We start from the raw sequence: 263,422 nt of genomic DNA, 5'->3' as shown, positions 1-263,422 counted from the left end.
TTGTTTATAAAGAATTATTATAAATTGCTATCGAAGGCAGTAAAGACAAAACTTATAGTAATTTGTGTGCTAAAATATGATTGCATTTTAGTAGATGTATTAATGTTTTATTTTTTGTTTATATAATGTCTAGTCTATTTAATTGATATATTAATAATGAAATTTTTTTCAATATATCTTTATTCTTCTTTGTAATATATTAATAACAAAATAATTTTATTAGATGAACTCAAAAGCTTAATTGAAAAGTAAAAATCTAATAGAAAGGACCAAATAAAAAAAAATTTAAACGAGTTTGGAAAACAATTTTGTTTTCTCATTTATCTAATTTTGTAAATGGTTGGCTGATGGAATACGACAACGCAACACACGAACGATTTGTCAAGAGGTGCCTCCCGGGAGGACACTCTATGGGAAATTGGCTCCTATTTAGTGTTTGATACTCGAAAAAAATCCGAAAAACTCCATGTGGCCTGTCCATTGGTGAGGCGCGAACCCACGACTAACTACCAGTGGTTTTTTTTCCCACTCGGCTATTAGTGGATAAAACTATTGGAATAGAGCTAATTTTGAGAAATAAGCAATTTTTTTCTAATTTGATAATTGTTGTTTAAAGAAAACAACGATTATCAAATTAGAAAAACTTGTCAAACAAATCAGTGAAAAAAATTTAATGTTTTAAATTTTAGATTCACATTAATTTTCTTACTTTTCTTTAGCACCACTTTTTAAAGTAAAGTTTTTATTTTTCTTAAATATGATCGCACAATAATTTCAATTATTTATGATAATTTAAAGCTGATATATTTGAAATATTATGTTAAAAATTTAACTTTTGAAATATTATTTATTACAGAAAACGTAACTTTGGGCAAGAGTTCCATAAACCAAATTTTATGTTTAAAAATTTATGATAATTTAAATAATTTTAAACCAGTCAAATAAAAAAATATTCAAGTTACATAATTTAAATAATTAAATGTAATCATGCTGCTGAACCAATACAAAAGCAGCATGGGTAAATTTTTTAAATCCGTAATCCGGATGGCGAGGCAGTTAAATGCTTTGGGTAACTCAGGATTGAATCCAAACAAGTAAACCCCTGAATTTTTATGGGAAATCTTTCTGAGACAGGGAAAAAATCTATGTACAGTACTTTAGATACGATAGTTATTCGTTGTATGAAAATAATTATTTATTAATATAATAGTTTTTTAACGGCTTATATAGTAGATGACACTGCGAGAAGAATAGAAAATGGCGACTTTAAACTCAACATATGGTTTACGTAAAATTGGAATAGTGACAGTTATACTTTGAAGTGTTTTTCGTATGAAATTGTTGCCAATTTGATTGTTTTGATCTAATTGTTTTGTAGATATAATAAATTAAGTAAAAATATTTGAAAGTGTACTTTATGTAGACCCGAGAAGAATAAAAGTAGAGCCGTCGAGAGGGGAAATTGAGGATTTTCTTCCGCTCCAGAAGAAAACTTAGAGGCGTAGTGGATCCTATCCCTATAAAATTAACATTATTTTTACCAACAGAAAATAAAATCTTTTTTAAGACTGATTTTTATTTATAAACAAACATTCTACGTATTTTGTTGGTTCAAAAACGAAAGAAAGACTACCATTAAGAGGCAAAAGAAGTCCGTTCTATCTCCGGGCCCCATACATGCTTTCGACGGCCCCGAATAGAAATACTAAATCTTCTATTTAGACCACATAGTCATTGCAGATAGAAAAAATCGTAAATTACAAGAGTTATACTAATTCAGTTGTTCTGTTGAAAATAATATAGGCATATTAAATATAAATTTAAAATCGATATTTCTGATTTCTTCCTACACTTCTACAACAGTTGTACCATCTCAATCTGAATTAAGGAAGAAATTAATTCCTGAGTTTATTTTAATTAAAACAGAGTTATCCACTCAAACAGATATAAATTAATACAGTATTTAACTGATAAATTTAAAGCATTTACAGGTAACTTTCAAATAACTGATAAAGAAAACGAATTTATTGTGACATTGTCACAATGCCGGGATGCAATTTTTAATTATATTTTAAATATATTTAATTTAAAATATATGCTCTCCATCTCAAATTAGTACTGGCATTGCCCCTGTACATCATACTTTTTCTTTAACAATAGAGTTGTGCCAGTCATCTATCTAACACTTTTCAGGGAAAAATTTTGAATTAAAATAACATAACTTTCGGTTTGCATCGGAAATTTGTATATAGTGAATCCAGGCTTCCTGTCTCCTAAGGTTTCCATATCTAGTATTAACTTTTATTTATCTAATTCCGTTCTCTAGATTAAGGAAAGACAAGCGGACGGACGACAGTAGGAATTTATAGGTCTACAATTTTTCAAATTGCAGCCCAATGAAACTATAACTAATGATATAGAAAATCTGTAACACGATAATATTAAATTAGTACTTGATACTGCTTACAAATGTTTATTCTTTTGCTGAATTTCATAAAATTATTATTGTAACTGCTTATAGTGAATTAACTATTAAAAGGAAAGTTCTAATTGCAGTTGAACTTCGATTATTTCCAGACAAAAATAATTAATCTAGTCAAGTTATAACAACTCATAGCTAAAAGTATTTACTAATGATTAATAATAATTATATAGATATTAATAATAACACTTTACTAGTGTAATCTATTTTATAGTAGTGAATGTTAAGAAAGGAAGATAAAATTTGGTTTTGTATATTGAAAATGTCACTGACTTAGAAAAGATTTAGAATGGAATATTTGTTGAAGCATCAATATAATCAGAGCACTTTTGCCGTTGAAGGCACAGGAAAGAATGCCGCCTTTCCTAATTCTGTAAATAGTGTCGGAATTAGAAAGGCCTGATGAATTAGGTTATTTAAATCAGTTTTATTTATGTAGACGACTTCATAATTACCTTTAAATATTGCAGTATTTGGAATTATTATTTTTGTGAAATTCTGATACCATTCCAGCCAATTTTCCCACCCCTCAAAAATCTACCGTTCTAGGCTCGGGCCTACTGTGCCTATTTAGAAATTTAGTCCTGGATATGATTTATTTAAGCCATTTATACTGAATTCCACTATATCTTTTATTATAATAAAAGAGGTCTTAATAATAATATCCTATAATGGCAGAGCTGTGAATGTAATCTTAATATCTTTGTCGTCACTGAATACTGGACAAATGATTTTGATCTTCCGTCTATCATTCCCGAATATCATAGATGAATATCCTTCTTAAAAAACATGGTGGAATTGTATTGTATGTGAAGGAAGTATGGAATTACAATACTATATCAGAATTAACCTTTTCAACAGATTGTCTCGAAGTATTAACTATTCAAATAAGTAAGAAACAGCTGACAATCTTATATTGTAGTCCATCAACTGCCTTTTGTTGCTTGAGAAGAGAAATTGAAAAAGTTTCGGAGCATTTTTAATTTGTTAATAGAAGCACTTACTCTAAGATATATATAATAAGGACCTTAGTATGAATTTATTAAATAATTATTTAAATCTTATGGATTTAATCAGGCTTTATCAGCTTTCAATAATGATCAATATATAGTAAATAATCTTACAAGATTTGAGGGAGGCTGTTATTCTCTTCTGGATTATGCTTTAATTAATCTATTAATCTGGATGGGATGGAGTTTTATGTGCATGGCGAGCTTATATATTCGTCAAGTTTATATATTCGTCAAGCTTTAATTTCTTGGAATTGTTTAGAGTCCCAAAAATAATATATCCTAATATTGCCATGGATTATTTTTATATCTTAAAACATTTTAAAATAAATGTATACCATTTATGAAAACAGAAGTAACACAGGAGCAAAATCGTAAAGACTTTTGTGTAGGATTCTATCTACCGATACTGAGACTTATCAGAAAGAAGAAAATGACATATAGGCTTTTACGTAATAGTAATAATCAAATTCCTACAAACGTAAAGCAGCAAATGAAGAATAGTCCAAACGTATACGTACTAAAATAAATAAAGATAAAATCATACATTATAATAATCCTTTCGCCAAAAGACTTACGAGATTTCTGAAAACTGGTAAACTCTTTACCTTTTAATCCGTTAACAAAAGGAAGATCTAATACTAATAATCTAATATCTCGAAAAAACTGTCATTTATGTCCTTCCAACATGTGTAACCTTTTTGTTAAAACTTATAGTTCTTGGCAGGGATTCTGAAAGACGTGTGACAGGTTCTTCTCATCATATATATTCTTCTCATCATATATCTCCCAGTTAACTGCTTTCAGGGGAAACTGATAATACGAATAGCTTCTCGGATAAGTCTATTCGTAATTTCCTGTTTATAGAGCAAGTTGACCCAGTAGAAACCTATAATGTAATCTTTAATTTAAAATGAAAAATTCTTGATTTTTATTATATTACCAAAGAAATATTAAAGTATGTTGGAAAAGTTATTGCTTAACCTTTAGCTTGTGTAATTAATCTATTTTTTATTAGTGGTGTATTTCTCAACTATATAGGCCTATATTATTATAATATAATGGTACCTATATTTAAAAAAGGTAAAAGGGAAATCTGTAAGCAATAGTTATTAGTTCCTAAATATTTGAAAATCTTTTTCTTCTAATACTGTAGAGTGTAGATTAATCGATTTTCTATCTAGTAATACATTGATAAACCCTAACCAATGTAAATTTAAACAAGACTTCTACTATCATTAGGCATTAGCTCACTACGATTACTACATTAAATCTAACTTGGACGAGTCAAAGATATATTTCAAGTTATATTTTATTTCAAAACAGAATTAATTCTACTAACTTAAATAACAGTCTAAATAGAAATAATATGCTATTAAAAGATTAGATTATATAAATTATTTTGATCTTACTGATTACAAACTCTGCTGGCTTCCACAAATTCAGACCTTATTTACATATATTGCTAAAGTTTACTTATTTATTTATTTATTTGCTTTTATATAAATAATGTCATTGGGCAAGAAATTTACAAGAACTTCTAGAAGAATGAAATACTTATTTGTACCAGTGTTTAAAAAATTGTATCGCGTCAGAATTGAATTTATAATCTCATGTGATATTGTTGTTCGGGAATCAGCATTTAAGTATGTAATTGTATCAAGCAGTGTCCTAAGTAGACAATTGCAACGAATGCGAAGGCACAGGCCTGGACGAAGATGGCCTTAAAGTGGGGTATCAAAAATATGATGGATAGTATACTTTAATTTTAAAATTTTAAACTTTGCCATCGTGGGCCAATTCCGTAATGTTTTAGCTAAATTTAAAAAAAAAACTAACCGAAAATTATGATTATTTGCCTCTAAAAGCATTACCTGTACCAAAGAAACAGAAATTAAAATATAATTTATTGAATTTAATAATAATTAACGTGCATTAATTTATTGTGATATGGTCACAATACCGAGTTGCAATTTTTAGTTATATTTTTTATCTATTTAATTTAAAATATATGCTCTCCACCTCAAATTAGTAGTGGCTTGCCCCTGTACATCATACTTTTCCTTTAACACTAGAGTCGTGCCGGTTTTCTATTAACTGCTTTCAGGGGAAAATTTTTGAATTCCCCTGGAAGCAGTTAATTTCTATTTCTATTTCTTTATTTTTATATAATTTTTAAAATGATTTAACTTTATAGAAAGCGAATAAGATTCATTAATATATTTACCAAACTGGTAACACGAAAAAGTTATATATTTTTGTTTTAAATAACTGTATAAAGAGTTAGTGACCAAATGAATAAAACCACCGAACTTTATCAATTACTATTTTTAAAAATATATTATTTGATAGTTCGCGCCTCACTAACGTGCTTGCTGCGTGTAATTTTCCATGTTTTCATCACGTCTAACAGTTAAATAGGGTCAATTTCCCGCAGAAAGTCCTTCCAGGAGAGTTTTTCTCTATTGACAGATCGCTCATATGTTGCATTGCCTTATTCCATAAATCCAAATCCATAATTTTGTAAAATGAGTAAGTCACGCATGGTTCAATTTTAGAGAATGGATTTGTCAATGAGAATAAGTTATTATTTTCATAATTATAAGCCCATTTCCACTTAGTAAAAAGTAAAATATTTTCTAACTTAGTTTATTTTTTTGTTTAATTTTTTTTATAAATGTAATATTTTATTAAGGTTAAATATAAAAAATGTTATGTATCAAAAATTAAAAAGATATTAAAATAAAATTTGAACTCTTGGGACATTCTCTTTAAAACAGAAAAATAAATTTTAAATATAAATAACTTGCAGATTATCTGTTTTGTTATCAATCGCGCATTTCTATCCATTATTGCAGAAAATTGAGCACAAAAATACAATTTGAAATTGAATGCATATATATATCGAGAAAAACACAATTTAGTTTAGTTTATTTGACTATGCTACCCAGCTTCCGAATATTAATAAATACTTTTAGTTTTCGAATAATATTTTGTATTAATAATTAAAAACCAACGAAGTGAATAATGAAGACAAGTTAAATTTCGTATAATGTATTTTTTTTATAACTGCCGACACCAAAATATGGTGTTTATAATGTAATATATAACTGATATAAGCTTTGGAAAAATACGTTATTTAATCACCAGAAGCTTATCGTTACTTACAATGTACACATCATTAAAGCTACTAAATTAGGCTTCTCTAATAATAATAATCTCTTTCTTCAGAGTCTCTCTCTTTTCCGCATGATATCGTCCGATATACTTATACTTTATTGATCCAATTTACTAAAGCAATTCACAATGAGTGATCCAAAGATGCAGTTTCTAAGTCTTTAGCTCTAGACCACATAAAAATGCTATTGAAAATTAATTAAAATTATATTAACATGTAAAATTATAAAAGTATCTTAAACATAAATCATTTTTTCAATTTAATACATATTATTGCACATAATATTTTATAAATGTTTCAAACCATAATTACAAATTAATTTTATTGTAATATAATTATATTATATATAGTATTTTACTATAACATAAACTATTAATTCCACAGAATATATATTTTTTTGGTAACGTTCATTAAATTTATATAAATAACTTGAAACCACTGTTCTAAAATTCAAGAAGCAATCCTTAGCCCTAAAGGTTTAAAGTTACTTTAATTTTCTTGATGAATTTTTTAAAAGACGATTTAATATTCACTAGCATTGGTATTTTTTGAATTAAAATATTTAATATTTGGACAAAATATTCTCTAATATAAAAACGTCAATTAAACATTTACAGAAATATTCTTGTTTATCAAGTTTTTACATTTAAAGAGATTCTATTAAAGTATTATTGTATTAAATATTTTTAAATTATTAATTATTTTATCTTAAGTTTCATTCTCACTATTTTTACTTTGTCATAATTATGTTTAGAAGTTATATAATTTATGTTTATTTTGTGTCTTGCAAGATCGTTTAATTCATTAAATTTAGCTGAAATGTTTTTAATCAATTGTCTTTTTTTATTCAGTTTTCATTTTACCTCAAGTTTAACTTTCTAAACTTTCTGTCAACCCTCATATGTCATATCGATCTTCTTTCCTATTTCCACTTCGCAAGTTATGTTGGTTATATATCCATCTTCCATCGTTTTCCTTTATAAAGATGAACTGACAAAGAAAATATTGGAAAAACGTCTACCATAATATTGTTTTAAATATATTTTCTAATGAATGTTTTAAATATTTCATAAATAATTTCAACTAACGTTATCAGCTTCATGTGAGAATTTTTACCAGAAGTTAATAGAAAAAAACAATTAGGAACCAGCAAACAAAGTCAGATAATAACCTTCGTTATTTTAACGGTAAGCTTTGACCAAAAGACACAATAGTTCTTCCTCCAACATTCTACACCATTAGAAAAAAGTTTATTTCAAGGTTATTTTTAGATCATTTATTTTTTTCTACAAATTGGAGATTGGATAAAAGCAACATTCATTGTCCATTTCTCGCTAAAAGGGGAATTCAGATAACTTTCTTATAAAATAACGCATTTCGCTTATTAAATATTAACGTTTGGAAATGTCAATGTAATTAGGACTCATACCTTCATATATCAATAATATATATATATTTATATATAGAGTTAATTTTTTGATTTCGTGAGTAATTATTTTAAAAACATATTAAATTTTAAGTGAGAGTAACAATAGAATTTTCAGACTTTATAATTAAAAATTAAATGAAATTGATCTTCTCTATTTCATTTAATTTTCTATTTTTCTCTATTTACTTTATACAATTTTAAAACTAAGAACAGCTACTACGGTTTTATTTATTGACAGTAAGCATTGTACTGTATCACATACAGTACAGTACATAAATATGCATATCTTCATCAACAGGTGGACTTTTTCCTATACGACACCAGAACACTTTCACGCAAATGTTTTCATTTCTTCATTAATACATGCATGTAAAGCTTACGTGTAAAACCCTTGTGTTTATTTACAATAAACTTTATAGAATATACAAAGTTTTTCTTGTTTTACTGTAAAAAGTAATAATTTTTCAAGTATATTCGGTCAAAGTGTAGGGGTAAATGCAAGTAGAAAAATTTACGAAGCATTACGCCCATTTAAATTTTCGTATGAGTCTAAAGTTACCGATATCCGAGAATCTGGTATTTTCAACTGAGAGATACAAACATTCTTCAGTCAATGTTTACAGAAACGGACTAAAAATGCATTAATTTATCTACTTGAATAAAAGGCCTGTGTTAATAATTAAAATTTAATTTCTAATTATGGATAGGTATGCACTCATTAAAGCTGTTCGGTGGAAGGTTAATTTAATGTTGTTAGAAATTATTTTGCATTAAAATTGTATATATTTTAGAAAAGAAAATGATGGAAAAATGTCTTTTTGTCTACATAAAAATTTATAATCCACGTTTATTTACAAATTGAAATCTTTTATTATAAAAAAAAGTAATTAAAAATATAATCTTTTAGAATTTTTATGACTAAAAATTATTTAGTTGATACAGGAAGAATAATTTTAAAAAATTTAATTAATTTCACGGTTTAATTGAAATTTAAATCAAAGCAAATAATTATTTAATTAAAATATTATTAATATTCTGTATCTTATACGTATGTAAAAAAAACAATTAGGTACGACATTGATAAATATAAAATCAAGCAAAATATAAACAAGAAAAAGGTAGGCCTATAAAGAATATATTTGTGTACATTTAAAACTTAAAAAAATAAACTATAAAATGTTTTACAGAAAAAATTCTGCATTTTAAACTCTTATATAAATTATTATTACGTGTTTTAAGGAAATATATCGAACGAATCGATCGTATTTAAATATTATAAACATAAAAACTAAAAATATCTAATTTTGGATAAGAATATAATATATCTTTGCAAGGAGTTAGTTTTAAAAAAAGTATATTTAGCATTAACAATCCTTAGTAAATGCAGGACTGAGATATTAACAATTTGTATGTTAGTATCATTACTTATTGGCTTGTACGTGTCGCATGCGATATGAAAAGAGGAGATAATCTTGCCAAATCTTTACCGCTATATTTACAGAAGGAGTTCCAAATTTCTCCCTTCCATTTCCTTGAATGATTGGCATTTTCTTTCTACAAAGCCGTGAACCCTCTCGAAAATTTCAGGATTATTTATCTCAAAAACGGTTACTTTTTGATTTATGTTTACCAAGATGATGTATCAATATATCACCTACCAAATAGAAAATGCCCAAGGCGTTTTTAAATTTAATCAAATAAATTATTAAATATTAATTGTTTGTATTATTTTACTTTTTATATTTAAATATCAGCTTACGGAAGAACTTACTTTCAAAGATATTTAAGTAGCTAAATAACAGTTGTTTTTTTCAATATCCATGTTGAAAATTCGTGTAAATATTATTTTTAATTCTTTTATTTTTATTATTAATGGGAAACTTATGTAAATTTGTTTTTATTCTTCTAAGCATACAACCAATATCGAGTTGCGAACAATTAACAAAATGGAAGCTATCATTTTTCAGAACCGTAAATTATTAACTTAAAATTTTCTTTTAAAATAAATTATGTAAATGTAATCTTTGTAGTTTTAGATGATTTTTTTAAAATATTTCTCCATCATTTTATTAATTAATAAATATTGTAGTATTAGTTCCGCCATCTCCTATGCATCTCCAATTAATTGAGATGCGTCAAACTAAATTACTTTAAAGATAATTTTAATATTATCGTTGCTTAATATAAATACGTTTTTAAATATTAATCTTACATTTTTTATCGATATATTTATATTAACTTTAACGAATTTATAATATTAAATAACAACGTAGAACTATTAGTATTTTAAAATATTTTTTTCTGTTATCCGTATGAACAATATAAAATATTTCATGTAAAAATGAAGATATCTTGACGATATTTTAATTATAATTAGCTTTTCGGCGTGAATGTTAAGAAGATGCTATTACACTTTCCACTCAAATTAATTAGGAAAATCTAGGGTGTCTCTGAGATCTGAGGTTTATTACTCACTTTCTCTAAACTGCCTCTTGAGTAAAACGACCGTTGTCCATTTGCTTAATACAGTAAATAGATATTGCATCGAAATTTCTTAGCTTCTGGGGTGAAAGATGTCATTCCATCTCATCATTGCATTCGAACTTCCATTTACTTTCATCACTTTCCATACAGACAAAGTGTTCTGCAACGGTTAACACATTACAATTGTTTAGCTTATATGATGTACTTCATTATTATATTAACAACCATTAAATTTTATTAGGTACTTTACTGACTTGCATAATGAATTTAAACGCTTATTTCAAATAATTCCCGCACATATCATATACTCGTACAAAATTAACTTCTATTAATTTTATATATAAATATTTTTATCAAAGGAAACATTTAACAAATATTAAACATTTACATAGAAAATTAATTAATTTATTATCTAAATATATTTCCTAATTGCATATAATTCTTTCATTCAATTTATTCTTATTTATTTATATTTTTACAATAAGAAATAAACTTCTAATATAAAACTTTAATTCTATTCACATTAATAAACTATTATTCAATTGTAAAGGTTTAAAATATATTTTTAATTTTTACAATTTATTTAAATAAATATAAATTATTTTTTTTCCAAAGTTTAAATATTTAATTTTTGATTTAAAAGAAATTAACTTAACCTATAGTCTACTATTTGTTTGGTTGCCAAAAATTCTTTGAATATTTTTATTATAGTCACATTAAAAATCGTTAAATTTAATGTTAAAAAAAGACAACAAGCAAGTGTTTTATCATTAAAATCAGCATAAAGTATATATTATACCGTGCTATTATATCTTTTTGTAAACAGTCAAGGATTATTTAATCAATATTTAACTCGAGTCTCAAGATGATAATCGATTTCTAACGATTCGTATGCTTTCCACAATGTTTATCTTTCTGCGAGTACTTTGTCACTTTTTTAATCATTAATGACAGCTTATCCGTTAATTTCACATCTCATAGATTAAAAATATTGTTGTACTTTAAAATATAAACTTTAACATTTGATTAAATACATAAAATAAAAATTAAAATAAAGTGTGCTGTGTAAATTTGAGATATAATTTAATTAAATTGAAAGTCAGCTTCTAACATTATAACAAAATAAATATAATTAAAGTATTAATAATTAAAACGTTTATAAATGTAGCAATTTATTAATTTTTATCATTTGCAATTACTTTTTCATTATTGGAATTAGTTAAATAAAAAATAATCGTAAAATTTAAATTAAAAAAAAAAATTAAAAAATAAAACAATAAAACTGATTGATTAAAATTATTGTTTTGATATAAAATTTTAACTAAATTAATAGACTTAATTAATGGTTAGAAGTAAATTTAATTAAATTTCCCCCACCAGAAATGCTTAAATTGATTTCGATTTTGAAGCAAACGGAGAAAAGAAAATACATATTTTGCATTAAAAGATAGAATTATAGGCTATAAACTTATTTTCATTCTGTGGGTCCTAAGAAGGTCTTTTTTTAATCACAGTCATCACGGGCTCGTCCAGACCCATAATAAAGACGAGAGGTTAATGAGTGACGAAGCCCTATAAATCTGTGATAGATTGCTGGGGATGCTCGCTCGGATTCTGAAGTCATCCAGAGCGGTAGATTGATGCTTTAACCGACTCGTCCACCCGGATGCCAAATATACATACACTGTGTATATATACAGTACATGTATGTACATATATTCAATAAGATCAGTATATATTTATTAATTTATTCACGTTCTAAATTGTAAATATTATAGTATTTGCCTATAAATTATGCCTATATGCAGTACAATACCGTAGGAAATAAATAAGTAAATCTATGTAATAAACATTTCTCTTAGAACAGAAAAGTTTATAAAAATTCACATTAAGAATATTAGATTATTTCATATAATCGGATTTTTTTTTATAGGATAATATAATTTTAACGATGCTTAGAAAATTAACTAACTTTAAATAAAAAAAATACTGTATATTATGTAATAAAATTTAAAATATCTTTTACTTTTTGAAAGTCAGTTTTGATCTGAAAGCAATTTTATTTTGAAGAGTATCTACTTATTACAAGATACTTCTGACAGAAGAGATTTTTATTTGATGTGATACAAAACTGCAAGCTTAGCCAATCTGGATGACTCAATTAATACTTTCGTTGGTGTTTTTATTTAAATTTAAAATACTTAAGGAAGAAAATACATTTTTATTTCAATATAGAAAAAATTACTTATTAATTTTTCATAATTTTAAAATGCAAATTTTAATTAATTAATTAATTATGTTGTTTTAAAACTGTCTAAATACTTTCTACTACTAAAAAATTCTCTATATTAAAATTATGAAATTTATAACAGAATAAATATGGAAAAAAACGATTCAAATTTAGATTTTATTACAAAATTAGTTACGAATCAACACTATGAATTCTTTTAAAGATTTGTTTTAAACGAAAATATTATAGAATTAGCTTATTAATGTAAAAATTTATTTATGTAAATAATCTTAAAGACGAACAGAGAAGTGTTTTTATAAAATTATCCTTATTTAATAAAAGAAAGTTGGAAGAAAATGAAATCTATTCTAAACTTTTTTAAAATTTTATTTGTTTTTTTTTTATAAATGTAAAACAATTTTGTTTGAATAACAATGTGTTGATCAAGTGTAAAGAACAGCACATTTGCCTTTACTTTTTTTTCTTTCGAGCACAAAAGATTCGTTTTAGTTAAATTCGGCAATTACTTTCTTTAAAGACGAAGAAGCGATTTATCTACGCATCACATCATTTTGAAAATAAAACTAAATAAAATTCTTTCAGTACATTCTAGAAGCTTAAGGTCGCATTTATAGAAAATAAACTAATTATCCATTTTCTAATAAAACTTTGACAAAACGTCTCCCTAAAAATTATCTCAATTTTCTTGGTTTTAACCAAAGAATACAAATTAGGTCTATGACGAAATTCCTTTTAATCCTAATTACGAGAAGAACTGCCGATGCGTTAGAATGGAATAAATAAGTTTCATTTATTACGTTAGTAATGCATTAAAATAATATAACTTAACATTAAAGTAATTAAAAGGATGATGAGTGAAATAAATCTTTTAAAAATGATCACATAATAACTCATTGAATGTTTGAAAAATATAGCTTACAAAACAAAACAAAAAATTTTTAAAGTTGAAAGAATAAAAGTAGAGTTTTATATAAAGCTCTTTTGAATGATATTTTAATTGGGCTGCGATTTAAAAAAAATTACAGTTATTTATTGTGTCATTGTCACAATATGGGACTGCAGTTTTTAAATCATGTTTTTAATTTACTTTATTTAAAATTTATGCTCTCCATTTCAAATTAGTACTGTAGTGTTTTGCTTCTGTGCATCATACTTCTCCTTTAATAGTAGTGTCAGTCTGACCTTCCAGGGAAATATTTTTGAATTGACCTTCCAGTAGACATTGACCGTCCAGTTGACCTTCCAGGGAAACATTTTTGAATTGACCTTCCAGTAGACATTGACCTTCCAGTTGACCTTCCAGGGAAACATTTTTGAATTGAAATAATGAAAGTTCTTGTATAGTTAATCGGGTCTTCTTGCCCCTATGGTTTGCATATCTGATCTCGTGTTTCATCCACTAACTCCGTTCTCATGATTAAGGAAAGACAGAAGGACGGACGACAGTGGAAATTTATAGGTCTACGATTTTCTCTTTTTCAAATTGCAGCCCAACAATAATTTAAACCGCGAAAAGAAAGATAAAAGCTAAAAATTAAAATAATTATTTCATTAAAAAATCTTCAATACATCTGTATTAATTTATTTCATTTAAATTTAATTACGCGAAATCTGAAAGAAATCCTTTAATTATTAAATTTATAAATAAAATTTTTTACAGTTTTCTAATTATCGTATTCAATTGAAAACTTTTTTCTCTTACTCTAGTTTAATTCTTGTTTATTTTAATTATTTTAAATGTTATTAAAATAATTCCAATGTTTATTTAAAATATAATTATTAAATAGATATTTTTTAAAATTTAATATAAATTATGAAACTTGATATGAAAAATAAATAAGGAAATAATTTAAATTCGTTATAAACTGTGGAAATTTATAGGTCTATAATTTATTTCAAATAATATATAGGCCTATTTAGAAATATTTTGTTTGAATAATTTGTACACAATTTTCTGTAATTGAGAGTCGTTTTACATATTAAATTGTAAATATTGTATATTTGCTTAAGAACTTATGCCCATATATACAGCTGAATGATACAGAAAATAAACCTCAGGGCCGAGTGGATAAAACCACGTTGAATACTGGCAGTTGGAAGTGGGTTAGCACTTCATACATGTGGAGTTTTTCGAGTTTTCTTCACATCTTTAACACCTAAACAGGAAGGAGTTTTTCATACAAGTCCTTCCGACGGCATCCTCTTTGCCTTATATGATTAATTAATGTAAGGCAATAAAAAATCCCCAGAAATTTTTCCGGAAGATGGTCTGTTCTGGATATGTCGGGCCCCATCCTTCAACACCCGGCAGGCCCATTGTTGAACCTGGCCGTACCCGTAATGAGTTTGAAAAAAGGTCCTCTTAGTGACTACGGATGGAAAGAATTTAAAATATATATACAGTATATACTGTAAATATAATAATTCATTTCGTACACTATATCAATTAATTAAATATGACCATTAAAAATTTATATACGCCTATTGTTAAGTTTAGTTTAGAAAACAATAATTTAATATTTTATCTTTACGTATTTTTTAATAAAATTAATGATATAATTTACACCGAAAAGGTAAAAAGAGCATAACTGTGTTTTATATTCTGAAAATTTACGTTGTTTACTCGTAGTCTTTTAAAGAGTCAACATTTTCAAAGCGTTATATTTTAGTTTTATACATTGATTCAAAACTTTTTCAAGATTTACGCCGTTAACCGAAGAACTGCGATTGATCTATCGTTGAAATTAACGTTGAAAGAAGAGAGAACGATCGTCAGATATATCAAAAATAGTGAGTTTTATATAAAATTTTGTTTATACTTCCGACACGTTCACTTTAGGAGTGTAGCAAATGTCTAACAGAAAATGTTTCTGCTGATAACCTACTACATCCGGTTTGTTTTTATGTTTAAGATAAGCAATATTTTCATCAAAAACACGTTAAATATAGTGTTTTTGATGGCAATATCACATAATAGACCTACATATTTATATTAAGCATTCACGAACAATTAAAAGTTATATATTTGTTGTATAATTATAAATATTCTTAATCATTTTTTCATTTTATTTTCATTTACTAGATTATAGCACAAGTAGATTTGTTCTTTTTATGAGCCGTAGTGTTCATTCTTCACAATATGAAAAACACAAACAAGATGAAGAATCTTTTAAATTATTTCTTGTTTTCTAAGATGGAAATTTGAATTTGAAAGATGAGTTTATATGTACAGTTAGAAAGTTTCCATAGAAATTTATTCTAAAAAATCTTGTAGTTTTTCAAGTGTTTTATGTAGTAAAACACTTGAAAAATACATTATGTACAATACTAAATAATACATTATGTATCTACTTGTTTTAACAAAGTGTAGCTCTGTTAAAACAAGTAGATACATAATGTATTATTTTTCAAATATATTAATATTTTACGTTATATAAATTTATTATTTAGAAATAATATCATATATTTGTATATGTAATACTAGTACATTAATGTTTTTATTATTGGTAAATTTTAATTACGTTTCAATGAAAAAAAATATAGTAAAATCACAATAATGAATACGGAATCATGCGAGTAATTTTTTAATTTAGAATACTTTAAAAATATTGTAATACAATTTACTTTAGTAATACTTTAGAAATGAAGTGATTAATTTTCACGAGGTTTCTATATTGCATATAATTGAATATACAGTAGTTGGGCTACAATGTAGACCTATAAATTTTAACTGTCTGTCCGTAATCTCGAGATAGGTGTCCGGTATCGACCGGAAGTCACGTGATTTCAATTCAACAATTTTCCCAAAACGAAGTTACATAGATGACCGGCATGACTCTGTTGTTGTCAGGAAAAGTATGATGTACAGGGGCAAGACACTAATAATTTGAGATACAGAGCAGCCCGGCATTGTGTCGATGTTACCATAATTTTTGCTCGTTCTACTTTAAGAAATAAATTTAACCTAAAACTCTAAAACTAAACAAATTATATATATTAGAAATCACATTAATATATTTAAAATAAATTTACTTTATAAAGGAATCATTCGATAATATAAATTAAATAGTGAGATAAAATTTTTAAAATTACTCCAGCGTTATAAGATTTACACGAATCTTTTTTAATGAAAGGTCTTAGAAAAATTTTAATAATAAATTTATCTTTTAATTTATTTGCATGTGGACACTTTATTGTTGAAGACACCGCAGTCATAAAGCATCCCTATTAAAAATCGACATATACAAATATCATTGCATAAGCTTGAAAGGTCATCTGATATCTCCACTAAATTTGAAATTCATAAACTATTTTAGCCACGTATTTATGATAAAATCCAGATTTTTTCAATGGATTCACAAACACTGCGTACATTTTCCTGCATTTTATCATAAATTTAAACACTATTTTATGCTATTTCGGCTTTCTTTACATCATAAAATAATAGTAATGATTATTGAATACGTTTAAAAATAATTGAAAGAAAATAAAAATTGGTAGAGTTTGATAAAGAAAAAAAAATGAAAGTAGGAACGGGTAATTTTTGAGTTAAATCTCTGTTTAAATTTCAATTGATAAAATAATCTATGTTGTTTTAAAGAACATGCATTTTTCTTTTGTTGTTTAAATAATTAAAAAGTTTAAATAAAAAATCATTAAAATATTGGGTTAATGTTACCTATGGTTCCAAAATGGCGGCTCGTCTCTGATTCAAGGAAACAGAAAAAAGAAAACAGTGGGGACTCACGTTCTAACCTAACCTAACCTAACCTATTCTAATAATTTGGTTGGTAATAATTATGATAATTTATTAGAATAGGTTAGGTTAGGTTAGAACGTGTATCCCCACTGTTTTCTTTCTTCTGTTTCCTTGAATCAGAGACGAGCCGCCATTTTGGAACCATGGGTAACATTAACCAAATATTGATATAATATCTAAATAATGCTACGATTATGACGAAATCAAGTATTTATTTTTATTTTTCACAAGTAAAATAAATTAGTCATCTTGACAATAGTAAAAAATTAATATACACTATCAACATCAAAATTTTATTAAACTAAATTTATTTTTTAATAATACGTATGTTTTCCACACGATAAATTGATGTTTTAAATAAGTATTCAATTAGATTTAAAGATAAATTATCGAGAAAGTTTTAAATTAAATTAATAGAAATTAATATTTTACTTAAACGATAAAACAAGCATTTATAAGCTTGTTTTCTAACTTCCTAATACACAAACACATTAATATAAACGTATATTATTGTCATAAATCTGTTGTAATCGTTTAATTTTTAAATTTAGTGAAATATTATTGAATGATTAATCATTATGGGCAATCCGATAACGTAAAATAAAACAAAAGTAGCCTGGTTAGAGAAGAATTAAATGGTAATAAAATTTCGTTAGTGTATTATCAAAATTTTTTACCGAAGATTTTCGAAGGATCGAATTATATACTATATTATAAGAAACATATATAATTAACAAGCAATTAAATGACAGTATTATTTATTTTATTTAATTTATCTTTTTCTCTGACCACTATGGAAAGAATTGCAGACCATAATTGAAGTGCAACTAGAATCGAAACTTATTTCTGGTTAATGAACTGTTTTTCATTATATAACGCATTTGATAGAGGAAAAAATAAACACCACGTTACTCCATACCAAAACGACAGTTATAATAGAACATGAACCGAAATTCGCTTTGAAATTTAACACGTACTGTACAGATTATCGAAAACATTCCCATTCTAATGAGAAATTTTTTCACACGTTTCACTCATTACGGTAACTTATAATTATCTAAAATTTCGTTCGGTCGTTTTCAAAGTCAAATCAGCATAATCGACTAATAATACAATTTATCTGATAAATAACTTTTATCGATCGATAATTAGGTCATGAAAAATACTTTAGATAGATAATATATGGTTACTACAAGCAAAATCAATCAATGTACTCCCAAGAGAAAACATTATTTTCACGAAAATGTGAATGTCATAAAGCTTGGTCTATATATTTTTTTTTTTGCAAATTAGACAATTATTTAAAAGATTTCTTTTTTAATTACTCGTTATTTTCCATGTTCTCATCTTATATTCAATAAACAAGTTGACATATAAATAAATACCGGTGACATCAAGTTATATCAAATATTTATATATTTTAGTATTTACAAGTTCATTAATTACTTATAATATAAATTTAGAACTTATTGTGTTTAATGGAAAAACAATCAGTCTCGATAGTAAATCATTTTTAGAAATACCGATCGCTACAGCACAATAATCAATCAAGGTGTTTGTATCCTGACACGAAAGACATCTCTTTTAGATACAGAGTAAAGATGTACATGTTCCCACAAACATAATTAATTTCCATGAGGATTGAGATATGCTATATTTGTAAAACTATATTATAAGAAAAAATATATATTTTAATTAAAAATGACTTTAATTAATCCGAGAAAAGACAAACCGTAACGAAGCATTCAAACAATGTAGAAATTGAAGAAATCAAAGTATTAGCTTTCTTGTAACCTGCTGAGTTATACTTCTTGTCCAGATGTCATCAGAAACAAACTTCTGAATAGAATAATGTATTCCAATTCTTGCTTATCTGTTTGCACATAAGTGATTCACATTTGAATGAAATCTCATCAGTAAAAGGACTTTCAGAATTTCTGGAGAAGAATTTAAATATAACTTGAAATATTCTTTTCTCTACCGAGTCTTAAAGACGACTTCGGTATAAAAATAAAAAAATAAATTAAAAATTGACTACAGACTTGATCTATCAAACTTTGTTTTTCAAATTATTGCGACATTGACATGTAATTTATGCTGCATTTGATTTAAATTAAATGAGATCATCTAGACATTTGTTTCATTACCTTCTAGACATTATCTGTCAAGGATTATTAACTGATAATTAGGCCTATATAAATTTAATTTTCACTGACTTTCATTTCATGCTTAACATTTAGGCCGATGTGATTTTAAAAATAAAATTTTAAACTATAATAATTGAGAACAGTTGAAGGATAATATCTTTAAATTTAAAAAATGCTATAAAATTGTTATTTTTTAATTTAACTATCAATTATTTTATAAATTAGACAGGGTTTATATTAGTTATTTCATAGTAAAATATTAAATATATATTTAAAATGTAAGATTTTTAATTCATATATATTATAACAGTAGCCTCCCAGATACAACAATACTGATAAAAATAAAGAAGAAAATATAAAAAAACAGTAAAAAATATAATAAATATATAAAATTCGAAGCATATTATAAATGAAAACAATAACGCTCGATTATTAGTTGTAAACTATTCTCTTACATATAGTTTTAAATTTATTTATATCTAAATGATAAATAGATCTTAAACTGTGCTTCTAGTAAAATAATATATGTTTGCTAATATAATAAATTCTTTTAAAAATAAATTGTTTTTTAAAATATATGAATAAACATTATACTATAATCTATTCTTGAATATTCATATTCAAATATTATTGTTTTAATAAAAATAGACAATAAAAAAGAAAGAAATTAATTCGTTTTCTTTTATTGTAGTTTGCTTACGAGTTGGAATATGAAATAAATCATATAGGATTAATATTTTCATATATAAAGAAAGATTACGGAATTTATTGATAAAATGTATCATATGAAAAAAGTCGTAAATTAATATACAGTATAAGATGCCAGATTGACAACGTGCAGACTTATTTGTACTTCAACTAGGAGAATCTGACTTCGATTTGTAGCCAACTTCCCTTCCGGAAGGCTTTTCTAAATGTTTCTATAGTGGAAAATGATTCTAAGAGGCGTATTCCTTGATCTTCTCATCCAAGAAAGGCTTGTTTTTCCTGCTCAATTGGACGAAATAAAGTATAATTTTAACACGTGTTATTTATAATATATTGTAGGCCTATATATATATATATTATTTTTTTTTTAAATTTGGTCAACAATAAATTTATTACTTTTATTAATAACGTAAACAATTTGGATACGTATAGAACCTAATTTGCAAAATCCTCTTGCAAAATCGCGATGGGGCACGTTTTATTTTAAATAGTTATTATTATTATTTTTAAGTCAGATAAAGGAAGAAAACCGAAAATAGTTGACTAAAATATTGAAAGAAAATTCTGTCAACATCAATTTTTTACAATCAATAGTTTTGAAAATATCGTCCTTTAATGTTGTCGCATGCGCCGACGCATCATTTAAACAAGCTTCGATAGAAACTTTTCGAATTTATTCGCAAAACTATACGTGTTTTATACGCCATTTCCTTTAACAATTTAATTCTTTTATACAAATGAAATTCACTTGTATGCGGACATATCATAGGTCTATATCGTTATAAATAAAACTAGCATATCCTAAACAATATCTAAACATTAAATACCTCAATACAGAACTTTTAATTGTTTTTTTATGTAATAACAATGTTTTAAAATACAAATATTTTATCAATTTTTATATATTTTTTCCAATTTTTAAAATTATATAAAGACAATTTCGTGAAAGAAATTCAACTTTAACCCAAGAAGCAAACAAGGATTAGAAAAAATTAGGTGAAGATATGTTTGTTAATTATGTGTTTACATTAATAATATTTTCTAAAGTAATTAAACTTTGATTAAGAGAATATGCTTAATAACTGATTACAATTAATTATAATAATTGTTATAATGATATATAAATTAATTAATTGAATAGTTTGAAAACAGATAACAAATAAAATGTAGGTATAATTTTAATTACAGTCAAACCTCTGAACAACGGCCACTGACAGCATAAAAATGGCCTCTGTTTAAGGGTGGTCGTAGTTGGGAGGTGGTCATTATTGGATGTTCGACTGTATTACTGTTTTATTTATTTATTTTCCTTTACAGGGGTTTTAAATTATATTTTTAATGCCAAAACCACAATCCAGAATAATTAAACAAATTAATATTTACATTATCGTTTAAAGATGTTATCTTTTATATAAACTTCTTCTATTAGGTTAATATATTTTAAAGTAATCGATATAAATATGCAATAACCGTCATTTATATTAAAATTTCAATTTTTTTAAACATGATGTATTATGACTTAAAGATTTTTATTAAGATTAAAAATAAGATTTTTATGTAATAAATAATAAATATAAAATAAGACAAAGTAAATTTTATATTAAAGCTGGCATTTAACAAGAAAAATATTACGTGATAAAGTTATACTAATTAACGATTAATTTATTAATATGCAATAAAAAAAACAGCAATTAATTTTATTTGAGTAGTTAAGTGTAAATGTAAATGTGCTTATGTGTATAATTAAGAATAAATAAAGTTAGAAGAAAGCATAATATCCTATTCTAAAATTAAATTCATTTTCAGCTGTAACTATCGTAACTGTATTTGTATGACGTCAAAGCCAACATCCGATTGGTTGGTGTTGTGCCCTCTCACACTGTGCCTCGACTATATAAAGAGTGACATATTCGTTGAACTTTCCTATCCAGATCCACAAGTAATACTTCATTGCAGAGCAAAAGATTAATAAAGCTGTAAGTAATTTTTAATATATCTTTATGTTTGTACAGAATGTCTCAGTGTTATTAAATTTTAAAAAATAAGATTTTACACTCCAGCATGAATTTCTGCTTAGATGTGTTGCGCCGCTTAAAATCTTATTTTAAATAGTATTTTTTTAAGTTTTAAAATGTGTTATTATTTAATTTTATATACAAAATTATTATAAAAATGACTTATTTGTTTTTTTTTTTTATATCCTTTTCTTCTCAAAAAGTTTTGAAAAGTTTAACGAGCAGCAAACTTAAATTGATAATTATATGACAGTTATTAGAATAGTTTAGTGATATATTCAATTTAAAATACCTTAAGAAATTTATATTTAATAGCATAAAATATTTTTAAAATATATTATAAAAATGATTATTGGAAAACTTTAAAAAAAATTAAAGTTAGATTCGTAGTATTTTATTAAAAAATGTTAATTTATACTATATAAACATAATTTTCTATTATTAAAAGTTTTATGAGGCGTATTAAAACTAAATATACCAGCGCTTTATAGATTATATTTATGGACGTCGAATAGATAAATTTACCTTTAATTATTTTTAAATATATGTTGATCAATAAAACTCATTACAATATAAGATTATTTAGATAAAATTTTGCAATTAAAAAATAAAAATGTATAAAAATAAAATGAGTCTTTTGAAGATCTAATCTTTCGAATAGGTTTCTCTCATCTTAAAGAATAAAAACCTAATCTATAAAACTCAATATAGTTAAAACCCATCAATATTTAAAATTTTAAATTAATTTTTAAACTACTGTAATAAGTTTAGTTAAGATTTAAATAAAACTTATTCCAATTAATGCAAAATAAAATTTTATTTTAGTGGATTTAATAAGATATTTCATTTTACTAATTAAATGGATTCATTAAGAATTTTAATCCACTTTAAATACCAACTATTAGAATTAAATAGTAAACTTTAGATTTTTTTTTTAAATTTTAATAAATATTATAAAAGATATCTTATTAAAATAATTACCTTTTCATTTATATATTTCAATTCAATAAGATTTATTTATTTTTTGAATAAATATTTAATTCAACGAGAATAAACGAAGAATGAAAGAGATTTAATTTTGGAATCATTAATTATAATATTTTATATAAATTTTAATTAATTTTCTTGTTTTTTAAACAAAGTACGAACCTTTTTATTAATATTACATAAAGGTATACACGTATTTGTATAAAGGAAGACTATTTGTAAAAGGAAGACACGTATTTGGAAACAATTATTAATAATATCTCCTATCTAGACGTTAAAATTGCAGGTGATGTTATTGTAGTACATTAGTACATTATATCTTATCAGTTAGCTTTTTATAATGGTTCCATTCAATGAAAAGCATATGTTTATGTAAGGATATCGCTTATAAAAAGTTGCATGTTGAGACTTCATCGATTATATATGCTTACAGTAAGCTTATTTTTTATGCATAAGCAAGAGTAATTATCCTTAGAGTAAACATAACAAGTAAAAATCGATATAATAATCTCGAGAAATTTATAAAAATAGGCCCTACGAACTTTTGACGAAATAAATTTACTAAATTTTAATCCAAATATTCACAGGGGAGATTGTTAGCTACTATGTCATTTTTTTTTTCTTTTATAAAGTAAGCAAATAGTTTATTTATTTTTCATATTTAAACGAAATACATTTTTGCAGAATATTATTATTTATCCAAAAATATTCAATCTGTGAGAAATATATTTCAATAAAATGCTGACGTTATAGAAAACCACCTTTTGGTTTATTGAATCTTCTCCGAAATTAACTTTTCAGTTAAGAATCAGGTATTTAATATCCTTACATATCGGAGAGGATAGTAAAAGAATAAAAATAAAAAATAAATAAATAAAAAAATATACAAGAAATGGGTATATTTTCTATCCGGAAAAGAAAATATTGTAATTTTACCTTTTATGAGTGTATTCCGAATTGTTTGCCTTAAAGGAAATAAAAGCAATAAAATTTTTTTTATTTATTTTCTATAGAAAAAAAATGGGAGGAACATGTTTAGATTTTAGTAAATACTCAATTTTGCTTGTAATTCTTCAATATATTTTTGAATTTGTATTATAAAATCAATTTATTTACGGCAAAACTATTTTAATAATTAACATATATAATCGACAATGTCAATAGGTACGTTTATAGAATATTTGTTTTATATTAATATTAATTTGTTTCTTTGCGTTATTGTTCTAAATTAACGCTTATATAAATATCTTCTGGAAAAATAAATCATAAAGCAAATAAAGATATCAAAAACATATTCTGAATATTGTAGCTTTGAGCTAAAACCGCAAAAGCTATAATATCAATAGAAGGTTAAAGAGTAATTAGGAGCACGTCTTTTATACTGTTTATTCTATATAAGTTAAAGAAGTTCTTTTTGTTTGTAATTGTTACCGTAGAAAATGACTTTTCTATTTACTTTTATTTTTTAACGAAAAGAAAATAATAGTTTCTATTGATTCTTTCAAACTTGAGACAGATTGGAAACTCAACAGGGCCATTGGGGATAGATGAGCTATTGTCTTTGCTCATATCTGGGTTCTTATTCCTTAAAGTAGCTTTCAAAAATTTTTAAAATGTAGCGTTTTATCGATTTTCACACGAACTTCAGATGTTAATAAAGAGAATTTTGCCATTATACCTGAAAAACTTTCGAAAAATCTTGTAAAAGTTTTCCTGGAAAACTGAATTATTAAAATTCCTGAAAATTATATTTAGTTTGAATAATTTTAGATTCACTGTAGTGTGAACGAATATTTTTAGTCTAAATTCAAAAACATTTATAATTATTTTTATAAATGCGTGTTTAAACGTTACCGATCATAATTGTATTTTAATCGTTAAACTGACAAAATTATTAAATAAATTTCTTATATTAAAATTTACACATTAATTCTATGTATTATACATTTTGATAAATTTTAAAGATAATTTAAATTAAATAAATGGATGGATATTCACGTTTATAATTATAGTCTGGCTTATAAACAAATTTACATTAAATTTGCATAACTTATTAAATTGAACATAAATTAAAATTTAATTCTAACGAATTAATTTTCAAATAAATTTGTCTTCTTTAAAGCATTGCTTTTTAATTGACTCGTAAGCATAATTAAAGACAATATATATTGATATAAATTATAATTTAAATTCCATTTATTTCTATGCCAGGTATTTAAAATAGCAAGCAAGACTATGTCTTATATTAATATATTTATTATAATTTTATTTATATTTAATAATATTGATTTAAAATCGTAAGAGTCGAAAAAAATATAATTCAACTATGGGCAAATATTTTATCTATTTAATTCAAAGCAAAATAATCATTAAGGCGGGTGGATTTAAAATGTTCAAATCTAATTACTATAGAAACCGACACATTCTACCCTTCTATATCGACCTTCAGGTCATGTATAGTCTGTATAATCGAACAGAGTATTTGTGTTTAATCACGTTCTTTCTTGGAGAAGCTAACTAAAATATTGACAGAAATTTCGTGCCAGAAGGGAAGACAGTTATAAAACGCACAAATTTTCGAAAAAAACCTTAAAAATTCGATAAAATTGTCACAATTTTGTCCTACGGATATAACGTCTTAACGACTACACAGTTTTTCTTACTTCTTTAAATACGGATTCTGATTTTTTCGGATCAATTTCTGTTAAACAGAAAAATAAATAAAAAATAAAAAAATCGATAGATATTCGTTTCATTATCATATTTAATTTATTTTATCTAAAAAGCACGAATATAAAAATTTAAATATAAAAAAATTAACAATTTAAAATGTATCAGTATATTAATTAAAAGCTTAACTAAAGTAAAATGATTTTTTAAAAAAATTTCACTAGTCTAACTAATTAAGAATCCCTAACAAGTTAATATCATGGGCTTAAAGCGTTTAAACCTCTCAGTAAACATTAACTTTAAAAATTATAGAAGAAAATGTACTCGAACAAATCATTTCTTTCCTTCTTTTCACACAATAAAAACACCCACTTCTTTCTCAATTTACTTAACATTCAGACTTAGTCCCGAAAAATTACGAATTGTGTTTCACGAGTTTATTAGCCGTTGATGAAATCTCATGTAAATAAATAAACTTTACTGTGCATATTAATGTAACAGTTAATAGATTGTCTGTAGTAATTGCTTCCTTAAGTAAACTAATTGATATTTATTTTAATTAAGGCAATAATCTGCGAAACGATTTACTAAAACATCCCCTTTATCAAAAAGTTAATCGGGAGGAAATGTATTTAACTTTTATAATTTTTTAATTTTAAATATAAGATTTTCTAATAAATATTAACTAAATTATACTAAATTTATATATTATACATAAACGATATTTTTTCTATCGATATTAAAAGAAAAAATATCATAAATTTCACTTCATTTTCAAAATCAGAGGATAATCATGAAAAACTCTGTGATGGTAGCAGTTACAATCATCTGCTTCGTCTGTATAGCAGAGAGTAAATCTGTTACAGAAGAAGAAAAAAGAGGATTCAGAAACACAGCATTATCAACGGCTCGAGGTTTCGGGAAGAGAATGTATCGAGAACCAGTTCAATTCCTAACTGATTTTGGACTGGATAACGCCGATTCAAACAGGTGATTATTGTTCAAAATTTACACAAAATTATCTCTTTGTTGTTAACAATTGTGCTTTGTATTATCTAGTGTGATAACTGCTAGTTGGTTGGCTGAACAGATTACTCGAAATCCGGCTTTAGCTAAGTTTATTGTGGATAAAGCTGTCGATTTAAATGGTAACTGTCAAAATTATGTAACTGTTAATTGTATTCTCTATACTGTAAAATTATATATATATATATGTTGTTTTTTTTATTACAGGTGATGGCTACATCTCCGAAGAAGAATTATACCACGTTCTCTGATTTATCCCCAGAGCAATACTATGAACACCTTTTCCAATCCTCATGTTATTTTGAGTCATGCTCAAAACTATTGAAAGATAATCCCTTTTAACATGACAATTTTCTTGTCCTGATATTGACTAGATGTGTCATCTGTAAATATCAGTGGATGTAATTTCTTTTAGTTGAAATATAAATGGTTCTTACCATTTATCGGATATTGTATAAATTTCTGTTTGAGTAAAGTAAATCCAAAAAAACATTTAGTTTTAGTAATGGATTCTAAATCCCTAAATTCTTCTGTGAATTTTCTTTACACTTAGAAACGTAACTTTAATATTGGCCTTACAAGTAGAAAGAATAAAACGAAAAGTATTTAAAAATAAAATCAGAAAGTGGTAACTAATTATGAATCGTGTCCATTATTTTTTAATTTAAAAAGTTTATTAGATCAATTAGAAATATAGAATAAATGTTTCTTATTGTCACTCAAATCTTATTGTTAGCAAATAAATCTAGAATTATTCAAATTTTATATGAGATTAAAAAATAAAATTAACCCTACACACGACTAGACGTAACTAAATAATTTACATTAATTAATTATACTGTTCTTAATGAAAACTCACAACATATTTTCTTGATTTTAAAATAATTTTAAAAAGGAAATTATTACGGAAATGAGATTATTCAAAACACGTAAGCGTATACTTTTGATTCCTTAATAAACATATTTAATCCTCCTTAATATTTTCGAAGTAAAAAGCAAGTAAGTTTCAAGCAAGAGAATATTTATTTATAATTAAGTGTTTTTAATTGTTAATACGAAATAAACTCTAATATTTGTGGATAATCTTCTGCCAGTAAATATCATATCAAATTTCATTAAAGTAGAAGTATCTTCGGTATTATTGGCAATGATATACAGTATAGGTCCTATCTTAGGATAACAAATGACATTAAACATCTTAATTTACTGATTGATCAGGCACACAATTGATTATGCAGACACCTTTATTTTTTTTTTTTATTCGGGAAGTTTGTTTATTTGTATACGGCAACGAAACTCGTAGGAATCTGCCAAGGGAAAACTGACACTTATTTAGATTTTACAAACGCGAAGAAAACCCGAAAAACTACACGTTGGCCAGGCGCGAACCCCTACCATCAGCAGTTTAATCCGCTCGGGCACTGGTGGCTCGGGTGAATCTGACCATTAACGTATTTTTTTTTTTCTATTGTAAAGGAAGCTTGGGATAATAGGTCATAGACCTCTTTCCCCCGCTGAAAGAACACTAAGAGGTTCGTTAATGTGATCAACATAAGTATTAATAGGAGTTGGAGAACAGCATCGGATTTAAACTGTTTAAGACATTACATTTAATTGAATTCGTGCGTTTTTGTAAGAATAAGTAAAACTTTATTTGCTGTATTAAATTAATAGTATGAAATTTGAATGAGAACAGAAATTGACATATAGCCTAAACATATTTACAACCATTGACAATTCACCAAGTTTAAAAACTACATCCTTAATACTATAAATTCTATTACTAATTCTAATTTAGTAAGTGTAATTAGGACACAATACTATCAAGGAAGTTGAATTTTAAAGCAGGCTACAAATGTCAATGCAACTTTAAATATTAATTAATGTATTTTAAAATTTATAAACATAAATTAAAACAATTTCTTACAGGTCTGTAATAATCTTTCATATACTAAATTAATAAATGTACTGTACTCTACATCTATTAATTTAAAATTTTTTAAATTTAATTTATAAAACATTAAATTAAATAAATTTTTCCGAATAATTGATAATTGAATATATTCATAATATTAATTTATAACAAATTAAAATATTATACGGAAAATATATTATATCTAATATACAGAATCGTAGCAAAAATGAAAAAAAAATATTGATATCCTTGTATTACATATCTTTCTTTTTAATCTCTACATATGACATAATGAACAACTTATAACTCTCTACATGTTAAACATATCATACATATCAAATATCTTACACAATACAATTATAATATAGCTTATTACGAAAGATATCATCGGAGATATCTTATGATAAGCTTTATTTCAAATGATATGGAAGCTATATTGTCTGATTATACAATTTGTTAGACAGCTAAAATTTATTAAAGAAACTATAAAATATCTTTTTTATAAATGAACGAGTTTATAAGCGCTTAATAACAATTAGTATTAATTAATATTTCATTATTAATTTTCCAAGTCATAATTGTACTTCTTTATTATTACTAATTATTCTCAGTAGTGAAATTAAAACAACAAATTAAAACATCCATAAACATTTTAGATTAGAAAATATAAATACAGTATATTCAAAATTCTTTTTAAATTCTAATAAACTCCGTAATTCTCTCCTTTCGATATGAGATGGGACTATTTTAAGTTATCTTTAATAACACACTCAACAAGTAAAAAAAAAAAAATATAGCTTTAGTATCGTAGCTTAAATCCATTGATTTACATCAAAGTGTCCACGTTAACAGTGTCAATATGTGAAAAGATTATTCAATTTGTAAGCATGTTATTTTCAATAAGCACCTCTCAAATTACTATAAAAAAAATCATTATTTTATGGTCAATATTTCGGTTAACACAAAAATATGAATATCGTGATTAATGTAACAGTTTACTTGAATAATAACAAGAAATTTGATCTGTTCTTCGGAAAACTGAAAGTCACAAAAGTTCTCTTTTCCAATTTGTGTTTTAAATTGATTTAAATTAATTTCTTTTCGAAATCTGATAAAAATAATTCGAAGTAATATATATATATATATATATTTTCGTGTCTATTTTTTAACATAAGAAATAAAATAATTCCAAATATTCTTTTATTTATTTTTTAATTTATTTATTTCATCTTGCAGAAGTAGGAATGGAAATCGTGTTAGAGGAGGCAGTGAATTTTATTTTAGTGTAACAAATCATACAAAAGATGAATGACAAGACAATATATTAAAACGTCAATTGTCTTCTAGCAATAAAATTTAATCGTAATATTATAAAATTTTTCAATAACTTTTATAAAATTAAAATTTAATATAACATATTATTAACAATATTGCTTTAATTACACATTAAAGTTGTTAAATACATAAAAGAAAGCCGAAAGTTGATCAAATGATACTGGAACGAATTGTAATGTATTTAATATGTCGACAGATTAATATTAGCAAATATTTGTAAATAAGACAATTATATTTTAATAAAAATTGAATAAAACATTTATAAGATTATTTGCTCTTTCCAAATTTATTTATATTACAAATAGAAGAAAGGAAAAATATTTCAAAAATAAGCAGTCCTATATACAACGATAGAAAGAGTTTCTAAAATCGCTCTGATTTATTAAAACTTTACAGGAACAAATTACGATAATATTCCATGAATTATTATTTACAGAATAACTCCTAAAAGGAATTATTTATTTTTCTTAAAGATAAACTTCTATCATTTAGAATTATTTAATAAATTCCAAGCAAAACGTAAAGTCACATCGTACAACTTCTACTCTATCTGATTAAGATTTTACTTCCAGTTTCTGAAAAGATATTCAAACAATTTAAAAATTCTAAAAGAATAAGATAATTATTTAATTATCACGGTATAAATTGAAGATAAATTCTAATATTAAGTGTGTGTGTGTGTGTATATATATATATACATACATATAATATAGTCTACATATATATTATAGTTTTATAAATAACTTGCAGCAACAAATTTGATAGCTCGGAAAATGGATTCGAGTATTCGAGAAAGCTACACAAATTTTCCGCTCAGGAAATAAAAATAAAAAAAAGGAATTCGAAAAGTGAAGTTATGTTGCAAATCTAAAACAGTTTTTATCGATATAACCTAGAATCATATTTTTCGGTCAACAGAAAATTGTGGCAATCCAACTTATTCTTTTTTTTTTTTTTTGGTTTTTAATTATTTGGAATTTCTCAGTTAATTTGTCACAGCATTTTTAAAACGAAATATTTAATAATTTTATTATATTTTCAATATAATGAATTCTACATAAAATATGTAGCTTAGTTTACGTAAATAATAGAAATCAATGTATGTTATCCGTAGCAAACCTCTCCGAAAATTTCATTACAGTAGTTAATAAATATTACAAATAATTGAGCTGAAATATGAAAAAATTGTGGGCAGACAGTGGGAATTTATACCTATAAATTCCCACTGTCTGCCCACAATTTTTTTATATTTCAGCCAGGCTGCTTGCCAGGCTGTCTGTCCTTCTTTAATCTCGAGAACGAATAAAAATCGAGACAATATATGGAAGGTTTATGGATAGGAGGTCCCGATTAACCATAGAAGAACTTCCAGTTTTCACCGAAAGTCACGTTATTTCAATTCAAAAATTTTCCCCTGAAAGGAATTAGATAGACGACCCGCATGACTCTATTGCTAACAGGAAAAGTATGATGTACAGGGGTAAGACACTACTGATTTGAGATGGAGAGCATATATTTTAAATTAAATAAATTAAAAATATGATTAAAAATTGCAGCCCGGAATTGTGACAAACGTAACAATAAATAATTGCTCGTTTTGACTAAAAATTATTCGAGAATAAATAATTTTTGAGGTTAAAAAGAATAATCATAATTAGTTAATTATCTGACGACTTTATTCGTTAATAAATGTTAAATTTAAATATAAAACTTCCAGTTCAATTAATGAAAACATCAAATGCTTAATTGTCATGGAAGGTTTATTTTTCTGTTAATAAATTAACAATGAATTAGGCCACTAACTTTGCTGAAAGTCGATTACTTTTCTACAGATAAATGTCTTTACTTCTGTATTCTTTTATCAAACATATAAAACATAATTACACTTATCGATAAAATAGTAGTCAATTTTAGTAACATATTACTCCACTTTTTATGTTAAAAATCATTTATTATCACGCAATTTATAAGCATTTAAATTCATATAGCAACTAGGTTATATTTTCGATGGAAGATCACAGATATTAATGGTAAACTTATTATTATTAAATATTAATAACACGTAGGCTACCGTAAAGAAAAAATTCCAGATGATTAAAACTAACTTTAACTTTTTAAGTCATTAAAACTAACGTTTATAAAAAGTAAATTAAGTAGTACATTTTAAAAATTTAATTATGCTAATCTTAATTAATTCTTTAAAATAGATTTATTTGTTTTATAGTCTTAAAACGTTAAAGAATATAAAATAGCTAGAATTAGAACTGTGCACATTACACTACAATATTAAAATATATATATATAAAAAAAACCTAAAAATAAATTAAAATAATTTTTTTCTTAAACATTTAATTTCTTTTGAAATTATTTAACTTTTTCTGATTCAAATTTCCAAAATAATTAAGAAAAATTAACTTTCTCTTTCATCATTTTTGAAGAACTCCTACACTCTTACTTTTATCCTGACCTATTATGTCATGAATTAATATGGTATGGCTCAGGTTTTAAAAAGTATTTGAATCGAGTAGACTTAAAAACTATTAATTTACTCATATTTTAAATAAATAATACAAGCGAACAAAAATTTATACTGATTTTTCTTTATAAAACAAAGCTAAATGATTTTAAGTAGAGGGGAAAAAATTATCTTCGAGTTGATCTAGTTGTACCAGCAAACGTACTCTGTGTTGTGTACTACTGGTAACACACGTGATTTAAATTGTCAATTAGGAGGATAAATCGCCCAAGAAAAATAAAAAACACCACTTTTAACTTAATTGTTACTAATTAGTTTCATTTGAACTTTTTTTTTATAAAACTTTCTTGTAAAGACAGAAACATTTTATTTAAAACTGTTATGTAACACACTAGTGATAATTAAAAATTACAAAAATGTAAATTCTGAAATAAATCAAAGGTTACTTATTAATTAATATTGATATTGATTAACTTTAAATCATTTATATATCTATCATTATCTCAGATTTTAATTTGATAAAATAAAATACAGTACACTAGCTTGAAACAATTGCTTATTCTTTAAATAATGTCAATTTATATTTATAGACGATGTTATATTTCTTATTTCACAACAATAATGTAGGGCGTGTAAATCGATATTTAATTTTAACAGATTAAAACTGCAAAAGTAATTTAATGTTATCCTTAAATGTTTTATGGATCTAGGAGTGATATATGTGATTTTACGAAAATAAGAAAGCTGATGATGATAAGAAGTACTCAGTAGAATAAATGACCCGCATCTTGTTTTACGAATCAATACAGTGACAGATAGTCAATCTGCAATTTAAATTTGGAATTAAGTCCTTTATCCTCTCCTAATAGCTTGTTTTATTTTTTATTTTTTCGGTTATAATTTTCATTTCTACATACATTATACTGATTCAAAGCTAGCAGTAGTTGTTTTTTTTTAAATCTTCGTTAATATACGATTTGAAAATGAAGTTATAAAATTGAAATTTTTTTTATCCTTTTCTATTATTATCGATATTCATTTTGCATCGGAAAATAAAAAAAACTGTTTATAAACGATGAACACGAAATATTATCTATGAATTTTTTAGATATTTTATTGAGATTTCAGATGAAATGGAAGCTGTTTCATATTCGACGATGCGAAAATTAATAGATATTTCCAAATTTTCAATGAGTTGAGTTCGATGTAAAACGAGAGATTTTAATCCAAAATAAGGTTTACAGAAACAAATTTTCACGTTTTTAAATGTAAATTTTTTTCCAAATTAACTTATTCGATATATTTTCAAATGTTATTTCGCATTAGCTTTTATCTCTTTTCTTTTGCTTTTCATTATTATTCTTCAACCTCGAAATTTTTTCCTTTTTTTTTCAAAATATATTTTCATTTCCTCTCTATACAGTTCGCAATATTATTGAATGCTTCAAACAGGAAATGTTTTATAAATTTCTACCTGTTTTGGCCATTTTTAACTTTTCCAAAGTAACTTTTTATAAAACACGTTACGTAGACATATCGTAATTGTTTTATTTCGCAAAATTTTACATCAAATTATACAAATTTTGCTGAATGTTAAAAAATTCACATTATAAATTCTTTTAAAACATTTTTATAACTGTAAATGCTGTTATCATATAATTATATCACGTATATTTAAACTATATTACACCTACTACGCACACGAACATTTATACGTATTTAAATAAGTTGGAAAATTATATTTAATGTGAAATTCAATTTTAAATATTAGAAAACATTTGTATAAACTACTTCTACAACATTATTTCATTTTTGATACATTTACATTATTTTTTGATGCTTAATTTACCATAAAACCTATACACTTAAGCGTACTAATTATTATACACGTACTAGATAAACAATTTATTTTAAATATAATATATAATATAAAAAATAAAAATAACATAAAAACTCAAAGACTAACTTTAATATTTAATGTAAAATATATTTAATATTTATTAACATTGTTTACGTAAATAACTTCTTGTTACTTAAAAATATAAATCATATTTTATAAAATTATTTATGGTTAAAAATTGTATTTTTATATGAAGTAAATTTAAAGGAAGGAACACTTTAAATTTGTCCTTTATTATATAATACCTAACACAAATTTTAAAAATATTTTAAAGATTTAAAAAAAGAATGATAACTCGAATGAAAAATTGATCAAGACAAGGATCGATGGAAGAAATAGATGAAGGCTAATAGAAAAGAAATCTGATGAAAATATTGAAAGACGGAGATGGCCGAAGCAGAATACAGTATAAACTTATCTATACTTCTGGATTTTTACGTTATTATATTCCAATTTATCTATAATGCAGGAATATGACTTGTTTCAAACTATATTCTAAAGTAAAGCCACCAGAAAAATAAACTTGACTTCAGCTACTTTGACTATTTCTAACTATTACAATTTTAATGTTGAAGTGTATATAAGTGAGTTTTACCCCTCTCTCTCCTATCATATGTGAAATTAAAGTTTTGTTTTTATAATTAAGATTTATGACATACATATTAAAATTCATTCTTTCGAATAATTATCATATAAAAATACTTAAACTGCTATCAAATGATTGAAAGACATTCCCATTTATGTAAGAAAATGAAGAAAGGTCTATTTACAGTTGAGCATCAAGTGACACAATCATCCATCATCAAGAACTGCTGTTAAACCAGCAAAGCCATCGGATAACATATTATTATGCTGTTGGAAATGAAAAAAAATCTATTCATTTTGGAAAGATAAAAGTGTATTTTCTTTTAAGAAAAAAAGGGAGAATATTGAAGAATGTCACCCTTGAGAATTGAAATTCTTTTGCATTGTCATAAGAAGTAGATGCAGTGAAAAATTGATTTTATTTACAACAATATTGTTTAGGTATAAATGCTTTTCCCTTTCACAATCAGCTAATTTTCTTTACACTTTAAAAAAATCAGCTTTGTAAACTTTTTCGATTAAATTTCTTTAAATAATATTATCCGATTAAATTTTTATCACTTATTTTTATTTAAAGAATCTAAATTATTAAAAGTTATGTTTAAAAGAATTTATAGAACTTTGAATTTTCATTATTATTTAAAAGTATTTTTAAAAATTTTCTTTAAACTTTTTAAATGAAATATTTCACTCATTTTAAATATTTCATAATTACTAATTTCTTTTTTTTTATAATTACAAAAATCAGTTTTAGTAATTCTGTTTATCTTTTAAATTAATCTACTTTGTTCGAATTATAAATATAATAAGAATTATCAATTAAATTTTAATGTAACCTTTATTGATTATTATAAATTCAATTATTTAAATAATCCTTTCGATATTTAAATGATTATCAACGAACTTTTTATAGTATAACAATTTATTTTCCTGTAAAAAACCGAGAAATAAAATAAAATATGTGAATTTAAATAAGGAAAAAAATTAAGTAATATTTTTAATGATATATATATATATATAAAATTACTGTTAATTTTAACTTTAGGCAATGTACGTTTTACTTGGGACAAGATATAATTTGATTTTGATTAATCGTAAGGCAATTTAAGCAGAAAATGAAAGAAAAGTTTACATAATTTAAAATTTCACATTACTTTCGAATACGTAAAAGTACCTTTCGAAAATCTATAATGGAAATAATAACTTAATAAAAAACGGATAACATTTACTGTTAAGGTATTTTACAAAAGTTAAACCCAGCATTCAGTTAAATTCAATAAATTTCAATATTCGGATAAGTAAAGAATCAAAGAAGGCAGCTGAAAATTATTTTACATTTCAGCAAAATATTAATTTTTAAATATGTTATTAATATAACAAATGAATGCATAAATTACTTTCGAATGAATTATTTTACAATAATAATAATGAATAAAAATATTATGTCATTAAAATAATAAATACAGTAGAGCAACCATCTCTAACTAGCCGCCATTTTTTTTCAGGAACGTTTCTTTTTGAAGTGCATATAAAATAATCTTAAAAGAATGGTAATTTTTTTATGTTCTCGTCATTGTTCGGAAGTCTGACTACATTTTCAATTTGACGAAAACGAACCATGTAAGAATTTTTACATATTTTAAATACATAATTTGATTTGAGTCATTTAAAGTAGAATGAAATATTCAATAAATTTATTTATTTTTCCAAATGTATTGATTATATTTATGAAAATATTTTGATAACATTATAAAATCTTCAAAGTTTTGTCGTACATATTCTTATTACAGCAAGCCTCGAGAGAAATTAATTTTTCGTACATTTTATAATTCTTTTTTCAATAAAATGAAATGCTACATTTTATTTTGGTTGATTTGAGTGCAATTCTTAAACATCACTTTAAATTATCTATCACTTTACAGCACTAGTTAATTCTTCAAGCACTTTACTTCGTCGCAGAGAAGAAGGGATTCTCTTGCCAACACAAGAGATCTAGTTCGATTCTATTCTTGATTTTCGTGTCTATTCACGAGTAATCCAGGCCAGATTTGTTTTCACTTTATTTGGACGTTAAATTATATAATTTAATCTTTCTAAATGATTTATAGTCCCGAAATTTGTACGTAAAGCACTTTTTATATTATAAGTTTATATGTCATTCGGTCCTTATTATGTATTCCGAAAAGAATTTCGTTATAGAATGAGTATAGGAGAGCAGATGCGACTTTTAATTTTCATGTTTATGACCTGGCAATTATCTAGTGTAGCGTGAACGGTGAAAGAAAACGAACACGCAGTTGAATTCTTTTGCAATTTTATACATTTTTGTATATTTTATAAAGAAGTATCAAGGTATTTTGTTATAAAAATACAAACTAAAATATTTATTAGCGAGACCAGCTAAATGTCTGAATATTCACGCAGACACTGTATAGAGTTTGTTACAGAAATAATGATAAAAAAATCTTTTAGTAATTGAAGCTAAAATTACAGCCATGTTGTATTTTAACTTTGTAACGTCCGATCAAGTTGAGATTAAGTTGTAATTTCTCTTAATTCTGTTAGAAGAAATGACTTCTAACGAAGGGAGGAGAGGTTTAGCTGATCTGATATTTGTTTTAATGTTTGTTTTAAAGAGAGTGGATACACGAATTGTGCTTTCGAAGGTACATTCAGTAAAAAAAATAAATCATGCTTCGCGAGATAATTTAAAAAACAACTTCTGCTGTTTTAGAGAACAGACTATCTTTTTCAAGTAGCAAGTAAACAATTTAACATACCGGAAAACATTTAAAATTAAAATAAATAATTGAAAATTTATTAATGGAGGACTTTCTCAACTAAGAAAATCAGTAACGTATAGTACATTATAGATCTTTGCTATCAAATTTGCTAAAAAAAAACAAAATAATCTGAATATTGCATTCAAATATAAGGAATTTATTTAGCTTAAAAGGAAAAATGGCAGTAAAAGTTTGGTTGGTTTTTTTACGTGTCGAAATTCTGACCAGGCTATAAGAAAGTGAAGATTTCACGAACAAGGACAAAAGAAGCAACTACAAAACAAACTCTCAACTTTTGCCTAAATAAGCCCAATAACTTTGAAATTTAGACGAAAATAGGTCGCAGAAGAACAATGAGCCTGAAGAAGTGGTCTCCTGAAAAAGTAACAAGAAGTTATGGTTATTATATCATCTGAAAAAAACGAAACGATTATCGTTCTTGTACCGTATGTCACAGCGCAGAAAGTGGCTTTTTATCCCCGTATTTACACATGTTCAACAATGTCTCATTTCTTATATTTCTTAGTGTCTATTTCGGTGCTTTATCTGTAAAATTCTAAGTTTTACAGATAAAGTTTATATAATATACATACTTAAATAGCACTTTTAATTCATCCTGTGTGTCTCTAATTTGTTACTACCACTAATTTTCCCATGCTACGCATCTCTACCGTAGGAGAGATGCCAAAATAAAATACATTATAAATATGTTTTAAACTAATTTTCAATTATTAAAATTGCTATATTTTTAAAAATTACGTTTTATTTTAAAGAAAATGATACTTATGAAATTTTCTATTGTTTATCATTCTTATTCCCACTAGTGGCCGAGTGGATAAAACCACCGTACTAAAGTTAGGGATGCTTAATCTATATTGTAATTCCGTTTTATATGGCCTTTATGTATTTATAAAAATTTCCAAAATATTGACATAGAGTTGCGAAATTTTTAGTATAGAAACCAGTACAGTATATATTTTCTTACCATTTTAAATCAAAATCAATAAAGAGATCCAGGAGTTCTATCGAATTTCTCTCTTTAATTTGTAGATAAAAAAACAACAAATTAAAACATTCGATTCTTTTAACTTAATAGATTTTTTGCATATTTTGACTATTAATTATTCTCATCAATTTCCAAGTTATTTAGATTTTAAAAAATCTCCTGAAAGCAATTAGCCACATTATCTTTTTTAATAGGGCAGACGTGGAGATTGATGTCAATTATCCAATCACCTTTAAAAATAGATTCTTGTTTTCAACAATTGCCTTTGTTATCTTTAATAACCGAATATCATAAAGAAATAAAAATTAATAGCCATTTTTTCCCTTCTTTTAATTAATTTATCTTCGAGAACTTAATTAGTAAAAACAGAAAAAAGATGATTTTCGCAATGAGAAACAAATGCTCCCTTATAATATTAATAGTTTTTCGAAAATATATAATATTTTCTAGTCTGACTTTTCAGACATTTCTAATTATTCTTTGCAAAAACATTATAATAAAGAAGCTTTTTGCAGCCAAAATTAATTATTTTTATTTCTTTATAATGAACTAAAGGCCAATCATTATCTTAAAAGTAGGTCAAAATCTAAATTATGACGAATCGAAATTATTATGGTTATATCTGATAGCAATGAATATATCGCAGATGTGACAGGTGATAACAAGTATATATTTAGTAGTTATCATCGTCAATGTTAAACTTTAGTTTAATCTGATTTAAATTCCTTCAGTGAATACTTTGGATTAGCAGTTGCATGCTTATAATCCTTTTGGTCTCTTATATATTTAGCTTAACTCTTTCTCGTAATACTGAATGCTCTCGTTTACCTTTACTGTTGGTTATTCTTTTACAGTAAAAATCTTGTAAACTATTGAGTAAATATTATATTTACCGGTAATTGAATAACTTTTCCAGAAAAATACATAATTTTTCTATTATTCATTTCGACTAGATACTTGTTTCTTTTATATGTCAATGATATCTTGACTTTTCTTAATAGAAAAACTACAACTGTAGAGGATTTCATTTGTACAGTATATTAATATCTATATTCCATTAATTAACATAATCGCATTATAAATGAATTCCCAACACGTTTGAATTTATTGTGGCAAGGATTTTTGCAATTCATCTTAACATTCGATTTCTAATGCACTTTCCACGTACATTCTTCGTGTTTTTAAGCTATATTTACTGATTTCATTATGTAGAACATCACACTATAAGTTATTGTTATTATTATTATTATTATGTTGCGAATGTCATATTCAGCTGATACTGGTGCCAAGTGTTATGCTAAACTGAAGTCAAGGCATAACAAGTATAACATTAAGTTGTGTTATTGGTATGTGTCAACATCTAGTAACTTCCTGACAATGTGACATATGTTCAATATTACGGCTTCCTGTAGTACCATGTATATGTTTTTATAAAGGTTTAATGTTTCTGGACTATTGTGTAGTGTACAGTACGTGGTATAACATCACAGGAAGAGAGGATAAGGCACAATATACACACTATTTATCTTCCACAGGTGCTTTATTTCTTGGGCAAGTGGAGTGGAGTTACTTGATTTTTTCAGTGTGAGCATTTTTCATGTTATGAGTGGAATGTCAATGTCTATAATATAAGCTATCTTATTGCATTTGTTGTTGAAAGTGATGTCAGGTCTATTGTAATGAATTGTTTTATCTATGATTATGGCTCTGTCATAATATATTTTGTGTCATTTTCTAATACTAAAGTGCACAACGCAGAGCACTTATTTGTATCTGTATGGCTTACTCTATAGTCCCCACTTCTGCGTTATAACTTCTGGCTGGAAAACTGCCCATCCAGCTTACCATCAGCATAATCACACAAAAGTAGTTCATCCGAGACGATCAAATCAACTCGATCAGTGGAATACCTCATGATAACATTGAACGCACTAAAAAGGGTGTCCCCGTCATTAACCCAGCTTACTGGCCTGACATCGCTGATTAACCCTGGCCCGTACAACATATAACCATATTTGCAGATGGCTCAAAGAGCAATAAGACTATTGGATGTGCCTTTGTAGAATGTGCTAGTAATGAAGAAACATTCACATATACAAGTAGACTTGGGGAAAACTGTTCCGTTTATCAAACAGAACTCTGGGCCATTCTTTCGGTCATTAGATGGTGCGACTCCATGTATAATAGAACAGAAATAACCATTTTTACAGACTCCTACTCGTCTATGCAAGCCACTCACAACTTCCAGTGGCGTTCATCTACAGTCCACGATATCTTGCTGGAATTGGCCAAAGATGTCAACAAGTATGCCATCGTTTGGGTCAGGGGTCATGTTGGTGTTTCTGGCAACGAGCGGGCTGAGCAACTTGCCCGCATGGCCTCTGAACTAGAAAATGAACCAAGCTATAATGGCACTCCCCAATGTCACATCTTAAGACAAACAAAAGAAAATGCCTTCATATTTGGCAAAGACAATGGGAGGAGCATAGCGAATGTCTTACAAAGGAGTTTTTCCCTAAGGTCTCAGATTCTACTCTTCAAATTATTGATCAAAAATTGGTTCAATTCTATACTGGACATGGGAAGTTTAACCGATATCTTCACAGGTTTGGCATATCGGAAAACTCACTGTGAGAAATTTGTAACGAAACAGATGGTGTAAAACACTATCTGTTTTACCATCACCACTCTACTTCCGCGAGAAGAAAATTGGCCTTGCAGCCTTGACATATTTGTCAAAGACAAAAACTGTTTTGTAGCATTTAAAGAACTAGTTTATACTTATTTGAACAGAACTACCGTTAATTAGGTCACTTTGTCTCAATGGACTGATGCTTTCTGGAACCATGCGCGAAATTTTGTACCATACCTATTTGGGTACCTTGCTGCTTTTGTTTATTTAAAGTAAACATAATAACATAACATTATATGTGTTAACTGCATTTTTAGTGTCATGATAACTCGTTTCAACATAGTTCAATGCATTATAACTTTTGTCGGACCCGTATTGGGTTCATATTGTTGGTAACATATTGTATGGTAATAATGTTAATCCATACTCTTCTGAATACTGTACTACTGTTAACTGTTTTCTTGTTAAAAGCTATGTAACGCAATAGACTGGGATATTGCGTAAACTGATATAAGAGAGATATGATACAATGCTTGGTAATCGTGTATTCGCATCTGTATTAGAGACTCGATGCAAGAATCTCATCTATGTATTCGTTTATGTATTTATAACATTGTTATTATTTGCTATTATTATGTTCTAATATTACATTAATTCATAAGTGTTCATTCCTTTATATTTGTATTATCTTATTATCTATAAAATGTTCGTATGTGTTTATCATTGATATAATATTTTGTATTATATTATCCTACATTAATTTGTTAATAATACCTGATGTATGTTACCATGTACATTTATGCAAGTTATTTTATGTAAGTATTTGGCTACTCTACAGTCAATAATTTGCCAAGTACATTAACTGAATTCTAAAACTTATATAGCTGTAATCTAACATATTCTTGTTATGTAACCTGTTTTACATGTATTATGCTTGTAAACATTCTGCTCTCAACCTCGGTGGTGCTCTGCGGAGCCGAGGCCGTCTTCAGAAATAAAGATTTATACAAAGTGTATATCTTTTGAGTGTATGTGTAGTTTGTAAGAGATGATGAAGCTGATTCTGTGTGGATGCGTAAAGTTTGATATAGTCCATGTACTGTACATGAAGTATGATAAAGTGAGCTGAACTGTGTTGTTCAGCTCACATTATCATACTCACATTATCAGCTCACATTATCATAACACATATCAACTGTGTTGTTGAACTGTGTGTGATATTGTAACTATATTGTGTTTAATTCAATGTGTTAGCTAAAGGGTTAAATGCAAGGCAGAACCAAAAAGAACTCAAGGAATCTCCTTGAAAAATTCCTCGCTTGATGTATTTTTGATTTGTTTTTATGTGAGTGTTATGGAGGATGAGATGTAATGTTGTTCTCCAGTGCAAGGTGATAAAACCAAGGGAAATAATGAGTTGGGGATGAAGAAGCGAAGTGTGGTGCAGCAGCCAAGTATGTGGGACACTGTTGAATGCTTTTCTGTAAGCAATGTATGCCATATGTATGTTTCTGTGTTGTTTATGAACTTGACATTAGACAATAGTCAACGAGTAGTTGTGCTTTGCAACCTTTGTGATTTTTACGGCAGCCTTCTTTGATGTTGTTTTTTAGGTTTTATGTAGGTGATGTCTTGCGTGAGAAAATTTGGCATGTCTTGTGGATTGTTGATGATATGAGTTAAATGTTTAGCCAGTTCCCGGTGCAGGAATGTACCAGAAATTGTGAATGTTGTCTACACCCGTGCAACACAATGCATACTAGGTGTGTCCCGCATGTCTTTGCTTTCCAGTCTATTTCAGCATTGTTCATGACAACAGTAGACCAAAAGAGAAGCCCAATAATTTATGAGTTTTTCAGTTGTCATGCCATTGTGTTGGGGATCAGTACTGGATTTGGTAGCTTGTAGAGGGAATTTTCATTGTTTGTAAATAATTTATTTTGTTATTTCCGCACAGAGCAAATTTTGTATAATTTGAGTCTCCGTGCTTTCGCTGCAAGTTTTTGTTTCAGTGTGTCAATGTATTCTGAGATGTAGACATTGTGTTGTTCGTGCTTTGTGTGTGTTTTAATTTTCTTAAAAAGTTTTTATTTGTTTCATTAATTTAAGTGTTATTTTGTTATTAGCATATTGTGTCAGCCTGCCTAGCTGCTATCTAATATTGTTTATTTGTGTTTCTATTCTTCTTTGTCAGGCAGGTTTCTGAAGTGTAAATTTAGTCAGTGTTTCTTGGAAAAGAAGAGAGAAAGAGTATGAATCAAACCTGAATCTATTTCAGGCAGTTGAGAAGTGTTGACTTTCTCAGCATCAGTGAAAATAGTAGTGGTGGAACAGTATTGTCAATGCATGTATCTTGATCATGATGGATGATTTAATCGTTTTTGATGTTGGAAGTATTTGTTTGTTGGTGTAATTGTTTTGCAATTTGTTGTTTGATCTGTTCTAGTGTTGTTTTTGGTATAATGTCGGTATAATGTATTTTTGCTTTTTTAATCATCAATCCTTTGTGCAGTGACTGTGAGATGAGGATAACGTTGTGTGAGAATAAGTGATATAACTGTTATCTGTATGTCTGTTTCGAGTTTTGTGATGGTGTAGTAAGTACTAATGAAAAACTCGTTCATTTCTGATGTCTATTTCATTCGTTGGCGTGGTTTACCTGCCTTAATGGATTTCCTCAGAAACATTACGGTTAGGCCGGTTTCAACAAATGGTGTGGACATTGCAGTAGCCATTCTTGGACCGGTGCTTCTTTTACCACTGGTGGTCAAGAGAGACTGTAACATAGTTTTCGAACGTAAGTATCTGTCTAACTCACGAGTGCGGACCTTGTTAACCTGGGCGACGTCCGAGCCAGTATTACATTTGGATCGTGTTATTGCCATTGTTAGATCTCCACAGATGTGGGTTCAGTCACTCTTGGCTTTATTTTACCCCACAGTCCTCACTGGCATGAGTGACCCTATTAGGAGCAGACGCTCCAGCCGGCATAGCTCTGCGGTTCATCAGAATTACTAAGGTCTCTCACCACGGCAAGGTGATGATTGGCGAGGGAGTTATTATTATTTATCAGTAAATAATAATAATATCAATAATAATACAATATCAGACATGAAAAAATAACACAGTTTACATTGTCCCGTCTCATGTACATGGATGATATAAAATTTTATGCATACACACAAAAACAATTTTATCAATTCCTACAAATCACACATTCATACTGCAAGGACATACAAATGGAGTTTGACCTAGACATGTGCAAAACATTCACATAGAAAAAGGAGTCCCGAAGAAAGATGATTTTGCACTTGAAAATGGAGATATTATTGAATCCATGGAGGAGGGCAAATTCTATGACTATTTAGGATTCTAACAGGTCAAACTAACAGTTCATATACAAATAAAGCAAAGATTAATTAAAGAATACCAAAGTAGTCTCTACCAAAGCTATTCTCAGAACTAAAGCAATAAACACATCATCCCAGTACTCACATATTCTTTTGGAGTGATACATTGGACTCATACAGATCTTGAACAACTTTAAAGGAAAACAAGAACAACACTTACTAAGCATAAACAACATCATCCTAAATTCGCCGTAGAAATATTAACCCTTTTACGTAAAGATGACGGATGTGGCCTGATCGACATAGTAAACCTTCACTAAAAACAAATACAGACACTGCGAGAGTTTTTCTACAAAAAACAAGAAACATCACAATTATATAAAGCACTAATTTTAGCAGATTCAAATAACACACCACTAAACTTACTCTCATGTCGTACGGACACAACACAACATATAAAAAGCATAGACACCATTAATTAAGCAATCGTAAGCTTGAAAGGCACTTCATGGCAGACATCCCTGCGACCTGGCCCAGGATTTTGATGACAAAACTGTGTCAAACAGCTGGTTAGTTCGGGGATGCCTCTTTGGAGAGACAGAAGGGTTTATGATTGCCATACAGGAAGAGGTCATAAATACTAAAAACTACAGGAAACACACTGAAAGATACAACACTCACAAATGACACATACAGAAAATGTCACATCATGCCAGAAACTATATAACACATCACTTCTGGTTGCAAGCTCTTGGCACAGACAGATTATTTACACAGACATAATCAAGTAGCAAATATAATACACCAAGAGCTTGCAAAGAAACACAAATTATTAGACATCTACAAACCATACTACAAATACATTCCACAGACAGTATTGGAAAACAACACGCACAAAATGTACTATGACAGAGCCATAATCACAGATAAAACAATTTACCACAACAGACCAGACATCACACTCATTGACAAACACAAGAAAATCACATACATTAGAGACATATCCATTCCAAACATTCACAATGTATAAAACACACTCAGAGAAAAAAATAGCAAGTACGCAAGTACTGTTCTCTCCTCTACAGGTGTCATCCACACAAACACTACACAAAAGCCTGAGAACGTTACAATTAAATAGAAACACATATATCACACTACAGAAGGCCACAATATTGAGCACATGTCATATGTTAAGAAATTCCTGAATAATGACTCAAATATTTAATTTTTGTTTTATTTTGGTTGCTATGCCTTAATTCTGGTCCGGCATAGCGCACAGCAACCGGTACCAACTGAGTATAACTCACTAAATAATAATAATTCTCTGTATAGTCCTATTTATTTAGACTCACAATATAAATACTATTCTTGAAGCATACGTATAATAATTACATGTATGTACTTGTTATACAAAATTACATCAAAACATTCAGGAATATGTGATATATGAAATGTGTAACATTTCTTGTCTTTGATATATCCAGTTTTATGATTCGCTTATATCAAAAATTTCGAATTGCGTTTTGTTTATGTTTATTGTGTGGCTAGTTATTTATGGTGAAAAATATATATATACAGTTTCTCCGGTGTATTTATAGGCTATATATTATCGAGTTTATTTTAACTGAAACGCGTGAGTATTTTATAAAATTTCAGAATGTTTTTAAACCATATCAAATCCTTTAAAAACGTCAGTTAACCTGAGAACTTTACCATAATATTTTCGTATCGCTGTTTTTAGTAAATTTCAAATTAAAAAATATATATACACGTGTGTCTGTGTGATTTATTTTAAAATTAATATAGAGGAAAAAATAAGCCAAACTTTACTGTGTAATTTTTATGATACATCTTACTTATTTAGAATTAATTCTTTTTCAACACGTTATCAGATTACATTGGAAAGAATGAATGAGTTTTATATATTTCATAAAAATATTAATTTGTTGTGGTTATCATTAATAAAAAGTAACTTAAGAAATTAAAGAGCTCTTGCAGTTCCAAGACACAGGTTGCCAATTTCTACTGTATACTTCAACGGAATATTCTCTTTGCATAAACAACGGGCGCTGACGGTTTCAAACCAATTAGATAATTAGATATTTAAACTCGGGAGGAGGTAGTTACTGATAAAAACTCTATTTTTCTTTAATACCCCTCTCAAATTTACTTATGTAAATCAATCATACAGGCATCATTAACAATTTTCTTATTATGAGATTGTTCGCTGGTAATATAGGCAGTAGCATACAATCAGAAAGAACTACTTTTTCGATTTAATCTAAAAGGAAACAAGAATTTATTAATATAGCAAATATTGAGATAGGCATAGTTTCTCCATAGGATATTAAACTAGTTGATCAAAATAGCATTAAGAAGCAATACTATTTTGATCAATTAATCGAGCACTCTTATCGGAATATTCTGAATATTCTCGTTTTAATATGCCATAATTCGAGGGTCATCTACGTCGATCTGCATAACAAAAATGTAGCTTCATTCCAGAATTAATCGGGATCATCATTTACTATGATTCTGAGTAATTCTGGAAATGAATTTTCTTCCCACTTTCTCTCTGGAGAAGAAAGTTTCGGATAGGAATTCGATTATTCATTATCAATTCGAAGAGTGCGAATAAACTCTCGATAGCTTCCAGATACCTTCTTGATGTAAATTGATGTTCTTAAAAAACTTTTTCCTGAAATTTTAAAATCGGTTTTAAATTTTAAAATATAATAATAATGTTGAAAATATATTTTAATTTTTTTTAAATTTGCAAACAGATTGGATTAAATTGAAATAAAGGGATAAAGCGTTACAATACAAAGGCGATCTGGTAAAGGGGTACCGATCGAGAGGACTTTCTACAAGAAATTGGGCTTTATTTAGGTGTTAGATACGTTAAAAAACACGAAAAAATACACGTGGCTGACCACGTGGAGTTTTCCGGGGTTTTTCACCCATTGGTGGTCAGCGCAAACCCACGCCTGACCGGAGACATTAAAAACAACGTTAGTGTGTAGATATATAGCATTTAGCATTAAAAATTAGTTTCCCAGAAGTGGCCAAGTAGGATACTACTGGGAGAATTTGCAGATGTGTTGTATTCTATTGAACCTTGCATGAAATTTCACGTAAAAGAATTTAAAATAAATTTTTAATTTTTAAAATGTTTTCGAATTTTTTAAAATCAAATAAATATTTTTAATTTTTCTATTTAAATTGTAAAATAGTCTACAAAAGTTTCATTTTATTCTAGATGATCTTTAGATAGGGCTGTGTAAATCTAATCTGGAATAAGCTTTTAAGCTGAAAATGTTAGTTTTTGTAAAATAAATTTACTTTTTGCGTGTAGTTATTGAATATCATGAATGATGCAGCCGAAGAACACTGATCAGATTTTATTTTCCTTATTTTATAATATATAATTATATTTTTATAACATACAACTCCAATAATAATAATAAATATTCTACTGAACTCATTAAAATTTTTTGATTTTCTCTTCTTATAAACGTATGTAAAGATGAGAAGATAATTAATGGTGAAAATTCTCTGATTGTTTCATCTTTTAACGTTGTTTTTACTACATTAATATTTCTTATTAATTATTTTTTGTAATTATCATTAAACAGAATGGAAAAATTCACTTTAAATGTCGAGGGAACCTTTATAATTTGTTTTTTTCTTTTAATATGACATGATTATAGCAAGAATATTTAATAATTTTTCGGAAAATTAAACGTTTTAAGCATTTACAAGTATCAAATAATAAAATAAATGCCCAACTGATTCATTATAACTGACAAACATTTTATCTTTTCAATTACTTGTAAGTAAAAAAGTTTTGATATATTTATTACAAATAATGCAAATTAAATTATAATTTATTATATTTTAAATTATCATATCTATAATTCGTCAAAGGGAAGAGAATTTCTTGTTTTGAATATAGTTTTTTACAGTACAACTGTTAGAAGAAACCATTCTTGCTATTTTTTTACTATTAATACATCACAAAAGCTAGAATGTTTGAATATTTAATCAGAGAAAACATTTTGTTAACAAGTTCAATATGTACGGGATTTACATACAAACGTATTACATTTTTATTTGGTCATATGATTGCAAAGATCGAAGAGTTCAATACAAAGAAAAACATAACCGAAACGCTCTTTTAACTCAATTTAAAATGAGTTTAGAAAAATATATATTTAAAATATATTATTTGTATTTTTTAAAAAATATTATTTAAAACTTTCCCATTAAATATAATTCATTAAGTTTATTTAAGATTTTTTTTTTCATCCAGGCTAATTATGTGGCATTTTTATACCAGAGGATTAGTTATTACAGAATTCCTTTCTAAGCTTAAGCAGATTTGTTTATATTATTTGAAAGGTTACAGATTTTTTCCCTTCTGTATATATTTTTATAATGGCAAATTAAAATTTAGAATAAATACTAAAAAGTACAAAAGTCTCTTCACAATTCGTCCTCTTGAGGATCGATTTGCAATAGACGTTAAAAATGCCCTCTGGTGACGGATTATTTATATATTTTTTTATCAATATACAATGTATTTTTATAATTATTCTTGCTTGTGTTTTATTTATAGTTATTTATAAGAATAATATATTTTGACTCATTTAAATATAATAAGTAAATAAATTTAATTTCTGAAATAAAGATGAAATTGATTATACATATACCGATATGAAATATTAAGTATAAAAATTATTTTGATATATAGTTACCGCCATCTGGTGTGTTAAAACTAAAGTAACAATAGAAATATTTTATTTAATTATTTCTTCGAAATAAATATGCTCATTGTTACAAATATTTTAATAATGAAATAAATTTTATAAAATAAAATTATAAATATTAATATCTTTTTAAATTTAAAGTAGTCCCTCACTACCCGGCCGCCCCATTGTGGACCTGGCCATAATGAGCTTGTTAATAGAGATTCTCTTAGTGCCCACAGGGCGGAAAGAGTTAAAAAAGACCATGCAAATAAAAATTCATGCTTCGAATTTAGTCAAATGGTTTCAGATGATTTATGTAATATAAAATATAATAACCAGATGGCTGCGGCGGTTAATACGTCAGCCTACAGCTTTGATACAGGATCGAATCCGGCCGAATGTTTCTCCACGAATTTGTCGTGGGCATTTACTCCTCATAGAATTCCGACTACGACTAATTTCCCATAGGATTCTCGTGACAGAGGCTCATCCAATAAAAAACACTCGTCTCTCACCCATTACCCGATTTACCCCATTTTGTGCCTGGCAGAATCCTGGCAGAATGGGTGTAAAAAGGAGCCTATTAGTACCCACAGGACGAAAAGAGTTTAAAATGAAAACAAAAAAATATATATAGCCTATTTATACGTATATATAATATACACGAAGGTTTTAGATTGTCATTTAGACAAAAGGAAACGTTAAAACATAAAAAAAATTATTCTTTTTCACACATGGTCATAATTGATAACGATCTAAGAACCATTAGTATACGTTGTGATTATCTCATTCATTATCTACAAACACTATCTTTTCAGGACGGATACAACTATGCCAAGTGTGGTGAACAATCTACACTACTAATCACCAGTGTCAATACTAAATCATGCCTGTCATTTTTCAAATCTACAAAAATAGATATGTAATGTTCTTTAAAACTGCCAGATCGATTAAAAAATAAAACGGTAATGAATCAATTTATTAGAATCAGCAATATAATTGTTGAAAATCTCTGCATTAATTGAGAAATGGAGGGGAAAAAAAACCTTTTTTTTCTCGTCCATTATAAAAAAGACCAAATGAGAAAATTTCTCTAGGAATTAATTTTCTTTTTCACGAGCGATAAATTTATAATGCGAGACTATCATTAAAATCTAATTCTTTTGGTTTTTTTTTAACAGAAAGATTTCCTCTTATCCAACTTGATTGTAAATAAATCAAGATCCTACACAACTATTATATATTTTTTTTATCAACATTTGCATTGATTAATTCTCAACAGGATTTTTTAATGCCGTAAATATTCGAGAAAAATTATAAAAATATTCAGAACTAAAATAACTCGAATAAAATTTAAAACTGTTAAAAATTGGTGGAAAGTGTGGTCATTATTAGAAAATTGCGAAAGGTAATATAAATTTTATTCCACATTAAAATTATTCATTCTTTTGAAAAGTCAGTTTTCAACTGTTGTAGTAGAAGAAGATTTAGAGGAACTTTACCCCCAATTAACTCAGGTTCTTTTAATTACGTAATAAATCTTTAAAGTTTTTAGTATAATTGCTCTCTCTCTCTCTCTCTCTGCGTGCCATATCAGAAATGGAATTCATTTCCCCTCGGGTAACATCGCGCACCAGAGAATGTGTATCCTGGGGGAAGTTACAACCGGAGTGGTTCCCCGTTGCCTTCTCTGGTGCGCGATGTTACGCGAGGGGAAATGTCTTCCGGGAGGTTTTGTAAGGGAAACTGGCCCCTATTTAGGTGTTAAAAACGTGGAGAAAACCCGGAAAACTCCACGTGGCCAGCCTGTCTGAGCGTGGCTCGAACCCGTGTTTAGCGACAGAACCGCTCGACCACTGGTGGGCATAATTGCTCTACTGACTTATAAAGTCAAATTAGTAGTGTCTTGCTCCTGTATATCATACTTTTCTTGATAACAATAGAGTCATGCTGAATCTATGTAACTCAGTTCAGAAGAAATTTTAAAATTTTCAAATCACGTAACTTCCGGTCTAGATAAGAAATTCGTAGGCCTATATAATTAATCCTGGTCTTCTGCTTCTAAACTTTCCATGTCTGGTCTCGACTTCCGTGTATCTAAACCGTTCTCGAGATTAAGGACAGACGGACAAACGGCATTGGAATTTATAGGTCTACAATTTGTCAAATTGCAGCCCAGTTATGTATATAAGTTTAAATATTAAACAAGACAATTAAACAGAGGTCATAGTGTTTCTAACACTGTTTAAATAAAACGAATTACATACTTTTAAGATCCGTTGTTTCTCACGGAAAAGTAATCCGGAAGAAAAATTTAGATAAATTTTCCTTTTCTTTAGTACAAAACGAATCGAGAAAATCGAGTTGAGCAACTTTTAACTTTTCCCTTACGGAATCTGGAAAGGACTCAAATCAATAACAATCAACTTGAGATGTACTGTACTGTCCGTCATTGCCATTCAGCATTTTGTCATTATCGCCACGAGTGATGACTCATAGTGATAATGACAAAATGCTGCAATGGCTTCTCTATTTTGACCAAATAAGTTGTGACATCATTACAATAATAGTCAATTCTTGACACTTTTAATTTCTTTTTCTAGATCTAACGAGAGAACGCGTTGTTTATTCGGGACAGAATCACTATAGAATTATTTTTCTGTACTTTTCCGGAGTGAATTTTCCGAAGTGATAATGGAAGTTTATACAGTATTTTCCAGTTTTCAAATAACTTATTAATTAACCATATAATATTATGTGGTTATATAAGAATAGCTAAATCGATCGTGTTAAAAGTTTTATTAAATACACGCATACTGTTAATACAGCAATTTTAATGGGAATTATCTAAACTTGTTTCTAATTATTGTTTATTAAAATACGTTAAAGCATTTTCTGTACGTAAAACAATGAAAAAACAACATGCGGTATAAAATTATCCATATATTTTATTACCTTAATCTATATTTTCGTTAAAAACTGCAATAGTGGCTACATATGGTTTAAAGATCAAAATTAGTTAAAGAAAAATACATATTAAAGTAATGAATTATTATATGTATACATGAGTTTAATTGACATATCCGTATAATCAATCTATGAAAATAAGTTATGTTTAGAAATATACAGAGATTTATAGCGAAGTAAAAGATACAAAATACTCTTAGGTAAAATATTCGAATTACTTTTTCACCTTCTACATGCACAAACATACCATCACCAATATTGTTAGTCTGGCTTAGAATTTTTCACCATGTAGAAATGGGATCGAAATCGCCCCAATGTTTCCATCGAAAACCATAAGGATCCAAATTTGAATACACCACTGGTCCTTTACGATAAAGTTGAATCTATTGTAATGCGGACATTTGATCGATTGAATAACCTTAAAATATATCGTAAAAATGGCAAATAATATTAAATACATTATTTTATATAAATAATCTCCCTTAAAAATAAGCATTTTGAAAAGCTTTATTAATATATTTTATTGGATTGTATTAATTATTAAGACAACACATGGGGGTGATCTGTCAAGAGGTTGGTTCTCGGTAGGACTTTTATGGGAAACTAGCTCCTATTTAGGCGCCGGGCACGTGAAAAACCCAGAAAATTCCACGTGGCCAGTCCGTTGGTCAGGCACAAGCCCTCATTGTTTTATCCTCTCGGCTACTGGTGAGCCACAAATACATGTTACTTGATTCTTAATGATTTCTTAAATTATATTTATTCAAATTAAAGCTGAATAAATTTAATCACGAATTACTAAATTCTCCATAATTTATTACATTTAATTTTATATTTTATTTAAAATTCTGTAATTTGCCATTATTAATCACGTTTAAACACAATTTCTATTTGATGCGTTTAAACATTTGAACAATTTCAAATTTTAAAATAATGATTTCGTTTTGATAATTGCTGAAAGATAAATGAACTTTATCTTTCTGAAACGCGAACTGTTTATATAAATAGTTCTTTACTGAAAGTTTTAAAAGTTTGATGTTTTAAAATAAAATTTGGCATATTTCCTAACAAAATTCGCTTAAATCGCTTGTAATTCAACGATTATTTTATTCTACGTTTATTGTTTATTGTTTGTTATAATTCATATTTATACTTCAGATTTAAATGGTTTATTTTCAATTCTATTTGCCCTGTAGGCAACAAGGAAAATTTTGTCTATAGGGTGTGAGCGAAACCCGACATATCCGGGACAGACTATCTATGAGAAATTCCTGAGGTTGTCCGCAATGATTAGGTCCCCGGTCCTTCAGAGTGGAAATCTCGGCCATCGAGGGGCATTCAAGAGATTTGTTAATTAAAGACAGTAATATAGAATTCCTGAAAAGTAGTCCTAAAGTATTAATAGGACAAATAGGAGTGGAAATGATCAGGGAAAATAGGCTGCTGGTGCTGCAGAATTACTGATCCAAATGTTCAATTTCTCTCCTTTTCATTTTTATGTTATCTTCGCTCAAGTTTGGATACAGAACTATAATTTTATGATTTAAATTTGTTTACTATAGAATATATTTGATTAAGAAACTATCAACAGTCTTACTTAACTATTTAATCAATATAAGAATTATAAAACTAGTCAAATAATATAAAAGTATACGATAGTAATTTATTTTTTCCCATGTTAATACTGTAGCTTTCAATACAACAAAAATTTTGCATTAATATTATATTACTTTTTATTTAGTCATGTAAATACAAGGTAATAATAACAAAGTCTGTGAATTTTACTTTTATTTAGATTTTGATATCTCATTAACATGTTTTACAAACAAAAAGCACGCGGAATATTATCTTATCCTATTGTTTTAGCATTTCTGGTTTGTGAAATGTCATTCTATCTTGCTCGTCTATTGTTAGAATGATTTTGATCAATTACTTAATAATGATCAATGATAATAAATAAATACTTTTTCATAGGATATTTTATGATATTATACGCAAAAATTTGATTCATACAATAAAATTGTATAAGAACGAAACAATATATCTGAATTAGTATCATATGATACACATTATTGCAAACATTTCAACGCTCTGTAATCGAGCATCAGAATTTTTATTTATGCACAGAAAATGAAACCGTAAAATAATTAGCATATTCTTAATAGAGTTTTATAACCAAAATTACAATCAAATTTCAAAAAATGTATTTATTTTTCGTCCGATGTTTATTTCGGAAAAAAAAAATTATATTTACGACAATGCAACATTTTGAAGAAAATGATATGCGGGAAGAGTTTCGAGTTGCATTTTAAATAAAATTGACAAAACGTCAGTATCAGGTGTAAACGTTTTGAAAAATGCGTTCAGTGTCAGCAAAGAGGATGAGCAGTTCATATATTGCTGGCATGAGAGAGGCATTACGGTATCTCTTATAATGTGAAGACCTAAATTCTCTGTTGTGATGTCATTAACAGTAGTCAATCAATTCTACACTTCTACAGATTACGGAAGAATTAAGCTTTTAATCGATATGTCGTAATTTAATTTTTGCTTTTATTGTAAATTTTTGTCTACATTTTTTTCTAACATGTTTTTTTATTGTTGTGTGTATAGCAACATTCATAATAAAACATGCAGTCTATATGTATTATTGCTTACAAGAGTAATTTACTCGATTATAAAAATCAGTATCAAACCATTACATTATGTAGCTACAGTTACGTATCCTGGAATAACTTGTTGATGACTACAGGGGCAAACTGAAAAAATTCTGACTTATATTTCCCTCTTTTCCAGTTAGCACTAGGCATGTTAGCTACAGTCCAAGTATAAAATCGTAAGAATAGCCTAAGTTTACGTGATGAAAGCGAAAGCATATACCTATTTATTATATACTTAAAATTGGCACTGCCGACAAAGCTGAAAGGCTTAGTGAAATCACAGCCTCTCCAAAAATTTCCAGACACCTACTTGTCCGAAATCTGTTAAATTTAAAGTATTAATAAATATTAATTGGATTAATACTTTGTCGCTATCAAAACATTGTCTGCATTTTTCTCATGTTTTCGAGTTTGCGCCAAAGTTTTCTATGTTATCGTAGTTTAACGAGATGATTTTGAATTATGCGATGATTAGTGTGGAGAAAAAAATATTTATTTTTAGTGTTTAACGGTTCCTCTTGGTGAGTATTTTAAATTTAGATATTTTTCAAAGTAGCTCTATTTGAAGCATCAAATTAATAAATAATACACATGAAACACTAAAATTTTTGGAAACGATGTATTAGCGTATTAACTATTAGCATATTAGCGTATTAATGGTCAATTAGCTGTATATGTGGTCACCATTAAAAATCACAGCTTTTTCTATATGATATTATAGTTGCATACGGATCCACGGTTCAATTTTCATGCATTTACATAAAGAAATGAATGAAAATTAAACCATGGATCCGTAATCCTTTTCTTTCTGATATAAACTGTATTACAGACGCTGCCTTAACCAAAGATGGACTTATTGATCTTAGGACAAAGCACTTACTATAGTTGGAGTTTTAACTCAAAAAGCCTTGGACGGTTCTGGTGTAAAGATGGCTACCGTAATTGGCAACATGTTAGCAGTATCCTGCAATCTTATAAAACTTCAAAACACTTAGTTGCTCAAAACTCATGGTTTGAGCCAATGCACAGACTGAAAACTTCTCTTACGATAGATGTAGAATCTCAAAAACTTATTAATTCTGAAGAAAATCACTGGAATGCAGTTTCGTTACGTATTGTTTGTATTATTAAGATTTTAGGAGAAAGTTGCTTAACTTTTCAAGGTAAAATAGACAAACTTTACGAACATAATAATGGCAATTTTTTAAAACTTATTCAGCTCTTGGCAGAATTTGGTCCCGTTATGCAGGAACATGTAGGCCTACGCAGGATTCTGAAAACGGAGAAAAATAAAGCAACTTATTTGAGCAAAAACATTCAAATTGAGTTAATCAACAGAATATCTGAAAAGATTAAAAGTGTTATTATTAAAAAGATTAATCGATCAAAATATTTTTCAATTACCTTAGATTACACGCCTGATTCTGGCAAAACTGAACAAACAACAATGATAGATACGTTTCGATTGATCAAACCAGTGATAATTTCAATAATAATAACCTTTGTTTTTAAAGTTTCATAAGATTTGTTCCTATTGATAAATCTACAGGTTTGGAATTATGTGATATTCTCTTAACCCAATTAATTAAAATGGGGTTACCTGTAAAAAAAATTCAGAAGACAATGGATCAAACGTAAAGGGTGTTCACATTGGACTTCAAACGAGGATAAAAAATTTCAACTTTAGAACCTTTTATGTGCCATGCAGTAATCATTAATTAAACTTTTTGTGGTGAATGATATGGCAAAATCATCACTAGAAGTTGTGAATCTCTTTAGTATAGTTCAACTTTGCAATGGTCTATTCTTTTAAAACACGTAGATGATTTAACGTTAAAACCACTAAGTGATACAAGACGAAAAAGCCGAATAGATGCAATAAAACCACTAAAGTATCAAATAGGCAAAATTTATGATTCTTCATATAAACTAATATACACGAAGATTCAGATATGGACACTTCTGCACGAGATGAAGCATCGGGTTTTATTGAATCAGCTTAAAAAGTTAAATTTGTATGCAATTGCAGTTTGGTATAAAATTTTGAACCGAATTAATCCTATTAGTAAATTAATGCAATGTATAGATTTTAACTTACTTCTGTAATTGTTTTGCTAAAAACCGCCAAAGAATTTTTTAAAATTCTCGGTCAGATAATTTTTTATCCAAGTACTCGTAGATGCCGAGGAGTTAGACAATGAAACTGATATTGATTAAAGTTTTAATACCTCTGCTAAACATCGGCCAAGATTTGAAAAGAAGCAATTCGATTACGAAAGCCGTAACGAGCCCTTAGAGGATGCTAAAGAAAAATATAAAATTGATTTATTTTCGCACTATATATTGCGCTATAAATGCACTTGATTTTCGTTTTTTCACAAATTAGTGAACACCATAGATTTTTTCATTTCTTTATAACATCTACGAATTAAAAAAATGTTCAAAAATGAACAGATAGTCCACTGCAAGCATCTTGCAACGATTTTAACAGGTAAAATTTCTAATTCATCAAATATTGATGAACTGGATCTATCTGTTCTTAGTACCCTCCTCTCTAAATAATTCATCTATAATTCTTCTATAGCTCATCACTATACTTAAACTTCGGACCTAATATAAGCATTGCTCTGTTAACGTTGCCAATAACTGTTACCAGTGATAGGTTCTTTTCCAAATTAAAAATAATAATAAATGATTTAAGATCAAGAATGACTCTAAAACGACTTAGCACTTTAACTGTGCTTACAATAGAATAAGATTTGTACAATAAGATTTATTTTCGACAAATTATCAGAAACTTTGCCGAAATAAAACTTAGGAAAATAGTATTTAAAATTTGTTTTATATTTTGCAAAATATTTTGTATTGTTTTGTATTTTTTTATTTTTACATTTATAGTTTCAAGCCAGTCCTGGCAATTCTATGAATGCTACTCTAAGAGATTTCTGTTGTCCGAATCGACTTGTTGGGGTTAACTGCGAGTTCTTTACGTGCCGAATGTTGTCAGGTTTGCATGCTGTTACAGGCTTTCCTACAGACATTTCTCTTGTTTTCCGAAAGTTCTTCACAGCTCTATTCACAACTCTTCGTGATGATGAATCTGGTGTCTGAAAGTGACGTTGGAAGGTCCTCCATAATCTTGAGTATGGATTCGATTTTGGGGAAAACATTTTATTTCAAATTTCACCCGCTATGGCAAAATTTGGCGCTGCTGTTTCTTAATGTGCACATTATGTAAGTTTTGTAACAAATTTCGGGAGTTAAGAAACAAAGTACAATAATTTTATTTGGTCTGACGAAAATCCATACGTACTGTACACAAACATATTCCCTTGCACTTACTAAAGGTAACGGTGTGATGTGGTTGCACAGCATCCTTTATTACTGATTCTTATTATTTTGAAGAAACCTCTACGTCTGGCCAGTAACATACTTCGTTAATGCTGTTAGATACGGGGATACAATACGTTCCAAAACTTCGCCATTTTAGTATCGTTACAGAAAAGTTGTCTGAAAATCACTATTTTTATGCAAGATGGTGCACCCTACATATTGGCTTGAACGATTATTCTCAACGGCATGGGCACTACGATCACTATCTGAACTGAACCTCTGTGACTTTTGGTTATGCTGCTATCTAAAGAACTTTCTTTATCAAAGGCAATGTTTTCAACATGGAATTATCGCACGTGTTAAATTTTACGTTGCTCTGTTGTATTTCGCCGTTGACTGCGCTGTGCAGTAAATGCAGTTTTTATAGCATGAAAATGGAGAACATGTACATTTTTGATATTATCTAATCGTTAATTCCACATTCCAATCCGTAACTGAAATAAATTATCGCGCATCGTTTCTTGACTTCCGAAATTCGTTAGAAAACTTACATAGTGTTATACGCACGTTAGAGGGCAGCAACGTAAAATTTCGCCCTAGCGGTTGAATTTTGAAAAAAATTTTTTCTCGGAAATAGAAACCGCATACTCAGTACAGTATTCATACTGAATTTGATTGAGATTTGTCCGATAGTTCTTTATGCAGAGAGATCTGAAAACCTCTAATTATGATCACCCTATATATTATTATACAAAATATCTTAGAAATAGATTATTAAAGCGTTTATATTAATAAATTTCAAATATTTGAATAATTATACGAATTTACAAGTCTGTAAACGTTATCGAAAAGATGAGATATATTTTCCAAGCACGTACCGTACTTGATTTCCGTGCAAATAAAAACATGCTCTTATATGTGAAAATTGTTTGTTTTCGCTGTTTTTTTTTAAACACATGTACTGCTTCTTTTAAAAGAGCACACCTCGCATACAGAAGTATGCTCTTATGTGTGCCAGCTTGTTTTGGTTTATACTGCTGTGCCAATGTAAGTTAAATGTAAATGTACAGTACTGATACAGCAACTATGCAGTGACATCTCTGTGGTAACCATCATTTAAAAAAAACCAAAATAAAAAAATACTTCCAATACTACAAAAAATGCTCTTTAAATAGAGAGTTTTTAAGGTAATTTGCGGAATATAGTGCTGATTTTCCTCACATATAAGAGCATAATAAATGCACGGAAATGCAGTAATATTCGTGCATTTAATATAACGTTATATTTTTTTATTGCATTAATTATATTTTTAAAAGATTCTTTAATACAAAGAGTAAAATATTATCAAAGTTTTATTAGAATTCCTTTATTATTGAAAATGCCATCAAATTTGATATGTTTCATTTATTAACATCTATTTGTTCTGATAGCAAAACAAATGAAATGTTAAAAAAAATTTTAATAAATATACACGTTATATAGAATATAATGTGACGTACTGTACAACGAAATTACGGTGAATTATGAAATAAAAGACAAAGATAATACCATTTAGTTATAAAACCACGTATTAATCGAGAAGGATAGGATTGGATTAATGGAATATGGCAACACAAACAACACTTGGGCTAGATGCCAAGGATATGTCTTCCGGGTATACCTAAATAGTATACTGGGTATACCGGAAACACCTAAATAGAGGTCATTTTACCATAGAAAGTTTCTATGCTAAAATGACCTCTATTTAGGTGTTAGACACGTGAAGAAAACCCGGAAAACTCCACGCGGCCAGCCCGTTGGTGACGCACCAAGTGTTCAGCAGTTTTATCCTCTGGACCATTATAAATGATACCCTTCTCGTCTACCAATTATTAAAAAAAACGCATATTTTTTGCAGAAATTAATAAATATTATTTTTTAATATTAAGATCTATTTCAATTATTAAATTTTAAAGTTTTTAGTATGATTTCTGATATAATTTAAAATTTATATTAAATTATAATAAGGTGGAGCTGAAATAAAGCGTATATCATGCTTATGCTTTATAAATTATTACACCTATTTTTATATGATTTAATATATGATGATAATAAACGTGAGTTATATAATATTAATGACTATTGGCATTTAGCCCTGAAAACGACTATTCGAAAACTTCGTCTTAAAGCATATGGATACATGGTTATAGCCCGTACTATGATAGCCAAGGTATTTATATAATTTAAAGCGAAAATTTTAAATATAATATTAAATTTTAAAAATATTAGAAATCATCAATTTTTTTAAAAAAAATAAGTGATAAGTTCTATTTTAATTTCGCAATTCGACCGAAACATAAATTGTTAGGCTAAAAATTAAGAGTCAAAAACATTCTTATTAAATCAGTTAATACTTTTTAATGTTAAACTAGGACTTAATCGTGATATATTGTTTAAAAAATGTATTTAAAAAGCGATACGCTGACGTTTTAAATCATTTTGAATACGAATATTTAAAAAAAAAAAAAAAAATCTTTTCTATAAATTTAGTAAATTGATTATTAATGACGAATATATATTAGTTTGAAATATTTTAATTTGTGCAATATTTATTTTTCATAATATGAATTAATTTATTAAACTAAGTATTATATATTTTATTACTTATTAATAATTGGAAATAATTAAGTTATATCGTCCGGTTTACTTATATAATTTTATTATTTATTTATTTATTTAAAGATATACAGGAAGTCTCCCTTATCTGGGGAATATAATTTTATTTTTTATACAAAAAACATTTTATGTATAAAATTTGTTTAAACTAAATTATTAAATTAAAAATTACGTTTTAAAAATATATTCGCTATAATTATAACAATTATTTTTCAGTTTAATTTAGTTATGGTATTAAATTTATAATTTTTTTAAAGATTATTTTAAGCAATTATAAAAAAAATATATATTGTAAGAGTTTAAAAATTGCCAAAATATAAACTTTAAATTCTCTATTTATTTTATTAAATGCATGATATGAGCAAATAAATTAATATTAATAAAACATAACCTATAAAGAATACTCTTTTATTTATTTATTAAATACCAAATATAAAATTAATTATTAGACGAATATTACATAGACCCATATTTAATCGTTATTTATTTTTTTATTCATTTTTTAAAGTTTATTTTTATTCATACACCGATTTAAATCGAAATTATTAAGAGATTTTAAAAAAAAACAATTATAGCACCAAACGTTTTAAATTTTTTTAAAATATTAAATTTAAACAATTATAAATGTTTCCTCTTTTTTTAAAGCTAATATTTTGTTGAAATTATCAATCACAATCCAGTTTCCAGCTTAGTTAAAGTCACATTAAAATAATCAATGGATTAAATGGAAAATAAATATTTAAAATTTATAAAATTGTGAAAAGAAATTTTTATTAGAAATGCAATGGAATGTACAGAATTCAGAAACCTGCACTTTATCTTTATTGTTCTGTTTTGCATGCAAAACTACTTGACTCTGATATTGCACTCCTGATTATTGAAGCAAAGAAAATCAAACCGACAGTAACAATCCTCGAGTGAATTTTTATGGTATTGTATCTATAGAAAAGATTGGGAAGGTTGAATAAACTTTTACCAACGTTTCTCAAATTACTTATGTATGAATCCAGCCTTATAGAACATTAATTCAGCATTCATCGAATAGAATTGTTTTGCTTGAAAGGCACAACATAACAAATCACATTGACATCCGACAACGTTATGACATGATCTAAAATAAGTCAGCCGGTTGTTTAATATATATATTTATAAAATGCAGAAGTCAGGGGAAGAAAGCTGTCTTTTAATAATAAGTAATTCCTTAAAGGAAATGCTGCGTTTACGAATAATTTTAATGTTTGTAGTCAAATGAAACCAACCATTTATCAACTGAATATTTTATCTTGTAAACGTTCAAATAATAAAAGTAATTAATAAGAAACTACAAACACAAAAGATGTTTCTTCATCTTTATTATTTTCTGTCTATGAAATTTGGTTTGAAATTTTAAAGATTAAAAATGATGATTGTACAAAGGATTATTTTAGAAATTTTAAAATAAAAATATGCTAAATGCTTAGTCTAAATTTGCAAGGAATAAACGCGAATATATTCATTAAAATATTACCCCTAAATTTGGCACTTTTGGTACAGAACTTGTCCCACATAGTGCCTAAATAAACTATATATATAATATATATATATATATATATATTTATATATAATCTTTCTAAAAAAGTTTTTAACAAAATCAGACAAATATGTTTATATACAGACAAAATGATTCTAAATTTACAACAATTGTTTTAAATAGGCCTACTGAAATCACATTTATTTACATGTATCTAAAGCAAATCTAAAGTAGTAACTATGCTAAATTAATACAAATAAATATATACTTTTTTTCTATAATAAATATGGAGATTTTTATTTATATAAGTATATTTATATATCTCATTCATTATCATCTTATTACGCGCCATGAATTACGGAGCTAATGAAATGTGCAATTAAATAAAAGCAATAATTCATGACTCTAGTTTGAAATATTTTTTTAATTAATGAATATTATAAATTTTAAAAATATTAAAATCGTACATCTAGTTTACTTAACAGCAAATATTAATGCAGAAGTAATTTAATGGTTATTGCTGCAGTTTTCATGTAAAACAAGAACAAATATTAACTCATTAAAACTCTTCGTAAATAAGGTAAATTAATAATAAATATATTTAAAGATAATTTAAAGAGTTATAAAATCGCGATGAAAGACATGAATGATAATGAGAGAGATATCTTGTTCTATTAAAATTGTACATGAAAATTAACGTCGAAAAATTGAATAAAACTCGATAAAGATTAAGGCAGTGACTAATTTGACATATCAGAGGAACTACTCTATTTCAGTATTAACAAGCAGACATAAATAACAATATTTCAAAATATATTCTGCATAAAATAAGAGCTGGACATACACAAAACTTGGACAATCGTATTGAGCAGGATAACATACTCATAATTTAGTGAGCAAAGATTTATTTAGAAAGAAACCTATTTTTTTCTTTTTATTTACAAGTTATTTATTGATTTCTTTTTATTATTGATTATCGTTATTTATAAATAATACTGCTCTTTTCTCTCGTGCAAAAACAATGGAATAACAGTAAACGATGCATAGTTATCTATAACCAGAGAGGTTGGACGAAACAAATTGATGAACCCCCTGTTTATTAATGAAGTAACAATGAAAAAATGGAAAAAACAATAATTTTTCTGTTGTTTTTTTGTAAAATATAACAATATAATGGAGACATGGCCCCTTACAACTTGATTATCAACAACAATAACCCCATAACAGGCTCGTATAAAGGTTTTTTTTTATTTTTATATCTTCGATGGATTTTTTTTCTCTGGAGGAGTATTTATTGGAACTGAATTAATATTGCAATGATTGATTTCAGGCTCAGATTGATTGTTTTCTTATCTTTTAAAAATGTATTTATACATCTTCATCTTCTGATGTTTCTATGTCTTGTTCCTCCTCTTCTTCTTCGATGATAAAACAGCGTTCTAAAAAGTTTTCCATAGTTCGATATAAATGAATTTGAACATTTTCTAAATTGTTCGTCTCGTCGGGATACATCTGTCAAAAATTTTCAATTGAATTTATTATAATATTCATTCTCTATTTTCTTCAATGCAACATCGTAAACTAAGATCAGCGAGAACGTTATTCTCTTCTAAACACTCAGTAGAATTGTGGAATAATGTAAACGAATATATCAAAATATTGTTTTAATTAATATAAATTATAATAGTTTCACAGTAAACAACTTCGACTTTTCTCTAGAGTAAGAAATCGTGTTTAATGAGAGGCATAAATTCCCTCATAAAAACGAACTAAGAAATTTAGTTCAATATAATTAACCATAATAACCGTCTTTAACGACCATTTATTTTATAAGCGAAGAAAATATCCCAGAGAATAATTCTGTAGAATCTATTTTAAAAAAAAATTACCTGAGTTCGAAAAAGGACATTCGATTCAATAAGGCTCTTTATCATCATCATGGAATGTTGAAGGTGAATTTTATCTAAAAGGAAAAACATGTTCGATATATTAAAAGATTTACGAGTAACATCTATTATTAATATGAGTAAGGATTATCCTATTAAAAAGGGATTATAACCAATTTCGTCTGTCATGGATGAAAAATGATCGATGACTTTCCATAAGAAAAATGGGAGGATGAATCTTTAAAGATTGAAATTGGAAAAATCTCTAGTGGTTTATTCGATGGGGAAATATATATATATATATACCGAAATTTTTAATTTCTGATTAATTTATGATAAAATTTTCTAAAAAGATAATTTGATTATTTAGTCATACCCATAAAAAACTAACCGTCAGCTGTTCCATGAATTATTAAGTATTTTTTTTTCCTGAAATCTGCCGCTTTTCTTATTAAGTCACCTTTTTCGTAGCCCAAATAATTATCTTCTGGTTTCGGAGACTGCATATACCTCTCGGTGTAAAAAGAATCTAGGAAATAAAAACACGATTAAAATTTTATTTATAAATTATAATTATAATGATTTTTATATATTTTCGAATCAAAATTTAAAAAAAAAATTATAAATTATTATCAATAAAAATTTATGGAAATGCTTCTCTGTTTTCGAATAGGCACTTTTTATAAATTATAATTTTCAAAATGCTTCATAAAATAAAGATTTTGTAATTTAAATTTAAAAATAATCAAATTGAATGCTTTAAATTTTTACAGGATATTTTAACAATAAAAAGCTGCGCTATCTGTCAACAAAATCAGGAATAAATAAAATTAACGTAGACGTAAAATAATTCAAAAAATAATTTATAAATACAAAAGAACTACTAACCATAATAAAACCAACTTGTGATAGGTGCTACTGAGATTCCGCATTGAAAAAGTTCGGTATCTCTCGCTAAAACCATTGCTGCAGCATAACCTCCGTAAGACCAACCCCAAATACACATTCTGTCTCCGTCGATAAAAGGTAAATCATGTTTCAAGTGACTAAAAGTAAAGAAGGAATTAATGGATGAATATATATAAAATTCAAAAATATACCTCTTCACCATACCTCATAACAGATATATAATCTTCCATTTCTAAATTCCCTAGTTGACGATACACTTCGTGCAATCTTTTATCTCCTTGAAAACCGCTTCCTCTTCCATCGATCGTCACGTATACGTAATCCTTGTTACTAGCTAAGTACGATCCCCAATGTAATTCAAATTGCTCCGATACGGACTGACCGCCAGGACTACCATCGCTATAAAAATTTTATTGTTTTAAATTATGCGAAATAAATATTTAAATTGTACTAAACCTATTACTCACGCCTTCACGACCACCGGATATTTAAGAATTTCTTCATCTCTCAATCTGGGAGGTAGAAGCATTCTAACGTTAGCTTCTAAATAGATAAAGCAATCGTATCAATTATTTAAATTGGCAAGAATAATAAAAACTAAGAAAATTATAAGCTAAACAATAGTTTAATATCGAAAGATAAAATAAAAATATTTCCATACAAGTCTGGAAATATCACTGAGGCACATAAAAGAGATTGTATTACATTTAAGACTTTCAAATAGATGACATTTTAAGATAAGAGAAGAAGCATTCGTGTTTTTATAAGATTAAAATATCGATAAAGTTATATATATATATTTTTTTTAATCAAATTTATTCTGTTTTACCTCCAGATAGTGGCCCATAATTAAATTTCTTATTATCCAATAATAAACGTAATTAGCTTAATTTATTTAGTATTAAATTTATTCTAACTTATTCAAATTAAAAATAACAAAGTAGCAGTTACCCCCTAGTCAAAAATTAGTTAATATTCATATAAATTAGAAACACGCGTGTTTAATCATATCATTTAATTTGGTTTAACGTCAAGTTACGATGTTCTTTAACGTCTGTGGACCCCTACCTTTTGCATTTTAAATTAGGTCATTAAAGTCATTTTTATTAGCACCAGATTTGAATTGTGACAATTGGAGTCTGATTGTGTTCTGCTTGTGAAAAATCGTGATAATTTAACCAGTTCGATACGGAATTTCTTAATGGTTCTCTTAATGATTCTAATAATATTTGACCATCTTCAACAATTGCAATCAGTAATTCCATTTTATTTAATTTTTTCTTATTTAGAAAGATTTAAATATTTAAAACTTTTAAATATCGGATAAAATAAAACGTAAATTAAAAATTCAAATATATATATATATTTTTTTTACGAATTAAAATAAGTTTATTTTTAAAGTTATTAACTACATTCCTTATATACAGTATACGCTGAAATTTTATACACCTCTCGTCGTTTAATATTATGAATTATAGTTATATATAAATTGATGCTATTCAGGAATCAGGATAGAATGAGATCTCGGTGTGCCACAAACAATACCTTAACTTACTTAATTTATATAGAATATTACTTGAATATTTAATAAACAAAGACTCGATTATATCAAAATTTATATATTAAATACATTCAGCTTATATTTGCCTTTTAATCCAAATATTATATTATTACTTACTGAATCCGTTTTTAATTGGAACATGAAACGTCCTAACTTGAGGAAAAGCTCTCGAATCTATGAGTTCTTGAACGTTAGTGTTTTCATCAAAAACCTTAACTGAAGTATTAGAAAATTCGATTAAAAACAAGGATGAAGAATTTGATATAGAAGGAAAATGCTTATACCCACTTAAGTTATTGTTACTGGAACTTCTCAGTTCAATTCTCGGTACTTTGGGGCCCAAGCATTCTAAAATGTAATATTTAGAATCGGGACTAAAAATAGCATTATTGTATAAACAACCTTCTCCCATTTCGCATGTGTAACATATCGTTAAACGTGGCAGCTGAGAGGTAACATCGGTGACAGAAAAAAGATGCCTCTCTCCCGGTTTACCTCGGACGGTAGCGATGTAGAACCTAAAATTACAACAAGAGTTTAACAAAACATAAAAAAGAGCAATCGAGAATTTCGAAGCTCGTCGAAAATTTCGTTAAAAAAAGCCAAAAAAATAGCAAAATAATTGGCTACAAAAATTGCGGCAAGAGCGAATTAAATTGGTGCATTTGCATTATTCAAACATGCTTAAAAATCATTTAAGTATTTAATCCCCGATCAACATAGATTAATATCTTTATAATTAATAAAATGGGATTTCTACTCTCTAACAGCTAAAGGCCTAAATTTTAACGAATTTTTTTTTTCTTAAAAAATGGATAAATGCATGCCTTATAAAAATGATGCGGCGATGCATAATGCTGAGAGGAACAAAAATGGTGTCGTTGCAATCATGCTGGTAATATAATCATGCTGATGGCGGGAAATAAGAAATAAAAGGATATTCTTTGTTTAATATATTTTTTTTTTTGTTGGTAATACAGATAGAGGTAAATGTGGGAGTGCCTTGTCGTCATATGATGCGGGAAATATGGGCTCACACTGTCCTGTTCTCCGGATGATGAGATAATATTTGAGTGACGTCATACCGGCCATGGGTCAGATAGTCCTTCCTGCCTGTCTGTACGAGATAATTCATCATGATCATAATTGACATTTATAAAAATCGAGGGAAAATATTATATTATTAAAATTTACAAATGATATAAAATGGTTAGAGATAAGAAACATTTAGGTGAATTATAGTCATAACGTAATAAACTTAATGCGTTGTTATAATACTTACATCCACATCTATCATAGCAAGATGGCGGTAGTGTCCAGCCTTTCCATCTGCTACTGGGAGGCGAAGGAAATAGTGGTGTTTATCCATAGTAAATAGCGGAGGTTCATACATCTCTACCCATCCATATCCGTAGCTGTCCTCTTGAAGATTCTGCAACAAAAAAAAAAAAAAAATAGAAATATAATATATATACACATATATATCTGTTTTAAAATTTTCAAGTTTAATTATTCTCTTCTTTCGTAAAAGCTAATGGAAAATTAAATTTGAGTTATAAGTATTCATTTAACGCCTAGCTATTTACTTGTTTCAAATTATGCGTTTTGCTGTTAACCGAAAAATATTATACATTTAAGAATTCAATTCTGCGTATAAGTTTAAAACAAGGTGCGTTATAATTTAATAATAGCAAAATTAGCTGCAGTTGAAAAATTATATTAGTGCTATAAACTTTTAAATTAAGCTAACCTTTTCACACAACCATCCATTAACAGCACTGCAAAGTGTTACAATGGACGTATTTTGTGAACGTTTCAACCAAATAACGGACAGTTTCTTATTGTCTAGCCAACGAACAGAAGTTAGGTAACGATCTCTAAAAATAAACATTGAAAAGAAGAAAATTTACAAATAAATTGAAGTTCTTGGAATTACAAAATAGTATAACTTATGCGATACTCACTGGTCCCTGTATTCTTTCGGTGGCTGGACAAGTTTAGGAGTTGGACTGGACTCGGCTAAATCCACAACCCATAAAGTTACTATGGGATTTGGTCTTCCGGGCTGACAACAAAGAGACAAGTTATTTGTTTTGACAGATTAAACACCTGGGACCGAAAAAAAGTTGCTTAGTTTTATTCAACCGCTTTGTTTTCAACAGTCGCTTTACTAAGATGATACAGTAAAAAATAAGGAATATGACACAATATTAATTTAAATAGTCTTGAGATTAATAATTTAACAGTTAAAAAATTTTACTTTTGTTAGATTTTCGCTGACAAATCATACATTAAATTTGAAATTAGGTCAATTATAAGCTATTACATTATTTTAAAGATATTAATAGAAAGTGAGTTATTTTAAACTGTATTTCTACTGCTACAAAATTATACTGTAAAGATTATTTCTGTGAATATTGATATGAAAATGTATCTAATTAAATAAATTAAAAATTTCATAAACGATTTTTTTAAATAAAATTTTAAATCAGAAAATTTTTAAACAAAAGATAGAGAAGATCTGTACATCTTCGCCATTGAATTTGTACCTTCACCCACCCTCTACTTAGTTTTGGTGAACATCCAGATCAATATGGTGCGTCGTAATAGCAACAGCCAAAATTGACCCTTTTGCCTGTACATTCGACACAAAAAAAAGCTGATAAGTGTAGAGAGCACTCTTAAAAACCACTTGATATCCCTCTACCCTAAAGAATGGCAGAAGATATTCTATAAATCCTGCTTAAATTTTTTTTTGAATGAATTGATCATTGTATTCACTTTAACGTTAGCGAATGCAAATTCGAAAATTTCTTTTTGAAACCGCAAAGAATTTTAAAATATTCCGTTTAATTGGTACGAATTTTAATCATAGCTGTTTAGAGAATTTGTGAAATTTAGCGATTAGAGAGACGACCGAGTAAAGAATGTAGAAACATCAACACCATGAATAATTACGTAAGATGAAATGAAAGAGGCGTATGAATTAACTGGTATGAATTAACTGCTGATATTTACTGATGAAAACTCATTTAAAATGCAGACTAGGCCACATCTTATAAGCGTGCATTACATCAAATGTCAGTTAAAGGTTAAAGAAGACTCGCTTTATTAAATTATACTTTAAATATTCTTTCGCTCTTACTCTTATATTACTTAATTTTCTGATTCATACCTTGGGATACCTGAGATCCATCGTTTGTGGATAAATGTTCGACGAGTCTTTATAGGATCCGTACCAAGAATATTGCATAACATCGACCATAGAATCGTCAAATGATGCAAAACTCAAGCGGGTACCGTCGTCCGACCACCAAATTGCATTATTGCTTTTTAATATCTCTTCTATAAATTTAAAATCGTTACTATAAGTGTTTCAAATATTAACCCATATAATTTCAAAGCATTGAATTAAAACCTTCATTATATAAAATTAAGCCTAATTTAAATTTATAAAAGTATTAAAATTTAATCATTAACATACCATTTAAATTAGGTATAATTAAGTTAAGTACATATTTAATTTTCACAGAAAATATTTTAATTAGCTACATAAAATTATCACAATTATCTGAAAAAAGAAAAAAATTTTTACTTATTTTTTTTTAAAATTAATTATTTATCAAATTTTAAATAAATATTAACTTAAAAGTTAAGTTTTTAAAATAATAATTTGCTATTGTTTAGATATAAATTTGAAATGAATTATTTTATATTTAATTTAGTCTCAATTTTTAAAAATTTATATTTAATTTCTTCACTCGCATTTAAATATTAATCATTCTTACCTTCATATAACCAATCGGGTATTCCATTATATATTACACCATCCATTCCAGTCTGAGATAATACTCTCGGTTCACCACGTTTGGTGAATAGTGGAGAATAATAAACATTATTGTCTTTTACATAAACCTAAAAATAATTTTACCTTAGTTTTAAATATTATATTCATTTATAAGAACGATAATAAATTACCATTTGGCTGCCTTGCCTTCCCCAAGCAGCGTATTGCAATTCTGCCTCGGGATCATCGGGTATTAATGAAAAAACGCGTCTGAAATTATACATATTTTTTTCATAATTAATATCTTCTAGTATAAATATTTATATATTATAATTACTTACTGTTTTATTATACTATATATTCCAAACTTAGCTTTATATGAATAACGAAAAACCTACAAAAAAATACATTTTATTAATTTAATATGTCAACATTTATTACTATTAAATTTAGTGTATATTAATATTAACCTTTTGAATGTCTTTAACTATTAAAATAAATTTTCTGTCTGGTGAAAGACTGTATTTTTCCACTTTATATTGTTTCTGTAATATTCACATAAAAGAAATATTACGGTATTATTGACGGTAGCAAGTATGCTTGACAATATCAAATTATACTTACGAATGTCACATTTGACATTAGTATTGTTGTCGTGTCCGTATCTGCATTATATAACACGAGAAAACCGTCTCCATCTTGAAATAAAACCTCTTTATCTATAAAAATTAAAAATTATTCAAATTAATCGCCGTGTTCTTATTCTTAAAACAGAGGAGAGAACATTAAAAAATTATGAGATAGCTATCGATGTACTCGTGTTTCCACACACCTGATATCCAAGAACCATTAAATCTTCTAGGTATAGAATCTCCGGTTAAAACTTCTTCTAAGTTAAATTTAGGATTTTTTACTCGCGGTTCCTCTTCGCCTAGAGGAAAAAAAAAGCAACTTGTTAAATATTAAAATGTAGGTCAAACAATAATAAATGTAGAGAACAAAAGCTCCTCCCGGAAAGGAATGGTCTGAAGGTACTTCAATAACAAAAATAAAATAAAATTATTTATAAATAATTACATAAATTATACTTTTGTGTTTTGTTTTCAGATAATGTTTCTCTTATTTAATCTTCAAATTTGTCACATTTTAAAAATTTATATTATAGAAAAGAAATTCCAATAGATGTCAAATGAATAACACATTGTTGTTTCTTATATTGAATCATCAATACCACTTGACAACATTATTAGAGGGAAGAGAACTTGATGCAGATGTTTCTTTTCCATTTTATTTAACTCTTGGATGTGAAAAATGGTTTATGTTTAGACAGATATATGATTATATGAATTGAATCAATTAAGAAAAAGTACTTTTTATAGACTTAAAAATGTCTTGTTAGCACTAATTCAATATTAACTCTTCAACTAATTTTTTAATTGTGATTTATTAATTTTAAATCATTCTGTAAATACTTTTATATTAAATTATATTTTGTCTTATTTTTTTCAACTTCTTTTAACGGACATATTTTTAAATAATTAAATCTAGACATTTTATACAAGTGACCTGTACGTACCTGGTGTTAGAAGGATTACAGCGGTAATTATAAGAGTACAAATTGTGGCAATAACTAGAAGGGCAATACAAATTCCTCTCCAGTTCCTCTCTTCTGCTTCATCAGACACCAATTCCTAATATATTAATTATTATGTTTTTTAATAAAACGAATTACGTATGTGAAATCTTTAAAGTAGTTTTTAAACTTTTAATAATTTACGATGAAAATATCAAAATTAAAATACGCTGTTAACCATCCTTGAAGGATATTACAGCGGCATTTTCAGTTCATTGGAGTAGAAAACGTAGTTAAACGATAAGAGCGTTTCGGTTAAATAGCATCACTTATTGACGCCACAAAATTAAAGAAAACATTATATAATTAAGTCAATACTATTAAGAGATAATTTATAAATAAATTATTATCTTAAGAACAATACTATTAATCTTCTAACTTTCATTCATAATAAATTTATTATTATTTCGGTCATCAAATGTGTGATTTAAACAAATCAAGCGATTATTTTGTATATCTGCATTCTTTTACAAAGAAGATTTGCGAGCATTCAACTTAATCTTTAAAATATCCTTTTGCCTACAGCTGAATACGAATGGTATTATATTATAAAATACGAATTCTAAGAGAATTTATGGATATAAAATTCACAAAAATATTTCCAATATTTATAAGAAAATTACTAAGAGAAGCTAAACAAATATTTTGTGATAACAATAGTGAAGAGATAATGAAAGAATAAAACTAATTCTGATAATACAGGGGTATTTTTATACATTCAGTCACGCGATTTGTACATAAAATTCTCGATGTAACTGAAATCGATTTACAAACCTTTCCTCCCGTGACATTTCACTTTATTACATTTTGTAGTACACGCATTTCTATAAATAACGTCTTAAAACATATACAGAATAACCCAAAACTATTGTGAAGGTATTTATAAACGCAATAAACTATCGCACGACTCTGATTAGAACTTATGATATCCGACTCAAATTCGATAAAAGTCAAACCGATAGTGCTCTAGAGAGTACCCATCAAAAATAGAAATCACAATCAGCATTATCGATTAATCCTGTATCCAGTTACTTAATCGATAACAGTGAAGTAAATACAGTGATACACTATAAAGAATCCTGTTATATCAATTGGGTTTTGAAGAATTTTTCGAGGGAGGGTAAAGCGAATTGTTTACTAAATCAGTATAACTCGATAAGTTCTACTGTTATAATGTAATTCTTTATATTAATTAATAAAAAAAAACAATTATTGTATTTTAAAATGTAATTAAAAATTTTCGAAGGTTTGTATTATTTGCTGCGTATCTCTTAAACTCAATTGCTTAAAGTGCTTTAAATTAACGGAATCAGCGTACACAGACTTAGAAGTATTTTAAACATTGAAATGCATGAGAATATTTTAAGTAAACGCCGAAATTTGGGCCAAATTGCGCAAAAGTCATAGGTAAGCGGGCCACAAATATTTTCCGTATCCAATATATATTAAAAGCATGCCTATTTTTATCATTTATAAATGATGTTCTCGGGCCGGATTTGGCCCGAAAGCAGTATTTTTGACTGTCTTAAAGTATCGTATTTAAAGCATCGAAAAGATTAAAAAGAAAAAAAATCGGCCGAGAAATACTTCCCGTATTACAAATCTCATTTGAAGCTGAATTGTTCTTCACAACTGAAGAACTTCATCCTTTTACTTGTTGACATACAGTATCTAGAGGCAATAGAGTACTCTACAGTATCGTAATACAGAAATTTATATATAAATTGTACTCTGTAATAATTGTAAGTAAGATTTTTCCATCAGATAGTAAACGATAACGAACAATTCGAATCCGTTATAAGATTTAAACGATTTTATGATTTACTTTTGCTGATTCTTTAAGTGATTTCAGTATATTTAAAAATGTGCTAAATTGATAAGCAGAAATATTCCTGATTAGGTTATGAAATAGGATTTTATCGCTATTGATTGAAAAAATATATATTATTTATCTTGGATTATATCACAAAATCTCAGCAGTTCAGCTGAATTAAATTGCTATCTAATTGGTTTAAAGCAAATTTTATCGAATTTATTTTTACCATACAAATCAAATCTCTGGTTGATTTGTTTAAATTGTATCAAATTAAAAATCGATTCAAAAATTTAAAAGTACATAAATTTAATTACAAAACTTATAATTAATAAAATTTGTTATTAATTACTTTGAAACTTCTTAAATAAAATTGTTAAAATTTGTCTTAATATTATTAAAATAAGAAGTAATTTAATAGAAGAGAAGCATCCAATTAGGATAAATGTTTTTTAAACTAGAACATAATTAGAATTAAAAATTATTCTAAATTTAATATTGCTTAACATTTCCGTAACGATACAGATTTCATTTTTTTTATTACTGTCTTGGTTATTTCGATCTGGTTATATTTCATTCGCTGTGTTATACCAAGAGAATTCTGTTAGAATCGCACATTTATTATTCAAATAATGCATTGCAGAAAAGTATTATATAATTAATACAAAAAAGTAAGATAATTATGAACGTAACGATGTTATTTTTTAATGTATTAAGAAACACACAAAAAAATATATTTTAACTTTAAATATATACACATAATAAATGAATCAAAACAAATTAAACTTTTTACATTACCTGGTTCAACGTTTTCTGTAAAAATATTTTACAAAAAAAATTAATTATTCTGACTGCTTTGCACATTAAAAATAATCCCACTTTTTTTAACCTGTGAACTTTAAAAAGTTTTTTTTCCGATATCTGTGATGGAGCATGACTTAGCCATCGTAGACTTGGCCAAATTCATGATGTCCACAATTGGCAAAGTCTAAAAGATGGCCAGCTAAGGTTACTGAGTGATGACTCCGGCATCCAAGAGCCATTCTGAACCGATCTGGATTCGAAGCTGGCCAATACGTTTGGTTTATTCATATACAGCAACGCGACACATGGGAGATCTGCCCAGGAAAGATCTCCTGGGATCTTTTATGGGAAACTGGCTCGTATTTACATGTTACTAAGAAAACTCGTTGGCCAGGCTCAAACCCATTATGTTTTTTATGTTTAAGCTACATCAGTATTCGGCGATTTCATCCACTCGGCCACCGATGGCCATTGTACTGCATTTACTGTACAGTAGATAGATATATACAGCAGTAAGAATGATAAAAGAAATATGCAAGTTCGGGTGACCTTTTCGAAGCAATTTTAATTCGATTAAACGGAAAGGTTTTATTTTATTCCAGAAAAACTAGAAGTAATTAAAATCGAAACCCGGAATCTATCAGGGTATCGATTATTTATCGAGGATACTTTTTATAAAACTTTTTGCCAATATATTCAGATCGAGAGTCTATAAAACAAATGATAAATTTCTTAAATTAAAAATTAATTATATAATATTATAATATTTTTTTATGTTTAAGTTAATATTTACAATAATTTATATATTTAAAAATTGTGATGTATTACAATTCTTAATACAGAAGTCTACCTATTCTCAATATTCAATTATATTCGTATAAATTCTTTTTATATTAAGAAATAATATATAAATTACATCTTTTACATTAAATAGTAATATAAAAGTTCTTAATATGTTTTAAAATTTTGTGCCTTAAGATTTATTTAAAAAATAAAAAAAAAATTTTAATTATTTACTATTCTCTTAATTTATAAATATCACATACACACTGAGATATAAATAGTTATATGAAAACGATATAAGAATAACTTATGATATTTTCATACGTCACATTCTATCATTTTGCTGTACGTCCTTCGCTTTAATAAAAGAATATTTCATGTTTTAAAATAAGAATATAATTTATATATTATTTCAAGACCATGTTAAATCATTCCTAAGATATGTGTGTATTAAATTGATAGAAACCATCTTGACTGATTTCCAAACAATCGCAAATTAATATCGATTATAAAAGTTGTAATTAAATAAAATATTATATGTTATTTGAGATAAAAACTCTGAAGACATAATAATCTAAATAATAATTGATGATAATAGTGATCTACGTGCTACATGATAGCAATAAAAAGGACGACTCCTATAAAACAGGTAATTACACAGATAAGTCACTTATTGTATTCTGTTAAGGCATAACTCAGTCGCTGAATGTGTAACGGTAGCGGGGACATTATTAATTAGATGAAAAGATGCTTAAACGATGCTATTTTGAAACTTTTTTCAAACTGACTAAATGACTCTGAGTTTTGGGCTAAACAGAATAAGGCATATCGATTGTAAAGAGAAGAATAGTTTGAATTCAAATCTTATGTATACTTCCATTTTAAAAGTAAACAATAGATTAAAACTGTATCGTCCATAGAAAATGACTTTAGTAAAGCGCTTATTTTTTTTTATCCCAAACAAAGAACATAATTCTCTAGAGATCAGAAAGACTTTTATCTCGTCAGCAAGCTAGAACTTCACTGACATATTTCTTTACTTCATACGATTTTTTACCATTGTCTGTGTAAAAGCTTAAGTACTGTAATAATATCCCATCAACTTTGAGATTTGTTATTGGAGTATCTCCTGGGATTTATACTGTAACTTTCCCTTTATCTTCATATGTTGTAATTTCTTTTCACTTTATGGTTTTGATAGAAAGTGTAATAAAATTTATTATATCAGGAAACATAATTTGACTGACTGATATCGACTCCAATGTAAATAACGATGATAATGATTCTTAAAGGTTTGTTTACTATTACAAACTTTTATGAATCATTATAATAGTTATTTAGATTCGACCCGATAACAGTCAAATTATGTTCCCTGATATAATAAATTTTAATATTTAAATAGGATTATTTTTGATTATAACCCCAAAATTCATTAATTTACTTTTGTTTAATTGTTAAAAACAGTTTTTAATTAATTTTCTTTTGTTTAGGCTATAAACATATTTCCTAATATAAGAAAATAAATGATAGATATTTATTCTATTGGAATTCAATAAAAAGTATAAATTTTATTATATTATTTTCGTAAAAAATTAACACGAATCATAAAATAACTTATATTAATATACTATTAATAATAATGCAATAGATGGAATAATAAATAGAAGAAATTCTAACTATATGGAATGAATTTAACAGTATTTTTCTCGTCGTCAATGAGTGAAATATTAAAAAGTAGACATTTATTTTTTGTAAATACGTAACTTCTTACAATCTCTAATTCAAGCAATCTTCTCGTTAACCTAATGAAACTTTCCTTTTTCTTATCCTCTTTCTCATCCCTCATTCTCTTCCTTTCTACAGCTTATACTCTTGACTCTACCCCCAAATAATTATAATCTATAATTCCAATTTGAATTGTTCAAATGTAGCATATTAAAACAGATAACAAATATGATTTGTTTTGCTAGTCCAGTCAAAAATTTACAAAATACAAAGGTAGTTTTACTTCTAATCACTTGTATTTTATATATGAAAGCAATATACAGGATTAAGAGCAGCATTCTAGCAATAGAGTTAACAATTTTACTATTTTCATTTATTTTTAAATTCAGTTTTTAATAAATTGTATCTGAAATTTACTTTGCTACGTAATAAAATTTGTAACAAATACATTAACTAACGGAAAATTTACAAAGCTGGAAGAATAAAAGGAGAAATGGATCAGAAGAAAATTATTGATTTATTCAAGAAATTGAATATGCTATAATAACAAATAAAAATCTTAAATACATAACTGAAAACTATCTCGAATTTAGAAATCAAAGTCCATTAAATCAGAAATTCAATCGTCCATCTCAGATTCTTCGTCCAATGATTCTCGAAAACTACTTTCAGAATCAAACTTTTGTTAATGGAATCTATACTTAAAGTATATGATATATGATATAAATTTCCATTTTCTTTATAAAAAAAAAAAATCACTTTATTTATTAACTAAGTTACTCAGTGAATTTAACTCAATAAAAAAGTATATTAAATTTAAAAATAATGAATAGGAAGACTCTTCAACACATGTTATTTTATAAAAAATCACTAAAATAATTACCAGAAAAATAATTCACACGAAAACATTTTAAATAAAATTAGATTTTATAGACACTATAAGATTTAGTTGGGCTGTCTTTATTCCTAACTTTTCCTTTATTTAAAAATAGAACTAAGAGATTGTGTCCTTCGTCTGATCTTTTCAAGAAAAGAATCGAATAAAATTAAATCTTTAGATAAAAGGAATCAAAAGTGCTTTTAAATTAATAATATCACACATAGAAGAAGATTTATTAACGTTGAGATACGCGCACTTTTTTTTAGTCTCAAAATATTCTATTTTTAAAAGAAAGAAAGGAAAGATAGCTTGATTTTCTAGAAATAAATAAATTCAATAAACAAAAATATCATTTTTCGTTAAATATCTTGTGTTTATGTTCCTCGTTTCGTTGAAATTCTACTCAATAAATCAGTAGAATTTGTAGAATTTAGCGGGTCATGGTCGTCTTTTTTGCCATTAGATACATTCAATCTAACTAGACTTAATATCCATGTAATACAATTCTTTGGTTTATCATAAAAATAAGAGTAAACAGTGTTATTGTTCATTCTGACCTTTAGAATTGTGTTTACACAAATTCAAATAAAAGGCAATAAAATAATAAATCAGAGCGTCATAAAGAGCAAGCGTATAGCTTTCTTTTTTTTTCTTGTTTCTTCAATTGAACTTTAAAAAAAACCTGATTTTAACAATATTAAACAATTAAAATATATTATTTGGTTGAAAAATTATAATAAACAATTTGTTATTTTCTTAAAATATATTTTTAATTGCTAAAGTTTAGGTATGATTAATTTCTTAATGAATAGTGTTTCCATTATGTATTGCATGATGAGCTTCATTATCCAACAAAATTGTAAGAATTTCTGATACTATAATTAAGGAAGTGCTGTTGAATCATCAGGAGTGTAATCTTTTATTTAACTGTCTTTCCTAGCTGACTGAACTGCATCATCAATATTACTTGATAAATCAGGAAGATATATAGAAACGAACACTTTGACAGTTATATATACTAGTAACAGGAATAATCCGAAAATATTGAGAAATTGGATCAAAAATTTGATGGTAAATGTTTAACTTGAAAAAAAAAAAACTATTTCAGAACGAGATAAATGGAAAAGCCTCCCCTACCTACAGACTCAGAAAAAATATAACATACAATCAAAACAAAAGCACTAACAATCTACAACACAAGTAATCAAATATATAAATAAATGAAGACAAAAAATACATCAGAAACATTAGTTTAATATTGAAGTTTTTCATCCATTTCTTATCGTTTTTATATCTGGAAACATTTCAAGTTGCCCTACAAATTAAATATTTTTACAAAATAATAAATAAAAAAATCACTGATTGTAATCATAAAATTTGAAAGTTTCGTCACATCAAAAACTCAAAACTGTTTTATTAATAATTATATTTTGAAAGAATTTAAAAGTTTACAAGTGAATAAACTTTTGGTCTAAAAGATGTAGTGATTATACAATAAAAAATTTATTTATATGTATATTATATACTTTAAAAAGTCTTTGTTTTACTCCAGAACAATTACGAATCTATTTAACCATAACGGTTAAAAAGTGCCTTAAAAATTTACTTAAACAAAGCATTTCTTCTATTAACAAATGACTTCGATTTAATTTTTGTTATATCAACAATAAAATACTAATTAAAATAATATTATATATATATATATATATATATTATAGCATGTTAATATACTCACGAGTATTAACACGCTAACGTAATGTTTACATTTTTTTCCCCAAATACGAAAAAAAGGAAAAGGAAAAGTTACAGCAATACCATTTTGGTGTTTGAGATACACAATTTTCTTTATAAAAATTCTCTACTTGAATCTCTACAAACGTTTATAAGTGTATAGAGAACCTTTATTCGAAGCTATTTTCTTTATCAAACATTTGTATATTGGTCGTTTCCTATAAATTTTCGGGAGAAAACATTATTCGAATTATTAGATAGCAGACATTAGTTTAATCGATTAATCAGAAAGTATGCCAAAAATAGTAATAATTTAATTTCGGCTTTATCCTCTAGCTTAGGATTTATATTCGTATTTAACCCGTAGGCTTTTTATCGAAATTTTTTCGTCGATTTATCATCAAATCGATTACCGGAAAACTAAAGTAAATATTGTAAAATCAGAACTCAATAACTCAATAACTTTTCTAGACATTTATTCTTTTACTTTATATTTTATTTTACTGTTACTATAATTCTATATCATAATTAAAATATACTTTAACTTAAAATTCATACTGCCTTTGTTAACGATCTACTAAAACCTTCGTGTATATATATATATATATATATATTTTATTAAGATACATATAGAATATTTATTATATAAATTTTAAGAGCCTTATACAAAGCCTTAAATGTAAAAATGTATTTCAGCATTGCTTATGTGCTTGAAAAAGAAAATTGAATAAAAATTATTCGATTATAATAACATTTTAAACAGTGAATGTCTAATCAAATACGACACTAACTTAAAATTCTTACGGTATTTTTACATGTAGTGTACTTTTAAGTAAGCAAACCAATGCATTTTCAGTTTCATATAAAAGGAAGTGTTTCATTGATTCGCTTACTTAGCTACATGCTCTCTAGAATTTAAAATTATTATGAATTAACATAGACGTGAATGGAAACTGAGAATTTGAAAATGATTGTCAAAAACATTTAGAAATATTTCCTTTTCAAATTCAACTAAGAAAGAAACTACTTATATCCATTGAAAATATCTTTAAAATTATATCTTTTCGAAAAACTTATATAATGCTTAAAATCTTTCAATATTTTACTTAACCATACTAATTTACATATATAAATCTATTTTATACTACAATATCAAAGTCTAAAATATTATAAAATAATTCAATTTTCCTTAAAAATATTCAGTAAATCTGAATTTATAAATTAAACATACATTTAATTGCAATAAAATCATTGATGACATCTGACTTATCGTTTCATATTAATAGTTTATTTGAAGGATATTTATAATGTAATTTTCTTATGTATCAAATATTGGATTCTATTTTTAAGTATTTCAAGAAAACTGTCGTGTAGAGAACCAGGTTTTAATTTACTCTTGAGATATTTCAATTAGTTATATAAAATTTAATTGTGGAAGTATAAACAAGGTCAACTTATTGAAATATAAATGAATTCCACATTAAACTACAATGTGTGATCTTGTTGCAAAGCATTTTCTTCCTGTTTCAATCAGTATTTAAATTAATGATAATAAACATTCTTTAAAAGAAGACAAGTGTGAAATTAGAGAATTTATTTCTCGATCAATATTGTTGAAACTATAAATTATATCAATTCAAATATAACATAAAATAAATTAAAATTTTAAATCTTGATTTTAGATAATAGAAAAGTATTCATGTTTATGAAGAGATATTGTGTTTATTGCAAGTATAAAAATAGTATAATAGTTTAACAATATATTCCTATATAAATGTTTATATACAGTCGAACATGCGATAATGGCGAAGTCCGAGTGGCGGCCATTTTTTCAGAAACGTTTCTTATAAAATTCATACAAAATAATCTCCAAACAACGGCCATTTTTTATGTTTCCGTTATTCGGAGGTTTGGCAGTAATTCTATAATATAAAAAAAATGTATAAAATAAAAAAATTTCGACTCAAATACATCGTATATGTGTAGGTTTCTACGGGAGATTAATATTAATTAATTCGTAAATTTAAATTTTAAATAATTAACTACGATTTGACGAGAGTTGCATAATAATTAACTACCCTCGTTCAGGATTTAATATACGGTTAATGTTAATATTCAAGAGTCGATTTTTTTATTTATTTTATTTTATTTTATATTGCACTAAATTATATTTAAATTGATAGAAGATTTTTCTCATTAAATTTAAATACATCAAAGATATCAAACGTTATCAGATTTTACGAATTAGATGTAAGTGGAATTAAGATGGAAGTTTAAATAGGAAAAAAAATTAAACTTCGATATGGGAGAATATTGAAAGTAATAAAGAACTAGAATATCTTAGCTATAAATAAAACAGAATATAGGAGAGCATAAAGCAGTAATGATATCGATAGGCCTTATCGCTAGAATATCTTCATCAGTAATGTATGAAAATGCATTAAGGTAAATTTCTACTGGATAATTTATTAAGTGAGTAAGTTGTCAAGTAGTTATATATTATAAAAAATCAAAACTATGAACGGAATTTGTTCCAATATGGAAGCAAAATGTCGAAAAACTATTTTAAAATCTGTTACATTAAGCTATGTTTGGCAGTTTATGTATAAAAATAAACGATTTTCCATTATGTTTAATAAATTATCACTAGCAACATTTATCCAGGTATTAATATTTACAATAAAATACGAAACTGGCATATAGATGTAACAATACGCGGTAACAATATCTCTACTTATCTCAAGTTAAATTAATTTTACCTTTCCTAAAATCACAAAAAAAAACAAAAAAAAGATCGGAAGAGGGAAGAAAAAAATAAGATGAAATTTTGGAACGTTGCCACACACCAATACACCACATGGTTGAGAAGACACGAATGCAACTTTGACACGTTACAAAGACTTATTATTTACTTTTATCGTATTAAAACATTATCAACTGGCTAGAGAGTTATTTAAGACATAAATTATTGCGATCTTATTAAAATTATAGGAGAGAACTTACCGACTCGTCAACAGGATGTTGTACGGCAGTAGTGGGCATTCTCTCCAATGACATAACAGTGATTATCTTATTATAAGTGAATTTTAACGATTATCTTTCGGACAATTGTCTCAGAAAAGGAAAAGAATCAGGTAAGAAGCTCGGCAGTAGCGAACAATCTCGTAATCTAGGCGGCCATTATGGATCGAAGCAGTGACTGCGCTAAAGAGAGACAGGAGTCGCTTCGTCCAGCTTCAACTGTTATATTGATGCAATATTGAACACTCATCATTGCGCACATTTTAAAAACATTCTTATTATAAAAAGGTATAATTGTTTACGTAAACTTAATGATTGGTCTTTGTTCTATTAAAATAATTACATAATGAGTAAGTGTTGGGAACGTACTAAATTGTATTAAAATGCAACACTCACGAATACTTTTTAATAACATATAATCGGTTAAATTACTTCGTGTTGAACCTTATTATTACATAAAGGACGGCAGCTGTGTTAAATTTTAAAAGTCCTAAACACGCAACATCTCAAAACTTTTAACTATCTTAGTTAATGCATAAAGATTGTTCCTGCTATTAGTTACGCGGTAGTAATTTTTAAACAATTAAGTTCTCCACACTATAATTTTTTTTTTCCTGTTAAGTAAATTAATCTTAGTAATAATTGCAATTTTTACATATGTTTACAATATTGATTAGTTTGATGCCACGTTGGCAATATTCCAACATTCGGCATCAATGAACAAGACTGACCCGATCCAATCCATCGATGATTTTTGTAAATTATAATGATCTTAGCAAAGTCAAATTTTATTTTCTTGTAATTTATTTCAATAAAGTATTTTTTTAAATGCAAAAAAACATAAAAAGTTTTCTAGAAATTTAAAAAAAACATCGCTCATTAAAAAAAGATTAATTTATAAAGTTTAAATAAATAAATATTTGTGTAATTTTATTCTAAATTCAAGCGAGGATATGAAAATTTATATCTAAAAAAGGAAACTTTTAAGTTATTTATTTGAATGATTAAAAACTTTTAAATGCAATTTTTATCGCGAAATATATTAAGTTTTTATCAGTAAATTTAATGAAAAGAAACAAACCTTAAATGTTGGAATTGAGAAAAGCATACGTGTGAAATAGATTTTTAAAAATTCAATTCGAGCTGAATATATATATTTATAAATGGAATTTGGAAAGAGTCTCTTTCTTTCGAAGTTTCCCCACCTATAAAAAAAGTTTTTTTTAAAAAATGACAAAATTCTACTAAATTTTCTATGCTTTAGCGCTTGGCTCACGTCTCCTCCGCACTTATTTTTAAAATATTTCTATCATGTCTACACGCAATATTCACTCCGTAAGAAATAAAGATGACATTATCATCTATACTTAACCAAAAAAAATAATTTAAAAAATAATCATCTTAAACTTGGCACCAGACTATAAGAATTTAACTATAGCGTGTTCTATGAAACACTGAAATATTAATGCTTTTAAGCATAATGAACAGTGCAATGTGTCAAGTAAATAATCCATTTTGTGTATGTAAATGTATCGAAGCAATTTATTTTTTACGATATATTTACATAAAAAAGTAAAATGAAAACATAAAAAAACAAATACAAAATATACTAATTTATGTATAATATAATTACAAAAATCAGTTGTTTTCAAAGAAAGAATAGAAATAAATTTAAATTAAATAACAAAATTCATTAAATAGATTTAAAGAATTGTAAACTTCTGAATGCATCCTGTGTAAAGTATTGTATTAGAAGTTAATAGTTTATGAATATTAAATATATGTCGAATACTCTGTAATGTAAGCATGCATTTAATGAAATGAATAATTAAAAGAATACATTATTGAATTCAAATTATAATTAAAGATTTAAATAAATTTATAATCAAACTATACAAAAAACGGTAATCCATTTTACAGGGTTTAAAAGAAGATGGGATAATGTATTATTGTATTACAGTGAAGTAACTGAAAATTCTGGTGTTAGAAAACTGTAATTCAAAAATATTATGATTTATTAAAAAGTTGATTATTTCCTACATTGGATCAAAAATAGAAGTTATATAAAATCCCTTAATCTTATATTATTATAGTATTAGTGTTTTAAGTTGAAGAGGTATCGCCTTCATCTTTGGCACGTACAGTTTTCATGGTATTAACAACTATTCATTTATTTAGATATATAAAGAAATTATGTAGATTGTGCGTGTGAATGTCAAAATGTTTTTTTCTTTCTATTAAATAATGTTACAAGTACAATTTCGTTTTAATTACTGCAGTTTATTAATAAATATTGTGTATATGCTTTCCAAGTTTAAAATGAATTATAATTGAATCGATATTCAATTTTTCATAAAATTAACTTTTATGTTATTTTTTATTTAATAATAAATAAAGAATGAAAAATTTTGAATTTTAAAACTACAAAGTTTTGATTAATTTCTGTGACTTTTTATATAATAAGTTTCATAATAAAACTTACTTCTTGATGTCTCGATTTACCTTATTATTTATAATTTAAATTTTCTTTCCTGGAATATTATATTTTTTAAAAAAATATATATTATTACAGAGAAACGAAAGGTAATTTATAATAAATGAAAAAAAAATGTTCGTTGTCATTATATCATTATAATTTTCTTCGTAACACCAGATCATTTAATTGGATAATAAATTAAACCCTCGATTCCACTGAAAAAAATTTAGAACTAGTTTTTTTAATTCGGGGATAGAACACGCTAAAAGATAAGTCAATGAATATTTATTTTATTTTATTTTATTTATAAAGAAAAGTCACTGTGGCTAAGCTTTTTCCAAGTGTCTACAGACAAACCACAGAGAAAAAAAAGCTTACTTTTCGCAATATACTGTAGATTATAACATTATTTTATTCATACTTATACATTATAACAACATTTAATATATCTTGTACACTGTAAGTTCGTTATTAATATAGGTTTTAAAATACATTCGATTTAACGAACTTTCGGTCATCCCTTCCCCAATTAGTCACTTAAATAGAGAGCTAATTGTATTTTGGATGTAATTATATATTCGAGACTTCAAATAACTGACTTAGTAAATGCCAACATACAGAATCGTTGAAAAATATAAAATTTCCATTAAAAATAATAAAAGGAGAGAATTTAAAATTTGTTTTTTAATATTACAATCAAATAAAAAACACTATAAATTGAACTGAAGAAGACGAGAATGAAATGATTGAAATCTTTCGTTATAATATATTACAAAAATTCTATTTTTAGTGTTTGAATGTTTCTAAAATGTTTTATTTTCATTGCGTACGTCTTTTAAATGAAGTACTTCTGCACAGTACTGGCATCTGCTCATAAACAATGTGAACGTCATTGGTTGGTTAGTACTTAAACATTCATCGCTTGTCTTTATTACCTACTCGTTTGAGAGAAGGAAGCTAATACATGAAAAGAATAAAGTTGCTTTAAAGGAAGACATAATTTCCAATTAATTATAAATGGAGTCTAACGATATACAAAGCGAATAAGAAAATGGAGCCAGAATTTTATGTCTTGTATAGTACATGATACCTTTCAGCAGAAGTCCTATATGATAATATTAATTTAATTTAATATTTAATTACTTGATTTACTCTAATAGTACAGTTTACAGATAATATTATTGAGATTTTAATGGATTTTGGTTTTAAAAAAAATGAATCTCGCAAAATCACCCTAATTTCTTCATTATACTAACGAAATTGCCGAATTTTAACGAGATAATAGAAGAAAAATATTTTTTAAAGTAATGATCTTCTCCTTCTCCTATTTATAGATTATAAATGAAAAATTGACAATCAAGATCAATTACATCAGATAATATGACTAATGATTGGGTTAAGATTAAAATAAATGATACGGCATTTTAAGATAGAAATCTTAGATTGTAATACCGTAAATTGTGCTCATTTATTATAAGAACTTCGTTGCATTTTCAGGTAAAAATAAGTTTATTCGTGTTCAATCTGTAGATTGTTTTTCATGATATTTTGATTAGCCACTTCAAAACAGTTGCAATCGATTGTCTTTAGTGCTTCTAAAACGTTAAAAAAAAACGATCTGAATAAAATACAGAGATAATAATTTATATTCTAGTCTAGATTTTCTCAATAATAATTTATTATTCTAACAATTAATCTCATTTTATCAGAGCGATTATGATTGAAATGTTTCATCAATTTCAATGAGAATCGCCCATGGTCATGAATCTCTCATATAGCAAGTTTAAATTATGAATATAAATTGTACATTGCTCTTAACAAATGAGTCAAATCCTCTGAAATACAAGTATATGTTCCATAAAATTAAATCATTCAATGATGTTACTATATGCTTCATGTAGCCCATACTTTAACAGACAATTCTCTCGATGTGTGTATGTATCATATGCTCGTTGTATGTATATATATACTATAATTTACTGAAATCAAATGAATTAATTGTTAACTAAGCAAAAATACACGAAATAATGAACCGTTCTGTTTCGTTTCCTTCAATATATACTTTCCCTTTAAAAAAAAATAATAAAATAATATAAACGATTAAAAAGAATGGGTGGATTTCTTTGGTCATAAAATAATCTTAAAGATATTTCTGAAAATTTAAAATTTTCTATTTAAAATAGCAATATTTAATTTTACGACAGTGAAAGGCGATTTTTAGCACTTGGTTCATTTCTTATATTTGTCTTTTAGTTTTTTTAATTTTCAGAAATAATTGAAGAAAATGCTATTTTTCTTGCTCTTATGAGTTTTATAAGTGATACATAAAAGTATTTTTATAACCTAGAACGAGAGGAGATCTCATAAAGAAACACTTTTACTGATTTTTCTTACCCTTTCTTTCGATTTAAAACTGCTAAACAAATTTTTAATTTTAAAAAGGTATTTCTGCAAGGATAACGTTCAATTTATTATTCAAAATAAATAAAATTCTAATATTTAAATAAAGAATATTTTATTTAGATAATTTTTCAATGTTTAGAAAGTTTATTTTAGCAAGAAATTCACTTTACTAAAATAGAAGTGGGATATATTTAGATAAGAGGTCAATTTATTATTATAGAAGTCTCGCTTTTAGTTGAAAATGGACGACTGTGAAAGAGATCGAAAATTATTTTTTTATAATAACGATTTATTTAAATAATTTAGATTTTTTTATTGTATAAATAGAAAAATATATATGGATTCTAAGGCAAAAAATTCTATTTTGGTAACAAATATTAGCGAGAGATTGAAATAAAAAATAGGTAACTTATAATGTATCAAAGATTATAATCGTCAATCAAGAGTGAAAGAAACGTCCATATTTTATTGTTAATTGCTTTCCTTTAGCAATTTAAAATGCTAATTTATAAACTCTTGTATGAAAAATCGAACATCTTCAAAAACATCTCATCACAGCAAAAAAGAAAAACGAATGGTAAAGGAATTGCATACATCAACACTCTTTTACAACAGTATGAATATACGATATTTGCCATTTGTAATGAAACGAAGTCATTTATTTCCAACAGAACGTCTGAAAATTTTCTACTCTTGAGTTGAAGCCCAGGAGCAACCATCAATAATAGCTAATGCGAAATTTACAGCCAGGAGGATAATCGATATGACACGTTACGTGTCCTGACATATCACTAATTAGAAATCAAAATTGTTAACTCTCTCTTTCTCGAATTATATCGCAATTTATACCACGGCAGCAATTATCTTCAATTTATATACCACTGAACTTTACTCTTTATGAATAGTCACCGGATGGCTATTTCAATCGAAATGCATCACGTGTAATTCTGTATTAACTTATCTAGCTGTTTGTTTATTTCAGATATAAACAAACAGATATATATATATATATATTATTCTAAAATATATTACATTATAAACTGTAGATCCGAAATGATGTAACACAGTCAAAAAGCAAGCTTCCAATTAAAGCGATTAATATAACCAATATCGATTTTACACGTCAAAAAGTATTAAAAATACATTAATTAGTATGATTTTTTATAGTTTTAAATTTTATTTTACTTGTCAGCTGACATTTAAAGTATCGATTCGATCCTTGAGACATTATCCAAAATAATTCATATCCAAAATTCGATTTATTGAATTATAAGAAATTCAATTTTAAAAAGCTATCCGAATATAGAAAAATGAAAAGTTTTTCACGCTTTAATAATCAAAAACGAGTTAAAAATTACAAGAAAACGTATCAAAGAAAACAAAACAGAAAACAGCAGAAAGATTCACTAAAGCATCAATAATAATTCTGACGCCATCTTCTGATTACAATATCCTTCAACGAGGACATTTACAAATCAATAACACAAAATAATATATTAATTACAACATTAAACTCTTTAACCTGGCATTTAATGGAGCCATTTAAAAAGATTTATTAAACAGAAATTCATCAAAACACGATTTAACAAGTAAAAGGTGAGCCCGAATAGATGTCTACGTGCTTCTATTGATTAGAAACATACCAATCGATAAACGGGATGCGATTCTTCTCTTACAAATTCCACCTAAAAACTATAAAACCTCTTTAAAAACTTCACATTAAAGGATATCATCATTCATTAGTCACAATGGAGACCCTATAATGCATCAATGTATCAAGCACAGATAAGTGGGGCGTGTACAACCTGTCAGGTGCAGACGTGTGGATGGTGGATCTAAATTGCCAGAACTGAAACCTCGTCAAAACCAGACAACCTCTACTAAAACCCGATAAGAAGTTATATGGGGTAAACCATACCCATTTATCGTAAAGAATTATCCAGTAGTTGAAACCGGACTACTGTTAAGAGAACAATATCGATTTTGGATGTTTAGTTGCCTCTCTAAGCTGATTTTTTTAATATATTTTTTTTTTCTAGTTTTCTTTTAAGAAAAAAATAAATAAAATAAACGTGTGCTTGATTCACTCAAGCGATGTGTGACAAATCCGACATTCGAAAAACCTTATTGTTTTCTTTGAGATGCAATATTTTTTATCTTTAAAATATTCATAAGGAACAATATATTTGAATTATTGTCCGAATTTTTCATCCGAAAGAATGTTTAAATAACGCATTTTTTTGTAACAAAATACTCCAACCATACATTTTGATTTATTTGAATGCAAACTGGATATATTTGAATTTATATATTTCTCAATTCTAGAATCATGGATCATCTATTCTCTGTGCAACTTTCAGTATTATAAAAGAAATTTTAAAAAATAATAAAATTCGAAATTATTCAGATTTTAAAGACATTTTTCTTTTTCAGGAGAATACAACTCTACCTTTTTTTTTTAAAAAAAAATTTAATTTATAATCAAAATTAAGATTTTGGAGCCAATTAAATAGTGATAATGAAGAGCATTTTAGGATGTTCAATAAAATGTGATTATTGCTTTAATAATTATATATATATATGCAATTTTACTTAATATTGGGCGGAGTTACTAGAAACGATAATAACTTGTTTAATAATAATAATAAGAAGAATAAAATTCTCGATCAAGGTTAAGGATACATTTTTTTTCAATTTAATTAACAGATTACTTTTTTGAGCACTTTTTTAAATACTTTATTAACTATTTTTAGGTCAAGTTTTCCAGGTTGAACATAATTATAACTTACCTATAACTGTAATTCACATAATATATTTGTAGGAAAAATGCTGGCACATTTTAATATCTGCCAAAAGAAAATGCGTCTATGATGTGATGTGATGTGAGGAAAAAAAAATTGTTGTGCAGAAATAAAAAAATTTTTGGCAGACGAATCACACCTAGAATGGACGAGATCGAAGATTAAGTAGGGCGAAATAGGATTTTTTGTAAATTTGATTTAGCAGGTGAATTTGTTAAAATAGTCCAAATGTTTTTTTAAAAAAGTTAAAAGTTATTACAATTTTTAATGTTATAAATTTAAAAACAATTTGAAAGTAAAATCGATAGATTTAAACAATAGTTTAGAAAAGAAAAGAAAGAAAATATTTTTCGACGAGCTTTTTTCATAATAAAGAAGGATCTTTCTTCATAAATCTATTGTTAACGCTTTGAAAATCCGGATTTTTTTTCCTTCCATCCTGCTTCTTCTTTATATATAATTGAATAATAGAGGTCTATGCAAGCGACTCTGATTGTGTCAATAGAGCCACTGTGCTTAATTCAATTGACTCTAACTAAGAAAATTTCATTTTCTTAGTTAGAGTCAATTGAGAAATTAAGAAAAAAATGAATATTTATAATCAAGAAGTGAAACTTTTCTTTTTACAAAAACTTTAACGAATTAACACTTGAATTAAACATAAATATTGTTTATTTTTGTCAAATCAGCACCATCAACTAGCAAACACAAGTGTCTCCTTGATTTAAAGCTTTCAGTTTTCTAAATTAAAAGAATATAAATAATATTTTTCTTTAAACAAATATGTCATACATACTATAAAACATCCAAAATTGGTATTTTGCCAACTATGTTTCTACTTGTTGCAGCAAAAGCCACGATATATAAACGTGTACAACTGTATTAAACAACAATTGAAAATTTCATAAACAAGGTACAAATGTAAGGATTAGATTGGCATACTGCCCGCCAACTTGGTAGTGGTAGAAATACCGCAGTATATCTATCAGGTGAAAAAAAACATACGTTACTAAGGTATAAGTGTAACAAACCCCCATCTGTCATAGAAGCGGGAAATGTTACGTATGGATTTTTCAAATAAAAAAGAAATCAATATTTAAGATCTGGAAATTATTATTGGACAAAAGTGGAGGGTAGAGAAGTAGTTAGAAGACGTAGGATTAATCAAAATCTACTTACTTCTTCACCGTAAGCAGCTGACTGCTCAGCCATGCGAAGTCTTTGATATTTAGTTTTCTTATCTTGCTCTTTGCTAACCATACACTTGGACCGCTTCAAATAAGGAATGACTTATTCTCACAGCTTGTGAGAACAGTGCGGGCAGCGTTATTTCATTGGCTGCCTTCACTGCGATTGCGCCTCTACTCTGAATTGGGCGAAGGAAGATACTGTCCGAATTTTATCTTTTGCTCGGATGCAGAATTTTTGTCTATGGAGAATAATTTCATCTTCTCAAACTACCCCTTGCAACGGTTTTATTTTTATGCAAATTAATCCTTCGCGCTCTAAATAAATACAACAATTTTACATGTAGTGGATATTGAGTAGAATTGAGTGCAGTTTTCTTATATTTAGAATTTAGATGATATAATAATTTATTGTTACGAGATGAATCGCTATGCACGAAATCGTTCCGTGATAGTCAATTGCTGACATCATAAGAATGCATTACATGCGGATTAATCATTTAAGAGAAAAATTTTTATGGTGGATTTAATGTTGGCGACTTATTATGAGTTTTAAGGAAAGAATTAAAGATTTATACATAAAGGCAGTATAGAAATATATATAATATTTTGATTGCTTTCTTGGACACTTTCCAAAAAGATTTCTTTTTCTGAAAATCATGTCAATGTGAGTACGGTCATTTCTTAAAACAAAACAAGATACAAAACACAATTTCCTTTATTTTGCGGTAGTAAAAAGATATTATTATTATTTTTTTATTTTTTCAAAAAGAAAATCTTGTGTTTTTTTAAATAAAGATGACATAATGAACGAGTATCCTTTCGGGAACATTTAAACCATAATTATTTCGAGATTGCAGGATAATAATTATCTGTAAAAGATCAAGTGAATTGCAGAAAAATAACGGATATTTTCAGACAAATATTTCTCGCCTGTCAAAAGCAGATTTTGAACAAAATAAATATTCCTTTTCTGTATTTCTTGGCAAAATAAATAAATTTCGGTTTAGATACATTACCGTTGCAAAATTATGCCCCGTACGGTCTGAAAATACTTTAAGAAATGCAGCATCTGACAGAAATTGTTAAACAGATGCGTGACCCATCATCCAACACGAAAAAAAAATAGAAAAATAGAAAAATATTTTAAAAAAAAACATTTTTTGGACTATAATTTAACATGTTATATAATATGTACTCAGGAAATCCTATTGTACCATTAACATAACTCGAAAAAAAAATTTAAGTCGAGATGAATTTTTCTGTAATATCAAACTGAATTATTATAATAACTCCCATAAGACTTTTGAATTTTACATCATACCAATTTGGCAACATTTTAACGGCATTGGATAATTAATATAAATGACGTTGCATTTACCTTTTGCTTTAAAATTTAATCGATGCTTCATTCCACTTTTTAAAATTAATTTTTAACTAAAAATTTAATTCGCCTCAAATTAATTTAATTCCATTTTTTAAAAAAAATTATTCCTAGTAATTAATATATTAAAATTATTTTTATAATAGTCTAAATTAATATAAATTAACATTTAATAAAATAATAATTTATATTTGTGAATATATATTCAAATTCTTTACAAGACGTCAATGTGTTGCGTAAAGCTACACATTGACTACCTCTAATAATATATTATATAATATTTAAGGATAATATAGAAAAATAGTATAAAAATTTAAAAAGTTGACATCAAAATAAAATAAAAATTTGAAATATGGCGACGTCCCAGTCAAATATAAAATTAAAAAATTGTCACGTGGAAACTTACAGAAAAATTAACTTATTGTGACGTCACTTTATTCAAATTTTGAACTTGAACGACGCGGGTCAAATTTTAAATATTAAAAATGTTTTTATAAAGAAAAGTAAGGATTTCTCTGACGTCACGCTATTTAAATTAGGTAATTATAAAGTCACAGAAATTTCTAATATTAATTTTCATTAATCTGACACGTTACGCAACGAATATTACGGGGTTGGAATATAGTAAACAACACGTCATAAATGACGTCGTTAAAGTAAATAAGAAGTAAATAAACGAGAATACAAATAGCGCCGACGTAAGCACGAAATTTAATATATGTGACGTCATTGCTTTTATTAAGAATTGCTCAAACGTAAAACAATGCAGGCAATGACGTAAAATTGGTATCACCAAATATAAAATTTTTAACGTAATAAAAAGAAAATGGTTTACTTTTATAAAACGGAAAGTGAAATATATAATTCAAACGTAAGAGTAATAAAAATTCATAAATTACGAACAATAGAAGGAGCTAATTAAAATTAATTATTCTAAGAATTAATTAAAAATGTAAAAAAATACATTTTTAATGATTTACGCTTTCTAGACATTTTAAAATATCTTCCTATTATTACATATTTTATACGAGGGAAGTGACGAAGATGCAAAATTAAGACAAATTAAATTATTTTCATATTTTATTAACTTAAAGAGTAAACAATAAACAAATAAACATTGTTTTTTTTATTGTTTTTTATATGTATACAACACGATATCAATGGGAGAGCGTTAATAAATCTGGAGAAAAATTCGATGTATTTTTTTTTCTATAATATAAAAAAAAATCTGATTAATGTTTATTTTATAGTTTTATATAACGCATGCATCAGATACCGTCACCGGCGCGTAACGCGCTTTTTATGATGTTAGCTGAACATTTCTAAGCATATTCATTCAAATGGAACCCTTTGAGAACATATAAATAATTTATTTGAACATTTTATCGTCATATAAAGGTCAAATATCGAGATTGACCATAAACTTTACATTTATATTATATTATTTGACATTTATATTTAAGATTTTATTAAAATTTACATTTACATTTTCTTTAAAAATGAACGAAACAATAAAAAAAAATACTTTATAATATATCAAAGAAAATATACTTTAAATCGCTAACTTAATATCAATTTTATTATTATTATTTTTCGTTATAAATGATTTAAAAAAAAATAAAATTATTAATTAATCGTGAAAAAGTATTTTATTTTATATTTTTATATATTTATTTATTGAATTAATATATTAAATAATTATTTATATACATTTATTGCTAACTTTAAAGATAATCCTTTTAGCCAGATAAATAAAAGTAAATTCCTAGAAGATAAAACTTTATGAGACGGAAAAAAAGAATTTTAAATCGTGGCCATCTTCAAAAATAATCCTATTCTTTAGTAAAAAAAAAGGAAAGAAAAACTTCTTATTATTTAATTTTTATATTAAATTATTTTAAAAAAATAAACAAAAATTAATAATAATTGGAAAATAATGAGCTAAAACATCACTTATTTAATTTTTTTTTAATGTATTATTTATATTTATTCAATGTTCTCCCTACAGTAGCAAATTTTTACATTAATTTATAGGTCAAGAAATATTTTATTACAAAATTTATTAATTTAATAGTAATAATAATAAAATATCACGTATGTATATATATAAATCCTTAACGAAAAATGAATGAAATTACGTCGCATTAATTAAATTAAAGTTGATAAATAAGAATTATCTATTAAACGTCATACCATTTACATTCTGATTAATTTTTCAAAAAGAATTTAATGCTCTTAATTAATAATTTACGAAAAGTTTCTGGTTTTTTTAATTATTTATTAAAGTAAAAATTTCAAATAATTTTAGATTAAAACTAATTATTTTCTATTTTTTTATTATCATATTATTTCATTAATAAAACAATTATTATTATGGGAGATAATTATTAAATAATATAAATTTTAGTAAATAAGTTTAACAACAGATGGCAATATATCTTTAGTTCAGTTCAGCTATTTATCTATATTACTGCCATCTAGGAAGATTTTCGTTCATTTTGAACTGATTTTTTAATTTAAATTGAGTGAGAGTCTATTAGCGCTTTTTTTCTAATTTATGACGTTATTCATTTGAATTTTACTCATTTATATTGCTATCGAATTAAGAAGTTAGCGATATAAAATGTTTTATAAGTTATAATTTAGCATATATTAATTTTAATTATTATTAATGAATATTTATTCGATTAAATAAATTTTTCGAATATTTATACTTCATTCCGAAGTATATAATTAACATTCACAACATCATAATATTATAGCATTGAAAAGTAGTTCTGAATTTCCACACCAGATGGCAAAGTAAGTCGAAAGGCATTCGAGTTGACGAACGAAGTTTAAACACGACTTTTCTGTTTAATTCTTAAGAAATGAATTTCAGAAAAAAATTATTTTATTAATAACATGAATAGTTTTTACTAAAATATGTCAATTTTTTTTCTAAATTTGAATTCGTTTCGTAAAAATTACGAACCATCCTGTCGCATCCATTCATCTCTCCATTGAAATCCTTGTATTTTGAAAGTGTTTTCCCACGGGTGTTAGAGGCTCTCGTCTGTCAGGGAGGCGCGGATCCCCGCTATAATTGCTGGCTATTGAGTGTCGTGCAGCTTTTTCACGGACCAACGATTGATACCACTTGTCTGAGTCGCTGGTACACGCGAGTGTAAAAGCGGCCTTGATCATTAATGAAATCGTTTTATTTTTTTATTTTTTATGCAACTTAATACAATATTTTTATCAAATAGAGGAAAAGTTCGTGCATTTTTTTTTCTCGTTATCAACTGTTTCTACTTCTCGCACGTAGTGTAATTAGAACTGATGTTAGAGGGGAGAACCAAATTAGAACGAGCAAATTTACATTCACCCCTGCAACACTGGATGAAGAACAACTCTTATACATTGTATATACAGTACATATATATAAGCGGGTTTATCACATTCAAATCTTTTTCGTGCACTTATTATTATTTTTTTTCCTTTAATTTATACAAAGGTCTTTTGAACTCCTCCTAGTTATTCTACTGTTATCAGAACGTGGTTTTTCTTTAACAATAACGTTGAAAAAATAATGACTTGTTTAAGTTCGTATGTTATTTAAGGGTCAGTACAATTAATATAGTTTTAAATAAAGATATATATATATATATATAATTTATAATACTCTATATTAATAACAACTAATATTTCTATATTTTCTACAGTAGAGAAAATAAATACTTTTTCTTTCGATTAGTAAATTATCATTTTAGTTTCGTATCAATACATCGATTAATAATAAATACACAGCAAGAGAAAAAATCGTTGTTGAGTGAGAATTTCTATTACAGGAATTACCATCACTAAATATACGCAGAGATTTCGTAATGGAATCTATAGTAAAGTCTTTGTAAGAACAAACGCCAGAACAGACTTTTGGCGCCATATTTTGCATAATTTTTAAAAAATGTATTCAAATATGCTTTTTCTCCTAAAATTTATTTGAACACATTCCATAGAGATTAACTGAAACGTAGCATTTAAATATTTATAAACTTTCTCTCTTAATATATATATATATATATTTCAAATTCAATTCTTAGAATACGACTTTTAGGAATATGTATTTAATCCTCTTTGAAAAGTAGCGATTACAATTCTTTCATTTGAATGGGATTCACTCACAGATTTTTATCCAATTTCATTAAACACAGTTTTAATATAGAAGAAAAAGTTTGCTTTTTTAAATTGAAATATTATTTTTCATTTATTCATAGAAATTAATAATTGACATTAAAGATATTGTAATTTACAGAATATTTTAATACGAACAAGTAAATGTTTATTGTGACATTGTCACAATGCCGGGCTGCAAGTTTTAATCATATTTTTAATTTATTTAATTTAAAATATATGCAAAACATACTATTAAAGCTATTAATACATATATTGTCCCTACACTCACTTATTCTTTTAGAGTTATACACTGGAAACGCACATATCTGGAACGATTCCAAAGAAAAACAAGAACAACACTTACTAAGCATAAATAATTTTACCCAAAATCATCCGTAGAAAAACTAACTCTTCCTTATGTGGAAGGTGGCCGTGGCCTTAGTAATATAGTTAACCTGCACTACAAACAAATTTTGACACTAGGAGTTTTCCACAAAAAAAAAACAAAAAAAAAAAAACAAGAAACATCAAGATTATACAAAGCTATAACTTTGGAAGAGAATAACCACACACCTTTAAACTTACACTCTGAGCACCTGGGCACAGACAGACAAAAAACATAGACACCACTAAGCAGTCATAGACCCAAAAGACACTTCATGGCAGGCATGACCTAGCTCAGGACTAAGTTGACAAAACTGCATCAAACTACTGGCTGACTAAGGGCTGCCTGCTTGGAGAGATTGAGGGTTTTATGGCTGCCATTTAAGATCAGGTCATAAACACTAAACATCACAGAAAACACATCATGAAGGATATATCGCTCAGAAATGATTCTTGCAGAAAATGTCACATTCTGCCAGAAACAATACTAACATATAACCTCTTAGCACGAACAGACTATTTACACAGGCATACTCGAGTAGTAAATATAATACACCAATAACTGACACAGAAGCACATATTATTAAACATCCAGATACCATACTACCAGTATACTCCATGGACAGTTTTAGAAAATGACACCCACAAAATATACTAAGACAGGGCCATAATCACAGATAAAACATCACAATAGACCTGACATCACTTTCATCAACAAATGCATAAGATCGCTTATATTATAGACATTGACATTCCACTCATAACATGAAAATGTTCACACTGAAAGAATCAGGTACACTCCATTCCACTTGCCCAAGAGATAAGGCACCTGTGGAGGATGGATAGTGAGCTTATTGTGCCTTGTTCTCGCTTCTTTTGGTGTTATACCACTTACACTACAGAAAAGTCTAGAAACATTAAACCTTAATAATAACATATATATGACACTACAAAAAGCTGCAATATTGAACAAATGCATTTTTAGGAATTTTCTAGACGTGGACACACACACACACACACACACACCACACAAAACAAAATACACACACACACACACACCAGTAGCACAAAAGCTTAATGTTATAGTTGTTTGGATAGCTATGTCAGACTATGTAGACTTTACTCTGACATAATTGGCACTAGTATCAGCTGAGTGTGACGTTTGCACAATGATAATAAACTGACAGAGTATTTTTAAATGTAGAAATTAATTTTATTTAAAAATTTAAAAATAATTTAAAATCACTAATTGTTGGAATATTATTCCGTTTTAAGAATATTTTTATTATTTCGATTGTGTTTCAATTGGTCCTTAGATGAGTAAATCTTTGATATCAGAAAAGGGTATCTTTATGATAGCAGTCAACGTCTTGAGATTATTTTATGCTCGTCAAGGGCTGAATGGATAAAATCACCGAATTATGATTGAAAGTTCGCATCTGACTGAAGAGTTAACTAAGAACACTTAACAAGGAGCCAGTTTCGCATAGAAAGTCCTTCTTGGTGGCACTCCCTCCTTGGCAGATTGTCCCTATCCCTATATTACGCTGCCTTATCCCATCAATTCAACTCTTGAGAATATTATTTAAATGATATTAACATAAAATCGTCATTCTTATCTATCCATTTTATTCATAATTATAAAATACAAATAATTTTGAATAAGTGATAATAATATATTCGCTAACGTATGTAAGATAAATTCAATTAACACATGTTATATGGATAGAGCAAATACATAGATTAATTTAATTTTCTTATCTGAGGTTTTATTATTTTATTACTTATTAATATTCTAAAATAATATTCCAGTTATTTTTATTTATTATTTTATTTAAGTAATTAACCTGAAGAGAAATCTATTATTAGTAGCAAAAGCAACCACTATTTTTGATTAATTTATTCTTATCATAGTTACTAATGCCACTTTTAACTGATGAACAATTTTTTCTCTATTTTAACCTAAATATTGTTTAAATTATTTATATATAATAAATGATATGTAAACATATAAATGATTTCTGCAGGTAACAAATTTGCTTAATGTGTTCCATAAACAATATGTAAGTAAATATTTATTCAAGATTCTGTTAACAAAAAAAAAAAAAAAAAAAAATATGTTATTTGCAACTCTAAGCGAAAATATTTCAGAATTATGGGAATAATAACCAATTTTACGATGCAGTTTTTATTAATGTTACCCTCATCCTAGAAAAAGTCCTTGCTAACATTGCTTATCGGTAACTTTTATATTTTTGCATGTTTAATCTTCAGTGAAATTTAAATAAATCTGGTGTAGTGACATTTCCTTATAAATCTCTAGTAACGAGACTTATTTTTCGCTGAAAGTAGCAAACATTTTATTTGTACAAGATACTCATGCAATACAAAGGCCTTATCAATGCGGTTCCCATTCTTAAGGAGGAAAACACGAAGAAGATGAATAGCACATTCAAAGGCCAATCTGTAATTGATTCTCTGTGATGCTTATCACATGCAATGTTATACCGTTTTTAAAGGCTGCCAAATTTTCAACAAGTCCTCGATAAACTACACTTTTTAAATGTCCCCGCAATAAAAACATTGCAAAGATTAAGACCCGAAGAACGATGTGCCCAGGCGGTAGGAAACACACGACTGTTAATTAAATGTCATCACGAAAATTGCTGTACGCAGGGTCCAATATGTGAGGGTGTTTCATCTTACATGAATATGGTTGACTCAAGGCATTTTCTATGCTATTTACATTATAAATTTTGTAGTATTACTAATAAAGAGTCTATTCACTGACTTTAAAGAAAATAAAATACTTTATAGACAGGAGCGGATCTAAGTTTCTCGGGTCCTTTGGCTTATTGAAGTCCAATGGGACCCTATTTTTACCAAACCTAACCTATTAATTATATTTTACTATACAATAAGTGCTTATTGTTAATGAAAAAGTATTAAAAATTTATGATAATCAATTTCTATGGACCCTTGACACTTGGGGGATCAGGGTTTAAGCCCTATTATGTAGATCCGCCTCTGCTTATAGAAATTCATAGAGATAAAGTAAGAAATGTCTTATCAAGCGATTTTGCTTTCAATTCAATTGTATACTATCATGTTTCATTAAGATTGGTTTTAGATGAAAGAAATAAGTCGGGTTGGAATGCAAGTTAATACATTCACCTCTATTACTGATACTCTATAAAGAAATATTCGTATGTTTATCGAAATTATGGAAATTGACCCTGTGAAAAAACGAATTTGAAATCCGATAAGTCGAGATTGTAGCATTTGATTTTGTTTAGACTTTCATTACTTTTATTTTGAAAAGTTTAACTTCCGTATAAGAATAGATTTAACCTTTACAAACTTCTCGATGCTTGGCTGTATTCAAGTTTTATCAAGAATGATTTATATATATAAATTATGCATTTATATTTTTATAAATAAACTGTCCTAGTATACACACGCTATCATGTTTACATAAATTATACAAATATAAATTTTGTTTTCTTGCAATAAAACTATTAAAAATGTAGGTTTTTCTACTGCCATGAAAATAAATAATATAAATTAAATAACAAATGTCAAGTAATTTTAAATTGCTATAACATAACAATATTAAATATGCATTTATTTCATAATATATATCCGTACATATTTATTAATTTGTAAATTGTGTCACTTAAAAATAATTTAGCATATTTTCTAATATAATTTTCAGTTTATAAAGCAATGCTTATAGCATGTATGATACATAAATAAAAGTAGACTGGCTTCACTGACTGACATGAAACGTTTGAATGGAAGCAGATTTCTTACAGGAAAACGGAATGGTTCAGTTTTGGAAAGACGTCGAATATGTTACCAGAAAGAAATCGAAATCTCGGAAAAGTAAAATATTTTATGTAAGAAGTCTGTTTCCACTCAAACGTTTCATGTCAGTCAGTGAAACCAGCCCCGTACTTTTATTCGTATAAATGCTAAATCTGCAATTCTTGAACACACAATAAACATTGTTTTAAACAAATGATGTCAGCTGAAAATTGGACGTGGGCGGTTTATTTTAAGCGCCCTCTGTCTATTTTTAAAGATATTTATTATTATTTATTCTGCATGTTTTCAATTACAATGTTTTCTTTTCTATTGTTATTGAATATTTTATTTTCTATTCAAATATTATTTACAGTTATTCAATATATACATATTAAATAACTGTAAATAATATCACGTCATGTTACGTCTAGCTAATCAAAGAAGACGTTTTTAAGACGTTACAAATAATACTTTCTTTGATTGGCCAGACCTGTCTAAACACAGTCTTACTAGTAGACTCGTAGTATAAACTCAAAATAAGCGAAATGTATTTTAATTCTTAACTTAGCTTTTAATATATTATTAACTTATATTAGTTTGATAAATGTAACTTTTAAATGCACTCATTAGCGAGGTTGCGGCCGAAGTTTTCAACGCGAACATCAGACGTTCACGTTTTCGCGTTGAAAACTTCGGCCGCAACCCCGCTATTAAAAATATCAGCAAATTTTAGAGGCATACAATGTTGCAACTGTCGCTCCAGATCCCTCGCCTCATCTGGTTCCAGAAATGCCGATCTAAACGCAGGACAGACTAAGAAATTATGACAATGTGATGGCGATATTCCCGGTAAATCCTGGCTTATCTTCCTGGTAAATGGCTGTTTACAGTCCTACCATGGAAACCAGGCAACACATAAGAGCACAAGATTTTCTAAACATACTTGATGTGTTAAACTCCAAATATATAAACATTTAGATCGGCTTATTATCTGCTGGGACTACTGTATTACCTTTATAAAAAAGACAATAATGTGTGTTACGAATGTTATGATTTTATTTCACAAATTTACAAAAAATACCAGAAACGTAAAAGTTTTCTCCAAAACCTGGTCCTCTCGCATCACCGGATCTAATAAAATAATCTGAAGAAGACCACCACGAGAATAGAAAGAAGAAACTTGTATTCTCTTACTCATTACCTTGTTCTCGGTGTATGTACGATTCAAAACATGACTTCTTTAGCGTATATGGGTAAGGGAAAAAATTATTATTAAAGTTTTCTTAGTGAGAAATTAAGTAATTATCTCGAAACATTGAACAATCGATCAAAAAATGATAGAAATATAGTGGACTTCGTCGTCGATCCATTATCTTTCTATACTCGAAACGAAATTAAAAAAAAAAAAAAACTCCCGCCACAGAATGACAATGTTAGCGTGAACAAGAAAGGGAGAAACGTCAAAATCTGACGTAATCACATTCTCTCGCTCTCCAAAATCACACGTCGGAAAATTCTCTCGCTCGCGTGTGCATGGGCGTAGCCTAGAGGTCGACTAATGCCTTCAAAAATTTTTTTTTATCCCGATACGTGAGAGACATTTACGTTTCACTTTTTTGATGCTTCTTCTAAACTGAGAAATTTTATTTAAGTAATCTTCCCGATTTTTAATATATTTTAAATAGTTTTATTGTTATTTAATATCAACTAATTAAACATTTATTAAGTAAATTATTTAAACATGGCTTTAAACATATTTATTTACATTATTAGCGAGGTTGAGGCCGACGTTTTAAACGCGAAAACGTATACGTCGGACGTTCAGCGCCGCCTTCCTGTAATCCTAGAAGTTTGACAATGGCGTTTGGAACGTCGAGCATGATTCCACTGACTTTCCAAACGCCATTGTCAAACTTCTAGGCTTATAGGAAAGCGGCGCTGAACGTCCGACGTACACGTTTTCGCTTTTAAAACGTCGGCCTCAACATTGCTATTATGCCGTCGTAAGACCTTCAAAGAAAATGTCTGTATTTCATAAAAATATATTGAATTACTTCCCTGACTGTTATGTATACATAACAAGGGAAAGAAGGTATTTGAATCGTGTCAAATTTGACCATCTGAGTTCTTTGCAAATTTCCACATTTTGAGACCTTCTGAATCCAAAAAGTCAAAAAAATTCCGTAGATATGTATGTATGTATGTATGTATGTGTGTGTGTATGTTGGCATCTTTTCGCTTATTATCTCAGGATGGGGTAAAGATTAAGAAACGAAATTTGGCACGGTAGCTTGTGTATAAGGGGCTTTAATGCTATTAAATTTTGGTGGTGAAAGATCGAGGAGATGGGAGATAGAGAATGATCACTTGTCAAAGCTGATTTCTACCCTCAAAATTAAGTATTTTGCTATTTTATGATAATGAAAAATATATAAAATTTTTATAACAAAATCTCATAACAGATGGCGTCACATACAATTTATTTATTTTGATTAATAATACATATGTTATTTTTATAATAAAATCTCGTAAAAGCCGGAAAACTTACGCAACTCGTTGCTAGATTTTCTTATATGGTACAGAGAAACAATTTGCAAAAAAATTTATTATTCAAAAATAGATAAAAGATACCAATATTAAATTATTTAATTAATTTAAAAATAAACAGAAATATGTGAAAGACGTGGAAGACAGAATCCATCCACAAAATAATATGTGCTTTTTTTTATAAGCCATTTCAAATGACCTCGTTACGGAGGAAAGTTCTTTTCTAGATAATACCTTAATATAGAGATAATCTCTACATTGAAGTATTTCTTTAATGCATTTCGGTATTGAAAATGCTAATGTATAAGAATAAATACACACTAGCTTTTACTTTAAAACGACTAAAAATTAAGTCATGTGTTATTATTATTAATATTATTATTATTATTTAATTCATTATTTTATCTGAAAGTATTTAATACGTCGAAATAAATTCAAAATAATAAATGAACAATAAACTGTAATTACTATCCATCGATTTTCAATGAAATAAAACAGTTGAATAATTTATTATTATTATTTTGCAATTTAGTTATCTTATATAAATAAAAAGTTTGCTAGAAAAAAAAGCTACACAAAAAAAAATTTAAAGTTATTAACGAGTAACAACTGCAACCTTAAACTTCAAATATAAATTTTGTTACAATTACATATTCTCCCCTCGACCGCTAAGTTAGTTGAACTTAAAAAAAAACTTAAGTTCGATCTCGAAAAGTTATTTGTTTAATCTTTAAGCAGTTATTGGAATATGCAGTATTCTTTGTAATCAAAGGAGTCCTTTTTCTTCTTGCTACTTTACTATCCAACTTTGCCTTTGTTCTTTGTGTTTACTCCTTGCTTGTTCATGTTTTTCTTTACTGTCCAGCATTTCACGTTATGATGTTATTGTAAATATCATACTTGAACAAATCAAATATTTAAAAAAAGTATGAAAAAATGCACAGTACGTATAAAGCTAGATAAAATATTCAAGTGTAGAGATATAAGTCCTTTATATCCATTCTACTAAGAGAGATTCTTCTTGGATTTTTGTCTGTTTACCATTTTGGTATTGATTTACCAGCTTCAATCCCTTCGCCGTTAAGGACGCAGTTATTTATTTTATTCAATTGTTATAAACTCTAGACGAATCTACTTCAAATTTTCGGGTTTTTCTTTTCACGCTTTTTGTTATTTTCAAAGATCTTCGTTTTACTTCCCCTGGCGTGTTATGTATACAATGCGAAAACTGGAATCGTATCGAATTTGACCCTCTGGCGTTTTGCGAATCTCTACCTTTTGAGACCTCCTGAACCCAGAAATGCAAAAGAAAATAAAATGAAAAAAGAGAAAAACTTCCGTGGCCGTGTGTGCGTGCGTGTTTTGGGGACTATTTCTTTTAATTAATATCTCAGGATGGGGTAATTACTAAGTAACGAAGTTTGGCATGATAGCTTGTGTGTAAGGGGCATTGATGCGATTAAATTTTGGTGGCTAATGTTCGAGGGATGGAAAGATAGAGGGAGGTCATGTGTCGTATCTAGAGTGAGATCGGATTTAAGATTTTACTCGTTATTAGCATTTACAGTTTTTGTTTCTTTTTTTTGTAAACTCAATATTCACACTCAAAATTAAGCTTTTTGCCACTTTATAATAATTAATAATAATAAAAGTTTTTAAAATAAAATGTCATGACAGATGGCGCCATAGACAATTTCAATTCGTTCTAATACAGTAGCGAGGTTGAGGCCGAAGTTTTAAACGCGAAAACGTGTACGTCAGATGTTCAGCGCCGCTTTCCTGTAAGCCTAGAAGTTTGACAATGGTGTTTGGAAAGTCAGTGGAATCATGTTCGACAGTCAGTCAGTCAGTCAAATAATCTTTATTCTCTGGCACCGCTGAGCACAGCCAGGCAGAAATACAAAAAGTACATAGTAGATACATGCTGTTAGTCATACAAGAGATACAATAAAATGGCAGAGAAAAGGGAAATAAAATAAAATAAAATAAATAAATAAAATAAATAACATAAATGAATTAAAATGAAAAAAATTAAAATTAAATAAATGATTAAAAAATAAAAGTGCACTATAACTAAAATAAAATTACTGTACATCAAAGTCTAAATGCTGTAATAGCAGAGCAAGGCATGTAAAAACATTGGCATCAAGGCTAGAGTGAATCAGATCACAAGAGAGCAGGTCAACGGATCCCACATCTAATGGAGTAGAGTGCAACAAATTTCTTTAACAAGTTAGAGTTGCTGTTGTTTTGTAGAAAAAAATCAGGCTTTACTGGCCAGTCTATATTGCTTATTTTGGCATGCTGCATGCACTGATGCCTAATGTCATCCAGCATAGGACAGTTGTATAGATAGTGCATGACACCGTCCCGCACCCCACAGAGCTGACAGCAGTCAGAATTAGAATGGTGAGCACGAAAGCGCCCGTGTTCAGTCAAAAATTGGACTAAGTCATGTGTGGGTTGAATCCATTTGCTGTGAGTACGTTCCTTGACCTTTGGGATAAAACGTCTTGTTATGTGTTGTTCTGGGATCTTGTCCCAATCCAGTTGCCAGGTCTCCAAGGCATTGTCCCAGATAAGGTATTTAAGTCTTGACTTAGGAATGAGATTGTAGGCAGGAGGGGTATCAGGATTAGGCGTTACGTTTCGCGCCAGAAAGTCAGCCCGTTCATTACCCGGAATGCCGCTGTGTCCTTTGATCCAATTGATGGCATACTTGTTAAAAGACGTAGAAGCTGCAGCGAAGATGTCGTTCGCAACAGGGTGAGCGTTATCTTTATTCCCCAAAACAGCAACAGTCGCAGCACTGTCTGTGAAGATGTTTATCAGTTTGTTCACAAAGTTAGTGTTGCACCAGTTGATTGCCATCATGTTCGACATTCCAAATGCCATTGTTAAACTTCTAGGCATATAGGAAAGCGGCGCTGAACGTCCGACGTACACGTTTTCGCGTTTAAAACTTCGGTCTCAACTTCGCTAGTATGTCTTGGTGTTTATCGCCAGAAAAATTACGCTAATTATAAATCTGTTGGTAAGTCAAGACTAAACAAAATAAGAAAAAGAAGAAACGGTTTCGACAAAACAAAAAAAAAGTCAAGTCTAATTTACTATTTTTAAAGTCTATTATCTATTTTTAATAATATTTATTATCATGATGCTTTGTTTTATGTTTACGATCAAATCATCTTTTTAAGTTGAACCAAATGAAGGAATCTTTTGCCAACCACAGAAGTAGTTCGAAAAAATGGCACGATTATTAATTAAAACCACAGATTGCCGAAACAGATTCTACCGGCAATAAGAGAAATTAGGGAAAGAACAACCAGGACACTAATTGCGTTGTATAATAAAATAGTTAATTTTATATCAAAAATACAACAGTAGGCCTATAATGAAAATTTTTGTGAATCATAAGAAATGAAAACAGTTCTAAAACTATTTCAAATACTCGAGAAGCATTGCAAGTCTTCTTTAAAAAAACAAAGACTGGTTCATTCTGTTTTTGAAATCTTTTTGAATTTCTTTGTACACATCAATAGTTGCTTCTAATCCTAGTTTAAAATTCGAACTATGTTCAGTGAATGTGTTAACGTTTCCTGACCAGTAAGATCATATGCCATCTTCACTCCTTTGTTTACAGCAGTACATTAAATGTTAGAATTGGCATTTTAGTTTCAATTTCGTCATGTCTACTGTCCTGTCGTTGCCCTCATTTCGAAATAATTCCTCGATATCTTTTTGCTGTTTGTCAACTCGTTAAAGAGGTTCAATTTCTATGGACTGCGTGTTGCAGAATCAATTGCCTTCTAAACGCCTAGCGACCTTCACAGTTTACTCTGATAGGATTTGAATGAACATTGTGTTTGGAAGGAAGCCATAGGCATTGAAGGAAGGCATTGAATATAGATTTGGAAGGAAGCCTTTACGGCTTCCTTCCAAATCTATATTCAATGCCGATGGTCTTATCACATCGAACTAATCTTTGATGATCAATATGTAATTCAGAATATCCGCTTAGTATGGTTAATGCGTTCCAGATAATTATTTAAAAAATCCGAAATATATTTAATAGAAAAACATTGATTGATTAAACCTAAATTTTTATTCCTTTATTTTTCAGCTAAATTTTTAAACGTTCATATTAAAAAATGAAAATTATCCGATTTGATGTGGATTCACTTGTCCTTTTTTTCTGCATGAAGTTTCCAGTGCTACCGATTATTTCACGCATTGCGAATTTCATTTTCTAACGCTAATTTGTGTTAATGTCGCATTAGTTATTTAGATCTCTATTCAGAATTATTCTAGAAGCCGACCTTTTTAAAAATATTCACGAAGAAAGCGTACGAATCGCTAAAAGAAAGCCACTAAATAGTAATAGATAGTGAGGGGTGAGCGGCTGACTGACGTGAGTAATGCTAGCAGTTTTATCAATTTTGTAAAAATCATTCACAAATTAGAAGAAACAATAAATGTCATCGTATTCTGTCTTTTTTCAACACCACAGGAACACCTTTTTTTAAACATTTTATTACTGCCCTACCCATTTTATAAAAGTTAATAAATAGCGCATTTAAGATGGTGTTGATTCAATTTTTATCGCCTTTCTACCTTAATTTATGTTACTTTTATTAAAATTTATTTTTAAAATTATAGTTATAAATTCTCTTTTTTGTATTCGACTGACAGTGGCTGCATTAAAGTGAATCATTGCGTATTAATTGAACACTTTGACGTTACAGTGGAAATCGGTGAAAATGTTTCAGTTTTAGAAATTTTCCTGTTTAAGAAGTTTAATTTTAAACGTACCATTTTTCTCGCCATAGAAATGTTCTTTCATACTTATAAAATGTCCTGCATAGACGGAAATCCTTGTCCAGGACCAAAAGTGGGCTCGGTTAAAAAGTTTTTCAATTGTATCCTATCGAAAATTTTATAAATTTAATTCCATAAGGTAGAAAACAAAATAATACATTAGGAAATGCACAGAGTTTCGTGTATCGTTTTGCGCGCGATTTTGCGCGCAAAACGATACACGAAATAAAGGAATAATAAAGGAAAAATAAAGGAATAATCTTTAGGCTACTTTGAACACTGGTTTTACACTTTTCTTACACGGTTATCAGGAAATAAGACTTGCAACAAACATTAAGTTCTGACAAGCACTATCAATACGTGGTTTGGTTTGTTTTTAATGCAATATAGCAATGTAAATCATAGGCGATATGTCAAAATAGAGTACCACCAACGAGGATTATTACAGGAAACTGGATTCTATTTAGGCGTCAGGAAAATCAGAAAAACTCCACATGCCAGTCTATTGAAGAAACGCAAAGACGTAAACAACAACTAAAGCTTAGCGATTTTCAACCGGGATAGGGTACCGCAATGAAACTACAGGGATGATGAGCAGAACCATAATGCTTTTTACGTGTAGTACGAAAAGTTATTATATATTCATATGCAATTAAAATTATAAATTATTTAATACCTTTGTAATCATTTTATTAAAAATGCTGCATAGAATTTAAACGAATTGCAGATGAATCACAATAGGTATTAAAGTATATAAAGAAGTAGGGATGCGGCAAGAAAAAAAATTTACCAAGTTAGGGAGCCACTATTAGAAAAAGATAGAAAACACTGCCACAAGTCTTCAAAAAATTTTAGTATGGTATTTGTAGAGCTGTGGTTGCCTTCATGGGAATCATAAATGTACTTTTTAACATAACAAAATGAATGATGCAGGATACATTAGAACAAAGGGCCAGTCAAATAGATGGATATCAGATGCGGGCCGTATTCATTATTATTCGGTTAACCAAAACATACTGTAAACTAAAAAGGGCTTTAAGAAAGGCTTTTTTGTTACTAGACCTTTACGACTTACGTAAACAGAAGTTTGAATTTTTTCTGTTTTAATACCAGCGAGATGTTAGAAATTGATTTTACTTTCCCGGCTGTTACTACGATTCACATTTGATCCTCCGAGTTTTTTGCAAATCCCTATGTTTTGAGACCTCCTGAACCCATAAAAGTAAAATATCGGCAGAAAAATTCCGTGCATATGTATGTATGTGTGTGTGTATGTTGGCATCTTTTTGCTTATTATCTCAGGATGGGGTAAAGATTAAGAAACGAAATTTGGCATGGTAACTTTTATATAAGGCACATTGATGCTATTAAATTGGTTGTGAAAGGTCAAGGAGATGGAGATATAGAAGGTGGTCACGTGTCATATCTCGCGAGGGGTCGGATTTAATGAAGATTTTACTTGTTAGCATTTAAAGTGTTTTATAAAATAATCTCTACCCCCAAAAAGTCTTTTGCTATTTTATAATAATTAAAAATATATAAAACTTTTAATAACAAAATCTCATAACAGATGGCGCCATATACAATTTTTTTTATTTATTTTGATTAATTAATAATACATATGTTATTTTTAAAATAGAATCTCGTAAAAACCGGGAAAGTTATGAAACTCGTTGCTAGATTTGTTTTAGAAAAGAAATCATCGAGGCCGCAGGCCGGATATGAAGCCTTAACGGGTCACATCCGGCCGCGAGCCGCCAGTTTGTGATCCCTCCATTAGACAAATATCTAGATAAATAGATACTGCATAAGCTTTATTTAGTAAATTCAATTATTTAGTAAGCATAACATTGTTAAATAAAGATAAATTATCGAAAGAAAAGCTATATATTATTTTCATTTCTGCTATAGAAATTGGTTACTTAAAAAACTTTTAACCGAGTTCTACTGTATTATAAACCTCACTATAGTGAATCTCATATTAAATAAAGTCGTATTAAGCGAGGCATTCCTGTACATACATAATAGCGCGTTTTCTAACACTACAACACTGAAAAAATTCTGGATCTATTTCCATGTTTCTTTAGGATGCTCACAAAGGTGCGGAAATATAAAAATTTTTATCCCATTGCTATTTTATCTTGGTCCAGCAGCTAAAGCAAAGACACGGTGTTAGGGAGCAAAAAACATTATCTGAACATTTAGACGTTTAATTGGAATGACTCTTAATGGGCAGGTGCAGTATGGAGAAGTTTAAATAAGAGCTGTATCTCTTTCGAAAGCAACTATATCTCACAACAAAACTATTCAACCAGTTTGTGAATAAAACAACTGTAACCGATTGTTAAGGTCAGCTCTAAAAAAAGGATGTCGTCTTTATTCTTTCTTCATTCTTCGTTATTCTAATGACTGATTTATTCCTAAATCTTTCATTGATGCCGCTTTGTCTTCTCTTGAGAGTCTTTTGAGCACTTTTATTATTTTTTTTCTTATAACTTAAAAGTTCTAGTTCTTTTAGCACAGATACAATTATGAAGTTCCTCTAGATCAGTGTTTCCCAAACTTTTTAGGCCACGCCCCACTTTAACATTTCTAAAATCATCATGTCCCCCCATATAATAATTTTAGTTAAAAATTTATTTTTGTTCTTTTTAGTAATATGAATGATAATTTTGAAAGCGATTTCTTACAACTGTTGTCAAAACAAAGAAACGAACTTTTAATAAATAAAAATAAGATATTTTTAAAACTTAATTTAATTTGATTTGTGGACTTGATGCTTTTTACACAGCGATTTTATATCTGGCTCAAGCTTAGTTAGCTTAAGTCTCAAATCTCCACGTTGTGTTATATCCAGACGATTTCTTTTTTTTAGTCAACAAATCACTCACAGCACTAAAGCCACATTCAGCTAGATATGAAGATGAAAACGGTAATAAGAGTTTTCTTGCACATTTTGTGGTATTGGGGTATTTTGCTTCTGTTTCATCGCAAAGCCATGCCATCGCACCTTTAATATTAAATAGAGTTATTACAGATTCGTTACTTTGCAACTCCGCGAGTTCTTCTTGATATTGCAGATTGGATATATCAGCTAAATCCACCAAAACTGGTTGCACCATCCATGTCGGAAAATTCATTTCTTTTAAATCAGCAAATCTCTCTTTAAAATCCGTAATTAAAATTTTTAAATGATTAACAATTTCAAGTATTGCAGAGTCAGAAACATTACACTTGTTGAGCCAATGAAACTGTTCAAAATTTCTGTTACTTAAGTGTTTCTGACTTAATTCTAGATTTTTAACAAAACCAAATATTTTTGCTTTGGCATCGACCAGTGTTTTGCTTGGTCCTTGTAATTGCTTGTTCAATATATTTAGCTTCTCAAAAATATCGGCTAAGTAACTTACATATGCTTTGCCATTTGTTGTCAATAAGAACTTCATTTCAGGCTTATCAATTAAAAACTTTTTAAGCGAATCAAACAACTCAATAAATCGTTTTAAACAATTCCCTTTTGATAGCCACCTTACTTCAGTGTGTAGTAACAATCGTACATGGTCTTCATTTTGCTCCTCACAAAATAGCTTAAATAAGCGCTCGGTTTTAGCGCTGGCTTTTATCGAGTTAATGCATTTGATAACTGCATTTAGTGTTTCATGGAGGATAGGAGACATGTTTTTAGCCACCAAGTTTTCTTTATGAATAACGCAGTGAATAAGGGTCATTTCTGGATTATCAGCTTTCATCAATTGTAAACAACCATTTTTCTTGCCCATCATATTGGGGGCACCATCTGCAGCACACGAAATAACATTCTTCATGGGGATCTCATTGTCATCCAAGTAGCATTTGAATATGTTGTAAATGTCTCTCGATTTGGTAGTGCTTTCTAATTGTTTACAAAATAGCATTTCTTCTGCAAACTGTCCACGTTCAATATATCTAACATAAGTGATAAGAACGGCCTCACTGTCTCTTAGAGTTGACTCGTCCATCTGCACAGAAAAATTTCTGGTTTTTAGTTTCAAAACAAGTTGTTTTTCAATCTCATCGCCCATCTCGTCGATCCTTCGGCTGACAGTATTGTTACTAAGAGGCATTGCTACTACATCCTCGTCATCTTTTTCTAAAACGGTTTTCATAAAAGCAGAAATAGAGGGCTTTATTAGATTCTCCCCTATTGTGTGGCTCTTCCCTGATTTAGCAATTAACAAAGAGATTTGGTAACTAGCCTCTTGGATACGACTATTTGTTACATTTCTAGACGTGAATATTGAAGTAATTGTCGTCCTTTTCTCGAACTTTTCCTTCAATGTTTTGAAGAAACTTAAATCTGAATTAATATAGTCCTTGTGTTTGGCCTTCAAATGTGCTTCAAGCCGACCCAATTTCATAGATTCGTTTGTCAAACATTGCTGGCATATTAAGCAAAACGGCATCCTCTCATCATTAACTGCTGGTATGAATCCATATTTCAGATATTCCTCTGAATATTGACGAACTTTCTTTTTTGTTGTTCCACTCATTTTTTATGGGCTAAAAAAATAAAATTTTGTAAAAATAATTCAATGTGACAGAGTAAACGTAAATTAAGAAAAAATTGTTTTTGTGTAGATATACATTTTGCCGCAAGTAATACTAGGGATAAACGCAAGCCCTGAAGATTCCAGAAGATTAGATTGCGGGAATTAAATTCTTATGGACTCCTTTATCAAAGACACTCCTATTAGAGATATTCAAACTAACAAAAATAGCACAATTTATTAGTTTATAAATATTATCAATAGTTTTAAACTTTAAAAACTTATATAAAAAGTTAAACGTTTAAAAAATAAACAAAAATTATTCAATACGTAAAAATTATATTTATACAACATGTATCAATAAATTCATTTAATCATATAAATGACAGACAATTAAAAATATTACGACATATAGGTGTTAAAAATATAAGAGTTAAATTCTTAGAAAAATTTTGCAAAAAGGTTGTGCGACTTTAAAAGATACAAGATTTCTGCGACAAGAGATACAGCAAAGGGAAAAGCTGAAAAGTTACAGTAGTGAACCGAAAATCGGAATCAATTGGGGACTGGGGTTCAGATTAGGGCAGTGGTTTCCAACCTGTGGGGCGCGCCCCCTAGGGGGGGCGAAGCTGTTGCAAGGGGGGCATGCTGCTCAACCATCGCATTAAATTTTTATAATGTTGTATTAATTATATATTCTTTTTTTTTGTATTTTTGTAAGATTTGTTTTTATTACATTTAAAATTATTATTTCTTATAATAAATAATTATTTTTTTATATATATTTTTACATAATATTGTATATTATTTTGTAGCCCATTAAATAAATTATAATATCAGTTGAGTATTTATGAAATTAGATTGTTAGAAAAATTAGGGGGGCGCAACAATTTTTTTGTTTAAAGGGGGCGCAGGTACAAAAAGGTTGGAAACCACTGGATTAGGGATTTGTTCCGATTACGGTTTATGTACGAAAAAATATATTAACCTGTCCGATGTTCAAATTTTTCTCCGTTGCGTGTCGCTTCCTGTTGAATTTTTCTCCGTTGCGTGTCGCTTCGTGTTGAATTTTCGTCGATTTTAAGCCTAACGAAAATTTTTATAATAATAATCGAGGCTATCGTATCGTTAAAAATTATTTCTTCATTTTGTACAAACAAAATAAATATATTGAAGAATATAAAAACATGAAAATTATACTTTAGAAGTAAATTTTGTATCAAAAACGTTCGATTCAGCACGACACAGTACGACTGAAAATCGTGCCGATTACTGGCGATTCCTATTACCGGGGTTCCGATTTACGAGTCTCTACTGTACTTGCGGACTCTAATAACAGTTTAGGATTTGATACCATCTTAAAAATTATTATAAATAATTAAAGTCCTCTATTTAAAAAATTGCTTTTTCATATTATTTGTCACCTAAAGCGTTGCGTTAAAAAAGCTCATAGCGAAGGGGGTAAATTATGTCATGTCAATTCTCAAATTTCCCCCCTCCAACCAGCAAATTGCCCCCCTGTGGGGCGTACGCCCCACTTTGGGAAACACTGCTCTAGATGTTTAGAAACAACAATGCCAAATCTAAAATTATAATGATTGCAAATTTAGTATAATTATGTACGTAAATCTTATTTATCTGTTCTCCTCTTCTGCTTGTCCAAAATGGTGGTTCGAATAGATATAACCTTGGATTCAGGAAACGTTTTACAATCTTCTTTTCTTTTATAATTACATAAAAATTTATTTTTTGTTTTTGTTTTAAAATGTAGTATTGGATCGATATCAAGTTATTAAATAACAATATTAAAATTCTTCATAATATATTTTAAAATTAATTCTCGGTAGAAATCGCGTTACTTCAAAATCGCAATTGAGAAAATTGCAGATAAGCAATACCTTTTTTGGTATAATTATTACTATGCAAAATTAAATTTTCTGTTAGTATTTACAGCAAAAGTCACATTACAGCTGATATTCAATGCCAGAATTTGTGTTTCTTAGGTCTTAATCTATAGTTTTATCAAACTTTGTACAAATTTGTATTATATTTTACACAAAATTGCAAGAAATAATATTTAATTAATTAATTAAAAATAAAATAACATTATTGAAAAGTACGTATATAATTCAATTAAGAGAAATAACGAAGATAAAATAAATATCTCTTCAGTTTTCTAAATTAATTGTACAGTACCATACAAGACTTACATTCATTTTCCATTTTAATTACTCATTCCTTAGATTTCTTAATAAACAAGACTGTTTATAAGGAAATCTGTAATTATTAAATCTATTATACAAACAAAATAATTACATTTTTCTTAATTGCCTTAATTACTATACTTCACAGTTAAAACAAAAAGGATTTACAAATATCATTTCACTACTTACAAATTACTATAAAGTTTATCGATCCTATCAAATTAAAACAAAATGCTTATAATAAAATAATAATAGGAAAAAATTGGAAAATGGCCTAAAATGTTCTGTAGTAAACATAGCTATAAAAAATAGCAACAATATTTTTTCCATAAAATGTTTACGATGCAAGAAATTTCATAGTTTATAACATATAAATTCAACTTATATATATATATATATATATATATATATATATAAATCTTAATTATTTTTGAGAGAGACATTTATTTAGTCCAGGAGTCATTTTATAATTACGCTTATGCTCCAAATATTCTAACAATTGTAATAATAATATTAATATTTGATTTTACGTTTATATCAGCTCTGTTTAATTTAAATGCAATAGTTTCCGTTATAATTTGAGATAGTTTCTATGGAATTTTCAGTATTAGCCAGTGAAATTACTTGCACATCTAAAGCAATAAGAAAACACTCAGATCTTAGGTTAGTAAATACAAACATTAATAGAAACAGATACGAAATAAAAAGAAAAACAAATGTGATTTATGTTTAAGTTCTCTCTTTTAATGGAAGTCACTTATAAGCAAACAGAAACTAAGTAACTAATTGTAAATAAATAATAAAATAGCCCAATTGGTAAAAGAAAGTTACGGATTGATCATGTAATCCAGATGATTATTCAGCATATGATTTCCTTAAACAGCATCATAAAAGATGTCTGATGGTTTATAAATTATATCAAATTGAATAATCTATACAAATGTAACGACTTGCTAATCTCGTATATTTGACTGAAAATATGTCATTGGAAGATTCAAAACAGTCTATTATTACATTCAGTGTATCATTTCGAATACAGCACGTAATTAAATCTTATCGCTCATAGTTCAATTTAAATATTCTATATTTCTTGTCACGAAATTACTTCTACAATTTTGTTGGAAATCTATCAAATGGCTAGAATATAATCAACTTATCGTGATGGATATAAAAAAATATTTTTCCGATTTTGTCGAAAAATAAAGCTAATTTTTCTTGTTCTTTAATTCAATTTTAATACAAATTTCAAGCCATTTTTACTTTTCTATTTCCATTTAAAATTACTTTATTTCATGCATACGTTAGAAAATATTCTTATTTTTTGTTTCCATTTAAATCACGCTCAAAAAACGTATGAATTTTTGTTTAAATAAATTATTGTAACATGTATTATAAACTTAAATAATTAAATATGAAATCTTTTATGAATAGTTTGAAATTTATAATGAAAATCAATTCTAAAATTTAAAAATTGATATAAACGTATAAACTAATTGAATATGACCGGTTAATCTTTATGTTATCATTCTATACTTCTAAAACTCCGCTCTTTGGGCAATTAGCACAAAGAGACTCTTTTAATTATATCAATTATAGTTTTAACCAGGCCCGAAATGGAGTGACTAGAGCTTGAGGGATTCGAGACTCGGAAGGACCCGAACATTATTGGGAATACCAAGCAGGACTCGAACCAGGATTCCCCACACGTTATGTTTTTAGTATTATATTGAAATCCCATTATAAAGATATTGCAAAAATAACAACAACAAAAAATTTATTATGAAATTCCGTATTTAAATGGATATTTTAATTGGCCATCTCGTTATAGTGTTATATAGTTGATTTCTAGGAATAGAATCTCAATTCGCAATGCCAAATCTATGGTAAATCAGAGTTCGATTTACAACGGATTTTTCATGAACAAAGTAAAATATAAAGGCGAATGTCTAGTATATTCTAAGTGTAAAAAATTAGCGCATTCAGTTACAATAAAATTTGGTTGGATGAATTTTTAAATAATTTGAAAATGTATCTAGAAATTTAATTCCAGTTTCGAAAATATGTTTATTTTTTCCTACTGTCGATCGATAAAATTTACGGAAAATGCTTTATATTCGAGTCATGTAGGACTTACAGCTTAATAAAACACTCCAGAGAAAGCAATAACTTGAATCAGTCATCATCCATTTGCCGTAGGTTTCGGCAATATAAGTTTTATGACAGGTTACATTAAAATAAAATTTTATAGAAATTTAATTTTAACAAGTAAAAACAAAAATAAACAAAACATTATAATTTATGTATTTGTTTTCAGCACAAAATTCATTTTATTTAGTCATGGCTTATGAAATTAAAAGTTTCTGTTTTAACTGTTTCTATTAACACTACAAAAAACTAATGCATAAAGTTATTTATTATTACTTTTTAAATTTTGTTTAAGGAACATGCAGTAAGGAGATAATACTTTTTATTAAGATTTTTCTGGCTTTAATCGTTAACAAGTTAAATTAAATGCAAACTGTGCTTTTAAAATTTAATATTTTATTCACAACTGAGAAACTGTAATGCACTTATGTTACAGATTATCATTCAAATTGCACATAACCACGTTTTTCCTGGCATATTTTTTTTTTATTTCTAAATATTAATGTTTCCTTTTTTCTCAATTTTTTGAAAAATATTTTAAATTATTCATAACGCAAGACGCTGAATATTAATTCGCGTTTTAGAAAAGTATACAAAAGTATTGTTAAAGTTACAATTTTACACTCCAGATGGCGTTCTGATATAACGCCGAATAACGTTGGATTCATTCCAGTTTGAATTTTAAACAGAGAAAAATATTAAACATTAATCTAGAACTTATTTAGCTTCACAGATTATTTAATACCAAATAAAAGTGCAGAATTTAAGAAAGGTTAGCAGCGAAAAAAAAAGAACGTGGAACCGGTTATGGTTCAATAGAAGGAATAGTTGGAGCGTTGTTACCACAAAACCCTGGTATATATCAAGTAGGATAAAGAATAGATGTAAAGTAATGGTTTGATTTGAAATATCTGACGGCATGCCACGCTTTTATCAACAACTTCTCCTCTCTCAACTACAACTAAAGCCGTCGCCAATGCATTATGATATACAAAAAGCTTTGCTGTAGCACCAAACAAAGTATAAGGACTTCCAAAATCACTTTGCGTTCACCATGAAAGTATAAAGTCTAATTTTCTTTCTGAAAAACGAATGACAAATGAGAAAGAAGCGCATCAAACCGTCTACTGATATAATGAACCAAGAAGATTTCTTTCTTTTTCAGTCCATCAACTTTTGATGGATTGTAATTATCGCAGGAATATAATGTTTCTTTTTTTTATTAATATTTTATTTTACTTGCAGCTTTACTCTGGGGCATTAAATATATTCTTAAAATTAAAACATTAACTCTGTCTCTCTCTCTCTCTCTTTTTTTTTCCTTGATAGAAAGCTCTTTTATCATGGTTAAGATATTTTTAATATTTAAAGATATTTTCCTTTTTCAAAACCTTTAAGTCTCCTAAAAAAATGTTTCGTGAGTTACTAAAAGAAACTTTAAAAGAAAAAATATATATATAGTTTGGTGTATTTTATACAGTCATTCATTTTGATCTATTTTATTTACCAAAATTTTAAATTTTTCACTCAACTGAAGCTTTGGTAAATAGATTTATGTAAATTTCATTTATTTTAATTTATATTTATCCATAAAAATACATAATATAATAATTATAGAAATAAAATTGATAGAAAATCGAAGGTAATCTTGTGTACTTGAATGTTCCGTGTCGATATGAATAGGAACGTCTTAGAAGAAAAGTTGTCAAGAGTTTTTGATATGTGAGAAAGTAAGAAAAGATTCGATGAATTTCCTCTAAGAAAGAAAAAAATTTAGCAAATAAGCTCAATTTGAGAAAGCCGAGATCAGAGAAAATAAACAAGATTTGTCATTTTTCTAGCTCTTAAGTTCTATCGAAGAAGATATCTTTTTTATCAACTTATTTCATATATCTCTTTTCAATGCATTTTATTAATAAATAAAAATATGTAATAATTAAATAAAATGAAATATATTCTTCTAGTATGATTTATTTTAGTTTGTTTATCAATTAAATAATATATAAATTAATTTAAAATTATTATTTAGAAATTCTTCTAAGATAAAAAAAAAACAAACAAATATTTTCACACACATTTAAAAAATCTCTTTCTTTTACTGAGATATAGTGGAATAAATCTGGTATAAGGAAACTTCATAAATATCAATCTGTGAAAGGCTCTCGGTACCTTAGTTATGTGATTAATGGTTCTTGATCACACGGTCAGATTCTCACTCCTAATCACGTGTGTCCGCAGTTTACACCAATGCAATAGAAATCTATTGTTTTTTTAGATAAAAAAATGAGTTAAATTGCTCGTTTTTTTACCCTTTATCAATTTGGTAACGTTATCTTTGGATCATATATATAAATCAGTATTATCCTTAATTGGAAAAGGAAATAAGTAAGTCAAACAAATCTTAATCTAATTGTAATCCTGGAAACAAAACAGAACATGTCCTCGTGAGTTCATCCATGTGCAAGAAATCTATCCGGTTTAAGTGACTAGTTCCTCGAAGAAAGTTTAATTAAATTACGTCTAACTTATACTAGATAAACAGGACTCATACGGTAGTTTATTTACGAACCGAAATTCTTAAAATTACGTTAATTTTTACGAGTACATTTAAAAATTAAATACAAAATCAAATAAATATGATTGTAAGTATATTAACGTGTATAAAATATATCTACCGATAGTTTTATTTATATTCGTAATACGTACGTAAGTTTTTATGCGCGAAATAGAACCTTATAGATCAGAAAACTTCAAATATTTTTACTATAAAATCTGGTTTGCATCATAAGAAAAATTTCGAAAGCTCTAACGCGGCATTAGATAAAAGTATGAGAAAAATGAATAGCGTTAAAAGTGAGAAACTCATCGAAATTCAGGAAAATTTTAAACGGAAACAAAGATGAAATTTCTGTATAGACGTGGATAAAAAAAATTCAAGAAAAGTATGGAAAGACTGCTTGGGATATAGGTGAAAACTAGTACACGTTGCCTGAATTTTTTATAAAGAAGGGCTGACTTTGCACAACTGTAAAGGAATCGAAAAATACTTTTTACTTATTCGGAATCTTGAGGCTTGTTGCCTGTTCTTATCATCGATAAAAGCTAAAGAATAGAAAAGCTAAATTCTTCTAAAAGGACCAGATAAGTTTCGTGAAAATGGCAAAATCTTAGCACATGTTTCCTCTTATCTTATAATTTTTGTTTTTTCTTCTTCCCTATCAAATTTTTAGTAATTCTAAACTTTTAAAATTTATTCTAGCTCATGATATATAAAAAGAATCTAGAATAATTTATATCTTATATATATATATATATATATACCAGTATATACACTATATTTGTATTACTAGTTAAAAAATAAGAATTTAGGCTATACAAAACATTAAAATATAAATTCAAAAACCAAATAAAATGCAATAAAGGTTGTTCTTAAATACACAATAAGCAGTTTTGTATCCATTCTTTCACATAAAATATATCAATATTAATAAAATATACATACAGTGACAGATTTACAATTTATTGCTATAAATATAAACCGAATATTCTACTTTATAAGAATAGATATGGTGAATACAATTGGACTACTTTACAATTTTTGAAAACATGCGAGTTTCGAAAGTTGTATGGTGATTATATTATAATTCATTATGCTCGTTAATTTAAGAGACCTTTCAAGTATATTTAGTAAGCATTTTTTCCCCAAAACTACAATATTGTATTTATTTAATGAAGCATTGAACAAGTAAAATAATGGCTTAATCAGGAACTTCATTCGAGAATTATGTTTATAAGTGTTGTATTTCAAAATATCGATCGGATATTTTTATACGAATCGATGTCGGTTTTTCTTTCCTTATGATTTTACCTTATTGTCATTCAGAAGCTTTTCCGTATGACGAACGTGGATCACATCCCGGAGGCACAACAACGTGTGAATTTTATATATTATGCACCGTTTCCATGGTAACAAAATTTTAAAATTTCGTTCCGACAGCAAAATTATTGCAAAACTTTTTAAAATGGATTTTCTTGCAGTAGAAAAAAACATTTATTTAACTCGGTCATAAATCACTTATCGTGACAAATGCGGGAAGCGGTAGCGTGACGTTATCGTGATGTCATCACACTCGACGTAATTACTACGTCAATCACATCGTGACAGCTTCGTGATGCTCGTAAAAAAGGAAGTAGGTTCTAAAATACATCGTCATCTTTTTCTAAACCGATCATTTATGTAAGGATAATAGCATTACGAGACATCGATCGTAACGTGATGTTAGCGAGTGCGTTAAATACAAAGCGTTTGATACACGCATAAAGCAGTAATGTCACGACCGATTCGCGACTCTAAAAACACAGCGAAGTAATTTATTTAAGTGAAATAAATATTCGTTCCGACGTTACGGGAATGCCGTGTAATTATTCGCGACTTCTCATTGTCGTTATAATTTATATTCCATCAAAGTACAAATTACAGCTTGTAATGTCCTCGTTGCTCTTATCGTGACGTTATCATTAAACATTATAGACTGACGTCACAAGATTAACGTCTTCTCTTCGTTCGGTGACGATTGAGAAAGCGAAACGAGTAATTGGATTGTAAACATCTTTTGAAATACGTACTTTACGAAGATGCGTTACCCTTTTTGGATAGTCTATAAAAATGGGTGTCGCTTTTTCGATTGGTAAATAAATCATTGAGAAAACGGGAAACATGCCGGAAAGAGACGCAAACACCGTACATGTCGTATAAAATCGATATAGAGTCAATACATATAAGATGCTGCGGAAGAAGAATCGGAATCATCTATAACTTCGACTCAATCTGAGTAAAGGGGTTCTACATTACCGAGAAAAGCCTCTGGGTCTTAAACCTCAATGACGGAAACGCCTTCGGGCTTTCATTCCGAAAATCCTTTCAAATACACATCAACTTCTACGTAAAAGCCATCATTCTTCTGTTTTCTTTTTATAAATATGAATAAGGTAAAACAAATTATTTAATTTTTCTCAACTGACGTTTTCTTGTAAGGTAATTCAACAGTGTCACAACACAAAAGCAACTTCCAGTAACTCCCGTAGAGCCGGTTTCCTATACTTAAAAAACTATTGCACTTTAAAAGGAGGTTCACTTTCCGATTCTGAAAGACGACTCCCTCATTCCCAATAAAAATGTCCACCTTTCGACACTTGAAAAAAGAAAACCTACTACCACTTGACTAAAAACTATTGGATCCTGTATGAGATAAGAGACTTTCCTGTTGAAAACGCTTCTTATCTCGAACGAGAAACCAAAACTTAAAAAAAAAATCAACTCGAAACACTCGCCGGAATTCTATTTTTCAACAAAAGTTCCAAATCCTGTTATAATTTTCGATATATTTTTGGAAAGAGTGCAAAGGGATTACCGAGTTGGATCGATTTGCTTCCAAGTTTTATCGTCTGTGAGAATTGGGGTTGTAAAAATGGGCGTGAGTTTAATTTGTTGCAAGTTGAGCAAATGCGATTCTTTGATGAGAAAAGTTTCCACCCGAAGAATAAAAATAACATTATTTGCTGGATGTTAAATATATAAAATAGCAAATACTGTTTAACACCCCGACTGATATTAAAACATCAATTTTATTAGAGTAAATTTCTTCGTGACGGGTATAAAGAAAGCGTAAAAATAAAAAGAGAGAAATAATTTTATATAGATACTAACATAAATAAAATTTAATTTAAACTTTTCTAAATTGTTTGCGTATTTTAAAGATGCGTTATTAAATAATGTTATTTCTAAGAAATCAATTTAAATAATAATTCAAGAAACCGTTTCGTAAATTCCTGTGTGGAGAAATACGCTTGGAAATCACAAAAGAGGTGAAATATTCTTTCTAAAATTCACATGTAAGTGAATAAACCTGCATGCAAGAAAGGTTTCAGACTGAAAAAGAAATAAACTTGCGTAACATTGCAATAACTGATCTCTTTTATAAAGCAAATGTTACATTTTCTGCCTTGCTAAGCTTTTATTGAAATATACTTCTTCACATTTTACAGGAGAAAATAGATTTAACTAAAATTCAAATATTGAGTTAACTTTAAGGAACTATTCTTGTGTTTTACTGTTATATTATCCTTCACACAATTATTCTCCTATCAGTTCAATTCTATTTTATAATCCAATTTAAAAGACTTGCTTCATTTCTCTCACCTGGTCTTCTTGATAAGTGCAGCTGTGTCCACTTTTCTGTAATCTAGGAATAAATTGCAGTGATAAATAATACAAAAGAATGTTTAAAACGTGTTTTACATTAGGAAACTTGATAATCCGATTGATGTGTCTCACTGCATCATTCCAGTATTTTAATCTTACATATTTGCAATTTTCTTTCTTTAATTAAGATCAACTTTGTTTAAATTCTTCAATCAAAAGTTAATCAGTATTTAATTTATTTCCAATTCACTTCGATACAAAGAATTCACAGTTTTATCTATTGAAATTAAACTAAAAATTCGGATTAATTACACTCAGAATATATAATTATTTCATTATTTCTTAATATATTTAGATGTTATATTCCTATTCTGAAAGCACATTTCTTAAGATAATAAATCTAATTTCTGACTCATATTTTTAAGCTGATTAACTAAACATCAAATAAGTGAAAACGGGTCAAAATTCCTTATTGATTTTCGTAATTAATTTAAATAAAAAAAATTCTCTTATTCTTAAATTTACGAAATAATTTTTAAATTGGAGAGTAGCTGCAACAGCTGAGCTTCTTTTATTCTTATTTTTATATATTGATTCTGAAATCCAAATATTTTCTACGAGTGTAAAGTTCAAAACATTGCGTAAACTTTCGCCGTTAAATATTCAGAACTGCGAGAAAAGCTTCCAACTGATAGTTCTTTTTCAAGTTTTTTTTCCCATTTTTATTATTCTTTTCACTAGAGAGCAAACTGAAATTATCATCTTTTGAAATAAAAATGAGAATTCGACTCTTCGCTTACGTATCAAAAATGTATGAAAAAGTAATCTAGATGCAGCGACTAATGATTTATAGCAAAAGTTATTCACATTTCTACTTTTTAAACAGTACTTGTCGTTTTCATTTAATTGAAAAAAAAAGAAAAAAATGCAATTGTGAACAACAGAAGAATTTCGTTAACACCAAGAATGTGATCACACTAAGTGCGAGAAGTTTTTATTTTATCAGCAAACATAAACCGGATTAGTGTCTTGTTTTCGGAGGTTCAAATTGCTAAATTTCATAGTTTTATGCTTTGACAGAATTAGGTTAAATGCGATTTTACATTAATGTCTTTCTGGCATCCGGATACAAAACTGAGACGGGCAATTTGCCATGTCGAATTATTTTTATGTTTTTCCCCCCCTCTAAGACTTCTTAAGACTTTATTTATTTATGTTGTATCACTCAGTTATTTTCTCAGTAGAGAATTTTTATAAAAGGTGTTTTTTGGCTCTATCGTCTTACTTTACTTGTTACTTCAAGATTTCCAACAGTTGCTTAAGTATAAAAGAAAAAAAAAGATAGTGAAAGTGCAGTTATTTTTTTCTCCTTCTTCTTTTTTAGCTTTTTCGAGTAGAATTTTTGGATCTGTATTGTTTACTTCAATTTTTTTTATTATTTCCCAAGTATTTATTAACTTAGTTCATTAATTTCGAATCTTACGAGTGATTTCGGGCAGATAATTTCGTGTACACGAAATAACATTTTAAATGAGTGAAATTTCAAAATTAATCACGCAATGCTTAATTTTCAAATTAGCTGATTGTTCAAATTAAAAATTCTAATTATTGATCAGATTATATTAATGTTTAAAGTCTAATTTAACTAATATTTAATATTTTAAACTTATTTTCCATTTAAAGTTATTAACTAATGCATAATAAATTCGCTTTTTTAAAAAATTAATAATAATTAGCAAATGTTTAAAAGTAGCATTAAAACTTTTCTAACGAGAACTATAACGATATTTCGAAGAAAATACAATTTATCACCGCATTCAAAAGCATTTTGACTAACATCAACTTTACTAAAAAAAGAAGAAAAAACCCTTAAAAAAAGAAACATAATCGCTGCAGGCATTATCAGAAGAGAAGAGTAGATGTGTAGCAGTCAACAGAATGTTGCTTTGACAGTTGACTAATGGTTGCACATCAACGCAACACTTACATAAAAGAACACAAACGACAGAATGGCAGTTTGGTGTCAACCAAAACGGAATGTTTACCAACTTACTGTAAGGACTTTTACCCAATTCGAATCTTCAATCCATAAAATAAAAGGTCAAAATATTTTTTAACAAAATGGTAGCTTTATTTCAACATCTGTTACCGGTGGATAGATATAACTTTTTCGTCCTTCATCTACTATGTGGTCCAAACATCTGGCATTTGACGCATTTCGATTACATAACATCCGTCTCTGTACTAAATTTTATACCGAAATCTCAATACTACATTCCCAATTTCGCTTTTTTTTTCGTTTTATTTTTTTAAGAATTTAAGTTTGATATTTTTCCTGTAATTAATATAGTGAAATTATTCACAATTTAATAACGTTTTTGTATTAAAATTTATTAAAAATTATATATAAAATTTGACATCATAAAGTACGTCTTTCGAATGATTTATTTTAATATCACATATTTTAACGACGATTATCTCATCGTTTTAAACGAAACATTTCTAGTTTGAAATATAATACAGTATTTTTTAAAATGTTTTATTATTATTATACGAATTTTTTTAATACAGGTTATAGTAAATTTTAATTTTACATTATTTCAACAATAATAAATAAGTTTTTATAAAACCTGACTTTATTTAGGTATAAAAAATTAATACATATGTTTTTACATTTAATTCAGTTAAATGCAAGCATTTTAATTCAAGATAAATCATTTGGAACGGAGCAAAGTTGTGGCATAAGGCAAAGCAACACTAGGGTAATCTGCCAAAAAGAGTATCTTCCGGAAGGACTTCCTAAGAAAAACCAATTTCTATTTAGTACTAGACACGTGAAGAAAATTCGGCAAACTCCGCGAGGCCAGTCCATTGGTCAGGCACGAACCCTTGACCCCAACTACCAGTGTTCAGTGGTTTTACTCTAGTATGGACACTGAATGACTTTTGTTTATATTCTTTCCATCCTGTGGACACTAAGAAGGCGTTACAATCCTATCATGAGTCAGCCAGGTCCAGAATAGGGATGGTAGAGTAATAAGGGATGGAGCTCGATATATTCCTCGATATATCGACCCACCGATTCGATTTTGGGTCCTCCAAAGGGTAAGATAGCGCTTTAACCGCTTCGGCCATTCGGTCGTCAAAGCAGTGAATAACTCGAAACGTTAATTATGCAATATTATATAAAAACAGGTAACAGTTAATATTTTTTCATAGAACAATAGAAAATCGAATTCTGATAATTTATAAAGAAAATCGATATTTTTAAAATCTTGACGTGAATTCAGCAACGACATTTTATATTCTTCTTGTAGTAATACCGAAATAATCACAAAAGTGCCGAAAAGTGCAAGTACAGTTTGATTGTTTTCTTTACAATAAAATATAGATACAGAATTTTGGATTTCGGCTATCTATATATAATAATCCATTAAGTACTATATCTTACAATCTTCCAAAATCCATCAACAAAGATTTATCGAAGGACATCCGATATTTTTAGTAAAAACAGGAAAAAAAAATTTAATGGAGTTGGCGCACTTTTGCGAATCTTCAGCATGGATGCTTGATAAATAGTGGTTTATCACTCCTGGATATTTTTCCGATAAAAAAAAGATTACAGATGTATCAAGTTATACTCAGGTTGCATAAAACTTCTGTTAAAGGTAATAAATGAAATTGTTATGTTTGGATTGTAGCCAGTTATAAAATGTTACAAGAGTGAGGACCAAGTACGTGCTGCGATTTTTAACTTTCGTATGGATTTTCTCTTTATATAGTCTGGAATTTGTCAACTCAGAAAATGTCTTCTCTCTTACTGAACGGAGACATTTATACATTAATTTTTACCATATTCATGTTTCTTAAGATCTATTCTCCCTTATATTTAATTAATTCTGGGAGAAAATTTTTAAGAAATTATCTTTTGACTCTCCGCCTCGTGGTCACTGAGAGGCCGTTTTTATTCACGCCTATTGTGGATCCGTCCCACAGAATGAGACTGACGGCTGGGAGGAACTGGACCCGACATATCCGGACCATCCCTAGAAAAATTCCTGGAGTTTTCGACCCATCCGAATTCGTTTCCGGGTCTCTAGAGCGGTAGGCTAACACCTCAAACAACGAAGGTTGAGGTGTTTAAAGAATTCATGAAAATAAACTTTATTCCAGATTATAATTATTATTATGTTTTTTTTTTCTTTAAGTTACTTTACATCCCTCATCACTACATGAAATAATAAATGATAAACGACCGGATTTAAATTTTCATAACATTTCTCGACTTTTTCCTTTCGATATTTCTGAATATAAAACAAAAAAAGTTTTGAGAGTTTTAAAGTAAATTTAAAATTTAAATTTTAAGTCATTCGAAAAAAAATGAAACTTATATAATTTAATTAGACGTTCAGGAAAGGTTTTTTGGAGGGGAAACCTTTTATTTTACAACAACTTTTTAAAAATCCACAGAGTTATTATAACTCTGGATTAAAAACTTTTAAAGTCACGTTCCTTTTTTCGTCATCGTATTCAAAATCTATATTAAATAATTCTAATTTTAACGCCTTCAATCCGATTTCAATAGAACTGAATTCGTAAGAAAAAATTAGCTGATTTAAATTTAAAGCACTGTTATATTTTATCATATAATATAAAAATGTAATTTACGAATTTAACTTTTAAAAGTTAAAAAATATGTAACTATGTTTATGAAACTACTTATTTTATTTAGATATTAGACTTGAAAATTCTATCAGATGGATGTTATCAGATTTATGCGCGGATAGATACGTGGTATCACATAAATATGGAACAATTTATGTATGTTATTCAAGTAAATCGTTAACGAAGGAATTAACTAATCGAGAAAGCTAGTTTGTGAATATAAATAAATAATATATACATATATATATATTTGCCATAAGACAATAAAAAATAAAATTGTATATATTTCATTTCATATTCAATAAGTAAAAACTTTCTCGAAGTTGAGAAACTTTTATACATTTTCTATTGAATTTTTCAGGAATTTGAACGAGTTTTATTTATTCTCCAAGTAGTTTCATCGGTGGCTAAAGACAAAAGAATACTATCTTCTATTTTTCAATATCTTTTCATAGATTATGGGTGTTGCACCTTTCTTATTCTCGATCTCCTCATAATAATTTTATATAATTAATGAAAATAATATATGAATTTTTAATGGAAATTTGATTAATGATTAAAATACACGTGTCCCCATCTCTCGGAATTAAACATTATAACAGTATTCGAGAAATGAAGAGATATTTTAGCAATGACTGTAACACTAGTTACGTGATCGATGCTAACTATAGTAATTATTCACTTTTTTTCAAATTAGTTTTTAGCATTTCGCTCAATCTAATTAAGAAAAATTGATGAAGATCTTATTCATCATTTAAATTCTGATTAAGAATTCCAATTAATTTAAGCGGGTAAGCTAAATTTTTTAATGCCGCACGATAATGAATAGCACTTGAAAGACTTTCTAATGTCGCCAGAATAAAACGAATGTAATGCTTCAATATGAATTATAATAAATCTTGAGGTGTTAAACTATTCATAAGTCTTATAGCAAAGATTATCTTAGATTTAGGATATGAAAACAGCTATTTGATTCTAACAAAATAAATTAGTTATGATATAAAAAAAATAGAAGGTAAAGAATGTCTAATTATGAAATTACATAAAAGAAGCATTTTCAAACCGTAAAACATGAATGTTAATAAAAATATATAGATAAAAAGAAAGAGAATATTTATTTTTTCAAATCAAAATCGTTATACGTCATAAATCAAGGATAATTTATTGCTATAATAACGATGAAAATGATGCTGGAAGTTAACAATAAGAATTAAAATAAAACAAATGCCAAATAAAATAAAAAAGAAGGCCGATGTAAACGTTAAATTTTAGGAAAAGACGATTATTAAATGATAAACGGTATGGAGAAACTTGACTGGTTTTGCATCAATGCTTCCGTGTCAAATATTATTGACAATTTTCCAGATATAATTTGACAAGATCATAGATTACGTCAGCCAGCACATAATATTACTTATTACTGATCGTTTATATCAGAGTCAGCAGCTATTTTTGGATGGATAATAAAATACGCCATTGATAACAAGTGTAGGTGATTTCGTTACAATAGATTTATATCGTGCTTTAACTCCTACCATACGTTCATAAATCAAAAAAGTAAGAAATTTTATATAATGGTATGAAATGGGCTTATAGTTATCATATGAGAACGTTTCACTTGAGATGAAATAATCGAACTGTTATCATCACATAGAAAAGTATACGTTCTAAATATATAGTACTTATTACGAAATATATATTTTTATATTTTCAATCGTTTTCCTATAGAATACACAAAGATAATTTATAATTTTTAATAGTTTTGTAGAAATGACTAGGTTTATATAAACACAGTCAAACCTCTGAATAACGGACAATAACATAAAAAAAAAAAATGGCCACCGTTTAGAAGCAATCGTTGTTGGGACGTGGTCATTACAAAAATAAAGTTTAAAATCAATTAATTTTATAATATAAACCCGACTATTTAATTTCCTGATACAAAGCGTTATCAGTTTTGTCTATTATAAATGAGCATGATCCATAATGGAATCAGTTAGAGTGAATGAGAGATGGAGATCGAAGCTCCGACCAGAACTAAAATTATTACATCCTGATTGGATTTGAACGTAGATCCTTCTATGACGTTATGGTGATACCTTATTTTGCGACTGTCTGTACAACTATATAATAAATTAAATTAAATAATTATGTTAGTTTAGGATATATATTGTAATAAGCTTATAAATATATATTTACATTAAATTTATGACAGCTTAAGTACACTTTTGAATTTAATATTTAATAACAGAAATAAATTGAATTCGAATTGACTTGAGAGTGTTTATTTATGTTTTTTTTTATTTTAATTTTTAATAATTTTAATTTTATTAAATCATATATCTACAAATACATATTCTTTACACGTTACCAGTTAAAAATAATTATATATTAAAGTTTATTTACAAAATATAAATGATTCAATGTTCAAAATAAAGATTCTTTTCATTGGGCTGCAATTTGAATAAATTTGTAGACCTATAAATTCCCACTGTCTGTCTCTCTTTCCTTAATCTCGAGAAGGGTGTTACACAAATGAAATCCAAGACCTTATATAGAAAGCTTAGGGGCAAGAGGCATCAATTAACTATATACGAACTTCCGATTCAAATCTGAAGTAACGTTATTTCAGTTCAAAAATTTTTCCCTGAAAGCAGATGTCCGGCTTGACTTTATTGTTAAAGGAAAAGTATGATGTACAGGGGCAAGACACTACTAATTTGAGATGGAGAGCATATATTTTAAATTAAATAAATTAAAAATTTTAGCCCGACATTCTGACGATGTTACAATAAATATTTGCTCGTTTACAAAAGATAAACTATATATTTTATATTTTTTTATATTTATAATAAATAAAAAAAATTCATATGAGATGTTTAACATGATTTATGAATACACAAAAATCATTTAAGAAGAAGAGAGATTACGCATATTTAAACTATTTTTCATTTTTTATGATTTATTGTTTACTTAAACTCATTATCTACAAATATCTTTTTTAGTTTTTGTCGTATAACGTTCTTAGAAACAGTGTTGATTATAATTAAAATTAACTTGAAATTATATTATGAATTGTAAATTTGCTATTTGTAATAAAAAGAATAATTGATAAATAATAAGTGTATATGAAAGAATATATCCCGAAATGTTACATTTTTTTAATTCTTTCGTCCACGTGGGTAGCCTACTGAGAACGTCTTTTAATCCTATCAAGGGTTCAATCAGGACCCATGTGGGCCCTATTAGGCTAAAATCTATATCGTATCGTGTAGTACCGCGACGCATTTACTGCGTCGAGGTACTACAAGGTTCGTTTTGACCTGAATAACACTTCGTCATACTCAGGTCAAAACAGCCCAGATGGCAAGCAATTTGGCGAATGGTCATTCAGCCCAATGATGCGGCCTTTCTCAAACTCCGTCAGCTGTGTGTAATGTCTTTGATTACGTCGTATATATGTTTGGCTTTATAAAACCTGCAAACAACAGGTATACTAAAAATTGTAAACATAATAAGCCTCTGGCAATCTTTATATGGGATACTGGAGTACTTAAAAACTCTGCTGGCGTTACCTGGAGTACAATCAACCGCAACTGTACTTATTTATATACTTATCTGATACATTGTTGTATGCTGAGTTTTTCAGTAATCGGACAATTTTATCTGATGCATAACTTTTTTGTCAATAGTTGATTAGTTTGACGGGATGCGGCAACACAACTCATGGGCGATCTACTAAAGGCCACCACCCCCACCACCTGCTTGCTCCTGGTAAAACTTTCTATAAGAAATTAAGCCATTAGGTATTAGGTGTGTGAAGAAAACCCGGAAAACTCCACTGAACCAGCCCATTAGTCGGACCTGAACCCAGACCAACTGCCAGTGTTCAATGGTTTTATTCATTCTGCTAATGGTGAGCTTTTCGTCAATGAGCATATTATAAGACTTTCAACTCATTTAATTTGCAGTTTATATTTATTAATTAAATTTGTAGATAGAAATTAATTCTTCTTTAAAAGATTTTAATGTTACCATTTCACTAGAGAAGAATTTCTAACGATAGCATTTTAATTCTCATTCATTTAAATAAATATTAAAATTAAATTATTATCTAATACAAACTAATCAACTTACATTTTTTTATAAGTTTATCGTGTGCAATTTAATACAATAGAGAGTAATTGTAAAATTTGTCATTAAAACTTTAATAAAATTGAAAATTTATTAATAAATTAATTAAGAAAAAATTTAATTTCGATAATTATCATATAATCTTATATAATAATCCTAATAATTAAATAGTATTTACCTATTCACAAGCCGTAATAAAGCTTGATGCAATGCAGTACCAGTAAATGTCTTCTCCGGCTGAACAATCTGTTATATGTCCAGTTTTACTATTCGGCATGATTGATAATAGAAATATTTCACCACTCTGTTTATGTGAACTTATTTTAATATTGGAGTCAGAAAACGGGGTATTGTTTTAGCAAAATAACAATCTTTACAAATAATTTTCGCTGTAAATGTAGCAATTAACGCATCCAACTGATAAATTATTGGAAAATTATAGGTTACATAATTCTAAATTTTAGTCTTCTGTGTTCTAATAATGCTTCAATAGGAGTATGAAGAAACTTTGTAGTTTAATAATGAAATAGAGATATAATCTCTATGATTAATGAAGTTGTTATAGCTTAAAATTCACAAAATTTTCTTAATTATTGACAAATTTATTCATTAATTTTAAAATTTAGCAATTTGCATATCAATAAAATTATTATGTTTATTAGGAATTTTAGGGAAGTCATTGTATCCTGCGTAATAGGAAAGCCAAGTCCTTCGTGGGATTCAGTCAAATTTACAATGGGGCAGCCAGATCGTCCATATCCGAAACATGCCATTCCTCAAAAAATATCTTGTTTTACGACTACCCAGATTCAATCCAGAGTCCCCAGATCATTAAACTGACGCTTCGGTCACCCGGGCAGCTGTTTAGCAAGATATCAATTAATACTGTTCTTATATGTCTGAACATTACTTCTTTTCTTTGAAAATGTTATAACAATGACTCTAATAAGGGTTTAGTTTTTGCAAGATATCAGCACTTTGACATGTCTTAGTATTTTGCTGTTACGAAAAGGCATCACTTGAAAATATTCTTGAAAACGCAGTAAAAATGCGATGAATGATATCCCAATCCAAGATTACCAAAGGCCCATCATTAAAATCACTAAACACTGATAGTCGGTCGCGGGTTCGCGCTCACCTATGAGCTGGCTCACCAGGAGTTTTCCGGTCTTTTTCACATGTCCAACATTTAAATGGGAGCTAGTTTCCAACAGAAAGTCTTCCTGGTAAGCAATTCCTTGGCATATTGCCAATGTTTTGAGTTGCTTTATCCCACCAATTCAATCTAAATTAAAAAAGTAAAATCATGAAGGTTCGGATCAGTTACAAACATTCATTCTTCATTACCATAATTAAAATGCATCATACTGAAGATTTTGAAGATTTAAGGTTTTTATAGCTTGAAATACACAATAAAAATTTGTGAAAATTATTTTTTATGCATTTTATTGCTATTTAAATTTGTTTAAAAAAAATTATTACGAACTTCTCATCAGAAATTGAAAGAAATGGAAATTCCTATACCTAAATTCTCTGCGGAACTGTACGGTTCACAGTACATTTTGTATATAATTGTTCAATTAAATATGAAAATTCTCGCAGGACGAGGTATTATTAATGAAAAGTCGATACGAAAATCTTCAGATATTACAATTAAATCACTTATATCGAACATTTATATAAATTAAATTCTATTTATTCAAGTCCAATTCTAAACTTTAAAAAAAAAAGAAGAAGAAGAAGAAGAAAGTTAAATGAATAAAAGTCAGAATGTGAGGAATCAAATCTTCTTTTTTAATAATTGTTTTATTTTAAATCTAGTTATTAAGAATGAAATTTGAATATATATCATAATATTCATGAATATATTGCAATAAATATGTTAAATAGTCGATTTTTTTTATTTCAAATTAGTCTATTTGCAAGTCGACGATGAGAATATGTTAAAGACGTGAAAAAAATAATGAAAAATAAATTATTTTGCCTTGTTGATGCGAATTTTTTAATGAAAGAGGACATTAATTATTTTTTTATAAATAGATTTTTTTTTAAATTAATTGTTCAAGACACAAGATATTAAAAAAGTGAATATTAGTTTCAAGTGAGAGAAAGTATTAGAAGTCATACCGACACTAACAGACAAAAAAATAATGGAAATATAAATCAAAAATAGCATTTAAAATTATTTATTAAATTAATTATGAACAAATAATGATAATAATGTATTTTTTATTTTGGATTTCGTTAAGGACTGGATTGAATAGGATTGATGAAATAAGGCAACGCAACACTTGGGGTATCTGCAAAGAGTGCCTCCTGGACTTTCTACAGGAAACTGGCACCCTATTTAGAGTTATTCGTACGTGAAGAAAACTTGGAAAACTCTATCTGACCAGCATGTTAGTCAGGCGCGAACCCGCGACGAATTATGGTTTTATTCTTTCAGTCTCGGGTAGGCTGGCCGAGTGGAGGAGACATTGAACACTAGTCGCAGGTTCGCGCTTCATTAACGGACTTTCCGGTTTCATTAATGGAGTTTTCCGGGTTTTCTTCGCGTGACAAACATCTAAATAGAGATCAGTTTTTCTTAGAAAGACCTCTTGGAAGGCACCCCTCTTGGCAGATCGCCCGAATGCTGTAAATCAATTCAATTTAACCCATAAATAATTATTTTAGTTATAATTTTTTAGGTAAAAGAATAATAAAATTAAAACTATTTCAATATTTTTATATCATCATGAAAAAGTATTTTCGAAAATTTTCACAGTTTTACATCGTATTTTGCTTTTATTTTTAGCATTACTTATATTACTTTCTCGGGATCTATTGAAAGGAATTACATTCAGAAATAAATGCTTGTTTTATCCATTTATATGAAACAAACAGAATACGAATTCCATTCTGGTTATATGAATATGGAAAATCAGAATTTTAGCCCAAGAGCACGTAAAGGTCATAAAACAAAATTCGATTTCAGTCAAAACTTCTATATTATTTTCCGATATTGTATTGCTAGAAAATTCAAATTAAACATAATTAAATTTTCAAATCCATTTAACAGATAATACTAACATGTAAAATTATTGTTGTATATGATAAATTTACATTATCGTTTTGTAATATGCTATCGTTAATAGCGTATTACAAAAACAGATGACGAGTAAAATAAATCTGAATTTTAGTCAAACAGGGCCGTCAAAATGAGGATAGTTGGAGATTTTTCCCTGGATCCAGAAAAAATTTAGAGAGCTGTAGTGTTTCCTAATAAAATCTTAAAGACTGCTTTTTATTAATAAAGAAACATTCTAAGTATTTCTGCTCAAAAAAGAAACATGACAAAAGGGTCCCGTCTCATACAGCTCTCGACGTCCATGCAGGCAAATTAAAGTATATTACATATGGTAAAATATCGTAGAAGTTATTTTATATTATTTTATTTTGTATTTTACTTCTTCTGTTATTTTAAATCAATTATTCTTATTGTTAATAACATATATTTTTAATAGTATTTAACACACTTAATATTAAAATAAATTCGAGAAAAGTTTTATTAAAGTATCATATTAAATATTTCCTGTTTATTAATAGAAACACTTCTATTGTTTAATTTATACTTTCACACATACTCGTATTAAAATATTACCAAGTGTAGTTTAGAAGTGAATAATTAAATAATAGAAATAAGTTTATATAAATAATAATAATTATAATTATATTAATTAAAACTGAAAATATATGTGGAACTTTTAGAGAAAAGTTTAAATTACTAACACAAATATAGTATAAAATTTGTGAATTTATATCAGTATAATTAAATGTATTTGCTGTATTCAGTAGCTAAATTTATGATCTTTTTATTATTTAAAATTTTAAAAATTTCATTTAAAATTAATTACATTTTCTAAAATTGATGGCTTTAAAAAGATTGACTGGATTTGTCTATCGTTTATTGCAGGGTTTTTATGTATTTGTTAGCGGCAATGTATACAAGCATTGTATAGAATGACTAAAATTAGTTGCCAAAGTATGAAATAAATATAATTATATACTGTATAGAATGCTGGGATATTCCGCTGGTAAAGTACAAGTATACGAGCAATTGTTTATTGTGACATCGTCACAATGCCGGGCTGCAATTTTTAATTAATTAACACGTATGCTCGCTACCTCAAATTAGTACCGTAGTATCTTTCCCCTGTATTTGTAACTGTTCCTTTAACAATAGCGTCGTGCCGGTCATCTATCTAACACCTTTCAGGGGAAAATCGAGTCCTCCTGCCCCTAAGTTTCCATATTTGATCGTCTTTCGTCTATTTATCTAACTCCGTCCTAGAAATTAAGGAAAGACAGACAGCGGGATGGACGACAGTGAAAATTTATAGGTTCACAATTTTTCAAATCATTGTTCAGCTGTAAAACAAAGATTATTTTTGAACACTTCATTCTTGCCACGAGAAGTGTTGAACATCACAAAAGAAAAACTAGAAGACATTTTAGATTCAACTGATGCTGAAAAGAACGATGGGTACAAATAGAAAATGAATGATAACACGACTGTTAACTAACAAACTCAGCAGTTTGAAGGCACAATCCCTAAAGCTTATACTTTGATCTAGTTTAAAGATCAAGTTTAAAGATCAAGTTTAAAGATCAAGTTTCCATTTGTTGCCTGTGTAAAATCAACTAGCGATGAACATCTGTACCCAGACTGTGAACGAAACATTCAGGCCATCTGTGGAAATTCTTTTCGTTTGTATGAAGGGGAATTTGGTGTATCTCTTTTCTTTCTTTCTTTCGAAAATAAGAAAGCTCTTAGTTGCAAAAAGATTAAAGTGAATCTGGAATTTCAAGAAAAGGAAATGAAAAGTTCTCGCCTGTTGAACACAGTTCAGCAGTGTGTTAAAAAAGACTATATTAATGCTAAATGATGCACCCAAGAATAAAAAATTCACTCTCAGGTCAACAGCAACTGGTCTATCAACAGATACTCTACAGGGATCTGTGTAAATTACATGTGCAAAAGTAGATGCCAAACCCAAAACGCTTTCGTGTGAAAAAAGTTTTTTGTAATTTAGAGTGTCATTATAACGATGCATTCTGTAATAAATAAAACAGACAGAACAATGAATAAAATTAGTGTTATTTCATGTTCTGCTTTTACAAATATTAAAAATAAAATGTTATGATTATTATTGTATAGTATATAAGGCAACTACCTAACTCAAAAATTTCAAAGTAAACGTATAGATAAGGGCCAGTCAAATAGATGTATTCAAAATATTCGGTAAAGCAAAATACTGTAAACTAAAAAAAGGGTGTAACAAAGGCCCTTCTATCCCAGGCCTTTACGACTTACATAAGCAGTTAGACGTTTGAATTTTTTTTGTTTTAATCCCCTCAAGATGTTAGAAAAGAAGTAATCAAGGCTGCGGCCAAGATGTGAAGCCTTGCAGTTTACGACCGCCGATGTAAATTATTATGGGCATTTTATAGAATTTTTATGTATTTTATGGAATACCTAAATAGAGTGGAAAATAAAATTTTTGTTTTATAGATTGCCTGATACATCTAGTCATTCTATACAATGCCTGAATTTCATACTTTGCCGGTAACATATCGATTCCTTTTAAGAAGAATTTTTCAATCGATTCGTATTAAATGTATATTTTAAGAAATAAAATGATAATTTTTAAAATAACAATAATAATTATAATTATTCCTATCAATTTAAGGGAGCTTTTAATGTTTTAAAAGATTTTTTGATCTATTAAACTGTCAAAACTTTGCCTCTATTTTAATAACATAAGAACATCATTCGAAAGTTGTGTTAAAATTCACAAATTTTCAAATAAAGCATACGTTTTAATCTATTAAAGGTTTAATTAGAATATTAAAAAGGCCTTCTATATTTTAAAATTGCCGTTTAATTACGTTTAATGTCGTTCTATCTTGAGCCGAGACAATTTCGAGCAACTTCATTAATCATAAATAATTGTTGCTAATATTAATAAAATAGCTTAAATTGTCACAATACTAGTTTAAATTAGCAAATTTTAGTTATCTTGAGAAATTATTAAACTGATAATTCTTAAAATAATACGGTATTTAAATCATGCATAAATTTATGTATATAAAGTGCAGTATAAGAGCGTTTTAAAGGACATTTATATAAATATTTACATTTCTTTCTGGTTAATATTTTAATATATTTAACAAGAATTTTAAGAAAATATTTTAAAAGATAATAACGTAAAGCTGTTATTATCTTTTGTAAAAATTAAGCTGTTATAATGTAATTCGTTCTTCGCAAATTAATAATAATATTAAACACCATTTCCTAGGAAAATTCTTGAAGTTTTGTAATAGTATACTTAATTATTATAAATCAACAATGGACGTCGCCATACTTCATAAACTGTCCACATGGTTTACAAATGAAAGATGCATTGTTCATTGTTCTTACCTATTCCGACCCTATATAGTAAAATTTTTCGTGATGTCGAAATTTTATTAAGAACTTTGGTCTGAAAGCAACTAGCATGTGTAATTTCAAGTGTGTGTATAGTACGAAAATATAAAAGTTTGTGGCTTTATGACGGGAGCTGTTTACACATTCTTCGAAGTGTGTAAACAACTCCGGACGTACAGCCACAGACATTGAATTTTATATAGGCCTACATATAAAATGAATGACTTCATTAGCTTCATTATTATTTACATATTCCAAATAATTAATATCATTACTAAAATAAAGTAATCTTTAATGCATTGTGATATATTTTTTTTAATATATAGGCCTATATATATAAAGATTTCAGTTAAATTTCTAAATTCATCAATATAATTATACAAAATTTATTCCTCTATTTTACTTACCTAACCAACGTAAACACTTATATAGAGATTTTAAGATTGCTTGTTTAAAATTACTTTACTAAATAAATAAGTTCGTTGCTCTTTGCATACCTTCTTCAAACAGGAATTGATTGCAAAGTATTCATTTTAAAATTTTGATATATTCTATCCGTTTTTTAAAAATAATAATAGTAATAATAACTAGTGAAATATTAACGTTATACTTGTATAAGTCAGAAATGATTAATAAACATTTATTCAGTGTTTCTAATGCTGTTACGTGATGAAAACGCAATAAAATTTATGAATAATATCCAAAAATTTAAACATTCTTCATAATTTATTAATTGTAAAAGTTCATTTGGAAAAATTTAATTCCTTTTATGTTTTATCTATCATTAATCATATCTATCAACTTATATATATACACAGATTAATGTATATATTTCAAAGTTACTCGTCAAATAGCTTAATTCGAACATTTCACGAAATGCCTAGTTATTTTATAAAATAATGGAAAGGAATCGTTAGAGTTTATAATGAGGAACAATTATAAACCTTAACTAGTTATTCCCTGGATTAACGAACCGATTCTGGTAAATGCAGAATGTTTTAATGATTCTATGATTTTACCAGTTAATGCTGATGGAGTTTTGCGAGTTTAAATTATTCGTTTCTTGTATAGTCGCTGTTCAGCATAAAATAATGATTAGAGATTTCAGAAACATCCATTTATAAATAGTTACAAGTTAAAGAAGGGTATCTGTGTAAAATACTATTATAATATCATGTGTCGAGTAATCGTTCGATAATAAACTTATTTATCGACTTTATGGTTTAAAATTTCACAATTTTTTAAAAATTTTAGTTTAATTTTTTTCTTTCTTTTACTCTTGATATTGTCTGAAAGCATATAACTCCTTTGTTTAATAAAGAACTAGCTTTATTTATTAATTATTTTGTTTAATGCTTTAATTGAATAAATTAGTTAAAATTCTAATTAATTATTTCATTTCAGTTAAATGTAAACTCAATCATTGTCTTTGAAACAAGGAGCTATTTTAACTGAATCGAATAAGAAATTTATTTTTGTACAGCTAATTAGTTAAAGTGATTAAGTTTCTATTAATTTCATATTATAACTGAATCATTTAATTAATTAATATATAAAATAATTATTTGTTTCATAAATTACTTATACATTTTCGATAATCCTGGAAGTTGGTACATTATTATCAATCAATTATAATTTCTGACCGGCTTTAACCGGTCAGAAATTATAATTGATTGATTTATACACTTTAACAGTAAAATATAGCATGTGCATATTATTATTATATTAAGCAGATAATATTAATACTGTGTATGTAACTTATATATTATAAATAAAAATATATAAGTGTATATATATGTATAGCAACAGGAATTAATACAGCATCTAATTAAATTTTATTTGTATTGAAACCGTTACTGTAAATGTACTGTACGTTGTTATAAAAATACAAATTTTATGTAAGCTGTTTGAAAATTTTCATTTCTTTTTTGTGAAATTCGGCCAGATGTCCGAGCGGTGCCACTATAAAAATCTGGATTTTAATCCAGTCATATTCCATAGCTTATCATGGGTAGTATAAGTTGTAGCATCATTCACTTACACTGGTCGACTCTACAATGCGGGTCACCAGCAGGCCGGGCAGCTTACAATGTACTGGTATCTCCGGTTAATTAAACAATCAATCACTCTTTTGCGAAATCTTCATAAAGCAACATATATCAATTCATAAGCAGAATTGTCAACAGCATGAATCTCATCACATTAGAAAAAGATCATACGTACAAAATGGAGAACCTGTGATGCACATCACGCAGTGACTCTTGCGATGATTTCAAGATACCCACTTTAAATGTTTATAAAGTATTAGGTTTTTATAAATTATATAAAAATAGTTGATATGTTTTAAATTTTTCACATTTAATATGCAAGCAAGGTCCTAAAGCTGTCGAGAAAAGTCTTAAAGCTTAAACTGAAAAGTTAAATTAAAAAAAAAAAAAATGTAAGCATTTTGTTTTCGTTATTTTTAAGTACTCAAATTAAATATATACCCCCAATTTGGAGTTAATAAATTCAATTTTGGACCCTCCTTTGGAGAAATGTTACTATCACTGCACTATATTAAAAAGTTAATTAAATTCTAGAACACATTACATGTGACACACCTAATTTTTAACTTATTATAGTTATTCTAATATCTAAAAGTTATAATATCTTATAGTTATTCTAATATCTAATTAAAGCTTATATCTATCAGAAATTAATTATATATATATATATATCCATCTATTGTATTTTTGAATTACTTGAGAAGTGATTCTTTACATATATGGATTGAAACAAAATAAATTTATTATAAACAACAGATCCTTTCAAGATTCTGTAGTAAACTGTCATAGACACAAGTTATTTAATCTAATTAAGCCATTTTTGTCTCAGCCAGCTATCTTCATTCATATATGTCACAAACGAAGATCAGCTATCGATTATGTCTTTAATATTCCCTTGACAAAATTATGCAGCAACTTTGAAATCCCATCTCTTGATCTGTCAGATTATTTTACTTTTAATCTGAATTTTAAATAAATTATTATGCATATTTTCACCGAAATGGCAATACTAGGATTAATACTTTTTCCATAAACTTAAATATATTCTGTAATATTTGCAAATGCCTGTTTTTAAATCTTTTAGAACAATAGCAATAAATATTTTTTATGGATAATCATCCCCATTAAGTTATGTTCAATTGTACGATTAATATTCCCTCCAGAGAAATATACTTAGAAAGCGCTTAAAGATGTCAAATTACTTCGTGAAAATAATATTTCAAAAATCAAAGTTCAGATACAATTACACTCGTTCTGATTTTATATAAAATTAACCAAATATAAAAATAAGAATCAGTATCTATATACTGTAAAGTCTGACTGAAATTACCATTTTTTAATGAGAAATCAACTGGTTAATTAATAACCATTGATTAAAACTCTAGGACGACAAGTATTAAAATTTTCAAGTTCAGAAAGAACTCGAGTAAATTAGAATAAATTCTTCCTCAGACTACATTATATAATGCTGAGACGTGAAAGGAAACGAGTTGTGAAGACACTTTGACTCTAATTTAGTTTTCTGAACTTGTAAATGGCTAATAATCCTTGTTCAATTTTGCCTTAAAACACAAATATAATACATTCCAAGTAAATAAATAAGGAAAGTAACCATTTTAGCCCGCGAATTCCCTTTCTATATCCTGTTAGAGAAATTTTTTACTGCACTGTATTTGTCCTTTAATTGGAAACTCGTAAAATAATGGAGTTAAAATTTCAGTTTCTGAAGATTTAGATTTATTATTTTTCATTTTTTTAAGTCAAATATTTAATAAGCCAAAGTAAATTATCTCTTCGAGACTTTTTGTGGCTCTCAAAAGGCAATTTACAGCTTTCAAATTCTCTTGCTTCTCAGTAAATTAAGTAAAACTAGTACTAATAGAAATTTCATCCAGGATCCGATATATAAATTTTCTACTTTCTAGTAATGTAGAAGTAAGTCTCTTCTTCTTTAGAAAATGCAGAGATTCTTTGTATTCTTTACATTAACGTTACAACATTTTTACATTTTGCATTATATATTAACGTCCTGTATTAAATAATTTTTCGAGTAATAATTAAAAGCTTAAATCTTGGAGTAAAATAATGTATTTACCAATCACTGTTGATGATTGTTCAATCAAATTTTTTATTCCATTATTCTCTTTTTCAATTTAAAGTTTTATTTAATACTTACTTCAATATTCGTTATAATACAGCAAAAGGAGAACGGTTTATATTATTTTTCATTTGATTCGTCTTTATGTTAAGGTAATAATTAATAATCTAAGAGCTTATAATTAAATTTTTCTTGACTATATTTTTAAATCAGAACTTGACTTTCGCCCTTTTATCTTTATAATACGTCGTTTAGTAATAAATCTGTCAAAAATTATTCTTAAAATCAAGAATCTAAGCTTTTAATTATGGTCGAGAAATTGTAATTGGTTTCGGAAGCTTAAAACTATTTGATTTTTATTGATTTCCCTAAAAATTTATTATCTTCTTATCAAGAAATTTATCTTAACTTATTAAAGATATTGAAAATTATAAAAACGATCCCTCAATATTAATAGAATCAATAAATGTTCAATTTTCTATGATTAAAATCTATAACTATCATTAAAACACTCCTATTTTTTACCTAAATCATAGTTATTCATGTGTAGAATAAGAATGATACACTATATTTTGTATTTAATTGCTTTATGACTTTATAGACTTTTTAAAGCTATTTCCGTCTGTTGGCACAAAGAAAATTTTTTATATCCACGGGTTGAACCAAGCAACAATAAACGTGAATATGTTGAATTATATTCAACATATACAGGGATAAAGCTCAACATATCAAAAATTTCTATGGGTAACCACACCTGAAGAATTTTTGAATTTTCAGGTGTGGTTATCCATGAAAATTTCTGAGGTTTCAATACTCAAATTTTAGGTGTCAGGCTGCTGGTTTACGGAGCGTTTGTATACCTAAAATATTGAAAAATAGAGATTTATATTTGGCTTTAAGTTTACGATTAACAGTAGAGATTACTTATATTATATAATTAAAAAAAACGTTCGTTATTTAGAAAATTCCATTGGTCTGAAAGTAATAATATCAGATTGACTTATAAATTTAGACTTCATGTTGTCATAACTTCTAAATAGCCAAATCAAATTATCGAAAATATGTTTTTATAATTAAAATTCACAAAAGTAGAAAAAACCTTATCTCATACTTCAGAAACATAATAGTTTTACGGCGGATTTGACCATAAATCTTTTATAGTATAATAAGATTTTGTATCTTATTATACTATAAAAGTAAATTATAACATTTTTATTAAAATAATGTTATTAAAAATTATATATCCATATAGAATTACATTCAATATTTCAATTTAAATAGATTTAAAACTTGAAAGTTTAGCTTTTCTAGAAATTTGAATACACTTGGTTTTTACGAGTAAGAAAAGATCACTGGTTAGCCAAAAATATTGATGTAAGTCGGAAATAGTCATTTACCTTTCAAGTTTTGTTTAAATCACTTGTCAGGAAGTGAAGTCTACAAATTCAAATAGTTCTCTTATCATTTGGTTTCCATCCTCTGTCAGGAAATTGTTTTCAGCCACTGATTTGCAACTCGAGATGGCAGGTGTTTCAAGAAAAGATATATCAGCAATCGATTTTAAACCAAAATTACTAGAAGAATTTTTATACAGAACATAAATCATATTGAAGCACATAAAATAAGAGAAAAAGAGACATATTTAAACACTAAAAGTTATGTCTATTTTACAAGTACAGGTACTGTACATATAAGAATAAAAAATATTTATGCATTTAGAAGTAAAATCGAGCCATTATTAGTTTGGTTTCTTATTCAAATCTATATATAAATCATTTAAAACCTCGTACGATTCAGAATATTTTTTTCGGTTTGGCAGGTTTCCGTTTTGGACAAGTTTTAATGTATTTACCGGTATATTTCGATTATATTTTATCATTTAACTCTTTAATGAAAATAAATTTTCAAATAATTTAATAAAAATTCGAACTAAATGGTCTTTTGATTATTTTTAATTCTTTTGATATAAGTTCGAGCATTAATACAAGAGAATCGACAGTTAATATCTTCGGAAGGAAAAGCTTCTTAGCAATAATTGCGTTAGGAAATCTCGTTTCCCATGTTGCAGGTTCTCAAGAGTATTTCTAATACTACGTATCAATATTTCCTATTTTCACAAGCCAATGAAATAGCTATCAATGTAAAATTATGAAAAATTTCTAATATGTCTATTTATGTAATACGGGTAAGATGGATCAAACATTTGTATTTAAGTTATTTATCATCGAAAAATCTGTCTTCGGCGCATTATGATTTTGATGTAATTCTGCCAGATAGAACAGTCTCAGTTTTGTCTGTTACAAATGAGTTTAACCCATAACGAAGTTAAGGAGTGGAAGTGAAGTATTGGAACGAAGTCCCAAATTATTTACGAAAAACGATGAAGATACGGATCCAATTCAAATCTGTATCTCTCACCTTATCTCCGGACTTTCAACTCAATGTATATTATGATAAATATGAATTTTAAGATGCAAACTTTATGTATTTATTAAGTACAAAGTTTTCCGAAATTGTTAATAAGTATTTAGAAATTCATGAAAATATAACTAAAGAATTTATCCTTAAATATTTTGAAATTTTAAATCAATTGGATTATACGTAGAATAAATAGATTTTCTCCTTATCGAATGCAATCACTTCGAAATATTAATAAAATTGAGAATAAAAATGTAAGACATTACAACTAACTAATCCGTTATTCGTGGAAAATTAATCTGTGAGACGAATGAATAATGAATGTCATTACATTACATCGTTAGAATTAGTACCTAAAGGCTGGAAAATTTTAGAAATAACGTATATATTTCATTGAGGACTCGACTAATTTCAAAACTGAAATGATCTAAATCTATTGAAAATTTTAAAATTATTTTTTCACATCAGTTTACCCTTAATTATACTTGATCTACAAAATATTATAATTATATAATTTAGAATTTTAATATCGATTAAAATGACAATATAAATTTGATTTGAAGTAATAAGGATCCAATTGCATCCAATTATCAAGCAATATGTTGACTTGTGATAAGTTTCATCATTTTGAATAAATTTTTAATAAAACAACGAAATTGATAATTATAAAATAAATTCAAAACTTAACTGAGACTAATGTTGTGTTATTCTTATTTGTATTTTTTCTCGAAATATATAAAACAACAAATGATTAATGTATTAGTTTTATAGGAAATAAGTAATTTAATTCGAAATCTATTTTGTTTAGAAAAATCCAGTTTTACAAATATTTACTTTTTACAATTATACGAAACGTTTTCGTTCTTTAGCTATTATTCTGACGTGTTGTGTTCGGAAGTCTGTTCAAAATTTATATAATAAAGGTATATTAAATTTTTTTTATTGCATTTTCTATTATTTTTACTGTTTTTTTAATTCTAGAAATGATATAATATACAAATACTTTCTCAACACAAGCTACAAGCCAAAGAAAGATAATTATATAAGAAAATTAAAATTCTTAAAACAGACTTTTTTTACATTGAATTATTTATGTATAATAATGCTACAAATAGGTTATTTGATCTAGAGGTGAAAAATTTAGAATATTTTCTACCTTTTCCGTAATTGAAAATTTACTATTTTAAAGATATTTTATTTTACATTTGATAAATATAGTAAAATTTTAGTGCCACTGGTGAATATTTTAAACATTTTAAAACAAACAATATAAGCTACTTATTATGATTAAGCAGATTTAGATTGGAAACCTTTCATTGATAAATCTCATTCAGATCTCACGCAATTAACCTTTGTGTGTTTTGCCTGTTATGGAGAAACTGATTGGCAGATGAGAAAGAAGCGTTGACCTTAGTTTCCAATCAAGAATTAAGAAAGTCTAGTCGGAACCGGATTCAGATTCTTCGAGACAGATTATCTGAGTATAGAAGTAATAAATATTAAATAATAGGAAAATTGTCTTTAATAAGCCATGGTTCTAATGTTTATTTTCTTTCTTAAATTTATTTATTTATTTTTTTTTGATACTTCATATACAAAATTAAACATATATTAAACTATGAATAGTGGCATACAATAATAACTGTTACCATAGAAGTCTACTCTCTCAATCAATTATGAATGTAATAAATATTTATATAAATAGAGATTTCTTCTCATTTTTAAAATACTGTATACTTTTATATATATAAGTTCTGCTTTTCATATTTTAACTGAATTAAAATTTTCTTTTCAATGATTGACCATACACTTAATGATCATTATTGCGCACATTTTACTATCCGTAGATTGGCTGCCATAACTCGAAACGTGTAGCATTAATATGAAGTGATCATTATAATACAATAATATTATTATACAAATCATTTCATATTAACACTATTATAATGATTACTTCATATTAATTCTATATGTTTCGAGTTACGGCAAACGCTCTTCGGTTGATAAAAGCACTCTCGAAAGCGATCGTGGCTACAGTTGACGAATGAGATGCTCAAAATCGTGCATAAATTTGATATTCAAAAATAATAAATCCATATAAAGTTAGAACCCACTAAAGACCACATTTTTCGAAAAATCGCGTGAAAGTCTTCAATGGGTTCTAAACTTTTTGTGAATTAATTATTTTGGAATACCCAAAATAATCAAAAATTGATCCATTGAATATTTTAATCAGGACTTATTAGACTGGTTTTAAGGATTCTCCAACACATTTTCACAGATCAGAAATTTATTTTATTTGATATACCTGGACACATACATTTGACTATTGCGTTTCGAACTCTCTCGTCCCTCCTCAGCAGAGAGTCCGAAACGCAATAGTTAAATGTAAGGTTGTACCGATAAGCAAAATGGCCGATTACCGATTAATCGGTCACGCATTATCGGCTAATTGGTGTTAATAATTTATTGTATTAATAGGTAATTATATTATAATTATTATCGCATGAAATTATATATTCTTAATAAAAATATAAAATTTTATGCGATAAAAATAATTTTATAACAATTTGTTATAAAAATAATTTTCAATACGAAGCTTTTTTTTTCTTTTACTGTGGAAGCCAGCAACCGAGAAATCACCTCATGTTCAATAATTCACACAATAGAGACTGAAATTATTTTTATTATAAAAAACAAAGAGCAGTAGTTCCTTTAGTGGCATTAATACCACAATAGGACTAGAAAATTCAATTTAAAAAAAAATTTTAGCATATATAGAAAACAAGTCTTTATGCTTGTCATCTTTATTAGATTCAAAATTCAAAATAAAATTAAAAAAAAAATATGGCAGAAGAAATAAAAAGATGGACAATCGATAGCTTAGATAATGTTAATAATTCAAAATCTCAAGAAGAATTAAATCCTAAAGCTTCCATTTCTGGAGATGATCAAGATGAAGGAAAATCTCTAAGTTTTTCTAATTTATTTGATGAATTAGCTTCTGGTAAAGGAAAAAAAATGAATAAGAGCATGTTTAAAAAGGAAAAAAAATACGAAACAAACGAACAAACGCTTCGATCAAGAATTAGAAAAATATTTACATTTACCTCTTATACAAAGACATAGTGACCCATTTTTGTGGTGAAGTTCAAAAGAACTTTTTCCTAATTTTAGCAAAATAGCTATGAAATATCTAAGTGCCCCAGCATCTTTCATTGAAAGTGAAAGAATTTTCAGCACTGGAGGTAAGGGCGTCGCCAGGGGGCAGAGGGGCAGCTGCCCTCCTCCTAGAAATTCGAAAAAATTATTTAAATGCTAAGTTTTAATTAAAATAATCTTCTTAGGCTTCTTGTTAGTTAACAAAATGTTTTAATTAAGATATTTCTTTTCCGGTACATAGTAAATGATTAAAACTTTATGAATCGTTTTCATTTTACCTACATACAATTCATATCCTCTATCAATTTACATCATCTTGCCCCCCGCGGCCCATTGACTGGCGTCGTCCTTGACTGGAGGTAACATTTATGAACCGGCAAGAGACAGGCTATGCCCTGAAAATGATGAAATTCTCATGTTTTTGCATCACAATTTAAGGGTTTTAAAGTTTGAATACTAAAGTTTTATTGGTTTTATATATTTAAAGTTTAAGCTTTAAGTTTAACATTAAAATAAATTAAGGACATTGAGGCATATTAATTTAATGATCCATTGAATAGTTTAATTGAATAATCAATTTTTGATTATTTTGGATCAATCAAACCTTTGGAAATAATCTAAATTTCAATCTAGTTGTCAATTAACTTGTAACTGAGATTGAAATAAGTTAGGTTAAATGTATATATCAATTGTTATAACATATTTGATATATTATATACATTTAACCTAACTTATAGTACTCAACTTCAATCATTGTATTATACAAATTATAAAACAGATTTTGTAATAACTCTACATATGCTGGATACGGAATTTCATATCTCAGCCTTAAAAGTATCGGAATTAGTAAGCCTACAGTACATATTATTTGCATGTGACCTATGTATATGGTTTAGTATAGGCTATATATTATAGCTGACGAAATTTAAGTTGAATGCTGAATTCGAGATTCAAATATAAATTAAAATTTGAGTGATTTTTCGAAGAACGTGTGAAAGTCTACAATGGATTTCTATCTTTATACGGATTAATTATTTTTGAATATCAAATTTATGCACGATTTTGTGCATCTCGTTTGTTAACTATTGCCACGATCGTTATCGAAAGCGCTTTTACCAATCGAAGAGCGGTTGCCGTAACTCGAAACATATAGCATTAATATGAAGTAATCATTATAATAGTGTTAATGTGAAGTAATTGTTATTATTGTATTACAACGATCACTTCATATTAATGCTACATGTTTCCAGTAATAGCAGCCAATCTTCGGATGGTAAGAGTATGTACAGTAATGTTCACGAAATACATATTAGGAAATATACGAGTTCCTGTTCTAGTTTCATTTTTAAAGCTAAGACAAGCCGAAGGTAGATTTTACATAGACTCAAATTCGTTTAATTTCAATTTTGTTAGTCTTCTTGCCTTGACGAATGATCGATTTGAATGAATCCGACAGAATGTTGCTTTAGTGTTACTTCGATAGATTTTTTTCAATATATTTCATGTTTGCTTTAAATTTATGTCTAAAAGGCGTTTATTTCGCACTTTTAAATCTTGTGTTTTTCATAGATAGATTCAAAAAATGGTGACGAAATTTTGAAGGATATTTACATGGATATATACTTGTTTTAAGCAGAAATGCTTACCATTTTCTTGTGTTTGCATTATTCTTCGCTACGTAAATGCTCAACTCGATTATAATTACCAAACTGCTGTGAAAGCATTTAATTCTTGTCACTTATTTCAAAACGTATTTGACAGTGCTTTGTATCTTTTGTGAAAACGCAACAAAATTTTCTGTTTGCATACAGTATATATATATATATTACGGTAGAAGATAGATGACGAGAGTGTAGAAAGTAATTATGGTGCTGGCATGTTATCCAAACATGAATCTTATTTATCCTGAGCTTGTCCTCTGTATTTCTAACAATATTTATTAGAAATGTGTTAGAGGAAGAGAGGAAGAGAGAAAGAACGAGGGAAGAGGAGAGAAAGAGAGTAGATGTTTGCCCGACATCTGACCATCACTAAAAAAAATCTAGTCAGACACATAGCAGATCTTTCCGTTAATTTTTCTATCCTGTGAGCCAAAAAGTTAATTAGTTTTAGGATAAGTCTAATTCTCATTTTCTTATTGGCACGATAATACATTTGTGTTATTGGCATAAACATATATACTGTCTTGGGCTCGTATTTTTAGCTTTTCGAAGCACTTCATCTTGCTGTAAAGGTATCTTCTCACATTATCTGTAATATGTATGATTCATTTCTTGAAACTTAATGATTTTTATATTTATCGAAAATTATAAAATTTCTAATATATTTTGATATTTATTTTTGCTAATGAAATATATAATTAAGAACAAAATAAAGAAAGATATTTTAAAATTATTAAATATAAAATATATTATTTAATTTTAATTGTCATTATAATAATTTCAACTTTATTTAATTGTAAAATAAATAAAATTTGTACAGTATACTAATAAAATAATAAATATTTGCAAATTTAAATAATTTAGATGAAACTTTTACATTTTTTCAATTATAAAATTAAAAATTATATAATTTAAATTTTTATTTTACAAATTATAAAATAATATTTAAATATTATATTAGCATTTTTTAAAAAATATTTATTTAATTATTTTCATTTCGTAACTTTATATAAGCTATGATTAAAATGATTAAAGCTAGCATCAATTTTGAAAGTTGACAAATTTCAGTTTCTTAAATCTTTTAATTTAATTCTCGACATTCAGTTTCAATAAGTTTTTCTAAGCACTTTTAATAGGTTAGAAAAACTTGCAAAAATTACACTAATCAATATAAATGTAAAAAAAGAGAAAACCCTAGTTGATTAAACTAAAAAAATATCTGTACAATTTCAAAAATAAATTTTCAATAATTAAACTAGCGAATCATTTTAATGAATCACTTAACTTAATTATAAATTAGATATTCGATCTTAATTTGAAAAAAAAAATCCGACGTTAATTAGACACGAATTCATCTTCATTTAATTCTTTAAGAATCGACTAAGGATTTATCTTGACGAAACCTCATTAAATTACAAATTCAAAATCAAAGTGCGTTTCTGTGAAATCTTGAATAAATTCTACCGTGTTTTTCCCAAAAGAGATTACTTCATCTATTGAAATCTTTCTGGATGAGTTATACACTAGTTTATTTCTTCATTTATATCAACGGTATAGAAAAGCATTGAGTTGATACGAAAGACTCGGCATTACAAAGAAGATAATACAAAAAAATTTTCATAATTTTTCAACCAAATAATACAAATAAAGATAAAACATCTAATCAAAAACTCAATTTTACTTCAGAGAAGTAGAAGTAAACGAAACTAATGTAATAATAATATATATATATATATATATTTTCCATTGTTTTCTGCTTTCTGAGCAGGAAATTGGAAAATAGAGTTAACACTACTGTATTTAAAAAAAATAATAAAAAAAGTAAAACATCTTCAAAGAATAAAAAAAATAATATGTGCTTTAAAAAGTAAAATGCTAAAAGAAATGCAATTTAAATCATATTAATCATCTGATATCGTAGATAATTTTTTTACAATTTGTTAACCCAGTCGAATCAATATGAAAGTCATTAAGAGAATTGTAGTATAAATTCATAAATAATGTTTATCAGCTATAAATTTCATTTTTATTAAATGTTCTTAAAATGTAAACATATAAATTTTCAAAAATATTTATTTAAGCGCACTTTTTAACTAGTAATATTGAATTTAAAAATAAACACGAATCGAATTTTTAAGACAATATTTATTTATATATTCGTTTTAAAATGATATCGTGGATCCATAATTTACGAAAATATTAAAAAGAACGTTATTCTTAAAATATTTCCTGGAATTCCTTTTACTAAAACTCGTAAATCTTCAGAAATAACTGTAATTTACAGGTTTTTTGGAGGTTTTTTTGTGTCATTTTAAGTTGAAACTTAAAATATTTGAAAAAAAATATGAAACTTACAAAAGTTTTTATTTGTTTTACATTACATACAGCGAATACTTGTTTACAAGTTGATAATTTGACTATCACACGTATCCATTAGGTGAGATGTGGTAGACACGAAAATGATCTTTCTTAATACTAGCAGTAATGTCACACCATTCATTCTCACCGGCTCTATTACTCTCCATGTTATCTTCTCCCATTAAGCATCCTTCCGTCTTTACGCTTTAGTTGTCTACTTTTCATTTATAAATGTAGGACTATCAGTCTTTTACTAAAATAATATTGTATGTTGCCTGCAAATTGCTCATTTGGAAAGTATGTAAATTACTTTTCTTGCAAATCATATTCGAATATCAATTACTAAAGAATATATTAGGAAAAGTTTTATATTTAGATAACATTTTAATGCGGATATAATGAAAAACTTATCCAGATTAATTTAAAAATTTTAATATGTTAATTCTTAAGAATAGAGAGCCAGTAAACAAGAATTAATTATAATCATCTCAATTTAAAATTCTCTACTTCAGAATATTAAATCTATGTATTTACATAATAAACCAGCTACTTATTAAAGTTTCTAAACGTTTATTTTTAACTTCATTAGCTATTTAATTTTTATATTAATTAGATAATAAAGTCAAAAATGGAATATTAAATTTGTCTTAGATTGCATTTCTTATCTAATTGAGTGATTCAGGTGAATCGATATGATCAATTCCATCAAACTGGATAATTTTGTTTGCGAATTTGCCTGTGGCCTCCATTATACTGAAGTAGATAAACAATGTTCTGGTGTACGAGATTCTACAGACATTTAACTGTTAAGAGAAAGAAATCTTTCATTGGATCCAAGACTTCATCTACTTTACTATCATTCAAATTGCTTCAGAAGTATAAAAAAACAAATATATTATAAATAAATTGCAGAATTTAATAAGTTCATCAAATATATTTTCAGAAAAACCTTTCTTTAGCCGGATAATACGAGAATTTCCTATTAATACATCAAGATAATGTATTTTAAATAGATTAAACGTATCGTATTATTCTTTAATTTTGTTTAATATTATTTTTAATGTAATTTAAGAACTTCAAAAATGTTTTCCAAGATAAAACGATATATTTGTAATATTTTTCTTTAATTAAAAGTTTTAAATTCTACAGTAAACACTGTAAACAACAAATTCTATAAATAATCGTGTATACTAGTTTAAGAATTTTAAGATGGCAATTTCTCTCAGGGCTAATGATTTGAACATTTTTCTTGACTGTCGAAAAAACAACACAATTGAACTTTCTTGCTAAATTGCTCTGTCTTGGATAACAGGGAAGCTTCGAAAATCTTTATTACCACTCTGAATAGATGGAATGGCGAAGGAAAGACAAGTACAGTCATAAAAACTTTGAGTATTTATTAGCACATGCTTAAATAGTATATAAGGAATGAAAGGATCCAAGAGGATTTTGACAAAGAATTATTGGAAAAATACAATCAAAATCAATAGATAAAATGATGATGTAGCTTAAGATGTGTAACTTAAAATGATAAAATGTCATGTATAGATAGATGTTATCTAAATAAAATAAAATGAAATTAATTAAGAATTTTCCTATTTTTCTAAACTTTAATTTATAAAATTAGGTTCTAATAAAGTATTTATATAATCAGAACTTTATAAAGAAGTTATAATCAGACATTTTTGTCAGCTCTGTCAAAAACATTAAATTTTCTTTTATTCTATAAAAACAGAAATTATAATACAAGATTAAAAAATTACTAAAAGTTTCTTTTATTTTTTTTATCATTTATCAATATTTCTATATGATAATGCATAAATACCAAAATTTTTTTTATATTAAATATTAACAATGCATTAAAAATAAAACGAATAAATAAATAAACCTCACGTGTTAAACGTAAAATATTCCATATTTATACTGATTTAAATTCATTCAGCTTTATTTAAATGAAATTCCAGGAAGGGTCCTAGCAAATGCCTATCGTTTATTTCCTACAGTTTCCAAAGAAGTGTGACTTACAAAGAAGTGGAAGAAAAAATAAATGCTTAAACGTTTTCAGAAATCGTTAAAACTAGGGAAAAATGCCTAAAAATATTATTAAAATGTATGATAAATAATTAAATATATTCTACATATTTGTATAATACACAAAATAAAAATAATAACAGAATAATTATAGAAACAAAGTAAAAAAATGTTTAAAAATTTTTAAAAATTTAATCTTTTATTTTACTGCGTGTTTGAACTCATAAAGAAATAATACAAATCTTTATTCTACATTAAATTTTGTTAATAATGTCATATTTTAAATTTATTTCATTTACAGTAATATACTGTATATGCTCTATACCTCCAATTAGTACTGTAATGTCTTGCCCCTGTACATCATACTTTTCCGTTATATATAAAGTCGTGCCGGTCATCTATCTAACTCCTTTCAGGGGAAGTTTTGAATTGAAATAACGTGACTGCCTGTGAAAACCGGAAATTCATATATAGTTAATCGGGAACCTCGTGCCCTTAAGTTTAGCTTTTCGTATATGTTCTCGTCTTTCATGTATCTAACGCCGTTCTTGAGATTAAGGAATAACAGGCAGACAGCAGGAATTTATAGGTCTACAGTTATTTTTAAATTGCATCCCAACAAAAAGAAATAAACCTTACGTGTTAAGTGTAAAATTTTCCATATTTAAATGAAATTCCCAGAAGGGTCCTAGTAAATGCGTTTAGTTTCTATAGTTTTCAAGAAGTGTAACTTACAAAACAGTGGAAGGAAAACCAAATGCATAACCGCTTTCAGAAATCGTTAAAACAAAGGAAAATGCCCAAAAATAGCATTAGAATGTGTGATAAATATTTGTCACATTAGTTTCTTTATAATAAATGTTATATATACTGCAAGATGGCATAATTACTAAATTACTGATGTTACAATTATAGTATGTAATTAGAAACCATTGAGAATTTACTCTTGTTCTTTTCAACTTTGAAATTAAAAGTTAAAATTTTTTGTGTAAAACATTTAATCTTCAAATAAAATATTTAATTTATATCATAATTTGCACATACTTTGACGAGAAATACAAACAAACTTTAGTAACGTTACCTTAAGGCTCCTAACTTCTAGCTATATAATATTATTAATATAATATTTTGTTTACCAAAAATGCAGTAAATGAATTTCCAGTTTATGTCAGTCTTTACTTTCTGATACGTTAATTTAAATTAGAAAATAATAAAGAAAACTAGATTTGATTAAGATAATTTCTAATGTGTGGTTTCTAACGAAAACATTTGCCAAAAATGGTAATATTCATACAGTTTAATAGCAAGTAGATTTTTTATAAAAGACATTTTCTCTTCGAATGAATCTAAATTTAATCTATATAGAGTAGATCGATGAAACAAAAGTGGTATTCGGTCAATAATTGCTTCTTGGATACGTTGACCCATCTCTGAGTACAATATTCAATAATATTGCATCTCAAATCATGATTATAAATTATTGTATACATAAACGTAACCTACAGATTTATCTACATTCATATGTTAAAAAACGAAAATTAAAATAAAAACTCTATAAATAATATTTTAACATTGTTAACTTTCTCTCTCTCTCTTCATCCTCATCCTCTCTCTCTGACATTTATAATTGATAAGAATATAAAATGTAACGTAACGTTTCATTTCATTTAGTAGTTACTAATTCAGCATATTTACTGAAGAATCTCGTTATAATCCTATTAATATATAATTTCAGATTGATTATATAAATATATACATTTTCGTTTGTAATTACTGTGTATAATCAAAAACCTTAAAATTAATTAATAGATTTTTTAATAAATATATAAACACAACAAATAATACTGCGATATTATTGCATTTATTACATACTTATTATAATAAATTACATATAAAAACTAAAATTTTAATAAGTAAAATTAATTTTTAAGTATGTTATTAAAAATAAATACGCAATTAAATTATTAATTATTCATTAATTTGTTCATTTATTAATGCGATAAATGTTTTTTCGTAAAAGTATATACAGTATAAAAATATAGCAACTATTATGAATATTTATATTAAAATAATATACAAGTTATGAGATTGTATAAGCTTCTGTAACAATAAATTTCTACGGATTTTTGGATTTTTTTTTCCTTGTTAAAATTGGATTTTAATTAGGGTGACGTTACGTCCAGGTTTATCTGGAAGAGTCCCGGATTTCACGTTTTTAATTCTTAAAAATAAAATAAAATTTAAAACAGAACCATTTTATATATCTTTTAATGTAATATAAGCAATTTATAAGTCAATAATTTAAAAAATAATAATAATTGAGAAGTTTGAGAGAGTTGAAATTCACTTAATATTCCTATAAGTGAATAATCTTCTATAGAATAATTTATAAAAGAATTTAACTAAATGAATTCTAGCTGTTTAAATCGACCTTATTATTGATAATTTAATTTAAACTACATTGCAATTCGCATTTTTTTCCCTGCTTAATATGAAAGATTGATTTATCAATTATCGGATTTCTACATTTTTCTAAATTTACATTGATTTACGAAATATCTTTGCTTCTAAATATGATTTGACATCAGTACTCACGAGTTAATTCAATTGAGATCACACTACTTACTTTTAATTATTGGCTGCTGAACTTTCTTTATCTCTTATAAATTTAGCGATCTTAAACACATCTCCAGATACTGCTACTTACGTATAATTTAAACAATTATTATTGATTCTACTTATAGATTTGATAATTATAACTCTTATTACCCAATATATTTATTTATGCGTTAAGACATAATGGCGTCAATTTATCATTAAAAGGTGGCTCCGCGAGTCTGCACTATATTAATTTAATAATGGTAAACTATCAAGAAGTTCTCGGTAGTAAAATTTTAGAATTTTAAACTGTTAAAATTAGCAAAAAATAAGTTAAGATGGTTTAAAATATATCTTTTATTTAATAAATTTTATAGTTATGTATTTTATAATCGCTACTTAATTGTAAAAATCAATGAAAATGAGTGCGAAACTCGATCGATATCAATGTATAGTAATAATGGAAATCCAATGTAGATGCATAATAAAGAAAGAAAACGAGAAGAATAAATTGAGATACAGTTAAATAATGCTCTAACCTTATTGTTCCAATAAAGATATTTCATTTAGCTTCCAGTAAGGAATATATAAATATAATAGTGGTAATATAATAAAAATACAAAATAATTTATATTGAAGATAGATTTATCTGTGTTTAAAAAGTGAAAATGATCAGGATTGCTTCTATATTATATTTAAGGAATGAATATAACCTATCAAGATCCGAAACATTTTAGCCATAAAAATAATTACACTACTTCACTTACAAATTATCTGGCTTATATTTAGGCACAACTTTAGAAAATTGTGAATTAAATAAATGAAAGTTGCTAACAAGACAAGGTAATCCCAAGATAAATGAAATGATTTTTCCGTTTTCTCTATTTTAGGAGAACAAATTAGTGACAGACATGTCGTCACCCTCGGTAATGACGGTTGTCAAGAACATTCCTCGAATGTTGTCACTAATCATTATGCTTCCCTAATACACAAGGGACACCATTTTAATGTCCTATTATGTATTTTCGTACAAAACAATCGATTATAGCCAAAAATAAACAGGATTTAAATAATAGAAACAATAAATCAACTATAAATAATAATCTTATAATTTATTTATTATCTTTGATATCATTAGTGTTACTTTTTGAGAAGAAAACAAAGAAATATATGATGATAAAAGTGAGATCTTTACGATTTTGCTGTTTAACGATCAAATAAAAGAGTTATCGAGCAACTAAAACCATTTATCGGACATAAAATAGAATAACATTTTAGATTGAATTGCGATTCATTCATTATTGATTGATCGATACTTGTGTAGAAATAGTTTAAAACACCTGTTCGGTTAGCCACTAAATTCCCGAAAAAAACTATTAAAACTAATTTTGCTGATCTTAGAAAGTTTTAAGAATATGAAAAATATAACAAATTAAATCTGTCAATTTACATTAATAAAGTTTAAACTTTTGCAACGTTAACTTATTGAAAATTCCTAATTCTTGATAATTCCAATTATGCAAGTTTAATTGCAATTGTAGCTGATGAATTAAATGACAATATAGAAAAGATGCCTACGTCATTTTATTCTTAATGATTTTAAATTATAATTATTCTACTAATTTTTATATATTTTATTTTTCTGTCAGGCAATGTTGACGGATATTTTTTTAATTGACAAAAGATGATAAAGTTTTTTTGTTTAGTCTTGTTTAATATTAATAATGAAATATTCTGTTCTGGCAATTTCGTCATAAAATCGAATCGTTGACCATGTGACTACTTTTTTTGGATTCCAGCCAAAAATTGCAGCATCTGGTTTGGGATAAGCACAGTTATCTCTGCATCAACTCCTACTTAGCTTTCTGCACTTCTAAAGAATTTAAATGTGTGTATTCTAGTCTTCTTATATCTCAATGGAAGACTCTAACTTTATAAATATACTGTTAATTATATTTATAATGTAATACAATTTTAATGTACGATACTATAAAATACTTTGCCATGCCTTTCAGGACAGAAATTCATTAAAAATATAATATTTTATAATTTATATTAAGTTTCAGTAATAAGAAAAATTGCATTTTAAAATTATGTTAATGAATTTACTAAAAATCAATTTTTATATTTTACTTTGTAGAAGCAGATTCTGAAATTATAACAACTTGATAAACTCTCGTTTTATTTTGCAAACTAAGTAATTATCATGTAATAAGTTCTTAATTACCTTATCTGTTTCCAATAAGATGATGTGAAAGTCAATAGCCAAAAGGTAATTTTTTAGCATTCAAAGTAATCAGCGAGGCATAAGTAACGCATATTATTAAGAAAATTACTTTCAATTACAGCCAAACCTCGATATAACGTCCCGAAATTAGCAATAAATCGATTGTGGCTCTAAACCAAAAAACCTCGAACAATAAAACAATGAGGTCTACACACAGATTCGAAATTTTAATGTTCGTAAGTCAGGTAATTTCGTAATAATGTTCTATGCAACACAAAATCACTTAGTACTTCATAGAGATCGAAGCATTCTCCATTTTATATGTAATTGAAAATTCGTTCGTGAGTATTCTAAGTGGGTTTGACCGTTCATTAATTCATTCCATTTTAGATGTTACTAAAATAAACTTGCGTATCGCAAACACGAATTATTTAAAAAATTTAACAAGTATTTAAAACATTTGTCAATAAATAGACTATCGAAATAATTATAGTCTGTCATTTAACGTGGCCAATAATAATAATAATAATAATAACGATAAAAAGCAACGTTTTTTTCGAAATGGAGAAATAAATTCGGGAAAAATGATGGAACAATTATAATATCGCTGCGAGAAATTATTTTCTTGTCAGGATAAAAAATAACAAGAAAAATTAATGTTCATCGAAAAATAATTCTCACCCGAAGAAAGATATTTTTAATAGAAAATGTCTATACATAATTTTCTTTTCTTGTATTTTATTTTTTAAATTTATTGCATCTAAATACATTCCAAGAATAAAATTCATGAATAATGCGAAGTTTAATATAAATTATTACCAAAGAAAAAACTTTTCGATTTGTTTGTCGCACATAATAGAAGAATCATTTTAAATATCAGATGAAAGTTTGTTTAATATTTTATTTAAAAATATAATTTATAATTTAAGAGAAACGATATTAAATAAATTAAGTTTTACATCACGAATAAATTTGAAATGATTGTACTTGCATATTTGAAAATATAACATTGTATATATTATCATACTTTATAATATCTGCCATTTTAAAGTATGAATACATCCATTACGAGCGTAATTTTAAGCTTAAGAACGTAAGAACTTGAAAAATATTTCTGTTATAAATCTGCTCGAATTTATTCTCCTTTTAAAACTGTATATTTTAACATCGAAATTGAAAAGCTGCAAATTTACTTAATATAATTCTTTAATTTTATTTATATTTACAAAAGAATTGTAACAAATACACAGAGCCGACACATCTCAAAATATAATTTAAAGTTAACAGTAGATACAGTTCTGTTAATACTGAGATAAACTTTATCTAGCAAAAGCTGTCTCTATAAATCAAAATGTATTTTAAAAGTTTTAAGTGACTGAACAAAGCTACAAATATTCATATAATATACTTTAACGGTTGGAATGAAGAGTTGGTGTAATGAGTTACGGACAGACTTTTACAGATAATAAAGTAATGCGAATTTCGATAAATAGATTATAATAAGCTTTATCACAGAAAATAGAAAGAAAATTTTAAAATTTATAATTCATGCAACCAATACTTAGAATAATTCTTTTTAAAATTATGTCATTTAAAATATGGCATTTTTACATAGATATAAGAAGAAGCATAAGTCTGGTGTTTGGTGACAACATATTAACTACATATAATAGAGATAAAGTTGATCCATTAGTGGATAAAACCGCTGAACACTATTAACGCCCTACCAAAGGGCTGGTCAAGTAGAGTTTTACGGATTTTCTTAACGTGTCTAACACCTAAATAGGGGCCGGTTTCCCATAAAAAAGTCCTCCGGGAAGTATCCCCTTGCCAGATTGCCCACATGTTGCGTTGTCGTATCTCATCAAACCAAATCAATTAAAATTGATTAAGATTAATCTAAATAAAATAAAATATTTATGAAATGTTTGATTTAAAAAACTAATATTTTTACTAACATAGAAATACACGGTAATAAAATAATTGTATGATGTTACAGCACAATTAATAGATTAAAACTAATATCTATTCTGAACCATTATAATATGTATTATGACATTTTATACAAGGATTGTCAAATACTGTAGTTATTAATATATTTTTGAAGTAAAAAAAGCTTTCCGATTTACCTCAGAAAAATACAATTGTAAGGTGAGTTATATTTTGGAGAGGAACACTTAATATTATTCTAAACAAACGCACAAATATTGTATGAAACAGTTAATGTTGTTCTATCAAAAACTTGTGAGAAAATATCTCGTGGAAGATTTACGCAAATTGATAGAGATCATCCTATTTTATGCTATCAAGTCAAATCATTTCTTATACAACATATTTTATCTAAATCTTTTAACATTTATGTCCCATTTTTGGAGTTATAGCTTTGCTATTCCAATTATTCCACATTCAATTTAACTGGAAAGCTGTTCCATCGCATTTTTGCGAACTTTTCGATATGATAAGTTCAGATATAGCCGAAAAATATACGATAGTTTATTCAACTATAGATAAAAGGCTGATACAATTTTTCACAATTTTCTCACTTCGATATACAGGGTGTCCACTTAAACATCTATCCAAGCGCAAAAGAGACCTTTCAAGCATTACATATGCGTATGCATGTGATGCATGCTTGTTCAAGCGCTAAAATAATATAAGAGAATCGATTTAAGACGATTTAGCATAACGTAAAAATAATCTGTGACTGTAAAAGACAATATTGCAGAAATGATACCAAAACATCAACACAGAACCAGCTACTCGCCCCAAATTCCACATCAGACGTTTAGAGTAAAATGCACTTGGTATCGCGTATGTCGCAGCCCACATTCTGCCCTGTGTTTGTACCACCGGGCAAAATATGCTCTACGATGAACTCCTTGTAACGGTTATACATTCCATTCCGTAGTAAAGTACCTCGTCAATCCATAAAATGTACTGAAGGATTTGTGGTTCGTTATGCTATAAATTTAACATCATGTTGCATCACATAAATCGCATCGAGGCATCTTCTGCTAGTTGCAAATAGCAGCGAAATGAATGCATGTCGTGGTGACGTAATATCTGGTGTATTTGTGTCCGCTACAGTCTACAACCTAACCCAATCTAATCAATGCTAAAAAGATAGATCTCTTTTGCCCGTAGATAGATGTTTAAATGGACACCCTGTGTTAAATGGACACTTCAAAACTAAAATAGTTTATTCCTGTAATAAATATGGGAACAAATCTTTAAGAGAGTAAACCAAAAATTGAAAATTCTACCAATTTAAATAATTGATTATTGATAGCTAATATTTTTAATATTTTAAAATAACTACAGAGAAATAATAAAATGATAATTCTATTTACAATTTTAACAATTGAAATTAACCAACTTCTACAGTTAAAATTTTTAAAACATTTTTGACTTTGTTAATGAAGTTTCAGGCTGGGAATGAAGAAATTTAATAATTTACAATAATTTAATAAAAAGCAAAATAAAAATGCAATACCGTAATATTGCTATGCTCTAGAATTCTTAAAATTCTTCTCTACTATTGTAAATTTTTGATACACTCAAAGTAATACTGTCTACTTTACATACATGTAAAAAATCTTAGAGAAATGAATTAAATTGCATTTTTTCATCAAAATTTTTTTCATTTATTCAAAACTCTATCACAAAATTTCGTAAATATTTCCGAATTATACCGGTAAGCGTCAAGACACTTAATGCAAATGATATTTCATCTGAGCGAAGGCATCGTTAATCGTTAATTTCATCTGTTTCGTAATAGGATTTTGCAATGGCTATTGAGGAATTGAATCCGAAATGAATAAATAGAATTTTATTCTTAAAATTCTATTGCAATACGAACATGAAAGTAAGAATATCGTAAATGAAAATGAAATTTTTATGTAAAAGAGTCGTAAAAACAAGAGATAGAGACGATCCCTTCGATTTTATCACAAAAATTCGTCAATAATAAAAAATTTAGGAATGTATGTTTTCCTGGCAAAGTTTTTGAATATTATCACAGAACTTTATCAAACTTTATAGACCATTTGGATTAAACCTATTAGTATCATCATTTTCTCTAAAAGATAAATTAAAACATTGGATAAATTGAGATAAGAATTTAAGAACTTCATCAATATGCAACAGCTGATAATGATAATGTGTGTTCGCACATAAATATAAGAATAAATGCAGAGATTTTCCTCCTTTGTTAAAGTATATCATCATTCATTCATCTAAGTAGTAGATTATTTTCGAATTCTTGAATAACAGTGCACTATCATTTCTAGATTTTCGCATGTAGAATATAACATAATGATTTCAGTATGATATTTGAGACTTAGCAATAATTTTCAGAAAGAAAAAGATGCTTTTATAATTGATTTATGTCCGCTAGCCAATCGTTTTTTTTTTTTCAATGGTTTAATTTAATTTCCTAAATTAAATTATTTAAAAATGCAGACAATAACATCTCGTTAAGCGAATTTATTATTTTAAAATATATTTTAAATATATTCTAAAGATAACAAGACATATAGGATCTGCATAATATTGTAAATAAGATGGTTCCGCACTTTAATGCTCTTAATAATGTGGTGTCATTTACTCGTATATGTCATAATGAGACTTAGAGAAAAGCGATTTTCTTTGATGATCCCGAACAAATTCCTTTGTTTATTCATTTATTACGTTGGCCAATATATAAATATTCACGGTCAAGAGTCCTCCCCACCCTGAAAACCTCCGAAACTGCGCTTGTACTGTAACGATGTTTATGGAAGAGTGGAAGTCACCCCACCATCCCCCACCTTCGATCTCGCAAAATGTGACCAATAAAACCGTTTTTTCTTTCATTTTTAAAAATATATTAAAACTATTATTAAATTGTTAAGTCATTTTCCTCAAAATAAAAGATTTATGCTATAAATAATGCTACTAAAAATGTACTAAAATAGAAAATAAAAGTTATTAAGATGAACTTTCTACTGTACATACCATTTTTATTATAATAGTAACACTCTAAAACAGAAGTAAATTATCCAAAAATATATACTTTTATTAAAGTTTTGTAATGTTTAAATCGTATCAAACCATCAAATAACAATTCTAATATTCTCGATATTATTATGAATAGATTATTGACCTATTATTTTTCAAAACCAATGACAAATAACGTTATTTAATAGTTAAACACAATTATTACGAGAACAAAATCAATTTAATAAGATTATTCGTAAATATGATTAATTAAATTTAATATTAATATTCATTTGAATAAACATTTCAATCGTGTTTCTGCATAAACTGATTTGTATTTCATAAGATTAAAATACAATTCATTACAGCGGAAAGAACGTTTACGTTTCAATTAGTAACACTTTTAAATTCATTAATTTCGTTAATATCATCAGCAATGGAGTTGACTAGAATATGAAATGAGATGTAATTTATGATTCGTGTCCATAGAAAAATATATTATTATATTATATACACTATAGTGAGGTCACGTGTATATGTTTATATAAATTATAATAATTAATTTGACGAGCTTATAATATTTAAAATGGCAAACTAAAATTATAATTATATTTTAGGCCTGTAATTTAATTATATACTGTATTTAATTTTATTATGTATATAAAATTATATATTTTATACTCGAATTATTTATTTAAAAAAATTCAAAAAATTATTTTAAAATATTAAAATAGTTGTTACATAATTAATTGAGTTTAAAATATATAAAAGTTTAAGTAGAAAAAATTTGAATGGATAACGTAATAAATATTTATTAACGCTGTTTCCTGGATTTTAAAATTATTTATTTTTAAGTCGAACGAAATTAAAAAGAAAATCTTTTAAAATAAAAGAAAAATGTAGGTACTTAAAGCTTTAAATCTTGTATATTTTATACAGTTTATTATTGTTGGTATCAGTCCAACAATATTAAGGAATTGTTCGGAAGTTTAAATTCAGTAATAAATTTGATTAAACTTTGTAATTTATTTATAATTTCCATTAATAGGGTACAGTACAATAATTCAAGCAAAGTGCCATTCTTATATTTATTATTATTGTTATAGTAAGCTAACAATTTCTTACAGAACAATTCCCATAGTGGAAAAAAGATGTTCTTAAGGCAGTATTAAGGAATTAGTTCGCTATTTGGTTTCGCTTATATTGGACTAAGGAGGATTGTTTAGGTTGGCTACATGTGATACAGAAGCGAAACATTTCAATCGAATGGCATTAAAATAGAGCAAAACTTATTTCTAAATAAAAGTGCAGAAGTTTTAAATATTAACTTTCACTATTGCTCTTGAAGCAATATTGTTTTCTGAAGTTAGTAATTCTCTAGAGAAAATATGAAACTTCTAAAAGCAATTTAGATATCGGAATTTATTATAAAAGCTGAGATACTTTACGTTTGCCTAAGGGATGTATCCTTCAATTTAAAAAATTGAACGGAACAGAACAGAAGCCATTAACTGTTTGGATTGCAAATGATGCAAAGTTGTAATAAATTACAATGCTAAACTTTAGTGTTCTTTTCCTAGGTAATAATATTTTTAAAAAGATCAATAAAATTATTTTTATAAAGTATAATTATTATTCATTTACTTAAAGATCGGCCAAATTTATATCTTTTCTACCTTCAGCTTCAGTAAATAAAACAACAACACAAATTCAGCGGTTAGGTGAGTTCAGTTTCTCCCTCCAGGAGCAGTGCTCATTTAGATTTAAATAAATAAACACAGCATTTCCTTTCATAAATTATAATACACTGTACATAGAGAACACAATGTATATAAAACGATTTATAGTTTTCATTTTTATAAAATTAATTATCTAATTTTATTTATTCTCGCATATTTTAAATAAAGATACCGTTATGGAAATATATAATAAAATAATTTATCTCATTTCCTGAAAAATATACTGTTATATTTATAAAATTTCACGCTTAAAATATTATAAGTTAATTTTTATTCTTGTATATAACGTTAGATAATATAAATATGATATAAATACATTTATATATTGAATTGCTAACTTATACTTTAATATAGAGTGATTACATTGTTCATCGGCCAAACCGGGACAGGTTTTAAGAGAGTGAATGAGAAATGGGTCCAAGAATAGCTAAACTTAGATTATTTTTTAAAAATTATTTATATATTGATCTATAACTTGGTTATATTACATTAGAAGACTCATAAAATGATTTTATTTAACATTTTATTCTATTTTAGTGAGTTAAAACCAGGAAAAATCCGGTACTGTCCCGGGCAAACCGGAACGTATAGTCACCCTACTTTAACATAGTTTATAAGATTATTATTTCACGAAATAATTAATGTCAATTTATTCAAGCTTTAAGATCTATATTTTAAAGGGTAACAACGTTTTTAATATAAACTTTTAAATTAACCAATTAAAAGAAAACAATTTTAACAGGATGTTGTAATAATATCAAACAATCGGTTAAATCGATTAGTTGACCAATTCTAAGTCAACCGCAATTAACGACCGTTAAACTGTTTTTTCCCCCTTTTTTTTCTTTTAATAATGTGATCAGAAACGAGCTTTATATTTTTTTAAATTCAGTATATTTAATTAGGACTTAAATTTTATTAAATTAAATGATAAAAAAGTGACATATCGTTAAATGTTTTCGTGTAAAATGTGTACTTTCAAAGGATTTATCTAAGCAGAGAATTTACATTAATTACATTAAAATACATGAATGATTAATTATCTCGGAAAGAAGACGTTTGTTTCTTAATTTACATCAGCAAATAAACGAAATTTGTCTTTTATTTTTCTGTTTTCACATAATTTTTGAGTTTTTCTTACTAAATTTAATTTCGTCTATTTGATTTAGTTTAATCTAAGTTTTTATCTATTGATTTTCTTAAAGTTTATGCTCTTTAAATACGTAACTGACATATATGAGAGCTTTATTATAATTTATATCTTTTAACAACTTATAATAATTAAAATATTACATATATTTAAATTTTTATACAAATTAAACAATACATATATTTAAAAACCCTTCCGAATAAAAGAGTTCCCTATAATTTTTATTCGTTTTAAAAAAGCAAATTCTCAGTTGGGTTATAATTATTCGTGTATTCATGATTTTGTGTGTTTCACTCCCTTTCAGTCTTATATTGGAAGCTAAATTGCAAGAGCGCTTTCGCTTGCAATTATCCAAATTTGGCAAATGTCCAAAATCAACTTGGACCACATCAAACTCATTCAATACTTCTAGCTAAACAAGAAACAATAGAGGTTGTTACTGCTCTTGTATTAACAACAAGGAAGGAAAAAGAGAGAGAGAGAGAGAGAGATGAAGATAAAGCATAATCATGATTAAAACTAATTTATCTTCAGATAAACTTTTACAAGAATTGAATAAATAAATAAATACAGTGTCTTGAAACAATTATTTCTTTCTGATAATGCGAATAAATGGTTACTGTTTGCCCGTTTGATGATATATGTACGGAAATGATAGATACGAAAGCCTGTACCTGTTGTCCATTATTGCTCTTGTTACGAAGAATTGGCCTTAGTCCATACTGGTTTACTAAATTGCGCATTGTTGCTACTAATTCGTTTATAACGGTGCTGATTTAGTTACAATTGCCCGTCTCGCTTTGTTGGATCGTTCATATTGTTATAATTAGCGTAGAAGTTCATCTCTAGTCCTCCCTTATTGCCTCGGGTTGTTCATTTTCATAGCTCGATAATTCGATTAAAAAAAAATTCTTAACAATAAACAATGAAGCGACAAAATAATAAAAGAAAGGATATAAAAAAGGTAACGTAACTGAATCAATTTGTTATAATAACGTAGCAAGAAACACTACATCATATCGAACGTCGTTATCACAATAACAATGTAGAGAAATTCTTCGGGACCTGCAAAAGGCGGTTCGTTCGATATATCGTAACAGTTTTTATAACTTTTCTCAATTCTATTTTTTATTATTAAATTTATATTTAATACGCTCGTGTTATTTTTTTCTTAACGAGGAAACATTATGCGTGACAATCTTTCACGAATATTGTAAGCAACGTCCAGACATAAAATTCAGGGTAGGCGAATAAAAATATTTTTATATCTAGAACGATTTCCAATTTCAAAATCTTTGGAGTAAAAAATTTTCGAGATCGTATTAGGAAACAATAACATTTTTATGTTTTACAATCATTCAATAGTTTGTAACTATTAAACGCTTGTTATTTCAGAGTAATAAAGATCAAAAAGCGTATTTTATGGGCTTTTAATTTATCTTTGATAGTCTCATATGATCATTTGTCTTATGGTTATAAAGTTAATGCTTTACAAGAAAATTCATTCAGAAAATTATATTTTTTTAAAAATTCGATAGAAATATTTAATGCAATTTTTATTTATTTGTTTCAAAGTCATTACAAAAATAACGTCAATTGATAAAAATTGAGCTTTACTTTTAGGAACCGCTTTATTTTAATTTATCGGATCCGGGTCTGGTAAACTTAAAAGGTTTTTTTTTTACCGAAAATAAATAAAATAAACTCAATTGAAACCTGAATTTTCGACAGTTATGCTGCAAAATTCAGTACCTTAAAACAGAAATCGTATATAAAAATCAGAATGTGAATGACGTTTTAAACTAGATACGAGTTATATATAAAGATGATGTTGATACTACGTATCAAGATATATCGTGAGATCGATATAGTAAGAAAAAGCTATCGTGAATTTATGGATATGTTAGCATCTACTTATACGGTATTATTTACCAGAATCTACCGGATATTGCATAGGATGCATCTTATTATAACGAAGATAAATCCCTCTACTTTGATCTGTACTTCCAGATTATCAATGAAGCATCTTACGAATTTCCTATGAGAAACAATAGGAAAATAAGATAACAAAAATTATATATATTGACGGTATTTCGAACGAAATATGAATTTTAATTAAAACTATAAAAAGGCGTGTAAGATTTAATTAAAAATTATCAATATTAGAATCCCTCTATTCTTTTTCGTCCTAAAAGAACGGAATAAAAGGGCCTAAAATGGCAATAGATGGCATGTTTCTGTTTCGGACCGTAGAATTGAGAGGAAAAAATCCAGTGAAGCGCAGCGAGGGGAAAAAGTAGGCTATAAAAATATACTGTCTTTCTTATAAGAAGATTTATATTCTCGTTTAAAAGCTAAAATAACAGCCTTACCTACAATCAAACTCCGACCTCAGCTTAGAAATAGAGAAGTTTTGGCGTATTCCCTTGATGGTTATTTATTCTTTCCGAAAGCTATCAATAAAATAATGGATAGCAAAAAGATTCACTAGTGATTTACTGTTTCATATACTTCTACCTTCTGTTTAATCAAAGTTAAATATCAATGGATTTTCAAGTTTGGTTTTTATTCTATTTATATTTTACAAATAATAAAAAATGCAACGAAAATAATTTCGAAAGATTTTTTAACTTGTTATTAAAAAGAGTTTTTGTTCTTTCATATTTTGACAAATCGTTCAAAAATTTTGCTAAAATATTCCTTCCGAAGAAGAATTTATTTATCCAATAAAATTTATTCATTGTTGAAAAAAACAAACGAAAATTGTGTATGTTCTGCTTATAGAAAGGAGCAAATGTCATCATGTTTTTTTCAATTTCTGCAAAGAGAATATTGAAAAATCACGTGACTTTCTGTGCAACTACCAAACAGAATTCTAATCAATCATCCGATAAAGCGCTCGACTAAAATTATGTCGTACGAACATACAATACATTTGTAAAAAAAAAATTAAATATTTGGCGATGTTTATACAGTAGATACCATAATTTAAAATCTAATTATATAATTGGTGAAATTACAGAAGTAATAATAATGTTACAGAGGTCTACCAGAGTTTTATTTAGATTATGCATGAAATTTTTTTTATAGATTTTCCCAATTAATCATTAATAATAAAGATTGAAAAGCATAAAATTTCTTTTAGTGATAAATATGAAAATTGCAGATAAAAGTAACGGGAATACGATACGTAAAACTATGGAAAGAAATTGGTAATAGCGCAAGTTTATAGACGAAAGAATGGGGAAAAGTTTGAAGAAAATTTATATATATTTACTGCAGTTGTTGGGAAATGTGCCAATGTTCTATAGTATAGGGCACTATCGCTATCTCTTGGGCATTGAAACACACAAGATGCACTTTTTTAAAGTTTTTAAAGTTCTTTTTTCCAGACGAGCTGTAGTAGCTTTCAGCCAGTTAATAAGAAAGTTTACATTAAAGAAGAATAAAACTGCAGTTTATTTTGCTATTAATTTTATTAAAGTTATACAGTAAATGTAAATGTAAACGAACAAATCTTGAAAATAATAATAAGTGAAGCAACTAATATAAAGAGAAAAGATGTTTATAACGTAGTTTTTATCGCAAATATATAGCTTTAAACATTCTTATACGATAACTATTTAAATTTTAATAAAAAGCATCATTACAATTTACTTACGCTCCAACGAGATAAAGATTAGATTTAAGAAGAAAGGAAAATTATTTTCGCGTAAAGCGCGAGACCCTTTTATTTTTTGCCCTTCTGATTATATATTAAGGAAATCAGCACGTTAAATCACACATTAATAATCATATTTCAATTAATTTGACGATTTCGTCTAGTTTTTTTTTTTTCTTATTTTAATATACTTTTACTTACACAAGTCTTGAAATTCATTTGAAAAACTACTTTTATTTGTTTATTCGTGTGAAATAATACTACTTAAAAAAGTTCTTTTAATTTAGATTTTAATGGGTGAAAATGTATACATCTTATTTATAATTTTATATATTTTTTTAAATTAAGGGCTAAACTTAAAATGTTTTTGAAGACAGAAGAATTTTTAAATTATACTTTTAAATACGGTTCAGAAACTTGGTATTATTATTATTATTTTTTTAAAAATGGTTTCTTATTTCTGCAATTTCTTTGAGAAAAGTTTGTTTACATCGAATTTTTCTTCTATTTACTGGGAAAATATTAATGTTTCATCCAGAAAAATTTTATCTCGACAATAATCTGAACGAAATTTCCACTCCAGATTTGTTGTAGAACATTTTCTATAAGAAAAATTTCCATAATTTTAGAAAAATTTTACACTAGATTTTTATCCTTAAAAAAACTTGTGATTTGAGTTTATTTTGAAAGATTTTATGACGCTTTTAAAATTGTCAGAAAAATTTTACAACCCGCAGAAACTTTCAATGATGTATTATGCCCTAATTTCTGATTTTCGTCTAAAATAATAATAATAATAATAATAATAATATAAATAAATTTGTTTACATTTTATAAAGTTATTAGTTAATTAAAATATATACTCGTATATATATATATATATATATATATATATATATTTTTTTTTTTTTCAGTGCAAAAGCTGATAAACTCATCCATCATTTGAAATTCTGACATTCATTCAATGTTAATTTTCAGCCGGAATTTTTACTTTATAATAATATTTATGAATTTTAATAAGAATGAAAATTTCTATATTGTAGTAAACTTAATTAAATTTATTAGCGATTTGTTAATTACATACTGATAATCTCATTGGAAAAAATATTAAATCTCTACATTTAATATATATTTGTAGATTATTGAACGAAACTCTTAATGATATTTAATGGAAAATAGTTTATTTAACAAAGGCTTGGAATTTTGTTGTGTTTTTTTTTAAGGAAAATGGGCTTTTAACATTGGATTTTTTCTTTACTTTTCGCGCTTTCCGATTTAACCGTTTAATTAACTTCTGATGCTAAACTTGACTGTTTTGTTTAGCGTATTTTAATGTAAATTTTCCGACTTTTTATATAAAAGTTTTTAATTTTATACCCAAAAACTTTCAGCTTCTTAAAAATTATAAAATAACTTCAATAAAAACTTATTTATTCTCTAGAATTTCTGGATGAAGATTTAGTTACATAAGAAGAAAAGTCATAATGTTTTCATCTGTTTCTACTAATTGGCAATTAGTTATGTCTTATTTATAGCGATTTATTAATGTTATATAATTCATATAAAAAAAACTTTAACTAAAGTAAAAGTTGAACTTTCTAATAATAAACATTGTACTTTCTATCGGTAATTGTTACATGGCCAATGAAAACCAATAAATCGAAGACCCACCGAAATGACCAATTGTTCTTAGGAATCCAACATCGCTAAAGTTTCATTAAGATCCTCATAGGAAGCAATTACAAATACAGCCACTGATGATATTGATAGAGTAATATTGATAACATGCCCATTACAGCGTACAAATTGTAAGAATATTCGTGTAATAATAATATTATTGTAGTCTTGAATTATTTTAATTAATGCGCTGAATTTATCAATTAAAAATACCGATTCATATCTTCAAAATAAAAGATGAAAATTCATTTAATTGATAATTTTTGTGTAACTCTACGTATTAAAATTTTGCCAATTTAAATAATAAATCTATTAAAAGTTGTTTTAATTATATTAAACTAATAATAATTTTTCTGTTCTTTTGTCTATTCGTTTCGTACGATTTCCTTTTAGTTTAATTTAAAGTAAGTGCTAAAGACGTTAAGCCCGGTTTTATGTAATCCTATGAATAAAAAGTGGTTACAGACAATTAGAAAGAAATATTCGCGGAAGAAAATCCTCGAACATTTTTAGAATTGCAAATAAGAAAATCGTTTCTAACCAATAAAACATCTAAACGAATAGCATTTTTAAAGCTCGAATTTATTACATTTCCTCTCCTTTCTTAACGGAAATTAATCACATGACCATTTCATTAAAATTTAAACAAATTAATCCACTGAGAATCATGTGATATTTAACAAAAAAATATATATATATATATTTTTTACACGTAACAATACACGTAATACGTGCTTTTATATCGTAATAATACAAAACTTTCGAACCAGTATGTTAAGCATTGTGAAGAATTTCGAAGTTTAATTCACTCTTTTCTATTGAAAATATATAATTTATCTTACGAAGATGCTACCAAAAGAATACAAAAGAGCATAACTCGGTATTATAAGTGCTGACCATGAAGAAAATACTTATTACATGTGATTCACATCACGTTTTCACATGGAAAGGTTAATACTAATGGCCCTCATTTTTCTATTTTTATTTCATATACTGTGTACTTCTACTAAAAATTTCCCGCTGAGGAAACCAAAAGATCCTTTCCTTAAAATTTTCGAGTGGTTTTTTTTTTTCGAATGGAAATTATACTCGGATAATAATAATAATAATAATACATAACTTTTAATTGAATATATACATTTGTTTAATTTAAAATATTTTACATATAGACGCAGACTTAATTGGAAATTAATTTGCATAATTACTTAAATTTTTTAAATGATATTCGATAGAAATTTCCGTTTTAAAAACACTCACAAACAAAATAAAATTATTTTCGATTTCTTAAAAATGTAATAAAAACAGTATTTTTAGTCTTAAACGATGACAAAGTTAAAATTTCGTGAAATATTTCTAATTTTTCCGATATTTTTATGCGTAGAAAGATAAATAGAGAGCATTTATATCCAATAAACTTCAATGCCAAGTTTGTCTATATCGTTTAGAAGACATTCGGTGTATTGACCTTTTGTGCAGGCGCAACGAAAAACATCTATAATATCCTTCTCTTTTCGATTATTTGGAATTTATCGAGGTATTTTTCTGTGTAAAGTTGACCAACGACTTACAAAATAAGCTTGCTCTTAAGCTCGATAGGTTTATTTTTAAATTGTAAAGTTAGATAGGGAAGCACGAGGAATATACCTTTTTTTTTAACGTAGACAATTGATGCGTATTTCAGGAAAGATGTTAAGAAACATCGCACAAGCGATACTTACAGCCAGTTGATCGGCGAAAGTAGCATTCTCGGCTTTCCCCTGTCCATCCTTTTGTTGATTTCCGCTATTGTTAACTTCTCTCTCCCTTTTAGAGTGGACATTGGACATTCCCCAGCTGAGTAATTCATGATGTTCGACTTAGAAATCAGCACAGGACACTAGAGGGATGATCTGCACTGCAGCACTGTACAACGTGGTCCGGTCAACTTCTGCGCACATTCGGTACGCAGTGGTTGCAACAAGACTTAGTGAACTCCGGTCGTATATCAACGCTTTATATTGCACTTCTGTTCACAGAATGCTGCGTCAAAACACGTGACACCGACCACGTGTTACCACGTCATATCCTAGAGTGGCGTTGCTGTATTAAGAGGCTAGAGGGCGTATTAGAGTGAGCAGTCTCTGTTTCCTTTCTTTATCAGATGTAAGCACATGATTTTATTTCGAAGAGTTAAAGATATGCTTTTTATGGAAATATAGTTAAATTACATATCGTAAAAGGATATTTACATAAATGTAATCTTTCTCAATAGGGAATTTCAAGAGGAGTTGAATATATTTCATCGGAATTAATGCAATTTCACTAAATGTATGCAACATGGAAAAACTTGAGATATGTGAATTAAAAGATTCATAACAATAACTTTTCAGACGGTTATACTTCAGGTAATCTCATTTAATTTAAAATTCTTCATTTTTTTAATATAAAATATATCGCATTAAAAGATTATAACTTCATTTATAATTCAACGAATTCAACTTTTTATTTATTTCTTCCCTTTTAGAATAGGACATTTTATAGATATACTAAAAGTTATAAAGCTTATAAATAAAACCTAAAATTTTAAAAAGCATTTATGAAATTCCTTTTAAAGTTCACGTTTTATTTATTCGTCAATGATATTATACAATTAATATTTTATTTGTATAGAATAATAATATCTAATATTTTCCTTATTTATTTATAAAGGATGTTGCATTAGAGTTCTATCTCTCGAAACTTAAATTAAAAGAATTTTTACATAATATTTTATGTAAAATGTTAATTATTAATACCTTAGGATCTCGGTTTAACGAAATAATTGGGGCCCTCTCTTACCGAAAGAACGTTAAAACAAAGCGTTTTAAAAGCATATATTAATAACGAATGTACTGTACTGTACAGAACGTATTAAATAAAACATTGTTACAATGTACAATACAATACAGCACTGCACATTGAGTAATTTATATTCGTTGATTTATCTTGTATCGTGCTTTATCCGCAAATAAAATAAAAATAATTCTAATTTTTTCTTTATGACAGAAATTTTTTTTTTTGTCTGTTAAATCCGAACTCCAATAAATCCAGTCTATTGTATTTTAAGAAGAAAAAAAAGTTTAAAATCAATTCAAAAACTTTAAAAATATGAATTATTCATATAAAAATAAATTAAGATAACTGGTATATACAAGTAAACATACAAAATTAACTTAATATTTATTTTAATTTTTAGAGAAATCTTTTTAATAATTAATAAAATGTGTATTGTTTACTATTATGTAACTTTTCTTTGGATGCTTTCATTCAGGACCGCCGAGAGCTTGTATGGGGCCCTCTCTGCCTTTTAACGGGCCCCTTTTGCCATTTTTTTGAACAAATGAAATACGTAGAATGTTTCTTTATTTAAAAGCTGTCTTAAAGATTTTATTTTTTGTTAGTAAAAATAACATTGATTTATACGGATTGGAACCGCTACGGGCCCTAAGTTTTCTCCGGGCCTGGGAAAAATTTTCCAGCTTCCCTCTCGACGACCCTGCCTTTATGAAAATTTTGATTCATCCAAGCGGTTGCCTATATGTGACATCACACCTGCTGAGTGCTGGCCGAATGCCATCATTTATCACGCCTGTAGCATTTCTCGACAAAGAAAAAGTTGTCTACTACATCACGTCAGTAATAACCATCTAATTACATTCATTGTTACCCATAAATGCAGTCTTTGATAACTTGTTCTGCCTTATTTTTCAATCATTTTCGGCCGTACTTACACGTCAGATTAGTTTAATGTCACGATAATATTCGAATTAAAGTTTAAATGATATTAATTTTACTCGTTGATAACTAATTATTGGCGTTTTAAGATTAAGAGTCGCGACATAACCTCGATGACATTAGTTTAAACACGTAATCATTAATAACCACATTAATTCTAAGCCTACATCAAAGAGGAACGGTTGTATTTATAATTGATATACAAGCTATTGACAAGTTATATATTTCACTTTAATGTCTCTACCTTTTTATTTGAGTGATAAATTCACCGATTTTAATAAATCACTGCATTTATTCGTAGTATTATGACATCATAAATGCTAAACATCCAATGCTAATGCTCTAATTATACATCAGTAAACAGACAGATTACATTTTTAACATTTATTTCGAAAACTCTTACACTAAATAAAGACACTTAAATTATTTATTTTAAACAAATAAAAATAGATTATCTATTTACCAGTATTTAAGGATCCCCATAAATTATATAACGTTATTTTTATACCATTTTACTTCCCTTAATGCTCCATAAAGCTCGGGAGCCAAATTGTGTCTCTAAACTTAAGTTACGAACTGGAGAAATAACTTTTTAAACTGGAAAATAAGACATTTTAAAATGTTAATTATATAAAAATATAGCTAAACAGCATTTTAATGAGTAAACTGATTAATACGTTGGCTTGTTAAAGATTCAACGTTAATTTCCGTTTATGCGATGACAAGTTCGTAGTGTGGACTAAACCATTAACAATATACACAGATTAACAATAAATATAGATAATCCTTGTAATCAAAAGTACATTTATTCTCTTAGAAATGGAATATAATTTTAAAAAATTAATTATAGAGTAACATTCATTTTCTTAATTGAATTTACACTAATATAAGATTAATAATTTAATTTTACACACAAAATGCTGTTAATAATTACTTAAACAGCATTTCTTTTAGTAAATGTATGTAAAAAGTTTCATCAAAAGAAATTACAAAAGACAATTCATTTGTCATTTCCTCCTGAATCAAAAACAATCTCTGCATATTTCAGTTTTTCTGTGAAGGTAATACGAATATATTAGAAAAGTTGATATATATTGTTAAATATATTAATATATATTTTCTATTTTTATATGCTATATTATTTATGTAGTTTATTATATTAATACTATGTAAATAAATATAGTTTAATATAGTTTAATTTGAAAATATATTCGGAATAGTTTTTATATTTTTACCCTGAAGTTGGTGTTGGGGAAAGATCAATTTCTAAAAACTATTTTATTAATACTGTATACTGAATAAAGTTAGAACTCAGCCGGTTTATTCTATAAAAAGTTATAGTTATAAAAAAAACGTTAATATGATTGAGAGTGGAGGTGTTTTCGAAAAAAAATTCGAAAGAAGTACAGTACATTTATTTTTTGGTAAACTAAAAATTTGTGGGAGTAAAATAAAAAAAACATTTCATAACTTGGAAGCTTCTTGAGATACGGTTTCATCCCTTAATATCTCCCGAACCAATGGTCTGATTTTCTTAAAAATTGGTTAAAAACATTTCCTTCTAGTACACAAATCTCAACGCAAAGTTTCAGAAATTTTCGGATAAAAGGCACGGGAGTTATCAAGCTTCAAAGTGGGTAAAAAAAAAAGTCATACCATCGCCATAAATACTAATATCCATAAATACAGAAAAAAAAACCTAACTTTTTGCATTTCTCGATGTTTCAAGGTTCCTTGAGTAACTTCTCTGTCACATAAAAACAGCTGAAAAGTCAAAAGTTTATACTGTATTATGTACTGTACTGTACTGTACATTATACAATCAAACCTCTGAAAAGAACACAAAGTAAAATGGCCGCCGTTTAGAGGTGGCCGTTAGTAAAGAATCGACTGTTTTTGGTTTTTAAAAGTTTTCGTCGTTAAGATTCATTGATTTTATAGAATCAAGATCAGACTATAAGAATGTATCAGATATTGAAGAAGCTTTAATATTAAAGCTCTTAAATTTTTAATAATAGTCCTCTATTATAATATTTATTTGTGTAAAAAACAAAGAGAAAATTTAAATCAATTCGTGATATTCGAATTTGATTTTAAATTTTCTATTTGACTTAGAAAATGTTCGTAAAATGATAGGAAATTTTTATCTTTCTATGGTTTTTAAATGTAGTTTTTAATCGATATGCTTTAAAAGTTTTTATTTATAAATATGATGATTTTAAAGTTTGATAAAAATTCTAGAATATAACAAATTGAAACGTTTTTTTATTTAATATTATGCGGATTAAATAAACGATTATCTTTATTATATTTAATTAAACTGTGTGATATATTATTTTTTATTTCTATAATTCAAATTTTAGCATTAAAACGGTGTTTAAAATTCTTATTTTATTTTCTTTACTTGCCTGGATGTCTTTGCAAACTTAATCTGAGAAACCTTTGAAGCTAGTAGCTATAACTTTTCATAATATTGTCAAATCGCAGAGGATAATTCAATAATAAAATGGTATTATTTATTCTTTCGTAATGATACAAATATATAAATTTTAAGAAGAAAATTAGAATTACATTGATATTTCTTTAAGAAATATATTTTTATATCCCACTATAAATTGTTATGAGACGTCAACAGGAGTATGATAAAAGCTTATCAGTTTTTCATACAAACATAAACCCAAGAATATTGAAAGAATTTGAAAAATGTCTGAATTGTAAGAGTATTTTATCAAGGTATACTGCGTATTCCATGCAATATGAAATATTTTATTTCAATATAAAAATAGAAAGTAGAAATATTTTAATTTTTCTTATCAAAATATACCTTGTAGCATTGAAAGATTTGAGTAAAAATCTTTCGTATAAATATGCGTAAAGAAATTATTTTGCTTTGACATGATAAGTTTTATCTTCTATCGATAAAATTAATTAAAAATTCAAATTTCTATATTCATTTCTAACATAAATATTCTATTGATTCGAATAGGAATTCTTTCTTTTAGCAAATTTATACAGAATTATTCGATAGAAGCGCTTATTAAAATTGCTTCGTAAGTCTTGTTTAATTGCTTAGAACAAATGAGTCATTTATAAACAGAATTTATATACTTAAATTTCATTTACAATTAACAAATCAGTCATTAATTAGGCACGATTCTTAATTTTAACTTATTTTTCGATTGCTTTTCCTAAAATATGCCGTTTTATACTTTCATAAAAATTGATTTTTCTTCTCAATTTTTATAAAATTTAAATCCAACTTATCGTTATTTTTCGAAATAGTTTTTTATTTTCAATTTTCAACTGATCTTAAGAATTTAAGCACAGTCTACAGATTTACTAGGCATTAGCATACATTATTCCGATTTAAAAATAGTTTTTAGAAACGTTTAAACTTTAAAATTATTAAACTGGAAGACAAACAGAGAAAATAAATGCTTTAATTATCCAAATCTGAATGACTATTAATAGAAATCATTGAATTGCAAATGGCAAATATCTTAATTGATTTTAACTGAAGTGGTATTTCAAAACTGTTATAATAAATCAAATAATTTGACAATAATTATATCTTGGAAGCTCCATTTATTACGATAATTTTGCAATATTTTTTTTAAAACATGTTTTTCTTATTAAAATCTATTATAAAATATTAATTATTAATTACAAAAATGTTTTAAATTGGAGAGAAAATAAAATATTTAAGCGATAAAAGTTTAAGTTTTCATCGAAGCCAATCGTGTTTATCTGATTGAGACTTGGTACGTAAATTATTCCCATATGAAATGATTACTATCTTGTTAGTCGTTCTCGCTGCACACGACTCCCCATTGTCCAAAGTAATTAGAAAATCGATAAATTACATCTTCTTCGGTAATGTGAATATCAGTATTAATAAATTGATTCAGAAATCTTATTATTATTTTTTTTAACTTTGTTTTCGCCATTTTAAAACTTTGTATTTTTTCCCCGAATTATTTGACTTGTTTACAATTCTCTTGACTTTTATTCTTACAACTTTTTTACTCTGTTTATGTTATCATTTTTTCCTCCTCTTTCACAAACTTTTATGTTCCATTTGTACCATTTCACCTTCATATTTCTCCTTCGTCACTGTTGTTTTTTTTTAATATTTTATTTGTAACCCATTCTTTTATATATTTTTTCCTTTCAATTTTAATTTTAACCTCCATAAACGACTTTCATTTTTTATTCCTTGTTTAATTTGACTTTGCGATTTTCTAGTTCATTAAGATATTTTATTAAAAAATATTATTTTCTTGCCTTTTCTATAATAATGCGTCGAAATACATATCTTATCTATTTACGTACACAAATTAACATTTTTTTTCTATCGATTTTCTAATTATCTCAGTATTTTCTTATTAGTTTCTAAATTTTTTTCAGTAACTAAACTTCTTCAGGGAAAGAATTGAACAAGTTATAAACCTTATTTCCTATCTAATTAGTGAAACTTGGTTAAATTTATAAACATAAGAAGAATAAGGATATAATCAATTGTTAAAGCTTATTTTTACACCTTAGATTCTATTTTTTTGCAATTCAAAATTTAATTTTTTAAGCAAAAACCTAAAATATTGAAAGTTATTTTAGGTTAAAACTAAAAATCTTATTTAAGAATTAAATAATTAGTTATTTTTTAAAGTATTTTCCCAATCGTAAAATATAAGAGAAAATTTATTTTAAACTTTTGTCACTGTCAGTCTAATTTCAAGTATGTTTCTTATAGGCTACTGTATAAATAATGGACTGTTTTATCAGTAAAACATTAAAAAATATCTATAATTTCTTTCTCTACTTTATCATAAACTTATGAGTTTAAAAAGAGTTTAGTTTTACGAAGATTTATTTGCAAGGAAATTGAATTAAAATGTGTATTTTTCCTAGGGAGACGGAATTACTAGAAATTTAAAATTCAATATATTTTTATTTTTTTTCCTGTATTTTCATTGAGAATAATATTTTTTTATTATTTTCTACACGTTCGCTTCTAAACTACGTTTAAAAATTTCTGTATAAATCTCTCTCGTGTTGGCAAAAGGCCAATAAAGAGAAAAGACTACATATGACCTTTATGTCTGAAGAAGTAACTTCAACCACACTAATAAAAAATCATGCAATATGTACGATATTATTAAAAGAAAAATGTATATAGTAAATGATTTTATAAATGTTAATTGATGTAATATTTTATTACAGAAAAGAAAAAAAAAGCAATGCTTAATACTGTAGAAATGGATAGAGATCAGCAACTGTCTGGAAAACTAGACTATGTTTACAGATAATAGGAAACTACACTACATTGATTTTTAGTTGCCTAAAGAAAAAAAATTTTGACAGAAAGATCAATTCAAAAAAGGGAACTCACCGACTGAATAGGCATTTAACGTTTCTGTTTTTCTTTCTTTCTTTTTTTCCAAATGTAACAGGCATGTGCATCTTCTTTTTCTTTATTCTTTGAAGTGAAATGTTGAATGCATTCTTCTCATTCATTTTTAATCGCGATTTTAAAGTTTTCAATTGTTTGAATTGTATAATTTTGGTTTAACAATGTAAAATATTTACATTGAGATACCGATAAATACTTTTGAAGAAATATTAATTAAATTAATTATTTATTTATTAATACAGGTGATGTCGCTAGACAATAATTGCCACTCCAGAATAATTTCATATGTTCAAATCTATTAAATTTTTATGTATTTTATTTTAAAAAAACTATATTTTTCAATGGTAATAAATTCTTCATTTTTAAGCATATCCATGGGTAAATTTTTTATTAAAATTTTTACATGTTCATTTTTATGTTCATTATCACATATCATATACAGAAACTAAAAACGAGCAATTATTTATTGTGACATGCTAAGCTGGAATTTTTAATTATAGTTTTAATCTATTAAATTTAAAATATATGCTCTCCATCTCAAATTAGTAGTGGCTTGCCCCTGTACATCATACTTTTCCTGTTACAATAGAGTCCTGCCGGTCATCTATCTAACTCTTTTCAGGGGAAAAGAGTTAGATAGATCCTTCCTGTAGTTATCCTTATCCTTCAGTTATTTCCTGTAAATAAAATATCTAAAACATTATCTGATATAATTTACTATATACATGAATGTATGTCTTTCATACTGTGGAAATTTTTAATTCATCAAATAGTCGTCGTAGTTAACCGCAATGAATTTTAATTTACTTTATTATTACTCAGTAACTTACACAAAATTCCATAATTAAAAAAATAATAAAGTGAAATAAATAAAAATAATTTATGGCAAAGCGTATCTTAATTAAAATTTTGTTCGTATATAAATTAAAATTTTACTTAAAAACTGTGCTAATAACTTGATAATTACATCACTAAATTATAATAATTACATTACATTCAGTAAGGCGTTATAAAATATTCAGAAAAATAATAAGAACACAATTTCCTCGTTAATTTTCTTTCAAAATCGAAGATTTAAGAAAATATTCAAATGCAATAATTATCGAGTGAAACCTCTTAACGACGGCCATTTTTTTTTCTTTTGTTTCCGTCAGTGTCCATTGTTCACAGGTTTAACTGTGTTAATTATAAGAAGGGAAATTGATTCAGTGATATAAAATTCATGTTTCTAAATAAATAACAGTAGTAGCTCTGAATACATCTCTGTTAGTTTTCATTGGGATAATTGATTCAGTCTCACTTCATTTCTGTAAGGAGAATGAAAAAAATACTATCATTAGAAATCCTTTTATCTTATAAGCCAGTCTCCTTCTAGAAAAATAGTTTTACAATTATAATACTCTAAACTTCTTTTCGGAAATTTTAAAATGCATTCCTTGTTTTAAAACTTAACTTTTTTTTTCCCCTTTATTAATAACTGAATGTCACCGTATTGATTATATTTATGCCGTTAACTAATTTTAAAAATTTCAATAAAATCTGTCTAGTAAATTTAAAAATATATTTAATATTTTAAGATATTTATAGAATATTATAAATTAATTGAGTTTTTTTAAAAGAAACTTTAAAGAAAGAAGAAAATGTAAGGAAAAATTGCCAAGAAAGGGAGTGATATACGAGTGTATTTGATGATCCGATCAATGACAAATAGTAAAACTATGCCATTGATAAACGAGAAATTCAACAATGGAAGAGAAAAACAACATAAAAAAAGGTGAAATTACTGTATTAAATAAAAAGAAATTTAAATAAAACCGACAAAATGAAATATATCGCTGAAATAATATTTATAAATAAAATAAAGGATAGGATTGATGGAATAAAGCAATGCAACACATGGGCGATTTGCCAAAGAAAGAATACCTCCTGGGAGGACTTTCTATAGAAAATTGGCACCTATTTAGGTATCAGATACGTAAAGAAAAGTTTATGTAGCAAGCCGTTGGCCAGGCGCGAACCCACGATCCAGTATTTAATGGTTTGGGTGTTCGGATGTTCGATTCAAGTGTTTAAACACTAGTGTTTAATGGTTTAATTCACTCGGCCACTAATGGGCCAAATAACATAAAGAAAAAGTTATTTTACATTTTCATAAAATGTTGTTTTGGTTATATAATTTTTATACATGATTATTTTTTAATATATATTTATATTTTATAATGTTAAAATAAAATAAAGTAAAACAAGTTTTAAAACTTATACGAAAATCCTTTATAACACGCGTTAACATTAGTAATTGAATGGAACTATCGTGTCGGATCAACGTTGAAACGAAGCTCATAAATGCAACAATTAACGAATTATATATTGCTGTATATTATATTATATAACGATTTGATGTTTATTATATACTACAGTATATTGTTTACTATACATCTTGTATGAATATCTTTTATGGTTTATAATAATGGGCAAATTTTTAATTAAAATGACAGAAAAATGAACATAAGTACTGTAAACAAAAATAATGATTATTTATTAAAGGTGTATTTATTATGTAAAGCTAAATCGAAACAAAGGACAAATGAGTATGTATTGTTCCTAACTAAAGTCTTTGACCTAGGTCATTCAATACTCTAGCTTTGGTTTGGTCTCAGTATTGCTCATTGATTGAAACATACGTTTTCATATTGTCACGTTGTCCTCTTTTGATAGTATACGAGATAGTCGAGTAGTCCAATTAGACTGCAACCCGTACCGAAACTCTTATTTCAAATAGTCAACGATACACAATAGGTTAACAAAGTGTCATCTCGTTTATTCCCTACTCTTCGAATTTGCTTTATTGTGGCTTTGAAATCATGAACGGAGACTGAAAACTCGGATGTAACTAATAAACAATAGTTAGCTTCACAGTAGTCATGCTCTAGGGTACTACAGTTATTGTCCAGGTGATAAAAGTGCTAACTCTCTTGAGGTCCAATACAATCCGAAGTGGGTAGATCAGTTAAGCAGAATGAATGATAGGGGGTTATCAAACTCAATTTAGACAAAATAAAACATTAGAAGGACATTTGGAAGGCTCTAATCCGAAGGGAATACAACTAAAGACAAATTTGATTGCTGTGGGAATCGAACAAGACAGATGGAAAAAGAAAAAAAAAATGGAAGGTATTTCAAGAGCTTACTCGTCATTTTTGAATTATGCAAAAAGTAATTACGATGAATAGAAATTTAAATAAAATATAAGCTATTTAAAATTAAATAATTTCGCAAATATAACAATATAAAAACATTGAACCATCTGATAGTAATAAGAATTTGTTTTGTGTTACAAGTCTGTGCACAAAAGTTTTCAAGTTTCGCCCTTCCCATTTAAAACAAAAAAGAAATTAATTAAGTAGTTATATTGTATATAACTTGTATTTATTTTGCATTCGTTTCGTTTCTCTTCAGTCTACTATATTATGTTATTTTACGAACCTATACAATATTGTAAAAATTAATAAACTATGTTACAAAAAAATACATTTTAAAAATCCTGTGTTTAGGCCTGTTGTATAGTATTTTAATAACAACTTTAGAAGTTATATAATCGGTAATATTAATTATATAAAATTGTAATACAGTAATTATTACAATAAAAAACAAATTATAATAACTTACATGATATTAATTTACATAACGTATACGTAAACTAAAAACAAGCAATTATTTATTGTGACATGGTCACAATGCTGGGCTGGAATTTTTAATTATAGTTTTAATCTATTAAATTTAAAATATATGCTCTCCATCTTAAATTAGTAGCGGGTTGTCCCTGTACATCATACTTTTCCTGTTACAATAGAGTCTTGCCGGTCATCTATCTAACTCTTTTCAGGGGAAAAGTTTTGAATTGAAATAGCATGACTTCTGTTTCGAACTGAAAGATTTTATACACTTAATCGGGGCCTCCTGCCACTAAACTTTCTAACCTAGTCTACAATTTTTTCAAATTGCAGCCCAATAAAATGCATTAAAAAAAGAGGAAGAGAGAGAGAGAGAGATACAACAGGGGAGCTGAAAACTTTTCTCTGGGCCCGCAGCAATAATTTAACTTATTTTTACTAACAAAAACAGTTTTTATAGTCATAAAGAAATGCTCTACGTACTGTACTCACTTGTTCAATAACAAAAAAAAAAAAAAAAAAAAGACAAAAGGGACCCATCTACACCCGGGCCCCTTAGAAGCTCTAGACAGCCTTAAGTAAAATGTACAGGTAAGAGTTATAAGTAAAAAAAATATCGCCTCTAATTTCAGCTGAATTTCATACATATATTAAGACTTTTTTATAGTAAAATTTCTCAAAATTTTAGTCATAAATTGAGATTATGACCGCAGCTTTATCGACGTATTTCTATTTTCAAATTATAACACAATTTAAATATAAATAGTCTAACTACATTCTGGTTAGCAGTTCTAAAAATTAAAACAAGCAAACTACAAAATACAGGACTAAAAAAGATCCTATTTTATAACGACAGAATTCTTAAACAGTTTTCAAGAAAAAATAAGTATTTATTTTTTCCTTCCAGTGTATTATCTGAAGTACTTTCAGCGTATTAAATTTTGAAAATACTATTTTATAATATTCAAAAATTCGGTACATTTTTATGACTCTTTTGTAATTTACCAAATATTTAATATAGTTTTTATTCTAACTTTACAGTCCCCGGAGAATTTAAAGAATTTTAGAAAAATGTAATTTACGTAGTCTATTATCGATAAACCTGTTATTTTTATTTAATTTTAATAAGATTTAAATATATAAATTTTGAATTTGCATATTATGACGCTAGATAATTGTTTAAATTTTTTATTTTTTTAAAATTTCTTCTCACGGAAACTATTATGAAATGATAATACTGTAATAATATATCGAAATTAATTCACAGTCGTGATTTAATTTCGATATATTATCATTTCGTTATAGTTCATGAGCTTATTTAAAGTGATAAAATGATTTTTCCGAAAATATGACGACAAAACATAATAAATATGTAAAAATGTTAATGAAAATTATAAATTGTCATCGGTTATATGTGCATTTATGATGTTATCAACTTAAAAAATAAGCATTTGTTTTTTTATTTAATTCACAAAAATATTAAAATTTATATTATATTAAACGATACATCTATATTCTATTGCTCTCTCGTTGTATATTAAATAAATATGTTACATTTATCTCTCTATAAGATCCGGAATTCTCTTGTGAACATGAAAATCTACAAAATAATTCGAGGGTTTATATCGGTATAGGCATATACGATCCCTGGCAGAGAGGCATACCAAAAATTAAAAATAAACAAATAAAATATAAATAAACAAAAATATCTTCTTTATATATAAGTTAAATAAGTCTTTTTAGATTTATCTGCAAAATATTTTTTGAAAAAATCAATTTTCGACGGTCCTAATTGTTTTGTATATCGATGTGTAGCGTGCTGAGTCTGAGTACTTTACTACCATAAATTGGGGTTTATTGACCTTTATCTGAAATTTTTGATTACGAAACCTTTCCTGAATTTTAATTAGCATTATATGATAGATAAAAAGAGTTGAAAAATTAAAATTTCTTTATTATACAAACAACTAAAATGATATAAATTAATCCGCATTTTAAACAAAATAATTTCAAATTAGGAATTAAGATCATAAACGAATGATTACTGTTAATATAAATAACAAATGCTAAATGTTTAACGTGTTTATATAAAAATTTTGGAATTTCTTAAATTACGTATTTTGTCCGAATGTTTTTTATCTTCACTTATATAATTAATATGTGTTATTATCATATTAATTATATTTTCTATATAATATTATATTTATCTTTCTCGTTACAGAAAGCAAGAAATTGCATCAAAGACATAAAATAGATATTCCTTCAATCGTAGATTAAATAAGATGTTCTGTTTAATCACTCAATAAATAATTAAAGAAAGATCCAATATCAAATAGAGTGTAATCTTATATAATCAAAACTTAAAATATTAATATAATTCTTTCAACATTTTAAATATTTAATTTCAATTTTATATCTAAAATGAAATGTATCTTTTAACTTAAGTATATGGCAAATATTTTTAAATAAATTATTTAAACGACATCATTCAATTCGAATCAATACTTTGTATGTAAAATATCCCGTATCATCATCATTGTTTATTAATTAATCTTTAGGAAGTCCTTTGAGTAGAATACCTAGTGCCGGATTTACCATTAAGCTGAATAAACTAAAGCTTGGGCCTCTAAATTTTTATTTTATATTAAATTTTAATTAATTTATATTGTACACGTAAATAATTTAATAAAGCTTTACTATGTATTAATAATCTGTGTAAATAGACATATATGTCTTTTTTATACAATTAAAAGAATTGGAGAAGGGGGCCTTAATTTATTGTTAGCTTAGGGCCTAAAAAATATAATTCCGGCACTGAGAATACCTCGTATTTATCATCCGTAATATTCTTTATTTTTTAGGAAGTTCTTTGAGTAGAATATACCGTATCATCATCATCATCATCTGCAGCAGCAGCATCAGCATTCTTTATTATGTTTTTTGTAAAACCCTCTGGCTAGTATATACTGTATCATCCAGAATTTTTTTTATTACTCTTTAGGAAACCGTCTGATTACAATAGCCCGTATTATATAACAAAAATCAATAATATATTCTGTTAAGAGATTGATCTGATGGAAAATGAATGTTTTTATGTTATTCATTTGGGGAACAGGAATTTTTATATTTGATTGCCACATCAATTTTTTAATTAAAAAAGAATTGGTAACATATCATTTTTGACAAGAGATAATTTTGAGATTGGCATTCTATTTCCTAAACCGAGACAGAATACGTCTCGTGACAAAATATTACATGTCGGTCAACCGCTTGTTTTACTGATAAACGATATCAAAATTAATTAAACTTTCCTATTCTGTCGACAAGAAGTATCGATTAAGCCTCCTTATCGAGCTATGTGTGACAAGATCCATAAAATTCTCTTAGTTTATGAGGTCAGCCATATTGAGAATGAGTCGGATAAAACCGGACTTAAGAAGAAAAGAAACGGGATTATGTGGCTAAAACGATATGATTGCTCATAAAATTTTAGTCTCTTATATAAAACGGTATCAACTTAGATTATCGAAACAAATCGTAATTTTTTTCCACTCCTTAACACGTAAGAAAATACTCTGAATGAGATGTTATCGTTTATAATGTTATTCCACACTTCGTACTATTTTAAAGCTCTTATGATCTTATAAAAAAGAAACTATGTTATAACATAAGGATAATAATATATTGAGCATCATATTATCCCATTGTAAGGATCATAAACACTTTTTATATTATCCTTTCTATCCACTGACAACATTATAAACACATTTGTATTTATAATATCCCCTCGATTCCCTAGAATAAAGTTATATTATTAAAAGTAATAATATATATAAAGTAATTAGAAAAATAATTGATTTTTGAACTTAATACATTATCCATTTGTAAATTTATTTTTTGTGTTAATCTAAAAAAGTGCACAATGAGATTTTATCAATCAAGTTTTCGGGGAAAAAAAACACTCGAATTATTCTCTCATAGTGTATTTTTATTAAATTTTTTATAACTATTTTTGTTGTATGAACAAATCTAAAAAGAAATGTAATCTGAAATAAATTCAGTTATTGCTTATCCGCAAAAAAACATATATATATATATATATGTTCACAAAATAATAAGCATTTCGTGTTGGTTATTTCAGAAACCGAGGATAAATAACTATTCTTTTTTTACTCCAAAACAGTTTTTATTTAAAGAAATACATGAAAGGATCTCAGTCCCAGCAGTTTTATTTAAATGTGGAAAAAATATTCGGAAATAGGTCAAAAACAAACGTACAAAATTTTAAAGTCTATGAGGTTTTTTGTGCTCGTAAATTAATCAAAAAATTGTTTAAAATGATGTATAAATCTTCAGTGGTATCATGTTCATATCTACGCCTGTAAATTATTATTATTTTTTTTTAAAGAAAGAAAAATGGAATGAATGGATGTGAATAATGGAATATTTTAAAGCGAAACCTCTACAAAAATATCAGGATTCAGAGAGAAGAAAGTCAAAATAATGAAAATTTCAAGTATGCTCTAACGAGTTTTAAATTAATTATTAAAAGTTTGAATATTGATAAAAATAAGGTTTGCAGTTAAGTTAGGCCTATATTATTTAATGAAATCTAATTAAATTTTAAGCTAATTATCAATGAAACAAAGAAAACACATGGAAAAAATTACAACTGTTCAGAATAAAAGAATCTAACAAGGAATGTCAATAGCAAATATCTGGCAATTATTTGTCACGTACTCTCCTTTAAATTCTATTTAGAAAATCGCAGAAGTAAATGTTTTGCTGCGATTCGGTTGTGTTCCACTTTAGAAATTCAATAAAAATTACGTTTTTCAATGGAGGAAAAAACTACAATATATAATCGATATATTTGACACAATGAGAGATTTCTGAAGCAAAATATTTAAAATTAATTTAATTCTGTATATGGAAGGTCGATTAGAATGTCAGCCTCCACTCTTGAGACCCGGAATCGAATCCCGGATCTCCCATAGAATCTGTCACGCGCTGTCGGGCCCCATCCCTTGCCAACTGTACGCCCCTATTGCGGGCCTAGCCGAATCCGCGAGGGATATAATTAAACAAGCAAATCTTAGTGCCCGTGGGGCAAAAAGGTAAAAATAAAAAATTAATATCTGTACTTAATGTAAAGTTGGAGAAAAATATAGATGATAAGGAATGAATAAGAGATTCTTATCACTTATCGATTTTACAATGTAAAAGACGTTTAAAATTTTCAAATTCTTTAAAGAACAATTAGAAAAATAAATAAATCTTGGCAACAAAAATTATAAAAATGATGACACTAGAATGATGATATATTTACAACTTTCTCTTCTAATTTCCTTCACTGTCACCTCATTCATCACGTACATAAGTTACGTGAACTATTATTTGACATCACGTGATAGTAGCCAACAACGTCGTGATGAATGAACGTGATTTATCTCGAACTACTCAATACGAAAACAAATAGTTAGATTAATGATTGTAAATATTCCTGAATGAATATACGAAAATCATATGATAATATTGATTTTTTTTTTAAACTTTGCGGGTTGCTTACATTTAATTATTATTACTGCCTATCTTTACTTATGTAATCATTCACGATCTAGCATTATCGAAAGTACTTTGCCTGCATTAAGAAAGCTTTTTTTCAAAGAGTCATTGATGGAAACAGCTGGTTCTTCTAAAAAATTTATAATAATCTACATTAATCAATTTTAATCGTTTTTTATTGGGAAATTTTAGTCATTAATCCTAACATTTCTAAACCATTCGGGTCAATTTTATCTAATTTTCTTTTTTATTTTATAGATAATTTTTTTTTATTTGAATTAAGACGAAAATCTGATAAGGATAATCCATAAAGAAAAAAAATGTTTTGTATATTATAACATATAATATACCTCTCTCTTCTATTCCATCAAATAATGATGCGAGACTCATAAGGTCTTAATCTTTGGTTTATTTAGCTTATGTATAAATCCGGCCCCACTCTCCACAACAGTATCTATTGCAATTATTAATATTCAATTTTGCAAGTATTGCAATTTGCTGTTCTACTTCAGTTACATTCCTGCACAAATTTAATAGTAGAACAGCTAAATTGGCAGAATTACAGAAGTTAGAACTTCTCAATTATACAGATTTAATGATAATTAAATATGCTTGCAACTAATTTGAAACGACGTTACTATTACAATTTTAGGCGTTTAAATATAAACTATATTTTTTAATCCTGTTATTTTACTTTCTTCTGATGCCGTCTCTTTACATTAAGCGAACTAAGCCAGATGTTACTCATAAAATTTAAATTGTGGGAATATATATATATATATATAAACATATTATAGGCCAGTGTTTTTTTATATATTTATGTATCAATATTTAAAATATGTGAGAACCCTTTAAGGATAAAATTGGAGTTATAAAATTTGCAAAAAAGATTAATAAATTTAAATTTTCTGGAATGAATAGTGTGTTTCATTTCAACTTTAAGTGAAGAAAAAATTTGCTATTTTAAATTTAAAATAACAAGATTTAAATTAATATTTTTAAAAAGTTTTAAACGTTATTTAATACAGTTTTTTTTCCGAAATAGAATAAATTAAATTCTAATTGTTTAATGCATTAAAAAATATTATTATTTTATCTCTGAACATCTTATAATATTTAATAACTATAACCGTTATATAAAACGTGTGATTTTAGCTTTACAATTGTATATATTTTATAATTTCTATAACTTGTCATCAGCGGCGTTTTAAAGCATTGGGGCCTTTCTAAGGTAGTGGGGCCCTTTTGTAAAAAGTAGTAGACAACCTGGAACCATAAATTACATCTAAAAAAAACTTTCTTAGCTAATAAAAACAAAACAGGTAATTTAGAACCATAATAAACTTTTTTATACTAATAAAATCAGCTTACTTCTCAGTATCGAAGCTAAGCTTACTTCTTAGTATTGAATAAAATAATGAGCCTTATTTAAATATTTTGAATTATCGAATCACAAAGCTTTTCTTAAAGATATAAGGAAAAAAGTCTGGCTTTTTTTTTAGAGCTCCGAATGGCTGAGCGTTTCTCACTTGAGGCTAAATCATAGCTTGTTATAATACAGAAAATATAATAATATTAGTACTTTGTTTTACAGTATATAAGTACATAAGTTTTTACTCAAACTATAACGGTAACATGTTATAAAGAAGAGCATTTGAAAAGTATTAATACAATAAACGTGTCTGCAAATTGTCATCCAAAACTCTAAAGTAGTTTGTTAAGATATCAAGTTCAGTTGTTACCCTTTGATATTCGATACATAAAAGATATTGCTGGTTTAAAGTATCAAAATTGGGAATTCATTAAATTAAATTTGCCTGTTATTATAACTGTGACTAGCATCGAGTTACAGTAGAAGAATCGAATAAAATTAGATTTACTACTGTAGCAATAAACCCAAGAGTAATAAGAACAATAGGGAAATTTAATAATATGTTAAAATGCACATCTTTATTTTAATTATACTGACTGTTTTCATAACGTTTGCAATTGTAATTGTACAGATAAATTTTAAAAATATACATGATTATAATTTCATCCACTTACTTCAGCACTTTTATTATAATTACAAATAAATTATTTGGAAGTTGAATTTTTCTACAGTTTACTGGAATTTTTTAAAGGCAATTTTGACCTTTTTACAAGCGAAAAAACTTTTTAAAAGATAGAAAATAATAAAAATTCTTATCTGTTTTTTAAAGTCGTCTCAAACATAATGGTATTTTTAAAAATTAATAAAATGTATTGTAATTTAAACTCCTTCCAGCAGTAAAAATGATAAACATTCAGATAAAATCTTTCAAAATTATTATCATATTTTAAATTTTTAAGTATTAATAAAACTATCTTAAATCTCAAATTTATATTCTCTAAGCTTTTCAAACAAGTTTAATTAAGTATTTATGATTTTCTTAATAGTTTCATTTCATAATTTTGCATATGGAAAAATTTAAGGCAAAAAGGCAAAAAGGGGCTGCCCTTTTTGCGTTATTTTTCTTTGAATAAATGTTTAAAAAACAAATATTTCAAGAATATTTCTTTATTAACGAGCAATTATTTATTGTGACATCGTCACAGCAATTTTTTTATCATATTCTTAATTTATTTAATTAAAACGTATGCTCTCCACCTCAAATTAGTAGTGGCTTGCCCCTGTACATCATACTTTTCTAGTTACAATAGAGATTCTATATAGTTAATCTGGGTCTCCTGCCCCAAGCTCTCCACATCTGCTCTCGACTTTCATCTATCTAACTTCGTTCTAAAGATTAAGAAAGGACAGACAGACGGACGGCAGTGGGAATTTATACTACAATTTTTTCAAATTGCAGCCCAATAAAAATAGCATTAAGAAACAATACAGCCCCGTCGATGGGAACCCAAAGTGGTTCTAATAGTAAGTCGATAAGGAAGTTTCAAAAAATCCTCAGCTCCCCACTACTATGGACTATTAGAAAAGGAAATTAGGAAAAATCCCCATCAGCGGCCGTGAATATAAGTATATAAATTGACGAATAATTTTAATATATTTAATAATCCTAACAATATTGAAGAATAACACAGAGTATGATTTTAATAAAGCAACTTTTTTAATTTAGTAAAGAAAAAAAAAAATACTTTCTTATAATAATCTGTATCTAAACATTACCAAAATGCAATTTCCAATAAAATAGTCGATTTTTTTTACGTTATATATAGAAGATATATTATAATTTACTTGATTTAAGTGTATCTGAAAATATTTTTCTGTCATAAGTAATAGAAGATATATCAATAAATTTTCTATCTTGATCGAATTGATCTGAAATGCAATTTTTCCAAGCAACACACATAAAAAAAAGATGCAAAACTATCAAAATCTCATACTGTAAAGTAAATTTTTTTTATTATTATTCTTTTTATTTAAAAAAAATATATACAATATCTATTGTATCGTTGTAAAAACAAAACAAAAAAAAATTGAAATGTCATTGAGAAAAATCGTTTTGTTATAATAAAATATATTCTCGAATGCTCGAAATGCTTTTGTTTTTTGATTTCCTTGCAGATGATGTTTTACAATACATCGGGTTAACCAAATCACACCAGAAGAAATTCTAAGAAGACGATCGATTTAATATCCAAGAAACTAGAATTAAAATTATTTTTTCTTTACTTAAGAATAACAAAAATTCTTGAAATAAAGATAGCAAAATGCTTCAGGTTATTTCTTCGAAATTTTCATTCTTAGTATTCATTATCGTCATTCCTAGATGGCGCTATATGTTGATTTAATAATACAGGAGGCCTTATTTTTTATAAGGCGCCCTCTACTGTCATATTCGTGAATTTATAAACATAATAAACGCTTGATATTGTTTCTACGGTAATATTTAGAAGAAAAAAAAAATTAAAAGTTATGTAAATAAGATACACCACTTCACACACAAAATAGGAAAGAAAAAAAAAAGAACAGAAACAAAACACTACATTGTGTTTTAAAAATATAAATTTTTCATTCGGGAGATAAATTAATTCAGTAAAAAGAACAAATGAACTAAATCCGTTTTGCAAGAACAATTACTACTTTTCGATTTTTCATTCTATTTCCTCGTGGGAAGAGTAAAAATGGAGAGATTGTTAAGATAAAGATTTATTTAAAAGAGTTATTGTTTTTTTTTCTTACACTTTTATCATTATTTTCATATAGGAAAGGTCAGTAAAACTAGAAGATACAACAATAATAGGCATAGATAATGGCTAGAGAATGAGATGATTATTTTTAAAAGTTGCCACACCTAAATATTAAATTGATAGACCAGGACTTGGAAGTTCTTATTAAAGTTAATAAAAATTACGAAAAGGGTTCTAATTTACCATACTAAATAATGGCTTTTTGTTCATTTTATTAATCAAATAAAAAGAAAATACAGATTATAACGCCGTTATCTCTTTCCATCATGTTTTATGGACCACAATTTAGCTTTAATTCAATCAAAATTCAGAATTTTGAAGCGAAAAACTTTCATTTTTCTCCTTTGCAGTTTGATAAATTAAGCTTTTGTATTTTCAATTATTCATCCGAAAGAATGATTAATGATCATCTTAATGCCTTTTCCCATTTAAAAAAAAATCTCGAGCTTATTAAATAGAATTAATTATTGAAATTTAGTTTTCGAAAACAAACACACATTTGAGCTTAATTTATAGTATTTATTAATAATTTAATTGCATTTTAATTATATTGTAATGAAGGATAAAATTAAAATCGATAATCTTCTCATTATAAAAAAATTAACGTTAATAATTGAAATTAGAAAGGAGTAATTAAATAATTGAAAGAGAAGCAAGTTTAAGTATAAATTCTGAAGAATTTCTCTATGTTAAGTTATCAGAATCACGCAATTATCGAAGAGAAACGTGGGAAAAATGATTATATTTACAATAAAATTCTGTACATTGAGTCGAAGCGTACCAAAACAATATTTTACACAACAAATGTATACACGTACTGTCCAACTTCAGCTATATATCAAACTAAAATCAAAATCGTTACTCGTTTTATCTTGTCATGATGTGTAGTTTCATATTTTCACGCTATCCCAAGGCAAATATCAGCATCATGTCGCATTACAGTAAAATGTACTGTTTACAGAACAAAGAGAAGAGTTGAGTGGACAAAAAAAATTAAAATAAAAATGATACAAAATATGCTTTAAACGAAGTTAACTTTAATGAACCAACTGGGAATATCCTTAATTTTAAACGAATAAGTTTTCGGTTTCGCTTTTAATTATTAAGAATATCGATTAGTTGACCGCGATGTTTGTATATAAACAGAAGAACCGAAATCTTATTTTTTAAACAGAAATGAAAAGAAAAAACATGTAAGAGGAGCTGATATAATTTTGAACCTAAGCCAACTTTCTAGAAAAATTCTTGATTTTTTTTTTTTTTAAATTTAATTTAAGGATGTTTGTTTGCGGTTTTAATTTTAATTATCTTGTAGCTTTTTAAAATGTTAATAATTAAAGTTTTCTCATTTGCAAACGTTATTTTTACTTAATTAAAAAGTATTATTATTTTTTTAATATTATGAATATAATCAATTAATGCTTTTATGCGAATGAATTTGGTGTAAATGAATTGCATTACCTGTATAAAAATGCGAATAGATCTGTAAATTCCCACTGTTGTTCGTCTGTCTGTCGTTCCTTAATCTCGAGAAGAGTTTTAGATAACTGAAAGATAGGACCAAATATGGAAAGCTTAGGGGTAGTAGACCCCGATTAACTATATAAGAACGTCCGATCGAGATCGGAAGTTACGTGAATTTAATTCAAAATTTTCTCCTCAATGAGTTACGTAGATGATCGGCACGACCCTGTTGTTATCAGGAAATGTATAGTGTATAGGGACAAGACACTACTAATTTGAGATGGAGAACATATATTTTAAATTAAATAAATTAAGAAGGTTATTAAAAATTGAAACCCGGTATTATGGCGATGTCACAATAAATATTTACTCGTATTAAATATAAAAAAAACATTCTCAGCTGACAAGTGAGAGCTTAAAATGTAGTCAAAGAACGTATCGATCTGGATTATTATAACTTTTATTAATAATTTATCGATGAAATTTCGATGAGAGTGCATAAAATTCCGTCGAATTTAAACGTTGATAGTCGCATTTATATTCGTTTCTTTGTATAAAAGACAAAAAACTTTATGATTTTTTTCCTTTTTTCTGTATACCCTTGGCTACACTCGAGTGTATTTTTATCTAAACACGTCATGAGTAAAGAGTAATAATGAGTTTTTTTGCGCTTCAGATCTGGTAATTACTAAAATATGAAGTATTTTGCCGCATCCGGTGAATGATTTACTTTTTCCACGTGCCCGACACGTGCTGTCAATCGTATAATGAATATTATTTTTTGTTTATAAGCTTACTTCGTCCAGCGAGTTACACGCAAATAATTTAAATTCCAAAAGAATTACAAACATCTTCTTTGTAATCTTGTAGAATACGAAGAATAGAGAATCTTTTAAGCTTAATTCTCTATATAACTTATTATTATATTGATTATAATTTATCTTGTCAAACCTCTGAACAATGGACACTGACAGGAACATAATAAAGTAGCCGTTCTTTGGAGGTTATTTTGTACCCTTTTCAGAAAGAAAACTTCTTAAAATAACCGCGGTTTAGAGGTGTCCGTTGTTGGGAGGTGGCTGAATTTATACACATTTGCCTTGTATACCGATAAATTTCATCTAGTAATGTTTTTTACATGTGTGCTTATGGATCAAAAGAGGCTTCACGAAATTATTCTACATCAATTACTGGGGCCCAGAGATTCTACAGCGATTTAATGTACTGGGGCCCAGAGATTCTACAGCGATTTAATGTACTGGGGCCATAAGAATCGAGTTTCTAATGGTAGGGCCCCAGAACATTAAAGTTATTTTTGATGGAAGGGAATTTTTTAAATTAAAATTTACGAAATTCCTATTCAAAAATATGTTTTTTGAAAGCTTTTCAGTATAAAAAAAGCAGGAAATTTTATATCAATTTTCCGAAAAAAAATAATAATAAAATAATTAAAAAAATTACAAGCACCAAATTAAAATTAATTGTACGAAACGAGCAGAAAATATTATTTTTCATTTATTACTTTAAAAATAAATTTTTAATTAACGAAATACCTCGAATTAATGATGATTTCAATGTAAAAATAATTAAGTAAATTATAACACGGTTAAATAATATAATAATAATAGGAATAAAATTAACATTAATTTAATTACACTTAGTTACGCTTTAATTACTTCGATTATTAAATTTAATTTCAAATTTTACTTAGAAACATTCGAGTGATTAAAATATCTCTTAGGAGGAGAAGATACAAAATTCTACCAGTTCAGAAATAATAATTATTCTCAACAGATGGCAGCACGGGTTAGTATTATATAAAAGCATTTTAGAACAATAAAGTGACCCATTTATATATTTAATATTCAAATTCTTTCGTCTGCATTGTGTTTATTGACCCGATTTTATACAAAAAATTGCATTAAAATATACGAATAAATGATATTTGGGAGGAAATTTTTGTTTCTATTTTATCTGTTATCACGGAGGGTGGCATTATGAGAGTTCTTTCTCTTCTTCTGGTTGGTTGAATATGTTAAATTGCGTACATTTCGGGAAGATAAATTGTTTTAATATTTAGAGCATAATTTCTTTAATACAATTTAATAAACAATTATGCGATGTTCTTTTCCTCAAATTACTCACAGGCCTATTTTCAATGAAACTTTTAAACTCTACCTTTTCTTCACAAAATAGGCTAGATTTAATAGAATAAGATACGTTTGAACAGGGAAAATGCAGTTATTATATAATTCCATTTGTTATTTATTTTAAAAAATAGGGTTTTGGGGCTGTACTGTCAAACCTCCGAACAACTACCACTGACATGAACAGGGTTTGGCCGCTGTTTGGGGGCTAATTTGTATGCATTTTTTAAAAAATAATAATAATTAAATAAATAATACGTTCCTGAAAAAAAAAAAAAAACGTTCAGCGTTGGTCGTTGTTGGGAGGTGGCCACTATTGGAGGTTCAACTGTAAAACAAGGATTTCGAATATCGAATTTGCTTTCTAGCTATTACAGTTTTATTTATAATGTATCTAGAGATTTAATTGTTAGTTTTAAATATAAAAAAAGGCCTGTAAAATAATAAGACTTTATCCTAGAATAAATACAATATAAATTCTTTATCCGGTTTATATAATAGGTTTTACTAAAATGCCAAAGCCCGACGTATAGTATATATCACCATTAAAAAAAATTTACATTCTGATAAATTACTATAATAACTTTAAATAAATTTCCTTATTAAATGTAGTTTTTTTAAGCGAATAAATTCAAAATATTCGTACCGAAAACGCCTTATTCTATTAAAAATATAATTGAATTTCTGTAAGTCACTCTATTTCATTTGCAATGATTACTCTCGATAAAGGTTTCAAGAGCTTAAATGCCAAGTTTCTTGTAATCGATTGGCAATATGAAAGAACAGAAGCAAATTTCATCGAATAAATTCTTCGCATCGTTAATTTTAAAAATTATTCGACTGCCTTCCTCTACAAGCAAAATCTTAGAAATATAATTAAATCGAACACATGTCTCGATTCGCAAGAGTGAGTAGCATTTGAAAAGCAAACTTCATTCGAAGAGTTTAAAACTTAAAAGAAAAAAAGAAAAAAAATAATAATATTTTTACTCGCCTTCATTTCTCTACCTGTCAAATTATTTTACAAGTAATTACGTTTATATTCAGTAAACCATGAAAAAAAGAGTTTAGCTTGGGGCTACGTTTTATCCTTATCGAGAAGAATTATCTCTCAAACAGGACATACCAATCCATAATGATTGTATAAAGAGAAAAAAATGGACACTTTATTGGTTATACAAAATATTTTTTTCCTCTCGAACCAGACATTAAATATGCATATGTTGCGTGAAGATAGAATCTACTCGGCTAAGAATATTTACCCAATTGATTCTATCTCATTAGTTACTATTATTTAATTAATTATATCCGATGTGACTTTAGTTAGAAATGTCAAGACCTTCACGCAGCATCCGAGTTAATTCCAAAATTCAATCGGTCAAACTGAAATATTTGCTTTAATTAATATTGCGATTTGTGTTTATTTGGTTAACTGTAAGAAGATTGTGCTTGGTTAAATAAATTAAACGAGGAAAATTTATAATCGAATTTGCTTAGTCATTTAATAGAATAATAAAAACAAACTTTACGTGGTTGATAAATAATGCATCAAAGTAAAGGTTATAAGTAAATTCAGAGGTGCAATTGAGATCCCGCAAATGGGCCTCTTTTAAGTAACGGTTATTAAGACAGGGTGATATAATCGACTGAAACAATGAGCCTTCTCCCTTACCGTGGACAATATCTGGTCACGCATATATCAGGCTAAACGCTCTTTTCGGATATAGTTGAGTGATTTTCATATGCCTGACAGCCAAATCTATAATTGCAAAATCAAATAGAACACTAAACTAGCTGACGAATGCTTACGGCTATTGAAGTCGAATAAGACAATAAAGCAATAGATATCAATAGCAATTCAATAGCAATAGACGTCTAATCATTTTAAAAGTAAAAAAAAGTTCATAACTTTTGTATTCGTTACACATGCTGTTAAATTTGCGGCATTGATAACAATATATTTCGCCTAATTTAAATCGAGTATTCAGTTGGTCAGTCACCGAATGTGACAGATGTTTTTATAAAGTCTATCACAACCTCGGGGTACGAATTCCATCAAATGGGAAGCAATGCTGTAAGCTTAATTATCAATTGACACTGGTGTAAACACGGGAGCTATACAGGGACGTGATCAATCAACTGACCGATCGGATAATGAACTTTAATGATTGTATCAATTTAACTATTAACTATTGAAGAACTAGCTTGAGTTCATGTGAAGCAACCTAAGCTATACGTATATATATTTCTTCTTTTTTTTTCTGGTAACAAATTGAGAAAAAAATTATATTCTTTTCTACGCGGTAGATCAAAAATTGATTAAATTCTAATACATTTTGAAGTTGCTTTGAGAACTTTTTTCAGAAAAACGTATGATTTGTGTGCGCTCGGATCTCCGAGGGATGCACAGAAGGGGAGAACCAAAGCAAAAACACATGGCGAGCAGATGTTCACATATGGGAGGTGAGGCCTACCACCTGGTGAAGGTTAGCTTAGTGTCTGGGAAGATGTTTACTATACTTGGAAAGAGTGAACTAAGATAATTCTCTGCGCAATTAAAAATTACGTAATAGTACGTATTGTTTGTCGACATTCAGCTTTGAATTAATTTCCGGGAAGATGTGTTCCAGTGTTGCATTTGATAACAAAACTGGAAGCGACGTCAATCGTAGGTTACTCTACGCATATCCTGTCCTTTATCAATTACACGGATTCTTTAGTCATGCCTGGTTTAAATACTCATTCTGATTCATGTCCTGTGATGACAAGATGTATCAAGTAGCTACTTTTTGCCTTTTATTTCGTTTTTATCACTCTATCGAATTCCGTTTCAATTAATTCAATATAAACAGAACTTTGCCATTGTTCTGAACTATTTGTTGTAAACACATTCTTTACGTATCTATTTTCAAAATACATTTACCGAAATAATTTGTAACCGACAAAAACTTATTGTTAATGTAGAATTTTCCCGTTTTAGATATTTGTCAACAACCTCACTTTTACTTTATCCTCTTACCTAAATAATGGAAATATAATTGAAAATATCGTATTTAAATCTTTCAAAGCACTATAAATATTATCTAGAGATGAGAAAAGATAAGATAACTCTTTATTAACAATCGACGTCATTAGGAATTCGGCTAAATTCCGTCACTCGACTAAAAAAGTCTTCTCTACTACAATGCTTAACCAAGCATAAATACTTTTATAGCCTATCAAAGAAAGTATTAGCACATTTTACAATGTTTATGACATAAATTATTTTTAATGTGTTTTATATTGATTTAGGAAAAGTTAAGCTTTTGATTAATTGATCTGAACTGTCATTTGTGCCCGCCTGACATTATACAGCCTTCTAACACTCTAGATGTTAACAAAGACTGTAAAGAGGGTGTGGATGTTGCAGTAAAGGGAATTTATGATGTTGCCACCCTAAGAAAGACGATGACCCGATGCCATTAACAAATGATTGGACGGTTCATTTTAGAAGTCCAACGAAGCGACAATACACACGAGCTGTCAGTAAAAGCCACAAGTATCTTAAAGTTAATAGGATACAGTCCGCTAATAGTGCATTCGAACTCCAATTTTTATCTTTACCACCCTTTCTAATGACGCTTTGCTTGTGTCACTTCCCATTAACCAATCAGAGACAGATACACAAACAGTGGCAGCTACAACGTGCAGCTGTTGTTAGTGTACAGTGGTGAACTAGCCATGGAGGAAGCAGTGTGAAGTAGACCGCTGTCTGTTGTGACTTGTGGACGAAAGATGTTGAAACACGTGCATGCATCAAGTTCCAGTCTAAGCCCTTATCGATGTAGGACCCCTTCCAAGGATACTGTTAGTCTCAACAGTACCATGAGTTATAGCAGCTATGGAGGTCACGAACCTTTATCCAGTAGGTCTTCTAGCACTACTAGCCTTAGTCCCCCTAAAGTAAGTACGAAATATCTACATACCTTCATAATTTTTTTTTAAAGTAATATATCCGGTTGAATTCGTTATATACTCGATAAGAAGCGGAATAATTTATTATGTGTGAAGATAAGAATATTTTATTTAATATAATCTCGTTTGTGACTAATAAATTTTAAGCAGAAGAATTTAAATTTAAAAAAAAAGTTGTAGACGTTTCATCAGATTGTCTATTCAATTTGCCAAGATTTATTGATTTATCTTAACTATGTGAACTAAAAATGATATGTAATTTTTATATTTAGCATATATGTTTTGACAAACCGTGCAATTTAAAAATTGTAAAATTGATTAGGTATAAGTATTCTATAAACTTCAATAACCAGTAATTACCATAATTCAGAACTGGTCTTATCAATCTCGGTGCTTTCGTAACTAGTCAACAATGCAATGATTGCGGTTTTTCACTGACAGGTCACTGACCATTGCGTCTACCATTAATGCCCATTATAGAGGTGTAATGGAATGAAAAAAGATCAAATTCCTTTTGTCTTTAGCCCGTGGCATTTACAATTTTTATATTTATCTGTATCACTATACCATCCACTTCTTTCGTACGCCTAAGTTTTATTGAAATACATTCAAGTTTTGATTACTACTTTCATTTTTATTTTTAATTTCTAATAGTAACGGACAGAAATAAGAACTTATTGAGTGTGTTTTATCATTTCTTCTATTGAAATAATTTTAATATTCGACTTTTAATGTATGTCAATCATTCGAAACTTCATAAAGTGATAAGGTGAATATAGACGTTAGTCACCTTAGAGAATAATGTAAAGAGACGACTTATAAATTATTCAACGAATATTTTATGCTTGTATTTCACAATTATTTCCTGCGATTTCGACATTTGATCGATTGATCTTATTCTTTTAATACTGGCTGGATACCTTCAGACGTCATTGCTCTACCAATGGAAGGTGACACAAATGACGATATGGCAAGGTAACGAACATGCTTTAGGGTAGTTTACTCGTTTCTAGGACAATTTTGACGCGTATTTCAGTATAACTTACAAAAGGGAATGAAATAAGAACGTAGGTTGGCGCGTGATGTCATATAGTCGGTGTGTTCCGTGTTATATTGTGGGGGAGTCCCAGAAAAGTTTTTCATAAAATAACTAGTACACACGAAAAAGTTGTTTTTGAATTATATACATATAATATTTCTTTCTTACTTTTCCCCGATTTTATTTATTGATAATAAAGCTGCGGAAAGTCCAAATATATATATATATATAAACATTTCTCCAGGAAAGCATTTCGTAATTAACACATACGTAGCTCAACAATATAAATATATATGACTTTCCACAGGGGAAAATCGCACAAATAAAAATCGCACATAAAAAGAGCGCATAAAAACAGGTTTGACTGTAAATATTTATTAAAACTGGAAAGTAAATAAATTTATGAGAAAACTGTTTAATGTTAATCTTACAATAAAACTTTTTTTAATACGTTTCTTACGGCATTGTTTACAACTTACACATATATTATATTATAAAATAAAATAAATTTTAAAGACCATAAAACGTATATTACGTTAAAAGAATTTTAGTAGAATCAATAAGAAATTAAATTCAGTCAAAGAAATATTATAAAATCCATCAAATTACCATTAAAAATAAGGGAAAATATTTAATGTTTGTTAGAAAAATTAATTGTTTCTGTAGAAAATTTCGCTATTAACACAAATATAAAATTGTTATTTGTTTTAAATACGCCATAAAAATGGAAAGTATTTCCTGTTTCATTTATAGATTGAAAAAATAAAGTAAAATAAACTTCGTCATATGTAAGAATAATTATAATCGAGATGACATCTGTAAATAATCTAATCAAAGATATTATATTTCATACAGTTTTATCGTAAAAATTGATTATTTAAAATGAATTGTCTGATAATAAACTACATAATTTTTTTTATCTAACCTATGATAAAATAAATATTCATATATATTTATAAATATAATTATATACTATAGATTAATTAAACAATTTTATCAGATATAACCTATAGTCTATAAGTCTTGCAGCCATAAACTTTCAGGTTATCTGATGAACTATATAAACTAATGGAAAGAGCAGAAAAATAAAAAAATAAATATTAATAAGAGATATAAATTTTATTATTTTTAGGATAAGGAAATGTTATATTAATATTTACTATCCTTGCGACATTAAAACTCCTGTTGTAATTTACCTGTTTAACAACTTGAGTCACCGTCTATAAATTTTCTTCTTTGCTTAATATTGAGTCACGTTTGTAAGAAAATTAAGTATTTGAGAAGAAATTTCTATTCTTTTCATTTCATAGAAAATATATGGTTGACTTCTTTTAAACAATTCCCGTTTGTCTCTTTTAAATTTCACTTTGTGCATTTACAAAATGAAATTCATTGAATATTTTTTTTAAAATTTCATCTTCTCGTGTTTTTAACTTTATTTAACCTACATATAATTTAAAAAAAATAAAATATAATATAAATTGATAAAATTAAATTATGCGTAAAGCCACGTGTTTACTTCCTTATTTATTATTTTTTACACTTGATACAATTGTTTTGGAATTTTAATAATGTTTGTGTGGGTGTTAATTTTTCGAATTATTTATTTTAATGTAAGTTAGCGATAGGTTTACTAAAAAAATATTTTCTTAAGTTCTACTGGTTTATTAAGAATAATAGAAAATCCAAAATAAACGTGACTTGTTTGACGAGTTACATTATAAGTTGTATAGAAATGCTATATATATATTTTTATTTATATAAGGTTTTTAAATTATAATTAAATATTTATTTTGTTATAAATCAATATTGAATCGAAATAACTTAGAACCAACAGAATTTCTATGAAGTGAGTATATTTATATCGTGTAGTTGGTGTACTTTAAAGATCGTCTTCTATAACAAATGATAAATATAATCTAAATAAATAAGATAAGAAAGATTGAAAAATCTATCAGAAACTTCTTTTTATACACAAATTTTTTAAAGTAAAACTTGTTTATTTACTCAATTGTAATAGTTAATTTCTTCTGTCTTCTGTGTATAATAATTAAGCCACAGATTATTAGTTTTAAATAATAATTATCCAGATAAGATAATTAAAAAATATATAAGGTCAAACCTCTGAATAACGGCCACTGAGGGGAATGTAAAAAAATGTCCGTTATTTACGGGTTATTTTCTTGCATTTCAAAAAGAAACGATCCCGAAAAGTAACCACTATTAGAGGTTTGACTGTATTTCGTTTGTGTTTATGTTAGTTTATTCCTAAGATATTGATAAATGGATTAAAAATAATATCTATATTCGTATCAAGTTTTTGTTAAATAAAATATTAAGTTGAAAAGTTAATATGTAAATGACCCACCAAAATCTAAATTATTTTATATCATCGTCTTTATATGAAGCAAGATGCAATTTTTATCGAATAATATCTTAAATTTTCATTCGTTATCTGATATATTTTTGATAATTTATTCACCTATAAAAGATAATTTCAATACGATTTCTATTGTGTCCAGTTAAGTCTACATTTAGGCCCTAATTGTATTTGATAAGTTGCTTCGTGTAACCGTCCTTACATTCTTTATTATAAAATGATCGATTTTATAAAAATAAATTTAAACGAAACTGCACAATACATATTCTTCTCGTCCACTTGTCATTACATTATCTAACTGGCTTATAACAAGAACATTTTGTACTGTACATTTAGCTCAACGAGTGCTTTCTGTGAATAAGATCTGTTAGTTTAGTCGACAAAGAAGTTCCGACCGAGAAAATTATATGCTTTCGAAACAATTGCCTTTCGGTTATTAGGTCGTCATTTTGTTGTCAAAGAATATGAGGCTCTTCCCAACGAGATCAGCTCGTTAGACGAAGGTTGTCATTCTCGAAACTTGCCTTCTGTTGTAACATCCTTGTCTCCAATTTATCAATTTATTCTCAACTATGTCCTCTTTTTTCCTTCTTCTTGATGAACTTTATCGTTTATATTCATTAAATACTTAAAACAATCAAACTCTTTCCTTTAAGCATCTCTATAATTTTTCTTTCTAAATTGTCTGCCAGACAAGTATTTTCCTCCAAATTTTATTGTGTTTGTATATTTTAAATATAGAAAATATAAGTCTATATCCTATAAATTGTTTAATTAAATCAAAAGTTTATTAATTAATAATTTATTTTTATTCTAAACCAACAACTTATAATGTATATCAAATGTTAACCAATATAGTGACGAAATAACTGACGTCATTATTGTGGTTGTGTAGTCACGTGCGGTTGTTTCGCATAAAACCATCTCGTGTTCTTCTTAATAAAAAATATTGCTGTATCATAATTACAGCAAACACAAATGATATTAAATGTAACCATTGTCGTGCATACAAATAATATCAAATCACGTGACTACTGTAAAATATGGCGACGGAACAATTAAGTTTACTATAAATAAACCAAACGCGTTTTATTTTTATATTGCTTTTAATTATCCCATATTCGATTGGTTTAATAAATACATTTTAAAAGAGAAATATTACGCACGATAGAAAGTTTGGGAAAGTCACATTGAGTACATAAATAATACAAGAGTTACATCGATCATTCACGGCGGTTCCATGACGTTTGGCTTCTGTTTGCATGAATTTCAAACAAATAATTCGTTCGACCTTAAGAAGCAACAAGCATGGCTTAGGTCAAGATGGAAGGTTAGTTGAAGACGAAAAAAATAAACAGCGATTTATAAATGGTTCGCTGGTCAACAGTGTAAACACTGTCCATAACAATGGAATCGACAATTTTTATAACGCTAAATTGAACACGGACTAGCGAAAATACTGTCTTTGTTATTCTTTTTCTTCTTTTAGTTATGTTCATAATGAACACTTGTCCGATTTAAACTATTTTAAGTCTTATATTTTTTATGAATAAAGCTATTTGCTAATCATCTTTTTCTTTTGATTTAGAAAAATCCCTTTTGTTATTTTAAGCTGACTTTTTATCCTCATTTGACGTTATTGTTATACTCCAGTTTATCTCTAATAAAGACTGAAAAAATCTTTTTATTTTTTTTTTAATTCTTCCAAATTTCTTATTTAAAGATTTAATTATATGTTCCTGTGTACTCATATAGACTACATATATATATACTTTGATATATCCGCCGATTTTTTGCCTTCGAAGATCTCTTCATTTTATTTATTATTAGTTTTTAACCTCCTAAGAACGGCCACTGACGGAAAGATTTAAAAAAAAATGGCCGTTGTTTGGAAGTTGAAGCGTACAATGATTCATTTCTAAACCGGTAGACATAATTAAAAATAATTCTACATAAGAAAACTTGTTATAATTTCCTTATCAAAACTTAATATCATAAAATTGCCAGCACAAAATACAATAGCCAACTTATTTTGTTTTTTAATCCCAGTAATGTAAAAAAAAGTAGTAAAGTCCTACTTTAAAAATTCCAGGCGGGTTTTAATTTTAACATAGGATTGTATTATCTACGAGAATTTTAAAGGAAAAAGTTGTTTTATACTGGGAAAAATTGATCAAGAGCGGAAGTATATTAGGTAAAGGGGAAAAATTAGCCTGGGGTCATATATACATGCTTGGTTTAATTTAACGTCCGTGTGAACCAAATGGCATTTATGAAAATTTAGTTCACGGTGAACCTCTACACCAGATTATTTTTTTATTTGTTTTTCATTCTGTAAAAAAAGTAGATCGTTTCTAATGAAGTGGGACTAATTAAAAGGTGGAGGATATCTTAAGAAATTCTATAGAAAGACAATCAATTCTCGTTATAAACAATGAAAAAAAAAATTTAGCGTAAATTCGAGCAGGCCTTAATATTATTTAATCGAATGTGCAAGGACAAAAACCAATATTTTTCAACCAATTGAATCTATATATTGTATACCATTGTTCCTCTCCATTGTCAGCTTCCACGATTAACTTCGACGTTAATTAGTAATGCGGATATACCTACGATTCTTTTATGTATTTCTGTCATGAAATTCCCACACACTCTCTCTTTTTCTAAAGGAAACTTCCGTTAGTCGGATATTGTCGCTTTACTACTATAATAGTATTATTATTATCACTACTTTTAATACGGCTGATAAGGAAAAATTTCGCGAATTTTTATGGAAATGAGTTGAGTGAAGCAGAAAATGTAAGTCACAAAAGAAGGAATTACGTAGAGATCAAGGGCAAAATCAATCGATTTTCTGCTTAATGAATCACGTAAAATACTAGTCATAAATATTTCGGCATTCTTTATTGTCTGCACTTGTATAGAAATTAATAAAAAGCTCCGAATATTTATTGAAATTCTCTATATTATCGGCCTCGATCTTTATATAAGTTACACTGGGAGGAGGCTAATGACAATGAGTGAGAAAAATTTCTCATTGTCGGGATTTTAAATGGGTATAGAGAAATGTGTGTTGTATACAGTACTCATTCTACTGCTAATTTTTGTACTATTGTATAAAATAAAGGGGGTAGAAAGGTATTGGGGAACGTCTCTTATGGCCGTTTCTGTATTTTAAATGAATTCTAATCGAATGAAAAAGCATTCTTAAAACTGTAGCTTTCGTGACGATTATGGTTATGGTTGATGGAATTCGAAATTTCTCAGTAACATAACAGAACATAACCGCTTATATATGCAAAAATATTCGCATGATAATCCAGTAACCAATACCATTTGAGTTCGGCCATATTCTGGATCATATTTTAATAACTATAAAAAATATATATATGCATGCGATATGGACAAGTTTAAGACGTAATTTTAAAAATTTCGGTTGCAGAACCTGTTTGTAAAGGGTAAAATATTAATGAAAACGTTTTCAGAAGCCGCACGCGTTGACAAGCTGGAAACCCTTTTATGTAAACTATTTACACACCTGCCACCTCCCATTTGCAACAAAATTATAGTTGTGGGATGCTGAATGGTAGCTGACTCATTCGGTTGCAAAAGATACTTAGGGGTATAATTGAATTAAACGAGGAAGTATCGACATCTATTGTGATATTAACCATTGAGGTCGTTTAATTTTGACCCGCTAAAGATAAAAATCGGGTCAAGTGACAAAAAAACCTTGTAAATAATTTTTTAATCGAGCGATGGTATGATTTACTTATAATTACATTATTTTGAAGTAGTTGAGGACTTAATCGACGTGACTGTAATAAACCGAATTCAAACGTCGTGACTTACTACCTATTTTTAGAACTATCACTCCCTTTACTGTAATTAATTACATAATATAGTAAGAGAATGCTCAGTTACCTCTAGCATTTATTAAATTATAAATCTGTCAAGAATCGTATATTGAATGTTGACCGAGAAATTTTAAAAAGAACCGGATAAAGTATAGTGAAAATCGCCCTATTCTTAGTTACAAAGTAAGTCAGTGGGGAGGACATAAGATGCATTCCTTTTGGGTTTGACGCGTTTAAATAATTCAGAGCAATGGCACTTTGCCAATAACAAAGCCACAGGTGAACTTGTAATTATACAGGTGTTTGGCCTTGTTTTTGATTGGAAACAAGCCAGTTACGATTTTATAAAAATTCTTCTTTTAATAATTCAAATTGGATTTTTCAAGTTACGCAACTGTTATTAAATTTTAGTCAATTAACGTAATTCGCAACGGGAAGATATTGTTATACCTACGCTATTACACACACGCCTTTTCCAATATCTTGCGATTTCAATTAAGTAAAATTATTAACAATTATAGGATAATATTTATTTATTTTAATTTACAAAAAGTAACGCCGTGTAGGTGTGAGATGATTAGAAATCTCCCGAAACAACCCCCCCAAATATAATTAAAAAAAACGTAAACATCAAGCTTTTATTGATACATAGATTGTAATGATTTAATTTTTTGTAGGCATGTTCAATTACTTTCTCCGTATTAAACAGGTTCAATTTTTTACTTCTGAATTTGGAATTATAGGATTTAAAACACAGCATGCCAGCATCCATCTTTCTGGTTTCATTTTTTTTTTTTTTATTAAAGGAAGATTAGATCGTTTATAGCGAAAAATCCTGTTCAATCTATTGAGGAATTGGAGAGTGTCAATATACCATTTCCCCCGAAAACGTTTTTTTATATACGAGTCTATTCTATACGATAATTTCTTCATTTGAATTAACCCCATTGGTCATTTCCCTAGAGAGTTCTACATCACCAAACTCCAGGAATCTAACTAAACCATGAAAATGTCGCCTGGAGGCAGGAAGTCGCTTCGTTGGCAGGAAACCTGGACAAAGAACTCCATGTATGATAATTAAGATAACGTGGGTAAATAACATAAAGTGCCAATCCCTGATCGCTTGGTCGCGCTGGGATATATTTTTAAAGCCATTTACTAAACTCGAGAGCTTACGTCATGTGACTTTATTCCTAAAGTTACCCCCGCGGGGTTCAGTTCGTGTTAGTTTTACGTAAAGGACAAGGTCAAGGCCATTCACTGTACTTTGTCCCGTATCGACATTTGTAATCATTACCACCTTTCGGAGTGTATAGACCTGAAAATTTCTATTTTTAACCCGGGTTTCATCGGTTTCCACTGGAGCATAAGAGACTTATAAAAATTATTCGTGAAATAAGTCCGAGTAGAATTGTATAGCGTAAGGATATACACTTTATCGTAAGAAATAAGACTATAAATGGCGTGTTTTATAGGATATATTCAGCATCAATTGCCTATATCGGAACTTTGTAAAGTTACGATTAAATCGTATTTATCATGCAGTCCCGGAAGAAGATAACTAAGTCCTCTATTATCTATAATAAGACGAGTCTACTATATTTAATGAGCCTTACCACAGGCTACATAAATAGGTAATTAGATAAATTAAAATTAATAAAAACAATAAGAAAATAATGAGAACTTTTAAAAATTATATGCATAAAAAAAATGTATTACTGCAATTTAAGGGTCGCATTCTCGGTATTGTTCGGTGCAAGTCATTGTAAAATTTTTTTCTTCCATGCAAACAACCGATAATTATTTATCATCAAAGAACGTTTGACAATACGTTGATGCAATATAAAGTCGGCTAACTTTTTCCTTTCTATGGAAAATAAAGAACAAACAATTTAGAATCACGAGTCCCTGACACAATTCTTTGTGTCATAACATCTTTGTTAGAATCGTAACTCAAAGCTGTTGCGTAGTGAAATTGTTTTGCATACAAAGATGCAGTTTTTATCTACGACAATTGTTCATTTTTATTCTTTTTTTTGCAAGAAACGATTAAGCTAACAATTCCCATATACTTTCCTGAAAACCAGATTCCAAGTTCGAGTTTTATGGACGATAATTAAAGGTTTAAGTAATAGTAGTTTTTTATATAAGGCCATCTTCCTATAATTCAAACTAATTAAAGAGCTTGCACTCTCGAGAGCCACTAGACAAGGTCGTACTTCAGTTATTTAACTCATAAAACAGTTATAATCAAATACGTTTTATAATCGTGGTGCACAAAAACGACAAATTAAAGAAGATTAAAATGAGATATAACCGTAATTTACTCAAACAATGCTCAATTATTTATATTCTTCTGCGAAAATTTTTAATTAATTTTGCATCCTTGGCATAATCCATATTACTTAATGCGCAAAATTATACTTTTATTTCTACCTTTCGGGTAGAAGAAGTTATAAATCATTACATCACAAGGCATTTTTTTGATAGACGTTCTCTAACAGACAACAGAACAAAAGTTTGATGTGTTAGACGATAGAAATGACCTTCTCAAGTGTGTTCCGCTCGGTTGACCAGGTAAAGGTAGAATGTTTGTGAATAGACACCCGACACTGGCAAGGACAGGGCTTTCGACGAAGGTCGATGTATTGTGGTCTACGAATTAGTATAAGCCAGGATTCCCGTTATAAAAAACTACTATGTTAATTGCTTTACATCTTTCATCCGTCTTCTGGCAGATGTATATCGTGACACACGGAATCTCGACTGGTTACATGCTATTATGGTGGTGTCTCGTTATAGATAACGTTATCCAATCGCATTGTTGAGATTTCAAATGACAAAAGCACCAATTACAGCAAAGTTAAGTGCACTCGTTACCGGGAAGAATTTAATTAACAAAAAACTTCTGCATGATTATAGTTATTCCTACGTTTCCGTCAATTTGTCAAACGATGCACTTCACTTTGATATGGCACAAGTTTTTCTAAGCTTATAATAGTGTTTATATTTTATTTTTGTCTCATTCGATTTTAAAACTGAACTTCTTTGATGCGAATGATCGACTTGTCGTCTATTTATTTATTTATTATTTGGGGTGTAATTTATCTGTCTGAGTACAAAATAAATTAATTTTATGTTCAATATTTTTAGTACATTTCGTATGCTGATCTTTGAATAGCGCCATTCTCTATAGTTCCATGTAATTCGTGTAATGTATTTAATAAGGATCATCTTCTATTTTTCTTTAAATGAACCTGATCTTCCTTCCGCTTGAAATTTCCCTTTTAATTCACCGATTTTCATCATTGTTACTATCGCAATTTTAATGCATAATTACATCAGATTTGAACGCATAAATAAATCTGAATTTTTGTATTTTGTAACGTAAAATTTATTTTAAAATTAAAAGAAATATATATATACTCTCCTCTGTGATTCTATTTTAATATTGCTTTATGTATCTCGGTTGGAGGCGTTTGTTAATCAAAACACGTGGTAGCAAAACATGGCAACCGAATCGATGAACTACAAAGATTCTGAATGTGTCTAACGGATGTAGAAGCTAAGCTTACAATAACGCCCCCAGTGAAGCTAAATGGATCATGTGACCAAAAAGTATTGTGTTTCCCAACCCCGTCCTTGCATGATACATCCTGACACAAATGCATCTTGTCCTATCACAACTTACGTCAAATCCGGTTTATTTTTTACGGTTACTTAAACGAAAATAAAATTAAAACAACCCAAATGACCTCAACACGTCTCAATTCGAGGTTCAAGTCGCTTTGGAGGGGTGCAAATTATCATCTCGTCCACTTCCTATCGCTAACGGAAATGAATTAAACATTCGGAAGAAGTTATCGAAATGAAAAATCTCTGCAGGAGTGCCATTTACGGCCTGTGAATTCATCCTTCCGTTTTCACAGGAGATAGTTCTATATACTTCCTCTTTTCTCCGGATTTAAGTATAAATATATTATTTATAATATGGTAAAATAATAGTAAAATATCATACGTCTGTAGATTAAATTATCTTGGTTTTAATTGACAAACGCAAAAACTAGCTTCAATTATTTTTAATTAAAATCGGAGATAAGAAAACCCGATTTACATATTATCATTCAACCCGATTTATCATAACAAGTTCTTCTCTTGTTAAAAATAATAAAAAAAAAAAACTATGTCCAAAATAAATAAGTTAGTAGAGTAAAAACATACCTGTTATGAAAGGTATAAAATTTAAAAATGAGGTAGTATAAGCGTAAATTATAGTATAGGCCTACACATAATGTACAGTACGCTAGCAAGTATCTTATTCCGGAAACAAAGTTACTTTCGCCGGAATTTAGACCGGAAATTGTCAATGTCTTTGTAAAACAGCACGTACTTTTTAAAAAACGAAGGTTTATTCGCTATATATAACTTATCTCTAATTAAAATGGGATCAGTTCGAGGGTCGAGGATGGATTTATTCTCGAGATAACGTCTTATTTCATATGCAATGTGTATTTTTTTCTATAGATTTTTAACCTTTTCATGAAACTTTTTCTTATTAAATGATGGACCATATCCAGAATAAACATCTATGAATTATGAATAAATTGTAGCTTTTAAATAGCCGGATTTGCCTCCTTCTTCATCCTGTCCAATCCTCCTTCATCAAATGATAATGGGCAATACGTATAAACTATTTTTGAGGCCCCTTGTAAGATGAGGCCCTAAAGCTATAGCATTAGCTTTTCCATAAATCCGGCACCGAGCCTAATTCAACTAGCTTTTGTATTGCCAAATTTCAACTAAACAATGTTAAAATAAGGCTACAGATTTTAATATTTATCAAATTCTTTATTAAATAAATACAATATGACAAAGAAAAACTTTATAGGCCCTATCAGAATAATACATTTGATTAGTGAAAAGGTAAATCGAAGGACAAATTCAAGTATATATATTTTTTCATTCCATATTAATCTAATATTTATTCTTCTATTAGAATATTACATATAAAACCGTGTGATACAGAATAATAAATAATAATTTATTATTAAGTAAATAGCCATTAAGTATCGTTGATATCGGCGTATTTATTATTTTGTCTGTGAATGAACATTAAGCAGCAACCGCGTAAGACGATATATATGAAAGATAACTCGCGTAATTGCAGCGATCGTATTACTCGGAATACTTTATTAATAAAGTTTTTGCTTCTTATAGACGGTGGTAAAAGTTTATTCTCGAGTATTATGTACGGATATGGAATACAAAACGTTATCAATCAATCCACTGACCACGAGTATCGACGTTGTGAGAATGCTGTTGAGTAAATTTAAAATGAAACACCGCGATCCGAACTTATTCTACTTAACTATGGAAGTTTGGATAAGGAAAACGGGTAAGATTTTACTTATATATCTCGGAATACTAAAATACTATTGAATTACATTCAAACCTCTGAACAACGGCCACTGACGTGTTAGAGTTAGCCATTGTTGAGAGAGGATCTTTACTGGAGGTTCCACTGTAATAGATTAAATAATTTACAAAATACACGAATAATTAATATAATTATATTTTTAAAAAAAACTAAGTACTAATTCAAAAAGTAAATTTTATTTCACGTTAAGACATTATCAAAATTAAATGATGAGTTATATAAATTGTACAATTATATAGTACAATTCAGTTACACTCTATTAACACTTCACAATATAGATATTCTCATTTACGTTAATCATACTTAATAGTTAATTTGAAAGAGGAAACCTTGAAATGAACGCCGTTCCATCTTTACTGACATTAACAATTATCATCATCAATTCCGAAGCTAAAAATAGAATTGATAACATTTCAATTATAATTTATTAGGAAAAAAAGTGGGCAAAATTTAAACTAGAGCAATCCGATTATTACTTGTTCTGGTGTCGATCAAGGGCATTATAATCTCATTAAAAGATAATCCGAGTCGCGTTTTTTTAAATCAGTTTTATCATATCAGAAATCGCTAATTTAAATAAAATTGAAAAACTGCTTACCTCAGGCTTATTTTCCCTTTTTTTTTGCAGATCTTTCATTGGTAAAAACCAAAATTTTATTTTAAGAGCACTAAATATTTAGCAAATTCTTATAAAAAGCAAGTTCAGGGACTTATATATGTTTATATTCACATTATTGTGTTAATATATTTATACAAATTCATATAAAAACTTCACAAAAGGGTGTAAAATAATTTATTTTTATATTTCAAAAACAGTTTTAATATATCAAGTGCACTGTATTGCAGCTTCAGAGAATTTATTTCATATATTCTCTGAAGTTGCAATACTCACTTTACAATAATAATAAAGTGAAATATAAAAAATTTGCCAAATATTAAGGAAAAAAATGTTTGAATTATTGATTTTCTCTGGATTACTTTTGTATAGAGTCCTAACAAAATAATTTCATGTCTTTTTTTGATTATCTGAAGTTAAATATGTATATTTTTCAATTTAGAAAACTGCTTATCTAAACAGTAATGAATTTATGCTACATTCTTCTCAAATATTTCTTTAATTGTTATCTATTTTAAAATATTTGTTAATATTTAATATATATAATCTAGAATATTAATTTAAAAAAAATACAATTTGAAATTACTATTAAACACTAGCACCGTTACTAGCTATATTATATCCTTCCAGGTGTACAGGTAATGGGCAAATAATGTAATAATAATAATCCAGAAATAGATTTAATATTTATAATTTATTATTATTAAAAAGAAATTTAATTGTGTCATAATTATTAAATCTCTTATCTGTAAGATTTAAATTGCCAAAAGAGAAAATACCTTCATATTTAGGTTATTTGTTTCACCCATTGGCCATTGATTGCTTAAAAAAATTAATAATTTAGTCTATCAAAACCATTTATACAATAAAAAAAAAAAACAATTTTTAAATGTTTTTATATAACTTGCTTTGTATCAAACTAGTATTGTAGCTTTTTATCAAACTTGTATTTAACTGAATATCGTGTCCTCAAATCTTACAACTCAAATTTTATCCATTTCTAATTAGAATAGGCAAGTCCTCAAAGTTTCAGGCTTCTAAGTCCTATATCAATGCATTTTAATGATGCTTTAAATGGCCCACCCCACCCCAAAACCCTATAAACAACCATATGTAAAATTTTATCGTTAATATCAATTGGGAGATGGATATTTTAGATGGGTGTGTAAATGCACGACAGTGATGGTATATGGTGAGGGTGTCTCGACATAAAATTAATAATTTAATAATTAATAATTTGTACAGATTTCATTGATATATTTTAAATTTATAAAAAAAAAACAAAAAAGAAAATGTTAATTTTCGAAAAATAAACGAAGATGCAAAAATTATTTCGAGTCACAGGATCTGTAAGTAAAATATTTGCAATGCTGCAATAACTATTTACTTAAGAATCTTTGATCTTTGCAAATAGTCCTTCAAAAACTTGAATAAATTCCAACAGAAAGACGAGATTAAATATTTAAAACTTTATTATATATAATAAACGATGTACATAAACTAAGGTCAAGAATAACTACATTTTTGAATTTTAATTACGAAGTGTACAACTACAGCTGTATAATATAACAACTTATGTCTTGATTTGAAATGTAATATGAATTATATGTTTATTTAATATTGTTAATCAAAATTGCTGTAAATATTATAAAAAACAAAAATATGTTTTGCGCAATGTAGCTATTTAAATTTTAAAATAAAAAAATAATTTTTGTGTTTAAATTACAAAATTTTCAAATTAAATAAAAATTTTTGAGATTAAAATGGTGCTTCCAATTAATATTAAAAGGGGTTCGTGTGCATATCCAAACAAACAGAATAAAATGGCAGCAGTCCATAAAAATGAATAGTACTACAGAAAAAACATTGTTTTTAAACAATTATAAAGAAATTACAATGAAAAGCTTCATAAAAATATGAAATAAAACATCAAAAACTATTTTTAATGAAATCCTAAATATTAAAAAAATAAATAAAAATTAATTAAAAATGACTAATAAATTCATTTTTTTTTAAAATTAAATTTAGAATAATGAATTTATTTTCATATTATTTCTAAAACAGCAGATTTTTCATTTACAGTGATTACAATATTAATTTAAAATTGGAATTTTTATAATACATCATTTATGTATATATAAGAATAAGTAAATAAATATTTCAAACGATTCATGAATTATTTGTAAAAACATTTAATAAAAGAAAATATAATAGCATTTTTATTTATTGGACATTATTATTTTGAGGAAAGTTTTTATACCTTGTGTATACACTTTGTCAATGGATCAATGACCTCATTGAAAACAATATAAAAGTACTAGAAAGACACAGATAAATGCCCTGTATCCAATATTGTACTTTCTTAAGTGTTTATAGGAAAGATTATACTCTCTCCCTCTTCCTGTACCTTAATGAGGAAATGGTGGTTGATATACAGACTTCTGATAAGGAAGTTCTTTGGTCAACCATGACAAATCATTCACTCCTTGGTACTGTGAATGTGTACACACAATGCTTAATGAATGATTTCCAAACACTTAACGATCACATTATACTATTTTTGTATCCAAACAATGCAGCAAAAGTATGTTTGTTAGGATTTAGCTGTCTTTAAACAGTTGTAATCCGTACAGCTTATTCAATAAAAGTTGAGGTCAAAATTCTTTTAAAATTTATTAATGAATTTGTGTATTTTGACTGTATAATAATTAATACCAGATTAAAATTATATTTAGGGCACTATATTTTAAAACAATAATGTCTAATTATTGTTTTAAAATATTGTTGTTGAAAAAATTTATTAATTCTTTTTTTAACAAGAAAGATATTTGAGAATACAGATTTATCAATTAATCATAAATATTTTTAAATTAAAAATAGCAAAAAAGGAACAACAATAAATTTAATTAGGTTTTTTTTTTCATTAGAATGCTGAAACACATTATTTATATACTGATTATCTTCACAGGAAATTAAAGCAAATTAGAACACTTTAAATATTTCACGTCCTCTTCATCATATAATTTATACTATACAAGTTACATATGTAAAAATTTATTAATAAAACTGATACTAAACACTTATTATAAAGTAATCTTTAATTAAGAAATATTCTTTTCTTTTAATGCAACTGTGATAAACAGTAAATATTTTAATTTATTTTATTTATAAATGATGATGAAACTACAAAGAAATTAAATTATTTCAATATTAATTTATAAAAACAAGTTTTATTTTTAAACAATTAAACTCATTCTAGCTATTTCAATAGCTTATCTACTTCAATAATACATTTCTTTTATATATTAATAGTAGTGTAAATTGTCTTAATGTCACTTTTTTAAGTAATTTATATAAAATATAATTCTGATTCATTATATAATTATTTTGACATTAATGCGTGCTAAAAGTCTTTCCATTAACTCTCTTAACGCAGGAGTACCAATTAAGTCAGTAATGGTTTTGGATGATGAGGCTCGCCCGGCCGAATTACAAGCATGTCATCCTCGTGGAGAATCAAAGTGAGTATCAATTACAATTATTACAACACAAGTAACATTTAAATTTATTAAAAAGACATAAAATGTTTCTTAAGATTCTCTCTTCAAATGAGAAGAGGAGGTTTAGTCAAAGTTTATGCAAGTTGTTTAATGACAGCTGTAAGTATTTTTTTTTTTAACTAGTTAAATTAATTTCTACTTAATAATTGACAATTACATTTTATTTTAAAGTCATTATATAAGAGTTTGCTTGTTTCTGAGAGGACAACAGTGGAAGAATTAATTCAATTACTTCTTCATTGTTACAATTCTCGAGAACAACCGACAAAATTCTCTCTGTATGAAGTCAGCACTAGTAGGAGATGTAAGTATAAAACTTTATGTACAGACATGAATTAGATGAATAATGTAACAAAATAAATCATTTACAGATGAAAGAAAATTACACCCACATGATTATCCCTTGCTGATCCAGCAAGATTGGGCTAATCCCCTTCATTACGCATTTCATCTAAGAAGAAATTCAGACAGCTATCAGAGACGAGTGAGTGAAATTGAATAATTGAATTAACTGGGTCTTTTGCATGATACTAACAATCTTATCCTACTATTAACTTCTTTCAGTGGTGGATGGGATCCAATACTTCTCTTTGTTTTAAACTGTATATATGATCTAACTCTTTCTATTTTTCAATAAAAAAAAGGTATGTTAAAGCTCTTCTAATTCTCTTTTTTAAATGAAATTTAAATTAAAGAAATTATTTATTACAGCTTTCTTGGATGCAAAGTATTGAGATGTCTGACCAGCTAAGTTATCAATGGAACAAGAGTAGCATTGGTATCAACAACAGTCATACTCCAAAGATTCAGTTAACATTTAAAGAATATGATAAACATTTTTATATATAAGATATTTATATCAGAGAGAAAGAGAGAGAGAGAGAAACTCTGATGTACATATTTAATATCAGACTAATCCACTAATGGATCACAGAATCTGCATCCTAGTCATTTCAAGATGCAACTTAAACAATGATTCTCAAAATACAAACTAGTCTAAAAGAGTTTATGTAAATAATAAGTTTACCAAAGCATAAAACTTGGAAACAACCAATTAAAAATTTGGAGAGTTTTCAAATTGTCCAAATTTAGTCATTAAAGAAATATATCTGATTTATTAATTTGACTATTATTTGCTGTATTTTATTAAATATCATTCTTATATAAATATATATGTATACATTATATACATATACTATGTTTTTACAAATATATGTGGAGAAGTATGTTTCTCATATAGTCAGGCAAATTGTCCAAATTATATTGTAAATAAAAATAAATGTAACAAATATATTGTAATGTTGTTTTTTTTTTATCAAAGTCATTAAAATATAAAAGTTTTATGTAATTATTGAAATATCTTTTTAAACTTTTAAACTTTAAAATTCAATAAAAAAGCCAGTTTTTAAATCAAAAAGTTTTTATTAGAATATCCTAAGAAAATAATTTGTTCTTGACAACATTCTGAGCCCGAAAATGGCAAAATTTATAAAAGAAAAATTTGTTCGCACAATGATTTTAACATTATCATCATAAGTATAACATTCAAAAAATATGTCAAGGAAGACGTCCAATTTTTGTTATTTTAAACTTGATGTAATTTACAATGTATAATAAATAAAACAATTTACAAGAATTAAAGATTCTTCCATTATATACTGTATAATAATATTCGAATTTCAAAATTTTTGGTCCAATCAAGTATTATCCCATTCATATTTACAATAATTTAAGAAAAACAAATACACTGACTAGAGAAGAACAGGAATAATATATACAGTATAAATGGAATCAGTATGCCGAGAGTTTATAAATATAATGCAAATGAAATAAAAAGTGAAAATTCAGAATAATTTACAGATTATAAGTATTATGTTATATCTAAAATAGTTTTACCCTCTTCAAGTGTTGTAATTATTAACATTGTAAAGATGTTAGAAAGTTCTGTTTTAATCTGCATAATCATCACAACTCATCTTTTTGTATCTGTAATATTAGCAGAAAATGAAAATGAATTGATTAATAAATTTAAAATTTTATGTTACAAATAAAATTTGAAATAATATATTTATTTCGTAAATACATTGAAAAATTTATTATTCTAATAAAATTTTTAAATAAATTTTACTACTATAAACTTTATATATAAATAATTATATGTAAAAAGTATACATTTTACATTTCAAAGTTATAAAAATAATAATACATAGAAGTTTCGAATAATTTAGCTCAGTCTTTATCATATTAATTATAATAATAGAACTATATGATGAAAAATATATAAATATTCAAAATTAATTTCTATATTTCAATTAAATTTAATAATTCCAATCAAATTATTCAATTATCATATATCATCAGTGGTGGGAACTACAATGGTGCAAAGTGATTTGATTGAACTAGGGCCTGGGAGCTAACAGGAACCAAACATTTCAAGTATAATACTTTTACTTGAATCAAAAAAGAATAACCAACCCATGTTCAAAACAATTGTTTTGATCACGGGTCTGGTGATTCTTTTGGTCAAGGCTAAAAGCTTTTTGAGTAGATGCAAGTCCCATCCTCCATGGCAGAAGTGGATTTCGGAGGGAAGGAGGCTTATATTAGAATTTCAAACTACAACTTGAAGCATTGTTGTTCCACCTCTGAGGTCAATAATTATTCAATTATAAAAAATGTATTAAATAACTTCTAAACTCACTTTTTTAATTCTGTTACTTATAAAATCAATTATAGTTTCTGAGCGTTGACTATCAATTTCTTGGCCAAAAGAATTCTACAAAAAATATTTTAAAAATTAAAGTTTATTTTTAATTTTAAATTAATAAATCATCTCACTAAATCACATTATTTAAATTTCAAAAATTTATTTATTTCCTAACAATAAAAAATAAATTATAGGAAATAACTTCATTATGCAAATATTTTAAGCTTAAGATAAATGAATGAAATATGAGAACAAGTTTAATCAAGTGTTATGCAAATGTATAGCCATATTGTTTATCATTATAAGAGCTGTAAAGATAATTACTTCACATTGTTTATGAAGCTTAGCATAGAGATTAATTATAATTAAAAAAATCTATAGATAAAGAACTGCATTCTAAAAACTAGTGTGAGAAAATCAAAATGATTGAACACATCAACAGTAAAATAATACAAGTTGAAACAAAAACATACACAATCACTATATTAATAAGTTATACATTTAATGTTTTGACAGGTGTTATTCATTCTCAGGTACGAAAAAGTTATATATAATTATATCTGATTAGCTGTATTATTTTTTCATATTATATATATATTTATTTATTTAAACACAGTCATTCTCACTAATCTCAAAAATTATTGCATTATTGTACAGGGTTGTTTGGATTAAAGGAGTTTACATATCCTTTTTGACTCATATATATGTAACCAAAAAGTCAAAAAGTACAAATAAATACATACATTAAAATTTTTTATGTTTATTTGATATATACATTCATGTTAAAATGTGTAGTACAATTTCATAAATTTATTGTTTCTAAAAATAATCTACAATTTCTTTTTATTTTTGAATGGAATATTTAGTAAAAAACAAAACAAAATTGGTTTAGATTAATGAGATTAACAATTTCTTTAGTAACTGATGTTGCTTATAAGTATATTATTATTCAATATTAGCAACATCAATTACTGAATACTTACTATTCAACCGAATTTGTCCATAAATTTAACAAAAAAGGGTCTTAAATAAGCATTGCCAGTTACGCTATCCAGACCTTCGTTCCGATCTCCTCTTCCAGTATATATAGGCATTAAATAAATTTTTGCATTCCATAAGAAAATACAATGAAACAGAATTGTATATTTCATAAATATATCCAGAAAACAATGTCTGTTAATTTTTTGTTTTTTATAACTTGAAATCAAGTAAATGTCTAGAATAATGATTTTCAGCCTTTTTTGGACGTGTGGCATACTTGAAAAACTATGGCACTTTTTATTATTAAATATTAAAATATCAACCAATAGGTTAATTGTGACTGGTTAGTTGATTGACTTCTACAAAAAGTAATATTCAAAGTATTGAAACCTTGTTTATGTTATTTTGAATGTAATTGAAAAAAAGGCAGGGAAAATTCCCTGCCTTTTTTTCAATATTTCATTACATATTTTTAATTTTGCATAGGAGAATATCCTATTCAACTATAATTACTAAAATTTATATAAAAACAAAATGTTTTGAATTTGGTAACTATTAAATTTTAATAGAAGTTTAGTGGAGATTGGTTGAGATCAAAGTTTTAAAGTAATAGCAAATTTCTTTCATATAAAACCCAGTTCATAGTTTTCAACAGATTGATTATATTGCAATGGTAAACATTACATACCATTTTGAAGAATTTTCCATTCTAAGCATTAATGTCTGAATAATTTAATATAAATAATTTATAATTAAAGTAAGATAGTTGTAATTATATATTCTTTCAAAGCCATAACACATTCAATGCTAGCACAACAAACCTATTCCAAATTTACTATATAAAAATGACCCAACCCTTTCAAATTTTTCTTCGTTCTGTGAGAGAGATTGTTTAACTGTTTTGGTTTTATTAATGTTTTAATTGACTAAAAACATTTAGAAATTAGAAAATTAAATTTAAAACAGATTAAAATTGATTTTCCATTTAATTGTCATGTTCAAACAAAGAAATATTTGATGAAAATTCTCCAAATCTGTATTAAAATCATGCATGATTTTTACCTCCAATATCTCATTATTTGTTTGCAGCAGCCAAATATTACAAAATTGTACTTTTATGTATTATCAACTATATTAAAACATACTTAATAATCTACAGAATTATATGATTGTGAAGTAGGTTTGTGGCACTATCAGCTATATTTCAATACATTTTCTTATTTGTTTTCACAAAGTTTAAATTTGTTGTTCTAATTTTTAGTTCATCTAACAGTATACTTAGCTGGCTTTATGGCATACTAGTTGAGAACCACTGGTCTAGAACAAAAAATAAATTTCATATAAAACAATTTAAAAAGTAAAACTATCATATTTTATTTTATGTATATATTGATTTACTTATTGTTAAAAAAACAAAATACTATTCTAATGTTTGTTCATAACTCAAACTCAAACAACATTTAATGTTATATTAATTAAATTATCAACAATCGTGAGGCAGATAATAGTGAGGGCTTATCACACCAATGATGGGCACAAATGCTCAGGGTTCAAAGTGAAAATGTTTAATAAACACAAAAATGGCTACATAAGTATGGAAACGAAAAAACCTAAAATGCATTTCGGACTATTTTCCGTCCCTTATCAGTTGGTATTATCTAAAGGTAAAAGTATATTTAAAATTATACAAGGTAAAGGTAAACTTAAAACTATGCCTAAAGCCATACAATATAAAGATGAGAATGCCATTATAACTATATGAGCAGTAAGCATTATCAGTGTAGACAGGTGTAATAATTTTAAATATAATAATGCCTTTAGATAATACAAACTGATGAGGCTTACTGCTCATATATTTATAATGGCATTCTCATCTTTATATTGTATAGCTTTAGGCATAGTTTTAAGTTTAGCTTTACCTTGTATAATTTTAAATATATTAAAACCTTTGGTTAATACCAACTGATGAGGGACTATTTTCTATTGGAAAATAGTCCGAAATGCATTTTTTGGACTATTTTCATTTCCGTGCTTTGTAGTCATTTTTGTGTTTATTAAACGTTTTCACTTTGATTCCTGAGCATTTATGCCCATCACTGGTGTGCCCTCAGTATTATCTGCTTCACGGTTGTTGATAATTTAATTAATATCATTATACCAAGGGCTAGCAGCAACTTTTGTAATAATTTCATAACATTTAATGCGATTATTCATCTTATATATTTTCTTAGACTTAAAATCTGCATGATGTACATTTAAAAAAATAGTTGAATAGTGTACAGAAAAAAAATGTTCAGAGAATATACAAGAAAAATAACAACATGAATAAAAATGAATGAAATTATTTTTTACCTGTGAATTAGTTATGAATATAACAATTAAGTGTTACATTCATAACTAATCAGGAAATCAATGGTGAAATTGATGTCCTGACATGTAAAATCTCAGTTGTTTGAAATCCTAATATTTAAAAACAAGTCAGTTTAAAGATCCAACAAAACTCAAAATCCCAACAAATTAATATCCTGACTAATTAAAATATTAATGATTTGAAGTGCTAAAATTAAAATTCTAATAATGTTGATTACAAGTTTGAAGTATTACAAGATAAATGAACATTTTTTGAGAAAAGAGAAATGATCATAGAGTCTGTCATGTAAATAAAGTCTGTTTATCCTTATAACTATTCACAATTTAGGCAAATTTCAGCAAAAATATTTAAAGATTTATTGAAAATACTTTTATCTTTCTTATAATTAAGTTTTTCTCTGTCCAAACACACAAGTATATACAAGCTGAGGAAAATCATAACCATATACAAGTTAATATATGTAATACTATAATGAACCAGAACTTTTTAGAAATGATTAAGTACTAATTCAACAATCTATCTTTTGATTTACCAAATTCTGTTATGGATATTACTTGCTTAAATTAAGTAAGATGTTATAGACTATTTAAATGTATAATATAATGTAATATATCATTTAATTCAGCATTTACTCAAATATTTCAATCATGTAAAAAATTTGTACTTGATTTTATATGCAAAGTTTTCCCTACAAAGTACATCATTTTATATTTTACTTTCTAGAAAAAAGGAATTTTGTAAGATTAAAAAAAAAATAGTGTCTTACATGTTGAGTATAATATCAAATATATAGAATCACCTTAACACATTCACTGTTGGTTAACAATTCTGTGACATGTCAAGGCTACAATGCAAAACTGGATGGCAAGTTCACAAGTTCCAAAGTAATCAATCACTTTGGAACTTGTGAACTTGCCTAAATTGAAAACAATAAACAGACTAATAGCATTCAGTTATGCATATAAAATTGTAATTAGTGAAAATTCTGTTTTTTTTTGTTACAAAGAAAACAAAATGTTAAAAACAATTACAAATTGTATAACTTAAAGATTTTATTAACTCTATGTAAGTTATCCAGTCTTATTTTCCTACTATGGTCTTTAATAACAGATAACATAAAACTGAATAAAGAAATGCCTCAATTTAAACTAATATATTGAAAGAAAATAATGATTAATGATTAATATTTAACATTTTAAAGCACTGGTTAAGATTGATAACAACCAAACCTCAACAAAACCCTTTAAAAATGCAGCCTTTTTTTAATTCACTTTCAAATGTTTTTGGCCATTTGAATGGCCTTCTTCAGGAACAAAAAATCGAATGATTCTGATTTGTATAACGAAATTTGTTTTGGAACTTTTTAAATGTTTGAATTTTCTTAAATGTCTAGTGTGCAGGCCCGATAAATAAAAAAATTACAATATATACGAGTTACTTGTACAACCATACACAAAACTATGCGTACATATAATACATGAATGAATAAATAAATAAATAAGTGCAATAAATAAATAACAAAGACTGATAACAAGCAATTATCATCAGTTATCATTATCAATCATTTTTTGAGATTGATACTGTGAAAAGACAGCTTAAATGTATTTATTGTTATCATTGTCACTAACTGAATTCTGACTACAATAAGCAAAGTCTACTATATATTGAAATAAATTAAATAAAACAGCATTTAAGATATACACATTACTGATTTATAAGATATGAAACACCAACTGTTGAAAGGTTTTATAAAAATTTTAAATAATATTTTTAATTCACTATTTTTACTTTTTTGTAAGGCATTTTAGAATGATTTCATAATCTGCATTTTAAAAAAAAATATAGAAAGATTTGATCCAATGAGAACAAATGTTTTTATGGTCAGAAATTCTGCTATTTCCATAAAGATAAATTTGAATCTAAACCAGACCTGTAACTTTTTGAATTTTGTTCTTCTATTTTCTATCTTATTAGCCTATCCAATTATCCATCTGCAATTTGATAGTTTGAAAATTACCCAGCAAAGTTTGTAAAATATAAAAAAAGCTTTTTAATTTGTTAGAGTTAGTGAAATAAACACTTATAAGATAAAGTAATTATAAACATGTCATTAATAAAACAGAAAATGTCAAATTTTTTATATAACTGCAATATTATGTAAGCATAATGAATGATGTTAAATTTGAATAAAGTTATCTAAATGCAAATTAAAAGGAAAGAAAAAATAGACGTTTGTTAACTGTTCAAAATTATCAAAATAAAAATTAATTATCTTTTGATATTTAAAATGCTAAAACCTAAAAATTTATTTTTTGTAATTAGATTTTACTATTGTCTTATTGACAAATATAATGAACAAAAAATATTTTATATGATAGTGAATCATTAGGATGTTAGTGGTTCTGAATTTATTTTAGATATAATGCTAGTGTAAAGCATATATTGCATATATATATTAGATGATTATGTCTTTAATAAATAATAAATAATTTAATGAACTGAAATCTCTTGAAATACAGTATATATTGTCAAATTTATCCAGATTGGTCAATCATGTACATGTGCTTTAAAAAAGTAAATTAATAGATTTATACAATAATGAAAGAATAGTGTTAAAATAGTTCTTCCAAAAACTAGAAAACCAGGTAATTTATATTGTCAAAGCTTTAAATACAACTGAAAAAATAACTGTAAATAATAAATTAAAATCTTGTGGGCCTTCCACTTTTTTGAATAAACTCAAAAATGCAATATGGCACACTCATAATAAATGTTTTGAGTATTGAAGTTGGATAACATGCCATGCTTTCTCCACTGCAACTTTTTAAGTCTTTTACTGAACTGTATTGTTTGCCATCAGCATATACAGTTCTTGAGAGCACACCCCAGATATTCTTAATCAGGCTTAAATCTGGAGATTGAAGAAGATGGTCCAACAGTTAGACTTGTTTTTGATGAAGTCAATTTTTTGCAGTGAAAGATGAATGGACAAGGTGCATTGTCTTGCATAAAATAAAACTTTCTGCCTAATAATTTTCATACATTTGGAAATAAAGTAATTTCAATCAGCTTCTGATACTTTTTTGAATCCACTCATCCATTTATGAATTCAATAGGTAACTTTCCCTTGCAAGAAATGGTGCCCCACATCCATAATAGAACATGACCCATCTGTCATCGAGATAAAATCCTCTCTTCTTTGTGTAAATCATAAAAATGATAGTTTAGACCATCTGGACCATCCAGAAAGGTTATTTTTTTTCAGATGAAAAAGTTCAATTGCCATTCTATATCACAAGATATGTGATCTCATGCATAAGTCAATCTTGCAGTTTTATGTTCTTTAGTTAAGAGAGGTTTTCTTTTCAATTTCTTTCTTTGAAGTTGTGCTGATGATTTTATCATTCTTTGAACAATACAGGGATGAACTTTTAACCCAAACTGATTCACAATTCTTGATGCTGAAGTCACACTGATGCTGAAGTCAACCTTAACATTTGCTTCTTATCTCTTGCATTAAACTTAGGTCTTTTACCATTGTTTTTTGAGTTGTATTTATCACCTTTTTCAATACAGTTCTGCACAACAGTGGGATTCCTTCCTATTAAGGTAGCTACATCACAATAGTTTTATAACTGTGGCCATAAAATATTAATTTGTCCTTGTCCTTTCTCTGCCAGTTTTACACCTTTTTTTATGTGTTTGACAGATGATTGCTTTTGTACACAAATATATGTAGATTTCTTTATACATGTACAAATCCTTAATTATTTACATTTATATAAAAATTTGCAGTTATTTTTTCAGTTGTATTTAAAGTTTTGTCAATATAAATTACCTGGTTTTCTACTTTTTGGAAGAACTATTCTTTCATTATTGTATAAACCTATTAATTTACTTTTTTAATGCATATGTACATGATTGAACCAATAATTTTAATTAAGTTAGTTATTTAGGTAGAATTTTTGCTGTTCTTTAAAGTTTTGTCCACCACTGTATAGGTAACTCATTAAGTTATCTGTGGTCAGAAAGTGTGTACTATACATGTGCAAACATTTTTAAACTTTCCAAACAGATAAAAAAATTAAATAATATTATATATATATATATATATAATTACAAATTGCAAGTGTAGTAAAAAATACCATATTTTACGGACTATGAGACACTATGGACTATAAGACGCACCTTAATTTTGGAGGCAATTTTTCGAAGAAAAAAGTGCGTTTTATAGTCCGTAAAATACAATATATCTCAAACTAAAACAAAATGATTGAACATTACAAAATAAATGTGAAATATACAGATATTTTTCTCATTTGAAGCATTCACTAAAATTATTGAAACATTTACCTGATGTCTTCCTCCAGTACTTCCTGAATAAAACCTAACTGTAGGATAAGCACTGACACCAGCTTCTTGACACACATTTGGAAGAGCATCACAATTAACTTTTCCAGCATTTACTTTACCAGATAATTTCTAAAAAGAAATCAGAATAACATTATATATAACTAATCTTTTAAATATAAAATAATTTAATACCAAAATTACATTATTTTACCTTTGAAACCACTTCAAATTCAGGTGCAAATGTTTGACAATGTCCACACCAAGGTGCATAGAAATCAATTACCCAAGGTTTGCGATCTAAAAGTATATCTTTAAAAGCTTTTTCAGATGTAACCGATTCAACACTACTGGGCAAAAATGAATAAATCCAAGCTCGTAATGATACTGCATCTCTATTCCAATTATTATATGAACTGAAAAAATTATATAACTTCAAAACTATGATCAAAAGCATATATACATATAAAAAACAAAGTAGAAATTACATAGCTATTTAGTATAACTTTGGTGTTATTTTTAATTAACACTAAAAGTAACATAAATGTACACTATTTTCTTGCAGTAAAATTTACTAAAATCATTTCCTGAAATTTATTGCAATTCTCAGTGAATATATTGCTTGTCATATTTTACCAGAACACATGATAATAAGTATTAGGCCATTCAATTATATTAACAAATCAAAAAGAAATGATCTAATTAAGACATGCAATTTAATCACATTGTTTTTATAGGAAATCTGCATCCAAATGTGCATCAAGAAAAATTTACAAATATATGCAGACTAGCAATTCCCAGATACAATTTTTCGAAACTTAGCATTATCAAATTTAAAAATAGCTACCTGAAAAAACAACATTTCTTTATGAAAGACATTATTATTTCCTGATAAAACTTAAATAAGAACATTTTTACATATACTGTTATGAATTTATTATGTAAAATGTTTTCTTAAATAATTCAAACAAGTAATATTGAATAATTTACTATTGAATTTAATTTTATTAACTTAAAATAATGATAAATATTTTTTATGAAAAACTACAAATAATTAGACATTGTAATCAATATTGAAGTCTACTATTTCTTAACCCTTTCCATGTGGTTAGCTACTGATCGGTATATATCACGTGACTTTTTCGTTAATCGGTAATGCGAAATACACCATTCTGCGTAAATTATAAAAAGTATAAAACTTTATAGTTTTGAAAAATCATAGAATCATATGCTTTTTGATTGCAAAATGAAAATAAGAAATTAAATGGAATATAAAGTGGTTTTTTTAAGTTGCTGTTTTATTTGAAAACTGCACAAAAATCAGTTCATTAAAATTTATATTTATAACAAAGCATTTTTATTAGCTTTAATAAATAAATTTTAAAAACAAAAATTTCTTTTACAGTTAATGCAGAATTTGTATACACTTTCATTTCTTCACATTTAAAAACACTCAGTACTATATTGATATAAAAGATGCATTTTGAGCAAGTGTTCCTCTTCAGTCATAGTCTAGTATTAGTCTTTTTTAAATTTGCACATACATACATAAAAATCACAAATTATAAAGTGAAAATTGATGTACTAATATGTGATTTTCATTTATATATATATATTAGTGATGTAACGAATATTTGGTTACTACCCTGTATTCGGCTTATTCGGCCTATTTTTCGCTATTCGGCCGAATACCGAATACCTAAAAACAGGAGTAAGAAATAACAAAAACACAGTAAATTAATCATTTTCGAAACTTTTATTAATGCTAAACATTAAATTATAATTATTAAAGTTAATAAGAAATAGCGTCTAACTTTAGTAAATTATTTCGTAATTAAAATAATATTATAGCCTTTATCTAGCCCGATATCTTATGGCATTGATGGCATGTAGGTTAGAATGTATCAGGCATTAGTGTTATTGTTTAGTTAATTATGTTATATTCGTATTCTTGTATATTTTAATATTTTTTACGATATTTTAAAATGATTTACAAAACGTTTTATTGAAACTTATCGTATTTAATGAAAGAATTATTTATCTATTTCTAGAAGATGAGTAACTAATATATAAAGCAAAGAATGAGCATTTCTCATTATATGCGAAAGATAACATTTGAAATCGTGTTAATTTTTAAAATATTGACAAAAACAATAGCAACAAAATATCACAAAACTTCACAAATAGAAACCCCCAATAATATATTTGAACTGTTTCACATCTGGGGAGAAACTAGACCATATGTCCCCACTAAAGTATATATCCTTAGGGTACTATTCAGTCTACAAATACGTAGTAAAAACAAAAATTTTAGTGCTTAATTAAAGAGTTAAAAAGATCGATTGCAAATAAAATAATTTATAAGTTATAACTTGCATCTAAATACCAACAACTGCCGAATCATATCGGGCTATTTGCGGCTATTACATAAATTATAAACCAATTTGGCACTAGAGGTAGACGTTAGGCTCCATCTCATATTAACTTTAATAATTATAATTTAATTAATAAATTTAAATTTTAGACTATTCGGCAAACTATTCGGCTTGATTAACGCACATATAAAAATTAGCGCGCAAACCTCATTATGCAAGGATCGCGCACCCTGCTCTCTATTGGCCCGATGTCACTACGATTTTTTCTTCCAGTAGGTCTAAATTATTTAAATTTATTAATTAAATTATAATTATTAAAGTTAATATGAGATGGTGCCTAACGTCTACCTCTAGTGCCAAATTGGTTTATAATTTATGTAATAGCCGCAAATAGCCCGATATGATTCGGCAGTTGTTGGTATTTAGATGCAAGTTATAACTTATAAATTATTTTATTTGCAATCGATCTTTTTAACTCTTTAATTAAGCACTAAAATTTTTGTTTTTACTACGTATTTGTAGACTGAATAGTACCCTAAGGATATATACTTTAGTGGGGACATATGGTCTAGTTTCTCCCCAGATGTGAAACAGTTCAAATATATTATTGGGGGTTTCTATTTGTGAAGTTTTGTGATATTTTGTTGCTATTGTTTTTGTCAATATTTTAAAAATTAACACGATTTCAAATGTTATCTTTCGCATATAATGAGAAATGCTCATTCTTTGCTTTATATATTAGTTACTCATCTTCTAGAAATAGATAAATAATTCTTTCATTAAATACGATAAGTTTCAATAAAACGTTTTGTAAATCATTTTAAAATATCGTAAAAAATATTAAAATATACAAGAATACGAATATAACATAATTAACTAAACAATAACACTAATGCCTGATACATTCTAACCTACATGCCATCAATGCCATAAGATATCGGGCTAGATAAAGGCTATAATATTATTTTAATTACGAAATAATTTACTAAAGTTAGACGCTATTTCTTATTAACTTTAATAATTATAATTTAATGTTTAGCATTAATAAAAGTTTCGAAAATGATTAATTTACTGTGTTTTTGTTATTTCTTACTCCTGTTTTTAGGTATTCGGTATTTGGCCGAATAGTGATTAAATATTCGGTATTCGGCCGAATAGCGAAAAATAGGCTGAATAGGCCGAATACCAGGTAGTAACTGAATATTCGTTACATCACTAATATATATATATATATATATATATATGCAAAATTTAAAGAAAACTAATACTAGGCTATGATTGAACAGGAACACCTGCTCAAAATGCATCGTTTATATCAATATAGTGTTGAATGTTTTAAATGTTAAGGAATGAAAATGTACAAATTATACATTAATTATAAAGAAAAAGTTCAGTCAACTATCACTCTTAAATACTGGAAGTTATAATATGTCTTTTTAAAACCTTTCTATTTCCAGTAAAACATAAAAATATTAGCTTGTTCAAACAAACGTTTTCGTATCTCTATCGAGAACTGCTTCAGGTTCATTAACGTTCTAAATTGGAATGCACAGAGTTTAAAAATTAACTGCCAATCAATACAGACGTTCAAATTATTTGATGTAAATTAATTTGGCTATTTATGCTCCTCCACATTATAGGCTTTCACCGATTGCATATTAATACTCTAGCCCATAATTCCATGAGTAAGATGTCACATCTGTTGTTATTCTCCCTGGCATGCATATTGCCATGCATACGATATGGTATTGCTGTCTTTATAATTTATGCAGTTTCCTGCTTTGCTGGCCTTGTGTATTTCCAATTTTTCCAATTCCCTTATATGGTCGGTTTGAAATGATTTTTTTATAGGAGTAGTGGCTGTTAGGTCAGCATGTATATCTGGGTCTGATGCATATGTAGACAATGCAGTTGTATTCTTATTTTTATCTATATCATATTTATGTTCTTTTAGCCTTTTTTGTATCGACCTTTTTGTTGATCCTATATATACCAGGTTCTTGTGAAATCTATTATCTTTGATTGGTACTTTGTATACTCCTGGTGCTCTCATGGTGTTCATCTTGTCTTTGTCATTTCTTAGCAGCTCATATATTGTCTGGGTTCTTGTATATGTTAATTTGATTCCTTTCTCTTCTGCAAATTAACATATACAAGGAACCCAGACAATATATGAGCTGCTAAGAAATGACAAAGACAAGATGAACACCATGAGAGCACCAGGAGTATACAAAGTACCAATCAAAGATAATAGATTTCACAAGAACCTGGTATATATAGGATCAACAAAAAGGTCGATACAAAAAAGGCTAAAAGAACATAAATATGATATAGATAAAAATAAGAATACAACTGCATTGTCTACATATGCATCAGACCCAGATATACATGCTGACCTAACAGCCGCTACTCCTATAAAAAAATCATTTCAAACCGACCATATAAGGGAATTGGAAAAATTGGAAATACACAAGGCCAGCAAAGCAGGAAACTGCATAAATTATAAAGACAGCAACGCCATATCGTATGCATGGCAATATGCATGCCAGGGAGAACAACAACAGATGTGACATCTTACTCATGGATTTATGGGCTAGAGTATTAATATGCAATCGGTGAAAGTCTATAATGTGGAGGAGCATAAATAGCCAAATTAATTTACATCAAATAATTTGAACGTCTGTATTGACTGGCAGTTAATTTTTAAACTCTGCGCATTCCAATTTTAGAACGTTAATGAACCTGAAGCAGTTCTCGATAGAGATACGAAAACGTTTGTTTGAACAAGCTAATATTTTTATGTTTTACTGGAAGTAGAAAGGTTTTAGAAAGACAAAAAGTTCAGTTTTAAAATTTATTTACTAAAGATTTTTTATTAAAAGAAAAATATAAAATTAAAATGTAATAATATTATATGTTGAATTAGACACTTTATGACTGAAGTAATAAAATTTGAATGAAAAAATTTATTCAATTTGATGTTTAGTTTAATTCAGAAATATGCATTGTAAGATAATTGAGATTCGAGGGTTGGATGTCACACTGATCTTTTGTTTAAGCAAGAAAGGAAGAAATTATCACTTCCTTTCTTGCTTAAATATGCATTGTATCTAATTAATTTAAATAATATTTTATTTGGTTTATATGTTATTATTAACTTATGTAAAAAAACAAATAAAAACTTAAATTTGAAAAATAATTTTTGTCTTCTGGTCATTGCTATGACCAGAAAGAGGAAATGACCAGAAGACAAAAGAGGAAAAATTACAGCAATATATAATTGTAACAGAGAAAATCTAAATCAATGATTTTTTATCAAGATGCCACAATCTCTGAGGAATATCATAAAAATTTTGGAATTTTTAAAAATATTAATAACAAATTCCATATAAAATATAAACAATAGAAAATATATCTTCTACAGAAAGTCTAAACAACATATGAAAATAAAAACAGAAGAAATAATCAGGAACTACCAATTCCACAGTAGTTTACATACCATTGATTTTTGCAAGTATTGATATTATATTAATTTAAATATATATATATATATAAAATGTAATAATTAAGTTTTAGAAGTGTAACCTGTTATTATATATATATAAAAACAACAGGTTACACTTTTAAAACTTAATTATTTTTTTAAAGTAAGTAAGTTTTAAAAATGTAACCTGTTGTTGTATTTCTTTTAATATAATACCTAGAAAAATCAAAGTTAGAAAAAACTACTAAATTATTGACAGGCTATAATAAAACAGTTTTTAAATTTAGTAATGATTGATAATCAATTAAAATCTTTTATTTACAGACTAATTTAAAAATAACATAAAAGCAAGATGATGTAACAATTATTACCCATCTGGAATAAGTGAATATGGTACTTATTATTCAAACTCCTAATCAATTTTTCCCATTAGAAATAGTGGGATCCATTCCCAGATCCTGAACAATATGCATTTCAATATACTTAAAACATCAAATACACATAATTTAAGGTAAAAATAACATAATTAAATGTCCTAATAATAAATTAGGACATTTATAATTATGGACAAATAATAAATTATGCAAACAGTAAAAAAAAGTTGTAATCTGTATGGGGAAGATGCTCCTAAACTTTGAACATGTCAAATGTAATTTAAAAAGTTCCATTTGGGAAATGTTGAACTAAAGGATACAAAATGTATGGTCACCCAAAAGCTGTCAACAAAAAGTGAAAAAAAGCCCTGAAAATATACAAGCATAACACAAGAGTGAGAGTGAGAATAACTTGGACACACAACAGACTGCATTTATGCTTTGTGCACTACACAGCAGTTTGAACTTCAAAGCATTGTTCAAACTGAAGTGAATTTTTCTCAAATTTTGCATTTGAACTCTTGAAATGTTCACAGTTAGAGTTATTTGAAGTATGAAGTACCACTGTATTTTAACATTTTATAGTAAAATTATTCAAAAATGGTGACTGAGTTATTACTGAAAAAGTGATCAGAATTAGAAAGAATTTTCTTAATTTTATATATTTATTTAAAGACAGTTCATTGACCACTAGTTATTTCTTTGTATATAATTTGTCTAATGAAGCTGTTTCTTATTTGCACTTAAATGTGGTCTATTTGAATATATTTTTAATTGAACAAAATTATCAGTAATATAAATATTTAACTATTTCAGTTTAATTTTCAAAATTCTCTTAAAATTTCTACCACTTTATATATCAGAAGTGTTAGTAATTTTTATGTACATATATGCAAAACCATATTATAAATGCTTTTGTAATATAAACATATACATATTTACAACATTTCTGCAAGCTTGTTAAAAATAAAATAATTACAAATGAAAATTTTTTTATTCTCACCTAACAGTATTAATTCCTTGTGATCCTCTTGGATACAATCTTATGTCAGGATATGAACTTACTCCTTGACTTTGGCAAAGATTTTTATATGTTTGACAATTCACTGATGCAATGTGAACCTCTGTATCATTCAACATCATTTTAGCTAGTTTTCTCCACTGAATGCTTAATTGTTGGCATGGTCTACACCAAGGAGCAAAATAATCTATAACCCAAATTTCTTGAGTACTTTTCTTTTCCACCAGATTAGAAAATAAGAGTGGTGTTAAATCAATGACTGGTGGAGATAAGATATCCTATAATAAAATAAAAGTTCTATTGTACTGATGACATTTTTAAAATGGCATTAATTTTCATTTATTCTTTTAATGTTCCAAAATATACCTGTATAAATTCAATTAATTCCCTATGCACATGATTTCCATAATATATATGTGGATAGGTATCATTATATAGTATTGTAGTTGGATAATTCCTAATATTATACTGCAAAATTAAAATTAATACATTTCTTTTAATAAAATTAATTAAAATATTTGATTGAACAAAAATTAGAATAAAAAATTTCATTAGAATATTAAATAAAAGAACAGTCATTCACATACAAAAATATTCAAATAATATATTTAAAATTTAAAAAAAAAAAAAAAAAAAATCACCTTTGAACACAGTTCAGAGTGGATAGTACAATCTATTGTTCCAAAACGAATTTTATGTCCCATGATTCGTGAAGCTTTACGAACTTCAGGTAAGAGGTGCATACATGGAGGACACCACTAAGAAGTATCATTTGTTATTATTCTAAATATGTATTTAATTATAAAATAACATTGCTGAACTTACAGGTGCAAAAAAATCAATTAACCATGGCTGATTTTTAACTATTATTTTTGTAGGAAAAACATCTGGTCCTAGTGTTTCAACTTGACTAATCAATGACTCTCTGGCAAAACCTGCAATATCATGAGAATTTGCACGACCTGCAAATAATATATTAAATATTTCTATTAATAATATATTAAATAAAATATATAATATATATTTCAAGAATACCTGCAAATAATAGATTAAAATAGAATATAACAATTTAAATGCAATAAAATATTAAAAAAAAACTTAAATAATAAATAATAATAAATGCAAACTTTTGTCTAATGTTTAAAAGTAATTACTGAATAATAAGTACTCAAAAATTAATTTAGCATGACTTAATAATAGAAGAGAATATAATTCTATTTTTAAAATAGTATATTTCATGTAAAATTTTCATTTTATATTAATTGCAAGAAGAAAAGAATAAGTACTTTAATACAATAATATAATTACATCAATTTTCTTATAACAAAACAATTATGGATTGGTATAGCAAAAGTCTATTTTTATCAAAAACACTACATGAGTTATTTCTTAGTTAGCAAACAAAACAAAACTTCTTTGTACATAATAACTGAAATAACTCAATAAGCTCAGATAAAACCAAGTCTAATTAGAAATTATAGAAATGAATGTCTGGTGTAAATTGATCAGATCAAATGCTTTATTATTATTCAAATGATGAAAAAAATCATAAGATTGGGACAGTCCATAAATGATGTCTACACTGAAAGGGATGAAGAGGATTATGACAAGCCAGATAAAGAGGGGGTGAAAGTTTGAGATTCAGTTGACATCTTACATAGGAGAAACAAAAACATTATGTATTATTTCATTTTTAAAATGTCATTTTATAAATCCTAATTTTTTTCTATTTTTATCCATTAATCTCTACCATTAGTATATAATATATACAATATAGGTAATAAATATATTCTAGTAATATAATTGGGAACCTTTTTGACATGTAAAAAGAATATTTAAATGCATATTTTAAATTTATCCAATGTGACAGTGAAGACAAAAAAAAAAAATCATCAGATTTAAATTTATCAGTAGCAGACTGATAACTGAATAAGTGTTGTTCTCTGTAGTGTTGCCATCATTAAAGTCATGCCACTATTATTCTGCCTAAACAAATACATGCACTGTACATATAGCAGACTGCATCACTATTCCTGAAATTTGAAACAAAGTTTAAGAATGTTTATGAATACTAAATTTATTTTATTGACTGAAGTTTAAGAATGTTTGCTTCTCATTTATTGCATCTGTTATAATTTTAATTAAAAGAACTCAAACTCAAGAATTCATAAACCAGGAACCATCTATAAAAAGCAGTAGTATAATATGCTACTTTTTTGAGTTTATAAATCATACACAGTGTATGTTTACATTATCAGCTGTGTTATTGAGTACATAATAAGGACTAACTTTCTAACTGTGAAAAATTAGTTTCTTATGTAAGTTAAAAGTTAAATCAATTTTCTGAATTACGAGGGCTATTTTTAAAATAAGGTCCGTTTGTGAATAAAAGTGAGAATAATGCGCAATCACGGCAGTATGCATATGCTTCTGTTCCGAGCAAGCTTGGCGCGCGTTTTGACGCCATTTGCAGCCATATCGTCTGTCTGTATGCTGAGCTGTAGAAGTTTAAAATGTTTAAGAAAATTGAGTCTCCCGCTGACTGTGAGATACCATCTGTTATTCGATTCTTGAATGCAAGAAACTTGGCAGCAGCGGAAATTCACCGTCATATTTGTGAAGTTTACGGTGATAATGCTATGAGTGACAGTAAAGTTCGAAAATAGGTAAGAATGTTCAAGGATGGGCGAGTTAATGTGCATGATGAGCCACGCCCTGGTCGACCTTCTCCGATTTCTGAAGATTTGGTTCGTGATGTGGATAACAAAATTCGAGAGGACCGACGATTCACGATTTCAACGTTATCAATTGAATTTCCACAGATTTCAAGATCAGTTTTGTATACCATTGTTTCAGAGAAACTGAATTATCGAAAATTGTTTTCTCGGTGCATTCCAAGACTGCTTTCTGACAATCACAAGACAAAAAGATTAAACAGTACTTTATTGTTTTGACTTGATACGATCATCCACACAGTCCAGACCTTGCACCCAGTGATTTTCACTTGTTTCGATACTTAAAGGAGTTCCTTGGTGGTCAACATTTCAATGACGAAGGAGAAGTGAAAACTGCAGTCGTGGATTGGGCTTCTTGACAGGCGGCAGATTTCTTTGAAGTCGGAATTCAAAAAATTGTTGAGCGGTATGACAAATGTTTAAACAAAATGGAAATTATGTAGAAAAGTAGATAAAAGTATGTAGAATATAGAAAAAAATATATTTTAACGATATTTACAGTATTTTTCTTCTTATTAAAAAACGAACCTTATTTAAAAAATAGCCCTCGTACATTGGGCTATAACATGGATAATTAATGATAATGGTAAATAATATAACTAAAAAGTTATAGCACAAATGTAATTTGTTAATGTAATTTGAAATAGTTATTGATTCATTGAGTTATTTGTGTTGTTTAAATGTATTTAAAAAGTTAAAATATATAGCATTGTAAAAATTACATTTGCTATACTTGTTTCCATCATATTCTAAATCCAACTCCTGAAACAATAAAAACAATGCTTCTAAAACATTCATATGTATAAAATTTTGGCTAATTAACAGGCATTTTATAATAATATTTATTCTGAATGCTTGCATAGTATATATTAATTAGTTTATTTGTTATAAAAACAAATAGAGTAATTAGTTTGCCAAGATTAAAATATATGTTTCAACTACAATTTATAAAGTTTAGTAACAATAATGTGTAACAAACAATACATTTCTATAAGATTTTAATTAATGAATATGTTAAAACTCACCATGATGTATTTCATATGAGCCACCTATTTTAAAAACAATAAAAGTTGGAAACTTCTGAACATATAATTCTTTGCATGTTTCAGAATTTACAGAACAATCTAATTGTCCCATTTTCACATCAGGTAATAAGGCTGTAAGACGTTTCATTTCACGACTAATACTTTTATCGTCAGCATTATTTTCTTTTTTAAAATATATTAACCATGAGCTTTCAGTTTCTTCCCTTAGACCCTTTAAAATTTCCTAATAAATTTGAAATTAAAAATATTTTATTTCATTATTATTAGCATTATGTAAGAATTTAAAACAAATTTTATTCAAGAATCTTGTTATCATCCTCATAAAATATGACTTCCTTACAATAAAATAAAATGGAATTTACAAAAACATTTATTAAATTTATTTTATGAAACTGAAGTTCTAATTAATAAATATTAACTACCTGGTATTTCTCTCTTGAAATTTCCAATGGATCAGGTAATAATTGCAAAACTTCATGAGCTAAATCTTTGTTATCATCTCCAGACACAATCTGATATTTATAATCATTAGAAGACAAACCAGGAAAGAAAGCAATTCCCGATTTCATATCCAGTTTCTCACATAATGACTTTTGATCATAACAATAAATTTCAGCAACATTAACTAATCCATCCTTAAACAAAATAAGAATATCCAAATTAAAATTATAAATATTACATTAATAAATTTAAAAAATTTATAAGCCTTACCATCATAATACTAAATTTTTTAAGATCTTCACTAAACAAACAAGCTGAAAAATTTTTAAACTAACTGTTTTAATATTGTAGTAATTTCATTTAATATTTTACTTTTAATTGTTTAAAATTAAAATAAATAAATATGTATATATAAATGAAAATACCTTTCTTTTCTAAACAAAAAGAAATTAACCATGGTAAAGTATTTTTTTTAATAACTGTTTCAATATTTGAAGCTGCCAGTTTAATTATTTTATTTGGCAATTGTTTTAGTACATATTCAATCATATGTTCAGTTTCCCTTGAGCCTTGATACTTTATTTTCTGAATAAAAATATAATATTGTTTTTTATTCAATTGAATTCTAAAAATGCAATATATAATTTTATATCCACACAGCATATTAAAAAACATACTTCTGGGTACAATATTAGAGAAGGATAAGACCAAATATTTTCATTTCGACATAACACCCAATCTTCTTCACAATTTACAGCACCAATTCTAATTACTCCTTCCAGATCTCGAGCAAGGGCACGCCACTGTTAAAACATAATATTCATGTAATTTACATTATAAAAATAATTACATAACATAATGATTTAAAATTAAACAACATATTTTTGTATATAATGTATACTTTCAAATTAAGCAGTAAATTTAAAAATTTGAGACATAGCTAAAGTATAATAAATTATTGAATAAACTTTTCTGTGTAGAAAATCATTATAGATTTTGACAAAGTTTAAGAAGGTATTTTATATATATTATGACAAAAACAATTTAATAATTTAATTAATCTTATATATATAATTCTCCTGTCACAATTTTTGTTACCGTACTCCTCTGAAACGGCTTTACCGATTTTTACCAAATTTTGTATGCATACTCAGTAGGTCTGAGAATCGGCTACTATCTATTTTTCATACCCCTACACCATTTCCCCCCTTTCAAAAATATATTTATATATGGATTAAGGCTTTTATGTCCAACAGATGGCGCTACCTTCTGACGACCTAAGTTTGCTTTTCTGTGAGGCATTCTGCTTTTCTGTGAGAATGGACTGAAGCAGATCATTTTCTATCTATCTATATAAATAAAATATAACGTTCGTTTGTTCCTACCGATTCCTTTGAAATTTTGACACAACGTTGCATTCGAATACACACGTGTTTCTATATAATATACATGTCGAAATTCTCCATACTGGGGAGAGATGGACGGGATTAAGGCTTACCGTGAAGAACTCGGCTTCTATTATACTATTTTACATGCGGTTTTTTGCGTTTTTAATTGCGTCAACAGAATATACACTAAAAAGGGATTTTTCGATATTCCCCAGTGGGAAAAGTGACGGGATTAAGGCTTACTGTGAAGAACTCGGCTTTTATTATACTATTTTAGATGCGTTTTTGATTGCGTTTTAATAGGGTACATCAAGAGAATGTACACTAAGAAGGGATTTTTTGAAATTCCCCCCACGGGGGAAGTGTTATACATTTATAATAGATACATTTTGAGCCACAATAACGTGTGGCCGGGTCAGCTAGTTTTAATAAATTATTTTATATTTAATTAATTAATATTAATTCATTTTAAAAAATGCACAGTAACAAAACTCATACTTTAAAACTACATATTTAAAAAAATAAAATATTTATTTTTAAAATGATACATATCAGTAAAGCTACACCAACTGCCATATAGGATCAAGCTACAGTTCGGTGATAATAGTTTTGAGTTACTGATTAATTTGTCTCTAGAGAGAGACATGAATAATTATAATCATTAAATTTAATATGAGATGGCACCTAATGCCTCCCTCTAAACACAAATTAATCAGTAATTCAAAATTATTATCACCAAACTATAGCTAGATATTATACTGCAGTTGATGTAGTTTTCTAATAAAAAATATCTGATTTTGTACGATGTTTATATTGAATGAAAGACTATGAAAACAAAAATTTTTCTTAAATTACAATATAAGCAAAATTGTTTCACAAATCTATTGTGTATATAAGTATTTAATACAATATTAAACAAAGAACACTTCAGAACATTATAGCAACTTTAATTTAGCTTTAAAAATATATTAGTACTTATCACAGGATAGACAATTCATAAAAATACTTTGAATTAACCAGACTGCATTATATGTAATCTTTTCATAAAAAAATTTCAATACTATTTTTAATATAACTATTCTGTTCAATGTTATAAAAAAAATAATTTAAACCAAAAAACAAATGGAAATTTATTAAAATAATAATTTAATATATAATAAATACAACCAAGCCAATAATTACTTCAAATATTAAACACACGACAGGATTCTTTTATTGGGCTATTAATTAATTAAGGCTAAATAATAACCCAAGAAAGGAATCCAGTTGTTCATTTGATATTGATAATTTTATACTTACAGCAGGTGCAAGCTGATGACAATGACTACATTGTGGAGAATAAAAGTTCACAAACCATATATCGGGCGAATTATGTACAGATTGTTCTGGAAAAAAAAAAAAATACAGAGCTTGAATATATTGTTTAAATGACATTTAAATTTAAAATATCAATAAAATATATACATCTAACTCACCAAATTCATTTTTATTCAATGTTATGATCTCCAAATCATCATCATAAATTCCTGCAATCATTAATTTTTAAATATTTTATTTTAAAAATTATAAACAGAAATAAAAAATATAAAATACTTAAAATTTAATTTTTATTTTAAATAAATTTTTAAATTATTTTTAATATTTATTAGTAAAAAATATTATTATAAAATTCCGTAAACATATAAATTTCAGTGTTAATGTGCACTTATTAGATAACATTCAATTTGAAACTAATAATGTATAATTACAAATTATCAATTTTTCTAAAGACTAAATTTTACGCATAAATTTAAATTTGAAAATAAGCATAAATAATTAAATAATTAATGAAAATTAAATCCTTTTATAAAATTAAAAAGATTTCAAAAGAGCTTAAATTTAAAATTTATATTAAAGGTACATACAAGAACAAGAAAAAAATTATTACATTTCCATATAAAATGATAAATCAAGTTATGTTTTATTTGAAATTTAATATAATTAAATTTAATCATCTATTTTCTAAAATTTTATATGTATGTATATAAAACATAATTTTATTGATAAAATGCATATGTCTTTTTATATTTCTTTTATATTTAATTTATAGTATTGAAATTCTAGATAAATATAGATGTATAAGCACCATTAATGTATTACTTATGAAAAAGAAAAAACTCTATTTTTGTTTGCTTTTTCATAAAGGCAGATAGTTATATTTAGTTATTGAATTACAATTAAAAAAGAATCCTGTTTATAGCAGTCAACATGAATATGTTCCAGAACATTAATATTATGCTGCACAAATTGATAAAATGTGTATTTTAACAATTTCAGCAACATACTAATGCATAATAATAATAATAATAAAAATATTTAATCAATTTCTACTAGGCCTAAAGATTCCAATCTTACATCATTAATGCAATGGACCTTAGACAAGAAAACAGAAGTATTATGAGACAATCCTATTTTATAAAATTACAATAGGATTGTCTCAAAATACTTCTGTAATAACCTTCTGAAAATAAATCTAACCTTTGACTCAGGTTCCTAGAACAATTAATTTATTTCCAAAGAAGTGAATATATCAATAATAAATGAATACTATACTTACACATTAGACAGAATATAGGTTTGATTAGCATCGAAAATGTGATTTTTCTCAACTTATCAATAAAAATTAAATTTGTCAATTTTACTTAACATTAAAAAATTAATTAAAGTTAATGTAGCTTTTCTTTTCCTTTTTTTTAAAAGATATTTTGTACTTCTCTATTCTATGTTGTACAGTTTGATATATATACATTTTTATAAATATGCAAATTTTCTTACATATTATTATTATAAATATGGTACATGTTTTCTTTTCTTTTATTTATTTATTTATATTTATTTTTTCTGAATTTGTAAGTTTAAACAATTCCTTTCTGTTTGTTCTGTTAGATGAAAAGAAGAGTTTCTACTACTGATTCCCAACACAATAACATTCCAACTAAAGAACTCACAAATTACTTGTCTTTTTGATCTACTGCTGTCATGCATAATGTTGAAGCAAACTTTATCACAGAGGATAGAAAAGACATGCAGGACACATCTAGTATGCATTGTGTTGAAATAAAGACAAGAGACATTCATTGCACAATGCAGAAAGCACACAACTGGATGACACCTGGTGTCTACAACATTCACAATTTCTCATACAAAGAATTCACATCATTCAAATTATGTATATGGATGCTATCAAACATTACTCATCCATACAGAAACAGCTTCATAATCTCTTACAAATTACACACATACTTAAATAATATACAAATGGAGTCTGGTCTAAACCAGGGGTCAACAACCTTTGAGCAGTGTTGTGCCGAACCTAAGTTATAATGTTATTCCAGGTGCCGATACGATCTATCAATTTTGTTACATATATAATCATCAAAATTGGTCCAGTTATAAAGGAATTCAAAAATTAATAATTAAAATTTAATTTTTACTACATTTCTGTTCAATCCAAGTGCCACTGAAAATCATCCCGCATGCCATAAGTTGCCAAGCCCTGGTCGAGACAAATGCAAAACGCTCAACATTGAAAAAGGAATTCTGAAAGGAGACTTTGTACTCAGAAGTAGAGATATTTATTCTGTTGGAGTTATACACTGGACATGCACAGATCTTGAGCAACTCCAAAAAAAAAAAAAAAAAAACAAGAACATCATTTAGTAAGTATAAACAATATCACCCAAAATCAAATCATCCATAGAAAGACACACTTCCTTGTAAAGAAGATGGCCATGGCCTAACTAATATAGTTAATCTGCAATACAAACAAATACTGACACTGTGGGAGTTTTTCCACAAAAAACAAAAAACATCAAGATTACATATAGTTATAATTGGCAGACAGTAACCTTTAACCACATAATAATAAAATAATAATAAATCATTATTAAGTAAAATTTATGTCTATTTCAAAATTATACTAGTTCAAACAATTTTAAAGAAATTATAATTGAAAATGTAAAATCATCATTGAAAAAGAAGAAATGTAAAATGAAATTCAAGTATAAATTATGCATAATAAAATAAAACCGATGTTTGAATAATAATAAAATTATTTCTAGATTTTATTATATAATAATAATATAATAAAATCTGAGAATCATTACTATTATTAAAAACACCTGTTTTTTATTATTATGCATAATTTACACTTGAATTTCATTTTACATTTCTTCTTTTTCAATGATGATTTTAATTTTCAATTATAATTTCTTTAAAATTGTTTGAACTAGTATAATTTTGAAATGGATTAAATTTTGCTTTAATCTATAAAATATTTCCTATATTTTGTATAGTAAATACAAATAGTATATACTATACAAAGTAAATGTATTAAATTTCATTATCATTACAAATTACTCACCAAAACTCTCAGAATAATATTTCCAACTATGAAAGTTTCCTCTCCATCTAGATGAATGTGAATCATCTAATCCCTCTTCACCATAAAGATCATATTTTTTTCTCATTTCTTCATCTTTTAAAACTTCATATGCTTTATTTATTTTTAAAAATTTTTCATGAGCTTCAGGGTCATCCTAAATAAAATTTAATATAAATACTAATATTTTAAAATGAAATCATTAATTTAAATTTTAGAAGATATTATAACTTCTTACAAGATAAATTATTAATAAAAGAAAGAAAGAAGTCTAATCAGTTTCATGTAATGTTTTAGAAGCATTTGAATCCTCTCAAAAGACTTAAAAATAATAATAAATTTGTTGATGTTCTATTAATAATTTAAAATCATTTATTTTGTACAATGTAAGATTATTTATAACTAATTCAAGTAACAATAAAAAAACACTTTATTAAATACCTAAAAAGTTTACAAGGATGAAAATGAGTTAGATATTTTAATTAAAATTTTGCACAGTAACAATGCTGTATTGGTAATTACTATTATTAACTATTACTTTCCTGGCTGTTATGTATACATAACAACAGAAAGTATTTGAATTGTGTCATATTTGACCCTCTGAGTTAATTGCAAATCTCCATGTTTTGAATCCAAAAATGTAGGGAAAAAAAGGGGAAAAACATTCTGTGGATATGTACGCATGTGCATGAATGTTGGTATCTATTTTTCTTAATATCTCAGGTTGGGGTAAAGATTAAGTAACAAAATTTGGCATGGTGGCTTGTATATGTGGGGCATTGATGCTATTAAATTTTGGTGGTTAGAGGTTGAAGGAGTGGGGAGATAAAGGGGATCATATGTATCTCCAGTAGGGTCAGATCTTAATGACAATTTTACTCATGATTAACATTTATACTTTTTTATAAAACTCATTCCTGACAAAATTAAGCTTTTTAGCCATTTTATAACAAAATCTCACAATAAAATGTGTGTGGTGCCATCTGTTAAGTTATATTGTAATTAAAATTATAAAAGTTATTTTCTAAATAAGATCTCATAATAGCCGGAAAAGTTATGCAACTCATTGCTGGATTTTTTTTAAAACTCTTTCCACCCCTTTTTTGAAGCATTAGAAAACTTATACAGAAAAAATATAATTTTTTCTAATCTTTCTCTTCTAATGCTTCAAAAAAGATGATAATCCTGGGTGATGTAGTTTATGCAAATAACTTTCCACCCTATGGACATAGAGGATCTCTTTTTAGCAAGCTCATTATGGGTTCAGCCAGGCCCAAAATGAGGTGACTGGTTAGGGAGGGATGGGGGCATGACATATCTAAATGGACCACTTCTGAATAATTCCTGGGGGTTGTTTTTACCCATCCAGATTCAATTGTGAATCTTTTGGAGTGGTAGGCTGCTACCTTAACTGCTCAATCATCCAACTGTCTGCAATTATTATCTAATAATTGAAACATTTGCTTATTATATATCAAATTTATAGACAAAAATTTTATAAACCATTCAGGATCATATTAAAACAATTTAAGCAATTCTTAAGAATATTTGCTGATCTTCCTGTTAAGATTAACAGGAAGATTAAACTTACGTTACAATGATAAATTATTTATATTTCAAGATGAAAACTTTCATCACATATAAATCTATCATTCTATTTGTTCTGTAAAAGTTTTACTGACAGTTCCAATAGTAATGCCAATATATGTCATTTAGTTAACTAAAAAGCTTTAAATATTCAGATTATCATCCTAATCTATATTCAACATAACTTAGTCTATACTACATAACAATTTAAATAAAATTAATATTTTAAATATACTGTATTTATAATTAGAAAACTAATCATTCATACCTGATTTTTATCAGGATGTAAAGTAATTGCTAACTTTTTAAAGGCACGACGTATCTCTCTATTATCCGCATCTTTTCTAATTCCTAAAATCTCATAATAATCTTCAGATGAATTAACAACAACTATTTTACTGATCAAAAATATAAATAGTAAAAGATTTATATACATTCCTTTCATGTAATTCTTCTTTCTATGAAGATCCTTGGTCGTCATAGAAAAAATATCATAAATGTTTTTCAATTATCTGAAAATAAACAAATAAAACATTTAATATATCTGAAATAAAATCAAGATAAATTAAAAATAAATAGAAATTTTAATTTAAAACTAGCCAGAATTTTTAATTGAATTCTATATAATTTTTAAAAATATTACTACTTTCTTAAAATTTAATTGAAGATTACAAATATTGAGTAAAAACTATTTGATATTTATTAAAATAAATATTTAAAGTAAGTTTTAAGGAAGTTTAATATTTATTTTAATTAAAACAATAATAATAAAGTCATAAATTAATAAAAAAAATTCTTATTAAAATTTTACATATATGGAAATCATTCGAAAAAGAAAAAACTAGTCACGAGTTTACCCACACAATGAAACAATACTTGTTTAATGATAATATACTGTCTTTAAACGATTAAAAGTCAGCAAAACAGCTGTGCGTTGATTTTAGAATGATTTATAATAATTTTATCTTCATTAGTAACTATTAACTTTCTTTTTATTAGCAATGTATTCAACTTGCAAAACAATTAAAAATTTTAATTCAGTTTCAGTTACTTGATTTCCAAAAAATTATGTAGTACAACAAATTTGATTAGTTAATATAATTAATACCGTTTTTGATTATCTAAAATAGCACAATTTTGACATAAAGCAAAATTTTAATAAATATTCAATTAAAATTGAAATTCTCATAATTTTAAAACATTTATCAAAATAAAAAAATCCCACCGATAAAAAAATCCGATAAAAAAAAAAAAGCTTATAATAACTTTACACTACTTCTATGAAATCCCATGAATAAATGATATAATTATCTTCAATTCCAAAGAGTAATAGGTTTAAGATTTCTATAGGTCTATATCGTTATTAATTTAAAATTACATTAATTTTTAATATACACAGGCAACCCTGATATAACTTGTACTTCAACATGGTCTGGCTCTAACACAGAGAATTGGGCAAACAAGATATTTTTAAGCTTTTGTGCAGAAAACACCCTGCTTATTATGATGATTATTATTATAACTTTCAATTCAATATTTCTATTTTTTTATGAATCCTCTTTATTGACCCAAAAGCATAATGAAAGGCCTAAACTATGCCAAACAATTAGGATCTGCATTCAAAAAATTAATCTTTTGAAAGGAGCACTCAAACTCAAAAGGGAGCATATGTATAATTTACAAATTCTATCAAGAAAAACAAACAAACCCTGATTACTGATTATTTTTAAAGAGAGCAGAAGATTTACAGTAACCAAATTTATTGTAAGTTCAAAAGATGAAGATATTCTGCAAAAAAAAAAAAAAACTTATGCTTAGCAACAATAAAGTAGAAAAAAAAATTAACTGAATGCATATTATTCTGACATATATGCATCACAGTTTGTTAGATTTTTGCTCAATTTTTAGTACTTTTAATAACAAAAAAATTTTCAATAATTATAAATACAAAATAATGTATTTTTATTAACTTTTGGAATGTAATCTGCTTTTCATACTGGTTCTTAGTTTTGTATATCATTGTTTTGCAAGTTTTACATGAATCTAATTACTGAGTTACACAAGAATTACATGTGTTCAAATCACACTTTCTAGTTAATTATCTATATTTAGTAATTTAAATGGTTTATTAATCATATTCTGTTTACACTACATGCTAACTTTACTCCATCGTACCCAGTTCACCTGGGTCTTCCTCTCTTTTTGTTTTTTTTTTTGTTTTTTGTGGAATGTATTCCATTGACATTTTCGAGAGTCTCTCATCACTCATTCTTTACAGGATTAAAGAGGAATAGTGTATGGTTAGAGAGAGATAGAGAGGGTTCCTGGAGGTTGGAAAGCAATGTCAAATGTCATAAACTAAATATAAATAGATTAATCATATTCTTGCTCATTAATTCTGTTTTTATGAACATTTTAGTAACCTTACATCTAACCCAACAGGGTAACAACAAATCAGTTGAAAGGTTTTTGGCCTACACTAAAGGTCTTCCTGAGGAACAGCCGAGTTCTAAAATAACATACCATGGAACACAAATTTAAAAACTCGATTTGATATAAAGTAACTGAAATATTCACAATTATTGTCCAGTTTGAGTTTGAAGAATTTTGTCTATTTTCTATTTAATCTTTTCCTACTTCTGACTCTGTCCTGAGGGCACTAAAACAACTTTTTAAATTTATTATCCCATCACAATGTAGATATCAAGGGAATCCACAATGGGAGTGGCCAAGTGAGGGACAGGGCCTAACATATCCACATCAGACTACTCTCAAAAAATTTCTTGGGTTGATTTGATCCTAGATCTCCAGAGCAATAGACTGACAACTTAACTGCCCTGGCCATCTAGACTTTGTATTAATAGTTATATGCCTATATTTATTATTTCCCAAAAGTTTAATTGTTTTTATTGAATATCATCAGCATATTGTTACATTGATAGCATATTGTTACTTACAAAAATATTCAATTTAAATTAATTTTAAACATAAATCCATCATGAATATGAATAAATGTCAGTCTGTGCACAGATATGTTTTTAAATTTAAAATATCATAGAATAATCATTTTTTAAATCATATTTTACTTTTTAGATAACAACTTAAAAATTTGTGTAAATATATAAAATTGTGGAAATGATCAGAGTTAAATTATCACGATATGGAAGCAAATTACGTCCAATCTATCAAATATTAATAATATGATTTGAAAAGCAATTGTTTATATTTGTGACTTGCAGCAAGTAAATCTCATAAGATATAAATCACTTATCAAATGACAAAAATGTCATCTATATCTTTTTTTATTCATATTTCTCTATAAGACTAATTACAATCATACACAATGAGTGAATGAAATCATACAACCACTGTCAGTTCTCAGTTAAGTTGTTTGTATTGATAATTCCTATAATACTGGTAAACAATATTGTATTATTCAATAATGTATTGTTTTTCAACACATCTAAAAAAGACTGTAATGATATTTAATTAATATAGAATTTGAGAATATTTTACGAAATTATTCAGCAATTTAAACCATTTGTTTAAATTAAAAAAAGGTATAAAAAATAACAATTAACAAACATATTTTTCAGCTTTCTACAAAAATAAAATGTTAGTAATAAAGCCTAAAAAATACTGTTTATAATTTTTAGACTTATTTTTATTTCCTAAAAGTTTAGTTTATAATTTTATGAATAAATATTTACGTAATTAATTAGGCGTAAAACTAGTTCATAGAATAGCTATGCATCGAGCAGATGAATCATATGCTCACCTTCGTTCACGGCTGGTAAACAAAGGATTTGTTTGGCTGTGGACGTGTAACTTACTGTTTAATACACAGACAAGATTTCATTTATCCAGATTACGAAGATCGTGGGTTTGAATGAAATTGATTATCAATAATATTACACGTGTCAACAGCTCAATGGACGCACATGTTTTTTTATTTATTATTTGTCATTTTAAAATTAAATTAAATAATTTTCATTAGATTTTAAAATTTATTTTTACGTGTAATATTAATAATGATAATCAATGTAAATTACACAATTAAGAAGATGGTACAAAATTTTAAATGACGTTGATGACGCGATATGTTTTTTTTTTTTTTTTTTTTTTTAACTCTTTCCGCCCTGTGGGCACTAAGAGGGCCTCTTTTAGAAGGCCCATTATGGGTTCGGCCAGGCCCACAATGGGGCGACCGGGTGGTGAGGGACGGGGCCCGACATATCTGAACGGACCACCCCCCGAAAAATTCCTGGGGATATTCGACCCGTTCGGATTCGATCCCGGGTCCCCCAGAGCGGTAGGCTGCCACCTTGACCGCTCGGCCATCCGGCCATGACGCGATATGTAGCGTAAATCTTCGTTTTCGTTTTCAAAATGATATTTGACTTCATAATTTCTCTTGTGTAATCTATTATCCACTATGAATATTAATAATCTAAATAAAACCATTTCTATCATTAATTATATTAAATTTGATGTATTATGCTTTTTTTTTAAAACTCTTTTCGCCCTGTGGGCTCTAAGAGGGCCTTTTTAAGCCAACCCATTATAAGTTCGGTCAGGCCCACAATGGGACGGCCAGGTGTGAGGGACGGGTCCTAGATTTAATCCCAGGTCCCCAGAGCGGTAGGCTACCACCTTGACCGCTCGGCCATCCGGCCTTGATGTATAATGCTTTTGACTATGATTAATCAAATGCTTAGTAATAATAAAATCTTATAGCTGCATAGTAAATTGATATCCTATTACCGTGTGTAATCTAGGCCCGAATCCAATCTTGATCCCCATAATTTATCAAGAGATACACTGCCCGATTCATAAAAAGTTCTTTTTTTTCTTTTTGGCCTGCAAGCATTAAGATTATTTTTAATGCTCATCATAGGTTCGGTCTGTTTGCAATGAAGGCGACGGCGGTCGCAATGATGTTTGACTCAGATATCGGGTTCAATCCCGATATCTGAGTCAAAGATCACTCGTAAAACTTCCTGAGTTTTCAGTCCAGATCAAATCTAAGACCTTTCGAGGCGGAAGACTTGTGCGTTTATTGTTTCAATCATCCGGTGTCGTCCTGTCGATCATATAGATCAGTGCCTTAACTCTCTCTTCATGTTGACCTCCCATATCTCATAGGACAAAGTAAAGGATACAACTTTCATATGAAATAGGAGAAGAGTAAGAAAACCATATTGCATGCCAACCCGGTCTGCAATGGAAAAAAAAAAATTGTAGCCGATCACGTGGCCTTAATGCGCAAATACTTCGCACATTAAAAACTCAATTTGTCAAAACTAAGTAGCTTACGATAAAAAGTAGAGTCAAAGATGAATTTTTATGCATTCTATACATAAAGTCATAATTATACAATGAAATAATCAAATCGTGTATGGTATCTAATATATTCAAACTAAATAATTATATATTTTTATTAAACTTTTATTCGAAGATTTGTTACAAGAGTGAAAAGTCTAGTTTAATTTGAAATCAAAAAATTAATGTAGCCAAAACTATTTTCACTATGTTCAAATTTTGAATCTCATTAATAAAAAAAATTATTGTAAATTGACAGTAATTCGGTGCCATGCAGTTCCCAGGAAACCACGCAGGTTCCAAATGGGTGGAAATGTTTCAGGTTGCACGTTGTATGATGTGTCCACTGCTTTGCAAATGATTCCTATGGAGCAATTCTTCTTCTTTACAGGGACTTCCACCTGAAATAATTAAATTTTACGTTTCATATAAAAATTTGTATTATTTGTAATTATTACCTACCTCCCACAGAGTCCATGCCCAAGCTCGATGTGAAGGAGCGTCATCTTGTTTCAAAGTGGCAGTTTTCCACGTTTTTCCTTCATCGGCGGAAACGTCCACTCTGATAATTTTCCTTCCTCCTCCGCTACAAGCATAACCCTTGACTTTCACTTTGTCATCGCATACTTTCACTTTACTATGATCTACTGGTTCGCAGATGGCCGAAACTACTGGTGTTTCTTGGATGGCAATCGATTTGCACCAGTCAACGTTACTGGCATCAATATTTGGTGAAAAGCTCTTGTAGTCTGTAAGCTGCCATTGACTTTTGCTTTCTTCCGTTGCCATTGTTATTTTCCCTAACCATTTCACACTACGAGTACCGACATAACCTGGCACTACCACTCGAACCGGAAATCCATGATCGGGAAGAAGAGGGCATCCGTTCATCTCATAAGCTATTATCACGTCACCGCTGGGATCTAGTGCCTAAAGAGTATAACAATAAATCAAAATAATGCTTGTTCATATAACGAATATAGTAATACATACTTTGTGTGCTGGAATGGATATTGAATAATTGGTGTTAGTTTTGCAGTCCTTATCTAATCCTTCGAAATGGACATGTTTCACACTTGCATCGTTCATATCCACCCCAGCACATTTTAAAACATCTACCAATCTGGCACCACTCCATGTTGCTGTACCTATAGCTCCCGAACACCACTTCAATCCAGATACTTCTTTGACCTTTAGTTAAAATGATTTTAAAATTATTAATTTTTGTTATTTTTAGTAAAAAGAAAAATAATAAATTGTACTTTGTTAAATTCCGATCTTCGGTTGCCTGCATTCTGTAATGTTGCAGTTATAGTGTGTTTCGGAAATTTGCACATAAGATCTTTCAAAGAATAGCATGTCGTCTTGCCATTCATCAATTGTACACTCAGTTTGTAGTCGCGTCCGTTTATCCGTGGCACCGGAAAATGATTACGGACATAGAAAAGTGCACTGCAAAAACATATAGTATATCAAAAAATGGATTCAAAATGCAGATGGATTTCTTAAGTTTTAGGAACTTATTTATATTGCAAAACAATATTTATGAAACTACAAAAACATTTTCTCTTACTTTGGGGTGACAAATTTTTCAGCAAGTAATTCCGTTGGAGTTTCTGCACTGAATGGTTGATTGCAGGCAACTTTTAAACAGGGATGCCTATTTGGTTCATTTCCATACAGTTCTTTGCTGAATCTCCTATCTTCTATGCAAAGATTACCAATTCTATACTTCTCTAATTGCTCCATGATCTAGTATTATGTAAATCTAGTTAAAAATATATTGTAATGTATTTATTTTGGTATAATCATACCTCATTGCATTTGTGAAACTCATATAATTCCCAAAAAGGTTCGAGAGCTCCACCCGCTGCAAATTTTATTTTATCTCCAGGATGTTCGCAGATGTACTTAGTGATATCGTATACACCCGCTTTGTACGTCACCCAGATGCATTTTTCTTTTGTGTTGTGTTCTGCGACGGTTTTTGCCGAATAATGCGGCAAACACGGAATAACTTCTCCAAACTTTTTGCATTGAGAACTGGCACAAAGCACTGGTAACGGATTTGAGACTATAGAGTCAAAAAATAAATTATAATAGTTAATATTAAAAATTCACACAACATGATACTATCGGTAGCGCAACCAGAAATTTAGCAAGGGAGTGCAACTTAAAATTTAAGAAGTACAGTATATCGAATATTTGAATAAAACTGCAAAGCAAAAGCGCAGAAATTGTGTGTTATATAGGTTATTGAATTTGATTTATAGCAACCGATTCTAATATACAGATTGTCACAGACCACCCGTATACCCCTTTAAAAATGAAGGAAAGTAAGTTTCATCAAGTCCTAACAATTTTGATAAATAAATCGAGTAAGCTCTATCCAATGGTAATATTTTCAACTTCCGGTACTGATAAGAAATGAGCCAAAAGTTCAATTTTTTATGTTCCATTAAAAAAATAAAACATAATATTTTTTTTCTTTAGATTCGAATTAAACTAAAAAAGAAGATAATTTATTTTGTCTCAAACATTTTCCTGAAAATGCCTCCATTTACTATAAAATCATTTAAAAAACTCTGTCTTATAGGCAGCGCCGGATTAAGCCTCTAGCGGGCCCTAGACAAAATTTAAATTGGGGCCCCATTTAAATAAGTTGCTTCTAAACAAATCTTAAATAATGTCACTTAAAATTTTTATTAATAATAGAGAATATAAACACTAATACAATAACAATTGTACAGCAAAAGAGTTTCTGATACAACGAAAAATGTATATACAGTTGTATCAATGATAATCTTTGATAATCCGACAGGTATAGGACCAAAGGGGTGTCGGTCTACCAAAAGTGTCCGGATTACCGAAAGTGATTACATATTTGGCATTGTTTTGCTAGCAGTAGCCTACAATATTCCTACATTTTATGAGTAAAATGCCGCCTAAATAATATGGAAATGAAACACCCATTTCGGTTAACTAAAACATGTTTATTAAAAGAAATATGGAAGCCAATAAATGTACATAGAGTATGTGTAGGCATAAATAATACAGTACGTACAGAACTGCTCATGGAAAACACAAGAAATGTGTCATCGTGTAAGAATTTGGTGTGGAGATTCATGTCGCAACATGCTTCTGTGCAAGCAGACACGTGACGGGGATAGGGACTACGATGACCTTGACGGGAGGTGCTTCGGACTACTGAGCATGTCGGATTACAGAACGTCGGACTATCAAGGGACAACTGTACTGTAATTTTATTTATTAATCAGCCTTTAAAATATTTAAATTCTTCGTTTTTGGATTTTCATTTCAGAAAATTGATCAATAACTGTTTGAGAGTGTCTCTTTCTTTAGTAAGCATTGTTAAAGACAGCCTTTCCTGTCCTATCGAATTTCTTAAATAATTTTTAACTCGTTTTAAAACAGAGAAAGATTCTGCACTGAAGCCGGGCCCCTGCGAATTACGGGCTCTAGACATTTGTCTAATTTGTCTATTGGATAATCCGGCCCTGCCTATAGGCACTAAGAGGGTCTTTTTTTAGAAAGCCCATTATAGGTTTGACCAACTCCGCAATGGCCAGCCAAGTAGTAAGGGACAGAACCCGACATATCCGGACAAATCATCCTCCGAAAAATTTCTGGAGTTTTTCGACCGGTCTGGATTTGATCCTGGGTCACCACAGCAGTAAGCTACCACCTTAACTGCTTTGAAAGTGTAATAAAGTCTTTTTGGCGAAACCTTATGATAAGCACGCTATTTTTCAGCTGGCAGAATATTTAGTGTCAAGAAATGTTAACTTTACGCTTGTGTTTACATTTTATATAAATTTTCATCAGTGTCAAAAGGTGCCATCAGTGACAGAACAATGGCAAAAAATGATTCGGTCGAACCAGGACCAAAACGTGTTAAGCAATAAGCTTACGACCTACGATCAAATTGTTTTGATCCTAAGTCGGTTAGGTGATTTTTACAGTCAAGGACTTGAGATTTTTTGGGAGATGATGCAAGTTTCGTTCTTTGCGACGGGGTAGAGTTGGGAGGAGAAGGACCCGCATTAGAATTTCAAACTACGAAATTGTTCTGCCATAGTGATTTATGTAGCCATGTTTTATTCGCTGAAGAAGCATATAATATGTTGATAATTTCGGATAAGGGTCGAGGTATAGTCGACAGCAAAAATAAATAGCCACTTCACGCCGATTGCCGTGAAGATGATTTCACGGAATGAAATTTGACGTAATGCATAACCAAGACTAGATCAATCGAACATCAACGTTAACTTGTGGAAGACGTTTCTCTTGGTCTTCCGGATCTTTTTTGCATTGTAAATCGCGTTCTTCTTTTTGGCATTGGCAATCACTTATCTAATTTTAACCAGTTTTATGATGGATATCAAATTTACGACCTTCTTGAAAATTTATTTATTAGATTTCAATAATCCTGTAATTTATCCTATGATGTCATTTGTTAATTCATTATTATTCAAATATCTCGTCGTTACAATGGTGAGAGATAACAATACTAATAAATTATTAATGAATAACGAGCGATTATTTATTGTGACATTGTCACAATGCTGGGCTGCAATTTTTCGTCACAATGCACTTACATTTAGTAGCGTCTTGACCCCGTATTAATACATCATATTTTTCCTGTTAACAATGAAGTCATGCCTATAGTGTAACTAATTTCGTTCAGGAGAAAATGTTTAAATTAAAATAACATGACTTTCGGCCAAGGGCGTACCCAGCGGGGGGCAGGGAGGGACAGCTGCCCCTCCCTAGAAGAAAAATTAAAGTGTAGTAATTGACACAAAGACACACAGCACAAACGTATCAATTTAGTATCAGTTTGAATAATGAATATTGTGACTAGAATAAAGCGAGCTGTCGTGAAATCTCACTCTCCCTCCCGACTTCCTCGAAACTAATATGTGTCCCCTCTAGTTTAGATCCTGGGTACACCGCTACTTTCGGCCCAAAGCAGTAATTCGTATATAGTTAATCGGGCCTCTTGTCCTTAAGCTTTCCATATCTAGTCTTGACTTTCACCTATCTAACACCGTTCTCGATGTTAACGAAGGACAGACAGGCTTACGAGGGTAGGAATTTATAAGTATGTAGGTACAACAGAAAAAAGAAAACAATAATACATTTAGAAGTGAGTTTGTTGTATTCTAATACAGTATATTTATTTATTTTAAGATAGGTTAGTACGAGAAATTTATTAAAATTTGGAACGAATAAAGTTACTCGGAGCGCATTTCTAAGTTAACGTTGATATTCGTTTGATCTAGTCTGGGTTATGCGTTACGTCAAATTTGATTCAGTGACGTCATCTTCAGACCAATCGGCGTGAGGTGGCGATTTACTTTTGCTGTCCACTGCACATTCTCTACAACCGAAAGATTGTGGCATAAGCGTTCTCCTCACTCATAGAATGTTTTATCACGTTTGGCTAATTCAGTGTTTTTCGGCCTTTTTTATCTCACGGCACACTTGAACCTATAATTAAATTTCCGCAGAAAAAATCATGTGATTTAAAGTTGTGTTTATAAACATTTTATCTCCATCTTATTTGCCATTTAACCTAATTCTAATTCTTTTTGTCTACATTTTTTGTAAATTAAATAAAACAGTATTGTTGTTCCTTAAAATAGCAGCAGGTTACAACAATAGTTATTTTAATTAATTTTCATTTACATAAGAAAAACAATTAACATTAAGTCTTGATTTGCATTTAAAAGTGGCATCATAATTGGCCTTTAGAAACCTGTCCAATGTCTAAGTTAAAATAATTTGAACTAAATATGGACAATTATAGATACGTTTCTGATTTAAAGAAATTTTATTTTAAAAAAATAACTAAATTTTAAATGAATTATGCACATATAATTTTGCGTATGAATATATATTTTTTTACTACATTGTGTATAATCAATTGAAATAGGTTATAATTTTGACGTGTGCACTTATTGTTCTTTGAGCTTCTTTCGAAAACACATTCAAGACTATTTTATGGTAGAGAAGGCATTTTTAGAAAAATATTTGAGACAAAACTGTCTTATTTTTTGAGTTTAATCCGAATCTAAATTAAAAACTACAATGCTCTTTTTTAAAAAATTTGACTTCCGGCTGGACAACCCATTTCTGGCCAGTACTGGAAATTGAAAATATCACCATTCAATAGAGCATACCCGATTTACTTATCAAAATTTTTAGGATTTTTGATGAAACTCACTTTCTTTCATTTTAAAAGAATACGGATGTTATAAATAATAATCACATTAAAATCACAAATCACACACAGGTTTGAGTCATTAGTTTCTTATGAATTTGAAAGGAAAAAATCATATTTTAAGCTACTACATTTTCGAAAACTACGAGTTGTACGGTATAAATTTATAATTATGCGGCGACTAGTTTTGATTTTCCTTTTATATTTACATATAGGCAAATTTCAATTGTTTAAAAAAATCGATATTAGCAGCAGAGAGATGAATTGCTCCATTACACTCCCCTGGCTCCACCACGGGGCACCATCGTTACATATAAATAAAACTCTGCTTATTTGAGAAAGCCAAAACTTTTTATTGAACAACAAAAGCGTTTCCGGTAAAATATCTGTGCACCCTCAGCTTGAAACCATCGATTTAACAGTTTAGAATAATGTAGAACAGATTTTTTAAAAATATTTTAAACGAAATTCGAATTCAGAATAAATACAATAGAATAAAGCTTTTGAAAATTAAAAACTAATTCAATAGACTATGTTAAATAAAATAAATAAAACATTAAAAGTTTTGTATAAAACCTAAGGATAATTGTAATACATGATGCGAAATTAGCAATACTTTGAAGGATTATTAAAGTTTAGCAATTTCTTTCTTTCTATAGGGCATTAATAACAAAATTTTCCTAAAGAGCGTTGCAATTATTTTATTTTCTAAAAATTATATTTGATTCTTCTGTTCTATATTATTCTCAACTATTTAATCAGTAGTTATAAGCTGAAGATAGTCAGATATATGACCAGCAGACATTTATTTTAATAAAAACTGTTGGCTTTCTGAAATGAGCATTGGTCAGATTTAAGTTACTAAATAATTCCACGACATACGAATAACAAAAATACACCAAAAACTCTGAGAATTTTATGTTAAGAATTAAAAATTTATATACGTAACGTTATTTTGTAATTAGAAACGTCGACATTGAATTAATATTTGATTATTTGTTTAAAAAAAATTTAATATAGCATAAAATCATAAAAATTCGAGTTTGAATCTGATTTAAACATTTTTCTGAAAAAATTCTGGTAATTTTTTAATGTTTATTCTGGTTAGAATCGAAATTATCTTTATTTAAAAGGAACATATTGAATATAGAATTCAGAAATACAACCGAATTATCTCATTTATACTTTACCCTATTATCCTATTTCTACCTGTTCAAAAACTTTGCATAATTTTACATAAAAAATAGAGATTAAGTATTTTTAGTCCACTTACTCAGCTCTTTACTAGATGCATACTTCCAGAATAAAGCTCCAGTTGTGAATCCCGCTATGGCAGTACTAATCAGAAAATTTAAATTACCATCCCGCTTCACTTGTTCCGAATTAGAAATTTGTTCGGGGACGACGATGTTTCCGGTTTTACTCGAACAATTTTTTATATTTCTAAAAGAATTGATAAATAAAAAATATATATCAGAATGAAAGATATTCTTCAAACATTGCAATTGCTAAGATACAACAAACCTTTGAAGAAGATATCCTTCTTCAAATTTTGTAAAAACATTTTTTCTACAAAACTTTAGCGCTTTCATTTTTGCCTAAATTATTTTCGACTTAAATTTTTACGCTTTATCTTATAGAATCTGTTCGAGAACTAATTCGAAAATTTTTAAAATTTTTTTATCAGAACGTTGCCTTCAATTAAACGAATAATTTGAAAATTTAGATGCTTATATTATGTAACTTTTAGAATTAAAAAAAAATAGTTTTAACGACTTTATAACGTTATTTTTGTTATTTTGAAATGAAAAGAGAGAGTTTGAAAAAATGAAATATTTTCAATTAAAATATTGATATTGATTAAAAAACTATAGAATTGCAGCAATTGAATTTGAATT

General features: G+C 27.4%; 5 protein-coding genes across 9 annotated transcripts; 2 read left to right on the top strand and 3 right to left on the bottom strand.

Annotated features, from left to right (window-relative positions):
• Nucleotides 1-22,273: 22,273 nt before the first annotated feature.
• LOC136984333 (allatotropins-like) lies at nucleotides 22,274-27,638 on the top strand. Its single transcript, XM_067281271.1, has 4 exons — nucleotides 22,274-22,424; nucleotides 26,905-27,110; nucleotides 27,180-27,268; nucleotides 27,354-27,638. Exons 2-4 carry the CDS (start codon nucleotides 26,914-26,916, stop codon nucleotides 27,395-27,397), a joined length of 330 nt encoding a protein of 109 aa, XP_067137372.1. The 5' UTR covers nucleotides 22,274-22,424; nucleotides 26,905-26,913; the 3' UTR covers nucleotides 27,398-27,638.
• A 35,191-nt stretch (nucleotides 27,639-62,829) lies between these two features.
• On the bottom strand, nucleotides 62,830-175,615 carry LOC136984337 (inactive dipeptidyl peptidase 10-like). 4 transcript variants are annotated; one of them, XM_067281274.1, is made up of 21 exons: nucleotides 175,368-175,615; nucleotides 72,724-72,838; nucleotides 71,980-72,078; nucleotides 71,772-71,866; nucleotides 71,618-71,692; nucleotides 71,489-71,541; nucleotides 71,339-71,417; nucleotides 71,149-71,275; nucleotides 70,536-70,705; nucleotides 69,325-69,425; nucleotides 69,111-69,237; nucleotides 68,643-68,792; nucleotides 68,398-68,477; nucleotides 67,649-67,878; nucleotides 67,478-67,576; nucleotides 66,267-66,342; nucleotides 66,004-66,198; nucleotides 65,779-65,936; nucleotides 65,282-65,419; nucleotides 64,894-64,967; nucleotides 62,830-64,516 (listed from the first exon to the last, which is right to left on the bottom strand). In XM_067281274.1, the coding sequence occupies exons 1-21, from the start codon at nucleotides 175,473-175,475 to the stop codon at nucleotides 64,373-64,375; spliced, it is 2,493 nt and encodes an 830-aa protein (XP_067137375.1). In that variant the 5' UTR covers nucleotides 175,476-175,615; the 3' UTR covers nucleotides 62,830-64,372. The 4 variants fall into 4 exon arrangements, 3 of the variants coding, with proteins under 3 accessions (XP_067137375.1, XP_067137376.1, XP_067137377.1); XM_067281275.1 differs by lacking the exon at nucleotides 175,368-175,615 and adding an exon at nucleotides 92,397-92,585; XM_067281276.1 differs by lacking the exon at nucleotides 175,368-175,615 and adding an exon at nucleotides 83,520-83,777.
• Nucleotides 175,616-203,320: 27,705 nt separating this feature from the next.
• LOC136984346 (uncharacterized) lies at nucleotides 203,321-222,022 on the top strand. Of its 2 annotated transcripts, XM_067281292.1 has the most exons (8): nucleotides 203,322-203,774; nucleotides 216,280-216,457; nucleotides 220,552-220,636; nucleotides 220,711-220,774; nucleotides 220,847-220,979; nucleotides 221,047-221,159; nucleotides 221,240-221,319; nucleotides 221,387-221,416. In XM_067281292.1, the coding sequence occupies exons 1-7, from the start codon at nucleotides 203,607-203,609 to the stop codon at nucleotides 221,285-221,287; spliced, it is 789 nt and encodes a 262-aa protein (XP_067137393.1). In that variant the 5' UTR covers nucleotides 203,322-203,606; the 3' UTR covers nucleotides 221,288-221,319; nucleotides 221,387-221,416. The 2 variants fall into 2 exon arrangements, with proteins under 2 accessions (XP_067137392.1, XP_067137393.1); XM_067281291.1 differs by lacking the exon at nucleotides 221,240-221,319 and having other exon boundaries at nucleotides 203,321-203,774; nucleotides 221,387-222,022.
• A 55-nt stretch (nucleotides 222,023-222,077) lies between these two features.
• LOC136984344 (dnaJ homolog subfamily C member 10-like) lies at nucleotides 222,078-253,887 on the bottom strand. Its single transcript, XM_067281288.1, has 18 exons — nucleotides 253,734-253,887; nucleotides 250,224-250,467; nucleotides 248,351-248,525; nucleotides 245,424-245,474; nucleotides 245,248-245,333; nucleotides 243,238-243,363; nucleotides 242,986-243,145; nucleotides 242,831-242,874; nucleotides 242,542-242,754; nucleotides 242,099-242,342; nucleotides 239,164-239,300; nucleotides 238,980-239,096; nucleotides 238,705-238,806; nucleotides 238,321-238,616; nucleotides 231,299-231,500; nucleotides 231,088-231,216; nucleotides 223,377-223,451; nucleotides 222,078-222,661 (listed from the first exon to the last, which is right to left on the bottom strand). The coding sequence occupies exons 2-18, from the start codon at nucleotides 250,434-250,436 to the stop codon at nucleotides 222,641-222,643; spliced, it is 2,391 nt and encodes a 796-aa protein (XP_067137389.1). The 5' UTR covers nucleotides 250,437-250,467; nucleotides 253,734-253,887; the 3' UTR covers nucleotides 222,078-222,640.
• A 1,495-nt stretch (nucleotides 253,888-255,382) lies between these two features.
• Nucleotides 255,383-263,215, bottom strand: LOC136984345 (sulfite oxidase-like). The gene is made up of 8 exons (XM_067281290.1): nucleotides 263,049-263,215; nucleotides 262,798-262,967; nucleotides 257,092-257,351; nucleotides 256,851-257,029; nucleotides 256,540-256,729; nucleotides 256,271-256,468; nucleotides 255,740-256,207; nucleotides 255,383-255,678 (listed from the first exon to the last, which is right to left on the bottom strand). The coding sequence occupies exons 1-8, from the start codon at nucleotides 263,114-263,116 to the stop codon at nucleotides 255,520-255,522; spliced, it is 1,692 nt and encodes a 563-aa protein (XP_067137391.1). The 5' UTR covers nucleotides 263,117-263,215; the 3' UTR covers nucleotides 255,383-255,519.
• Between the last annotated feature and the right edge of the window lie 207 nt (nucleotides 263,216-263,422).

Source organism: Centruroides vittatus, unplaced genomic scaffold, assembly GCF_030686945.1.
Source record: "Centruroides vittatus isolate TY-2023 unplaced genomic scaffold, ASM3068694v2 contig_914, whole genome shotgun sequence".
Lineage (NCBI taxonomy): Eukaryota > Metazoa > Arthropoda > Arachnida > Scorpiones > Buthidae > Centruroides > Centruroides vittatus.
This window is presented reverse-complemented; position numbering and strand designations above follow the sequence as displayed.

Coding starts and splice junctions, on each gene's coding strand:
- LOC136984333 (XM_067281271.1), top strand. CDS start 26,914: ATGAAAAACTCTGTGATGGTAGCAGTTACAATCATCTGCTTCGTCTGT. Junction 27,111..27,179: donor GATAACGCCGATTCAAACAG/GTGATTATTGTT, acceptor TGTATTATCTAG/TGTGATAACTGCTAGTTGGT. Junction 27,269..27,353: donor TAAAGCTGTCGATTTAAATG/GTAACTGTCAAA, acceptor TTTTTATTACAG/GTGATGGCTACATCTCCGAA.
- LOC136984346 (XM_067281291.1), top strand. CDS start 203,607: ATGTTGAAACACGTGCATGCATCAAGTTCCAGTCTAAGCCCTTATCGA. Junction 203,775..216,279: donor CTAGCCTTAGTCCCCCTAAA/GTAAGTACGAAA, acceptor TGCTTCTTATAG/ACGGTGGTAAAAGTTTATTC. Junction 216,458..220,551: donor AGTTTGGATAAGGAAAACGG/GTAAGATTTTAC, acceptor CTCTTAACGCAG/GAGTACCAATTAAGTCAGTA.
- LOC136984344 (XM_067281288.1), bottom strand. CDS start 250,436: ATGACGACCAAGGATCTTCATAGAAAGAAGAATTACATGAAAGGAATG. Junction 238,617..238,704: donor AATTAATTGAATTTATACAG/GTATATTTTGGA, acceptor ATTTTATTATAG/GATATCTTATCTCCACCAGT. Junction 231,501..238,320: donor CAAGGAATTAATACTGTTAG/GTGAGAATAAAA, acceptor TAATTTTTTCAG/TTCATATAATAATTGGAATA.
- LOC136984345 (XM_067281290.1), bottom strand. CDS start 263,116: ATGAAAGCGCTAAAGTTTTGTAGAAAAAATGTTTTTACAAAATTTGAA. Junction 262,968..263,048: donor GAAGGATATCTTCTTCAAAG/GTTTGTTGTATC, acceptor CAATTCTTTTAG/AAATATAAAAAATTGTTCGA. Junction 256,730..256,850: donor GAAAAATTTGTCACCCCAAA/GTAAGAGAAAAT, acceptor ATGTTTTTGCAG/TGCACTTTTCTATGTCCGTA.
- LOC136984337 (XM_067281274.1), bottom strand. CDS start 175,475: ATGTCCAATGTCCACTCTAAAAGGGAGAGAGAAGTTAACAATAGCGGA. Junction 72,079..72,723: donor TGTAATCCTTCTAACACCAG/GTACGTACAGGT, acceptor TTTTTCCTCTAG/GCGAAGAGGAACCGCGAGTA. Junction 66,199..66,266: donor TATCCGGTGGTCGTGAAGGC/GTGAGTAATAGG, acceptor AAATTTTTATAG/CGATGGTAGTCCTGGCGGTC.